Here is a 282,951-nt window from a genome sequence, read left to right as displayed (position 1 = left end):
TATTATTGTTAGTTTTGGTTAAGATAATTATGTGTATTGGAAAGAGTAGTGTAGAATCCTACCAGAAGTATAAAAATGAAAAACTCAGGCATGAGCTGGAAACAGGACATTATTTTAAGAAAATACAGTATAGGAATATACTCTTGGCTGTAAGAAAGGGGGGAACTGATGAACAGAAAATTCTCATTAACAGAATAACCGAGTAGATAAGAATTTTCCTTGTTAGCTGAATGCTGGAATGCAGGGAGGGGGAGAGGAGTTGGCAGACAGCCTCTGCATAGATAAGGAATAGCAGGATTTTTCAGTGACTTACTTCTGTTAGTCTTGGACAAGAGGGTCTTTTGCATTAGATAAAGGACACCTGGGTGATATGTATACTTCTGCTATTTTTAGATAGATAACCTTTGTATAGATAGGAGGCATCTGGACTTTTCTGTGACCTATTGACATACCACAGATAACTTTCTGTATAAAAGTTTGCCCCAAACTCTCTGAAGACACACAGGCCTTTTGAAATGATTCTACCTGTGTCCGGCGCTGAAATAGAAGCATAATACAAGAAAGAAACTTACTGAGTCTCTTGTGTACCTTTCTCTAAGTCAGCGGGGGTCAGCATCGGGCATGGCCCTGGGGGACCAGTAAGGGCCAGTACTGGACCAGTACGGATCAGTATGGATCGGTACTGGACCAGTAGGGCTCCAGCCTGGACCATTCCCCTCCCAGTATGGCCCCAGTCCGGACCAGTCCCCTCCCCTGCCTGACACTTAGGGCCTGCCCCAGCAGCTCTCAGTCCAACCAGTCCCAGTCCCAGTGCTCCTAGTAATCCCCCCCCGGGGCCTCCAAGTCCCCCCCCGTCCCTCCTGGTAACCCCAAGTGCTTCCCAGCAGACCCTCCCAGTGCTCCCAGGCCCCCCCAGTTCCCCCTCCCAGCCCCCCCCAGTCCCTCCTGGTAACCCCAAGTGCTTCCCAGCAGACCCTCCCAGTGCTCCCAGTCCCCCCCAGTTCCCCCTCCCAGCCCATCCCAGTACCTCGAACTGGAGCCGGTGAATGAGGGGGCCGGGCGGGCAGCGGCCGGGCGGGCGGGCGGGCAGTGGCCGGGCGGGCGGGCGGGCAGGAAGGGGCCGGGCGAGCAGGGGCCGGCCGGGCGAGCGGGAAGGGGCTTTAGGGGTATGTTGCATCTTTATTTTCTCTAGGATGGTCAAAAATCATCAATTGTTTAATGGAAGCAAGATTTCTTTAATCTGTAAAGGTAGATCTGGCCAGGCTCTAGCTTCACAGTTAGAAATCTGCAGGTAAACAGCAAGAGCAAAAGGAGCTTCATTGCTTTGCCCAATATAAGATTACACATCATAACGTGTTTTTGCTCATCCTAGTAATTCTGATCTCTTAACATCCATGCAACAGTTAAGCAGTCATGACACTCAGTTAGAAGTTAGATGCTTTCTGTTGACATCTTGGGTCATCGTGACAGTCATTGAGGTCAGTGATAAGCAGGTTTGCTGTCATTTCATGACAGTTGTGCTGTGTGTCTTGTGGTGAAAGGGTTACAGCACTTCTAGGGTAACCATGAGCTATTTTGGTGTTTTTTTCTGCTATCGGGGTGTTCTCTCTTTTCCCCCCTTTTTTTTGTTTTGGTTCAGTTTTTGTTTGGCGAAATGTAAAGATGAAACTTTATCCCTAGTTAACAAGAGAGAAGACAAAGTTATCAAACAACCATAATATTCAGTCCTAATTCACATGGTGCCATGGTACATTCTTCTGAATGGCGTTTGTGATCCCAGCTGATCGATGTTCAGCTTCATGGGAAATGCAGTTTCCTCACGGTCTTGATTCTTCTGCCGTTGTTTATTGCGACGATCGCAGGTAGCAGGAAAGAAGGTTCGAGGCGACCTGCTTGTCATTTGTTTTTAAAATTTATTTCTTGTTTACTTTCCTAATTATTATTTGTATTTTGTCATTGTAATTTTTAATCTGTATTTTAATTTGTTATACTAATCACCTTCTTATTTTTAACTTTAATGTTTTGTTTTCTTTTTTATTTACTCTAGTATTGAATCTTTTATTTTGATCTTATATTTTTCAATTTTTTTTTGCATGTTTAGTTCATTTAATCTATTTTCTATTTTAATTTTGTATTTTTGCCTTTTTATTATATTTGTAACCTGCTTTTCTATTAATTCCTTTTATTATTATTGTGCATTTTAACTTTCTTGATGTCTTCTTTTTATAGAGTTTTTGTTTTAATCTAGTAGTCTTGATAATCCTTATTTTTTATTTATTACTAGCAATTCTTACGTTTTTATTAAAAGCTATTTTGTCAGCAATCCTTATGATTTTTTAGTTTGTCATATTTTGTTTTTAATATTCTTATTTTATTGTTGCTCTTCTTGTTTATTATTCTGGTATTCAGTACTTTATTCTGTTATTTAGTACTCTATTTTTTGTATCCAGAGTTTTTGTACCTGTTATTTTTTGTGTGTTTAAACTTTTTCTTTGCACTTGTCACCGTTTTGTTTACCATTTTAAAATTTTTTTGTTCTTTGCACTTGTTACCTTTTTTGTTCACACCCCCTTTTTTTTTTTTTTGTCTGTGTCTAAGAAAGAAATCTAAAAACGTTATGTTAGCTAAAGAATACCGTTGAAAATGAATACCTATTCACTACAAACCTTAACATTATTACAACATTACATGGAGCTCCTTTGAAATGCCTAGGCAGACACAAAAACAAAGACAAGAAGGTTCGAACCAAAAGAAAATCTCACAAGGTGAACTCATCACTAAGTACTCACACCTCAGTACAACCACTATGCATTAATTACCCACAAATACTAAAGGCATACCATTCATCATTCTTATTACAAAAACTTAGCAAAACTCTAAATAGCAAATCTCTGAAAGACATTACAACCAGAAATGAGAAAATTAGCACTGTTGCTTTAAATCAGAGCAGAGTCGCGGCTGAAGCCGCTGGGAAGGGGGGTCGCTGGTGCGAGCCTCTGCGGGGGAAAGGGGTGGGGGCCGGGCAAGCGGCCGCCGCTGGGCTGCTGCTGCTGTCAGTGCTGCCGGTATCAGTGGTACGTCAGTCGGTACTGCCTTGGTCGGAGCCGTCGGTATCCGCGGGGGCCGGCAGGGCTGGCGGGCGGGGTGCGGTAGTAAGAACGCCGCCACCGCGAGCCCCCAAGCGCTCCGCTGTTACTCAGAGGGGCCGTAAAACAAAGTCGGCGCTGTTTGAATTCCTCGCTTTTCTCGGCTTTTTCCCCGCTGGGTGCAGACAGTAGTGGTGGTGGCTGGCAAAACGCGATGTGGCCGCCGTAAGATGTATCGGGGGCGGCCGCGGTCGATCGGTCGATACTTTGAAACCCATCGTCCAGCTGCAACTCAGATAGAACTTTGCTGTAACTGCAGCAGCCATTCGCTGTTCTAGTTTATATTTCTTAATACAGCTTATGCATTCTCGCCACGGCTTTTGCAGCTTGGTAGTGACCCAGTCCCACAGCCTGTTTCCATAGTCTCTCCAAACAAGTTTCATCAAAACAACTGTCTCCGCTAGCAAATTTTGTCTGTCCTCTCCCGTTGTAATATTACTATCCTGCTTTTTGTTCCATAATGTAGTCCCAAGTTTCCTCCACTCTTCTCTTTCAAAACCTCATTAGGATCCTTAAAAAAACCCCGTTGATACGCTATACACAATAACCCTTCTAATTCCTTTTTCAGATCAATGCCTGATACTTTGCGTTTTTCTAACAAACACTTAAATAAATCATACGCCGCCTGCCTTCCCATTTTGCTTTGGTACCTGTGCGCACAGGCAGTCTCCCGGACTGTATGGCAGTCTCCCAGACTTTGCAGCGTCTTCAGCAATCGATCCCGCTCTGCGTTTGCCCGAGCTTCTTTGGTGATCGATCGGCCACGCTCCCCCCTGTTGGTCCGAGCGCGCTCCCCCCTATTGGTCCGAGCTCGCCGCCGGTGCTGCCAGAACCGGTGCCGGAAATCTTACGACTTGGGCTTCGGTGAACGCCGCTCTCTGTCTTCGGAAGTGTCGTTCCAAAGGAAGGTCCCTGTTCAAGGCGCCACTTGCCGCAAGAAGCAGCTTTACAACGTGAGTAACTGAGGTCTGTGCTTTGCTTTTTGCTCTACTCCTTACAGGTTGACTCTTTGCTTTCCGCTTTGTTGACCAAGCAAGGCTGATGTCACCTCACAGCTGCCACCCTGTTGGTGCCCGCCTGAGGATGCCAGGACCCTTCCTGGAACCACAGGACAGAAGGAAGCTTTGTCTCTCTCTGTGCCCTGAGCAGGAGTTGTACCGACGCAGGCTCGGAAAGCTGAAACCATGGAAAGATTAAATTAGAGAGCAACAGGCAGAAGAGCTGGGGGTTGATTGCCAGGGAGAAATGCACCGACTGCAAGGTGATCTGGGGGTAGTAAATCCTGGGGAGCATGGAACATGCTTGGAGATGCAGAGCTGTGCAGCAAAAACTCAGCTGTGTGCTGAAGGTGCAAACCCTACCAAGAGGGCAAGCCGGGATAACGAGGGACTCGCACGGAGGATTCGAATGCCACGTGTCAAGGCTGGAGGAAGGGGCTGTAACAGGAGAGTGGAAGTGGAACAGAGTGGTGGAGTGTGGTGGGTTAATGCCCATGCTGAAAACAGGGTGGAGGGCTTTCGAGTGCTTTGCCCCCCCTGCAGGGTGTCTTCCCCCTGGGAAACTGAGCCTGTTCCACTCCCTGCTCCCTGCCCAGCTGGGGTATAAAAGGGAGGACATTAGCAAGGGCAAGGAACAAGGATTTGTGACCATTTTAGGTTGTGCCTTTAAGAAAGAGACAGTTGCTGGAACACTCTGGCTGAATGTTCCTTGCTCTTGTGAACCTTACCTGTTGTTATATATTGTTGAAAGAAAACTCTCTACCTCTCTACTGCCAGGCTGACTCCAAATTTTTCCTTGGTGGATTTGCTCCTTCCCTTTCCTTTTTTTTTTCTCTCTGTTGGGAGGGAGGAGGGGGGGAGAGATTCTCAGCCTTGCCCCCATCTGAGCTCTTAACTCCCAGTTAAGGCTCAAACCACTACAGTGATGATGCAGCAGAGGAGCAGGTGAGTAAGGGGTGGGGGCAGCCTCTCCCAAATGCTGCCTGCCTTGAAGGTTCCTGGAGGGGATGGAAACCCATGACAAAATGTAAGTATTAGTGTGAGGTACCCTAGCAGAGGGAATGCTGTGCTGTTCATCTAGAGGTTGCAGAGAAGTAGTAATGTGTATGCCAAAAGGTTTCAAATGACCCCCAGCTGCAAATTAAACCCCCACAACACACACAAAGGAGCCCCCACTGGTTTTATGTTTAGTAGTTTAATTTGAATGGAAAGGCCTCTGAAGAGAGGCTGGTTGGGCTGTGCCCTGTGCACAGGTAGGAGATGCCCCCCCCCCCCAACTGGTCAGTGTTGCCCCCCCTCTTAGAGGGGTCTGTTGGCATCTATGGTGGGTGCGGGGGCTATCAAAGGGGAATTTAGGGGTATGTGGGAGCCAATGGAGGGTCTCCTGGGGGCACTTCAGTTGGATGGTTAGGGATAGTTGTTGGGGGTGGGGGGGGGTGGGTGGTGGAGGCTGGCTTGGCTTGGCGTCGGCCTGAGTGGTTGGGGGGGAGGGGGGGGACTGGCTTGGCTTGGCGTCGGCCTGAGTGGTTTTGGGGGGGGGAGGGGGGGCTGGTTTGGCTTGGCGTCGGCCTGAGTGGTTTTGGGGGGGGAGGGGGGGGGCTGGCTTGGCTTGGCGTCAGCCTGAGTGGTTTTTGGGGGGGAGGGGGGGCTGGCTTGGCTTGGCGTCAGCCTGAGTGGTTTTTGGGGGGGAGGGGGGGCTGGCTTGGCTTGGCGTCGGCCTGAGTGGTTTTTGGGGGGGTGCGGGGGCTGGCTTGGCATCGGCCTGAGTGGTTTTTGGGGTGGGGGTGGGGGCTGGCTTGGCTTGGCATCGGCCTGAGTGGTTTTTGGGGTGGGGGTGGGGGCTGGCTTGGCTTGGCGTCGGCCTGAGTGGTTTTTGGGGTGGGGGCGGGGGCTGGCTTGGCTTGGCATCGCCCTCAGTGGTTTTTGGGGGGGAGGCTGGCTTGGCTTGGCGTCGGCCTGAGTGGTTTTTTGGGAGGGTGGGGGGCTGGCTTGGCGTCGGCCTGAGTGGTTTTTGGGGTGGGGGGCCTGGCTTGGCTTGGCGTCGGCCTGAGTGGTCTTTTGGGGTGGGGGGCTGGCTTGGCTTGGCGTCAGCCTGAGTGGTTTTTGGGGTGGGGGGGCTGGCTTGGCTTGGCGTCGGCCTGAGTGGTCTTTCTGGGGTGGGGGGCTGGCTTGGCTTGGCAGCGGCCTCTGTTGTTGGGGGGATGTCTTGGCTTGGCAGCAGCAGCCTCTGTTGGATCCAACTGAAAGGTCCTTTGGGAGACCCTCCGGCGGCTCCCCACATTCCGCTCTGTGTGCCCAAATTCCCATTTGATACCCCCAGACCCACCTTAGATGCCAGCAGACCCCTGCAGAGCAGGGGCAGCACTGAGCAGGTAGGGGATTCTCCCCCCTGTGTGTGGGGTGAGGCTTTGCTGGGCTCTCCTCAGAGGTTTTTTCCATTCACATTAAAGAAGAGAGACAAAACCCAAAGGGACCTCAGGATAAAGAATAAAGGCAAAAGAAACAAAGACACACACCTCCCCCCCCCCCCCCCCCCCAACACCCATGGAGGAGGACTCCCTGGCTTTAATTCCTTGAGACCCACTTTATAGTTTTGTTTTCAAACTGCTTTGCTCTACCTGGAATTGGCTTCTACCTTCCAGCAGCCTTTGTGTGTAACGGAAGAGACGCGGCAGGGGTGAGTTCAATAATGCCATTCTTGACTACCTATATGAACAGGAGAGATTTGTAGTCTTAGGGTGAGTTGGCTTAGTGCTCTCAGTGAAGCCTGAGGATTTCCTTCCCCTGAAGAGAGGGTGGCTCTGTCCAGCTCCATCAAGCTGGGCTACTTTTCACTGGGTGGGCCGGGGCTCAGCTCCCCTGGGTGCCAGCCGGCTCTGCTGAGGTCTGCTCTCTGCTCAGCTTTTTCTAGCTTCTGTGGGCTCCCTTTGTCCGGCTCAGCTCCGCACCAGGTCAGTGCCAGCCTCTGTCGCTCTCTGCGGTTCCTGTGTAGGTGCTGTGAAGGTTCGACATGCCTGAATGTTCTAGGAGGGGATTAAACCCCCTAAGAGATCACATAATTGGCTGGTAAGAGAAGGAGGAAAACTATCTGCAGAAACCAGGAAAATATGCAACAGACTCCTGGGAAATAGTCCAACTTCCTCTTTTATGACAGTAAGTTGAGTCTGTGAAATTGCTTGGCACCGAGGGCTTCAGGAGAGATCCTACACCTGTGTCCAGGGCTGTAGTGAGGCCTATAGAACTCCATCAGTTATCTGAGTTGTGGCATTTGTCTCTTTCCCCATTGGCCTTCTTGGCCCCCTGCGCACTTTGCTGTCCCATGCAGAACTTGCTGCCCACCAGCACTCCCAGGTCCTTCTTCACAGGGCTGCTCTCCAGCAGATCACCTCCTAACCTGTACTGCTGCAGTTTATTCTTCCTCCCCAGCTGCAGGACTCTGCATTTGTCCTTGTTGAACCTCATTAGGTTCTTCTGTGCACAACTCACAGTTTGTCCAAGTCTCCTTGCCTTCTTCAGCCTTCTGCTAGGTAGAGTTAGAGACACTTTGCAATAGCTGAAAGTGTCCAAGGCCAGGCTGGATGAGGCTTTGAGCAACTTGGGCTGGTAGGAGATGTCCCTGAAGGTGGATGGTCCCAGAAAGTCTGAGCTGAGGAGTGGACTGGGCAGAGAGAGAAGCAGCAAGAGGGTGGTGAGACACTGGAACAAGGTCACTCAGGGAGGTTGTGGCTGCCTCCTCCCTGGAGGTGTTCAAGGCCAGGTTGGATGAGGCCTTGAGCAACCTGGGCTGGTGGGAGGTGTCCCTGCCTGTGGCAGGGGGTTAGAACTGGATGATCTTTCAGGTCCCTGTGGTGAAGAGGTTATTAAATTTATGAATATGAAATATGAATTATGAAAATAGTATTTTTATTAATTAGCAAATTATTAATAACCGATCATTCACCAACTTACATACATGTTCTAGTGCACGTTCGTGAAATACATTCCACAAGAGGCTTAATGTTATGATTAGAACTTAATTGAACTAGTTACAGATTATTTCTATATTTACATAACGAAGGGTGCAGTTCCGCCGCTTGGCGACTCAGCGGGGCGCGGGCAGCTTCTGGCCACACACAGCAGTATTATAGTCTTTCCATGCGTCAGCGTTTACTCTGCTAGACGCGGATACTTTGAACTGGGTGCTAGTGGATGGAAAGCACGTGGAAGATACTCTATGGCTGTTATTTGTAGCGAAGTGGGGGTCCTGCAGACGACTGTCGCTAGGCTGGTTCCTAGTTGAGTTGGACGGCGGTGTTGGGTTACTGTCTCCTCTCCGCAGCAGTGGAGAGGGAATGATGGAGCCTGGGCTTAGCTCAGAAGCAGGTTCCCTTCAGGACTCGGTTGATTCCCTCCAGACAACAGGGATTGGTCCTGGTCGGGGTTGGCCTGTGGGGTCGGCTCTCAGGAGTCGGATCGCACAACAGGGCAGGGTGACGGTTGCTGGTAGGCAGGCTCGGAGGACACGGCAGCAGGCGGGGTCGGCCCTGATATGGCAGCTCTTGGAGCTGAGGTAAACAGCCTCGGAGAGAGAGTGCGGCTGCGTTAGGTGGCGGCTTATCGTTTACTAAGCTTAAAGGAACAGCAGGACGTTCGGAGTGGTCCTGGGTTCAGTGCAGTATAGGGACAAACAGTGCTTTGATCTTCCCTGAGGTTTACAGGGCTCAGAGCGGCACACGTGGCGGCTCCTCTCCCGCTACGGCGGGGCTAGGCATTTGTGGACTCGGTCTTGATCAAGTCCCTTCTCCCTGGTAACTGGGCAGATCTTACCCTCGGGGGTTGGTCCAGTCCTCCGGTGGCATGGTGGGCTCTCCTGGTCGGTACGACTGGCTGTGGCAATGCTGGGCTCCTCGGGCTCAGCGAAGGTCCTCCTCTGTGGAGATGATCCTCCAACTGCTTCTCACCATGCAGAGGCTTTCAGTATGCATGCATGTATAACAGAAGCTAACAACAATAAGCTCAATGGCAGACACTGAGGTTTGAGAGTTGCTCTCTTGAGCAAGCACAGAGACAAAGTGAAAGAGGGGGCAACTTGTTTGCCAACTGGGGTGATACAGATTCCTCGAGGCTAGGTTTGACCAATGGGCAGTCTCACAAACAACTGGCTTCAGCCTATAGAAAGCGTGAAGCTAGAATTCTACCCGTATTTGGTGTTTGCACGAGCACTGCATGCACTGGGTGCGTGCTGGCCTGGCTAATGCTTTGGTTTTTGTCTTCCTCCTGAAGGAGGGGGAACTTGTCCACATGGTGGGAAAAAATTCAGTATCTGGGCAGAATGTGCCTTCACCACAGTCCCTTCCAACCCAAACCATTCTGTGATTCTATGAAAGACTCTTCTTGTTTCAGCTGTGTGTTTCTCTTCTCTCATCTCATACTGCAGTTATGACCTTCTGAGCCTCATAGTCCAGGATTTGGTCTAGTTTTTTTCATCAGGCTATGTTGTTTTAGTGCTCCAGCACATACACCTCCTCCTCCCAGACCACTGGAAAGACAAAGTTCATAGGGAAAGAGGTTTTATAACCCAGGGCCAAGGGGAAATAACAAGACAAAGACCAAACTCCTGGAATATCTGCAACTTGGGTTTTCTTCCTCTGGGCAAGATGCAGACCCAGCTGGATCCCCCCAAGGTGCTTGGGCTGGTGCTAACTTCTCAAGAGAGGTCTTCTCTGCTTTTTGGGGTGTGCAGGTTTCCACCTGCCAGCTGTCTCCTTCCCAAGCCCTACTGGGGATGCATGACCTGGGTGCTGCTCATGGCCAAAAGAGATCTAAGCATAAATAAAAAGGATGACTTTCCAGGTGCCAGCAGCCTCTTGCAGCAGCTATGCATTAGATGGATTTGTCTGAGGGATTCAGAAGCCTGGGGAAAGATAAAGCTCCAGGGAGACCTTCTGGTGGCCTTTCAGTGCTTAAAGAGGCCGAGCAGAAAGGTGAGGACAGACTTGTGAGCAGGGCCTGTTGGGACAGGCCAAGAGGTGATGGTTTGAAACTAGAGGGAGACTCAGACCAGAGAGAAGGAAGAAAATTTTGTAGTGATGGAGGTGAGAGCCTGTCCCAGGCTGCCCAGAGAGGTGGAGCTGCCCCATCCATGGATCCATTCCAGGTGAGGTTGGCTGGGGCTCTGAGCAACCTGCTCCAGTTGCAGATGTCTCTGCTGGCTGCAGGGGGTTTGGACTGGGTGAGCTTCCAAGGTCCTTTCCAACCCAAACCATTCCATGATGCTGTGATGTCTCAAGCACCTCCAGCAGTTTACAACTGCTCCTGCACCTCTCCACTGGCTATGAATGATAAAGAGCTGTAAACTGGGGCTTGTTGTGTCTTTGATGAATTGAGTTTGATGCAGGCATTAGTTCCAAAAGCTACTGGAGGTGTTGCCTTTCAATGCCATGAGTTCATGGAGCATGTCATAGAATGGCCTAGGTTGGGAAGGACCTCAGAGATCATCTACTGCTGTGGGCACACACACCCTCCACCAGAACAGGCCGCTCAAGGCCTCACCCAACCCAGCCTTTAACACCCTGTGACCGTTTGACGCTGTGCCTTTAAGAAAGGGGCACACTGGCTAAATGTTTGTAAAATATTTTGGTATTCTAAACGAATTTCATTGGTAGGATTGTGGGAGGAGAGATTGGACCCAGGGGAGTTGGGAACTTTCTCTCAGTCTTCCTTCCTTCACTGTCCCTCTCGGCTGGATCTGCTTCTGGGCTTCTTGCCAAAAGATAAGAACTAACTCCCTGTGCATAGGCCTCCGCTTGCTGTACTAACTCCCTTTTCGTCTCTTCTTCTACCTCTTTTGGGGGAGAAGGGAGGTAGGGGGGTGAAGGGGGCACAGGGGGAAGCCCCCTCTGTGGGGGGTCTGGTTTCTGGTTGAGTTTATTTGCTGTATATTCCTGTATATACTGTAAAATACCTGTATTTGTTGTGTTACATAGAATCTGTTTCCTTGTAAAATATACTCTCCTTTCTCCGACTGGGTTTAGCTGTGGTCTCTTTCTCAGTGGGGGAGGGAAAGCAGAGCCTTTCCTTTCAAACCACCACACTCTTTTTTTTTGGCTCACCAACGTGGGGCCGGGCAATTAAGTAATTAAGTTGATTTATTGCTTGTCTCAGCCGGAGAAACGAAATGAAGGTGCTCTGGGTTTTAGAACGTTTATTCTTCTCGGTCTGTGGCATGTTGGTCTACCGGTACTGCATCGGGTTGATGTTAGACCAGATAGGTAAATATTTAATGCGCAAAATCTATTTGTGGTTTATGCATAGGATCCAGCTGTTGTATAAACACTGTTTGGGTTTTTTTCGGCTCACTAATTACGGCAATAGAATGTCTTCCACTTTGCCGATCGAGATAAGGGAGTTTAACACTTCAGGAGGTCAAAGAGTAACTTTAAGTGCTGGCTGGGATCTTAAGGTGATTTATTTGACGGGTGTAATCCTGCTGTCGCTGATAATTAATGTCTATCTGCTGTGGGCTCTGCATAGAGTGAAAAAGGTTTCTCGACCATGTTTTGTGATTAAGCAAAAATCTAGGAAGCGTAGGCGTTCCTCTAAATCTGCCCCAGAGTCCTCGAGTGATGAGGAAGGGGCTGCGTCAGTTAGAAAAATAGCAAAACCTATTGGCAAAGCAGCCTTAAATGCTCCACTCTATGACTTTGGCAAGCAGCCAGGGGCGGCTCCCATTCCCAAGATGGCGACCGGTAGTGAGGCAAGGTCATTTCCGTCCGCCATGACAGGACCGGAAGGGGCCCCCACGGCGGCTGATTTAGATCAGGACCTGTCAGCTTCTATCAGGATGGCTGTAGATTCAAACACAGCTCCAGTTAAACAAGTAGCAGTCTTAAAGACCAGAGGTGGAAAGGCCAAAGCTGATCCAGGAGCTAATGGAGGAGAAGAGCAGGAGACTGATCCTGGTGAGGGAACCTCTGCTAGGAAAGTGCCTGCTGAAGATGAGGAGAAGATTTGTCTTAGAGATATAGCTGAGTTATTGAGATCATCACAGGATGGAGATGCAGCTAAGACAGCGGCTGGCAGTGGCGCTTTTCAGCTTAAAGAGGTCCTTAGGAGAGTGACAGCAGGATTATGGGGACAAAAGGTGCAGGAAGATGTGATAGATGGAGAGCAAGATGACATCACCGAATGCTCGTCACCGAGGGAGGAGATTCGCAATGTCCGCAAAGATTACCTCAGAGCAGATAAGGAACCCATCCTATCTTGGCTTGCTAGGTGTTATGATACAGGTGCTCCAGCTCTAATAGTTGGAGACAAGTCAGCAGCTCAGCTAGGAACTCTCTCAAAGGATAATGGAATGGATAGACATCTAGCCAAGATCCTCGGTAAGGTTAATCTGTGGATACGCCTTTTAATGGCGGTTTCCCTGAGATACCCTTCCCGAGATGACCTTCCATGGAATCCTAAGCCCTGGACTACCATAGATGAGGGAATTAAGCATCTGAGAGAGTTTGCCATTAGAGAGATACTCTATGGTGACCATGATACTCTGAATCCTGACGATATTCCTGTGGCAGCTGGTCTTGCTAAAAAGCTCATCAAACTTGCTCCTTCCAATTATGCAAACATTTTGGCAAGCAGAATTGTGGCAAGAAATTATGGTGGAGATCCTCCTACTGTTGGCCAATTCACTGATCAACTAAGACAACTGGATGATAGCATGACACGTGTTTCTTTGGTTTCAGCCATTAAAGCTCTGTCTAGTGAGATAAAGGATTGCATGAGAGAGCTGAAGGATGAAATCAAAGATTCCATATGCCAATTGGCACAAAGAGATAATTCCAATTCTTCCTCCAGGTGGGTGCAGGTTTCAGCTGTGAGGAATAGATGTCCTCCAAGGAGGTCATTCCAAAACAGGCCAAACCAAAACAGACCACCAAGGCAATCACGTAGGACCATTTGGATAACTCTGCGTGATCAGTTTGGTGAGAACATGAACAGGTGGGATGGCCAACCAACTTCTAATCTTTTCAGGAGACTGAGGGAACTGCAAAGTGGCAGAACCCAGGGTAGCAATACCAGAAGGGTAGCTGTTACTTCCACAGTTCCCCAGGACAACAATGACAGCTCCAACAGTGACTCCAGTTCTAACACTGCACAGTGTGCTCGTTGCACCTGTGGAAATGTTCCCCACAATTAGGGGTGCCCTGCCTCCCACCAGGGGGAGGAGAGGGATAATGGAGATAACAGAATCTATTGGGATGTGTACATCCAGTGGCCTGGCACTTCACACTTTCAGAAGTACAGGGCCTTGGTTGACACAGGAGCTCAGTGCACCATATTGCCATCAAATTATCAGGGATCGGAGTCCATAACTATTCTGGGAGTCACTGGTGGATCTCAAGAGTTAAGTAAGGTAGAGTTTAACTGGTAAGCAGTGGAAGAAGCATACAGTTGTGACCGGACCTGATGCACCTTGTATTTTGGGAATTGATTTTCAGAGAGAAGGGCGTTTCAAGGACCCTAAAGGTTACAAATGGGCTTTTGGAATAGCTTCTGTAGAAATTGATGGACAAAAGCTGAAGCTGTCTGCTAGACCTGAGCTTTCTGATGAATCTGCAGTTGTGGGACAACACAAGATTCAGGACATTAAGTTGCCGGTTGCTTCTCAGACTGTGCATCACAGACAATACAGAACCAACCGTGACTCTTTGTTGCCCATTCAGAATCTGATTCGTCAGTTGGAGAGTCAGAAAGTCATCAGCAAAACCCATTCACCTTTCAACAGTCCAGTGTGGCCTGTGCGAAAGCCGAATGGAGACTGGCGTTTGACAGTGGACTACCGAGCCCTGAATGAAGTGACTCCGCCTATGAGTGCAGCAGTACCAGACATGATGGAACTCCAGTATGAGCTGGAATCCAAAGAGGCCAAATGGTATGCTACCATAGACATTGCTAATGCCTTCTTCTCTATTCCCATAGCAGAGGAATGCAGGCCTCAGTTTGCTTTCACCTGGAGAGGAATCCAGTACACTTTCAACAGACTGCCAATGGGCTGGATCCACAGCTCCAGCATCTGTCATGCAGTGATCCATGATGCTCTGGAGGAAGGTGGTGCTCCAGAACACATCCAGTTCATCGATGATATCATCGTCTGGGGTAAAACTGCTGAGGAAGTCTTCGAGAAGGGCAACAAAATCATGGACATTCTTCTGAATGCTGGTTTTGCCATCAAGAGAGACAAAGTGAAAGGTCCTGCCACAGAGATCCAGTTTCTGGGAGTGCAGTGGCAGGATGGACGCAGACACATTCCAGTGGATGTGGTAAACAGAGTCTCTACCATGGCAAATCCCACAAACAAGCAAGAAACTCTACGTTTCTTGGGGATAGTGGGATTTTGGAGACTGCACATTCCTGGATACAGTCAGATTGTGAAACCTCTGTATGATGTGACTCGAAAGAGGAACAGTTTCCACTGGGGACCTGAACAACAAGCAGCCTTTGACCAGATAAAGCAAGAAGTGGTACAAGCAGTGGGTCTGGGACCTGTGCGAGATGGTCCAGACATTAAGAACATTTTGTACACGGCTGCAGGTGACAATGGTCCAACCTGGTGCTTGTGGCAAAAAGCTCCAGGTGAGACACGTGGACGACCTCTTGGTTTCTGGAGTCGAGGTTACAGAGGTTCAGAGGCTAATTATACTCCAACAGAAAAAGAGATTCTAGCTGCCTATGAAGGAGTGAAAGCAGCTTCTGAAGTGATTGGAACTGAATCACAACTTCTCTTAGCTCCCAGATTGCCAGTTTTGAATTGGATGTTCAAAGGCAAGGGTTCCACACCACATCATGCTACAGATTCCACCTGGTCTAAGTGGATGGCTCTGATAACACAGAGAGCTCGAATGGGAAATCTTGAAAGACCTGGTCTGGTGGAGGTGATCTCAAGTTGGCCTGAAGGTACCAACTGTACTAAACCTCCAGAGGAGAGAGTAACTCGTGCTGAGGAAGCTCCTCCTTACAATGACCTTTCTGATGATGAGAAGAAATATGCTTTGTTCACAGACGGTTCCTGTCGTCTTGTTGGGAACAAGCGAAGGTGGAAGTCCGCAGTGTGGAGTCCAACACGCCGAGTTGCAGAGGCGAAGGATGGAGAAGGAGAATCCAGTCAGTTTGCAGAGGTAAAAGCTGTCCAGCTAGCTCTCGACGTAGCTGAACGTGAGAGATGGCCAAAGCTTTATATCTACACCGACTCATGGATGGTAGCCAATGCTCTATGGGGTTGGCTAAAGAACTGGAAAAAGAATGGCTGGCAGAGGAAAGGAAAACCCATCTGGGCAGCTGACCTGTGGCAAGACATTGCTGATCGAATCGAGAGAATTCCAGTGAAAGTGAGACACATTGATGCTCACATTCCTAAGAGCAAAGCTACTGAGGACGAGGTTGCTAGACTTAGAGATGTAAGAGATTGTAGAAGGGTAACAGACCTGAGTAACCAGGCTCTGCAAGCCTCCCAGGCAGAGGCTGGTTATTCAAAGAGCAGAGGGGAATGGACACAAATTCCTCTCAAAATAAGTAAAGTTAAACCTCCTTGTCTCCCAACACCTTCCCCACTGCCCTTGGAAAACAAGTACAGGGCATTGGAGGTTGAGGGTGAGGTGATTCTGATGGAGGACACACCATCTGGGTTTTTGCCTGAGGCCAAGCAGCCCAAGGCCAAGCATCCCAAGGCTAAGCAGCCCAAGGCCAAGCAGCCCAAGGCCAAGCATCCCAAGGCTAACCAGCCTTCCCCTGGTATCAGGACCTGCTCCCTTAAAAAAAAGAGGAGGGTAATTGTCATTGGTGATTCTCTCCTGAGGGGAACAGAAGGCCCCATATGTCGGCCAGACCCTACACACAGGGAAGTCTGTTGCCTCCCGGGAGCTATGGTCAAGGATGTTACCAGAAGGATGCCCAGTTTGGTGCAGCGCTCTGACTACTACCCATTACTAGTTATGCAGTTAGGGAATGATGATGTTGCAACCAGAACTTCCAGGGCTATCAAGAACGACTTCAGGGCCCTGGGGGATCTCATTGAGGGGTCAGGTGCTCAAATAATTTTCTCATCTATACCCTTAGTTGCAGGAGGGAATACCATAAGGAACAGGTCAGCAGCCATAGTCAACAAGTGGCTTAGAGGCTGGTGTAGTCAAAAGAATTTTGGGTTTTTCGATATTGAAAAACTGTCTAATGCACCAGGTCAGCTGGCAACAGATGAAGCACATCTGTCCCAGAGGAGGGGAAAGATCAGAGTGTATGAAAATGGCCTATCCCTCAAAGGGAAAAAGATTCTAGGAAGGGAACAGGCAGGTCTCATAGATAGGGCTTTAAACTAGATTCGAAGGGGGAAGGGGCTGAAACCAGTCCCCCCAGGCAGGAGTCTGGGGGTGATAAGCTTGAGCCAGAGGTGAAACCAGCAGCCCGGCTGAAGTGCATGTACACTAATGCACGAAGCTTGGGTAACAAACAAGAGGAGCTGGAAGCCTTGCTGCAGCAGGAAAGTTATGATGTAGTTGCCATCACAGAGACGTGGTGGGATAGCTCACATGACTGGAGCGCTGCAATTGATGGCTACAGGCTTTTCAGAAAAGACAGGCAGGGAAGAAGGGGTGGAGGGGTGGCCTTGTACATCAGGAAGGCACTAGATGCCATTGAGATGGAGATCAGGGACCATCAGGTTGAGTGCCTATGGGTGAGAATTAGAGGGAAGGCTAATAGGGCTGACATCCTGGTTGGAGTCTGTTACAGACCAACCAACCAGGAAGAAAAAGTTGATGAAGCATTTTTTAGGCAACTTAAGGCTGTCTCAAGATCTCCTGACCTTGTTCTCATGGGCGACTTCAACCTGCCTGACATCTGCTGGGAACTCAACACAGCAGAGAGGAGACAGTCTAGGAGGTTCTTAGACTGCATGGAGGACAGCTTCTTATCCCAGGTGCTGCATGAGCCTACCAGAGGTAAGGCTATGCTTGACCTCCTCTTCACCAACAGGGCAGGGCTAGTGGGGGTGTGGTGGTCGGAGGCTGTTTAGGGGCCAGCGACCAGGAGAGAATTGAATTTTCAGTACTCAGCCAAGCTAAGAGGGGCAGCAAGAAGACCTCCACTCTGGACTTCCGGAGGGCGGACTTCAGGTTGCTCAAGGAACAAACTCAGAAGGTTCCTTGGGAGACAGCCCTTAGAAACAAAGGGGTCCAGGAGAGCTGGGACTACTTCAAGGAGGAACTCTTGAAGGCACAGGATCAGGCTGAGCCAATGCGCCGGAAGATGAGCCGCCGGGGCAGACGGCCAGCCTGGATGGGTGATGAGCTTCTAAAAGAACTAAGGGAAAAAAAGAGGGTGTATCATCTTTGGAAGAAAGGGGAGGCAACCCATGAAAAGTTTAAGGATGTTGCTAGGTCTTGTAGGAAGAAAATTAGGGAGGCAAAAGCACATTTGGAGCTTAGACTGGCCTCTGCTGTGAAGGACAAGAAAAAGTCCTTCTATAAATACATTAATAGCAAGAAGAAGGGCAGGGACAACCTCCACTCCTTGGTGGACACGGAGGGGAATGTTGTAACAAAGGATGAGGAGAAGGCAGAGTTACTTAATAACTTCTTTGCCTCAATTTTTTCTATCAGGACAGAATGTTTTCCAGACAGCTGGCCTGCAGAGCTGGCAGAAGGAGCCAGGGAGCAGCATAGTCTTCCTCTGTTCCAGAATGGGGTAGTTGGTGATCTGCTTAGCCACTTGGATTCCCACAAGTCCATGGGACCAGATGGGATCCATCCCAGGGTGCTGAGAGAGCTGGCAGATGTGCTGGCCAAGCCACTATCCATCATTTTTCATCAGTCCTGGCTCACTGGAGACATCCCAGAAGACCGGAAGCTGGCCAACGTGGAGCCCATCCACAAGAAGGGACGGTTGGATGAGCCAGGGAATTATAGACCTGTCAGCCTGACCTCAGTACCAGGCAAGATTATGGAACAGGTCATCTTGAGTGCAGTCGCACAGAACTTGGAGGATGGCCAAGGGCTCAGGCCCAGCCAGCATGGATTTAGGAAGGGCAGGTCCTGCCTGGCCAACCTGATCTTCTATGATCAGGTGACTGCCTGGTGGAAGCAGGGCGGGCTGTGGATGTAGTCTACCTGGACCTCAGCAAGGCCTTTGACACCGTCCCCCACAGCAAACTCCTGGCCAAACTGTCAGCCCATGGCTTGGATGGGAGCACACTGCGATGGGTTAGGAACTGGCTGGAGGGCCGAGCCCAGAGAGTGGTAGTGAATGGTGCCCCATCCAGCTGACAGCCAGTCACTAGTGGTGTGCCCCAAGGATCAGTGCTGGGCCCCATGCTCTTTAACATCTTTATTGATGATCTGGATGAGGGCATCGAGTCCATCATCAGTAAATTTGCTGACGACACCAAGCTGGGGGCAGGAGTTGATCTGCTGGAGGGTAGAGAGGCTCTGCAGAGGGACCTCAACAGGCTGGACAGATGGGCAGAGTCCAACGGCATGAGATTGAACACATCCAAGTGCCGGGCTCTGCACATTGGCCACAGCAACCCCATGCAGAGCTGCAGGCTGGGGTCAGAGTGGCTGGAGAACAGCCAGGTAGAGAGGGACCTGGGGGTCCTGGTCGATGGTAGACTGACCATGAGCCTGCAGTGTGCCCAGGCAGCTAAGAGGGCCAATGGCATCCTGGCCTGCAGCAGGAACAGTGTGGCCAGCAGGAGCAGGGAGGCCATTCTGCCCCCTGTAGGCTGCAATGGTTAGGCCACACCTCGAGTACTGTGTCCAGTTGTGTGCCCCTCAGTTTAGGAAGGCTGTTGACTTGCTGGAACGAGTCCAGAGAAGAGCAACAAAGTTTGTGAGGGGTTTGGAACATAAGCCCTACGAGGAGAGGCTGAGGGAGCTGGGGTTGCTTAGCCTGGAGAAGAGGAGACTCAGGGGTGACCTTATTACTCTCTACAACTACCTGAAGGGAGGTTGTAGACAGACGGATGTTGGTCTCTTCTCCCAGGCGCCCAGTACCAGGACAAGAGGACACAGTCTCAGGCTGCGCCAGGGGAGGTTCAGTCTGGATGTTAGGAAAAAGTTCTATACAGAGAGAGTGATTGCCCTTTGGAATGGGCTGCCTGGGGAGGTGGTGGAGTCGCCATCATTGGAGGTTTTCAGGAGAAGACTTGATGGGGTGCTTGGTGCCATGGGTTAGTTGTTTAGGTGGTGTTGGATTGGTTGATAGGTTGGACGCGATGATCTTGAAGGTCTCTTCCAACCTGGTTTATTCTATGTATGTATTTATGTAATGAGAAAAAATCTTAAATCTTAAATTTACAGCTGCCTTAACAGAAGCTGACAGGTTTTGAGACAGATCAGCTGCTGTGGAGGACATTCCCAGCCCTGCCGAAGAAGAAGGAGGAAATGGTTTGCCTCGTTAATGGCTGCTGAGGACGTGGGAGCCGCCATGTTGGGAACTGCCACTGCCCCTTACTGCTTGCCAGAATTATCAACAGCACCGTTCAAAGCAGCCTTTCCGATAGACTTTTTAGCTTTATCTTTAACTGATACAGATTCTGCACTCTCCTCATCACTAGAAGTCTCTGGTGTAGAGTTAGAGCTATGCTTCTTTCTCTTTGATCTACGCTTTATAATGAAACAGGCCTTACATACCTTCTTCTCACGGTACAGAGCATATAACAAGTACATAATCACTATCACCAGCAGCATATTCACACACATCACATAAATCACCTTTGGATCCCAGCCATCACTTAAAATTACTCTTTCACCTACTGGAATCTTAAACTCCCTTATCTCAATTGGCAGAGCACTCAATGTTATATTTCCATATCTATTAAGCCAAAAGAATCCCAGACACTGGTCATAGAGAAGCTGAATCTTATACTTAAATCATAAATATAATCTATACATTAAATATATGCCTAAGCGATTGCAAATCAATCCTAAGAAATACTTGTAGATCAATACAGAATAAATTGAAAAGAGTGGATGCTCTAAAATCCAAAACACTTTCATATTTGCAACTCCGACTTGAGCAGGCAATAAATCAAGCCAATTTTCCACAAGCCACACATTGGACCGCCAAACAGAGTATGTGGTGGTGAGAGAAGGTTCAGTTCTCCCTTCCCCACAAAGAAACCATGGCTGACTCAGTCAGAGAAGCAAAATGAATTAAAGCTATATTCACAAGCAGGATGAAATGCAGTGAATGTATTCACAATATACAATATTTACAATATGTACAGAATTACACAGCAAAGAAAGAGATACAGAACAAAGTTCCCTCCTCCGGACAGAGGAGGGTTCCCCCCGCTGTGCCCCCTCTATGCCCCTACCTCCCTTTTTACCCAAAAAGTGTTTAAGAGAGAGAAAAGGTAATTATTAAAGATGAAATTCTGTCAGTTCAAAGCGTATGCAAGGATTAGTTTCTTATCTGTTATTCAAGGTCAGCTCCAGCTAGTTGCTCAGAGAGAGACAGAAGCAGACAGGCCGAACAAAACAGAACAGAACAGAACTGAGAAAGTTTCAAACTGAAACTTTGGTGCTAGGCTTTTCCCTTTAGGTTTTACACCAACAATGTTTTGATTAGATTCATGTGGGAATGCCACCGATGAGCAGTGTGAGCAATCTGGCAGTGCAGGCCTAGAGCCTGACATGATGAAAGGCCATGCTCAGCATAAGTGCAGAACCAGCTAGCAGTATGCCAAAACAGTGTTGTACCTGCAGCACTGTAACTAAAACAAGACGCTGGTAGCTAGAAACATAGCAAGTTATCTCGGGACAACAGGACATGCACCTGCATCAACAAACCTTGTGTGTCATCCATAGTTGGACCAATAATCTATAATAGTGTGATGTGTGGTCATTCATAGGGAACCAATGAGTCTATGCCAACAAGGCACACCAAGGTTATATAAACTGTAGCAGTTTCCTTGCGACGCACTGTTTTTTCTGTCTGTCCTATCTCCTCTCCTTCCATGTTTTACTGTGCCATGCTTTCATCATAGGCCTGCGCCATAGGCCTGCAATACTGGAACAATAAAGAATCAGTACCCGATCATATTGGTCAGCTGTATTGATTCCAATAACCTCTGTCATCCGAAAGATTCGCATTGCATGAGAAACGCGCAGTTTGCAACTGCATTCAACAGCATGTATCTCAGCACAGGAAAGTGGCAGGCCAGGAATCAAATGCTCACTTTGACTCTCTCCAGAAGGGAGATCAAATGGAAAAAGCAATTTGGTGCTAGACTTTTCACTTCAGGTTTTACCACTTCAATGTTTTCATTAAATTTGAATTGTATGAGAAACGTGCAGTTTGCAACTGCATAGAACAGCATGTCTCTCAGCACAGGAAAGAGGCAGCCAGGAATCAAATGCTGACTTTGACTCTTTCCAGAACAAAGATCAAATGGATGAAAGAATTTGTCCTAGGCTTTTCCCGTTGGGTTTTACACCAGCAATGTTTTCATTAGTTTTGATTAAACTCAAAATTGAGCAGTTTACAACTGCATTGAACAGCATGTATCTCAGCACAGGAAAGAGGTAGGCCAGAACTCTATTGGTCATTTTGACTCTATCCAGAAGTGGGATCATGGAAAAAGCAATTTGGTGCTAGACTTTTCCCTTTGGGTTTTACCCCACCAATGTTTTGGTTAGTGCCAGGAAAGATTATGGAGCAGGTCATCCTGAGTGCAATCACGCAACACTTAGAGGATGGCCAAGGGATCAGGCCCAGCCAGCATGGGTTTAGGAAGGGCAGGTCCTGCCTGACCAACCTGATCTCCTTCTATGATCAGGTGACCCGCCTGGTGGATGTGGGGAGGCCTGTGGATGTAGTCTACCTGGACCTCAGCAAGGCCTTTGACACCGTTCCCCATAGCAAACTCCTGGCCAAGCTGTCAGCCCATGGCTTGGATGGGAGCACACTGCGATGGGTTAGGAACTGGCTGGAGGGCCGAGCCCAGAGAGTGGTAGTGAATGGTGCCACATCCAGCTGGCAGCCAGTCACCAGTGGTGTGCCCCAGGGATCAGTACTGGGCCCCTTGCTCTTTAACATCTTTATTGATGATCTGGACGAGGGCATCGAGTCCATCATCAGTAAATTTGCTGACGACACCAAGCTGGGGGCAGGAGTTGATCTGCTGGAGGGTAGAGAGGCTCTGCAGAGGGACCTCGACAGGCTGGGCAGATGGGCAGAGTCCAACGGCATGAGATTTAACACATCCAAGTGCCGGGTTCTGCACATTGGCCACAGCAACCCCATGCAGAGCTACAGGCTGGGGTCAGAGTGGCTGGAGAGCAGTCAGGCTGAGAGGGACCTGGGGGTGCTGGTTGACGGTAGACTGAACATGAGCCTGCAGTGTGCCCAGGCAGCTAAGAGGGCCAATGGCATCCTGGCCTGCATCAGGAACAGTGTGGCCAGCAGGAGCAGGGAGGTCATTCTGCCCCTGTACACTGCACTGGTTGGGCCGCACCTCGAGTACTGTGTCCAGTTCTGGGCCCCTCAGTTTAGGAAGGATGTTGACTTGCTGGAACGAGTCCAGAGAAGAGCAACAAAGTTTGTGAGGGGTTTGGAACATAAGCCCTACGAGGAGAGGCTGAGGGAGCTGGGGTTGCTTAGCCTGGAGAAGAGAAGACTCAGGGGTGACCTTATTACTCTCTACAACTACCTGAAGGGAGGTTGTAGACAGACGGATGTTGGTCTCTTCTCCCAGGCAAGCAGTACCAGAACAAGAGGACACAGTCTCAGGCTGCGCCAGGGGAGATTCAGGCTGGATGTTAGAAAAAAGTTCTATACAGAAAGAGTGATTGCCCATTGGAATGGGCTGCCTGGGGAGGTGGTGGAGTCGCCATCACTGGAGGTTTTTAGGAGAAGACTTGACGGGGTACTTGGTGCTGTGGGTTAGTTGCTTGGGCGGTGTTGGATTGGTTGATGGGTTGGACGCGATGATCTTGAAGGTCTCTTCCAACCTGGTTTATTCTATGTATTCTATGTATTCTATTCTAGTTTTGATTAATCTCTGAATCGAGCAGTTTGCAACTGCATAGAACAGCATGTATCTTAGTGTGGTGGTTTAGGCTGGGTACTGGTCTGGATGCCACTGCACAGGCCACACCTGGGAGTTCCCAATTGGTCCAGCCCAGTGGGTGGTCACAGGAAACCATGTATTTCACCCATAATTCCCTGCTCCTCTATAAAATATCCACATGTGGTCCTTACTTCCTCTTCTCATCCTCTGCCGCTGTCTAGGTAAAATGGCGTGAGCCCCCTCTCTTGGGCCTACCCAGGCCCAAGGCTTGGTTGTGGGGTGTGGTGCATTAATGCCCATTCTGAAAACAAAAAACAAAGCAGGGTGGAGGACTTGTGGGTACTTTGCACTCCCTGCAGGGCCTTTATCCCCTCCCTCCCCCCACCCCAGGAAGCTGAGTCTGTTCCACTCCCCCCTCCCAGCCCAGCTAGGGTAGAAAAGGCAGAGCATTGCAGCTATTAGCCCTCTTTTTGGCTCCTGCCTCTCCTGGATGAGAGCTAGTGAAGCTGCCCCTCCTGCTCCTCTGCCACGTGGTCGGACCCGATCCTTCTCCCTGCTGCTTCTGTGCCTCTTCAGAGAGAGACTGGTTTTGTATTGTTCTTTTTTTGTCCCCTTCCTATCCATCCTTGTCCTTGTAAACCTTACCTGTTATTGTTATATATATATTATATATATATATATATTGTTTAAAGAAAAACTCTTTACCTCTCTGCTTCCAAGCTGACTCCAAATTATTATTTGGTGGATTTGCTCCTTCCTTTTTTTTTCCCTCTCTGTTGTGAGGGAGGAGGGGGGAGTGGGGGAAGAGATTCTCCGCCTTGTCCCGATCTGAGCTCTTAACTCCCAGTTAAGGCTCAAACCACCACAAGGGGGAAGAAAGAGCCCGGGGGCGTGGGTTTGAGTGTACCCCCAGGTGGGGATGGGACATTCTTGGGTATGTTCTGGGATCTCTCTGTCACAGTGCTTGTGGTTTTCTGTAAAACTTTGGTTTTCCATTTAAACTTTCCACCATTTTTGAAATGCATTTATCTGAGTCTTTTCTTTTGCCTCTGGTGGGAGAATTGGTCTCCCAAACCATGACAGTTAATTGCATAGCCAGGCCAGGAGTTGGTTGCTGTGTTGAACTGCAGATTGGATTGCAAAAGATGGGGAGTTTAAAGTCAGATGTGGGGCATTGCTGGTTTGGATGTTGGGGCTCAAGTTTTCTTGTCAGGGCAACTGTGTGAACTCCTGTGGACTGCAGAAGGACACCTGGTGAGTGGCCAATGGCACGGAATTCCTGCTGTTGCTGGAGAGCAGCGAGGGGTGGATCTTTCTGTGACTTTCTGCTCAGGGTAGCCAAAGAATGCTCGGGGCATCCTAAGAAGGTGAAACCTGTCTCTTCCTCCTTGTTCTCTGCAGAGCGACGAGTTTCAGGGAGCAGAGTGGAGGAGGGGCAGCAGCAAGCAGAGAGAAGTCAGCCCGTTGTCACTGCAGGGAAGGGCCACCTGCAGCGAGCAGACAAGCGATGGCTCCCGAAACCTGAGAAGGCAAGCAGGGACTTCAGCTGGAAAGCCGTTCTCAAAGGCTCTGAGAACACGTTCATGGCTTTGGCTGGAAAAAAAAACATTTGGGTGCCCAAAGGGGTGGAGGTGACTTTGAATCTGCATCGCAGTGACAGAGACGGCGAGAGTCGGGTCAGGCTGTGTTCAAGCAGCGGCGGCAGCTGTAAATTTTCTCCCTGTTTTTTTGGACATGTTCCAAAAATGGCGCCTAGCACCTGGCTCCACCTCCTCTCTTCTCAGCGAGTTGTGGTGCCACCGCTCCCTCTTCCAGGGGAGGGCTGTGAACCGGATGTGGTCATGCCTCGGTATGTGAACACTAGGTGGGGGAGGTGATGTACCTGCAATGTGCATTTGTGTAGCTTCAGACCGCAGCTGGAAGCGGTCGGCTGAGGCTCCCTGGAGGGATGGGGGCGGAAAAAAGTGGTTGTGGAGCCTGATTGCTCCGACCAGCTTGCCCCAGGGGTGGAAAAAACCACTGAGTAAATGTAAATGCGAATAAAGGCTTAGCTGAGAAGTTGTGATTTTTTTCCAGGTGACCAGGATGTCCCAAAGAGTCCACGAAGAATTCACACTGCAGAAGAATGACTGTGTCGCTGGGACGTTCCATCATATGAGGAAGAAGAACTGGAATGGACTAACACTTGAGCCTCAATGAGAGACTGTGTGGACAGATGCCCAGATGAAGACATGGACTGTTGCTAGACATGTCATCAGAAGAGTTCTAATTTGATGAAATGTTTTTTTGGGTGGAGGAATTATAGTATGAAATAAGGGGTGGTGTGTGGTGGTTTAGGCTGGGTGCTGGCCCAGATGCCATTGCACAGGCCACACCTGGTAGGTCCCAAAAGGGTCCAGCCCAGTGGGTGGTCACAGGAAACCATGTATTTCACCCATAATTCCCTGCTCCTCTATAAAACATCCACACGGGGTCCTTACTTGTGGCAATGCCAGCGACGAGCAGTGTGAGCAATCTGGCAGTGTAGGCCTAGAGCCTGACATGGTGGTAGGCCATGCTCAGCATAAATGCAGAGCCAGCTAGCAGTATACCAAAACAGTGATGTGCTGCAGCATGTAACTAAAGCAGGACACTAGTAGCTATAAACACAGAAAGTTATCTTGGGACAACAGGACATGCACCTGCATCAACAACCTTGCATGTCATTAGTAGTTGGACCAATAATCTATAATAGTGTGATCTGTGGTCACTCATAGGGAACCAATGAAGCCATGCCAACAAGGCCCTCCGAGTTTATGTAAGTTGTAGAAGTTCCCCTGCTACACACTTCTGCCTTTCCTTTCCCTTCTTCTTTGCTTTACTTTACTGTGCTATACTCGCACTATACTGGAACAGTAAAAGAACAATACTCAATCATATTGGTCAGCTGTATTGACTCCAATCTCCGTCATCGTCTTTATTTACTTCCTCTTTTCATCCCCCGCCCCTGCCTAGGTAAAACGGAGTGAGCCGCCTCCCTTGGGCCTGCCCAGGCCCAAGGCTGCGTTGGGGGGAAGAAAGAGCCCGGGGCGGGGGGGCGGGGAGAGGGGGTGTTGGTGTAACCCCAGGTGGGGATGGGACGTTCTTGGGTATGTTCTGGGATCTCTCTCTCTGACACTGTGCTTGTGGTTTTCTGTAAAACTTTCATTGTTTTTCCATTGAAATTTTCCACCATATATGCAATCTGCTTGAGTCTTTTCTTTTGCCTGTGGTGGGAAAATTGGTCTCCCAAACCATGACACTCAGCACAGGAAAGAGGTAGGCCAGAATTCAAATGCTCATATTGACTCTCTCCAGAAGGGAGATCAAATGGAAAAAGCAATTTGGTGATAGACTTTTCCCTTTAGGTTATAGAATAGAATAGAATATTATAGACTGTTATAGAATAGACTATTGTAGACTAGACTAGACTAGAATAGATCAGACCAGGTTGGAAGAGACCTTCAAGATCATCATGTCCAACCTATCAACTAATCCAACACCACCTAATCAACTTAACCATGCAACCAAGCACCCTATCAAGTCTCCTCCTGAACATTTCCAATGACAGTGACTCCACCACCTCACTGGGCAGCCCATTCCAATGGGCAATCACTCGCTCTGTATAGAACTTCTTCCTAACATCCAGCCTAAACCTCCCCTGGCACAGCCTGAGACTGTGTCCTCTTGTTCTAGTGCTGGTTGCCTGGGAAAAGGGACCAACCTCCACCTGTCTACAACCTCCCTTCAGGTAGTTGTAGAGAGCAATAAGGTCACCCCTGAGTCTCTTCTTCTCCAGGCTAAGCAACCCCAGCTCCCTCAGTCTCTCCTCACAGGGCTTGTGTTCCAAACCCCTCACCAACTTTGTTGCCCTTCTCTGGACACGTTCCAGCAAGTCAACATCCTTCCTAAATTGAGGGGCACACAACTGGACACAGTACTCGAGGTGTGGCCTAACCATTGCAGCCTACAGGGGGAGAATGACCTCCCTGCTCCTGCTGGCCACACTGTTCCTGCTGCAGGCCAGGATGCCATTGGCGCTCTTGGCCTCCTGGGCACACTGCAGGCTCATGGTCGGCCTACCATAGACCAGTACTCCCAGGTCCCTCTCTACCTGGCTGCTCTCCAGCCACTCTGACCCCAGCCTGTAGCTCTGCATGGGGTTGCTGTGGCCAATGTGCAGAGCCCGGCACTTGGATGTGTTAAATTTCATGCTGTTGGACTCTGCCCATCTGCCCAGCCTGTCGAGGTCCCTCTGCAGAGCCTCTCTACCCTCCAGCAGATCAACTCCTGCCCCCAGCTTGGTGTCATCCGCAAATTTACTGATGATGGACTCAATGCCCTCATCCAGATCATCAATGAAGATGTTAAAGAGCACAGGGCCCTGCACTGATCCTTGGGGCACACCACTAGCGACTGGCCGCCAGCTGGATGTGGCACCATTCACCACCACTCTCTGGGCTCGGCCCTCCAGCCAGTTCCTAACCCATCGCAGTGTGCTCCCATCCAAGCCATGGGCTGACAGCTTGGCCAGGAGTTTGCTGTGGGGGACAGTGTCAAAGGCCTTGCTGAAGTCCAGGTAGACTACATCCACAGCCTGCCCCACATCCACCAGGCAGGTCACCTGGTCATAGAAGGAGATCAGGTTGTCCAGGCAGGACCTGCCCTTCCTAAATCCATGCTGGCTGGGCCTGATCCCTTGGCCATCCTCTAAGTGCTGTGTGATTGCACTCAGGATGACCTGTTCCATAATCTTGCCTGGCACTGAGGTCAGGCGGATCGGCCTGTGATTCCTTTGCTCATCCAACCAGCCCTTCTTGTGGATGGGCTCCACGTTGGCCAGCTTCCAGTCCTCTGGGATGTCTCCAGTGAGCCAGGACTGCTGAAATATGATGGAGAGAGGCTTGGCAGCTCATCTGCCAGCTCTCTCAGCACCCTAGGATGGATTCCATCTGGTCCCATGGACTTGTGGGGATCCAAGTGGCTGAGGAGATCTCTAATTACCTCCTCCTGGAACAGAGAGAAACTATGCTGCTCCCTGGCTCCATCTGCCAGGTCAGCTGTCCAGAATACATTCTTTCCTGCTAGTAAAAATTGAGGCAAAGAAGGTGTTAAGTAACTCTGCCTTTTCCTCACCTTTTGTTACAACATTCTCCTCTGTGTCTACTAAGAAGTGGAGGTTGTCCTTGCCCCTCCTCTTGCTATTGATATATTTATAGAAGGATTTATTGTTGTCCTTCAGAGCAGAGGCCAGGCTAAGCTCCAAATGTGCTTTTGCCACCCTGATTTTCTTCCTACAAACCTAGCGACATCCTTAAACTTTACATGGGTTGCCTCCCCTTTCTTCCAAAGATGATACACCCTCTTTTTTTCCCTTAGTTCTTTTAGTTCATCACCCATCCAGGCTGGCTGTCTGCCCCGGGGGCTCATCTTTCAGCACATTGGCTCAGCCTGTTCCTGCACCTTCAAGAGTTCACCCTTGAAGTAAGCGCAGCTCTCCTGGACCCCTTTGTTTTTAAGGGCTGTTTCCCAAGAAACCTTCTGAGTTAGTTCCTTGAGTAGCCTGCAGTCTGCCCTCCAGAAGTCCAGAGTGGAGGTCTTCTTGCTGCCTCTCAGCTTGACTGAGTACTGAGAATTCAATTATCTCGTGGTCGCTGGCCCCTAAACAGCCTCCGACCACCACATCATCCACCAGCCCTTCCCTGTTGGTGAAGAGGAGGTCAAGCAGAGCCTTGCCCCTGGTAGGCTCACGCAGCACCTGGGATAAGAAGCTGTCCTCCATGCACTCTAAGAACCTCCTGGACTGTCTCCTCTCTGCTGTGTTGAGATCCCAGCAGATGTCAGGCAGGTTGAAGTCGCCCATGAGAACAAGGTCCAGAGATCTTGAGACACCCTTAAGCTGCCTATAGAATGCTTCATCAACATCTCCTTCCTGGTTGGGTGGTCTGTAACAGACTCCAACCAGGATTTCAGCCCTGTTGGCCTTCCCTCTAATTCTCACCCACAGGCACTCAAACAGATCATCCCTGATCTCCACCTCAACGGCATCTAGTGCCTCCCTGATGTACAGGGCCACCCCTCCACCCCTTCTTCCTTGTCTGTCTCTCCTGAAGAACCTGTAGCCATCAATTGCAGTGCTCCACTCATGTGAGTCATTCCACCGCATCTCTGTGATGGCAACTACATCATAACTTTCCTGCTGCAGCAAGGCTTCCAGCTCCTCTTGTTTGTTGCCCATACTTAGCACATTAGTGCACATGCACTTCACCTGGGCTGCTGGTTTCACCCCTGGCTCTAGCTTATCACCCCCAGACTCCTGCCTGGGGGGACTGGTTTCAGCCCCTTCCTCATTCAAATCTAGTTTAAAGCCCTATCTATGAGACCTGCCTGTTCCCTTCCTAGAACCTTTTTCCCTTTGAGGCACAGGCCATTCTCGTACACTGTGGTCTTTCCCCTCCTCTGGGACAGATGTACTCCATCTACTGCCAGCTGACCTGGTGCAGTAGAAAGTTCTTCAAGATCAAAAAACCCGAAATTCTTTTGGCTGCACCAGCCTCCAAGACTATAGCTGAGTATAGCTGTCGACCTGTTCCTTCCGGTATTCCCTCCTGCAACTAAGGGTATTGAGGAGAAAACTATTTGTGCACCTGACCCCCCCAGCCCGATCTCCCAGGACCTTGAAGTAATTTTTGATAGCCCTGGGAGCTCTGGTTGCAACATCATCATTCCCTAACTGCATAATTAGTAAGGGATAGCGGTCAGGGGGCTGCACCAGGCTAGGCAGCCTTCTGGTAACATCTCTAACTTGAACTCCTAGGAGGCAGCAAACTTCCCTGTGAGAAGGGTCTCCCCTCAGAAGGGAATCACCAATAACAATTACCCTCCTCTTTTTTTTGAGGGAGCAATTCCTGATGCTGGGGGAAGGCTGTTTAACCTTAGGCTGTTTTGCCTTAGGCTGCTTAACCTTAGGCTGTTTAGCCTCAGGGAAAACCCCAGATGGTGTGTCCTCCAGCATCAGAATCACCTCACCTTTGACGTCCAGTGCCCCATACTTGTTTTCCAAGGGCAGTGGGGAAGGTGAGGGGAGGCAAGGAGGTTTTACTTTGTGTCTTTTGAGAGGAACCTGTCTCCATTCCCTGCTGTTTTTGGATAACCAGCCTCTGCTGGGGGGGCCTGCAGAGCCTGCTTACTCTGGTTTATCTCTTTTATACATTCCCTCTAAGTCTAGCAACCTTGTCCTTCAGTCTGGCCACCAGGTTAAGCAGAGAGTCAATCTGCTCACAATTGTACAATGTATGTAAATAGAAATTAAATGTATGTAAATAACTAAATTATGTAAATAGAAACTAAAGAAAAAAATAATCTGAACTGAAAAAATAAAATAATGGAAATGGGAAATAATCTGAATAGAAAAAAATTAATTATAAATTATTTTAATAGAAACAAAATTAAATAATCCATTTTTTTAAAAAAAGGAAATAATCTGAATGAAAAAAAAATTATCTGAATATAAACTAAATAAAATAATCCCATTTTTAAAAATTAAATTATCTGAATAGAAATAAATTAATAATAAATTATCTGAATAGAAACTAAACAAAAATAATCTAAATTAAAAGAAGAAATAAAAAAAATAATGAAAAGAGTAAATAATCTGAATAGGAATAAATGGACAATAAATTATCTGACTAGAAAGAAATGGACAATAAAGTATCTGACTAGAATCTGAATGAAAATGAAAAGAAAAAAAAAAAAGGAAAAAATCTGAACAGAAATAAATTCATAATAAATTATCTGACTAGGAATTAATTAAAATAATCTGAATTTTAAAAGCCTAAAAGAAAGAAAATTATGGAAATGGGAAATAATCTGAAGAGAAACAAATTGACAATAAATTACCTGAATAGAAACTAAACAAAAATAATCCAAATTAAAAGCAGAAATAAAAAAGAAACAACGAAAACAGTAAATATTCAGAATATGAATAGAATCATAGAATCACTGAACCACTGAATCATGGAATCATGGTCTCAGTAAGGTTGGATAAGACCTCAGCGATCATCAAGTCCAACCTGTCACCCAACACCTCAATAAATGGACAATAAATTATCTGAAATGTAATTAAATAAAATTAATCTGAATGAACATAAAAAAGAAAGACACGGAAGTAATGAAAACAGGAAATAGTCCAAAGAGAACTAAATTAATAAGAAATTATCTGAATAGAAACTAAATAAAAATAATCTGAATTAAAATAAAAAGAAAAAAAAAAAAAGGATATAATCTGCAGAAATGGACCATAAAGTATCTGAATGGAAGGAAATGGACAGTAAATTATCTGACTAGAAGCTAAATAAAAATAATCTGCATGAAAATAATAATAAAAAGAAAATAGGAAATAATCTGAATCGAAATAAATTCATAATAAATTACCTGGATAGAAACTGAACAAAAATAATCTGAAGTAAAGAAAAAAAAAAGAAATTAAAATAGGAAATAATCTGAACAGAAATAAATGGACAAGAAATTACCTGAATACAAAATAATATACAAATAAAATAAAATAAAATAATTTTTAAAAAATATTAATTAAAATAAAAATAAATAAAAGGAAATAATGAAAATGGAAAAGAGTCTGAATAGGAATTAATTTACAATCAATTACCTGATTAGAAACAAATGTAGATGAATGAGGCAAGTAATTGAAAAAGTGGAATATAAATAAGATGAAAATCATCTGAAGCCAACTAAATAATGAATAGTCTGAAGAGACATTATCTGAATTAAATTATTTGAATGGAAATAACCTGAAATAATCTGTACACAAAGAAACTGAAAGGATCTGAATTAATTAATCTCCATATAAAGATACTGAAAGTAAATTATTTGAAGTAAATAACCTGATCAGAAAGGAAATTGAAGATAAATTATCTCAATTAAATAACCTGAATATAAAGAAAGTGAAGATAAATGCTCTGTATTAAATAATCTGAAGTAACCTGAATAGAAAGTGAAGATAAATTGAAGATAAGTTATCTGTATTACATACTCTGAAAATAAAGAATCTGAAAGTAAATTATCTTTAGTAAGTAATCTGAATATAAAGTGAAGATAAGTTATCAGAATTAAACAACCTGAATGCAAAGACACTGAAGATAAAGTATCTGAAATAAACAACCTGAATATAAAGGAATTGAAGCTAAATTATCTGAATTAAATAACCTGAACAGAGATTATCTGCAATACAAATAAAATTACCTGGAATAATCTGAGTAGAATTAAATTGACCAGAAATGATCTGACTACAGAGAAACTGAATGTAAATAAAGAATAATGTGAAAGCAATTTAAAGGAGTATAAATAACTTAAAAACAAATAATCTGAAGGTAAATGATCTGAATGCAAACTATTTGAATCTAACAATCTGAACAGAAATTATCCAAATGAAGTAATCGGAAGTACTTTGAAACCAAATAAATTGAAGATAATCTGAGTGTAAATTATTTTAATCCAATAATTTGAACAGAAATTATTTGAAGTAATCTGAACAGAAGTGAAATGAAATACTTTGAAGCCAAATAAAGTGAAGGTAATCTGAATGCAAATTACTTGAAACTAATCATCTGAACAGAAATTATGTGAGAGAAATAACCTAAAGGCAAATAAATTTCCAGGAAAGCCTCTGAATAAAAATTATTTGACTATAAAACATCTGAATAGAGACATTCTGAACAGAAATAAACCAAAAATAACTGGAAATTATCTGGAATGAAAGAAATTCATAATAAAATACCTGGATGTAAAGAACTATAGATGAGCTGAATGGAAAGGATCTGAAAGGAATTTGAATATAAACCAGGTGACTATAAATTAACTCAATGAGAAGCATCTGAACAGAATTGGAGCATAAATCAGTCAACTATAAATGATCTGAACGGAGATAAGCTGCAATGGCTACAAGCTGAGTGTACATCAACTGAACAGAGGTGTCTGAATAGAAAAAAAACTGAGATCTGCATCCCGCTGAAGGCCCAGTCCAAAGCCTGGGGCCCACAGTGCCCCTCAGCACAGCCCCAGTGCCTCTCAGCACAGTTCTCCTCCATGAGTGCCATGGGCTGAAGGAAACTCAATTTGCCAGAGGTCCAAGTGCCCAGCCACAGGCTTCAGCGAGCAGCCGTGAGGCCAAGTCTACTTCACCATGACAGCATCCATTTGATTTCTCTTTTTCACTCCTCTCTACGCAGCCCTGAGCGTGGGTGCCACAGCATGGAAAATCCCCTGGCAGTAAAGGCTCTGCTACACCTTGAGTCTTGTGTTCAGTTCTGGACCCCCTCAGTTCAAGACAGAGATTGAGTTGCTGGAACATGTCCAGAATAGGGCAACAAAGCTGGGGGAGATCTGGGGCAAAAGCACTGAGGAGAGGCTGAGGGAGCTGGGGTTGCTTACCCTGGAGAATAGGAGGCTCAGGGGAGGCCTTCTTGCTCTCTACAATTCCCTGAAAGGAGGTCGTAGCCAGGTGGAGGTTGGTCTCTTCTCTCAGGCAACCAGCACCAGAACAAAAGGACACAGTCTCAAGCTGTGCCAGGGGAGATTTAGGCTGGAGGTGAGGAAGAAATTCTTTACAGAAAGAGTAATTGGCCATTGGAATGTCCTGCCCAGGGAGGTGGTGGAGTCACTATCACTGGAAGCATTTAAAATAAGACTGAATGAGCCACTTGGCGCCATGGTTTAGTTGATTAGATGGTGTTGGGTGATAGGTTGGACTCAATGATCGCAAAGGTCTTTTCCAACCCGGTGAATTCTGTGCTTCAGCCCTGACTTGCATGCAGCTGCAACTGACTCAGCACTCTGCTACAAACAGCCACGCCAGTTACCAGCACCCAGCCCCAGTCAGTCCTAGTACTCAGAACATTCAAACACAGATGGAAAAACCCCATTTTTCCCCCAAAATGCAGCCTAGTAGAGAGCTGTGTGGGAAGCCCCCCCCAGAGCATCCTGTTGCTGGGGGGACCAGTGCTAAGCCCCCTGCCCAGTGTGGTACATATAGATATATATGCAAATATTCTTTATAGATATATTCCATGTAGATATATATGTAAATAGTCTCTCTCTCTCTCTATATATATATGTAAATATTAATTTGAGACAGTTTTTTCTTTATATATAAAATTATATATAAAATATATAGATGTATATATACATATATATGTATATGTACACAAATATATAATACATCTATAAAGAAATACTATTTTATATATATTCTATCTATATTCCATGCATTGATATATACATAATATATATAAAGAAATATTCCTTCTTATATATTCTATCTATATGCTATACATTGATATATATAATAAAGAAATATTCTTTTACATATATATTCTACATATATTCTGTACATTAAGTTGATGAGGGGTTTGGAACACAAGCCCTGTGAGGAGAGGCTGAGGGAGCTGGGGTTGCTTAGCCTGGAGGAGGCTCAGGGGAGACCTTCTTGCTCTCTACAACTCCCTGAAGGGAGGTTGTAGACAGGTGGGACCTGTTCTCTTCTGCCAGGCAACCAGCAATCTGGCCACCTGAGACTAGCCTAGCAGTGAGGGGGGGGGGGGGGGGGGGGGGGGGGGAAGGAGGAGCCCTGGGGGTCTTGGGTGCACCCTCAGGTGGGGATGGGATCTTTCTGGGTCTGTTCTGAGGGTTTCTCTTGTCACTGTGCTTCTGGCTTTCTGCACACACTCATTGGTTTCTATTTACACTTTCCATCACTTTTGCAATCTGTCTGAGTCGTTATTTCTGCCTGTGGTGGGGAGGGGGTTTGCCCCAACCCATTACAGTGGTGGAGTCTCCTTCTCTGGAGACTTTCAAAGCCAACCTGGATGTGTTCCTGTATGACCTGCCTTGGGTGACCCTGCTCTGGCAGGGGCAGGGGTGGAGCCAATGATTTCTGGAGGTCCTTCCCAGCTCCTACCATTCTGCATGAAGAAACAGGGGTAAAATATAGAACCACATACCCCCTAAATATGGCAGATCCACTCCTTTCCTCCATTTCTCTACACACAGAAATCCGCTCTCCAGAAAACAACAGAAATACAGATTTCTTTAAACATATCAAAGCATAAAAAGAGGTCTAGAGAATATTTTTGCCCCTTATGTAGTTTTGCAGAGAAGTATGAAAAATATATATTCTCACCCTTTCTATTCTTTTCTGTATCAAGGTCTCAAAATATAGACAGGGGATTTTAACCCTTGGTATACATTTTTCACTATCAAAGCCTAAAAATATATAGAAATAATATTTTCACCCTTTAAATATATTTTTTTATGTAGAACTATAATTATATAGAAAGAATATTTTAAGTGTTTATATATTTTATACTTCTATATAAAATATATAGAGAGGGAACGCTTTAAGCCTTTCTATGTATTTTTATAGAGAAGGAGGGGGAAAAAAGGTATATATCAGGAATATTTTAAGCCTTTCTATATATTCTTGTAGAGGAGTACAAAAATATACTTAAAGGGTGTTTCACAGAATCACAGAATTCTTCAGGTTGGAAAAGACCTCTGAGATCATTGAGTCCATCTGGCGACCCAACACAACCACAGCAGCTCAACCATGCCCCAAGTGCCACATCCAAGCTGCTCTTAAACACCTCCAGGGATGGCAACTCTACCACCCCCCCTGGGCAGCACATCCCAGCCTTTCCATGAGGAAGTGCTTCCTAACATCCAACCTAACCCTCCCTTGGCACAGCTTCAGGCCATGCCCTCTTGTCCTGTCACAAGTTGCCTGGGAGTAGAGCCTGGCCCCCACCTGACTACAACTTCCCTTCAGGTAGCTGTAGAGTGTGAGAAGGTCCCCCCTGAGCCTCCTCTTCTCCAGGCTGAACACCCGCAGCTCCCTCAGCTTGTCCTCACCAGTATTTCGCTCCAGTCCCTTCCCCAGTCTCATTGCTGTCCTCTGGACATGCTCCAGCACCTCAGGATCCTTCCTGCAGCGAGGGCCCAGAGCTGCTGTGCTGGAGGTGATGCCTCCCCAGTGCCCAGTGCAGGAGCAGAAGCACATCCCTGCTCCTGTTGGCCACACTATTCCTGATCCAAGCCAAGATGCCATTGGCCTTCCATGCCCCCTGGGCATACTGCTGGCTTGTGTTCAGCTGCTGTTACCCCTTCTACGTATTTTTATAGACATTTTTATACATATATGGACTATTTTAACCTTATCTATGCATTATTATAGAGAGGTATAAATATATATAAATTTTGGCCCTTTCTATATATTTTATGGAGAAGTATAAATAAAGACCATTTGAACACTTTATATATATTTATGTAAGTATTATAATATATGTAAAGAACATTTATATATATTTTGATACTTTGGTATGTATAAATATTCTTTATATGCAGCATATATTTCTTCATAGCTGTTTCTTTGTCATTAATTCTTTTAATATATATTTCTTTATATATCTATTTAGAATCATAGAATTGTCAGGGCTGGCCTCAAGGATCAGCCAGTGCCAACCCCCCTGCCATGGGCAGGGACACCTCACACTACAGCAGGTTGCTCACAGCCACCTCCAGCCTGGCTGCAAACACCTCCAGGCAGGAGGCTTCCACCACCTCCCTGGGCAACCTGTGCCAGGCTCTCACCAACCCCATGGGGAACAACTTCTTCCTAACATCCAATCTCAATCTCCCCACTTCTAGTTTTGCTCCATCCCCCCAAGTCCTGTCACTCCCTGACACCCTCCAAAGTCCCTCTCCAGCTTTCTTGGAGTCCCCTGCACATGCTGGAAGGCCACAATTAGATCTCCTAGGAGCCTTCTCTTCTCCAGACTGAACAGCCCCAATGCCCTCAGAGCAAAGCAGCTCCAGCCCTCTGCTCATCCTCATGACCCTTCTCTGGACACGTTCCAGGAGTCCAGATCCCTCTTGTAATAGGTCCCTCCTTGAAGACTTTTCTTTATATCTCTTTCTTTATAACTATTTCTTTATATCTATTTCTTTATGTATCTCTTTCTTTATAACTATTTATGTATATATTTTTTTATATAGCTCTTTCCATATATAATTATTTATATATTTCTTTATATCTGTTTCTTCACATCTATTTATTTACACCTATTTCTCTATACCTGTTTCTCTGTATTGCCACATAAATATTCTAGAGCTATTTACATATATCTATAGAATATATAGGGAATAGGTGGTAGAGATCTCTAGAATAAATGCATATATTTTTATATATTATGTCTATGTGTATAGATACATTCTATACATAAGAATACATAGAATATATATTAATATCCATATACTATAGATTCATTGTATAGATTCTAATATATATTCTAATGAGATGGAAGTATTCTATGTATAGGTGTACATATAGAATATATTCATTCTAGATAGATTCTATTTTTCCTAGATATGTACATTCTGTAGAATAAATTTGTTTCTTCAGATAGAAATAGAGAGAAATCTCTCCAGAAAGCAATACAGGCAGAAAGAAACCCAGGTCTTCTTTACACACAGAATATATAGTCTTTAAACCACACTTTCTTTAGAGATATATATATTAAAAATGTATATATAAAAGGGAAATCTATAGATCCAGAGAAATATACATCCATCCACCTATGTGTTTGCCCAAACCCAACCTGCTCTCTCTGCTGAGTGGGAGACCAGGACGAGGCTGGATCCTTTCGCCCTTCTACCCACTCTCAGGGACCTCCTTGCCCAGGGCTGGCCCTTTCTAAAGGCAATTCCTGGGCTTTTGAGTAGAGTTGTTCTCAGATCAGGCTGCCCAGGGATGTGGTTGAGGCCCCACCCCTGCAGACTTTCAAGATGAGACTTGATGTGGCCCTGGGCAGCCTGCTCTAGTTGGAGGAGTCCCTGCTGACTGCAGGGGGGTTGGACAAGATGACCTTTGGGGACCCCTTCCATGCAGTGCACGCTGGGAATCTGAGAATCTGTGCAATGCCAGTTTGGGCACTGGGCACTGGGGATGCTCCTGTTCTTCCCAGCTCTGAAGGCTTTGGTCTGGCTTCCCACTTTGGTACCCCTCACCCTCCTTCCCAGTGCATCCCAGGGTGGTTCCCACAGCCCACTTCTCCACCTGGGGATGGTCAAATCTCATTTTTTCCTACTGATGGAGGATGATTGGCTCTGCTCCACTCCCGGGCTGCAGCCCTGGGGCAAATGCTAATTCCTGTGCCCTTTCTCTCCCTGTGGCTCCCCCCCTCCAAAACACATGGTGAAAGGGAAAAAAAAGGTAAAAAGAAAATCTTCTATAGAGGGAAGGGAAGGGAAGGGAAGGGAAGGGAAGGGAAGGGAAGGGAAGGGAAGGGAAGGGAAGGGAAGGGAAGGGAAGGGAAGGGAAGGGAAGGGAAGGGAAGGGAAGGGAAGGGAAGGGAAGGGAAGGGAAGGGAAGGGAAGGGAAGGGAAGGGAAGGGAAGGGAAGGGAAGGGAAGGGAAGGGAAGGGAAAAAGATAAAAGACACACACCCCACAATAAATAAAACCCTCAAAGAAAGGACCCTTTGGGCAGGAGGAGAGGAGACCAGAGGGTGTCTCAGCTGCACACAGGGATGCAGGATGCCTGGTGAAGAAAACGCTTAGGAAATTCCATTTTGGGGGCATTTTCCCCCTTTTCAGCAGCATTTTGGGAAAGAAGGAGCCTCAAGCTGTGCTTCCCAAGACCATTGGAAAGGATGGATCCAGCTTTATTAATCCCATCAAGTGCCTTGGGGGCTCCCAAATTTTGCCTTTCCAAAGGTTCTTCCACAGCTGGAGCTTATCTGGGCACCACTGAGGGTGACAATGACGATGGTATGGGAGGCATTAAGAGGTGAGTCGTTAGGTAGCGTTGTTAATCAGGGCCTGTCCCAGCGGTGAAATCTTCATTACACCTCCAGGGGGTTTCTTGCAGGAAGTAAACTCAATGGCTAGAGCAAAGGTGGCAGAGGCAAGTGCTGGAGGATGGTGACACGGGGAGGGAGTGACACCGGCAGGACAGTTCAGCCCATCGCTTCCCTCCTCCCCAGCCAAGAAAAAAAACACCCAGAGCAACCAAGAAGTAAAAACAAAACAAAACAAAACAAATTAAAAAAGGAAAGGAAAGGGAAAAAATAATAAAATAATAAAGGTTCTGTCTAGGGACAAATATTTAACAAAAATAATAATATAAATATATCTATTTACAACAGACTCCAGTCACCGGCATATAAACAAATATAGCTTCAAGTAGTCCTTGACAGTTATTATCATTATCATTATCATTATCATTATCATTATTATTATTATTATTAATACTGATGGGCTCAAAAAAAAAAAAAAGAAAATAAGAAAAAAAAGGGGGCAGGTGGTTAGGTCATGTTAAAAAAGTGGGGGGGAAGGTGATTCTTTTTGGCAGATTTTGACACTGCTCCATGCACTCGGCGGTGGTGGGGGCCAGGTGGTCAACACGGAGGGCCGGAGCAGAGCTGGCGGTGGTGATCCCATGCAATGCTCCCAGATGCTCCAAGGGGAAGGCTGCAGGAGCTGGCTGGTGCCCCTCCATCCCCAGGCCAAACCCCTCCCCAGCCCAAGGGACTCAGTCCCATCATCCCCCAACCTGTCTCAAACCATTAAGGCTACCATCAAAACTGTCCCCCACCAGCCTTGTGCAGTTGTGAATGCCCCCTCCTGGTGGCACCGGGTACTGGCGGCGCTCCCTGGCCCCCGGCACCTCACACCATGAACTCGTTGCTCCCCAGGAGGACGAGGGGTTGGGTGGCGGTGCAGTCGGCCTCGGGGTTCTTCTTGCGGGGTCCTCCCCCTGTCCCCCCATCTGGGGGCTCTTTGGTTTTGGAGGGGGGAGTTTTGATGCTCTTCAGTTTCTGTTTGCCCTTCTCTGGGTTGAAGGTCCCACGGGTGGTGAACTGAGGCCGGTCCTCAGGGTACCGCAGAGGTCCCGAGAAGCCCTCGGGGCTGGCGCAGCTCTCCGGGGGCTCGCTGGAGCCCCCCGCTCGGTAGAAAGGCGACTTGGAGTACATCTGGAAGCGCTTCCGGGGCAGGTGGGGCAAGCAGGAGGTGGACGACTGGGAGGAGGTGGGGGAGGAGATGGAGGTGTCAGCTGGGTCTGCCGGGTCAGGCCGCGGCCTGGGATGCCTTCGCAGGCGGCTGGGCCCCTCCACCTTGGCGGGGCGCAGGGAGGTAAGTGCTACACTTCTCTCTGCATTGGGAGAAAGACCATCAGAGGATTAACACCCTGCTACTACCCAGCATCAAGTCAAAGAGACACAGTTTTGGTTGGAGAAGACCTTTAGGTCACCAAGTCCAACCACTACCTTGGCAATGTCCAGCCCACCACCCCAGCCAGCATCCTGGTGCTCTCCCTGGGCACATGGGACGTGAAGCCAGGATGACATTGCCAGGGGGGCTTCACCAAGGATGATGTGGCTGTGCTGGAGGAGCCCCCACCTCCCCACTAAACCCCGGTGTGGGAATGCCAGCTACAAGCGGTGTGAGCAATCTGGCAGTGCAGGCCTAGAGCCCGACATGGTGGTAGGCCATGCTCAGCATAAGTGCAGAGCCAGCTAGCAGTGTACCAAACAGTGCTGTGCCTGCAGCACTGTAACTAAAACAAGATGCTGGTAGCTAGAAACATAGTGAGTTATCTCGGGACAACAGGACATGCACCTGCATCAACAACCCTCGTGTGTCATCAGTAGTTGGACCAATAATCTACCATAGTGTGATGTGTGGTCACTCATAGGGAACCAATGAGTCCATGCCAACGAGGCACACCAAGGTTATATAAATTGTAGCAGTTTCCTTGCTACGTACTTCTTTTCCTGCCTGTCCTGTCTCCTTTCCTTCCATGCTTTACTGTGCCATGCTTTCACCATAGGCCTGAGCCATAGGTCTGCAATGCTGGAACAATAAGGGATCAGTACTGATCATATTGGTCAGCCGTATTGATCCCAAGAACCTCCGTCATTGCCAAATCTGGCCAAACCCCGGGTGCTACCACCCACCTCCCACACCTTTTAACCCTTATTCCTCCTCCTTACACCCAGTTCAATTAGTGGCTTTGAAGTTCCTGTGGGCAGGAGATCCTCGATTAAAGCCCCTGCAGGCTACTGGAAAACCTGAGCAAGCTCCTCTGGTTGAAGATGTCCTTGATCACCGCAGGGAGGCTAGACTAGACAACCTCTGGAGGTCCTTTCCACCCCAATCCATTCCATGGTAGACCCAAGAGCTGGATTTACCTGAGCGATCTGAGATGGCTCCTTCAGAGTCAAAGTTTAGATTCTCAGAGCTGTCAGCGGTGCCAATGGAGGCTTCAGACTCAAGGGTTTCATCGTCAGAGGCGCGGGGCTCCAGCGTCAGCATCTCAAATGTCAGCTCCTCCCTGCCAAGACCAACCCAAGCCCATTGACCCAACAGGTCCAAAGTAGAGGCAAGGAGAAGGGATGACCAACCCAAGCCCATTGACCCAACAGGACCAAAGCGGAGGGCAGAAGTGATTGCACACATGCCAAGAGCTCCTGGAGGTATGGAGTCCCCCAGGTCCCCTTACAAGAGGCACATCAACTGTGTGACCGCAAGTAACACCTACAGATAGTCCAGAGCAGGGGGCCATGGCTTGAGCCCTCGGCCAGACTCACTTTTCCTTCTGCAGGCTTTCAATCTGCTCTGTCAGCACCTTCTCCTCCTGCTGCATGGCCACTTGCTGCTGCTCCGTCACTTCCATCTCCATGGCGTCCTCACTGCTCATGGTCTCCTCAGGGACATCTGTCACCGAGGGCAAGCGCACGGCCACAGGAGATGTGGGGCTGGGGTAGGCGCCGCGCCGCATGCGTCCTTTGCCCTGGGGAGAGACAACAGCGTCACCACCATCAGCCAAAGTGCTTCTGCAGCCACCTCAGATGCCAGCTGCACTGCTCTCTCCCAAAGAGCTATGAAGACGGCCCTGGCCATCAGGCCTCAGTGAACCACCAGTGGTCGCACCCAGGATGCTCCGAAACCTCACCCCAGGCAGGGAGAGGTACCAGTAGGACTCAACACATTCAAGGGAGTGAGGATGGAGGTAGTGAGGGCGGAGATGGTGAGGATTGCACCACTGGAGCAGTTACCAGCTGATGGACCCAGTGCAACTTGGACTTCCAAGCAAGCCCAGCTGGCAGCAGGAGGAGTTTCTGCAAATCCCAGAGCTCATGAGATGGGAAGTCTGACCTGCCAAGGGGCCGTGTTGACCGTGGGTGGCAACATCACCAGGGCTTTGATTTCATGGCACTTGGCTCCTACTTTATTGTCAGATACACACCTGATCTAGTGTGAGGTGTCCCTGCCCATGGCAGGGGGGTCGGAACTGGATGATCCTTGAGGCCCCTTCCACCCCTGACAATTCTGTGATTCCCTTCCCTCACACACCTCGGAACTTCCGGAGCATCACAAGGGTCTTCCCTGACTCCTTTGGCAAATGATAACTCAGACTCTATCCATGCTCTGATCTCAAGCACAGGAGATCCAAGACCACCTCCAACGGTCTACGGTAAGCCAATAAATGTTAATTACGAGGAGATCGAACGCAGCTCTGAAGAACCATCTAGTTTTAACATCAAAACTGATGACAAAAAAAAGGGCTTAGATTGGGATGGAAACTGTGGAGGAAGACTTTTAATCTTCTGAGGACCAGCTCTGCTCCACAGAGTGGAAAATAAGATGGATTTGGGGTTATGAGGGACACCTTTTCTCTTAACCCTTATCATCACCAGACCCCGGTAGTCTTCTAAATTCGAGAACCTGAACCCATGAGGACTTAGGAGATGTCAGCCAGCCTGAGCTGTGTCCATCACCCAGCATTTGGGGGGGTTGGACTAGATGATCTTTCAAGGCCCCTTCCAACCCCTAACATTCTTTGTGTGATTCTGTGCTAAACCTGCATCTCTTTGTGGTTGAAGAGCTTGTTCTCAGTGTAGGACAATTTAAACCCTGCAGTGGAGACATCCCTGAGTCTTCCTGATAACCCACATGCCCAGAGCAGGTTTGCAGGGTAAAAGACCCTCCCTTTTTATCTTTAAAACTCAAATTTGCCCCTTTCATCTTTCAATGTCACATCTCAGAGGCCTCTTTCGGGCAGCAAAGCTGCTTCCACTCCCTGGTGTTCTTCTGATGCCACCTTCTCACGTGGGCTGCTGAGCTGAAGCACAGCTACCTGAATCCTATTAGTCAAAAGCCCTCAGATCCCAAAGATCCCACCAGCTCGTGGACTTAAGCCTCTGTGAAGTGGCTTGCTTGCAGAACAGCATCCAGGGAGCAGAGCTCAAATTCTGCTCTTTTAAACCTCCTGACCCTCACAGGTTTTGAAGGACAAGGAGAAACAGCATGGGTTGAACCCAGGATGAAGGGAAACAGCCCCAGCAGCATCTCCAGCTGCTTTCCTTGCCCATTGTGGTCTCACCACAGGAGCTCAAACACAATCCAGGATGGAGTTGTGGAATACAGGAGCTGTTGAAGCCCTCCCAGTTCAAACCTGGGTGTCCTGAATTTGTGTTGGTGCTCCTCCTTCAAGAAGGTGAAGGAGACCTTTGGATGCCTCATGATCTCTGAGGCATCTGAGCTAGGGGTTTCATCCACCATCTCTAAGACACACAAGTGCTGCTGAAGCAAATCAATGCTGAAACAAATCCAGAGAGAGCAGAAGTTGGGGTGGGAAGGGACAGGACAAGGCAAGCAAAGCAAAGCAGAGGAAGGCACAGGATGGAGAAAGAAATTAAAGGAGGAAAAGAAGGGTGGGGAAAAGGGAGGGGAGAGCAACCTGCCAAGGAGCTGCCTGCAGGGATGGTTGAGCGTCAGCCACCCCTCACTCTTGCTGCCTGGGGTGGGACAACCTGCAAGAGAAGGGGTAGCCCTGGGGGGAGCAGCAGCTGCTGGGGGGGCAGCAGCCACTGGGGGGCGGGGGCTGGCAGGGTGAGGGGCAATGGGCGGCAGACGGGGCTGGAATGAGCAGTGGTGACACACACAACGGAGACGCGGCAGCGGCGGTGGTGGCACGCTGGGGTCATACATACCGGGATTGAGCTGCGGGTTATGCTCATAAATCTAACTGCAATTAGTACAGGCTTCTGGATTAGAGAGGAGATGAAAAGGAAAGCAGAAGGTTAGAGTGCACATGCTGCCACCCTCCAAGAAAACCCCAATTTTGTTTGGTTTTTAGGGTGGCTTTGGTTTTAGTTTTTGTTAATCAGGATGAACAAAGCAGCTCTGCAGCATCAGCCCCACAAACCTCAGGCAGGCTCTGCTTGGATTTCATCCTCCCAGAAAAAAAGCAGGAGGGAAGTGTGCTTGAGGAGCACAGCAGGTAGGCCCAAGTACAAGGGCTGCTTGGCTCCTCTGCTCAAGGCTGGGGTGACTGCACCGCGTCGTGACCCTCTCCCACAGCCCAACAAGCCAAGCACAGCGTGTGGCCTGCCAGCCCCCTGGCAAGCATGGAAGCTCAATGAGATGGGTTTGAGGCTCCCAAAGAGGCAGTGAGGGAGCAGGGAGAGCCTTTGTGGAGATAATTTTGGGTTCAGATAATGTGACTGAGCACAAAACAGGATGGTCTGGGTCTCCAGTGGGACAAAGTCAAGCCAGCCCTTGAAAAGCTTGACTCAAGCCAGGACCAAAGAAGCTCAGATGAAGGTGGAACTGTTGATCAGGAGCATCTGAGCTGGAGTGAATACATGTCTACAGACCATTCCCACCGCCTGCTGCTTTGGTGTGACTCCCAGGAGCCACTGCAGGGTGGAGGGGCCCTGTCCTGCAGGAAAGGGTGCAGGAGATTGCAAGGGGTAGGGGAGGCTGGGATAAGCAAAGGAAGATAAAGGAGGGTTGCTTCAGGGGCAAGGAGAGGAGAGGAGGAGACAGCAAGGGTGCTGGCAGCTCACCATGGATCGGCGGATCAAGGAGAGGCGACTCCTGGCTTTGTTCTCCGCAAACTCCAGGCTGCTGATGTCCTTCAGACGAGCCTTGTACTTGTTCATCTGCTCAAGGACGATCAGCTCTACACAGCTAAGGGGGCAGAAAAACCCAAAAGGGGACAGAATGGGAGGAGGAAATTATGTGATTGGAGCTTCCTCTCTTATTGCCTGAAGATCTGCCCTGGTGGAAAGGCAGGGAGGGAGAAAGCCTCTGCTAGAATCAGCAGGGGAGTGGAAATCCTCATTAAAAACATGATAATGGGCTATGGATGGATGGATTGAGGAACTTGGGCTAGCGAAATTCAGGACCTCCAAGGATCCAACCAGAGAAATTTCCCCTCTTGGAAGAGGGATGAAGGAAACAGAAGCCTGGAGAAGGCAGGTAATGAGAGGAAATAGCCTGAAATTGTGCCAGGGGAGGGTTAGGTTGGAGAGGAGGAAAAATGTCTTTGCTGCAAGAGTGGTCAGGGATTGGCAGAGGCTGCCCAGGGAGGTGGTGGAGTCCCCATCCCTAGAGCTGTTAAAGAAACCTGTGGCCATGGCACCTTGGGGCCATGGTTTGATGGCCATGGTGGGGTCGGGTTGATGGTTGGGCTGGATGATCTCAAAACCAAATGATTCTCTGATCCTATACTTGTGTGCACGCAGTACTGCTCTAAGTGTTCAGCTGGGCTGTTTCATGCTGTGTTTGGGGGGTAAAAAATCACCTTTCCATGTCATAAAATCAGAGGATGGGCTACATCTGAAGTCTAAGGGAGAAGCTACAGAGAAATCCTGTTGCTTCTTCCAGTTGGGTCTCCAAGCACATCCTAGGCTTAAACAAAAGCCTCCTCTTTCAGAAGTCCAGCCCTCAACAGGTTGCTTTCCATTATTATAGAGTCATTGTGCTTGGACAAGACCTTTAAGATCATCCAGTCCAACCATTCTGTAACTCTACCATGTCTGGTGCTAAACCACATCCCTCAGCATCACATCTCTGCCTCTCTGAAATGCCTCCAGGGATGAGGATTCAACCACCTCTCTGGGCAGTCTGTGCCAGGGTTTGTTGGTTTTTTGCGTCTCCAGGTTCCATTTTTAGATCTTAGACTTTAGGGGGTGGACTGATGCCTGAGGAGGGCAGATTGAGACTGGAGAGGAGGAAGAAATTCTTTCCAGTGAGGATGGGGAGACACTGGAACAGGCTGCCCAATGAGGCTGTAGATGCCTCCTCTCTGAAGGTGTTCAAGGCCAGGTTGGATGAGGCCTTGAGCAACCCGGGCTGGTGGGAGGTGTCCCTGCCCATGGCAGGAGGGTTGGAGTAGATGATCTCTAAAGTCTCTTCCAACCTGAGCCATTCTATATTTCAACACTCTTCTGGGGATTGAGAGAACATGAAATATCTCCATGAAGATGCATTTAATGTGTGTTCATCACTGCCCTGCTAAAGCTCTCTGCTCTTGAGCCATCTGACTGTACTGAGGGTCATCTAGATGTGAGTGGTGACATCATAATGGTTATGACTCTGGATCAACCAGCAGCAGGTAATAGTTATAGCTCTGGATGATCTACACAAGGTCATGGTTATGGCTCTGGATGATCCAGCACCAGGTAATGGTTATCACAGGACCAGGCTCACAGGATGTTAGGAGTTGGAAGGGACCTCTGAAGGTCATCAAGTCCAAGCCCACTGCCAGAGCAGGAGCATAGAATCCAGCACAGGTCACACAGGAACACATCCAGACAGGGCTGGAAAGGCTCCAGAGAAGAAGACTCCACAATCTCTCTGGGCAGCCTGCTCCAGGGCTCTGGGACCCTCACAGTGCAGAAGTTCCTCCTCCTGTTGAGGTGGAATCTCCTGTGCTGCAGCTTATATCCATTGCCCCTTGGCCTACCCCAGGGTGCAGCTGAGCAGAGCCTGTCCCCTCCGTCTTGACCCCCAGCCCTCAGATATTTATAAACTTTAATCAAATCCCCTCTCAGCCTTCTCCTCTCCAGACTAAACAGCCCCAGGGCTCTCAGCCTCTCCTCACCAGCAGTGCTCCAGGCCCTTCAGCATCCTTGTAGCCTCCCTTGGACTCTCTCCAGCAGATCCCTGTCCCTCTTGAACTGGGGAGCCCAGAACTGGATGCAATATTCCAGGTGAGGTCTCACCAGGGCAGAGTAGAGGGAGAGGAGAACCTCTCTCCATGTGCTGGCCACACTCTGCTGAATGCCCCCCAAGGCCCCACTGGCCTTCTTGGCCCCCAGGGCACGTTGCTGCCCACCAGCACTCCCAGGTCCTTCTCCACAGGGCTGCCCTCCAGCAGATCCCCTCCCAGCCTGTGCTGCTGCAGTTTATTCTTCCTGCCCAGGTGCAGCACTCTGCACTCATCCTTGTTGAACCTCCTTGGGTTCCCCTCTGCCCAGCTCTCAGTCTGTCCAAGTCTCTGAATGGCCTCACAGCCTTCAGGTGTTTCAGCCAAGCCTCCCAGTTTGGGATCATCAGCAAACTTGCTGAGCAGACTGTCTGTCTGTCCCCTCATCAATGTCACTGATGAAGATGTTGAACAGGTCTGGACCCACTGCTGATCCCTGGGGGACTCCACTGGTTACAGCTCTCCAGTTGGGCTTGGCACCACTGACCACCAATCTTTGCACTCTATTGTGTAGGCAGCTCCTAATCCATCTCACTGTCTGTTCCTCTATCCCACACCTCCTGAGCTTGCTCACAAGGATGTTACGGGAGATAGTGTCAAAAGCCTTATTAAGTTCAAGGTAGACTACAGCCACTGGTCTGCCTGCACCTCCCAATTCAGTAATGACATCACAGAAGGCAATTGGATTAGTGAAGCATGACCTCCCCTTGGCTATGGCTCTGGATCACCCAGAACTACATAATGGTTATGGCTCTGAATGATCCAATCCCAGGTTTTTGGTTATGGCTCTGGATGCTGCAGCAGCAGGTACTGGTTGTGCCTGTGGATGCTCCAGCAGCAGGCTCTTACGTGGTGGTTTTGCTGATGTCCTGGACGCTCTGCAGAGGGTCTGTGGTGTCAGGGCAGCGCAGGATGCAGGGGGCAAAGACAATGGCCAAGGCGTTGGCTGACATCCGATTGGTCTCCTCTTGGAGGGCAATCCTAAAGATTGGATGGAGAGAGAAATCAGGTGAAGGCACCTCCACCTCTTCTGGGTGATTAGAGGACAGGACATTTCTACGGTGCTATCTTGTTCTCCTAGCAGGCATACTGCTCTGTCCTCCTCTTTGCTTTGCCCGATGGGGAAAGCCAAACATCTCAGATGTTCCCAAGGCACACAAACAGTTGGTGGTTTTCACCCCAAAATACTGTCCCTGCAGTGGTGAGGGGCACCACAGACCTGCAGGCACCATGAGCACCCTCAGCAGTGTGGAGCTTGCTCATCAACACAAGCATCATTTGGAGACAACAGCTCTGGGGCCACCTCCTGGGAGATACAATGGAGAAAGGCAAACCTGAAGATCATAGAATCACAGAATGTCAGGGTTAGAAGGGACCTCAAGGCTCAGCCAGTTCCAACCCCCTGCCATGGGCAGGGACACCTCACACCACAGCAGGGTACTCACAGCCACATCCAGCCTGGCTGCAAACACCTCCAGGCAGGAGGCTTCCACCACCTCCCTGGGCAACCTGTGCCAGGCTCTCACCACCCTCATGTGGAAGAACATCTTCCTAACATCCAATCTGAATCTCCCCACTTCTGGTTTTGCTCCATTCCCCTCAGTCCCATCACTCCCTGACACCCTCAAAAGTCCTTCCCCAGCTTTCTTGGAGCCCCCTGCACATCCTGGAAGGCCACAATGAGGTCTCCTGGGAGCCTTCTCCTCTCCAGACTGAACAACCCCAACTCCCTCAGTCTGTGCTCACAGCAGAGCAGCTCCAGCCCTCTGCTCATCCTCGTGGCCCTTCTCTGGACACCTTCCAGTAGTCCAGATCCCTCTTGCAATAGGTCCCTCAGATGTTCCCAAGACACATAAACAATTGGTGTTTTGCACCCCAAAAAACCTGTCCCTACAGTGGTGAGAGGCACCGTGGACCCACAGGCAGCAGGAGCACTGTGAATTATTGCTCATCAACACAAACATGACTTGGAGAACTTGGAGAAACCTCTGGTGACCTCTGGGGCAACCTCCTTAGAGGCAGGATGGACCTGAAAGCTTTTCCCTTTCCCTCTGCCCTCCTGCTGCAGTCTTAGCTGTTTTGCTATGAAGGATGCCTGATCACCCACCCCCTGCCCACTGTCCAAAGCTGCCCTGGCCCCACATACCTCACCAGGTGGAAGATGAGACGCTCCAGGGTGCTGAGGTGGGTGCGGGAGAGCTGATCAATGACGGAATAGACTCCCCTCACTGTCTCCTTCCTCTCCTGGAGGCCTGTGGAGAGAGCACCAGCATTCAGGGCTGGCTTCTGCTTCTTCCTCTGTTGTAGATTAAGGACTGATTGTTTTATCACAGAGATAATCCCTCCAGAGTAGTAGAAAGCTCCAGTAGGTGGACCAGTGGGTGCACCAATACAGGCTGGGAGGGGATCTGCTTGTGAGCAGCCCCAAGGAGAAGGACCTGGGAGTGCTGGTGGACAACAAGTTCTGCATGGGACAGCAATGTGCCCTGGTGGCCAAAAAGCCCAATAGGGTCCTGGGCTGCATTCAGCAGTGTGGCCAGCAGATGGAGAGAGATTCTCCTCCCCCTTTACTTTGCCCTAGTGAGGCCCCACCTGGAATACCGTGTCCAGTTTTGGACTCTCCAGTTCAGGAGGGACAGAGATCTGCTGGAGAGAGTCCAAGGGAGAGCTACCAGGATGCTGAAGGGACTGCAGCACTGCCTGGGGAGGAGAGGCTGAGAGCCCTGGGGCTGTTTAGTCTGGAGAGGAGAAGACTGAGAGGGATCTGATTAATGTCTATCAATAACTGAGGGCTAAGGGTCAGGAAGGAAGGGACAGGGAAGGCCTCTGCTCACTTGTGCCCTGGGGTAGGACAAGGGGCAATGGATAGACACTCCAGCACAGGAGGTTCCACCTCAACATGAGGAGGAACTTCTTCACTTTGAGGTCCCAGAGCCCTGGAGCAGGCTGCCCAGAGAGGTTGTGGAGTCTCCTTCTCTGGAGCCTTTCCAGCCCCATCTGGATGTGTTCCTGTGTGACCTGTGCTGGATTCTCTGCTCCTGCTCTGGCAGGGGCTTGGACTGGAAGCTCTCCAGAGGTCCCTTCCAACCCCTAACCTCCTGTGAGCCTGTTTGGGACAAAGAGTCAACACAGATGTCATCACTGCTGTTCCCTCTGCCAAAGGATGGGTTGGTGGAGGGAGGAGCTCCTCACCCATGGCTCGCAGGAACTCCTCGTAGAGCTCGAAGGTCATGAGCGGGTTGGGCAGATCTCGGAGCCACTGCTTGAAGACGCTGGCAATGACGTGGATGTTGTAGTCATCTAAATTCACATTGTCAATGTCTGGGGTTGGCAGCAGGTGGAGGACAAAAGGGGGAAAAAAGAGACAATGATCAATATGAAGCTATTTGCAAAGCTGGGGCCTGGATTTGATGACCTTCAAAGGTTCCTTCCAACCGAAACCAGTCTACAATTCATAGAATGGTTTAGGTTGGAAGGGACTTTAAAGATCATCCAGCTCCAACCTCCCTGACATGGGCAGGGACACCTCCCACTAGACCAAGCTGCTCAAGGCCCCATTCAGCCTGGCCTTGAACCCCTCCAGGGAGGAGGCACCCACAGCCTCCCAGCATCTCCCCACCCTCACTGGAAAGAATTTCTTCCTCATCTCCAGTTCAAGCTCCCCTCTTCCAGCTCAGCGCCCTTGTCCCTGATCAAACCTGGCCTTGCACACCTCCAGGCTGCATGATGCCTTGAGCAACCTGATCTAGTGGAAGGTGTCCCTGCCCATGGGACACTTCCCCACACTAGGAAATGTCCATGTGCCACCACAAAACCACACTGTGTTTAATGACAAGAACTCCAGGAGCTGATCTCAGCTCCACATGTCAAAATTAGATATTCATCGTCCAGGGCAGGGAGACTTAGGTGGGACCAGGATGTCTCTTCCTGCTGACACAAAGTGTAAGTAAGGCAGTGTTCCCCCTCAGATAGAGGGACTTTTTTTCATGTATTGCCCCCCAAAAACCCATGAGTCACTGACTTGAGTTTGGGTTGGAGATGCTGGGCCCAAAGAGTGCTGGGGAATGGAGCTATCTCCAGTTGGTGGCTCGTCGCCAGTGGTGTTCCCCAAGGCCCAATCTTGGGGCCAGTTCTCTTTAACATCTTTATCAATGGTCTGGAGGAGGGGGTTGAGGGCACCCTCAGTATTTTTGCAGACAACACCAAGTTGGGAGGCAGTGGTGATCTGCTGGAGGACACCAAGGCTCTGCAGAGAGAACTGGACAGAATGGATCCATGGGGTGAGGCCAATAGGATGAGATTCAGTCAAGTGTTAAGTGCTGCAAGTGTTAAGTGTTGTCATAACCACCCCCTGAATGTTACAGGCTTGGGGCAGAGTGGTTGGAGAGCTGCTTGGTGGAGGACCTAGGGGTGTTGATTGATGGCTGCCTGAAGATGAGCCAGCAGTGTGCCCAGGTGACCAAGAAGGCAAATGATCCTAGTTTAGATCAGGAATAATGTGGCCAGCAGGTCAAGAGATGCAATTGTCCCCTTCTACTCAGCACTGGTGAGGCTACACCTTGAGTGCTGGGTTCAGTTTTGGGGCCCTCACTCCAAGGACATTGAGAGAAGAGGAAAAAAGCTGGGGAAGGGTCTGGAGAACAGGGCTGATGAGAAGCAACTGAGGGAGCTGGGGGTGTTTGGTGTGGAGAAGAGGGGGCTGAGGGGAGACCTCAGTGCTCTCTACAGTTCCCTGAGAGGAGGTTGGAGTGAAGTGGGGTTTAGGCTCTTCTCACACACAACAAGTGACAGGACAAGAGGAAATAGCCTCAAGCTGTGCCAGGGAAGCTCAGGTTGAAGATTAGGAACATTTTCTTCCTAGCAAGGGTTCTCAGGCACCAGAACAGGCTGCCCAGGGAGGTGGTTGAGTCCCTATCCCTGGAGGTGTTTAATAGCCACGTGAATGTAGTGCTGAGGGATGTGGTTCAGTGGCAGTGGCTTAGCAGCAGTGCTGGGATTGGGAGCTCTGGGTGAGCAGCTGGACTGGATGATCTCAAAGGACTCTTCCAACCTCAACAGTTCTAAGATTCTATGATCTGCAAGCATCATTTGCCCAGCCCACAGCTGGGGAAGGTGGCACTGCCCCCAGGTTTGATCCCGACAAAGCCTCCTGCTTCCCTCACCTCCATCCTCCCTGCCGCAGCAGCGATTTGTCTCCCCCGTGTGGTTTGTTTTCCCCACCCTTTTACCTGTATCAAGTCCTTGCCGCAGCTCCTTGATCTTGTTGGTGGAGCCTGACTTCCTGTAGATGCCCTCTGTGTAGAGCCCGTGCATCTCGATGTAGTTGATCAGCTTCTCCACCAGCAGCGGCACCGCCCGCTCCTCGCTGGTCAGCCGTGACAGCTCCACCCCGAACTGCCGAGGCGACAGCTCAGGGTCGTACTGAGGGCCAGAAAGCAGAAAAAAGAGAGGTTAAGAATTCTTCCAGGAAGCTCTTGGATCTGATGGTCTGGATGAGGAGATAGAGTCCACCATTAGTAAGTTTGCAGACGACACCAAGGATGAGAGCAGAGTCCTGCCCCTGGGCAGGAAGAATAAACTGCAGCAGTGCAGGCTGGGAGGGGATCTGCTGGAGAGCAGCCCTGGGGGGAAGGAGCTGGGAGTGCTGGTGGGCAGCAAGCTCTGCATGGGACAGCAATGTGCCCTGGGGGCCAAAAAGGCCAATAGGGTCTTGGGCTGCATTCAGCAGAGTGTGTACAGCAAATCAAGGGAGGTTCTCCTCCCCCTCTACTCTGCCCTGGTGAGACCTCATTTTGAGTATCGCGTTCAGTTCTGGGCTCCCCAGACAGGGGATCTGCTGGAGAGAGTCCAGGGGAGAGCTGCAAGGCTGCTGAAGGGCCTGGAGCACTGCCTGATGAGGAGAGGCTGAGAGCCCTGGGGCTGTTCAGTCTGGGGAGGAGAAGACTGAGAGGGATCTGATCAATGTCTATCAATATCTGAGGGCTGGGGATCAAGAGGGAGGGGACAGGGATAGGCTCTGCTCAATGTGCACTGTGATAGGACAAGGGGCAATGGATATAAACTACAGAACCTCCCCTATAGGGACAGGCTGGGAGAGTTGGGGTTGTTCAACCTGGAGAACTGAAAGCTCCAGGAAGCTTTCAGCCTTCCAGTACCTGAAGGGACTCCAGGAGAGCTGGGGATTGACTTTTGACAAGGGCTGGGAGTGCCAGGATGAGGGACAATGGCTTTGAGCTGGGAGAGGGGAGACTGAGACCGGAGAGGAGGAAGAAATTCTTTGCAGTGAGGCTGGGGAGACTCTGGCACAGGCTGCCCAGGGAGGCTGTGGCTGCCTCCTGCCTGGAGGTGTTGAAGGCCAGGCTGGATGAGGCCCTGAGCAACCTGTGCTGGTGGGAGGTGTCCCTGCCCAGGGCAGGGTGCTGGAGCTGGATGAGCTTTAAAATCCCTTCCAACCCAACCCATTCTGTGATTCCATGATCCAAACCCCCAACATACTCAAATATTCCAGCTCTGGCAGGGGGTTGGACTCAATGATTTTCTGAGGTCCCTTCCAACCCCTAGGAGTCTGTGACTCTGGGATACAGATCTCCAATGAATCTGTTCAGATGAGTTCTGAGGAAAAAGAAAACTAATCCCACCGCTTCAGGGAGGCTGTCTGGTACTTCTTAGACAAGGTTGGGCATTCTGTCTGAAGGGTCTTGAATGACAGAGAAAAAGAAATGAGAAACCTTTACCTTTTTGGAGCACTTGGTTGTGGTTTTAAGACAGCACTTCTTGTGACAAGCATATTTACATACTGCAAGCAAGAACAAAACACAGCATTTAATAATCCAAAATATTCTCTAATCATCGAGATAGATGGAGAAACATGGTCTCATATGAACCATGCAGCTCCTCTCAGCACTAGCAGGTCAAAAGCAGTGCCCAGGGGCCAAGTTTATCAGATCCACTCAGACTTTCATTTTATGGGTCCCAGATGGAAGTCCTTAGAACACTACCAAAAATAGTAACAATAAATCAGCTGGATCAACTCAGAAAATATTCCCTGAGTCACTCTGAGCTGTCAGACATGGAATCCTGCCAAGGGGTTGGAAAGAGTCCAAGTCCAAGTGCTGGGTGCTGCCCTTTGCCCACAGCAACACCATGCAGTGCTACAGGCTGGGGACAGAGTGAGGCCACACCTTGAGTCCTGTGTCCAGTTCTGGGCCCCACAGTTTAGGAAAGATTTTGAGATGCTGGAAGGTGTCCAGAGAGGGGAAACAAACCTGGGGAGGGGTCTGGAACACAGCCCTGTAAAGAGAGGCTGAGGGAGCTGGGCTTGCTTAGCCTGCAGAAGAGAAGGCTCAGGGGAGACCTTGATCTCTACAACTCCCTGCAGGGAGGTTGGAGCCAGCTGGGGGTTGGGCTCTTCTGCCAGGCAAGCAGCCCCAGAACAAGTGGACACAGTCTCAAGCTGTGCCAGGGGAGGTTTAGGCTGGAGGTGAGGAGAAAGTTCTTCCCAGCAAGAGGAATTGGCCCTTGGGCTGTGCTGCCCAGGGAGGTGGTGGAGTCCCCATCCCTGGAGGTGTTCAAGAGGGGACTGGATGTGGCCCTTGGTGCCATGGTTTAGTTGTCAGGAGGTGTTGGGTGACAGCTTGGACTTGATGATCTTTGAAGTCTTTTCCAACCTTGTTGATTCTATGATTCTAAGAGCACCTCATTTGTATTCTTCCTGCCCTGGACATCAGCCTGAAACACCTCAGGCTTGATAATTCCAACCTGACCAATGAAATGTTGGAGAAACCAAAGGGATGGATCAGCCCTTCCCAACAGTCCTTCACCATTTTCCTGATCTCCCCCAGAATTCACTATTGTCTGGAGGTCAAGCAGAGCCAGCTGAGTTGAGCATGGTCACAGGACCTATATGCCTCTGCTGGGCTGAAGCTGGATGTTTGCTATCCTCCACTCCACCATCCCTTCTCACCAGAACACTTAAATATGGTTTGCCCACGTGGGATGACATTATGGGGTAAGGCATGTGTCAGGTGATAGGGGGAGAGGAAATGGCATCAAATTGTGCCAGGGGAGGGGTAGGATGAATATGAGGAAAAATGTCTTTGCTGCAAGAGTGGTGAGGGATTGGCATAGGCTGCCCAGGGAGGTGGTGAAGTCACCATCCCTGAAGGTGTTCCAGAAACCTGTGGCCATGGCACTTGGGGCCATGGTTTGGTGGCCATGGTGGGGGGTTGGGTTGAGGGTTGGACTGGATGATCTTCGAGGCCTCTTCCAACCCAAACTATTTAAACCCAAACTATTCTATTTAAGACAAAGCTCCCAGGCACAAAACTCCCTTCCAGTGCCATGAGGTAGGACTGCTGGGATGGATTTATTGACTGACATCATGAACCCTTAGGATCTATCCCAAAACCTCTTTCTAACATAAACCCCCCAAATTATTTCACAGCAGGGTTGCAGGAGACAGAAGCAAAATGCCTTTCAGAAGCCTAAAGATCATCAGTGTGACACAGGCACATGAAAAACAGAGGCAGGTGAGGGTGCTTACATTTACAAACAGAAGCCCTGTCCATTATCCAGATCAAGGAGGAACAATATTCACAGTAGGTGGGGATGCTGTACTGCGTCGCCTTGAAGATGTGGCCGTTGTGCTCTTCCACCTGTGACAGGAAAGGTTGGGTGGTGAGGAGGAGCTGGGTGTCTGCTCTGCTGCAAAAGAGTGGCTGGGGAGCAGCCAGGCAGAAAGGGACCTGGGGGTACTGGTGGACAGCCAGCTGAACAGGAGCCAGCAGTGTGCCCAGGTGACCAAGAAGGCCAATGGCATCCTGGCCTGGATCAGGAACAGTGTGGCCAGCAGGAGCAGGGAGGTCATTGTGCCCTGGGCTCAGCACTGGTTAGGCCACACCTTGAGTCCTGTGTCCACTTCTGGGCCCCTCAGGTTAGGAAAGATTTTGAGATGCTGGAAGGTGTCCAGAGAAGGGCAAGGAGGCTGGGGAGGGGTCTGGAGCACAGCCCTGGCAGGAGAGGCTGAGGGAGCTGGGCTTGCTTAGCCTGCAGAAGAGGAGGCTCAGGGGAGACCTTCTTGCTCTCTCCAACTCCCTGCAGGGAGGTTGAAGCCAGCTGGGGGTTGGGCTCTTCTGCCAGGCAAGCAGCGCCAGAACAAGAGGACACAGTCTCAAGCTGTGCCAGGGGAGGTTTAGGCTGGAGGTGAGGAGAAGGTTCTTCCCAGCAAGAGGAAATGGCCCTTGGGCTGTGCTGCCCAGGGAGGTGGTGGAGTCCCCATCCCTGGAGGTGTTTAGGAAGAGCCTGGCTGAGGCACTTGGTGCCATGGCTGAGTTGATCAGATGGCGTTGGCTGATACGTTGAATTTGATGATCTCAACCTGGTTAATTCTATTCTATTCTATTCTATTCTATTCTATTCTATTCTATTCTAAAAGGGGGAGGTGATCAGGAGCAGCTCTCCAGCTTGTAGCTGTCACTTGCTTTTATTTGCTGGTTTTGTTTCCTTCTTGGCCCAATAAACCTCAGAGGCCACCCAAAGAGACACCTAAGCCTGTGCAGGAAGCAAACCCTCATGCAAGCAGGTTAGAAATTGTGGTTGGCTGTGGCTGGCTGCCCAACTTCTCCATCTTAGGAAGATCTTCTATGTATCCGTGGTGGCTTTTGGCTTTGAACCTGCATCCTCCCTAGCACCACCATATGTAACCTCTGACATCTTGGGTATCAGAGGTGTTAAAAACAGAGCCCAGCCCAACACTGGCTGTGTCCCTCTCAGTTTTACAGTAACTCTTGACATGACCCAGCAATGGTCACTGGCAGCCCAAAAAGCTAACCATGTCTTGGACCAGCAGGTCCAAGGGAGGGCATTCTGTCCCTCTGCTCTGCTCTGGTAAGACCCCAGCTGGAGTACTGCAAGCCGCTCTCCTGTCCCCAGTACAAGAAGGACATGGACCTGTTGGAGAGGGTCCAGAGGAGGCCACAAAGCTGATCAGAGGACTGGAACACCTCTCCTCTGAGGACAGGCTGAGAGAGTTGGGGTTCTTCAGCCAGGAGAAGACAAGGCTCTGTGGAGGCCTTCCAGTAAAGCTGGAGAGGAACTATTTGCAGGGGCCTATGGTGATAGGACCAGGGGCAAGGGTGTGAAACCGGAGCAGGACAGATGTAGGTTGGACAATAGAAAGAAGTTCTTTACTGTGAGGTTGGTGAGACACTGGAACAGGTTGCCCAGAGAGGCTGTGGATGCCTCACCCCGACAGTGTTTAAGACCAGGCTGCATGAGTCAATAATCAACCTGGTCTAGAGGAAAGTGTCCCTGCCCATGGCAGAGGGCTTGGACTAGATGACCTTTAAGGTCCCTTCCAACCCAACCCATTCTATGATTCTATGATTGACTCTCTCAACCAATGTGGGACAAGTTTTCAGAGAACAATCTCCAGCCAGCCTTGACCAAGCAAACCAAATCCACCTCATCTGTCTTTCTAGTGCATGGCCTCAAGCTAGTGCAGAGCAGATTGAGATTGGATGTTAGGAACAAGGTCTTTACCATGAGGGTGGTGGAACACTGAAACTGGTTGCCCAGGGAGGTGGTTGAGGCCCCATCCCTGGAGACACTCAAGGTGAGGCTCAAGAGGGCTCTGAGCAACCTGATCTAGTTGGGTATGTCCCTGCTGACTGCAGAGAAGGTTGGGCTAGGTGACCTTTGGAGGTCCTTTCCAACCCTGACCATTCTATATGTCTTTTCATGGCTGCACCTTCACCACAGTGTGATGTTCAGGTCTCAGCACAGGATGTGTCATGAGCAGGTCTCTTATCACTCATACTCTGGCCACCAGGACAGGAGTAATTTAGGCAGTGGGCACAGAGAGCTCAACTCACCACATCTGCTTCCTTTTTCCTTCTCTTTTTCCGTTCTGTTTTTGGCACCTGGAATTAGGGAGAGATTTCAGTGCATTTATGGACAATTTCCCCAGGTGAAGGTCCAGAGTCATGGCCAACGCTGCTCACCCTCCAGTGCACCTGCAGCCCCAGGACAGCCACTATAGAGAGATCCCCAATGCATCACCTCATCTTCAGAAATCCCCTTGACAACTGTCCCCATCTTCATCCCAGAGCTGAGGTCACCTGCTGCTCTAGCTCCAAGACCAGCATCAGTGACCTAAAGCTCTCCTATCATGGGGAGAACATAGGAGAACATAGCACAGCACTGCAGCCACAGCTGGTGCTCAGCCTGCTCCAAAGAAAAACTGCACAGAGAGGAGCCTGGGGAGGACTCAGAGCATGAAGAGCCAGAAGTTGGAATAGTCATACACTGAACACCATCTCCCAAGCCAGACTGAGACCCCATGGCTGTCCCTGCAGACAAAAGGGAGCAGAAAGCAGGAGATCAGGTTTGTGAGAGGCACACTGTAAGCTCTGACTGCTGTACAAACTGTACCTAGGCCCCAAGGACAGCCCTGCTCATGTCCCCTTCTCCTGCAACCCAGCTGAAGGAAGAAGTGAGGAGGATAAGAAAGCTTGGATCTCTTTCACTTTCCCTCAAAGACTGAAAACAAATCCAAAATGAAAAAAGGAAGCAGTAGGAACTGCCTTGCCAACCACCCACAGATGGGTGCAGCTCTGCCATGAAGACATCAACATGTTGGCATCAGCCAAGGCCCAGCTCAGCCCAGATGGGAACTGGGGTTTGCTGAGCCCAGTGAAACACAACCAATGAATCACATCGTCTGTTGTCCAGCTCAGCTGCAAGCAGAGAAGAGAGCAGAGGTGCTCATGTGTCTACAGAGGGCAGCCTCACAGGAGGACAGATCCCACATCTTCAAGGCGCTCAAGAGAAGTGGCTCCTACCTTCAGCATGGTGTAGTCCAGGGGTTTGTACTCTATCATGTATTCATCCAGGAAGACTTTGAAGGTGTTGACCCAGACTTTAACTGGAGACTCACTCCAGTCCCTCTGCTCCAGCCTCATGGTCTTCTCCAGAATCTGCTCGAACAAGGCGTAGAGGTCCTTATAGCGAATGCTCTTCCCATCGTCCATCTTCCCAGGAAAGAGAAGCAAAACAAACCCTTTTTGTACACTCCTCACTGCCTTCTCTGCTCAGCATCACACCATCACAGGATGGTAGGGGTTGGAAGGGATCTTCCAGTCCAACCCCCTTGAGAGCTGGCTAAAGAGGAAGAGAGAGCCCAAATCTACAGTTCATGGGAAAGGATAACAAGGACACCCCCAAAGTTTCAAAGAACACAAACAATCTGATTCTGCCTCTCTGCTCTGCTCTGCTGAGACCTCATTTGGAGGACTGTGTCCAGCTATGGGGGCCCCAACACAAGAGAGAGACAGACCAGATGGAATGAGTCCAGAAGAGGCCACCAAGATGATCAGAAGGCTGGAGAACCTCCCCTGTGGGGACAGGCTGGAAGAGTTGGGGCTGTTCAGCCTGAAGAGGTGAAGGCTCTGGGGAGACCTTAGAGCTGTATTTCAGTATCTGAAGGGAACAGGCAGGAAGGCTGGGGAGGGGCTATTTAGAAGGCCTGTGGGGATAGGCCTCTGGTGACAGCAGTGGAGCCAGGTGGAGTTGGGTCTTTTCTCCCAAGAACCAAGTGATAGGAAGAGGAAACAGCCTCAGGTTGCTCCAGGGGAGGTTTAGGTTGGCCATGGGGAACAGTTTCTTCCCCAAAAGGGTTGTTAATCCCTGGCCCAGGCTACCCAAGGCAGTGGTGAAGTCCCCATCTCTGGAGGGATTGAAAAGGTTTGTAGATGCGGTGCTGAGGACTGTGGTTTAGTGGAGCCCTGGCAGTGCTGTGTTAACAGCTGGACTCCATGATCCTAAAGGCCTCTTCTAACCAAAATGATTCCAAGATCTCATTTCTGCTGGCAGCGTTAAGCTCTCCCCTGTCCCCTGCTCACTTACCGCCAGCGCCGAGGAGTAAAAGCTGAAGATGTTCTGCCGGAACTCCTTCAGTGCCTTCTTGAACACCACGTCCACCAGCGTGTCCTTCTTGCTGTCCTCACTATCCAGCTCATTCATCTGGGGAACCAAAGGCCTTTATGCACCCAGGCAACCTCTGCTGCAGCACAGTACCGGGGGGGGTAAAGCAGCATTGACCTGCACTTCCAAGTTGGGAGCAGGAGTTGATCTGTTAGAGGGCAGGAGAGCACTGCAGAGGGACCTTGCCAGGCTGCACAGATGGGCAGAGGCCAACAGGATGGCATTCAGTAAGTCCAAGTGCCAGGTGCTGCACTTTGGTCACAACAACCCCAGGTAGTGCTACAGGCTGGGGTCAGAGTGGATGAAGAGCAGTCAGGCAGAAAGGGACCTGGGGGTACTGGTGGACAGCAGCTGAACAGGAGCCAGCAGTGTGCCCAGGTGACCAAGAAGGCCAATGGCATCCTGACTTGGATCAGGAATAGTGTGGCCAGCAGGAGCAGGGAAGACATTCTGCCCTGGACTCTGCACTGGTTAGGCCACCCCTGGAGTCCTGTGTCCAGCTCTGGGCTCCTCAGTTCCAGAAGGCCATTGAGAGACTTGAAGGTGTCCAGAGAAGGGCAAGGAGGCTGGGGAGGGGTCTGGAGCACAGCCCCGGCAGGAGAGGCTGAGGGAGCTGGGCTTGCTTAGCCTGCAGAAGAGGAGGCTCAGGGGAGACCTTCTTGCTCTCTACAACTACTTGAAGGGAGGTTGTAGCCAGCTGGTGGTTGGTCTCTTCTCCCGGGCAGGCAAGCAGTGCCAGAACAAGAGGACACAGTCTCAAGCTGCGCCAGGGGAGGTTTAGGCTGGAGGTGAGGAGAAAGTTCCTGCCAGCAAGAGGAATTGGCCATTGGGATGTGCTGCCCAGGGAAGTGGTGGAGTCCCCATCCCTGGAGGTGTTCAAGAGGGGACTGGATGTGGCCCTTGGTGCCATGGTTTAGTTGTCAGGAGGTGTTGGGTGATAGGTTGGACTTGAGGATCTCTGACGTCTTTTCCAACCTTATTGATTCTATGATTGCTCCACCACAGGTATCCCAATGACTACAAGGTGGCCTCTGCTGCCTGCAAACTACACACAGGAGCACTTCCCCACAGCCTCCAGCTGCTGGGTCACCCATTTCTGATGCTTTAAGAGACTGAATCTTGTCTCTCTTGGTGTGAAGCAACAAAGATAAAATCACCTTTGCTCCTCACACAGACAACAGCTGCCAAGGGAGGGGGTGGTGAAAAGCCCCTCTGGACTGTCCCACACAGGATCAGATTGTTGTGAAGGACCTGCCTGATGAGTCAGCTCTGCCGACTTGCGGAGGGTTGAAAATTCCCCCCAGCAAGAAATTGCCAGACCAGCCCAGCTGGAAGCAAATGAAGATTAGAGGGCTGGAGCTGCTCTGCTATGAGGACAGACTGAGGGAGTTGGGGTTGTGCAGTCTGGAGAAGAGAAGGCTCTGAGGAGACCTAATTGTGGCCTTCCAGGTTCTGAAGGGGGCTCCAAGAAAGCTGGGGAGGGACTTTTGAGGGTGTCAGGGAGGGACAGGACTGGGGGGGATGGAGCAAAACTGGAAGTGGGGAGATTGAGATTGGCTGTGAGGAAGAAGTTGTTCCCCAGGAGGGTGGTGAGAGCCTGGCACAGGTTGCCCAGGGAGGTGGTGGAAGCCTCCTGCCTGGAGGTGTTTGGAGCCAGGCTGGAGGTTGCTGTGAGCAACCTGCTGTGGTGTGAGGTGTCCCTGCCCATGGCAGGGGGGTTGGAACTGGCTGAGCCTTGGGGTCCCTTCCAACCCTGACAGTTCTGTGATTCTATGAAGCTGTATTCACAAGTAAACCCCCAGTCTACAATGAAATGCAATCTACAATGAATCTATACAGAACATACAGCACAAGAACCACCCCCTGGCCAAAAAACAGGGGAGCTAATAGCTTTCCCTTCCCTGCTCCCCTCCTTACCACCCTGGACTCAAAGGGACAAGAGAAAGAGCAGAGAACTGGTTTTTTGCACTTAGCCAAAACAAAGAACACAGCCAAGGTCAACAAAGCCAGCCAGAAGCAAGTTAGTGTCTCCCAGAGCCAGGAAGCCAAGAGAGAGAAAAAGCCTACACAACCAGCTTAGGTTTGTAATCTCTCCAATGGGATTGTTTAGAACTTACTCTTTTCCTTTTTCCACCCAATGCTGATTTCTTTACATTCTACCACTTTCTGTTCAAGATCTGGGGAAATTTTTACTAGGTACAGCCTAAAACTACCACAGCACTGCTAGCACACCTGGCAGCACATCCATGTGAGTGGGGAGTGGGCCAGGGAGAGTGTGGCACTTTTTAGGCTGATGCCTAGGAAATTTTCCACAGATCTTGAGTAGAAAGTGATAGGATGCAAATAAATTACCATTGGATGCAAAAGGAAAATAATAAGTCTAAATAATCTCATTGGGCTGAGAACTGACATCGGGTTAGGTCTATAACCTTTCTCCCTTTCTCAGCTCTTTGCTCTAGCAGATACTACAGGAGAAAGTTCTTCCCAGAGAGAGTAATTGGCCTTTGGGATGCACTGCCCAGGAAGGTAGTGGAGTCACCATCACTGGAGGTGTTCAAGAGGGCACTGGATGTGGCACTTGGAGCCATGGTTTAGTTGTCAGGAGGTGTTGGGTGATAGGTTGGACTGGATGAGCTCTGAGGTCCTTTCCAACCTGGCTGATTCTGTGATTCTATGATTTGAATCATACAATTGTCAGGGCTGGAAGGGACCTCAAGGCTCAGCCAGTTCCAACCCCCCTGCCATGGGCAAGGACACCTCACACCACAGCAGGTTGCTCACAGCCTCCTCCAGGCAGGAGGCTTCCACCACCTCCCTGGGCAGCCTGTGCCAGGCTCTCACCACCCTCCTGGGGAACAACTTCTTCCTGACATCCAATCTCAATCTCCCCACTTCTAGTTTTGCTCCATCCCCCCAAGTCCTATCACTGCCTGACACCCTCAAAAGTCCCTCCCCAGCTTTCTTGTAGCCCCCTTCAGACACTGGAAGGCCACAATGAGGTCTCCTTGGAGCCTTCTCCTTTGCAGACTGAACAACCCCAACTCCCTCAGGCTGTGCTCACAGCAGAGCAGCTCCAGCCCTCTGCTCATCCTCATGGCCCTGCTCTGGACACCTTCCAGCCCCTCCAGATCCTTCCTGTAATAGAGGCTCCAGAACTGGACACGGGTCTTACCACAGCAGAGTAGAGGGGGAGAATCCCCTCCCTCTATGATTCTATACTAGCTGGTGGCTTCTGCTGGCTTGCTGACCTTGGCTGCTTTTCTTTATTGTGGCTAAGCACTCACAAGCTATTCTCTACTTTTCTCTTTCGCTTTCCCTTGTTCAAGGGGTGTGGGGGGTGGAGAGGTAGCCCCTGGTTTTGTCCAGGGTGGTTCTTGTGTAATTTATAAATTGTGAATCCATGTAAATATTGTGTATTTTGTACCCATTCATTGTCCTTCACTATTTTGTACATATTCGTTGCATTTCATACTTCTAGATTGCAGTGTGCTTGTAAACAGAGCTTCACTTGCTCCCAACAGGGCTGCTCTGGCCAATTTATTTTTGAGGGTAATTCTCCAAATTAGCTGGGGGGTAATTTCAACCCACCACAGGGAGCTGCCATTAACTGAATGAAAAACACTGAGCTCTAGCAACTCAGACAGAGAGGAAAACCATCACTATGAACATGCAGCCTGGAAGCAGACCAGCAACCCTCTATCCACCACCACCAGCAAAGCCCTGCCCTAAGTTTTGCCTGCTGTAAGAAGAAAAGAACAACTCCTGGAGAAAAGACATCTTGATTGAAGACACCACATGCTGGAGGCTGCTCAGAGAAGGACTTGGACTTTGGGATTTCTCCCTCCCCTCCTCCGGGGAGGACAGCACAGCCAACAAGGAAGACATCTCCAAGCCAAAGCTGCAGGACCCTTTTTGAGACCTAAATGGTCTTGGGGGGTGGGTGGTAATATAATTCCTTTCCTGCTCCATCTTTCTCCATTTTTCTCCTTCTCTCTCTCCTTCTGTTAATAAACAGCCTGACTTTTGATATTTGCCCTTGTTTGTGCTTTTTATTTCAGAACAGGGCAACATTCCAAGCAGAACAGAGTCTCTCTCCCACTCCAGACCAAGACAGATGCCAGCAGGGGCAGCTCAAAGCAGTGGAAGCACCAAAGCTGCTGTTGCTGTGCAGGATCACCACATGGTGAAGGATTATCAGCACTGCTGCTGCTGCCCTTGTGGTTGTTTCAGGCTGTGCCTGGAAAATGTTCCACAGATCTTGAACAGGAAGTAGTAGAATGTAAATAAGTTACCATTGGATGTAAAAAGGGAAATAATGATAAGGTCTAAATAATTCCATTGGTCAGATAGCTAACATGAAGTTACTTTTGTACACTAACTCTCTTTTGGGCTTCCTTGGCTCTGGCAGATTGTGCTGGTTTGAGCCTTAACTGGAGTTTAAGAGCTCAGATGACAACAGATTGAGAACTCCTCCCCTCCCCCCCTCCCTTTCCCTAGTAAGGAAAGGGAAAGAGAAGGGAGAAAAGGAAAAAAAAAAAAGGAGGCGGGAGTAAGAAAAATGGGAAGGAGGTGAATCTGTGAAAGGAGTGGTTCAGACTCAGTTTGGAAGTAGGAGACGTCAATTTTTTAACAAAATATATATATAGCAATACCAGGGAGGGGTCACAAGGGCAAGGGATAAGGATAAATAGGAAAATATACAAAACCAAGCCTGGATGGCCTTGGATTTCCCTGGATGTAAGTGGATTCAGTCCTTTAAAGAGCGTGGATGCAGCCTGGAGAGAGAGCCAGGCCAGGCCATGGGGCCAGCACAGGAAACCACCAGCAGCTGAATGTCCTTTGGAGCAGGCCAGGCAGGAGAGGAGAGCAACAGCAGCAGATGGCATCCTTTGTGCAGGCTTGCTGGGCGGGAAGGGGGAGTGGAACACACCTGGGGGACCCCTCCTTCTGGGAGGAGGAGACCAAGTCCTTCTCTGCCCACCTGGATCAAGTTTCTTTTGTCCTCCTGAGGGGCTGGGCTCATTCAGTCCCCAGCCGCGGGTGGGTGTAAGGCTGCACACAGATACTAGCTGGCCTTTGCTTGGCTGCTGCTGACCTTGCCTGCATTGCTTTGTTTGCTAAGTACTAACAAACTACCCTCTGCTCTTCTTTCTCTTGTCCTATGTGTCCAGCGGGGAGGGAAGGGAGCAGGGAGGGGGAAGCTGTTAGTAGCCCCCTGGTTTTGTCCAAGGGGGGTTCTTGTGTTGCTTATAAATTGTACATGTATGTAAATCTTGTGTATTTTGTACATATTCCTTGCATTCCATATTTCTAGGCTGTAGCTGTGCTTGTAAATACAGCTGGTAAGTACAGCTTCCTTTGCTTTCCAACTGAGCTGGCCTGGCAATTTTAAGCTTGGGGGGCGGTAATTTCAACCCACCACTGCCCCCCAGTATAATTTTGGCTTCAGTTGCCCTCTGATGGCAGCCAGGAGAGGATTTACCTTCTTCAGGAGGAACTCATCCATGCTCTTCAGGTCGCTGGCACTGGTGATGATCTGCAGGGAGTCGTTCTGCCACTGCACAGGCTCCAGCGCCACGCTGCTGATCTTGACGCTGCGCTTGCGCTTCACCTTGGGGGAGGGCTCCTTGTTCTCCTTGAACTCCCGGCGGTACAGCCCCGACAGCTCGGGGCTCCGCGGCGGCGTCAGGTGGTGGGGACCCAGCTCTGGGGGGGACAAAAAGGGGAAAGACCTTGACAAGCAGATGAAAAGCCCTCTTTCCAGCGAGGGTGGGGAGGCACTGGAAGAGGTTGCCCAGGGAGGCTGTGGCTGCCTCCCTCCCTGGAGGTGTTCAGGACCAGGTTGGGTGAGGCCTTGAACAACCTGGGCTCGTGGGAGGTGTCCCTGTGGGGTTGGAACAGGATGATCTTGAAGGTCCCTTCCAACCCAACTCATGCTGTGATTCTATGAAATGCTGTCTTAGATCCAGCAGAATAACCTGGGACTGGGTTCAGGTCTCTTCAAAGATGCCAATTTGTTTATAAATTAGAAAGACAAATCCCAAAACAACCCTAAATGAGTTTCCTTTCAGAGAAAGGACATCTGAGCAGCTGTCTGAAGTCACATCTTGTCTGCCCATGGCACAGGGTTTGAAGTGGATGATCTTGAAGGTCCTTTCCAACCCAACCAATTCTGTGACTCTAAGATTCTGTAACTTTGCCACAAAAGCAGGGAGATGGGCATGGGACTAAAGCTATGGAGGAGGGAAGCACTGTGTAGTGCTCAGGGCAGATTAGATGTCATTTCCCCTCTATCACAAGGGGAAACATCTGTCCATGCCCATGTCCAGATGGCTGCTGGGAAGATTAGTCACACAGAACTCCTTGAGGCCCACTTAGGATCCCACCTGCTACCCTACTTGCCACTGTTTCAGGTTGACACTGACCACAAATTGCTGAGCCAAGAAGCAGCAAGGACATGGGATCCATGCAGCTTCCCAACCCCTTACACACAGCATCCTCAGCTGGGTCAAGCCATCAGACACAGTCCTCCCACACCCTAGAGATCAGTTATCATAGATTCATAGAATCAATAAGGTTGGAAGAGACTTCAAAGATCATCAAGTCCAACCTGTCACCCAACACCTCAAGACTAACTAAACCATGGCACCAAGTGCCACAGCCAATCCCCTCTAGTTGCAGAGAGCAATGAGGTCACCCCTGAGCCTCCTCTACTGCAGGCTAAGCAACCCCAGCTCCCTCAGCCTCTCCTCCCAGGGCTGTGCTCCAGACCCCTCCCCAGCCTCCTTGCCCTTCTCTGGACACCTTCAAGTCTCTCAATGTCCTTCTGAAACTGAGAAGCCCAGAACTGGACACAGGACTCAAATCCAGCCTTCAACCTATGAGCAAAGCAAAATGATAATCCCAGAACCACTTATTTTGGTGGCTGGAAGGCTTAATGCTCATCTTACACCACCTGCTTGTTCCCTTCTGGAGCAGAAGGATCCAAGTCCTGAATCCTGACAAATGAATCAAGCCAGGGCCAGGGCTTAATCTTGGTGCTTTAGCAGTGAAGACACCAGTCTAGAATCCAGCCCTGCCCTGTAGAACAACCACAGATCCAAAGAACCAGAAACCCTCTGGGGCAGCGAGGACTAGAGGAAAGGGCCACAAGTTGTGCCAGGGAAGGGTTAGGTTGGACATGAGGAACAATTTCTTTGCTGCAAGATCAGAGCTGAATTTATCAGTTTAACCTTGGTGTTTTAGTTGTGAAGACACCAGTCTAGAATCCAGCCCTGCCCTCCCTCCATGGCAGAACCACCACAGATCCAAAGAACCAGAAACCCTCTGGGGCAGCGAGGATGAGGGGAAAGGACCACAGGTTGTGCCAGGGGAGGTTTAGGTTGGACATGAGGAACAATTTCTTTGCTGCAAGATCAGAGCTGAATATATCAGTTTAATCTTGGTGCTTTAGCAGTGAAGACACCAGTCTAGAACCCAACCTCCCTCACTGCTGGATCTTCACCCAAGCCCTGTGTGTGTGTTAGAGGTTAAGGACTGACTGCTGGATCTTCACCCAAGCCCTGGTAGGCTCAGCTGGGAAGCTAGGCCCAAACTAGTTTCTGGAGCACTGTATGCAGGTCTGGAGCCCTCAACAAAGGAAGGACATGGACCTGATGGAGAGGGTCCATGAAAATGATCAGGGGGTTTGAACAGCTCTGCTATAAAAACAGTCTGCGGGAGCTGGGGGTGTTCAGCCTGGAGAAGGCTCCAGGGAGACCTAATAGCAACCTGCCAGCACCTGAAGAAGGCTACAGGAAGGATGAAGAGAGACTGTTTGCAAAGGCCTGCAGGAACAGGACCAGGGGCAATGACTTCAAACTAGAGCAGAGCAGATTGAGATTGGATGTTAGGAGCAAGTTCTTTACTAAGACGGTGGTGGAACACTGGAACAGGTTGCCCAGGGAGGTGGTTGAGGCTCCTTTCCTGGAGATATTCAAGGTGAGGCTCAATGAGGCCCTGGGCAGCCTGATCTGTTTGGGGATGTCCCTGCTGACCACAGAGGGGCTTGGACTGGATGAAAAGTTCTTCCCAGAAAGAGTGATTTGCCTTTGGAATGTGCTGCCCAGGGAGGTGGTGGAGTCACCATCCCTGGAGGCGTTCAAAAAGGGGTTGGATGTGGCACTTGAAGCCATGGTTTAGTTGCCAGGAGGTGTTAGGTATTAGGTAATAGGTTGGACTTGATGATCTCTGAGGTCTTTTCCCACCTGTGTGATTCTGTGACCTTTGGAGGTCCCTTCTGACCTGGACCATTCTATGATGCTGTGATTGTGTGTGTATATCCTTCTCCCTTCATACCTTCTGTATAGGTTTGGAAATGGATTTCTATGTCACCTCCAATCCTGTGCCAGTGGTTTCATTTTACTCCTTTGGGGCAAAATACTTTCTGTTCAGAGCTGTTTTCCAGCTCAAACCATGACAGTGTGGCTGTGGGCGATGCCAGACGTGCACTGGCTGTGCCCTCTGCCCTGCCCACAAGTGTCACATCTCTGCTCCCTGCTGGCCCTCTCCCACCCCGCCGCTCACCTTCACCAAGCTGCAAGCCAGGAATCACCTCCCTGCAAGGGGCTTCTTGCTCAGCATATAGCTCCAGCAGCTCAGACTGGGTAGCCAGCTTCTCCCGGGAGCTCTTCTTCTCCCCTTGCTTTCCTTTCACCCAGAACCGCATCTTGGCTCGCTGAGGCCTAGAAACCATGGAAAGAGGAACTGCCTTAACTGTGCCAAGCCCGCGGCACAAGGATGTTAACCTGTGGGGCAGCTTCAGGCTATGCCTTTCAAACTTTGTTACAGATTTCGAGCAGAAAAGTAGAAAAATGTAAATAAATCACTATTGGGTGTGACAAGGAAACACAGAGACAATGCTAAACAATTTCCTTGGAGAGATATCTACTATGAAACTGCTTGTACCAAAACAATTCTGGGGACATCTCTTCTCCCTTCCCTCCCCTCTCCCTCCCCTCTCCCTCCTCCCCCCCACCTCCCCTCCCCTCCCCTCTCATCTCCTCTCCTCATTGCTCTGGAGATAATAACCTGCTTCTGCTTGACCTTGGCTGCATTGTTTTGGTTAAGTCTAACAGCAACTTTTTCTCTGCTCCTTTCTCCCTTTTGGACAGGGCATGGTGGGGGGGGCAGAGGGACAGCTCTTGACCAGGGGACTCCTCGTGTTGTAAATATCTGTAAATATTGTAACTCCTGTAGATGTTGTACACATTCACTGCATTCCATTGTAGATTGCAGTTCTGCCTGTAAACACAGCTTGCATTTGCTTCCAACTGAGCTGCTCTGGCACAGTTCATGTTGGGGAGGTGGAATTTCAACCCGTGACAACCTTTTGGGAGTGGGGCCAGAGGAGGCGACAAAAAGGACCCAAGGGATGCAGCTCGCCTCCAACAGAGAGAGGCTGAGAGAGTCAGGGTGTTTCAGCCTGGAGAAGAGGAGGCTCCAGGGAGACCTTCTGGTGGCCTTTCAGTGTTTAAAGCTGGGGACAGACTTTTGAGCAGGGCCTGAAGACGCAGACTGAAGAGAAGGGAGAAATGTTTGACACTGAGGATGATGAGAGCCTGTCTCAGGTTGCCCAGAGAGGTGGGAGCTGCACTATCCCTGGACCTATTCCAGGCCAGGTTGTTTGTCTGAGCAACCTGCTCTGGTTGCAGATGTTCCTGCTGGCTGTGGGGGGTTGGACTAGGTGAGCCTTGAAGACCCCTTCCAACTCAAACCATTCTGTGATTCCAATCAGGAAAGTGTCCTTCCCAAAAGTAACCCAAACCTCCTGGCCCTTCATGGTACTTGAGGAGGAGTTAAATCCACACAACTCCTACCAGAACAAGCAGGCTACTTGTCCTCAGGAAACACAAGACACTCAAGTTTCATGCATGCAGTTGGGTGGCTCGGGATGGGATGTCTGTCCCATGTCACCAAAACATTGCCACAGTGTGAGGAGGTGTCCTCTACTTGGGCATGTCCACAGTCAGGGAGGAAAGCTGGGACAAGAAATCTGTGTGCTGGCCTTGGCTGGTAGAGCTCCAAAGGAGCTGGGATGGTACAGCAAGGTGAGGGAGAGCAAGAAAGACACAGGAGGGCCTGGTCTCCCATCTCCAGCCACGTTTCTTACCTGCCATCTGGAGCCAGGCTCTTCTGCGCGGCTGCCAGCTTCCCGATCTCGCCCTGGGACATGGTTTTGTGCAGCTTGGTTTGGCCTTCCCCAGGGGTGAATCGCTGCGCCGTCTGCAACGAGCCAAGCAGCCAGAGTTGGAAGTGGAGACAGCTTTGGGATGCCAACTCACTGCCTAGGAGCTTTGGAGCAAGGCTTTATGTCCTGACTTTGTTTCTAACTGCCTCCAGGTGGAAACCTGCAGTCCTGTCGAGCTAGCGCCAACTACAGCATTGCTTCTCATCCTGCCACTCCAAACCCTTCTAAATGGTCCCTCCCCAGCCTTCTGGAGCTCCTCTTCAGATATTGAAATGCAGCTCTAGGGTCTCCCTGGAGCCTTCTCCCCTCCAGGTGAACAGTCCCAACTCTCTCAGCCTGTCCCCTTGGCAGAGGTTCTCCAGCTCTCTGATCATCTTCTGGACCCTGTCCATCATGTCCATGTCTCTCTTTGTGTTGAGGGCTCCAGAGCTGGACACAAGACTGCAGGTGAGGCCTCAGCAGAGCAGAGGGGCAAGATCCCCTCTCTCCATCTCTGGCAACACTGCTTTGGATACAGCCCAGGCTGCCATTGGCCTTCTGTGCTGCCAGTGCCCATTGCTGGCTCCTGTAGAGTTTCTCCCTCACCAGCACCCCCAAGTCCTTCTCTGCAGGGCTGCTCTCAATCTCATCATCCCCCAGCCTGGATTGATAGTGAGGGTGCCCTGACCCAAGTGCAATCTCCCTGACTCAGGAGATGATAGTTAAATATCTCCTGTAACTTCTCCATCACCTCAGTGTCTCAGCTGAGCACACTGTGAGTTGAAGCTTTCTGTTTTCTACTACTAAAAATATTTCTGATACAATTTCAGAAAAATTGGGCTGCAGGGGGGAGGTCACACGGACCTTATCTGCATTCTCCACCCCTAGACTGCCCTCCCCCAGGAGCCAGGAGATGGCGCACATGAAGCAAAATCGCCAGTGGGAAAGGGAGATGCTGCCTGCCCATCAAAGGGTTTCTTACTCCCATGGCTCTGCTATTTAGGGGGTGTCACTTAGGGAATGCACTATTTGGGCAAAAAGGGAAGAAGGATGATCTACCATTGCTGTCACCACCTCTCTCTAAGGCAAAAACGGAAGAGGGATGTTCTGATGCATCCTGGGATGCAGCCAAAGCAGTGTGGCCAGCAGGTTGAGAGAGGATCCTGCCCCTCTGCTCTGCTCTGGGGAGACCTCACCTGCAGTGCTGTGTCCAGCTGTGGGACCCCCAGCACAAGACAGACACGGAGCTGATGGAGAAGGTCCTGAGGAAGGCCACAAAAGTGATTAGAGAGCTGGAGAACTTCTCCCATGAAGACAGACTGGGAGGGTTGGGGCTGTGCACCCTGGAGAGGAGAAGGCTCCAGGGAGACCATAGAGCTGCATTTCAGGATCTGAAGAGAACCTACAGCAAGGCTGGGGAGGGACTGTTCAGAAGGACCTGTGGGAATAGGACAAGGGGCAATGGTTTGAAACTGGAGCAGGGCATATTTAGGTTGGACATCAGGAGGAAGTTCTGCACAGTGAGAGTGGTGAGACACTGGAACAGGCTGCCCTGAGAGGTGGTCAAGGCCCCAATCCTGGAGACATTCAAGATGAGACCCAATGTGGCCCTGGACAGCCTGTTCTAGTTGGAAGCATCCATGCTGATTGCAGCGGGGTTAGGGCCTTTGAGGGTCCCTTCCAACCTGATGCAATTTGTGAAGCTGTTTTGCCACTGCTATCACCACCTCTCTGTTAGGCAAAACTGGCAGAAGGATGCTCTGCCACTGCCATCATCACCTTTCTCTACTCTGCCCCTTCTTGACCTACTATCACTAAGCCTTTCCTCTGCTGCTGTCATAGCAACCTCTCCAGCTGCTGAAAGTAAGACCAAAAAGGTATTTTTGGTGTGAGATCCTTCTCCTCCAAGAAGCTCTGACGGAGAATGTTCTTGTCTGGTCAGGAAACCTTCTCAAATGTCAAGATGAGTCTCTGCATCAGAAAAATCTCCAGGCAGGGAACACCACAAAACATCACCTGGGGGCAAATTGCAGTAGCTGAGGGTCTGGAGTTGTTCCTTCTCTGAAGAGGGGACCAAATATTTTTCCTCTGAAAGAGGAACTCATGCTCCCCGCCCCCACTCTGGCACATGAGAACTATGGCCACAGGCCTGGCCCCAGCAGGCAGCAGTGCTAGAGGCTGCACTGTAGAACTTCCTGAAGCACAAGGGCAAGAGATCTCTCACTGCTGGCTCTGCAGGCACGCCTGGGATCAGCTGGTGACAGACACACTGATGCTTGCCAGTTTAAGGCTTTGGCATGCAGGCTGCAGCCACGTGCCTGCTTTGTTACCCAGGCCCTCTCTGTCAGAGCCTCTGCCAAAGGAGGATGAATTCTGCTGTGGTTTCTCTAACCACAGCTTCCCACTTATCTCATACAAGCTTAGGTGCAAACCACACCAGCAGCTACACCTCCCTCTTGTCTCACCACCAGGTAGGTTAAAATCCTCAGGTACTCACTTGGCCTTGCCAGGAAGCCCTTTAGGTGTCTTGGAGTCACACACTGGTGCACCTTGGCTTCCAGCTCTGGCTGGAAGTTGCTCTTGGTCTTTGCTGCTCTGGTGTACTCCAGACTTACGTCAGGAGCATCAGCTTCTGGTGGAGCTCTACTTACCAGCTGGTGATAGGACCACCACTGACTTGGCAGTCAAGAAATCAACAAGCAGAGCAGCCAGGTTCATGCCAGCGTAGCTGGTGAGCCACTACCTGTCCAGCTTCACAAGGTCTCATCTGATCTCTCTGGTCTATCCATCAGCCCTTGGCTGCTGAGCAGCACATTCAAAGAGGCTGCTTTGTGCAACAGTCATAGCTGGGGGCTGGAGCTGTGTGAATAAGACACTCACCAGCATGGAAACCAGCCCCTAGGTGGCAGCTGCCTGACTTGGCTTCATGTGGATATGACAAGACACAACAAATGTCTCCATACAGACATCAACCTGGCTTGAGCTTTTGCCCAGCCCCACATGCACCAGCACTGCTCTGCCACAGGCTGCTCCATCATCTGCAACACCCAGCTGGGCTCTGCTAATCAATACCAATAAACAGGCTCTAAATTTAGCCTCTCATGGCAATTCTGACCAAGAAAAGCCCCCAGCCAAAGGGCTGCTCCCAAACTTGCAATACAGAACACAGATGGAAACACCACAGAGGTTGGCAGGACACACAGAGGTGAGGGTAACCCTGAGCACACCAGGAAGCTAGGAAGCAGAACTCAACCACACAAGGGGTCAAAGTGCCACCACCAGCTGGAGCGAGTGATGGGGAGCAGAGGAGAAGGAGGGATACAGGAGAGACGACGGTTGGCACCTACTGCTACTTGCATGCAGGGAGAGCTGTTAAGTCAGGTGAGCAGAGTCCAAAGGAGCATTCCCAAAGAGTAGAATGAGCCAGGTTGCTCCCAGTGCTGGAGCTTGCTAAGCACCAGTCCAGCAGGAAAGGCTTATACAGCTAAAAACCCTCTGAAGCTTTGCCAGGGGGTACCCTCCAGGAACACAGCATGACACTCCCTATGTGGAGCAGCCTTCTCACCTCCTTCTGCTACCCAAACTCCTCCCTTTCCCTCATCTATGAGCAGGGAGAAGCACCAGGATGCAGCCAAGAGGCCTCATGTGTCTTTCAACCAGGTTTTGAGCATTCCTGGCTCACAACCCCTGGAAATTCAACAAAAGCAACCTTAAACATTCATGGAATTTGTAAATCTCTGCCCTCTGCCAGCAAGGAAATGATCCTGGGGAAAAAAAATTACCCTTTAGAATAAAAGCAGCTAACAGAAAAGTCACCAAAAGCCCTCCCTGGCCACCTGCCTTGCTTGGAAAAGCAGATTTTAGGATTGCATGAGATGTTTGCCAGAGCCATGATGAGGCTGCAGCAGACACTAAATCCCTGACTGGGGCTTTCAGGCTTTTCCTTGGGTTTTATTCTCAGCTCCACATCCAGCTCTGGAGCTGGAGCAGAGGAGCAGCTCCACTGCATGCCCCAGCTGAGCTCTTATGGCAGGAGACAACCCCTGGTGTTTAGCCACACTCCTTCAGGAACATCTCCACCACCTCAGGAATGAAAGCCAGGAGTGAGCTGGAAGCTGTTGGCCTCTTCTGCTCCTGAAACCTCCTGGATTGTGATTTTCCAAAAGCAGCTTATCCAGGCAGGAGATTAAGCCTGGGATGCAAACACTCAGCAGCATGAGCTCACCTATCATGCTCCTGCAGCTCATGGGCCTGCCAAGGGACAGCTGTTACTGGGCTGAAAAAGCCACCAAGGTGAGTTTGGGATTTTAAATTCCACTTTGCACCCACACTCTGTTGTTATTACATACTTGACACCATTTGGCCTTCCTTAAGACACTGTCTGAGGGCCGAACAATCATCTGGGGCTGAGTCAGAAGTGCCAGTAGGTGCAGCATTTCTGTCATTCTCTTCTGGTATCTGTAGCTTTTTGGACCATATTTCTTTTAATCTTTTTTATCACAGCCCCAGAGGATGGTTTGGGTTGGGAGGGACCTGAAAGGTCATTCAGTTCCAACCCCCTTGCTATGGGCAGGGACATCTCCCACCAGCTCAGGCTGCCTCATCCAACCTAGCCTTCAACACCTTCAGGGAGGGGGCATCCCTGGATGTGTGTGCATCCTTTTTAGAGCAAAAGGATTACACTGAGGTTAAAACCCCCTAAAAATCCAGGCAGCTGTGCAACACAGGTTGCAAGGCTCCAGGTAAGACCTGGACACAGTAGATGCTATCAAATGGCATCCTGGCCTGCATCAGGAAGAGTGTGGCCAGCAGGAGCAGGGAAGACATTCTGCCCCGCACTCAGCACTGGTTAGGCCACAGCTTGAGTCCTGTGTCCAGTTCTGGGCCCCACAGTTTAGGAAAGATGTTGAGATGCTGAAAGGTGTCCAGAGAAGGGAAACAAAGCTGGGAAGGGGTCTGGAACACAGCCCTGCAAGGAGAGGCTGAGGGAGCTGGGCTTGCTTAGCCTGCAGAAGAGGAGGCTCAGGGGAGACCTTCTTGCTCTCTACAGCTCCCTGAAGGGAGGTTGTAGCCAGCTGGGGGTTGGGCTCTTCTGTCAGGCAAGCAGCCCCAGAACAAGAGGACACAGTCTCAAGCTGTGCCAGGGGAGGTTTAGGCAGAGGTGAGGAGAAAGTTCTTCCCAGAAAGAGAGATTTGCCATTGGGATGTGCTGCCCAGGGAAGTGGTGGAGTCACTGTCCCTGGAGGTGTTCAAGAAAGGCTTGGATGTGGCCCTTGGAGCCACAGTTTAGTTGTCAGGAGGTGCTAGGTATTAGGTCATAGGTTGGACTTGATGATCTCTGAGGTCTTTTCCAACCTTGCTGATTCTGTGATTCTATGAAATCAAACCAGGAAACACAATTTCCCCATTTTGCATCCATTCCTGCTGTGTTCACCGAGTTCACCCCTCTACAGCATTCTTGGAAGTGGGAAGAAGAAGCAGAGTGAGGGGTGAGTGCAGCTAAGGTTAGCAGAGAGAGGCTCTCCTTTCCCTCACCGCCTCGAAAACCAAAACCAAAACACCAAACAAAACCAAACCCCAAATTACCATTTCGGAGTCACTGTAACAGGCCTGCCCCAGCCGGGCTGCAGGCAGCACCTGGGGCTGAGGAGGTTGGTCAGAGGAGAGAAGGAACTCAAAATTGGCATCGTAATCATCTTCCTCCGTGTCCCCCTCCCCATCAGCACAAGAACCTCCTCTAGTCAAGAAATCGGAGCGCGTCCGCGCCATGCGGGCTTTCTTTTTATGGGTCGGCCTGGGCACCTGCTTGACCAAAGGATAGAACAAAATAAAACAAAACAAAACAGCAAAAAGGGGGGGTGAAAAGGAAAAAAAAATTGTCCAAAAAACCAAAACCAACCAAACAAACAAAACCCCCCAGGAGATTCTAACCCAGGTGGTGGCATCTGCGGCATAGCTCCGGCGCGGACTTCAGGCATCAGCCCTGAGCCACATCTCACAGCTCTCCTGAGAGCCCTCCTGGAGCACTGGGGCCTGATCTGGAGCCTCTGTTCCAGGAGGGATCTGGAGGTACTGGAAGGTGTCCAGAGAAGGGCCACAAGGAGGAGCAGAGGACTGGAGCTGCTCTGCTCTGGAGAGTTGGGGTTCTGCAGTCTGGAGAAGGCTCCCAGGAGACCTCATTGTGGCCTTCCAGGATCTGAAGGGGGCTACAAGAAAGCTGGGGAGGGACTTTTGAGGGTGTCAGGGAGGGATGGGACTGGGGGGAATGGAGCAAAACCAGAAGTGGGGAGATTGAGATTGGATGTTAGGAAGAAGTTGTTGCCCAGGAGGGTGGTGAGAGCCTGGCACAGGCTGCCCAGGGAGGTGGTGGAAGCCTCCTGCCAGGAGGTGTTTGCAGCCAGGCTGGAGGTGGCTGTGAGCAACCTGCTGTGGTGTGAGGTGTCCCTGCCCATGGCAGGGGGTTGGAACTGGCTGAGCCTTGGGCTCCCTTCCAACCCTGACAGTTCTGTGACTCTGTGACACTGCAAACCCCAGTGAGGGAACACTGTTCTGTCTGTCACACACAACAAAAGCAGAGGACCAGGAGAAGCCAAACTGAAAGCAGCAGGGTGAGGCTGGACAATGATGGATGTTTACTCAAACGGACACTGGGACCAAACCAAGACAAGACTCTGGTGGACAGTGTTTGCCATCAGGACTCAGGGCATGGGGGCTTTTTATTTTAAAGAGAAGGTTGAGTTTGCAGACTCCTCTGAAGTATAGTTTGCCATACCATGCTAGCCCCCTGTTGAGCGACCCTTGTGCTTTAGGCTTCACTTCTTGGAAGCTTTTGAGGGAAAACTGGCCAAAAAATGGTTTCCCGCCCCCCAAGCCTGTTCAATTAAAAGAGAAAATAAAGGCAGCCACAACTTACCTCTCCTCTGCCAGACCCTGGCATCTTGAATGGCTTCCTAGGTGGCTCTCCCTTGGGCAGGCATTGGTGATTTGCTTCTCTGCTGAAACACAAAGCACAGAGATTTGGAGTCCACCCCAGGGTTCTGCAGTACCTTTGGGCAGTGCTCACCAATTAACGCATCCCAGGTGACTCTGAAAGGGTCAGAGGGCAGAAGATGTTTGCCAAGTAAAATTCATAGATTCATAGAATGAGTTGGGTTTGAAGGGACCTCAGAGGTCATCCAGCTCCAACCCGCCTGCCATGGGCAGGGACCCCTCCCACCAGCCCACATTGCTCAAGGCCTCATCCAGCCTGACCTTCAACACCTCCAGGCAGGAGGCAGCCACAGCCTCCCTGGGCAGCCTGTGCCAGTGTCTCACCACCCTCACTCTAAAGAATTTCTTCCTCATCTCCAGTCTCAATCTCCCCTCTCCCAGCTCAAAGCCATTGTCCTTCATCCTGTCCCTCCCAGCCCTTGTCAAAAGTCCCTCCCCAGCTCTCCTGGAGCCCCTTCAGGTGCAGCAAGGCTGCTCTGTGGTCTCCCTGCAGCCTTCTCTTCTCCAGGCTGAACAGCCCCAACTCTCCCAGCCTGTCCCCACAGGGGAAGTTCTCCAGCCCTCTGGTCATCTCTGTGACCTCCTCTGGGCTCTCTCCAGCAGTTCTGAATAAACTCCTCACCAAGCCCAGGTGCAAGGGCTGCTGCTGGCTTTCCTGAGGGGCTAAGGGCTGAGTTTTGACTGGCTGCTCCCTTCCCCCATCCCCTGTGTCTGGGCTGGGTTAAAGAACCTGCACAAATTAAACAGGAACCTCCTCCTGTCACAGTGCCACCCAGAGCAGTACATCAAGGGTGGCCACCAGGAGGATGGGGACTGCCTTTTTACAAGGAGTCACATGGCAAAGAAAAGGGGTGATGGGGACAAGTTAATGCTGGGGAGATTCTGATTGGACTCCAGACAGAAATGTTTCCAAATGAGAACAGTTGGACATTGGAATCATCTCCCAAGGGAAGCAGTGGATTCCCCTGCACTGGACAGTTCTTGACAGGGTGCTGGGCCAGCTCATTTCATCTACACCAGCAGCTAGGAAAAGTTGAACCTGATGATCCTTGGGGTCCCTCCCAACCTGGCATTGTGTGCTCCTGTGAACCACAGGACACCTGGAGGTGCTTCATCAATAGTAACCATTCACTGGTAGCTCTTGCCTTGGAAAGGGAGCAGCAGGATCTGGGGGATGCTTATGTCCTTTTTGAGCTGAAGGACCAAAATGTCTGCAAACTTAGGCTATGCATCAGACACAGAGTGTCTGTTGTGCCAAGGTCTGGCTGGGATGTCCAGACCCCTTGCTGGAGCAGCTCATCACTGAGGCAGTGTGGTGGTGTTGATCAGCTGCTCAGCCTGCCTCACCCCACTCCTTGTCCCTCTGACCACCCAAAAACCCCAAGGCTATTTTCTTCATCTCTTACCTTGAGAATAAACTCTCACTGCGCCTCCAGGGCAAGGGAAAGAAGGTCAACCCTCCTGCTCTTAACTCCCTTCACTTGCTAATATCCATGATTATCTCTCCTGGCTTACATAAGAGACTGACAAATCATATTTCCAGCTCCTCCTTTTCCTCTGATCTCTGTCCATTCCTTGCTAGAAGATCAAGAAACCTATCTCATGTTGCTGAGGGTTTGGTATGATCTCCAGAAACAACTTTCTGGACCATGCATGTAAAATGGTCTCTAGTAGAACAAAAAGTCCACAGAGAAAGTCCACAAAGAAAACTCACAGAGGAAGCCAAGAGAAAAAGACTATGGAGAAAGCCAAAAGAGAAAGCCCACAGAGAGAGTCCAGAGAGAGAGGCCATAAAGAAAACCAAGAGAGAAAGCCCACAAGAGAAAGTCCACAGAGGACTGTGGCAGTTCAGGCTGGGTGCCTCTTGTTACTGCCACATCAGTTACACCTCTGCTGACCCCAGCGTCCAGCCCAGTAAGGTGGACACAGGACACAGCCTATTTCTACCCATAAATCCTGCATGCTATAAATCCATCTGCAAAGTCCTTCTCTTCCTCTTTCTTCCCTCTTCTTGCTCTCTACAACTCCCTGCAGGGAGGTTGGAGCCAGCTGGGGGTTGGGCTCTTCTGCCAGGCAACCAGCACCAGAACAAGAGGACACAGTCTCAAGCTGTGCCAGGGGAGGTTTAGGCTGCAGGTGAGGAAGAAATTCTTCACAGAAAGAGAGATTGGCCCTTGGGATGTGCTGCCCAGGGAGGTGGTGGAGTCACCATCACAGGAGGTGTTTAGGAAGAGCCTGGATGAGGCACTTGGTGCCATGGTTTAGTTGATTAGATGGTGTTGGGTGATTGGTTGGACTTGATGATCTCAAAGGTCTTTTCCAACCTGGTTAATTATTCTGTATTCTGTATGACCCTCAGGTGGGGAGAAGGGAAGTGTTGGGAAGCTTTTGGGTGTGGTGTGAGTGACTCTGTATGCTTTGGGATATCTTTGCCATTATGCTTTGCAAACTCTGTAAAACACCAAATGCTTTTCCATTTAAACTTTCCCTCACTCTCCAATCCATTTGTGTGAGTGTCAATCTTTTGTCCCTCTCGGGGCAACAGAGGATCTGTCCAGCCTTAAACCAAGACAAGGACCATGGAGAAAACCAGTAGAGGAGGCCCACAGAGAGTCCACAGAGAAAGAAACAGAGAAAGTCAATAAAGCCCAGAGAGAAAGACCATGGAGAGAGCCCACAGAGAAAGCCAGTGGAGAAAGCCCCTGGTGCCAGCCCCCAGGCTTTACTCACTGGAGGCCGAAGGGATTGTCTTTTGGTGTGAAGAACATAGCTCCTGCCTTCTTCTCCTCGGTGGCCTGGTTGGGCACCCAGGGCTGCCGGATCCGCTCTGCCTTCGAGAAGTGGCTGCCTGGGAGGTCCTTGGGGTCCAGAGCTGGTCTGGAATGGTACCGAGGTTCCAGCACTGCCGCCGCCTGCCCTTCTCTTCGCTCCATGAACATGCTGACAGGTCTGTCCTTGGGGGCACCGTGGGCTGGAGAGGTGCCCCTGCTCCCAACAGTCAGACCTTTGATGTCTACTGATGAGGCTGGGCTGATCCCTGTGCTGCGGCTGTGCTCTGCTCTGCTCTGGGGGTGCAGGATGAGGACCGACTGCGGCCGGCTCTCTGGTTTTTTGGTCAGCTTGAGGGAGGGCTCCTTCAGTCTGCTCTGCTCAGCCCTCTGCAAAGCCTCCACCTTCCCCTGCTGTTCAAAGGCTTTTCGTTGTCTCTCCAGAATTTCCTTCTGCTGGCGGATCTGCTCCATCATCTCCCTCTCGTTCTGCAGCTGAAGCTGCTTTTGCCGTTCCTCCTTCTCCACGTTGAGCCTTTCCAGTCTCTCGATGACAGAGTCTGGGGAATGTGCTGCAGGTGCTGCCCCACGCTCCTCTCTTCCTGTGGAGGACTTCTCTTCCTCCTCTCCCGAGGCTCTGCCCCGGTCTGGCTCAGAGTCCTTCCTGACCTCAGAGAACATAATTGTCCTCTCCTCTCTTTCTGCTGTTCTCTTCCTCAAGCTATCCTCCATTAGCTTCACCTTGTCTTGTGGTGGGATGTAGAAGGTAGGCAGGTTGCTGGAGAGGAAGGCCTCCTTCGGATGTGCCTTGTAGGCAGCGTTCTGAGGGTCCCCAGCCACGCGCTCCCTCCCGGGGAGGATATCGGCAACCTCCAAGCCTGAGGGCATCCTTCTGCAAGCAGGCAAACTGCTGTTGACATCTGCTGCACAGAAAGACCTCTCCTGCAGATGGGCCTGGGGACTGCTAGGTAAAGAGTCAGTGGGCAAGGGCTGCGCCTCTTGCTCCTCTGAAAGCAAGCAAATGAGTTTGTTACTTGGGGGATCTTCACAGCTTAACATCTCAAAGCTCCCTTGAGAGCTCTCGCTCTCGGGGGTTTCCTGAGGGGAGTGCAGTGCCTCAGGCAGCAGCTCGGTGGACCAGCGCCGCTCCTCTGACGGGGACAGCCCCCCCGTGGAGCGCACCTTCAGCAGCTCCAGGCTGAACTTGGCCTGCTCCAGCTCACGCATCCTCCGGCTCTCCCTTTTTGCACGAACCACTCTCTTCTGGTTGAGGTCCTCCAGCGACTTGGGCCTCTCCCTCACGGTGACCTCCTCCTCGGCATCCATCCCGCTCTGGCTGCTGGCTCTCTCGTGCCGTTTGTACAGGAAGTCTGCAGCAGCCTCCAGGGGCTCCAGGTGATTCACTCTGTTGTTCTCCATCAGGGATTTGTGCTCCTCCACAGCTCTCACTCGCTCTTCAAACGAGCTGTCCTCCCACTGGGATGGGTCAGAGCCCCTGACCTCCAAAGCAGCATCTTCCAGTCCATCCTCATCTCTACCTGCCAGGCCGTTCTCCAGCTGCACCTCTTTTAATCGCTGCTCTTTCAAAGCTCTAAACCTGCAGGACAACAGACAAACAGCCATGGTGCCCCTGTGCCCACTCACATACCTGCAAGACCTGCTGGCATCACATCACCACCACCATCATCACCTCACCACTACCAGCACCACATCACCACCATTATGACCTCACCACCACTAGCATCACCTCACCACCACTATCATCACCACACCACCACCAGCATCACCTCACCACCACTATCATCACCTCACCACCACCAGCACCACATCACCACCACTATCATCACCTCACCACCACCATCATCACCTCACCAGCACCACCACCACCACTTCACTACTACTATTATGACCTCACCACCACCATCACATCACCACCATTCTGACCTCACCACCACCAGCACAACATCACCACCACTATCATTACCTCACCACCACCAGCACCACATCACCACCACTATCATCACCTCACCACCATCACCTCACCAGCACATCACCACCACCAGCACCACCTCACCACCACCATCATCACCTCACCACCACCACCAGCACCACTTCACCACTACTATTATGACCTCACCACCACCAGCACCACATCACCCCCGCCAGCACCACCACCTCACCACCACCAGCACCACCTCACCACCATCATCACCTCACCACCACCACCAGCACCACTTCACCACTACTATTTCACCTCACCACCACCACCAGCACCACTTCAACACTACTATTATGACCTCTCCACCACCATCACCACCTCCCCACCATCGTCACCTCACCACCACCAATGCCACCTCACCACCATCGCCACCTCACCAGCACCATCACCTCACCGCCATCAGCACCTCCCCACCATCGTTATCTCCAAGCAACCCTCCTTGTGCATGTTCGGTTTTTGACCTCCTCTTATGCCATCACTCCTCCTCAAGGACTGCCCCACCACACCTGTAAGCTCCTCTCATGCTGAGGGCAGCAGCTCCAGCCTCCATCCCTGGTCTAGGTTGTTTGTAAGCCAATGGAACCAAGAGATCTTAACCCACTGCACTCCCTCGGCTTCTCCATCTTCACTTCCCTGCTTGGACTCCCTCTGGTACAGCAAGCAGGGACTTGTGCTCCACGCCAAGAGCACTTTGCAGCTCCCAAATCTTCCCCCTCTATGTCAAGGTGTTCTGTATCTTGCAGGCAGTGCCTCTGGAGAAGGAACCAAGAGCTGCCCCATGGCCAGCAGGAGAAGGCATGGCTGGAAACCCTCTCCCCTTGGCAGCAGCTGGCTCCAGTACCTCATGTGGCTGTAAGGAAGCAAGCAGGGCGCTGAGGCAATCGGAGTTAAAAATAGGCTGCTTAAAGTGGTGCTGCTGCCAGGGGGGGGAAAGCCCTCGTGGGTATTTCTGGCCTGGGCTTTCTGCTGTCTACGTGCTCTGGCCTGAAATAGGCTTTGCTAATTCCAGGAGTAGGGCAGGCAGTTAAATAAACTCCTTTGCTAGAAAGTGTGGAGCAATGAAGGATCAAGGCAGGTCGGGGAAGGGTCAGAGATCCCAGAAAGGGGACTCCATCCTCTGCAAGTCACTGCAGCCTGAACAGTGTCCCAGCTGCTACCAACCACCTCCCTCCTCAACCAGCAACATCAGAATCAAGGAATCATCAAGGTTGGAGAAAACCTCTAAGGTCACTGAGTCAAACCTTAACCCAGCTACCATGACCACCAAACTAGATCCTGAAGTGCCACAGCCACAGATCTCTTGAACACCTCCAGGGATGGGGACTCCACCACCTCCCTGGGCAGCCTCTTCCAATCCCTGACCAAAGAAATCTTTTCCTACTCTCCAACTTAACCATCCCCTGGCACAACCTAAGCTCATTTCCTCTCATCCTATCACTTACTTACTTGGAAGAAGAGCCCAACCCCACCTCACTCCAACCTCCTTTCAGGGAGCTGCAGAGAGCAATGAGGTTTCTCCCTCAGCCTCCTCTTCTCCAGGCTGAACAACCCCAGGTCCCTCAGCCCTCCAAACCATTATTGCTTTCTCTGGACACACTCCAGCCCCTCCATATCCTTCTCACACTGTGGCTCCCACTAAGTGGTTTCTTTGTGGAGGCCAAGGGCATTACCTCTGTCGTGCCAGGTACCCCCTGCAGGCTGCCTGCAGGCCGATGAGCTGGGCCCTGCGGGTGGCGGAGCGGAGCCTGGTGCGGTGCCCTCGCCAGGCTGCCTGGATGGTGGTGGCGGCGGCGTGACGGCGCCTGCGCTGCTCCCGCCAGCAGCTCTGGATCAGGTGGGCAGCCAGCTGCATCTGCAAGAACCTTCTCCTCTCCAGGAAGCCACGCCAGTGGCTCTGCAGCACGATGGCAGCTCTGCCCAGGACCAGAGGGTCCGGGGGGGGTTCCCCTTGCTTTCGGCTCCGGTAGCTGCGCCAAAACCTCTGCAAACACAGCAGGCAGCTCCTGGTAAGGGTCTGTGGAGTAGGGGTGGCACAGCACCTGCCTTAGTGTAGCCTCCTCTGCTCTGCCTTCCCCATGCCCAAATTATGATGGCACTAGGAGGCAACTCCTGATTGCAAGCTCCTTCATCAGAGAGCAGACCTGATTTTATCCATCAGTTGTATCTGTGCCACAGAATCCCAGCATGGGGTGGGGTGGAAGGGACCTCCGGGGGTCATCCAGTTCACCCCACCCTGCAGGGCACCCAGAGCAGCTTGCCCAGCATCACAAAGGCCAGGCAGGTTTGGAAGCTCTTCAGAGAAGGAGACTCCAAAACCTCTCTGGGCAGCCTGCTCCAGGCCTCCAGCACCCTCACACCAAACAAGTTTCTCCTCCTGTTCTCCCGGAACCTCCTGGGTTCCAGTTTCTGCCCATTGCCCCTTGTCCTGTCACCAGGCTCCACTGAGAAGAGTCTGGCCCCAGCCTCTTGCCTCCAAGCCCTTTTGCTCTTGCTGAGCATTGCTCAGATCCCCTCTGGGGCTCTCAGCCTTTGCTTCTCATAGAGCTACTCCAGGCCCCTCAGCAGCTTTGTAGCCTCCACTGGAATCTCTCCAGTAGTTCCCTGTCTCTCCTGAACTGGGGAGCCCAGAACTGGGCACAGTAGTCTAGATGTGGCCTACTTGGCCACAAGGGCACATTGCTGGCTCATGGGGAACTTGTTGCCCACCAGCACTCCCAGGTCTTTCTCTGCAGAGCTGCTGTCCACCTGTCCTGCTGCAGAAGGTTGTTCCTCCCAGGATGCAGGACCCTATACCTGCCCTTGTAGAACTTCATGAGGCTCCCCCTGCCCAGCTCTCCACCTTGTCCAGGTCTGGTTGAATGGCAGCACAGCCTGACAGGGTGTCAGCCACTCCTCCTGGTTTGGTATCATCAGCAAGTGGGCTGAGGGGACTTCCTGTGTTGAAGTCATTGATGAAGATGCTGAACAACACCAGACCCTGTCCTGACCCACAGTGACCACCACAGGCCCCCAACTAGACTCTGAGCCACCAATAGCAACCCTCTGAGCTCTGCCCTCTAGCCAGGTCCCTGCAGGATTCCTGGATTGCAATATACAAGAAACCCAGGGACTGTCACCTACCTGTATGGTGACTGTGGCTTGCCTCAGGCTGAGGAACTGCCTCCTGCAGAGCAGGCTGCGAAACCAGCGCTGCAGCAGTGTGATGCGGCGCAGCACCTCCTGGTGCAGCAGGTCCTGCAGAAGCTGTCGCTCCCTCTCCTTCACAAACACCTGCCCAAAAACAAACCCCAGCATGGAACCCTCACAAGACCGAAGATGCATGATTTAAACCTCCTGGGTGCTGGAAGCCCAGAAGGAAGGTCAGAAGCTGATGGTAGCTAAGCAACCTCCAATGGGCTTCCGCAGTTTCACCTCTGACCTGTGACTGTCCGAGCCCTGAGATACAGAACCAGGGAACGTGGAACGGTTTGGGTCAGAAGAGCCTTTAAAGATATCTGGTCCAGCCCCACTCTAGTGAGCAAGGATGAAGATCTTCAGCTACAGCAGGTTGCTCAGAGCCCCAAACCTGCAATGGTTCCAGAGCTGGAACATCTATGACCTCTCTGGGCAGCCTGGGACAGGGTCTCACCACCTTCAGTGTAAACAATTCCTTCCTTCTCTCCAGTCTGAGTCTCCCTCTTTCAGTTTAAACCATCACCCCTTGGCCTGTCACAACAGGCCCTGCTCAGAAGTCTGTCCCCAGCTTTCTGACTGGCCCCTTGAACCACCAGAAGGTTCTCCCTTGGAGCCTTCTCTTCTCCAGGCAAAATAACCCAAACTCTTCCTCATAGAAAACTTTCACCTTGGTTTGGTGAACTTAGCATCACAGAATCCAGGCCCCCAAATCCACTGGGATTATTTAGACCTTAGCATTATTTGTCTTTTTGCATCCACTGATGGTTTATATACATTCTACTACTTCTCTGCTCAGGATCTGTGGGAAATTGTCCAGGTACAGCCTAAAACTACCACATCTTCTCATGGAGGATAGACCAGATGTTAAACTGATAAAGAAGAGACAGTACACTGGATGTGCACTAAGAGGCCAAGAAAAGGCCTTCAGGGGAGGCAAAGTGACACCTGCTGTATCAGGCCATGGTCCATTAAAGGGTGTCCTGTTCATACCAGACCTGGCACTTGTGGTTAACACAAAACAATGATGCTCCTTAACAGTCACAGAATTGTTTGGGTTGGAAAAACTCTTTAAGGTCATCCAGTCCAACCATTCTCTAACTCTGCCGAGGCTGCTGCTAAACTCATGTCCCTCAGCACCACATCTCTGCCTCTTGGGAACACCTCCAGGGATGGAGATTCAACCACCTCCCTGGGCAGCCTGTTGCAGTGTCTCCTCATCTCCACTCTCAATCTTCCCTCTTCCAGCTTAAAGCCTTTCAGTGATGAAGTTTCTTCTAATGTCCAACCTAAACCTCCCTTGGTGCAACCTGAGGCCATTTCTTCTCTTCCAATCACTTGCTGCTAGGAGGAAGAGCCCAACTGCCACCCAATAATATTCCAAACTCCATTTAATCATTAAAGAAGTCAAGGCAAACTTTCTATCTCTCACTTAAACACCAGTCTGAGGAGAAACATTTACCATTGTTCTTCCAACTTGGTAGTTGTCTGGATCGAGCTGCATCCTCTGGAAGAAGTCCTGGATGTTGTGTTTAGAGGGAGTGATCCCTTGGGGCAGGAGGACATGGAAACGGTTCACAAAATCCTGAGAAGGGAAAGGGGAAAGCCCAAGGTTTGGTTAGCTTTGTCCAGCTGTGCCCCCTTCACAAAACCACAGATTTGTTTGGGTTGGAAAAGCCCTCCAAGATCATCCAGTCCAGCCATCAACCCAACCCCACCATGGCCATCAAACCATGGTCCCAGGTGCCATGGCCACAGGTTTCTGGAACACCTCCAGGATGGTGACTCCACCACCTCCCTGGGCAGCCTCTTCCAACCCCTGTCCAAAATCAAGCAAAATACTTTTCTTCCATACAGAATGGGTTTGCACCACTGGCCACACACAATGGGACCCATTGAATGAGCAGAAGGCCAGAGAGCATTTTACAGAGTGGGGAACACCAAGGTTTGTCCACATTTGTGGTGTGGCAGGAAGCGCAGCAAAGCAGGCACCCAGCAACCTTCAGATGTCTTTCAGTGTGGAAGGAGAAGTTTTCTACAACCCACAAGGTCACCTTGGGTGAAAAAATCAGTTTAGGCTGGAAGGGACCTCAGAGATCATCTACTCCAAGCTCCTTGCCATGGGCAGGACACCTCTCAAATAGACTTGGTTGCTCAAGGCCTCATCCAGCCTGGCCTGGAACACCCCCAGGCAGGAGGCATACACAGCCTCCCTGGGCAACCTGTTCCAGAGCCTCACCACCCTCACACTGAAGAACTTCTTCCTCAGCTCCAGTCTAACCCTGCTCTCCCTCAGCTTCAAACCCTGTCCCTAGACACCCTCAGGTAAAGTCCCTCTGCAGCCTTCCTGTAGGATCCCTTCAGCTATTGGAAGGCAGCTAGAAGGTCTCCTGGAGTCTTTACTTCCCCTGGCTGAACACCCCCAGCTCTCTCAGCCTGGCCTCATAGCAGAGCTGCTCCAGCCCTTGGATCATCCTTGTGGCCTCCTATGGACTAGCTCCCACAGTTCCATGTCCTTCTCAGCTGGGGACAGCAGAAGTACTCTAAAAATGCTCCAAATCCTCAGAGAGCAACTAGGGAAGGGTACCGGCATCTGCACAGCACCTGTTCAGTAACCTCCATGGGTTACTGCTGTGAGGACTGAAAGAGAAGGTATGAGAGGAGAGATCCTCCACAGTAAGGCTGGGATCCAAAACCCAACCCCCATGGAGCAGTTTTCCCTTTGTAAACAGCTGCTGTGCAGGATGCAACATCTGGCCAGAGCGGCTGCCGGCACGAAACCAATCGGCGCTGGCAAAGCATGAAAGGCCTGACATGTGCACAAAACCTGGCACAGATCTGGAGAAGAAAGAAACAGGAAAAGCTGAGTAACTCCTGAGCACTTCAGAGGACACCAACCCCCACCCCCATGGGATGCAGCCAGTGCCGACCCGATGGGGCCGGCACCACTCCCAGGTGATCCCCAGCAGGCACAGAGGAGCTGCGTTCGGATGGGACACAAAACTCATCCTGCTCCTGTCCTCACCCCAGGATGGGACCTGCTGAGGGGCTCCTGGGCATCACCTAGGTCTAGGCCAGCAGGCTAGAAACTGGCAGGGCAGCAGAAGAGCACTGACCCCACAGAATCCTGTTGGTTGGAATAGCCCTTTCAGATCATGGAGTCCAACTACTCTGCCAAGGCTGCTGCTAAGCTGTGGCCTTCAGCACCACAGCCCTGCCTCTTGGAAACACTTCCAGGGATGGGGATTCAATCACCTCCCTGGGCAGCCTGTGCCACTGCTTGAGAACCCTTTCAGGGAAGAAGTTTCTTTTAATGTCCAACCTAAATCTCTGCTGCAAGTTGAGGCTCTTTCCTCTCATCCCTTCACTTGCTAGTAGGGTAGAGACACCAACCCCCACCTGGCTCCAGCCTCCTTTCAGGGAGTTGCAGAGAGCAATGAGGTCTCTGCTCAGCCCCCTCCAGACTAAACACCCCCAGGTCCTTCAGCTGCTCATCCCCAGCCCTGTTCTCCAGACCCTTCCCCAGCTTTGTTGCCCTTCTCTGGACCTGCTCCAGCCTCTCAATGTCCTTCTTAAGAGTGAGGAAAGTGCCAAAGCTGAATCCAGGACTCAAGGTGTGGCCTCACTGGTGCTGAGTACAAGGGGACAATCACTGCCCTGCTCCTGCTGGCCACACTGCTGCTGCTCCAGCCATGATGCTGGTGGCTTTCTTGGCCACCTGGGCACACCCTGGCTTACATGCAACACCTCCAAGTCATTCTCTACAGGGCAGCTTTCCAACCACTCTGTGCCTGTGACCCGGCAGCTCATTCCATCCCCCGCCCTGCACAAGCTATCAATTCATCCCCTTGATAAAACCACAAGCTGGAAACACTCAGTGTCTCTGACAGGAGTACTGAGAGATGGTGAAAGCCAGGAAAGGTCCCACTCCACCTGGAAGGAGTATTTGCAGCTGTATCCTGACTGGCGAATGCGAACGGTCTCCAGCATCCCTGTGTAGCGCAGCTGCCGCAGCACCAGGCTGTCGCTGAACCGCAGGGGCAGCTGGAAGGGGAAAACCAGGACAGCAGTCAGCAAACATCCCCTTGATCTGAGGCCTTGAAGCAGGCAGATGGGGAAATGGAGCCAGCAGATGCAGCGCAGCTGCACGACCTGCACATTGGCAGCGCTGGGGGAGGGCAGGGAAGTGGTCCCCAGGAAGCAAACTCAACCCAGAAGGCTGAACCTCCTTTGCTTCTGAGCAGCCAGCAGATGGAGACTTTCAGACTGGATATAGAATCATAGAACGGTTTGGATTGGAACAGACCTTAAAAGATCAGTCAGTTCCAACACTTCCTACCAGCCCAGGGCAGGGACACCTCCCACCAGCCCAGGCTGCTCAAGGCCTCATCCAGCCTGGCCTTCAACACCTCCAGGCAGGAGGCAGCCACAGCCTCCCTGGGCAGCCTGTGCCAGTGTCTCCCCACCCTCCCTCTAAAGGATTTCTTCCTATTCTCCAGTCTCAATCTCCCCTCCAAAGGTCTAAATAAAGTTTTTTGGAGCCCCAGAACTGACTAAGACTCCCCAGAAGGCCATGGCTAATGGGTAAGATTGTGAGCAGTTTCACAATCTCCGGGCACAAAGCTTCACCTTGACCTGTCCGGGTAAAGGATTCATCCACTGCTGCGACCTTCATTTTACACTGAGGCTCCTCAGCCCAGAAGCTCAAAGTGAAGAAACAGGCTGCATCACTGAGCCACAGAATGGGATGGGTTGGAAGGGACCTGCAAAGCTCATCTAGTCCAACCCCCTGCAGCCAGCAGGGACAGCTGCAGCTAGAGCAGGTTGCTCAACCTGACCTGCAATGGTGCCAGGGATGGGGCAACTCCCAGCTCTCTGGGCAGCCTGGGACAGGCTCTCACCACCCTCAGCATCAACATTTTCTTCCTTCTCTCCAGTCTGAGTTTCCCTCTTGCAGTTCAAACCCTCAACCCTTGTCCTGTCACAGCAGGCCATGAGAAAAAGTCTGTCCCCAGCTCTCTGATCCCCCTTGAAGCACTCAAAGGCCACCACAAGGTCTCCCTGGAGCCTTCTCTTCTCCAGGCTGAACCACCCCAACTCTCAACCTGGCCTCACAGCAGAGGGCTTCCAGCCCTGCCAGCACTGCTGTGGCCTCCTCTGGCCCTGCTCCACCAGGTCCCTGTCTGTGCTGAGGACTCCAGAGCTGCCCCAGCACTGCAGAGAGACCTCAGCAGAGCAGTGCTTGGTGCCAGCTCATCTCCAGCTTTGCCCCCACCAGCACTCAGGGCTGCTCTCCAGCCCTTCACCCCCAGCCTGTGCTGAAGGTTGTGCAACCCAGGTGCAGGACTCTGGACTTGGCCTTGCTGAACCTCCTGAGGTTTACAGAGGCCCAAGTCTGAAGCTTGCCTAGGTCCCTCTGAAAGCATCCTGTCCCTGTGGTGTGTCACCTGCAGCACCTGTGCCACCTGCAAACCTGATGAGGGTGCAGGTGATGCTGCTGCCCGCGGCACTGAGGATGACACTGAACAGCTCTGGTGCCACTGTGGAGCCCTCAGGCAGTGTGGATAATGGAAGCTACTCTGCTTTTATCTACAGCACCTTGCTTTGCAAGGAGCTCAGAAAGAGCACAGCTGAATTCTGGGCTTTTTCTACTGTGGGTGGCAGGAGCTCCACAGGAGTGCAATTCCTTGACTGAACCTCAACATCTCTGCCACAGAAATTCAACCCACACCGTAACTGCAAGAAGCATCAGTGTGGTTTATCGAGAGCAACACTCCCCTGGTCCCATCCATGCTTCCCATATCACACACAGGGGAAGATGATCTAAATCCAACTTGACTGGGGAGGGGGGAGGGGATTTCTGCTCTTTTTAACCCCATGGGGAAATGTCCACAGCATTCCCAAGACAATTATTGGCAGCACTGCTTTCCCAGGGTCAGGATTTACCTTTTCAGCATTGGATCGAATGCATTTGACAAAGTAAGGCTCTGCTTGGCCAAGGGTCTCCATCAGCTTGTTGAGTGATGCCTGCAACAGAGAAGATAACTTCAGCTGGCAAATGGAGAAGAGACCACAACGAAGAAGAAAGACCTAAGCATTTAAATCAGAAAACAAAACCCCCATGGGAACAAATGTTGAGTAAAGCAGGCAGATAGGACATGGGTCCCCAAAATCAGACTGCTTTGGGTTGGAGAGTACCTCTGAAGGTCATTGAGATCACAATGAGTGTTTCAGCCCAAGCAGCCTGGCTGACTTTTGTCTTTGCACCAACAAGTTACAGAATCACAGAATTGCTTCAGTCCTCCAGGCTCATCCAGTCCAAGCAGCAACCCAACCCCTCCATAGCCATCAAACCCTGGCCCCAAACCACGGCCACAGGTTTCTGGAACACCTCCATAGCTGGGGACTCCACCACCTCCTGGGGCAGCCTCTTCCAATCCCTGACCACTCCTGCAGCAAAGACATTTGTCCTCCTCTCCAACCTAACCCTCCTCTGGCACAATTCCAGGCCTTTTCCTCTCCTCTATCACCTGAGACTAGGGAGCAGAGCCCAACCCCCACCTCACTGCAGCTTCCTCTCAGGGAGCTGTAGAAAGCAATGTCGTCTCTGCTCAGCCTCCTCTTCTCCAGGCTAAACACCCCCAGCTCCCTCAGCTGCTCTTCCCCAGCCCTGTTCTCCTTCCCCAGCTTTGTTGCCCTTCTCTGGCCCTGCTCCAGCCTCTCAATGCCCTTCTGGGAGTGAGGAGCCCCAAACTGAACCCAACAGGTAGAGGTCACCATAATGCTGGGCTGGATTTTGAGATCTCTGGTTTGACCTTTTCACAGCAGTGTCCAAAGTCACATCCTGTTCCACACCACCAAGGCTCTTCTAGACACAGATGGGAGCTCCAAGACAAGTCTTTACACCTTGCACCAAGCAATCCCTGGTGGTTCTTAAACACAAATCAAGTTTTCCTTTCCCAGAAGTGGCTCCACAGAATGGCTCAGGTTGGAAGGAATCCCAGAGATCATCTGCTCCAACCCTCCTGCCCTGGGCAGGGAGGGACACCTCTCAACTAGACTCCATGCAGCTCTTATCCCAGATTTTTCATGGTCAAAATCCTTCTGCTGGTCTAAAAATGTTTTGCTTTTTTTCTGAGAGGTTGACAAAGGGAAGATCCTTGGATCTACAACAATCTTTGAAGCCTGTGAACCCTAAACCCTTCCCAGCTGTTTTGTGAGAACAGCTTCAGTGCTGCCATATTCCCTGTCCTCTGCTGCTGCTGAGGTGCCCAGCTGTGATCACCAAGGGCTTTCCACGCTCCTGTTTTTCCTATTTCCCCTTATTTCCACACCAAGACCAAAGGCCCAGCCCACAAAAATGGATTCCCATTGGCATCACCTGGAGACCTTCCTCCACCTCATCAATCTGTGACTCTTCTGCCAGCCTGTGGCTCTTTGAACAGGAAGGTGCTGAAAGCTGGAGCCTGCTGAGTCAGCCTGTGGCTGGCAGGGCTCCTGGGCTCTGTTTTATTTTGCTGTCCTAGAAATGCTTTGAGAAGCTCAAAGTGCTGAGTGTGTCACTGCCATGGCAGCAGCAGCTCTGGAGCTGCCTGCTCCTGATTTTAACAGCACTTAAAATTCAGCTGGGTAAGAGCTGGGCTGGAGCATCTTTACTCTGCTCTGCTGACACCCCACCTTGAGTTCTGAGTCCAGTTCTTGTGTCCCCAGTACAAGAGGGACACAGAACTGCTAAAGCAAGGCCAGAGGAAGCCACAAAGGTGATTCAAGGTCTGAAGCAGCTCTGCTATGAGGACAGGCTGAGGGAGCTGGGGGTGTTCAGCTTAGAGATCAGAAGACTCTGGGGAGACCTTAGAGCTGCCTTCCAATAGCTGAAGGGATCCTACAGGAAGGCTGCAGAGGGACTTCTCATGAGGGTGTCTAGAGACAGGACAAGAGAGAATGGTTTGAAGCTGAGGGAGAGCAAGGTTAGACTGAAACTTAGGAAGAAGTTCTTCAGAGGAGGGTGGTGAGACTCTGGAACAGGTTGTCCAGGAAGGCTGTGGAATCTCCAAGCCTGGAGGTGTTCAAAGCCAGGCTGAATGGGGCTTTGAGCAATGTGATGGAATAAGAAGTGTCCCTGCTTGTGCAGGGGGGGTTGGAACTAGAAAATCTTTAAGGTCCCACCCAACCCATTCCAGGATTCTATGACATTAGCAAGCAGCATCTAGCTCCAGATCTACTTGCAGGAAGTCTTTTCTTCTGATCATTTGAAAGACATCTCCATATGAAGCCTTTCATGGGCAGAAAAATGCATCCACATCAAGGGTCTGGGGAAGGGGATGGGATGGGTCCCACCCAGACGCAGTGCAGCTGCACCACACATCTGAACTGTGCCCATCACTCCCATCCTGGCGAGCAGCAGGAAGGCCAGGCTGGCATGCTCCTGGTTTGCTTATATGCAGACCAAAATCACTCAAGGAAAGAAAGGAGAAGGAGAGGGAAAGGAGAGGGAGAGGAGAAAAAAAAAAGGCAAAATAAAGAAACTAAACTAAACCAAAATAAACCCAAACAAAATTTAAAAAGCAAACCCAATTAAATCAAAATGAAATAAAATTAAACAAAGCAAAACAAACTAAACCAAACCAAAGTAAGCTAAAACAAATCAAAATAAACCAAAATGAAAGGAAAAGGGAGAGGGAGAGGGAGAGGGAGAGGGAGAGGGAGAGGGAGAGGGAGAGGGAGAGGGAGAGGGAGAGGGAGAGGGAGAGGGAGAGGGAGAGGGAGAGGGAGAGGGAGAGGGAGAGGGAGAGGGAGAGGGAGAGGGAGAGGGAGAGGGAGGGAAGTGGGACCCCAGGGGAGAAAGGCCCTTGCCGGAGTGCTGCTGACAGCTGGGGCAGCAGAGTGCTGCCGGCACTGGAGCTGGTGGAGCAGGCTCAGCCCCAGCCCTTCAGGCCACGGCAGGAGCAGTTCCCTTCCCTCCTGCCTGTGGCAGATGGTCGGGGCACTCTCTGCCATCTGCTCCTGGGGGCACTTGAAGGACAGGCGAGGCCCTGGCATTAACCTGTGCCCTGCTCCCCAGCCCCCTGCCTGCTCAACTTCCCAGCCACCAACTTGGGCAGCAGCTGGACTTGGACTTGGAGTGGCATTGCCCTGGGGCTAGAGAGGGCAGCAGCCTTTGCTGGAGGTACCACCTGCACCTGGGATGGGAGCTAGGAAAAATGAACCTATTGAATCCATAAATCTGAATCTACAGAACTGAGTCTATAAAATTAAATCTACAAAATTGAATCCATAACACTTCATCTGTAAAAAGTCATTGATACAAATTAATCTCTTTTAAAAATTACTCTTAAAAATTGATTGACACTAATTAATCTATAAAATGTATCTATTAAAATTAAGCTATAAAATATATCTAACATTAATCTCCACTAATGAATCCATACCATTTATCCATCAAAATCAAGCTATAAAATTAATATACAATATTTAATCTAACAAATTAATCTATGAGATTAATCTAAAAATGAATCTAAAAAGATGACCCTATTAAAAATTAATCTATTCAAACCCCATCCATTCAAACCCCATCCAGTCAAACCCCATCCATTCAAACCCCATCCAGTCAAACCCCATCCATTCAAACCCCATACAGTCAAACCCCATCCAGTCAAACCCCATCCATTCAAACCCCATCCATTCAAACCCCATCCAAACCCCATCCATCCAAACCCCATCCATCCAAACCCCATCCATTCAAACCCCATCCAGTCAAACCCCATCCAGTCAAACCCCATCCATTCAAACCCCATCCAGTCAAACCCCATCCAGTCAAACCCCATCCATTCAAACCCCATCCATTCAAACCCCATCCAGTCAAACCCCATCTAGTCAAACCCCATCCATTCAAACCCCATCCATTCAAACCCCATCCAGTCAAACCCCATCCATTCAAACCCCATCCAGTCAAACCCCATCCATTCAAACCCCATCTAGTCAAACCCCATCCATTCAAACCCCATCCATTCAAACCCCATCTAGTCAAACCCCATCCATTCAAACCCCATCCATTCAAACCCCATCCAGTCAAACCCCATCCATTCAAACCCCATCTAGTCAAACCCCACCCATTCAAACCCCATCCAGTCAAACCCCATCCATTCAAACCCCATCCAGTCAAACCCCATCCAGTCAAACCCCATCCATTCAAACCCCACCCAGTCAAACCCCACCCATTCAAACCCCATCCAGTCAAACCCCATCCATTCAAACCCCACCCAGTCAAACCCCATCCAGTCAAACCCCATCCAGTCAAACCCCATCCAGTCAAACCCAATCTAGTCATCATTACTCCACCACACAAACCAATCTATAAACTCTTTTAACCTCTGCTTCAGGCTCTGGGTGCCCAAGCTGCAGCTTGGGGCTGGTTCCAAGCCCTGTGATCCAGCCCTGCTCTTGCAGCATCCCCTCAGCTTCTGCCTGAAGATTACCCTCAGCAGAGGAGTGCTTAAAGCCCAGAGGAAACAGAGCAGCTGCAGGCTGCTGCTCAAGCATTAGCAGCACTCAGCACCCCGCACCCCACCACCGCTGTGTGACAGCAGTCAGATGTTTCCTGCCTGTGACCCACTTCCATCAGCTGCAATTTTATTAGCCTGCTCTTGACAAAAAAAAACCAAAACCAAACAATCCAGAGACCTGGCTGGCTGCTCTCTGCTGAAATTGCTTCTCTCTGCCTGAAAAAGGAGCAGGCAGCCCCTGAGCACACAGTGAGGAAGGCAGGGAGCAGTCAGTGTAGGCAGCTGGCAGCATAGGCAGCAGGCTTTGGCCTCTGCTCCCCTCCTGAATGCTGCGACCCCAAGAGTGACCACAGAGCATAGAGTCTGTGCTGGGTTAACCCCCCCTGCTCTGCCTTCCCATTTCTTTCCTTCTCAAAACCAATGACCCAACTCCATCTGCTCCAGACTTCCTGCTTGGAACTGAGTCCTTCATTAAGGGCAAATATGAGTAGGAGCCCTGTATGCTGGGGTGATTCATATGGAGCTGTTTAAAAAGCTTGGCAGTGCAGAAACCAACCAGAGTTGGCTGCAGATGTTCCCTAGTGTCTAGTAGAAGTGTCCCTGCCCAGGGCAGGGGGGTTGGAACCAGATGATCTTTAAGGTTCCTTCCAACCCAACCCATTCTATGATTCTATGTTAAATGAAATGAAGGCTGGTGAGCCTGGTGCTTGTCTCAGGGGACACCCAGAGCTGCCTCCACTTCAGTAAGGTTTGATTGATTTCCATCCAAAGCTGGATGTGTGGTGGGCACAGCTGCTACATGGTCAAATCATTGCTGGGCAACATCAGAGGGTGCTAAGGAGCAGGGTGCTGGAGGGATCTGCATGCTGCAGGGGGGTTGCTGGGGGATGCACTTGGGTCACAACAACCCCAGGAATGCTCCAGGCTGGAAAGAAGCCTGGTGGAAAAGGACCTGGTGGAAAAGGTGCTGGTTGACAGCTGGCTGAAAAAGGTGGCCAAGAAGGCCACCAGTATCCTGGCATGCCCTAGGTGCCCCTGCAGGCAGGCTGGACTCAGTGATCTCCAGAGGTTCCTTCCAACCCCTACCATGTGATTCTCTGGTTCTGTGATACCCCCTGGTAGCCACCATCACTCTTGTTTCTCTCCACTGACACTGTTCAGACACCTGTGAGGTGTCTCCCAGCTTACCTGAGCCACCCCCTCAGCTGCATTTATGTCCTAAAGGGTGGTGAGGATGGGACAGGACAGTGCCTGCAAGTGTCCTCCTAGCAACCATAGGGACCCAGAGCAGGTATTGGCTTTTCATTCACCTCTTTGTATCAGAGGCAAAGGAGTGAGAGATGAAACAGCCTCAGGTTGCACCAGGGGAGGTTTAGGTTGGATATGAGGAATCAATTTCTTCCCCATTTGAGTGTCAAGAGGCAGGGGACAGGCTCTGCTCAGTTGCAGCCTGGGATAGGACAAGGAGCAATGGATGGAAAATGCAGCACAGGAGGTTTCACCCCAACATGAGGAGGAACTTCTGCATTGTGAGGGTCCCAGAGCCCTGGGGCAGGCTGCCCAGAGAGGTTGTGGAGTCTCCTTCTCTGGAGCCTTTCCAGCCCCAGCTGGATGTGTTCCTGTGTGACCTGTGCTGGATTCTATGCTCCTGCTCTGGCAGGGGGTTGGACTCAAAGATCTCTAGAGGTCCCTTCCAACCCCTACCATCCCTGTGAGCCTGTGACAAGGACTGTCAAGCCCTGGATCAGGCTGCCCAGGGAAGTGGCTGAGTCATTCTCCCCAGAGGGATTGAAAAGCTGTGGAGATGCAGTGCTGAGGGCTGTGGTTTAGCACCAGACTCGGTAAGTGTTGGGTTAATGGTTGGTCTTGAAGATCTTAAAAGGTTTTTCCCAGCCTAAAGGATGCCCTGGGTCTGTGGTTACCTGGAACTGAGCACTAATGCTGGGTGGCTTCTTCTTCTTATGGAGATGGAGGAGAGATTTGGTAATGCGGTCGTGCAGCGTCAGGTTGGTGAGGTGCTTGAGGGACTTCACATCCAGCATGTGCTGTGGGAAAGGGACAGACTCCGTTTGTCCATGAGAAATCCAAGAAGAAGGAGATCTTATCAGCATGCTACCTGCTGCACCCCTCCTTATAAGCTCTGCTGGGCTTCCCCAGGTGACCACCTCTTAGAGTTTGCAATTCAAATTTAGCTGTAACCAGAATTTTCCCCAGGGTTTGGACAGGTCCAGAGGGGAGGACTCCTCAGAGTTTACCATCCCCACAGATATTTGAGGAGAGGCTCAAGAGGGCTCTGAGCAACCTGATCTAGCTGAGGATGTCCCTGCTGACTGCAGAGGGAGTTGGACTGGATGAACTTTAGAGGCCCCTTCCAACCCAAACCATTCTATGAATCTGTGAGTCCCTAAGTCCATCTAATTCAACTGGTCTGAAGAATGATAACAAGAGATATGTTAAAATCATTCCACTGGAGCACTGAAAACCTTCTATCTTGCAGCAGAGCTTGTTTGCTCTCTTTGTCTGCTGGCTCTGGACTGCTCACTCTGCTTTGCCTTTTGCACTGTGCTGTACTCCCTCTGACCTTGGGCTTCTCTGTGTTACTTCTCTAAAGGTACAGGGGAGGCCAAGAGGCAGCCTGTGGTTTGCATAGCTGTCTTGGGGCCCTTTGTCCCCAAGAAGGGACACAGAGGGTGCTGAGAGGCAGCTTGTGGTTTGTATAGCTGTCTTGGGGCCCTTTGTCCCCAGGAGGGGACAAAAAGCTGAATCAAAGGTACAGGGAGGGGTCCTGTGCTGTTGTTGTTAAGCTGTGTATATAGATATATGTAAATACATTTTGGAGATGTTTATTGCCCTTTATACTCTTGGATTTAGTTTCTTTGATTTAGTTTCACTTCCAAACTCTGAGTGTGGTGAGATTTTGAGAAGGTCAATCTCATCCTGAGCTGCATCAAAAGCAGTATTGCCAGCAGAGCCAGAGAGGGGATTCTGCCACTTCCCTCTGGTGAGACCTCTGTGTCCAGCTCTGGAGCTCTCAATAGAGGAAGGACCTGGACCTGATGGAGAGGGTCCAGAGGAGGCCACAAAAATGATCAGGGGGCTGAAGCAGCTCTGCTGTGAGGACAGGCTGAGGGAGCTGAGGGTGTTCAGCCAGGGAGACCTAATAGCAGCCTGCCAGTACCTGAAGGGGACTACAGGAAGGATGGAGAGAGACTGTTTGCAAAGGCCTGCAGGGACAGGACCAGGGGCAATGGCTTCAGACTAGAGCAGAGCAGATTGAGATTGGATGTTAGGAGCAAGTTCTTTACTAAGACGGTGGTGGAACACTGGAACAGGTTGCCCAGGGAGGTGGTTGAGGTCCCATCCCTGGAGATAATTCAAGGTGAGGTTCAACTAGGCCCTGGGCAACCTGATCTAGGTGGGGATGTCCCTGCTGATTGCAGGGGGGTTGGACTGGATGACCTGTGGAGGTCCCTTCCAGCCTGGACTATTCTATGCTTTGGTCTCTGGGGCAGATTTACTGACAGAAAAATGGCTGGGGGGGGGTCTAACTCAACCCATAACACCTACCTCATCTCAATGGGAAACACCAAGGGACAACCTGAACTGTAGCTCTGCTCTGTTTGGCTGGAGCCACATCTCCCAGGTCACCTTCTTCTGAGCTCCTCTGAGGATTGGCCAAGGGCATTTTGGACCATGGGAAATTTGGCTGCAGACCAACTACTGACTGCTAAGGAGCAGCTCATCCATTAACTGCATCTGTGCCTCTCCAGGGGCAATGTGCACTCAGAGAGAAGTAAACCCCAAGGTTGCTCCTCCTGGTCCTCCACTCCTGAGCACTGAAGCAGCACCACCAAGGACCCCAAGAAGCATTATTTGTTTAGATACAGCAGATCTCTCAGCATGACTTAAAACACAGCAAATGCAGTCAAGATGGAGGGAAACAACACAGCAGGCAAGCCTACTGCCTGCCAAGGACCAGCCCCCTGGCAGGACCTCCTCACTCCTTGTGGTTTAGAGCTGAAATAACCAAAATTCACCAGTAGGTTTAACTCCTCCTTTCCAGCAGGAGTTAAACAGGAGCCAGGGCAGGATGCAAGAGCTCCTATTCCCAGCTCAAATCAGGGCCCTGAGAAGAGCAGAGCTGACCAGGGTCTGGATGTAGACATGAGCAGTCTCCTCACACCCATCAGTATCTCATCCCTGTCCCTACAGTCTTAAGCCAAGCAAGGTAGAGATGCTGCCTCTTGCTCACCTTTGGGAGATTTGGTTTGGCTTTGAAGTTCTTATTGCGCCTGGGGAGATAACAAAGGGCTGAGATTAATCCACATGTGCAGAAGGGAGGAGATGATCAGATAGGCCCTACCAAAACCCCTTCAACAGCTGCTGCCCACAACCTGCACTGAAACTGGGCTGTTTCTGCCTGCTGCAGGCTGGCTCTGCACATATCCTGGCACAGGTTAGAAAGGAAGGTGTCTAGCCAGAGGGACTCCTTGGGCTGGAAATATGTGCAGTGTGGGCAGAGCGAGGGAGTGCTGGTGTGGAAGGCCTCAGCCACCCTCCTGCATTACCTCCAGCCACCCTGGTGATGTTCTCTGAACTGTCTGATGAGGCTGCAGCATGAATCAGCAACATCTCAGCATCAGTTCCCCACCTGATGTGTAATGGAAACGTTGCTATCATGTTGGAAAATGTGGCCACACAACAGTGCTGGCAGCTCTTGGGACTGCTCTGGCCAGCAGAGTCCTTCCTTCTCCCTCTTTCCTGCCTCTGCCAAGAGTTAAATAAACCCAACCTCTGCCGGCTGAGGAGAGGCTGAGAGCCCTGGGGCTGTTTAGTCTGCAGAAGGCAGAGGGGGGATCTGATCAATGCCTATAAATACCTGAGGGGTGGGTGTCAAGAAGGGGCAAGTCTCTTTTCTGTGGTGCCCTGTGATAGGATGAGGGGCAGTGGATGCCTGGAACATGGGAAGGTCCACCTCAACATAAGCAGGAACTTCTTTAGGGCCCTGGAGCAGGCTGCTCAGAGAGGTTGTGGAGTCTCCTTACTTTCAAGCCTCATATGGATGTGTTCCTGTGTGACCTGTCCTGGGTGCTCCTGCTCTGGCAGAGGGGTTGGACTCAATGACTTTCAGAGGTCCCTTCCAACCCCTACCCATTCCATGATGCTGTGAAATCAGACAGCTGAAACACACCAGTGTGACTGTTTGAGGCTGTGCCTTTGAGAACAAACAGTGCTGGCTAAATGTTTTCGGTACTAGAACCAAAACATTCTGATATTCTAAACGAATTTCATTGGTGAATAGATAAAATGCAACTTTAAACTGTAGAGCAGTTGGAAGTTTTTTTTCCTCAGTTCAGTCTGGTTTGGGAGTTGGGGGAGTTTGGGTTTCAGCCTGTCCTCCCTGCCTGCTTCTTCACGAACTGCTGGAGTTGGCCTTCAGCTAAGCAAACACTAATCCTGCATGGGCTTTTGAAGCTTACTAACAACTCTTTCCCTTAGTAACTTTTGCCTTTCTCTCTCTCTAACCCCTTTTTGGGAAAAAAAAGGGAGGTAGGGGGGGGAGAGAGGGGGTTACAGGGAGGGGATCCCTCCTGGGGGAGGGATTTGTGTTATTTCTCTTTGCTGTATATTTCTGTGTATATATTGTAAATACCTGCTTTCCATATATGCTTGTAAAGATATAGCTTTGCTCTTCAACTGGGTTAGCTGTGGTTTCTTACTCTGTGGAGGAGGGAGAGCTAAGCCCTCTCTCAACCTACCACAACCAGGATCATTTTGACCAAGCCTTGAAACATCTCTGAGTCAGGGCTGTAGTGTGATGGTTCCTGCACCCACAGCCAGCCCTGCCTTTGCATCCTGACCCATTTTCCCCTGGGGCTGTGGACATTGGTGGGGAGAGCCAAGCCCACTGTGCATGGTTGGGTGGAAGTGCCCATCTCAAACCCTCCCACAGAGACATTTCTACTCTGGCTCTTGGTACCCCCCTGCCTACTCCCGCTGCTGCTCCTCCTGCTCAAGCCCACACCTATGACCATTCCACGATTCTATGATTCCAGTACAAACTTTAGCACTGACATGAGGATGCCGTGGGCCCTCTCCAGCAGCTTGCTGTTGGTGGTGTTGACGAAGATCCCATCCTTGTCTAGCAGGGCTCCGGGGCTGCCAAGCCGGCTGTGCCGCGGCCCCATCCGGCCGGTCCAGCCCCCATAGGTATCGCTGCAACACCAAGCACAGGGTGAGGAAGGCAGAGAAACAACACTGCTTGCTTTGGAAGGACATGCAATGGCTGGAGAGGAGGACACCAAGATGATCAGAGGGCTGGAGAACTTTCCCCTGTGGGCCACACCTTGAGTCCTGGGTCCAGCTCTGGGCCCCTCAGTTTCAGAAGGCCATTGAGAGACTTGAAGGTGTCCAGAGAAGGGCAAGGAGGCTGGGGAAGGGTCTGGAGCACAGCCCTGGCAGGAGAGGCTGAGGGAGCTGGGCTTGCTTAGCCTGCAGAAGAGGAGGCTCAGGGGAGACCTTCTTGCTCTCTGCAACTCCCTGCAGGGAGGTTGTAGCCATGAAGGGGTTGGTCTCTTCTCCCAGGCAACCAGAACCAGAACAAGAGGACACAGTCTCGAGCTGTGCCAGGGGAGGTTTAGGCTGGAGGTGAGGAGAAAGTTCTTCACCGAGCGAGTTGTTCGTCATTGGGATGTGCTGCCCAGGGAGGTGGTGGAGTCACCGTCCCTGGAGGTGTTCAAGGGGAGATTGGATGTGGCACTTGGTGCCATGGTCTAGTCATGGGGTCTGTGGTGACAGCTTGGACTCGGTGATCCTCGAGGTCTCTTCCAACCTTGGTGATACTGTGACAGGCTGGGAGAGTTGGGGCTGTGCAGCCTGGAGAACAGAAGGCTCCAGGCAGACCTCAGAGCAACCTTCCAGTACCTGAAGGGCTCCAGGACAGCTGGGGAGGGACTTGTGACAAGGGCTGGGGAGTGCCAGGATGAGGGACAATGGCTTGGAGCTGGAAGAGGGAAGACCGAGACTGGACAGGAGGAAGAAACTGTTGGCAGTGAGTCTGGGGAGACTCTGGCACAGGCTGCCCAGGGAGGCTGTGGCTGCCTCCTGCCTGGAGGTGTTGAAGGCCAGGCTGGCCTTGAGCAAGCTGGGCTGGTGGGAGGTGTTGGAACTGTGTGATCTCTGAGGTCCCTTCCAAGCCAACCCATTCTGTGAGTCTAAGACAAAATAAAACACCAAGATCACAAAAGAATCAGCTGGTGGAAAGTGCTGCTTTAGCCTTTAACCATCAAACTGCTCCCCTGGGATGAGCTCAGGACTCCAGCCACCACCTGAAGGGATTGGCTGATTAAGTACCTTCTCAATATGAAATATGCATAAAAGGATCACAACTAGCAACAAGAGAGTAACAGCTCCCAGTTCTCCCAGCAGCAGGGCAGGGATCTGCAGACCCCTCCCCATCAGCAGATTTGAGACTCTGATCCCTGCCCCCAGCAATAGCTCCAAATGGAGATGCTGCAGGCTGCACCTCCCCTAAGTCATGCAATCGTTTGGTAGAAAAGGAAACAGCCAACAGCATTGCCAAGGCTGCTCAGGGGCATGGCTTTGGTTAGTGACATGGCTTTGGTTAGTGCTGGCATGGCTTTGGTTAGTGCTGGAATGGCTTTGGTTAGTGACATGGCTTTGGTTAGTGCTGGCATGGCTTTGGTTAGTGCTGGTATAGCTTTGGTTAGTGACATGGCTTTGGTTAGTGCTGGTATAGCTTTGGTTAGTGACATGGCTTTGGTTAGTGCTGGAATGGCTTTGGTTAGTGCTGGTATGGCTTTGGTTAGTGTTGCCATGGCTTTGGTCAGTGTTGCCATGGCTTTCATCACCTGGTGGCCACAGAAGTCTCTTGACATCACAGTGGCCTCCTGAGGCTGGGCAGCAGCCTGGCTCCCCCTAGTCCCCGTGTGTGTGAACCACCCCTGTGCTTTCTCCTGAGATGAGAGGAGAGCCCTTGGCTGCTGCACCCTCTGCACTGACTTCCTGCCTGCTGCCATGCCATAGGTTTCCCCTCAGAAGCAAGCCCCAGGCTGTGCTGTGAGCTGGAAGCACCAGGCAGACTCAGCAGCCAGCACATGATCATCAGATGGCTCTGAAAGCAAATACCTCTTTGACTGAGCTCAGGAAATCACTTCCTGCTCTGCTCTGCCTGCTGGGGAGCTGCTGCAATCTCCTTTCTGGATGTTACCTTCACCCCTGCACATCCCCCTTCTTGCCCAAGCTCAATGTACCCCAAGTACCAACATCTAGACTCTTCAGATCAAAATCACCCAGGAGCCAGCAATGGTCCCTGGCAGCCCAGCAGGCAGCTGTGTGCTGAGCTGCAGCCAAAGCAGAGAGAGAGCTCAGGGAGGGGGATGCTGCCCCTCTGCTCTGCTCAGACCCTACCTGCAGCACTGCCTCCAGTGCTGGGTCCCCCAGAATGAGCAGGACCTGGAACTGCTGGAGAGGCTCCAGAGGAGGCCAACAAGATGATCATAGGGCTGAAGAACCTCCCCTATGGGGACAGGCTGGGAGAGTATGGGCTGTTCAGTCTGCAGAGGAGAAGGCTCCAGGAAGACCTTAAAGCAGCCTTCCAGTACCTGAGGGGCTCCAGGAGAGCTGAGGAGGAAATTTGGCAAGGGCTGGGAGTGACAGGATGAGGGACAACAGGTTTGAGCTGGGAGAGGGGAGACTGAGACTGGAGATGAGGAAGAAATTCCAGGGAGAATGGGGAGACTCTGGCACAGGTTGCCCAGGGAGGTGGTGGAAGCCTCATCACTGGAGGTTTTTAAGACAGGCTGGATGTGGCTGTGAGCAACCTCCCAACCTTCCCAGTGACTCCCTGCAAACCTCCCAACCTTCCCAGTGACTCCCTGCAAACCTCCCAACCTTCCCAGTGACTCCCTGCAAACCTCCCAACCTTTCCAGGTGACTCCTGCAAACCTCCCAACCTTTCCAGTGACTCCCTGCAAACCTCCCAACCCTTCCAGGTGACTCCTGCAAACCTCCCAACCTTTCCAGGTGACTCCTGCAAACCTCCCAACCTTTCCAGGTGACTCCTGCAAACCTCCCATCCAGCACTTGCAGTGGTCTCCAGAAATGCTTTGGTCAAAGCAAGAATGATCTGGGTGCAGGCAAGGAGAGTCCCCATGGATTCATCCTCCTTGTGACCCCACACTGGGTATGAGAGACCTGTTTTCTGCCTTCCAGGGAGCAAACAAGCAGTGCAGAGCTCTCCTTTCAGACCTGGATCAGCAAAGCCATCTCTTCCCTGGGCTGAAGTTTGGCAGCCCACAGAGGCAGGAGTGAGGCTCCTGCACTAAATGGTTGAGGTTTTGTGCTTGTGTGGGCAGTAGAAGTGGAGATTCCTCTTCTCTTCAGGAAGCAGGAGCACAGGAAGGCAGGAAATGTCCTCTTGTCCCTCAGGAGCTCTGCTGGGCTTCCTGGAATTGCTCCAGGAGGATGAAAGGTGCTGCCAAGGAAATAATCAGGGGCCAAAATAAAAAGGCAGCACCAGGAGTCTTCCTCTTCAGGAAATTCCTTCCCCAAATCCAATCTGGATACAGATTTTAGTGGCTTCATGGCAGCTCTGCTTGGGATCAGCTCTCAGTGTGTTGCCCAAGGATGAGCAGAGGGCTATGGAGCCTGGGCTGCAGCGAGAGAAGCACAGCCAGCAGGGCAGGGAGGGGATTCTGCCCCTCTGCTCCACTCTGCTGAGACCACAGCTGCAGCTCTGGGGCCAGCTCTGGAGCCTCTGTGCCAGGAAGGCTCTGGAGGGGCTGGAAGGTGTCCAGAGCAGGGCCATGAGGAGGAGCAGAGGGCTGGAGCTGCTCTGCTGTGAGCACAGACTGAGGGAGTTGGGGCTGTGCAGGCTGGAGAGGAGAAGGCTCCCAGGAGACCTCATTGTGGCCTTCCAGGATGTGCAGGGGGCTGCAAGAAAGCTGGGGAGGGACTTCTGAGGGTGTCAGGGAGGGATAGGACTGGGGGGGATGGAGCAGAACTAGAAGTGGGGAGATTGAGATTGGCTGTGAGGAAGAAGTTGTTGCCCAGGAGGGTGGTGAGAGCCTGGCACAGGCTGCCCAGGGAGGTGGTGGAAGCCTCCTGCCTGGAGGTGTTTGCAGCCAGGCTGGAGGTGGCTGTGAGCAACCTGCTGTGCTGTGAGGTGTCCCTGCCCATGGCAGGGGGTTGGAGCTGGCTGAGCCTTGAGGTCTTTTCCAGCCCTGACAGCTCTGTGATTCTATGATTCTCTGTTCTTCATGCATCAACATCAGACTTGAAGGCTTGCTGGAGAAATTGCAGAACCAGTCTTATCTATGCCTGAAGATCTCCAGAGGGAACAAAGTTTCACCTTACATCACACATAGGGAAACCTGTGCAACCAGAGATGCCAGAACCAACCTTCTCTGCCTCCAGCATCACCACGTGCCTGCTGTCACTGCTACCAGCAGATGTGGAGCTGAAGCAGCCACAGGAGAAAGAAAAGGAGGGGTGGGAAAGACTGCTGTGAGGACAGAGTTGCATCATCTTGGAGAGTGCTTGCACAAGGTGGCTTTCTGCCCAGGCAAGAGAAGTGGCACAAAGTGATGAATTCCATTCAGCAGCTCCCTGGAATTCACATCCTCTCTGGCCATAAGCCAGCTTCAAATGACAAGGAGGAGCAGCGGGCTGGAGCTCCTCTGCTGTAGAGACAGACTGAGGGAGTTGGGGCTGTTCAGTCTGGAGAAGAGAAGGCTCCCAGGAGACCTCATTGTGGCCTTCCAGTATCTGAAGGGGGCTCCAAGAAATCTGGGGAGGGACTTTTGAGGGGGTCAGGGAGGGATAGGGCTGGGGGGGATGGAGCAAAACTAAAAGTGGGGAGATTCAGATTGGATGTTAGGAAGTTCTTCCCCATGAGGGTGTTGAGAGACTGGCACAGGGAGGTGGTGGAAGCCTCCTTGAGGTCCTTTCCAACCCTGACAAATCTCTGATTCTCTGACTGTCTCTCCTCCAACACCAACAGCTGCACAGTCAATTTAGCTAAGGTAACACAGGTACAGCAGAGAGAAGACAAGATTCAGAAGCAAGCTTGGGAGAAGCACTGGGACAGCCATTTGTAACCCCAGGCAGTGCTCTCCCAGCCCAGATCCCCTTCCCTTGTGCCAAGGGCAAAGCGAGAGACTCACCGCTGGCTCCTCTCCGGGATGGTGTTGGCTCCCTGCAGGTCCGAGAGCGGCGTGCGGGGGCTCTTCCGAGGGATACCTGCGGCAGCAGTGACACAACGGCAGCTGTTGGAGCCTGGCTCCTCACCAAGGGGCAGGCAGTGCACACTTACAGGCAGGAGGAGCCAAGATGCGTCACGGCACGTGCTGGGCAGACGAGGGTGCCGAGGATGCCAACGTCCCCATGGCCTAGGCAGCTCTAGCCCTGCTGCTGAGTAACCCTGCTTGCTCAAGTCTGCCAGCTGCCCACCCACACAGGCACAGCTTGGCCCAGCCAGGCTGCAAATGGGCTGAAGGAAGAGGTTGCTGTGATGGGGGAGAGCAGCCACCCCTGTCCTGCATGGCTGAGGCACCTGAGGTTGTTCAGCCTGAAGCAGGCTGAGAGGAGACCTCATTGCTCTCTCCAGATACCCAAAAGGTTGGAGTGAGGCCAGCGTTCAGTGACTGCAGTGGGTTTGGAAGGGACCCCCCAAAAGTCACCTTGAACAACTTCTCTGCACTCAGCAGGGACACCTCCAACCAGAGCAGGCTGCCCAGGGCCACATCAAGTCTGATCTTGAATGTCTCCAGTGATGGGGCCTCAACTGTGGCCCTGTTCCAGCAGCTCACCACTGTTGGCCTCTTCTCCCAAGTAATTCATGACAGAACAAGAGGAAATGGCCTCAGGATGCACCAAGGGAGGGTTAGGATGGAGACTGGGAAGAATTTCTTTGCTGCCAGAGTGGTCAGGAGTTGGAAGAGGCTGCCCAGGGAGATGGTGGAGTCTCCATCCCTGGAGGTGTTCAACAACCAAGGAGATGTGGCACTTTGGGACATGGTCTAGTGGTCACAGAGTGCTGGGTAGAAGGTTGGATTTGATGACCTTTGAGGTCTTTTCCAACCTTAATGCTTCTCTGAGAATATTCTGCTGGGCATGGGACAGGCCACTTGCTTTGTAGGAGGAAAACCATTCAGGCCTGAGCTTGGAAAACTGGTCAGTTATTGGTGGCACTTCCCTTCCCTTCCCTTCCTGGAGATGGATGGACAGGGACAAGCCCAGCAAGCATGTCCTGCTTGGGGAGGCTGGGCTGCTACAGAATCTGTGTCCTCTGACATCCAGTTCTGCTGTCCCCAGCATAAGAAGGGCACAGAGGTGTTTTAGTGAGTCCAGAGGAGGCCACAAAAGTGATCTGAGAGCTATGAGGCCAGGCTGAGGGAGCTGGGGGTGTTCAGCTTGGAGAGGAGAAGACTCCAGGGAGACCTCAGAGCTGCCTTCCAATAGCTGAAGGGATCCTACAGGAAGGTTGCAGAGGAACTTTTCCTGAGGGTGTCTAGAGCCAGGCCAAGGGGGAATGGTTTGAAGCTGAGGGAGAGCAGGGTCAGACTGGAGCTGAGGAAGAAGTTCTTCAGTCTGAGGGTGGTGAGACTCTGGAACAGGCTGCCCAGAGAGGTTGTGACTGCCTCCTCCTTGGGGGTGTTCCAGGCCAGGCTGGATGAGGCCTTGAGCAGCTGAGTCTGAGAGGTGTCCCTGGCCATGGTGGGGAGGTTGGAGGAGATGAGGTTGTAGGAGAAAAAATGATGGAGTTTCAACGAACCACTTGAGTCTGAGTGAAGAATTAAACCACCTCTGCTCCTCTGCAGGAATCAGGGACACCTGCTCTAAGGTTTCTTGCAGGAAAAGCAGCTTTGTGAGGACTGAACATGCAACCACTGTACTTACCCTGCTCAGCTCTGCAGAGAAGTCTTTGCCTGTGTTGCATTTACGCCTACATTACACCATGTGTATGTTAGCAGCTCTGGCTGAGCACCTGCCCTTGCAGACTGCTTAGAACGTACGATGTGAAGGCAGAGAACAGTGGCAGCAAAGTGACACAGTTGAAGAGAAGAGCCCCAGGGAGCTATTTTTACAGACATATAAGAGAGCAGTGCAGGCAAGAGTGTCTGTGTTGGCATGCAGGGTGAGTTTATGATGTGACAGAGGAGTGAGGAAGAAGAAATGGAGACCAAGTGCATCTTTAACCAGCTCGTCCTGTGAACAAACCCCTGCTAACTGCTTCACTTTGAAGTCAAAGTCCTCAGGAACATTAATTTCAAAAGCCAAAGTTATTTCCAAAGTCCAATGGAATCCAAAGAAAAGTCACATTCCAGCTGTATCAGCCAGGAATATCCTTAGTGGACTGGTAGTGCTTTGAACTTCCTAGCACATGTGTGGTAACAAAATAAAACACACTCAAAATCATCTCATCATACAGTGGTTTGGCTTGGGAGGGACCTTTAAAGGTCATCTGGTCCAAGCCCACTGCAGCAAGCAGAAAAATACCCCTGGCTGATATCAGCATCCTGACTTAACAGGAGCCAGTAGAGGGGGAGAGCTGCCAGCAAAATGATGCCACATCTCAAGAGATTCACACAGTGGGTTGGGTTGGAAGGGACCTTGAGGCTCTTCCAGTTCCAACCCTGCTGCCATGGGCAGGGACACTTCCCACCAGCCCAGGTTGCTCAAGGCCTCATCCAGCCTGGCCTTGAGCACCTCCAGGGAGGGGACACCCACATTCTCCCTGGGCAAGCTGGATTTCATCTGACTCTTCAAACCCCACCTATTAATTCCCCCAACAGGCTGTGAGGCAGCTGGTTTGACGCTGGTGGGCTGGTCTCCCCGCTGTCCACTCTGAAGGCACCTGGTCTCCATTTCCTGCCATGTGTGTGTGGTATCAAGGGGAAGGGTGGGTGGTGGAGCCTTACTGTACTTCTCCTCCTTGCACCTCTGCAGGATCTCTAAGCTCCTCTGGTGAACTGGGTGGTGGAGAAAGCTAAAACTATCCACACTTTTCAAAACGGCACATGGCACTGCATCGTCATGCCCTTGGGAAGCAAAATGAAAACAAAAACACAACAAAACAAAACACACACACACAACAAAAGGAGAAAAGAGAAAGATTATATAAAGCAGAAATCAGGAGAGGGGGAAGGAGAAGCCCCAAGGGGTGTGAGAACAATTTAACCTCCCTTCCCTCTGGACACGGCGCTGGGGCAGGGGAGGAATCACCCCCCAGCTCTGCTCACAAGGCTTAGGAGCCAGAGCATCAGCACTGCATAATCACTCTGAGATTATTTGGGCCAACACATAGACAGGATTAGAGAAATCTTTGCTGTGATTAAGTGCTTTGTAAACTGTTCTCTGTGCCTCTGCCGAGCATTGTTCCCTGCGTGGATGCTCCCAGACATGGCCACCTCCAATCCCCCACCCTGCACCCCAGAGCTGGGCTCTGCTCTGCTATTGGCAATCAGAAAAGGAAAACTGGTAATTAAAAAAGGAAGAATAGGAATTGGCAGTTAAAAAAAGAAAACCAGAAATTGGGATTTAAAAAGAAGAAAAATGGGAATTGGCAATTAAAAAAGGAAGAATAGGAATTGGGAATCAAAGAAGTAAAATAAGGAACTGGAAATTTAGAAGAAGAATAATTGGAGTTGGGAATTAAAAAAATAAAGAATAGGAATTGGCAATTTAAAAAGGAAAATAAAAATTCACAATTAAAAAAGGAGAAATAGGAATTGGAAATTAAAACCAAAAGGAAAAATAGGAATTGGGAATTAAAAAAGGAGAAATAGGAACTGGGAATTGAAAAGGGAAGAATAGGAGTTGGGAATTAAAAAGAAGAAAAATAGGAACTGGGAATTAAAGAAGGAAGAATAGGAACTGGCACTTCAAAAAGAAAGAATAGGAATTTGGAATCAAAAAAGGAAAAGTGGAAATTGGAATTTAAAAAGAGGAAAATAGGAATTGGGAATTAAAAAAGGAAAAGTAGGAATTGGGAATATAAAAAGAAAAATAGGAATTGGGAATTTCAAAAGGAAGAATAGGAATTGGAAATTCTAACTAAAAAATAGGAACTGGCAATTAAAAAAGAAAGAACAGGAATTGGGAATTAAAAGAGGAAAAATAGGAACTGGCAATTAAAAAAGGAGAAATAGGAATTGGGAATTTAGACTAGAATAGAATAGAATTGTCAGGGTTGGAAGGGACATACATACATAGAATAAACCGGGTTGGAAGACACCTTCAAGATCACGGTGTCCAACCCATAGCTTCCTTTGCAAAGGAAGAATAGGAATTGGGAGTTTACAAAAAAGAAAATTAGCAACAGGCAATTAAAAAGGAAAGGATAGGAACAGGGAATTAAAAACGGAAGAAATAGGAAGTTGGGATTAAAAAAGGAAAATCAGAAACTGGCAATTACAAAAAGAAAAATAGGAATTGGGGATTAAAAAGAAGAAAAATGGTAATTGGGACTTGAAAAGGGAAAAATAGGGATTGGCATTTAAAAAAGGAAGAACAGGAACTGGGAATTAGAAAGAAGAAAAGCAGGAATTGGGAATTTAAAAAAAGGAAAAATAGGAATTGACAATTAAAAAGGGAAAATAAAAATTCACAACGAAAAAAGGAGAAAGAGGAACTGGACACTCACTGTTTAAAAAAGGAAAAAGTAGGAATTGGGAATGAAAAAAGGAAGAGTTGAAAATGGCCATTTAAAAAGGAGAAATAGGAACTGGGAACTGAAAAGGGAAGAACAGGAATTGGAAACTAACAAAGGAAAAATAGGAATTGGGAATTAAAGAAGGAAAAATAGGCACTGGGAATTAAAAAAGAAGGTATAGAAATTGGGAACTTAAAAAGGGGGAATGGGAATTGGGAGTTAACGAAGTAAAATAAGAAACTGGAAATTACAAAGAAGAAGAATGGGAATTGGGAATTAAAAATACAGACTAGGAATGGATAATTTAAAAAGGAAAATAAAAATTCACAATTAAAAAAGGAGAAATAGGAATTGGACATTGCTTTAAAAAGGAAAAAATCAGAACTGGGAATTAAAAAGGAGGAATAGGAATTGGGAATTAAAGAAGTAAAATAAGGAACTGGAAATTAAAAAGAAGAAGAATGGGAATGGGGAATTAAAAGAGAAAAAAGGGGAACTGGGAATTTAAAAAAGGAAAAAGAGGAATTGCCAATTAAAAAAGGGAAACACAAATTGCCAATTAAAAAAGGAGAAATAGGGACTGGATTTTTTTTTTTAAAGGAAAAAATAAGAATTGAGAATTAAAGAAGTGAAATAAGGAACTGGCAACTAAAGAAGATAAAATAGGAATTGGGAATTGAAAAAGGAAAACCAGAAACTGGGAACTGAAAAAGGAAGAGTAGAAATGGTTTGTATTAAAGAAAGGCTTTGTGCTCCTCAAGGGCAAGGGCCAGAGCCTGGAGCCAGGCAGGATGAGTTTGTGGTCACAAGTTGGGAGGAATCATCCTTGCGTGGCCAAGACTCTTTGGTTGGCCCAGCTCCAGCTCCAGGGCAGGGGAGAGGTTCCCCAGGAGGCACCATGCAAAGTGATGTCTCCATCATGGGTTAGGTGGCCAGGTCATGGGACACACCATGATCCTGTGGAGCTGTGCTGAGGTCACTGAGGAGTTCCACCCAGGGAAGCCTTTCATAGCAGCCTGGTGAATCACCAGAACCTTCCTGAGGAGCACGGCCAAGAGGCACCTTCCTCACATTTACACTGCTCCATGCTCCTCAGGGGGACCTCAAAGACCATTAGTTGGCAAGTACAGGGTGGAGGTGGTTGGACTCTTCTCAAGGGGCTCATTTTTTGGTGCCTGGCTTCAAGAAGCAATCTCTGGAATTCAAGAGGATGGTTTTGAGAGAGTGGTGTAATGGATATCAGACATAACTGGCACCAAGCCAAGCAGCAGCCCTTGCTGGCAAATGCAAATGCAGAGTCCAGCAGGGGAGGGCATAGCCCCAGGACCACAAATCCTTCATCTGAGTGAAGATTTGGGGCATTCAGCCCTCACAGGAGCATAAGGTAGGCATGGGGACCGTGACCTTCTTGCTTTTGACAAATGCATGAAAGGAGGTTGGAGGGAGGTGGGAGTCGGTTTCTTCTCCCAAGAAACAAGTGACAGGACAAGAGGAAATGGCCTCAAGTTGCACCAGGGGAGTTTTAGGTTGGACATAAGGAACATATTTCTTCCCCAAAAGGGTTGTCAAGCCCAGGCTGCCCAGGCCAGTGGTGGAGTCTCCATCCCTGGAGGGATTTCAAAGCTGTGGAGATGTGGTGCTGACAGCCATGGGTTAGCGGTGCCCTGGCAGGGTTGGGTTAAGGGTTGGACTTGATGATCTGAAAGGTCTCTTCCAACCACAATGTTTCTATGATTCTGTGACTCAATGATTTGTGTCCAGCAAAACCAAGATGAGCAAGGTGGGAGTCTCCACAGCCTGGTTTACACAAAGAGCACAAATCAACAAAGAGTTAGGGTTGGGTTCGGTTTTCTACATCATAAATTCAGATCAGTGATACAGCAAAGACAAACCCCCAAACCCACCAATCAGCCAAATTTCTGCCCTAAAAAGCTTGAGAAAGTTAATTAAAGTTCAGTAACAGCTCTGGGTCAAATTAGGTCTTTTTGAACCATCCCAGTCCTCCCTGATAAGCTCAATAATAATCATACTAATAAAATAGTAATAATTGAAGGCCACCCTTCAGCTAATTGCAGCTCCTTAATCCTGGCACATTTCACCTGAGGGTCCTCGGGTAAAACTCTTCCTTTCCAACCCTCTCCTTGGATGAATCATGGACTTAGCTGATAGTTGGACACCTTCAGTGGCCCCAGGGAAAATCCTGGTGACAGTACTTTGCTGCTCTTCACCTCTGGCTTCAGGAGGACAATTCTGTGGTCACTAAAAGCTTCACTGCCAGAGTCTTTGGAGCACAAAAATAAAGGAGAGTCCCCAAAGCCAGCAGGAAAAACTGCTGATTATCCTTATGGAATCATCTGGAGACTTTCAAGCCCCATCTGGATGTGTTCCTGTGTGACCTGTGATAGCTTCTATGGTCCTGCTCTGGCAGCAGGGTTGGACTCGATGATCTCCTGTGGTCCCTTCCAGCCCTAACATCCTGTGAGCCTGTGCTCCTGTGATCTGGCTGGCACTGCTGGCCTGGAGAAGATTACTCCAGGGATGATGTGAAAATAAAGCAGAGCAGAAATGGGAAGAGCTGCTCCTGCAGAAGCTGAAGGAGATCTTTCATTCAGATCCCCTGCTGGGTGCTGAAGGAATGACTCAGGGGAAAGCAAGGGGGAGAGAGTTGGGGTTAGGCAAAAAGGGAGCAAAGAGCCTTAAATAAATAAATGCATGCTTCTGGACTTTTCCTGCTTCTTAAGGACACCTCCCTGGTGGGTGGTGGCAGCAGCAGAGGAGCTCAGAAAGCAAGGATGTGGCAGCCTTCAGTAAAAATGATACAGGGACTCATCACACCTGGGTGGGTGGAGAGGCGAAGCTCTTCCCAGCTAATTCACCAGGATCTCATTAAAAGCTTCCTGGCCATGGGGGGAGGAGATCAAATCAAGTTAATTACAAGAAAGAAGTCTCTGGAGTGTGTCCAGAGAACGGCCACGAGGAGGAGCAGAGGGCTGGAGCTGCTCTGCTGGAGAGACAGACTGAGAGTTTGTTCAGTCCAGAGAAGAGAAGGCTCTAAGCAGAGCTACTTGTGGCCTTCCAGGATCTGAAGGGGGCTCCAAGCAAGCCGGGGAGGGACTTTTGAGGTGTCAGGGAGGGATAGAACTGGGGGGGGATGGAAAGAAACTAGAAGTGGGGAGATTCAGATTGGATGTGAGGAAGAAGTTGTTCCCCAGGAGGGTGGTGAGAGCCTGGCACAGGTTGCCCAGGGAGGTGGTGGAAGCCTCCTGCCTGGAGGTGTTTGCAGCCAGGCTGGAGGTGGCTGTGAGCAACCTGCTGTGGTGTGAAGTGTCCCTGCCCATGGCAGGGGGGTTGGAGCTGGCTGAGCCTTGAGATCCCTTCCAACTCTGACAGTTCTGTGACTCTATGAAGCCAGCAAGGTTTGGTTGAGACAAATAAAAATGACTTTGGTGAAAGGTTTGGGTGAATAAATGAACTAAATTTAGCACACAGTGGCCTGCTGCTGTCTGTGGGGATAGGGGAGTGATTCCACAGGCATCTGCTTTGTGGTGCTCTGGCAAGATGGGTGTGATTTTGGAGGACAACTGGACATGGGATGGCCACTCCATTCTGGATGAGGCCTCAGCAGCTAAAGCAAGATGGAAATACTGCTATGGCTCTCACTTTGCTAAGCTCTACCTGGGCAGAAGTCATGCCAGGAGATGGTGGCTACCACTCCAAAGAGGGCAAAGGCAGCTGACCACGAGTGGTCCCAGCTCCACCACCACTTGCAGGCGAAGCTTTCCCAAGGGATAAGGCAACCCTCAGTATGGGAATTAGGTGCAGGTAGCCTCCTCCCACCAGTTCTGCCTCTGGGGGAGCTGGGGCTGGTCAGTGTGGAGAGGAGAGGGCTTCAGGGAGACCTTGGAGTGTCCTTCCAGGACCTGAAAGGGCTCCAAGGGACAATGGCCTTGGGCTGGAGGAGGGGAGATTGGGGATAGGGAGAAAATTCTTGGGTGTGAGGGTGGGGAGACACTGGAGCAGATTGCCCAGGGGGGTTCTGGATGCCCCCTGCCTGGGGGTGTTCAGGGCCGGGTTGGATGAGGCTTTGTGCAGCCTGGGCTGGTGGGAGGGGGTTGGAACTGGATGAGCTTGAAGGTCCCTTCCTACCCAACCCATTCTATGACTCCATATAATGGTGGCTTCCTTGTGCCTTTTCCCCAGGGCAAGCTGAAAGTGAGCACAGAAACTCAGGGTATGAATTACCTGAGGGCTGGTTGGGACGTTGAAGCCAAACTGTATCCAGATTTCTAAGGGGGTTTTTGGGGTTGTTTTCTGGGTCTCGAACCCAGAGGTTACAAAGCACAAAGCCATTTGCAAGCAGGCTAAAGGACACCAGATAGATAGCAGAGCAGCAAGGCACATGAGGAAAGGTCGAGAAGTTCAGCCACTGGTTAGTGTTGGTATGGAAAGGAAAGGTGATGGGAGAACCCAGGTATAGAATTGCCTCAAGCTCTCCTGGGCTCTATTTTAGATCAACATAGAGACAGAAACAAGTTATGGCCACAAACTCGGGACTGAAGAGCAGGCACAACTGATGGGCTTGAAATCACCGCTCAGATCCTGAGCCAAAGCATTTTTAGTGTCTCCTCCAGCAGCTGGCTGGAGTGCAGCCTGGCTTGGCTGGAGTGCAGCCTGGCTTGCAAGGAAGATGAAAAGGCCACGCTAGGAAAATGCAAACAGGGCTGTTGGAAGCCAGCTCCTTTGAGTGTCATTTCTCCCAAATGGCTTTTGCCATCCACCTCTCAGTGCTACAAAATGCTGCTGTCCATTAATGCTGTGGCCATGTGCCAGAGAGACCCAGGCTAGAGAGAAATCTTTGCTCTTAGGCCAAGCAGTTCAGGAGGAGTTCATGAGCCGAGAGCTGATTTTTGCCTCCTTGGGCTGTTGTTACTCAACTCTGAACAGGACAATTACTCTTTCTGCTCGCATGGTTCCCGTCCCTAATTCCTTGTCCCTGGCTCTCCTCGATGCACACCTCTCTGACTAAGAAGAGTTCATGGTGCAGCTCTGTGCTCCATTTGAACCCAGCTGATGTTTTTCCCTGCTGAGGCTCTAATTTCAGCACGAATTTCAAGCCCTCCTGTGCCCAGAGATGAATACCAATAGCTGCTACTTGTCGTCCCCACATTGCATGATGCAGAGTAATGGTCTCAAAGCACAGTGCCTGCCCCAGCATGAGGCTGCACCATCCCTTTCCTTTCATTCAATGCCCCCGAGCTCAGCAGGAGGCAGCTCAGGGTGACTGCAAAGCAATGAGTTGGGCTAGACAAGAGGCACAACCTCTTGCAGCTTCAAGGGTGAACAGCTTAAGAAATTAGAGAGAAGGATGAAAGCCTTTTTTTGTTGGTTTGCAGATGGAGCCAACAGCTCAAAAAGCTATGGCAAAAAAGAATAAAAATAATTTGTCTAACTTGGTGAATAATTCCCTTAGAATCATGGAATGGTTTGGCTTGGAAGGGACCTTAAAAGTTATCCAGTTCCAATGAAGACATTGCACCAGCCCAGGCTGCTCAGGGCCTCATCCAGCCTGGCCTTGAACACCTCCAGGGAGGAGACAGCCACAGCCTTCCTGGGCAACCTGTTCCAGGTCTCCCCACATGGAACAGGGCAGGTTGAGACTGGAGATCAGGAAAAATTCTTTGTGCTGAGGGTGGGGAGACACTGGAAGAGGTTTCCCAGAGAGGTTATGGATAACCCCTGGTGTTCCAGGCCAGGCTGGATGAGGCCTTGAGCAACCTGGGCTGGTGGGAGGTGTCCCGGCCCATGCTGGGGTGGTTGGGACTGGATGGTCTTTAATGTCCCTTCCAACCCAACCCATCCCATGATGCTATGTCTGTGTTTGGATCATTCAGATGTTCCTCTGCATGAATCCTACGAAAAGGAAAACTCCAAGCAGCAGTGAGGTGAAAATCCTTTCATACCAGGTGCCAAAACCCAAACACATCTTTAAGGGTCAATCTAATTTGCTGTTCTAAAGAGGTTTTAATCAATTTGACATCTGGCTGAACATGAGCCAGCAGTGTGCCCAGGGGGCCAAGAAGGCCAAGGGCATCCTGGCCTGCAGCAGGCAGAGTGTGGCCAGCAGCAGCAGGGAGGTCATTGTGCCCTGGGCTCAGCACTGCTTAGGCCACCCCTGGAGTCCTGTGGCCAGCTCTGGGCTCCTCAGTTTCAGAAGGCCACTGAGAGACTTGAAGGTGTCCAGAGAAGGGCAAGGAGGCTGGGGAGAGGTCTGGAGCACAGCCCTGGCAGGAGAGGCTGAGGGAGCTGGGCTTGCTTAACCTGCAGAAGAGGAGGCTCAGGGGAGACCTCATTGCCCTCTACAACTCTCTGAAGGGAGGTTGTAGCCAGGTGGGGGTTGGTCTCTTCTCCTGGGCAAGCAGCACCAGAACAAGAGGACACAGACTCAAGCTGTGCCAGAGGATCTCCTGAGTCCCCATGGCCAGTGGCAGCATAGCAAGGATTCTTTCTTCACACAGTATCACAGTCTCACAGTACCGCCAAGGTTGGAAGACCTCAAAGCTCATCGAGTCCAACCTGTCTCCACAGACCCCAGGACTAGCCCATGGCACCCAGTGCCACATCCAATCCCCCCTTGAACACCTCCAGGGACGGCGACTCCACCACCTCCCTGGGCAGCACATCCCAATGACGAACGACTCGCTCGGTGAAGAACTTTCTCCTCACCTCGAGCCTAAACCTCCCCTGGCACAGCTTGAGACTGTGTCCTCTTGTTCTGGGGCTGCTTGCCTGGGATAAGAGACCAACCCCTTCCTGGCTACAACCTCCTTTCAGGTAGTTGTAGAGGGCAGTGTGGTCACCCCTGAGCCTACTCTTCTCCAGGCTAAACAACCCCAGCTCCCTCAGCCTCTCCTCACAGGGCTGTGCTCAAGGCCTCTCCCCAGCCTCCTTGCCCTTCTCTGGACACCTTCAAGTCTCTCAATGTCCTTCCTAAACTGAGGAGCCCAGAACTGGACACAGGACTCAAGGTGTGGCCTAACCAGTGCAGAGTCCAGAGGCACAATGACCTCCCTGCTCCTGCTGGCCACACTATTCCTGATGCAGGCCAGGATGCCATTGGCCCTCTTGGCCACCTGGGCACACTGCTGGCTCATGTTTAGGCAGCTGTCAATCAGCACCCCCAGGTCCCTCTCTGTTTGGCAGCTCTCAGCCACTCTGCCCCCAGCCTGGAGCTCTGCCTGGAGTTGCTGTGGCCAAAGTGCAGCCCCTGGCACTTGGACTTGTTGAATGCCATCCTGTTGGCCTCTGCCCATCTGTCCAGTCGGTCGAGGTCCCTCTGCAGAGCCCTTCTGCCCTCTAACTGACCAACATCTGCTCCCAACTTGGTGTCATCTGCAAACTTGCTGATGACTGACTCAACCCCCTCATCCAGATCATCAATGAAGATGTTAAAGAGCATGGGGCCCAGCACTGATCCCTGGGGCACACCACTGGTGCCTGGCTGCCAGCTGGCTGTGGCACCATTCACCACCACTCTCTGGGCTCAGCCTCCAGCCAGTTCCTCACCCAGCTCAGAGTGCTGCTGTCCAAGCCATGAGCTGACAGCTTAGACAGCAGTTTGCTGTGGGGGATGGTGTCAAAGACCTTGCTGAAGTCCAGGCAGACCACATCCACAGCCTGCCCCACATCCACCAGGCAGTCACCTGGGCATAGAAGGAGATCAGGTTGGAGAGGCAGGACCTGCCCTTCCTAAATCCCTGCTGGCTGGGCCTGAGCCCTTGGCCATCCTTCAGGTGCAGTTATTGCCCCCAGGATAATCTGCTCCATCACTTTCCCTGGCACTGAGGTCAGGCTGCCAGGCCTGGAGTTTCCAGGTTCCTCCATCCAACCCTTCTTGTGGATGGGGACCACCTTGGCCAGTTTCAGTCACCTGGGACCTCTCCAGTGAGCCAGGGCTGGAGGAAAATGATGGAGAGTGGCTTGGCAGCTCATCTGCCAGCTCTCTCAGCACCCTGGGATGGATCCCATCCGGCCCCATGGACTTGTGAGTGTCCAAGTGGCTCAGCAGGTCCCAAACTAATTCCTCATGGATTTCCAGGGCATCACACTGCTTCCTGACCCCACTGCCCAGCTCAGGAGGCCACTCATCCTGGACTCCTGCCTTGCTGTTAAACATCGAGGCAAAGAAGGCGTTCAGGACCTCAGCCTTTGCCTCGTCATCAGTCACCGTGTTCCCCTCCAGCTCCAGTAAGGAGTGCAGGTTCTTCTTGCCCTTCTTTTTAGTGTTAATATACTTGTAAAGATGCTTTTCATTGTCTCTCACAGAGGTGTTCAGTTTCAGTTCCAGCTGGGCCTTTGCCTCTCTAATTTTATTCCTACATAATCTAACCACTTCCTTGAACACACCTGGAGAAGCCTTCCCCTCCTCCCAAAGGTGACACAGCCTCTTTTTCCCCTTCAATCCTCCAGGAGCTGCTTGCTCACCCAGGCCCAGAGCCTTCCCCTGGGCTCATCTTTCGGCACATGGGCACTGCCAGTTCCTGTGCCTTCAAGAGCTCCTGTTTGAAGCAGCTCCAACCCTCCTGGACCCCTCGGTTCCTGAGGGTTGGTACCCAGGGAACTTTACAAATAAGTTTCTTAAAGAGGCTGAAGTTTGCCCTCCTGCAGTCCAAGGTGAAGGTTCTGTTGGTGCTCCTCCCTATCTCCCTGCAGATTGAAAACTTCACTATCTCGTGGTCACTGCACCCTGGGCAGCCTCCCACGGTCACATCTCCCACCAGCCCTTCCCTATTGGAGAGCAGCAAGTCAAGCAGAGCCTGTCCCCTGGTAGGCTCACTTAATAGCTGCTTCAGGAAGCAATCCTCTATTGGCTCCAGGAATCTTCTGGACTGCCCTCTCTCTGCTGAATCAAGTTCCCAGCAGGTATCTGGCAGGTTGAAGTCCCCCACAAGGACAAGATCTGATGATCTTGAGACAGCCTCCAGTTGTTTATAGAATAATTCATCAGCCTCCTCCTCCTGGTTGGGTGGTCTGTAACAGACTCCAACCAGGATGTCAGATTTGTTGGGCTGCCCTCTGATTTTAACCCACAGGCTCTCAATTCCCTCATCTTCCACCTCAAGCTCTGTGGCAGAAAGTGTCTCCCTAATATACAAAGCCACCCCTCCTCCTCTCCTCCCTCGCCTGTCCCTCCTACGGAGCCTGTAGCCCCCCAGTGTAGCACTCCAATTGTGCCTGTTGTCCCACCATGTTTCTGAGATGGTGACTACATCATAGTCACCCTGGTGGATTAGGACCTCCAGCTCCTCTTGCTTATTGCCCAGGCTGCCTGCATTGGTGTACCTGCACTGCAGCTGGGCTCCCCACCTCTCGACTGACCCTACCTTGTGCCCTACTCTTTCCTCTGCAGAGGGACCGATATCCTCACCCACCCCCTTCAGACCTAGTTTAAAGCCCTCCTAATGAGCCCTGCCAACTCTAGTGCTAGGACTCTCTTGCCCCTCCTAGATAATTGCACCCCATCAGGACCCAGCAGGTCAGGTGCAGTAAAAGTTGTCCCATGATCAAAGAAACCAAAGTTCTGCTGCTGGCTTCCATGCAGGCTTTCTTGAACCACACTTCTAGTGGACCTGTTGGTGCTGCTGGCAGGAGACCTTCGTGCAGAGCTTTTGTTTGGGTCAGAAAGCTGTGCCAGGGGAGGTTTAGGCTGGAGGTGAGGAGAAAGTTCTTCCCAGCAAGAGGAATTGGCCATTGGGATGTGCTGCCCAGGGAGGTGGTGGAGTCCCCATCCCTGGAAGTGTTCAAGAGGCAACTAGATGTGGCACTTGGAGCCACAGTTTAGTTGTCAGGAGGTGTTAGGTATTAGGTCATAGGTTGGACTTGATGAGCTCTGAGGTCTTTTCCAACCTGGCTGATTGGATGGCTCTATAATTACCACCACCTCATTAGTCTGTGTAGCACCATTACAGACCTAAACTGATGGTGGGAAGGAGGCAGTGGGAGGGGAGCACACCTACCGCTTTTCTTCTCCAGGTATCTCTTCCCAGCCTCCCTGAAGGCCACCCCTGCCCTGAAGAAGGCCCTCAGGACAGCCCAGCGGAAGACAGCCACGGGGTCGATGCCGATCATGCCGCAGATGAAGGCGCTCCTGCTGCTGCGCAGCAGCGCCACGATGTCCGGCCGCATGTGGTCCGTGTTCTTCTCGCGGAAATCCTGCCAGGAGCGGGCAGAGGAACATCAGCAGGACAGACATTCACCACAGGCAGGCTGGGCTGGAGACACTGCAACAGCCTGCCCAGGAAGGCTGCAGCTGCCCCCTCCCTGGAGGTGTTCAGGGCCAGGCTGGATGAGGCCTTGAGCAGCCTGTGCTGGAGGGAGGTGTCCCTGCCCATGGCAGGGGGTTGGAACTGGATGATCTCTGAGATCCCTTCCAACCCAACCCATTCCAGGAATCTCTGAACTGTGATTCTCTGTCCAGTCAGGAGGAGTATTTCAGGAGCTTGCACCTTCTTCCTACCAGACAGAGATGCAGTTGAGAGAAGTCAAAGCCCCTGACAGCAACCAGTCCCAAGAGTCGTCACACTTGGCACCAGAGCTCCTGCTGAACTGCTAACAAGGATCTCAGCCTCTAAATTACTGACTTCAAACCTACCTGGAGAAGAGAAGGCCCCAGGGAGACCTTAGAGCAGCCTTCCAGTACCTGAAGGGGACTATTAGAGAGCTGGGGAGGGATTTTTGACAAGGGCTGGGAGAGACAGGATGCAGGACAATGGCTTTGAGCTGGGATATGGGAGACTGAGACTGGAGATGAGGAACAAATTCTTTGCAGTGAGGTGGGGAGACTCTGGCACAGGTTGCCCAGGGAGGCTGTGGATGTCCCATGCCTGGAGGTGTTCAGGGCCAAGCTGGATGAGGCCTTGAGCAACCTGGGCTGGTGGGAGGTGTCCCTGCCCATGGCAGGGGGTTGGCACTGGATGATCTCTGAGGTCCCCTCCAACCCAAACTATTCTATGACTATGAAAACCATCCCCAGTGAAAGGTACCAAAATCAACTGCCACCTCCAAGCATGCAGACTGCATTTCAGAGACCTTTGAAAGGACCCAGGCTGGATGAGTCGTGGGGCAGCCTGCGGTGGGCACAAACTCAGGACAGCTCTGGAGCCCTCAGTACAGGAAGGAGCCCACAAATGAGTACCCTCAGCTCACTCTGGGCCTCAACAGCTCCCACACAACCTGCTTCAGGTCATGAATTTGGGTTCTCCCAGCACTCAACTTAGGGTCAGGGGGTTGGAGCAGCTCTGTTATGGGGACAGACTGAGAGAGCTGGGGGTGTTCAGCCTGGGAAAGAGAAGGCTCTGGGGGGATCTTAGAGCAGTCTTTCAGTACTTGAAGGGGGCTACAAGCAGGCTGCAGAGGGACTGTTCCCAAAGGCCTGCAGGGACAGGACCAGGGGCAATGGTTTGAAATGAGAGCAGAGCAGATTGAGATTGGATGTGAGGAACAAGTTCTGCAGCAGGAGGCTGCTGGAACACTGCAGCAGGTTGCCCAGGGAGGTGGTTGAGGCCCCAGCCCTGGAGCTAGTCAAGGTGAGGCTGGACAGGGCTCTGGGCAGCCTGATCTAGTGGAGGATGTCCCTGCTGAGTGCAGGGGGTTTGGACTGGATGAGCTTTGGAGGTCCCTTCCAACCCAATCCATTCTGTAATAGGAAGTTCCATCTAAACATGTGTGACCGTTTCGGGCTGTGCCTTTGAGAGACAGGTGCTGGAACACTCTGGCTGAATGCTTTGGTGAAGACAATGAACACAGCGATACTCTAAACGAATTCCATTGGTAGATTGGTAGAATGCAGCTTTAAGTTTTAGTTCCGTTTGAATCTTTCTCAGTTCTGTTCTGTTCAGCCTGTCTGAGCAACTAGCCGGAGCTGACCTCGAATAAGAGCTAAGGGAAAAGCTACCTCTTCCACGCGCTTTGAGCCTAACAGAATCTCCTCCTCTAGCTCTTTTGGGAAAAAAGGGAGGTAGGAGGGAGAGAGGGGCTACAGCAGGGGGGAACCCTCCTCTGGCCAGAGGAGGGAGCTTTGTTCTGTATCACTTTCTTTGCTGGGCATTCCTGTATATATACTGTAAACATTGTATATTGTGTACACATGCACCGCATTTCATCCTGCTTGTAAATACAGCTTCAATTCATCTCCGCCTCTCTGACTGAGCCAGCCGTGGTTTCTTTGTGGGGGAGGGAGAACTGAACCTTCTCTCACCACCACAACATGAGAAGGAACTTTGCACTGATGGTGGTGGAGCACTGGGACAGGCTGCCCAGGTGGAGTCTCCACCTCTGGAGACATCCAAAACCCACTTGGATGTGTTCCTGGGTGATCTTCTCTAGGTAACCCTGATTTGGCAGGGGGGTTGGACCCAATGATCTCCAGAGGTCCCTTCCAACCCCTCCCATACTATGATACTGTGGACTTGGTCTAGTGGGAGGTGTCCCTGCCCACGGCAGAGGGCTTGGAACTAGATGATCTCTAAGGTCCCTTACAACCCAAACCATTCTGATTCTATGCAAGCGATGCTGGGCAAGATCTGCCAGGCTGCTCCTGGGACAGCACAACCATCAAATCACAGAATTCTGCTTCTGCCTTTTGTTTCTTGCCCCCATATTTGCTTTTTTATGTCCAGAAAATATTTTTTTCCTACCCACAGCATCTCCCAGCTGCTGCTGGAGCTGGTCACTTGCACTTACAATCACAGGCTTGCAGGTGTGAAGCCCCAGCTCCTTCCTCACACTCCCCCCCTACCAGAGCTGCTTCTCTTCATCACTGCCATGAATGACAATTGGGTCCAACTTGGAAATCATAAAGTCATGGAATGGTCCAGGTCAGAAGGGACTTCCAAAGCTCATCCAGTTCGACCTCCCTGCAGTCAGCAGGGACATCCCCAACTAGATCAGGCTGCCCAGAGCCCTGTCGAGCCTCATCTTGAATATCTCCAGGGAAGGAGCCTCAGCCACCTCCCTGGGCAACCTCTTCCAGTGTTCCTCCACCTTCATAGTGAAGAACTTCTTCCTGATAACAAAATCTGCACTTCTCTAGCTTGAAGCCATTGCCCCTGGTGCTGTCCCTGCAGCCTTTGCAAACAGTCTCTCTCCAGCCTTCTTGTAGCCTCCTTCAGGTACTGGCAGGCTGCTATCAGGTCTCCCTGGAGCCTCCTCTTCTCCAGACTAAAATCACAGTATCAGAGTACATTAGAAGTTGGAGGGACCTCAAGAGATCACAGGATCCAAGGCTCACAGGAGGTTAGGGGTTGGAAGGGACCTCCGAAGATCATGGACTCCAACCCCCCTGCCAGGGCAGGAGCAGAGAACCCAGCACAGGTCACACAGGAACACAGCCAGCTGGCTCTGGAAAGTCTCCACAGAACGAGACTTCACAACCTCTCTGGGCAGTCAATGCTCTATGACCCCCACATGAGGAAGATCCTTCTCATGTTGAGATGGAACCTCCTGTGCTACAGTTTCTATCCATTGCCCCTTGTCCTATCCCAGGCTGCAGCTGAGCAGAGCCTGTGCCCTACCAAAAGAGTAACTGAGTTGTCTGCATCATTCCATTTGCTCCCTGCTGAAAGGGCACCTTTAGCCTAGACCCTGACTGCAAGGATTGAAGGTAAAATTAAATTACCGTTGGATGCACAAGGAAAAGAATTCATCTTCATCAGTGACATTGATGAGGGGACAGACAGACAGACAGAGTCTGCTCAGCAAGTTTGCTGATGATCCCAAACTGGGAGGCTTGGCTGAAACACCTGAAGGCTGTGAGGCCATTCAGAGACTTGGACAGACTGAGAGCTGGGCAGAGGGGAACCCAAGGAGGTTCAACAAGGATGAGTGCAGAGTGCTGCACCTGGGCAGGAAGAATAAACTGCAGCAGCACAGGCTGGGAGGGGATCTGCTGGAGGGCAGCCCTGTGGAGAAGGACTTGGGAGTGCTGGGGGGGCAGCAAGCTCTGCATGGGACAGCAATGTGCCCTGGGGGCCAAGAAGGCCAAGGGGGTCCTGGGGTGCATTCAGTGGAGGGAGATTCTCCTTCTCCTCAACTCTGCCCTAGTGAGGCCCCACCTGAAATACTGCATCCAGTTCTGGGCTCCCCAGTTTGAAAGGGACAGGGATCTGCTGGAGAGAGTCCAAGGGCCCAAGGATGCTGAAGGGCCTGGAGCACTGCCTGGGGAGGAGAGGCTGAGAGCCCTGGGGGTGGTTAGCCTGGAGAAGACTGAGAGGGATCTGATCAATGTCTATAACATCTGAGGGCTGGGGGTCAGGAGGGAGGGGAGAGGCTCTGCTCACTGTGCCCTGGGATAGGCCAAGGGGCAATGGATAGAAACTGTAGCACAGGAGGTTCCACCTCAACAGGAGGAGGAACTTCTGCACTGTGAGGGTCCCAGAGCCCTGGAGCAGGCTGTCCAGAGAGGTTGTGGAGTCTCCTTCTCGGGAGCCTTTCCAGCCCTGTCTGGATGTGTTCCTGTGTGACCTGTGCTGGATTCTCTGCTCCTGCTCTGGCAGGGGGGGTTGGACTGGAAGCTCTCCAGAGGTCCCTTTCCAACCCCTAACCTCCTGTGAGCTGTGAGATGTAGAGAAAGTTCTTCCCAGCAAGAGGAATTGGCCCTTGGGCTGTGCTGCCAAGGGAGGTGGTGGAGTCCCCATCCCTGGAGGTGTTGCAGAGGGGATTGGACGTGGCCCTTGGAGCCATGGTTTGGTTGTCAGGAGGTGCTGGGTGACAGCTTGGACTTGATGAGCTCTGAGGTCTCTTCCAACCTGGCTGATTCTGTGATTCTAAGATTTCTTCTCCAAAGAATCTGCAAGGAACCTTTGTGGCTCTCCTTCCCCATCCTACTGCATCTCAGCATCAGCAGTGAGAGTCCCCCTCAGCCCAGGGAGGTGACTGAAGTGGGGACAGACCTTCACTCCGTACTTGACTTTGCCTGCGTAGTGCCGGATGATGAAGGCCGGCTCCATCACCGCCGGGAATTCGATGTAGGAGTTCCCCTCGTGCTGACGCTTGAACTTGTCCAGCAGCGTCTGGTTTGTGGCTTGAGGGAAGCTGAGTGGGAAGAATCAAACACAAGATTGCTGCAAACCCAACAGCAAACCCCAAGCCCCACCCTTGCACACCTTTTGCTCGGCCACAACAGGAACCCAGAGCTACTGAGCTTCCGCTCCTGCGCCGCCGGCGCCTGCCGGAGCCACTTGGGGTGCTGCCGGGTGGTTGGATACAAACAGGAGGCATGGCTGGGGTTGGAAGGACTCCTAAGTGGTTGTGTACTGCTGTGAACTCAGTTATACAACCACAAACACGAGCCAGCAATGTGCCCTCGTGGCCAAGGAAGCTAACGGTCTCCTGGGGTGCAGGAAGAGGAGTGTGGCCAGCAGGCCGAGGGAGGATCTCTCCCCGCTCTGCTCCGCCTTGGTGAGGCCACAGCTGGAGTCCAGCTCTGAGCTCCCCAGTGCAAGATAGGGAGCTACTGGGGAGAGTCCAGTGGAGGCTACAAAGCTGCAGAGGGCCCTGGAGCAGTTCTGTGAGGAGCAAAGGCTGAGACCCCTGGGGCTGAGAGCCTGGAGAAGAGCAGCTCCAGAGGGGATCTGAGCAATGCTCAGCAGGAGCTAAAGGATGGCAGGGAATAGATGGGGTCAAACTCTCGCCAGTTGTCCCCTGGGGCAGGACAAGGGGCAGTAGGCATAAACCAGAGTCCAGAAAGTTCCATCTGAACAGGAGGAGAACCTTGTTTGGTGTGAGGCTGCAGGAGGCCTGGAGCAGGCTGCCCAGGGAGGCTGGGCAGTCTCCTTCTCTGGAGAGCTTCCAACCCCCCTGGACACAGTGCTCCTGGCCAAGCTGCTGTGGGTGCCCTGCTTTAGCAGGTGGGTTGGACTGGATGAGCTCCAGAAGTCCCTTCCAAACCCCCCTACTCTGTGAGCTCTGAGCCAGGTGTATCTCACAGTGGCACACTGCACTGCACACCCACTGCCTGCAAGTCACTCAGGGGAGCTGCATTCATCTGCAGCTCTAGGCTTCTGTTGGGGGTTTGGGGCTTAGGCTGCTGCTCTGTCCCAGGGGCACTTTCACAGTCAGGAAATACTGAGCTGCCTACAGATCTCACTCCAATTTCAGCAGCTGACTGATGCTGACATAGAGAAGAAGAAGGACAGAGAGCTTGAGCAGAGCCTCTCTGTAAGGGCAAGGCAAGCTTCAGGTAAACCTGCAGCTTGGGTCTGGATTTCACAGCTTCCACCTCACTTCAGCTGCTTTAGGCTGGTACTGAGACACCATCGCTGCTGTGTGTTTGGTCAAGGAGACAAGAAACAGAGGAGAAACCTCCCAGCAAAGGGTGGGAGGAGACCTTCTGCCATGAACTGGAGCCATGCATGTCTGAGGTGATGCCAGCAGAGCTGCCTGGCCTTTCCCTTTCCCAGCACATGTGTGTGCCAGAGGGCAGATGTCCTGTGCTCATTAGTTTCCACCCAAAGGCAGACCCAAAAGCCACAGACTTAGCTGAGAACTTCTACTGAGACAAGCTGGATGGAGGCAACCAAGGATGCACACAACCACAGATGCAAACCTGAGCTGCACCCCCTGTGGAAGTGCAGCCCCCACGTGAGTGCCCACAGAACATTCTGGGCCTCAACAGCTTCCACACAACCTGCTTCAGGTCATGGATTTGGGTTCTCCAGCACTCAAATCAACTTCTGGCACCTGGTGAAACCTCACCTGCAGTGCTGGCCTGCTCTGGAGCTTTCAGCACTTGAAGGGCATGGACCTGATGGGCAGAGTCCAGAGGAGGGTCATGAAAATGGTCAGGGGGTTGGAGCACTTCTGCTACAAGGACAGGCTGAGGGAGCTGGGGGAGTTCAGCCTGGAGAAGAGAAGGCTCCAGGGAGACCTTAGAGCAGCCTGCCAGGACCTGAAAGGGGCTTACAAGAAGGCTGCAGAGGGACTGTTTCCAAAGGCCTGCAGGGACAGGACCTGGGGAAATGGTTTGAAATGAGAGCAGAGCAGATTGAGATTGGATGTGAGGAACAAGTTCTGCAGCAGGAGGCTGCTGGAACACTGCAGCAGGTTGCCCAGGGAGGTGGTTGAGGCCCCAGCCCTGGAGCTAGTCAAGGTGAGGCTGGACAGGGCTCTGGGCAACCTGATCTAGTGGAGGCTGTCCCTGCTGAGTGCAGGGCCTGGGACTGGATGAGCTCTGGAGGTCCCTTCCAACCCCAATATTCTCTGATTCTCTGATCTTCATGTCATTGCCCCACAGGAGAAAGCACAGATCTGAGGAAGGAAACCTTTGCTCTTCCCTTTTCAGGGCAGAAATTCCTGAAAAGAATTTTAATTGCTCTTTGTGAAGAGCTTTTTGCTGACTCTCCACTGTTGGCCTTCTGAAAACAAAACCAGAGCCAGGAAGAGAAATCAGCTCAGAGAGCCATCAGCACCTTTGTGGAAGGCATCTCAAGAGGTTAAGACTTCTGGATAAACACTTTTTGAAGTCAAGTCACAAACACCATCAGCCAGGTCAGGACGTTTCCTACTCACTTGCTTTCCTCGTCCAGCAGATGGAGCAGGCCAGTCGGCTTCTTGCTGATGAGGTTGATGCAGCTGGAGTTGTCTATGTAGTCAATGTTGTGCCAGCTAATCCCTTCTGCTCTATACTCCTCCTGAAAAACCAAGCAGCCCAGGGATGGTACAAAGATCTTGAGGGTAAGCCAGAAAAGAAAGCTGAATTCAAAGGGTTTCAAGAAAACTGCAGCACCACAGCTGAGCACCTCTGCTGCTGGGGAAACCACAGAAGGCTTTAGCTTGGAAAGGACCTTGAAAGGCCAGGAGTCCACCCCCACCCTGCAGCCAGCAGGGACAGCTGCAGCTAGAGCAGGTTGCTCAGAGCCCCAGACAACCTGCCCTGCAGTGGTGCCAGGGATGGAGCATCTACTACCTCTCTGGGCAGCCTGGGCCAGGCTCTCACCACCCTCAGGGGCAAACATTTTCTCCCTTCTCTCCGAGTCTCCCTCTTGCATTTCAAACCATCCCCCCTTGTCCTGTCACAGCAGGCTCTGCTCAAACCCTGCCCCCAGCTCTCTGATCCCCCTTGAAGCACTCAAAGGCCACCACAAGGTCTCCCTGGAGCCTTCTCTTCTCCAGGCTGACCAAGCCCAACTCTCCCAGCCTGGCCTCCCAGCAGAGGGCTTCCAGCCCTGCCAGCACTGCTGTGGCCTCCTCTGGCCCTGCTCCACCAGGTCCCTGTCTGTGCTGAGGGCTCCAGAGCTGCCCCAGCACTGCAGGGGGGTCTCAGCAAAGCCCAGGAGAAGGGCAGAATCCCTTCCCTGCCCCTGCTGCCCCTGGATCCCATCTCAACCTGTCCAAGGCCTTGAGCAACCTGGGCTGGTGGGAGGTGTCCCTGCCCATAGCAGGGGGTTGGAACTGGATGATCTTTAGGGTCCTTTACAAACCAACCCACTGCATGAATCTATGAATCATGGCCAACCAACACAATGTTGCCTCATCTTGGGACAGCACAGGTGAAAACCAGGCCATGACTTCAAGGGCTCAGGAGGGTGTTGGTGTCCACAGCACCTGCAGGCTGAGAGCCATGGGAATCTCTCAGCATCTCAGTGCCCAGGAGCCAGACCTCTTCTTCCAGAGGGATATTGCCATTGGTCATGGTGAAAACTGAAACCTTGATGACCAACCCTGAAACCACAATGAAAATTGCCCAAACAAAGTGGGAAGTCAGCTGAGAAATCCCTTTCTTCCCAGCAGAGCTCCAGGTGGGAACGCTGCCCATGGCACAAACATGCTTCACTCAGAGCTGATGAAGGTAATTTTGGAGCTCTAAATGGATGCATTTCACTCAAACCCCCATAACTGAGCAGCAGGCTGTGGAATTCCTCTGTTCTGGACTCTGCTTCAGCTTTGGGTGGTGTTTGCTAAGTGAGAAGCCAGGAATTACCCCCCACATCCCCCTCCATTCCTAGCTGAATTCCCCAGCTTCAAATAGTCTCCAAACATTCTTAACAAGAAGCGAAAGTTGCTCTGACACCACAAAACCAGAAACCTTTACAGATCACAGATCACAGCTCAGAGCCACCAAACCTGAGCAGCTAACTTGCTTCCCTCTGGATTGCTGGCCTAGGAACATGGTACCAGCAACCCTGCAGGTGCTGAGGGACTAGAAGGCAGCTAGAGGGCAGCTAGAAGGTAGAAGACAGCTAGAAGGCAGCTAGAACATAGTTAGAAGGAGACAACTACAAGGCAGCTAGAGGACAGCTAGAAGGTAGTTAGAAGATAGCTAGAACATGGTTAGAAGATGCTTAGAAGACAGCTAGAAGATGGTTAGAAGATGCTTAGAAGACAGCTAGAAGATATTGAGAAGTTGGTTAGGAGACAAGCAGCTCACAAAGCTCAGCTCCAGAACTAGAAATGAAGCCATATTTTGTCAAGTGTATTGAAAACCTTCCAGGACAGAAGATCCATCACTCTGCAACTCCCTGAAAGGAGGCTGGAGACACATGGGGTTGGTCCATCCTCCCTAGTAAGAAGTGACAGGAGGAGAGGAAATGGCCTCAAGTTGCACCAGGGGAGGGTTAGGTTGGACATCAGAATAAACTTCTTCCCTGAAAGGGTTCTCAAGCAGTGGAACAGGCTGCCCAGGGAGCTGGTTGAATCCCCAGCCCAGGAGGTGTTTCAAAGAGGCAGAGCTGTGGTGCTGAGGGCCATGCTTAGCTCTAGCTTTGGCAGAGTCAGAGAATGGCTGGACTGGAGGATCTGAAAGGGCTTTCCAAGCCAAAGGAGTCTGTGAGTCCATGAGAACACCTCATGGTTTATAAACTGATGCTGGAACAGGCCACTGTACTTGGATAAACTGAAGCTTCCAAGAGCTTCTTTCTGGCTATCTTCAAAACCCACCTGGACCCATTCCTGTGTGACCTGCCCTAAGCAGTCCTGCTTTGCAGGGGCTTGGACTCAATGAGCTCTGGAGGCCCCTTCCAACCCTTACCCTCCTGTGATTCTCTGATATGTTCATGTATCCAAAAACAAACATCTTGGGGAGCTTGGGAAAGCTTTTCCAAGGCTGGGAGCAGCAGCAGGGCCTAGGGAAACCTCCACATTCAGGGGAAATTATAGAATCATAAAATCATCATGGTCAGAAAAGGCCTCCAAGATCAGAGTCCAACCAGCAACCCAACCCCACCATGGCTATCAAACCATCTCCCCAGGTGCCATGGCCACACATTTCTTGAACACCTCCAGGGCTGGGGACTCCACCACCTCCCTGTGCAGCCTCTGCCAATCCCTGACCACTCCTGCAGCAAAGACATTGTTCCTCCTCTCCAACCTGACCCTCCCCTGGCACAATTCCGGGGCATTTCCTCTCCTTCTGTCACCTGAGACTGAGGAGCAGAGCCCAACCCCCACCTCACTGCAGTTTCCTGTGCACTGGGACTCCAAAGTCTTTCTCTTTGGCACTGCTTCCTTGATGCACCCTATCAAGAGTGCATCTTGGCCACAAGGGCACATTGAAGGAGACCAATGTGCAGTTTGGCAGCAGACAGCACAGATGCCTTGAGCTCCTGAGAGACTTCCAGAGTCTGATGGGGTTGATGCTTTCATTTAGCAATGAGGCTTCTCTTGTTTGCTCCCAAGTTAAGGAGAACAGGGATGTATAGACACAGCCATATATAGATACCTCAGATATCTGAGCAATGCACCCCAGACCCAGGAGGTGCAAACACATGACCATGAGCTCCACAAATACCTCATCCATAAGCAGCTTCAGAGGTTGCTCTATTTGAATGATGATGTCAGCGATGCAGGCTGCTAGAAAGGAGCCTTCTGCACTTCTGCTGCTGCCCACTCTTACCTTGCTGACCACTTAGGGAGCATTGCCAGGGGACTCTGAATCTTTGAATCCTTGAACTGTCTGGATTGGAAAAGGCCTCCAAGCTCATCCAGTCCAACCAGCAACCCAACCCCACCATGGCCATCAAACCCTGGCCCCAAGTGCCGTGGCCACAGCTTTCTGGAACACCTCTCCAGGGCTGGGGACTCCATCACCTCCCTGGGCAGCCTCTGTCAATCCCTGACCACTCCTGAAGCAAAGACATTTGTCCTTATCTCCAACCTAAGCCTCCCCTGGCACAATTTCAGGCCACCCTCGTGGTGCAGAGCTCATTCTTCACATCCAATCTCAATCTGCTCTGCTCTCATTTCAAACCATTGTCCCTGGTCCTGTCCCTGCAGGCCTTTGGGAACGGTCCCTCTGCAGCCTGCTTGGAGCCCCTTCAGGCACTGGAAGGATGCTCTGAGGTCCCCATGGAGCCTTCCCTTCTCCAGGCTGAGCATCCCCAGATCCCTCAGCCTGTCATTCTAGCAGAGGTGCTCCAGCCCCCTGATCCTCTTCATGGCCCTGGAACCATTCCAGGTGTGGTTGTTTTGGGGCTCCAGCTGCAGATGTCCCTGCTGACTGCAGTGGGTTGCACCAGAAGACCTTCAGAGGTCCCTTCCAACCAAAGCCATGATTATATAAATCTAATTAATATTATATTAGAATTTGATCCAGTTCTAAGAGTTTTCCCATGCAGACAGAGCAGGATTTCTCAGCCTGGGCTTTACCACCTGCTCAGACTTTGCCCTCTCCCACCATCTACTCAGGCAGAGCAGCTGCTATATTTATAGGAGGCTCCAGCCTCAAGCCAGACTGCCCAAGTCTGCTTACAGACAACTGGAAATAGAAGTTGTCTTCAGGCAGAATGGTTAGGAGGGGGGAAAAAAGCCTTTGCAAGGCAGATTGTGTCAGCTTGCAGCAGGAAAAGACAAAAAGAACAAAGGTTAAAACAATCCCAGGCCTCTCTGAGCTGCCTGTGTGGAAGGGATTTTGCTTCAGTCATGACATCATGGCTAAGCACTGCTCCTGCACCAATCCCCTCAGGATTGATTAGCAAATCCTTACCAAATACTGAAATTGGTCCTTCCTTTCAGCAGGAGCATCCAGAGATCTCATCAATCTTTCTTCAGCCCACTCAGAAGCTTTGCAGATAGAAGCAACCTAGCCCTGGATGCAGAAGAGGACCCCTGCTCCACTTCAGCTCCTGTTCATCAGTAACTTATTGCTCACCCAGCAAACCAAACATCTCTGATTTCACAGAAGGGCAGTGTTCAAAGTGACCTCTGCAGCTCATCCAGTGCAAGCCCCCTGCTCCACAGCAGCTTAGAATCCCAGGATCAGCCAGGTTGGAAAAGACCTCAGAGCTCATCAAGTCCAACCTATGACCTAATACCTAACACCTCCTGACAACTAAACTATGGCTCCAAGGGCCACATCCAATCCGCTCTTGAACACCTCCAGAGCAGGAGACTCCACCACCTCCCTGGGCAGCCTGCTCCAGGCCTCCAGCAGCCTCACACCAAAGAAGTTTCTCCTCCTGTTCTCCTGGAACCTCCTGGGTTCCAGTTTGTGCACAATGTCCTTTGTCCTGTCCCTGGGCAGCACTGACAAGAGCCTGGCCCCAGCCTCTTGGCCCCCACCCTGTAGCTCTTGCTGAGCATTGCTCAGCTGCCCTCTGGGGCTGCTCTCCTCCAGGCTCTCAGCCCCAGGGCTCTCAGCCTTTGCTCCTCACATAGCTGCTCCAGGCCCCTCAGCAGCTTTGTAGCTCAAAGCCATTGTCCCTCAGCCTGTCACTCCCAGCCCTTGTCAAAAGTCCCTCCCCAGCTCTCCTGGAGCCCCTTCAGGCACTGGAAGCCTCCTCTGAGGTCTCCCTGGAGACTTCTCCAGTCTGAATAACCCCAACTCTCTCAGCCTGTCCCCATAGGGGAGGTTCTCCAGCCCTCTGATCATCTTTGTAATCTCTTCTGGTCTTTCTTCCCCACTTCTAGGCAGTGTCAAGAGTTTCTCTCCCAAGAAGAACATCTCTGCTGCCTTTGCAATACTGATTTTTGATAAGGGCTGGGAGAGCCAGGCTGAGGGTCAGTGGCTTTGAGCTGGAACAGGAGAGATTGAGGCTGGAGATGAAGAAAAAACTCTTTCTAGTGAGGGTGGGGAGACTCTGGCACAGGCTGCCCAGGGAGGCTGTGGATGTCTCCTCGCTGGAGGTGTTGAAGGCCAGGCTGGATGAGGCTTTGAGCAACCTGGGCTGGTAAGAGGTGTCCCTGCCCATGGCAGGGGGTTGGGGCTGGATGATCTTAAAGGTCCCTTCTTAACCTAAACCATTTCATCAGTCTATGAACTGAGACACCATCTTGAACCTTCTTGTCCAAAGTCTGTATTCCACCTGTCCAAGCTGCTGGAGGTGATGACCTGGAGAAAACTCCCCCAGTTTTCCCTTGCAATTGCCTCTGAGAGTGTCAGGCAGTGAGAGTAAATACCTTATAGGGAGGGCATAGGGTGGTGAACAGCTTTGATCTTAAAGGGATTACCAGAGAATCATTTGGGTTGGAAAAGCCCTCTCCGAGCTCATCCAGTCCTACCAGCAACCAACCCCACCATGGCCATCAAACATGGCTCCAAGTGCCATGGCCACAGTTTCCTGAACACCTCCAGGGGGGGTGACTCTGTCACCCTCACAGGGAAAAGATTTTACCTCCTGTTTCCATGGAACTTCCTAAGCCTTCCACCACTGCCCCTTGTGCTGGCAGCAGAGCCTGGCCCCAGCCTCTGGGCACTCACCCTGCACAGCTTCAGCAACAGCAATGAACACAGTCACCTCTAGGGCTCCTTTTCTCCCCATGGTGAATTCCAAGTGAAATTGGAGCACTCCTTAACCCCGTAAGAGCTAAAGGGACAATGTGGAGGTGTTTAAGGCCAGACTGGAGGTGTTTAAAGCCAGATGGAAGTGTTTAAGGCCAGACTGGATGGGGACTTAGGCAATCAAGAGACAGGCCAAGGGGGGAATGGTTTGAAGCTGAGGCAGAGCAAGGTTAGACTGGGTCTGAGGAAGAAGTTCTTTGCCAGGAGGGTGGTGAGACTCTTGAACAGGTTGCCCAGGGAGGTTGTGGCACCCTGGAGGTGTTGAAGGCCAGGCTGGATGAGGCCTTGAGCAAGCTGGGCTGGTGGGAGGGGTCCCTGCCCACAGCAGGGGGTTTGGGGTAGACGATCTCTGAGGTCCCCTCCAACCTCAGCCATTCTGTGAGTTTAAGACTTTTATTGGTGCCACAATGTGATGCCCAAGGCTCAGCTGGCATCAAAGAGCCAACATTTTCAAACCTACCTGCTCCAGTTTGAAGATGTGCTGGTTGAAGTAGTGCTGCAGGCGCTCGTTGGCGAAGTTGATGCAGAATTGTTCAAAGCTGTTGTTTTCATAGTCTTCAAACCCAAAAATGTCCAGAACCCCAATGGATAAAGTCTGCAAGGAAAGGAAGAATGAGGAATGAGAATAAAATCCCAGCAAGGAATTGTTTGGGTTGTTTGTAGGCAGCACAGAACTCAAAGTAAAACAAACAGAATTTACTCAGTAGCAGGACCTGTAGTTTTTATTGGTATCAGAGAGCCAGAGAATGGTCCAGGCTGGAAGGGACCTCCAAAGGTCACCCAGTCCAAGCCCCCTGCACTCAGCAGGGACATCCCCAACTAGAGCAGGCTGCCCAGAGCCCTGTTGAGCCTCACCTTGAATATCTCCAGGGAAGGAGCCTCAATCACCTCCCTGAGCAACCTGTTGCAGTGTTCCAGCAGCCTCCTGCTGCAGAACTTGTTCCTCACATCCAATCTCAATCTGCTCTGCTCCAGTTTGAAGCCATTGCCCCTGGTCCTGTCCCTGCAGCCTTTGCAAACAGTCTCTCTCCATCCTTTCTGTAGTCCCCTTCAGGTACTGGCAGGCTGCTATTAGGTCTCCCTGGAGCCTCCTCCTCTCCAGGCTGAACACCCCCAGCTCCCTCAGCCTATTCTCATAGCAGAGCTGCTCCAACCCCCTGATCATTCTTGTGGCCTCCTCTGGACCCTCTCCATCAGGTCCAGGTCCTTCCTCTATTGAGGGCTCCAGACCTGTACCCAGTGCTGCAGGTGAGGTCTCCCCAGAGCAGAGCCCAGTGGCAGAATCTCCTCTCTGGCTCTGCTGGCAGTGCTGCTGTGGATGCAGCCCAGGCTGTGATTTGCCTTCTGTGCTGCAGGCTCACCCTGCCTGCTCCTGCCCAGCTTCTCCCCCACCACCACCCCCAAGTCCTTTGCCTCAGGGCTGCTTTCTGCCATCTCCTCCCCCAGCCTGTACTGACAAATTGGCATCTTTGAAGAGACCTGAGCCCAGTCCCAGGTTATTCTGCTGGATCCAAGCATTTCAGAGAATCACAGCATGGGTTGGGTTGGAATGGACCTTCAAGATCATCCTGTTCCAGCCCCACAGGGACACCTCCCACCAACCCAGGTTGCTCTTGTAGGAAAGTCTTGCAGGAAGAAAATTAGGGAGGCAAAAGCACATTTGGAGCTTAGCCTGGCCTCTGCTGTGAAGGACAACAAAAAGTCCTTCTATAAATACATTAATGGCAAGAAGAAGGGCAGGGACAACCTCCACTCCTTGGTGGACACAGAGGGGAACGTTGTAACAAAGGATGAGGAGAAGGCAGAGTTACTTAATACCTTCTTTGCCTCAATTTTTTCTATCAGGACAGAATGTCTTCCAGACAGCTGGCCTGCAGAGCTGGCAGAAGGAGCCAGGGAGCTGCATAGTCTTCCTCTGTTCCAGAATGGGGTAGTTGGTGATCTGCTTAGCCACTTGGATCCCCACAAGTCCATGGGACCAGATGGGATCCATCCCAGGGTGCTGAGAGAGCTGGCAGATGAGCTGCCAAGCCGCTCTCCATCATTTTTCAGCAGACCTGGCTCACTGGAGACATCCCAGATGACTGGAAGCTGGCCAAGGTGGTGCCCATCCACAAGCAGGGCTGGTTGGATGAGCCAGGGAATTCCAGGCCTGGCAGCCTGACCTCAGTGCCAGGCAAGATCATGGAACAGGTCATCCTGAGTGCAGTCACACAGCACTTAGAGGATGGCCAAGGGCTCAGGCCCAGCCAGCATGGATTTAGGAAGGGCAGGTCCTGCCTGACCAACCTGATCTCCTTCCATGCCCAGGTGACTGCCTGGTGGATGTGGGGCAGGCTGTGGATGGAGTCTACCTGGACCTCAGCAAGGCCTTTGACACCATCCCCCATGGCAGACTCCTGGCCAAGCTGTCAGCCCATGGCTTGGATGGGAGCACACTGCGATGGGTTAGGAACTGGCTGGAGGCTGAGCCCAGAGAGTGGTGGTGAATGGTGCCACAGCCAGCTGGCAGCCAGGCACCAGTGGTGTGCCCCAAGGATCAGTGCTGGGCCCCAGCCTCTTTAACATCTTTATTGATGATCTGGATGAGGGCATCGAGTCCATCATCAGTAAATTTGCAGATGACAGCAAGCTGGGGGCAGGAGTTGATCTGCTGGAGGGTAGAGAGGCTCTGCAGAGGGACCTCGACAGGCTGCACAGATGGGCAGAGGCCAAGGGCAGGAGATTGAACACAGCCAAGTGCCAGGTTCTGCACATTGGCCACAGCAACCCCAGGCAGAGCTACAGCCTGGGGTCAGAGTGGCTGAGAGCAGCCAGGCAGAGAGGGACCTGGGGGTGCTGGTTGACGGTAGCCTGCAGTGTGCCCAGGCAGCCAGGAGGGCCAATGGCATCCTGGCCTGCATCAGGAACAGTGTGGCCAGCAGGAGCAGGGAGGTCATTCTGCCCCTGTACACTGCACTGGTTAGGCTGCACCTTGAGTCCTGTGTCCAGTTCTGGGCTCCTCAGTTTAGGAAGGAGGTTGACTTGCTGGAGCGTGTCCAGAGAAGGGCAACAAAGTTGGTGAGGGGTTTGGAGCACAGCCCTGTGAGGAGAGATTGAGGGAGCTGGGGTTGCTTAGTCTGGAGAAGAGGAGACTGTAGTGAAGGATGCTTATGGTCAGGATGGTGCCCCAAACATTTCTGGAACATACTCTACTTACACCATATTTGGTAGGTGTTAGTCCATTGGTTAACCTTGCGTTAGCAACAGAATGCTCATTGGGCCAGTATTCCCTGGGGCAAATGGTAAATAGGGGTCGTTTGGTTGATGAGCACACACATCGCGTTGCAGCCCGTGAGTGTGTGCGTGCCAGTGCTGCCGTAGTCCACCTTGCCCGAGACTCAAGCCAGTGCCCCAAGAGACCTCACGCTCCTTTGCCACCGTCACCCAGCTGCGTGCGGTGCCGTGGACAGTACCCCGTGGGATCAAGCACTGCGCGATCCCTTGCTGCAGGAGGAGCGCCAGCAGCCCGTGTGAGCCAGCGTCGCTGACCTGCCACAGCCCCCCTCGAGCGGGAGACCTTTGTGTCCTGGGAGAAGCAGCAGCCACGCGGTGCAGCCACGCGGCCAGCGCCATTTCCTGTCTCCGTCTTACAGCACATCCGTGCCACGTTTCTGGACTATGAACATTATTAAGGAGAGATCTCACGAAGTCCTCAGCTTGTAAGTCAAGCCTTTCTTTATAGTTTCCAGTTGAGGTAGCGTTTGGATTTCTCCGAGTGGAGGGTTGCCGGTCACCGATCAACCCCTCCCCCCGCCGCTTTCTGAATTAGTTTCGATTTTAGGTTCTGTGAATTGTTTGATTCAATTGCCCACGTTTAAACATTCTGTAAATATAGTTTCACTAACCGGATATTGATACCTGTGAAGGGTGACTGTAAATACCCCGTTACAGAGTTTATAAATAAATTTAACATATATTTTCATTGGTGTATCTGCCGCTCATTTTCTGAGGGCATATCCACAACATTAATGGCGCAGTGCAAGGGTTATCCAATAAGTGACTATCTTTACAGAATGGGATACGTGGTGACACAATCCGATATACAATGGGCTATAGAAAATATGACAAATCCGGACCAAATTACTACGAAATTAACCGAATATGTGGTCGAGCTATGCGCTGACCCAACCGCAGTAACCAAGGAAAGAGTTACTGCGATCGGGGCTTGCATAATGCGAGCATAAGACGAATTTACAGCATTGCAATAAGAGATTAAAAAACTCGAGCTAAAAAATAACTCCCTGGAAAGAGAGTTAGGAAAGGCTGAAGCACAAAATGGTAAACTTCATGACTTGTTTACGTTGCAAATTAAAGAAAGCAACGCTACTCTCAAGGCATTTGCGGGATCAGACACAGACTCTAATTCAAACCTCCCTGGGATCTCCCAGCCGCCTAGCCCTGAGGAGCCCCGCGGCCGCGATGTCGCGCCCGGACCCATATCTCCCGTACCGTCCTTTTACGAATTCCCCCCACCGCAGTCTCGTGGAAAGAACTTAAAAATGGCGAGTCCCACCGTAGCGCAAGACTTTAGACCCACGGTCTCCTTGGAGCTGCCGACGCTCCAAACAGCGAGTCCCGATTCACCCGTTCAGCCCAGCACGTCAGCAGCAGCGCGCGAATTAAATCCGCCTGCTAGTAGTGCTCCGAGGAGCATAGTCCGGAAAAAATACCGGAGCTACCAAACGGAGAGAAACCCGTCTGACCGGGGCGATACGGATTACAGTTCGGAAGACGAACCCATACGGAGCAAAGCCGTGTATTTACGTCCCGTTCTTAAAGAGCAATACACGGATGGCCGCCGCGGCCGAGAGACAGCAACTACCTCCGTTCGCCCGTCCAGCGGAGCAAAGCTTCGGGAGCTGCAGGAGACGTTCGCACGAGAACCGGACGAGTCGGTAACAGACTTTTTGTATCGCGTTATGGAATTGGGCGGGGATACAATTATTTTGAACCGTAATGAAGCAAAAGGCTGTTCATGGGGCCATGAGGTATTTTTGGGGATGGGTCCAGAGGGACACCACTCGTTAACTTCCCGTATAGCTCACTGGGCTGGAAGTTTAGACCCTATAGATAGAGATGAACCAACAGAAGTGAGGGTTACAAGTTCGGCTGAACTTACTGCCGCAATTAAAAGGTTGGCGTGCGTTCAAGCAATGTACGATCACGGGGCATATTCTTCCCCATTAGATGCCCCAATTAACCCAGTGCGACTCAAAATTCTAATCCGTGGTCTGCCGCCGGGTCTAAAAAATGTATGTGATGCCAAAAAGGAGGAAATTGAACGAGTAATCGAAAGGAATAATGCCTCTGCTAATTCCCGGGAACACCACTTGACTTGGGAAGAGCTTCTAATGGCATTATCCCACAAGGGCCGAGACCTGGGCTATTCTGACCATACGCTCACGGCCAAAACTCCCAGCGACAGACGCCATACCGGCTTCAAAAGCAACCACGCGGCGATGCCGCGGGGGAAGAAGCAGGAAGTGCGCCACGCTAAGGCATGCCCTACTGCAACTTCTGCGAGCTCAAGCAGCAGCACGGAGTCAGATCGCAGTCATCCGGGAAGTCCCCGAGGGAGAAATTCCCACCGCCGGAGAGATAAACAGCGTACTTCTAAGAGAACCTCCTCACCCAGAGAGAAATGGTATCGACTAGCACAGTCTCTGAATGTACCTGAATTCGTGATAGCGCCATTAGAAACGGGACTATTAAAAGGAATAGTGCTGGCCTTGCAAAATAAATCCGGCAGCTGGAAAGAGGACAACTACAGAAGTGATCGCCGCGGCAAGGAGAATGGAGCTGGAAGCAGCAGTCCTAAAACTGTTTCACTCAGCAAGGATGCTAACCCCTTCATACCTCGCCGCCAGAGCCCAGATAAAAAGCCAAAAAACTAGACACAGCGGTGACTGGTCCAGGCCTCACTCATCGCTTTGTTAACACTTGTCAATGGTCTGAGGATCCAGAGCCTTTCATTTTGATTCCCACTGGACCTGATCGAACTGCTGTAAAATTCCTTATTGACACTGGGGCACAGATCAGTGTTTTGAATGTGCAACAAGCCAAACGCTTGAGGATCTTACCATCCCGCAAGAAGATAAAGATACAGGGTGTTACAGGAATGCCTCATACATGCCATTTAGCCAAAACAAGGTTGTGGCTTCCTGGCGACAAGCGGAGTACCCTGGTAGAAGTTGCCCTGAGTCCGTACCCAGAGAACATCCTTGGATTTGATGTTTTAGCTGGCAAACGGTGGCATCTCCCTAACGGTACCTTGTGGTGCTTTGGCTCCTATGGAGTAGGAGCAAAAGGGACCAGAACCGCTCGGGTAGGCACTCTCCAAATTGCTCCACCCTTACCCAAATCGAGTATCACATGTGTTGCACAATATTCCCTACCAGCAGCAGCCAGACAAGGTATCACTGAGGTGATTGCAGACCTGGAAAAGAGACAAATCATCACCAGGACACACTCACCCTATAACTCACCAGTGTGGCCAGTGCGTAAACCTGACGGACGATGGAGACTCACCATTGACTACAGAAGACTCAATAGCAACACACCTCCTCTCACTGCTGCAGTCCCAAGCCTGACATCCATCGTGACGGCAATCCAAGCTGCATCACATACTTGGATGGCCTCACTGGACATTAAGGACATGTACTTTATGATCCCTCTACGTGAGGAAGACAAACCACAGTTCGCTTTCACGTGGCAAGGTTCCCAATTCACCTTCAATCGTCTTCCCCAGGGGTACAAGCACTCAGGAACCATTGCACACAATTCCCTAGCAGCACTGTTAGACACCATTGAAGTCCCAAAAGATGTAAGTGTATACCAGTACATAGATGACATCTTTGTCGGGGGAAATGACAAAGGTAAGGTGGGTTCAGTAGCTGCAGCGATCTGGGATCTTTTAACCAAAAATGGGTTACAAGTTCCACGAGACAAATGTCAAGGCCCAAGCCAAGAGATTAAGTTTCTTGGATCCTGGTGGGTTGCAGGAGCAGTATCAGTGCCAGAGGATGCTCTTGAGGCTATTGAAAGGGATCAACTTCCCAATAACAAAAAGGAGCTTCAGCGGCTCTTGGGTACCTTGGGTTACTGGAGAAAACATATTCCAGGTTTCTCAGTAATTGCTCGTCCCCTCTATGACCTGCTTAAAAAGAACAGAGTCTGGGACTGGACCCCAAGGCACACTGAAAGCCTAAAAGTCTTGAAGGACGAATTAAAGGCTTACCAGAAATTGGGCCCTTTGCACCCACATGACCCCTTAAGGGCAGAATGGGGCTTTTCTGAACATGCTTCCTATTGTGGGGTTTTTCAAAGAGGACCCAAAGGCCCGAACAGAGCTCCTTTATTCTCTTCAACAGCATTCAAAGATGCTGAAAAGAGATACTCTGAATGGGAGAAGGGACTCCTGTCTTTGACCCGGGCTGTCAAAGAGGCCGAGAAGCTGCGCACTACGCAGGATATCGTAGTGCAGGGCCCATTCCCTCTGCTCAAAGCAATCCTCAATGGAACCCCTCCACCAGAGGGAATTGCTCAGAAGGCTACCGTGAGAAAATGGTATGCCTATCTGGAAGGGATGGCTCAGCTTATGCCTCTAAGAGAGGGACCCACAAAGGTGTCCAAATTGCAGCAGCCCATCAACCCACATACTGTTCCTCTATGCCAGCCCTACAAGCCGTCTCCTATTCAGGTAGCACCTGAAGTGACTGCTGATGCCAATACTGAAGGAGTGTGGTTCACCGATGCATCCGCCCAAAGGGTAGGATCACAGTGGCATTATAAAGCCGCAGCACTGGAAATTGGCACAGACAGAACTGTCATTGAAGAGGGTGAAGGCAGTGCCCAAGTGGGAGAACTGCGTGCCCTCATGCTGGCTGTGGAAAATGGTGCAGAGACCATCTACACTGATTCGTATGCCACTTTCAAAGGTGCCACCGAATGGATTTGCCAGTGGGAAGCAAATCAATGGATAGCTGGCAACACACCAGTTTGGAGGGCAACTGACTGGCAAAGACTACTAGAGATAAGTCGAGCCAGGACTATCAGAGTAGGATGGGTGAAGGGACACTCTAAGGAGCGAACCCCTGCTGCTACTTGGAATCAACAAGTAGATGACTTAGCAAGAATCAGTGTAGTTGATCGTGAGGAAAAGGAGTGGGAGCGACTGGCTGAGTGGCTACATATTAAAAGAGGTCACTCAGGTAAGTCAGACCTTTACTACGAATGCAGATCCAGGGGGTGGCCAGTTTCTCTGACCACATGCGAAACCATTGTTTCAGCCTGCCCTCAGTGCCAGGTTAGATTAAAAGCTAACCATCCTGGTCTGGCTCCAGCCCAGCATATTAAGAAAGACAAAGTGCTATGGAGCACATGGCAAATTGATTATGTGGGTCCCCTCCAACCCTCACATGGGAAAAAATACATACTGGTAGGGGTAGAAGTGGTTTCAGGCTTAGTCATGGCCACTGCCACTAGCACTGCTTCAGGAGCTCAAACCATTGAAACTCTAAAGAAGTGGTTCAGCATTCTGCCTATGCCTGAACATATTCAGAGTGATAATGGGTCACATTTCACCTCAACCTTAGTGCAAGACTGGGCCCGAGGGGAAGGAGTCAAATGGATGTTTCATACTCCATATTATCCCCAGGCAAATGGCATGGTGGAAAGGGCAAATGGCCTCATCAAGAAGCATGCAAATGTTTCAAGGAGTAACTGGGACAAACGCCTGCCTTCTGCAGTTTTCATTGTAAACAATCGATGGGGAAATTACGGCAGCCCCAAAGTCAAGGCATTCTGCCCTGCTGACCCAGTTAGGGATGTCAGCCACATGCCAGGGGAGGCAAAGGATGAACACCCACATTCACTAACAGAGATGCAGGTGGGCCAACCAGTGTTAGTGAAACTGCCTTCTATTGGGATTGTACCCATGACACTGGCTAAGCCCAGGGGTCTATACGCTTGGGAGGCTACTGACATCAATGGGAAAACTCATCGCATAAGTGCTCGGTGGGTCATTCCGAATTACTAACTGTTAAGCCCGGCTTTAAACACCGTGGCCAGTTTTGTTTCCCCCACAGAGTGACAAAGGTTCCAGTGGACAGACTATCCTGGAGATGAAGACCTATCTCGGGAGTAACAGGGATCCATCACCAGTCAGGGGGTGGAGACTAGAAAACACTAAAGTCACTGGTACTGACCTTAGAATTAAGAAGTTCTATCCTGTTGTAGTATGCTTTGTTTAGAGTACAGTTGTACAGTTCTGAGATACGTATATATATGTATGATGTTCTTGTGATGTTTATATATAATGTTTAATCATAGAACAGCATTTGCCCACATATACTTGCCCATAAGCAGGGGGTGGAATGTAGTGAAGGATGCTTATGGTCAGGATGGTGCCCCAAACATTTCTGGAACATACTCTACTTACACCATATTTGGTAGGTGTTAGTCCATTGGTTAACCTTGCGTTAGCAACAGAATGCTCATTGGGCCAGTATTCCCTGGGGCAAATGGTAAATAGAGGTCGTTTGGTTGATGAGCACACACATCGCGTTGCAGCCCGTGAGTGTGTGCGTGCCAGTGCTGCCGTAGTCCACCTTGCCCGAGACTCAAGCCAGTGCCCCAAGAGACCTCACGCTCCTTTGCCACCGTCACCCAGCTGCGTGCGGTGCCGTGGACAGTACCCCGTGGGATCAACCACTGCGCGATCCCTTGCTGCAGGAGGAGCGCCAGCAGCCCGTGTGAGCCAGCGTCGCTGACCTGCCACAGCCCCCCCTCGAGCGGGAGACCTTTGTGTCCTGGGAGAAGCAGCAGCCACGCGGTGCAGCCACGCGGCCGGCGCCATTTCCTGTCTCCGTCTTACAGCACATCCGTGCCACGTTTCTGGACTATGAACATTATTAAGGAGAGATCTCACGAAGTCCTCAGCTTGTAAGTCAAGCCTTTCTTTATAGTTTCCAGTTGAGGTAGCGTTTGGATTTCTCCGAGTGGAGGGTTGCCGGTCACCGACCGACCCCTCCCCCGCCGCTTTCTGAATTAGTTTCGATTTTAGGTTCTGTGAATTGTTTGATTCAATTGCCCACGTTTAAACATTCTGTAAATATAGTTTCACTAACCGGATATTGATACCTGTGAAGGGTGACTGTAAATACCCCGTGACAGAGTTTATAAATAAATTTAACATATATTTTCATTGGTGTATCTGCCGCTCATTTTCTGAGGGCATATCCACGACAGAGACTCAGGGGTGACCTTATTGCTCTCTACAGCTACCTGAAGGGAGGTTGTAGTGAGGCAGAGGTTGGTCTCTTCTCCCAGGCAACCAGTACCAGAACAAGAGGACACAGTCTCAGGCTGCATCAGGGGAGGTTTAAGCTGGAGGTTAGGAGGAAGTTTTACACAGAGAGAGTGATTGCCCACTGGAATGGGCTGCCTGGGGAGGTGGTGGGGTCGCCGTCGCTGGGGGTGTTCAGGGCGAGGCTTGACAGGATGCTTGGTGCCATGGGTTAGTTGATTGGGTAGTGTTGGATGATAGGTTGGACACCATGATCTCGAAGGTCTCCTCCAACCTGGTTAATTCTATTCTATTCTATTCTCAAGGCCTCACCCAACCTGGGCTTAAACACCTCCAGGCAAGGGGCATCCACAGCCTGGGCAAACTGTGCCAGTGCGTCCCCATCCTTATTTATCTTTTGAGGGGAAAAATGGGGATAATGGCTTTGAGCTGGGCCAGGGGAGATGGAGACTGGAGATGAGGAAGAAATTCTTGACAGTGAGGGTGGGAACATTCTATGAGGTGGAACTTTCTGTGCTGTAGTTTCCATCCATTGCCCCTTGTCCTATCCCAGGCTGTAATTGAGCAGAGCCTCTTGAGCCCCAGCCCTCAGCTATTGATAGACAGCTGAGGAGAGAGGAGGCAGGTGGCGGAGCTCAGCACCGGGAGCTTGCCTTCGGCTTTGCTTTCCCTGCTTCGCAGGCGGCAAGGGGCTGCTGGCTCAGGAGCTCCTGCAGAGGGGAGGAGGGGCAGCGGGCTGGGGCTGCCTACGTGCCTGAGCACAGTGATGCAACAGGGGCAGGGCTGGCCGTGGAAACCGCCACAACCAAACAGAGCCCGGAGCGTGGCTGGGAGAGAGCAGGCAGCGGCCGGCAGCTCAGCTCAGCCCAGCTCAGCTCAGCTCAGCTCGGCTCAGCTCAGCTCAGCTCGGCTCAGCTCAGCTCAGCTCAGCTCGGCTCAGCCCAGCTCAGCTCAGCTCAGCACAGCTCAGCTCGGCTCAGCCCAGCTCAGCTCAGCTCAGCTCAGCTCAGCACAGCTCAGCTCGGCTCAGCCCAGCTCAGCTCAGCTCAGCTCAGCCCAGCTCAGCTCAGCTCAGCTCAGCACAGCTCAGCTCAGCTCAGCTCAGCTCAGCACAGCTCAGCCCAGCCCAGCTCAGCTCAGCTCAGCTCAGCCCAGCCCAGCCCAGCTCAGCTCAGCTCAGCTCAGCTCAGCTCAGCACAGCTCAGCTCAGCTCGGCTCAGCCCAGCTCAGCTCAGCCTAGCTCAGCTCAGCTCAGCACAGCTCAGCTCAGCCCAGCTCAGCTCAGCTCAGCTCAGCTCAGCCCAGCTCAGCTCAGCTCAGCTCAGCTCGGCTCAGCCCAGCCCAGCTCAGCCCGGCTCAGCTCAGCTCAGCTCAGCACAGCTCAGCTCAGCCCAGCTCAGCTCAGCTCAGCCTAGCTCAGCTCAGCTCAGCACAGCTCAGCTCAGCCCAGCTCAGCTCAGCTCAGCTCAGCCCAGCCCAGCTCAGCTCAGCCCAGCTCAGCTCAGCTCAGCTCAGCTCAGCCCAGCTCAGCTCAGCTCAGCTCAGCTCAGCTCAGCTCAGCTCAGCTCAGCTCAGCTCAGCTCAGCCCAGCTCAGCTCAGCTCAGCTCAGCCCAGCTCAGCTCAGCCCAGCTCAGCTCAGCCTGCTCACCGAGAGGGGAGAAGAACAACCCGCCGGGGGGAGAGGGTGGCTCCTGAAAGCTGCTTACTGCTGGAGCAAAGGCCAGTGGGAGAACAGTGGGCACCCAAGCAGAGAGCACTCACAAGCATGCAGATGGTCAGGCAGGTGGCTGCAGTGGGTGCTGGAGCCTGGCACTCGATCTGGAGGGTGGAAGGAACAACTCCTGTGTCAGGTGTGAGCAGCTCAGGGCTCTGAGGAGCCTGGTGGCTGAGCTAAAGGAGAGGAGGAAAGGCTAAGAGCTGGAAGAGACTGCGACAGGGAAATTGACTATTTCCATAACCTAACCTCTCCCAAACCAGAACAGGAGGAAACTCTGAGTGGAACAGGGAGTGTGAGACCCTCCCAGCAGCAAGCCTCTCAGCCTCCCTGCAGTGACCCACATGAGCAGGGCCAAGGGGAACAGGGCTGTGCCCGAGGGAAGAAATGCAAACGGAGCAAGCCTGCTACTTGGAGCAGCACCCTGCCTGCAGGGCACCTACAGAACAGGGCTGAGGCTCTGCAGGAGGCTCGGTAGCCGGTCAGAACCGCTCCTTCGGGACAGCACCGCTCGCTTTGTGAGTTTCTGCTCGGCTTTTTGCCTTGCTTTCGGGGTTTAGCGGGTCGGGAGGACTCCTCGGGGGCAGGGATTGAGGCGGGCTCGTGCTCTCGCGAGCGTGCACGGGAGCTAGTGCCTGACGTCAGCCGCGGGAGATTTAAATCCCGGGCGGGCTGTGCGCGCGGCGCCATTTTGGCTCGGTAGCCGAGAGCCTTTCGGCTGCTTGGGAGGGAAAAAAAAAAAAAAAAAAAAAAAAAAAATTTTTGTTTTCACCCACACGTTGCACCATGGTCATTACTCGGACCAAGGGTAGAAAAACAGCATCTACCCAGACAGAGTTGTTTCTCCAGCATGCTGGAGTCCAGGCTGCCAGCTGCAGAGAGTGCTTCAGCCTGGCACTTGGAATAGAGGAAGAGGGAGAGGGAGAGGACACCTGTGTCAGGTGTGAACAGGTGAACTTTCTCCTCAGCCTGGTGGCTGAGCTGAAGGATGAAGTGGCCGAGCTGAAAGAGGAGGTGTCTAGGCTAAGGTCAATAAGGGAAAGTGAAAGGGAGTTAGACTTGTGGGAGAAGGCTCTGCAGATCTCCCCTGCTGAGGGAAGGGCCCCTGAAAACGGAGAGGGATGGACACAAGTCCCTGCCAAGGGTGGCAAGAGAAATCCACCCCGGCCATCTCCTCCCCCTCCGCTGCCCTTGCATAATAAGTATGAGGCCCTGCGGGCTGAGGGCGGTGGGGATGAGAGGGCTGAGGAGCAGCCATCCAGAGGGGAGATCAAGGCCAAGCGGTCCCTGCCGGCTGTAACGACCAGCTCCGGGGAGCAGCCTAAGGCCAAGCCTAAGGCCAAGCGGCCACTACCAGCTATAACGACCAGCTCCACAAAGAAAAGGAGAAGGGTTATAGTTGTTGGGGACTCTCTCCTGGGGGGTACTGAGGGACCCATATGTCGTCCCGACCCATCCCACAGGGTGGTCTGCTCTCTACCTGGGGCGCAGGTAAGGGACATTGCAAGGGGAATCCCCAAGCTCATCAGTCCCTCTGACTATTACCCTCTGCTGGTAATACAGGCTGGGAGTGATGAGATCGACAGGAAGGGCACCAGGGCAATTAAGAAGGAGTTCAGGGCCCTTGGACAATTGATTGATGGGGCAGGCGCACAAGTGGTGTTCTGCTCAGTTCCCTCAGTGGCAGGGGAGTACACTGAGAGGAACGGGAGAACCCACACCATCAACAAGTGGCTCAGGGAATGCTGCCAGCGGAAGAACTTTGGTTTCTTTGATCATGGGGCTACTTTTACGGCACCCGACCTCCTGGGTCCTGATGGAGTGCATTTATCTAGAAGGGGCAAGAGAGTCCTAGCACTAGAGTTGGCAGGGCTCATTAGGAGGGCTTTAAACTAGGTCTGAAGGGGGTGGGTGAAGACATCGGTCCCTCTGCAGAGGTAAGAGTAGAGCACAAGGTAGGGTCAATTGAGAGCTCAGGAGCCCAGCTGCAGTGCAGGTACACCAATGCACGCAGCCTAGGCAATAAGCAAGATGAGCTGGAGGTCCTAATCCACCAGGGCAACTATGATATAGTTGCCATCTCAGAAACATGGTGGGACAACAGGCACAATTGGAGTGCTACACTGCGGGGCTACAGGCTCTTTAGGAAGGATAGGCGAGGGAGGAGAGGAGGAGGGGTGGCTTTGTATATTAGGGAGACACTTTCTGCCACAGAGCTTGAGGTGGAAGATGAGGGAATTGAGAGCCTGTGGGTTAAAATCAGAGGGCAGCCCAACAAATCTGACATCCTGGTTGGAGTCTGTTATAGACCACCCAACCAGAATGAGGAGGCTGATGAATTATTCTATAAACAACTGGAAGCTGTTTCAAGATCATCAGATCTTGTCCTCGTGGGGGACTTCAACCTGCCGGATATCTGCTGGGAACTTAATTCAGCAGAGAGAAGGCAGTCCAGAAGATTCCTGGAGCGGATAGAGGATTGCTTCCTGACGCAGCTGTTAAGTGAGCCTACCAGGGGACAGGCTCTGCTTGACTTGCTGCTCTCCAATAGGGAAGGGCTAGTGGGAGATGTGACTGTGGGAGGCTGCCTAGGGTGCAGTGACCACGAGATAGTGAAGTTTTCAATATGCAGGGAGATAGGGAGGAGTACCAACAGAACCTTCACCTTGGACTGCAGGAGGGCAAACTTCAGCCTCTTTAAGAAACTTATTTGTAAAGTTCCCTGGGTACCAACCCTCATGAACCGAGGGGTCCAGGAGGGTTGGAGCTGCTTCAAACAGGAGCTCTTGAAGGCACAGGAACTGGCGGTGCCCATGTGCCGAAAGATGAGCCGGCGGGGAAGGCGACCGGCCTGGATGGACAAGCAGCTCCTGAAGGATTTAAGGGAAAAAAAGAGGCTGTATCACCTCTGGAAGGAGGGGAAGGCTTCTCGAGGTATGTTTAAGGAAGTGGTTAGACTATGTAGGAATAAAATTAGAGAGGCAAAGGCCCAGTTGGAACTGAAGCTGGCCACCTCTGTGAAAGACAACAAAAAGCAATTTTACAAATATATCAATGCTAAAAAGAAGGGCAAGAAGAACCTCCACTCCTTAGTGGACCTGGAGGGGAACATGGTGACCAAAGACGAGGAAAAGGCTGAGGTCCTGAACGCCTTCTTTGCCTCGATGTTTAACAGCAAGGTAGGAGTCCAGGATGAGTGGCCTCCTGAGCTGGGTAATAGGGTCGGGGAGCAGTGTGATGCCCTGGAAATCCATGAGGAATTAGCTGGGGACCTGCTGAGCCACTTGGACACCCATAAGTCCATGGGACCGGATGGGATCCATCCTAGGGTGCTGAGAGAGCTGGCAGATGAGCTGGCCAAGCCGCTCTCCATCATTTTCCTCCAGTCCTGGCTCACTGGAGAGGTCCCAGGTGACTGAAACTGGCCAAGGTGGTCCCCATCCACAAGAAGGGACGGATGGAGGAACCTGGAAACTCCAGGCCTGGCAGCCTGACCTCAGTGCCAGGGAAAGTGATGGAGCAGATTATCCTGGGGGCAATAACTGCACCTGAAGGATGGCCAAGGGCTCAGGCCCAGCCAACATGGATTTAGGAAGGGCAGGTCCTGCCTCTCCAACCTGATCTCCTTCTATGATCAGGTGACCCATCTGGTGGATGTGGGGAGGCCTGTGGGTGTAGTCTATCTGGACTTCAGCAAGGCCTTTGACACCGTCCCCCACAGTAAACTGCTGGCTAAGCTGTCAGCTCGTGGTTTGGACCACAACACTCTGTGCTGGGTTAGGAACTGGCTGGAGGGCCGAGCCCAGAGAGTGGTGGTGAATGGTGCCACATCCGGCTGGCGGCCAGTCACCAGTGGTGTGCCCCAGGGATCAGTGCTGGGCCCCATCCTCTTTAACATCTTCACTGATGATCTGGATGAGGGGGTTGAGTCAGTCATCAGCAAGTTTGCAGATGACACCAAGTTGGGAACAGATGTTAGTCAGTTAGAGGGTAGAAAGGCTCTGCAGAGGGACCTTGACCGACTGGACAGATGGGCAGAGTCCAATGGGATGGCATTTAATAAGTCTAAGTGCCGGGTGCTGCACTTTGGCCACGGCAACCCCATGCAGAGCTACAGGCTGGGGTCAGAGTGGCTGGAGAGCTGCCAAACGGAGAGGGACCTGGGGGTGCTGATTGACACCCGCCTAAACATGAGCCAGCAGTGTGCCCAGGTGGCCAAGAAGGCCAATGGCATCCTGGCCTGTATTAGGAATAGTGTGGCCAGCAGGAGCAGGGAGGTCATTGTGCCCCTGTACTCTGCATTGGTTAGGCCACACCTTGAGTACTGTGTCCAGTTCTGGGCCCCTCAGTTTAGGAAGGACATCGAGACACTTGAAGGTGTCCAGAGAAGGGCAACAAGGCTGGTGAGAGGCCTTGAGCACAAGCCCTATGAGGAGAGGCTGAGGGAGCTGGGGTTGTTTAGCCTGGAGAAGAGAAGGATCAGAGGCGACCTCATTGCCCTCTACAACTACCTGAAGGGTGGTTGTAGCCAGGTGGGGGTTGGTCTCTTCTCCCAGGCAACCAGCACCAGAACAAGGGGACACAGTCTCAAGTTGTGTCAGGGGAGGTTTAGACTCGAGGTGAGGAAAAAGTTCTTCACTGGGCGAGTCGTTCGTCATTGGGATGTGCTGCCCAGGGAGGTGGTGGAGTCGCCGTCCCTGGAGGTGTTCAAGGGGAGATTGGACGTGGCACTTGGTGCTATGATCTAGTTGTGAGGTCTGTTGGAACAGGTTGGACTTGATGATCCTTGGGGTCTCTTCCAACCTTAGTTACTGTGATACTGTGATACTGTGATACAGGTCAGAGCTGAGGGTGAGGACTCCAGAGGGTCAGAAGCTGCACCAGGGACAGCTATGAGGCTCTGCAGGAGGAGCAGGTCAGAGGTGAGGATGAGGACTCCAGAGGGTCAGAAGCTGCACCAGGGACAGCTATGAGGCTCTGCAGGAGCAGGTCAGAGCTGAGGGTGAGGACTCCAGAGGGTCAGAAGCTGCACCAGGGACAGCTATGAGGCTCTGCAGGAGCAGGTCAGAGCTGAGGATGAGGACTCCAGAGGGTCAGAAGCTGCACCAGGGACAGCTATGAGGCTCTGCAGGAGGAGCAGGTCAGAGCTGAGGATGAGGACTCCAGAGGGTCAGAAGCTGCACCAGGGACAGCTATGAGGCTCTGCAGGAGGAGCAGGTCAGAGGTGAGGATGAGGACTCCAGAGGGTCAGAAGCTGCACCAGGGACAGGCTGCCTCAGCTCAGCCATCACAACTAATCTGGAAAGGAAGCCTCGTCAGGTCCTCGCTGTAGGAGACTCCCTGTGAGGGGAGCAGAGGGCCCAGTATGCCTCCAGTATGGGAGGTTAAAGGGAGCACCAAGAGTTTCTACAGGTGTATGAATGGCAAGAAGAAGACTGGGAAAGTGTGGGCCCCTCAGAAAGGAAACTGGTGACATGGCCACAAGTGATGAGGAACAGGCTGAGGTTCTCAGTGACTTCTTTACCTCAGTCTTCACTGCCAGGGCCTCCAGCCACACTCCTGGAGTCATGGAAGACAATGGCAGGGATGGGGAGGAAGAACTGCCCATGGTCAGTGAAGATCAGGTCGGTGATCACCTGAAGAACCTGAAAGTGTTCAAGTCCATGGGACCCCACGGGGTACACCCAGGGGTGCTGAGAGAACTGGCAGAGGAGGTTGCTAAACCCCTCTCTAGTCTATTCCAAAGGTCCTGGCAGTCTGGGGCAGTCCTCACAGACTGGAAAAGGGGAAACATTGCTCCCATCTGCAAGAAGGGTAAGGAGGAGGAGCCAGGGAACTCCAGGCCAGGCAGTCTCACCTCTGTGCCCGGAAAGATCACGGAGCAGATCCTCCTGGAGGCACTGCTGACTCAGAAGAAGAGTGAAGAGGTGACTGGGAACAGTCAGCAGGGCTTCACCAAGGGCAAATCCTGCCTGACCAACCTGGTGGCCTTCTCTGCACAGGTGACAACATCAATAGCTGAGGGGCAGCAGCTGATGTCCTTTGCCTGGGCCTGAGCACAGCCTTCCACACTGTCCTGCACCACAGCCTGGGCTCCAGGCTGCTGACACAGGGGTGTGATGGGTGACCACTAGATGGATACAGAACTGGCTTGAGGGCTGCACCCAGAGGGTGGCTGTCAATGAGTCCATGTCCCAGTGGAGGCCAGGGACAAGCAGAGGCCCTCAGGGCTCAGTCCTGGGACCAGGCTTGTTCAACATCTCTGTGGGTGCCAGGGACAGTGGCACTGAGTGCAGCCTCAGCAGGGTTGCTGATGGCACCAAGCTGTGTGGGGCAGCAGACAGCTGGAGGGAAGGGATCCATCCAGAGGCACCTGGACAGGCTGCAGAGGTGGGCACAAGCCAACCTCAGGAGGTTCAACAAGACCAAGGGCAGGGTCCTGCAGCTGGGTGGAGGCAATCCCAGGCACTAATCCAGGCTGGGCAGGGACTGGCTGGAAAGCAGCCCTGAGGAGAGAGCCTTGGGGGTGCTGGGGGAGGAGAAGCTCAGCAGGAGCTCTCAGTGTGCACTTGCAGCCCAGAGAGCCAAGCAGAGCCTGGGCTGCAGCAAGAGAAGTGTGGCCAGCAGGGCAAGGGAGGGGATTCTGCCCCTCTGCTCAGCTCTGGGGAGACCCCACCTGGAGTACTGCCTCCAGTGCTGGAGCCCCTAGGACAAGAGGGATCTGGAGGGGCTGGAAGGTGTCCAGAGAAGGGCCAGGAGGAGGAGCAGAGGGCTGGAGCTGCTCTGCTGTGAGCACAGACTGAGGGAGTTGGGGCTGTTCAGTCTGGAGAAGAGAAGGCTCCCAGGTGACCTCATTGTGGCCTTCCAGGATCTGAAGGGGGCTACAAGAAGGCTGGGGAGGGACTGCTCAGGACTAGGAGGAATGGAATGAAGCTGGAGGTGGGGAGATTCAGGCTGGAGGTGAGGAGGAAGTTCTTCCCCATGAGAGTGGTGAAGCCCTGGAATGGGTTGTCCAGGGAGGTGGTTGGGGCCCTGTCCCTGGAGGTGTTTAAGCCCAGGCTGGATGAGGCTCTGGGCAGCCTGATCTAGTGTGGGGTGTCCCTGCCCATGGCAGGGAGGCTGGAACTGGCTGATCCTTGTGGTCCCTTCCAACCCTGACTGATTCTATGATACTACTATGATTGATCAGATCCCCCCTCAGCCTTCTCCTCTCCAGACTAAACAGCCCCAGGGCTCTCAGCCTCTCCTCACCAGCAGTGCTCCAGGCCCTTCAGCATCCTTGTAGCCTCCCCTGGACTCCCTCCAGGAGATCCCTGACCCTCTTGAACTGTGCCAATCCCTGACCACTCCTGAAGCAAAGACATTTTTGCTCAACTCCAACCTAAGCCTCCCCTGGCACAATTCCAGGCCATTTCCTCTCCTTCTGTCACCTGAGATTAGGGAGCAGAGCCCAACCCCCAGCTCCCTGCAGCCTCCTCTCAGGGAGCTGGAGACAGCAATGAGGTCTCCCTCAGCCTCCTCCACACCAACCCCCCCCAGCTCCTTCAGCTGCTCCTCCCCAGCCCTCTTCTCCAGACCCTTCCCCAGCTTGGTTGCCCTTCTCTGGACCTGTTCCAGCACTCAATGTCCTTCTGGGAGTGAGGGCCTCAAAACTGAACCCAGGACTCCAGGTGTGAGCTCAACAGTGCTGGGTACAGAGGGACAATCTCTGCCCTGCTCCTGCTGGCCACACTCTGGCTGGAATTCAACCAGGAATATTCTCCAGGGCTGTTAACTTAAATCAATTCTCTTCATGACCATGAGTTGGTGCTCATCAGCCCCACCAGACATAGCAGCTCAGCTGCAAACAGCAGCAGAGTTATTTAGGAAGGAATTAAGGCACTTCAGAAGAACCAAAGAGCCAAAGCTTCCCAAAGAACCCTTGGGAGCAAGGCCTTTTCATCCACCACGACCTGCACTCCATCAGCCTTTTAGGCCAGGAGAAGGATTTCTGCCAGCTCTTAACCTCATTTCTTGAGGGAGAATTAAATAAGAGACTCTCTGAGGTTCAGTAGTCTGCTTCTCAAGAGGAGGGAAAGGCTCTGACCTCATTAATAAAGGTCACATTTCAGACTGTTTGGAGGGGACCAGGAGAACATCAAAGGAGCTAAGAGCAACACTGAGGAGCCCAAGGGGAAGGGAGCCGGAGCGCGGCGCACGCAGGGCAGAGCAGAGCCCAGGCCCTATCCAATAACTCATTCACAGCTCAGCTCAGCAATAATCTGCCATGAATCCTGTCAGCAAGCAAGATAAGCCAGATCCCACTGTGCTTTCCCAAAATAATTCCCTCTGCAGCCAACCCCATTTGGATATCAAAGCTCTGATTTCCATCCTGCCAAGGCAGTGGCAGAGCAGGGCCTGGCTGTTTATTTCTTTTTACCCAGCTCCACCTTTTGATCTTCTCCTCTCTGCTGACATCAAACACACACACACATTGGGAGATGGAAGTTGTCTCCTTTCCCATTGTCCCAAATCCTCCTGGGTTTTAGACTTCATTAGGGTTTAGGTCTTCTTTCTGCCTCTCACCAAAGCACCAAGGCTGCCAGTAGTTAAACAGGCTGAGCTAGGTAGAAACAGCCTCCCCAGCACACACCACCTGCACCAGGGAACATCACATCCACCACCAGCTTGGTCACCATGGTTGGCCTGGGTGGCTGTGACCATGCTGGGACCACAACAAAAGGGTAACGAAAATAACTGCCCAGATGGGACAGTGGCAAATGTTTCAGCCAATGGCTTTGGTTTCTGGCTGAGAATAGACTAGACTAGATTAGACTAGACTAGAATAGACTAGACTAGAATAGAATTAACCAGGTTGGAAAAGACCTCAGAGATCATTGAGTCCAACCTATCACCCAGCACCATCTGATCAAGCTGTGCCAGGGGAGGTTTAGACTCGAGGTGAGGAGAAAGTTCTTCACCGAGCGAGTCGTTCGTCATTGGGATGTGCTGCCCAGGGAGGTGGTGGAGTCAGGTGGGAGGTGTTCAAGAGGGGATTGGATGTGGCACTTGGTGCCATGGTCTAGTCATGAGGTCTGTGGTGACAGCTTGGACTTGATGATCCTTGGGGTCTCTTCCAACCTTAGTTATACTGTGAGACTGTGATACTGTGAACTCAGCCATGGCACCAAGGGCCTCATCCAGGCTCTTCCTAAACACCTCCAGGGATGGGGACTCCACCACCTCCCTGGGCAGCACATCCCAATGGCCAATTCCTCTTGCTGGGAAGAATTTCTTCCTAACATTCAACCTGAACCTCCCCTGGCACAGCTTGAGACTGTGTCCTCTTGTTCTGGGGCTGCTTGCCTGCCTGGCAGAAGAGACCAACCCCCAGCTGGCTCCAACCTCCCTGCAGGGAGAGAGCAAGAAGGTCTCCCCTGAGCCTCCTCTTCTGCAGGCTAAGCAAGCCCAGCTCCCTCAGCCTCTAGTTTTGAGGAGCTAACAAATGAATGAAAGAATTGTTTGGGTTGGAAAAGCTCTCTGAGGCCACCCAGTCCAAGCAGCAACCCAACCCCCCCATGGCCACCAGACCCTGGCCCCAGGTGCCATGGCCACAGGTTTCCTGAACACCTCCAGGGCTGGGGACTCCACCAGCTCCCTGGGCAGCCTCTGCCAAATCCTGACCACTCCTGCAGCAAAGACATTGTTCCTCATCTCCAACCTAAGCCTCCCCTGGCATAATTCCAGGCCATTTCCTCTCCTTCTATCACCTGAGATAGGGAGCAGAGCCCAACCCCCACCTCACTGCAGCCTCCTCTCAGGGAGCTGTAGAGGGCACTGAGGTCTCCCTCAGCCTCCTCTGCTCCAGGCCAATGATTCTCCAGTGATGGCTGAGACAAATTCTGGGAGGGCTGAACAAGCTCTCCAAGAGTGGCTTTGTAGGACAGCTCTGCATGACCACTGGAATCAAGATTTACACTCATGAAGAGCTGAGAGAGTCACATGTTGATTGAAAGACACCTTCCAGACCGAGTCCAACCATTAAAGCAACACTGGCAGGGCACCACTAACCCATGGCCCTCAGCACCACATCCACACAGGTTTTAAATGCCCTCCAGGGATGGGGACTCCACCACTGCCCTGGGCAGCCTGTTTCAGGGCTTGACAACACTTGTGGGGAAGAAATTGTTCCTCATTCCCAACCTAAAGCTCCCCTGCTGCAACATGAGGCCACTTCCTCTTGTCCTGTGACTTGCTAATGAATTTTCTTGTTAATTTTCCTCACTAAGTTCAGTTCTCCTTCCATCTGCACTCTGAATTCAGATGCTTTTGAGCCTTATTTTCCCTCTGTGTGCCATTGCCTGCCACAGAACAAAGCCCTCTGCCCAAACCCTATCACCTTCTGAACCTTCCCACCCTGTGGGATTATTCCACAATGCCTCTGAAAAGGCAGAGCAATGTTGCTGGCAAGCCTGGGCTGGGCTGCAGCCAGGACATTAGCTGCAGGGTGAGTCACAGTCTCACAGTATCACTAAGGCTGGAAGAGACCTCAAAGATCATCAGGTCCAACCTGCCACCACAGACCTCATGACTCGACCATGGCACCAAGTGCCACATCCAATCCCCTCTTGAACACCTAAAGTCACAGAACCACAGAATGGCTCAGGTTGGAAGGGACCTCAGAGATCATCAATCCCAACCTCCCTGCCATGGGTAGGGACACCTCTCAACTACTCTTGGTTGCTCAAGGCCTCATCCAGCCTGGCCTTCAACACCTCCAGGCAGGAGGCAGCCACAGCCTCCCTGGGCAGCCTGTTCCAGAGTCTCCCCAGCCTCATACTGAAGAGCTATTTCTAAGCTCCAGTCTGACCCTGCTCTCCCTCAGCTTCAAACCATTCCCCCTTGGCCTGTCCCTAGACATCCTCATGAGAAGTCCCTCTGCAGCCTTCCTGTGTTGCTCACCTACTGCAAACTCAGAGGCCAGCAACCATTCCTGGGGAGGTACAAGACTCTAGTTCTGGTTCATAAATCAGAGACAGCTCCCCTCAGGAAGTCTCTTAAACACACTAAGTCAGCAAGCAGATGTCATCCAAGTGCTGAGATATTGCCTTGCAGAGAGGACCTATCCCCAGGGTCTAGAGATAACCCTCAGGATGAAAGAACTGGGACCTGCTCCAGTATGAGGAGTCCCTGCCCATGGCAGGGGGGTGGGAACTGATCCTTGAGGTCCCTTCCAAGCCTGACAATTCTGTGATTCCATCTTTGGTCACACCAACCCCAGGCAGTGCTGCAGGCTGGGGACAGAGTGGCTGGAGACCAGCCAGGCACAAAGGGACCTGGGGGTACTGGTGGACAGCAGCTGAACAGGAGCCAGCAGTGTGCCCAGGGGGCCAAGAAGGCCAAGGGCAGCCTGGCCTGCAGCAGGAGCAGGGAGGTCATTGTGCCCTGGGCTCAGCATTGCTTAGGCCACCCCTGGAGTCCTGTGGCCAGCTCTGGGCTCCTCAGTTTCAGAAGGACATTGAGAGACTTGAAGGTGTCCAGAGAAGGGCAAGGAGGCTGGGGAGGGGTCTGGAGCACAGCCCTGGCAGGAGAGGCTGAGGGAGCTGGGCTTGCTTAGCCTGCAGAAGAGGAGGCTCAGGGGAGACCTTCTTGCTCTCTGCAACTCCCTGCAGGGAGGTTGGAGCCAGCTGGGGCTTGGGCTCTGCTGCCAGGCAGGCATGCAGCCCCAGAACAAGAGGACACAGTCTCCAGCTGTGCCAGGGGAGGTTTAGGCTGGAGGTGAGGAGAAAGTTCTTCCCAGAGAGAGTTGTTGGCCATTGGGATGTGCTGCCCAGGAAGGTGGTGGAGTCCCCATGCCTGGAGGTGTTCAAGAGGAGATTGGATGTGGCCCTTGGAGCCATGGTTTAGCTGTCAGGAGGTGCTGGGTATTAGGTAATAGGTTGGACTTGATGATCTCTGAGGCTTTTTCCAACCTGGTTGATTCTCTGATTCTATGATTGTAAGAATGCAGCCAGGAGGGCTCTGGGACCTTACCTTGCTGCTCTCCTCCATGTCCTTGGAGCTGAGGAGTGCGTGGTTGATCCTGAAGACAATCCAGTCGAACAGGGCACTGTACAGGGACTTGGCCATGGAGTTCCTCACAGTCACAGCCTGAAAGACAACACAAGAGGAGGCTGTTGGAAAAAGATTTCCACTCTGCACCAAAATGGGTTTGCTTCTCAAGCTCCCATCCCCAGGGTTCATCTTTCTGCCCTGCCAAAGCTTTTCCCTGCTGCTTTAATTCCTGCTGACAGTCCTGATGGCATCGGACCTGGGTGCCAGCCCAGGGCTTGGGTTTGGGGCAGTCAAGTGGATGATGCATGAGATCACACCACAGATCCCATCAGTGGCAGGGAAGGGAAGCAAAGAATACAACTCTTGCACTTCACCAACATCCTCCAAGATTTTATTCGGGGAGAAGGAAACACAGCCCTGGAACAGGCTGCCAAGGGTGGTGATGGAGTCTCCATCCCTGGAGACATTCAAAACCTGCCTGGATGTGCTCCTGAGTGACCTTCTCCAGGTGGCCCAGCCTTGGCAGGAGGGTAGGACTGGATCTGGATGACCTCCAGAGGTCCCTTTCAATACCTGCCACTCTGTGATTCTGGCTGATGTGGCACAGCAACAATTCCAAGTGATGTGAAAGCAGCTACTGGGGCAGGCAGCACCTGGCACCACCCAGGGGTACAGAAGGGGAGACCCAGCAGCACCATAAGTGCTGAGAACTGGAAGGCTTCCAGGCACAGCCAAGAGAGGCACAGATGCCAGCAGGAGGATTCAGCTCTCCTCCAGGAGCTCTCCTGCAGTAACACCTCACAAGCTGGGTGTCCACCACCAGGCGCTCAGCCACCACACACAGAGGGTCTCTGCTCTTCTGAGAGCCCACCTGGAGTGCTGTGTCCACCTTTGGAGTCCTCAACACAAGGACATGGACCTGCTGAAGGGTCCAGAGGAGGCCACAAAGATGATCAGAGGGCTGGAGAACCTCCCCTGTGGGGACAGGCTGAGAGAGTTGGAGCTGTTCAGCCTGGAGAAGAGAAGGCTCCAGGCAGACCTCAGAGCAACCTTCCAGTACCTGAAGGGCTCCAGGAGAGCTGGGGAGGGACTTTGGACATGGGCTGGGAGTGCCAGGATGAAGGACAATGGATTTGAGCTGGGAGAGGGGAGACTGAGCCTGGAGATGAGGAAGAAATTCTTGCCAGTGAGGCTGGGGAGAGCCTGGCACAGGCTGCCCAGGGAGGCTGAGGCTGCCTCCTGCCTGGGGGTGTTGAAGGCCAGGCTGGATGAGGCCTGGAGCAGCCTGGGCTGGGGGCAGGTACTGCAGCCAGCTCTCAGCCTGTCCAGCTCTGGCTGGATGGCAGCACAGCCTGTGGGTGTCAGCCAGCCCCCACTTTTGTATCATCAGGAACTTGCTGAGAGTAGTCTCAATCACCTCCTCCAGGTTGACCATAAAATATAGGACAGATGTCTTAATAAATACAGTGAACAAGTACCACAGGACAGCACTGCAAAGAGCCTGGCACCTTCATCCTGACACCCTCCTCATGGCCACTGCTGAGCTCCTCTCACTCATGCAATCATAGAACCACAGAGCTGGCAGGGCTGGAAGAGACCTCAAGGTTCAGCCAGTCCCAACCCACCTGCCATGGGCAGGGACACCTCACACCACAGCACTTCTAGTGCTGCTCCATCCCCCCCAGTCCTATCCCTCCCTGACACCCTCCAAAGTCCCTCCCCAGCTTTCTTGCAGCCCCCTGCACATCCTGGAAGGCCACCAGAAGGTCTCCTCAGAGCCTTCTCCTCTCCAGCCTGCACAGCCCCAACTCCCTCAGGCTGTGCTCACAGCAGAGCAGCTCCAGCCCTCTGCTCCTCCTCATGGCCCTGCTCTGGACACCTTCCAGCCCCTCCAGAGCCTTCCTGGCACAGAGGCTCCAGAGCTGGCCCCAGAGCTGCAGCTGTGGTCTCAGCAGAGTGGAGCAGAGGGGCAGAATCCCCTCCCTGCCCTGCTGGCTGTGCTTCTCTCGCTGCAGCCCAGGCTCCATAGCCCTCTGCTCATCCTTGGGCAACACACTGAGAGCTGATCCCAAGCAGAGCTGCCATGAAGCCACTAAAATCTGTATCCAGATTGGATTTGGGGAAGGAATTTCCTGAAGAGGAAGACTCCTGGTGCTGCCTTTTTATTTTGGCCCCTGATTATTTCCTTGGCAGCACCTTTCATCCTCCTGGAGCAATTCCAGGAAGCCCAGCAGAGCTCCTGAGGGACAAGAGGACATTTCCTGCCTTCCTGTGCTCCTGCTTCCTGAAGAGAAGAGGAATCTCCACTTCTACTGCCCACACAAGCACAAAACCTCAACCATTTAGTGCAGGAGCCTCACTCCTGCCTCTGTGGGCTGCCAAACTTCAGCCCAGGGAAGAGATGGCTTTGCTGATCCAGGTCTGAAAGGAGAGCTCTGCACTGCTTGTTTGCTCCCTGGAAGGCAGAAAACAGGTCTCTCATACCCAGTGTGGGGTCACAAGGAGGATGAATCCATGGGGACTCTCCTTGCCTGCACCCAGATCATTCTTGCTTTGACCAAAGCATTTCTGGAGACCACTGCAAGTGCTGGATGGGAGGTTTGCAGGAGTCACCTGGAAAGGTTGGAAGGTTTGCAGGAGTCACTGGGAAGGTTGGGAGGTTTGCAGGGAGTCACTGGGAAGGTTGGGAGGTTTGCAGGGAGTCACTGGGAAGGTTGGGAGGTTTGCAGGGAGTCACTGGAAAGGTTGGGAGGTTTGCAGGGAGTCACTGGGAAGGTTGGGAGGTTTGCAGGGAGTCACTGGGAAGGTTGGGAGGTTTGCAGGGAGTCACTGGGAAGGTTGGGAGGTTTGCAGGAGTCACCTGGAAAGGTTGGGAGGTTTGCAGGAGTCACTGGGAAGGTTGGGAGGTTTGCAGGGAGTCACTGGGAAGGTTGGGAGGTTTGCAAGGAGTCACTGGGAAGGTTGGGAGGTTGCAGGGAGTCACTGGGAAGGTTGGGAGGTTTGCAAGGAGTCACTGGGAAGGTTGGGAGGTTGCAGGGAGTCACTGGGAAGGTTGGGAGGTTTGCAGGGAGTCACTGGGAAGGTTGGGAGGTTGCAGGGAGTCACTGGGAAGGTTGGGAGGTTTGCAGGGAGTCACTGGGAAGGTTGGGAGGTTTGCAGGGAGTCACTGGGAAGGTTGGGAGGTTTGCAGGGAGTCACTGGGAAGGTTGGGAGGTTTGCAGGGAGTCACTGGGAAGGTTGGGAGGTTGCAGGGAGTCACTGGGAAGGTTGGGAGGTTGCAGGGAGTCACTGGGAAGGTTGGGAGGTTTGCAAGGAGTCACTGGGAAGGTTGGGAGGTTGCAGGGAGTCACTGGGAAGGTTGGGAGGTTTGCAGGGAGTCACTGGGAAGGTTGGGAGGTTGCAGGGAGTCACTGGGAAGGTTGGGAGGTTTGCAGGGAGTCACTGGGAAGGTTGGGAGGTTTGCAGGGAGTCACTGGGAAGGTTGGGAGGTTTGCAGGGAGTCACTGGGAAGGTTGGGAGGTTTGCAGGGAGTCACTGGGAAGGTTGGGAGGTTGCAGGGAGTCACTGGGAAGGTTGGGAGGTTGCAGGGAGTCACTGGGAAGCTTTTGGGTTTTAATGAGCCAGGTTTATTCAGCGGCAGCAGAAAATGCTGACAATGTTCAAAATGAGTGGCAAGGGTCAGGGCTGGGCTGGACACCAGATGAGTGCCAGAGGCTCTCCACGAAGCCCTCTGCTTCCCAAAGGGAAGGGAAAGGGAAGAAGGGAGAGAGGCTGATGGGGTGGGGAAGGAACTCTGTCCAGCTGGGATGGAGAGAACAATGCCATGGGATAGGGACAGAGAGACACAAACAAATATGGAGCCCAGCCCCTGAGGGCAGTGAGGGCACCTCTGGCACCACTGCTGCTGGGGGCAGGCACTGGGCAAGGCCCAGACTGGGCTCAGCAGCAGATGGGCACTGGATCCAGCAGCTGGATTCTGGAACTGGCTTCAGGCACACAGGGATGGGGATGGAAGGCAGAAGGCACAGAGTGCTGCTGGGACAGCAGGCAGTGAAGAGGAGGCTTGAGCCTGGGCAGCCCTCAGCTTGCTGCTGAAGATGCCATCCATGGGCTGCAATCCCTTGGTGGGCAGCTGGTGCCCAATGACACAACAAAGGATAATGGGCACAGACTGGAACCCAGGAGGTTCCATCTGAACAGGAGGAGAAACTTGTTTGGTGTGAGGCTGCTGGAGGCCTGGAGCAGGCTGCCCAGAGAGGTTGTGGAGTCTCCTCTGGAGAGATTCCAACCCCCCCCTGGCCACTGTACTCCTGGGCAGGCTGCTGTGGGTGCCCTGCTTTAGCAGGGGGTTGGACTGGCTGAGCTCCAGAGGTCCTTTCCAACCCTCACCCTGCTGGGACTCAGTGACTAGTTCAGCAGGTCTTCCTGTGGCCTTCCAGGATCTGCAGGGGGCTCCAGGAAAGCTGGGGAGGGACTTTTGAGGGTATCAGGGAGGGATAGGACTGGGGGGGATGGAGTAAAACTAGAAGTGGGGAGATTCAGGCTGGATGGTGGTGGTGGACACCACCAGGAGGGTGGTGAGAGCCTGGCACAGGCTGCCCAGGGAGGTGGTGGAAGCCTTGGCTCAGCCAGTCCCAACCCTCTGCCATGGGCAGGGACACCTCACACCACAGCAGGTTGCTCACAGCCACCTCCAGCCTGGCTGCAAACACCTCCAGGCAGGAGGCTTCCACCACCTCCCTGGGCAGCCTGTGCCAGGCTCTCACCCTTTGCATTAGTGGTGGGGGAAGATGGGCAGAGCTCTCCAGGAGCTAAGAGGTTTAAAGTCTTTAGAAATCTGTAGGTGCCTCCTAGATACCCCACAGCATTAATCCCTTTCTTTCTCAGCCCATCAAGGTAATGCTTGTCCTAACTGATGGCAGCAGGGCTGGGCCTGGCCTTGCTTCTCCTTTCTCCTGATGTCCTGAGTCCCCATGGCCAGTGGCAGCCCAGCAAGGATTCTTTCTTCCAGGCAGGCTTTCTTGAACCACACTTCTAGTGGACCTGTTGGTGCTGCTGGCAGGAGGCCTTCGTGCAGAGCTTTTGTTTGGGTCAGAAAGCTGTGCCAGGGGAGGTTTAGGCTGGAGGTGAGGAGAAAGTTCTTCCCAGCAAGAGGAATTGGCCATTGGGATGTGCTGCCCAGGGAGGTGGTGGAGTCCCCATCCCTGGAGTGCTCAAAAAAGGCTTGGATGTGGCCCTTGGAGCCATGGTTTAGTTGTCAGGAGGTGTTAGGTATTAGGTCATAGGTTGGACTTGATGAGCTCTGAGGTCTTTTCCAACCTAGCTGATTCTGTGATTCTGTGTTCACAGTTGACTAGCAGAGGTTGGCTGCTGCTCCAGGTATGGTCCAATGGTTGTGCTGGGTCAGATGAAGTAATTGGGGAGAGGACCTCACCTGGAGCACTGTGTCCAGCTCTGGAGTCCTCAACACAAGAGAGACATGGACATGATGGAGAGGGTCCAGGGGTGGCCACAAAAATGATCAGGAGGTTGGAGCAGCTCTGCTACAAGGACAGGCTGAGGGAGCTGTGGGAGTTCAGCCTAGAGAAGAGAAGGCTCCAGGGAGACCTTAGAGCAGCCTGCCAGGACCTGAAGGGGCTCCAAGCAGGCTGCAGAGGGACTGTTCCCAAAGGCCTGCAGGGACAGGACCAGGGACAATGGTTTGAAATGAGAGCAGAGCAGATTGAGATTGGATGTGAGGAACAAGTTCTGCAGCAGGAGGCTGCTGGAACACTGCAGCAGGTTGCCCAGGGAGGTGGTTGAGGCCCCAGCCCTGGAGCTAGTCAAGGTGAAGCTGGACAGGGCTCTGGGCAACCTGATCTAGTGGAGGATGTCCCTGCTGAGTGCAGGGGTGTTGTAGTTTGAGCTGGGTGCCCCCCTGGTGCATTCACTTCCCGTGTCCAGAAGTCCAGCCCAGAGGGATGGACACAGGAAACTGTGTATTCCCTACCATAATTCTTTGCACCACTATAAGATCCAGTGCGGGGTCTGGCACTTCCTCTTTCCTTCCCTCTCCGAGACTTGGTAACTGGGGGAGAGATCTCCCGGCCATGGCCTGATTAGGCCCAAGGCCACAGGGGGATGGGCAGTCTCAGGCCTGGCCAGCTGAGACTAGCCCAGCAGAGGGAGGGGGAAGAAGGAGCCCTGGGGGTTTTGGATGCACCCTCAGGTGGGGATGGGATCTCTCTTTGTCACTGTGCTTTGGGTTCTCTGTAACATTCACTGCTTTCTATTTAAACTTTCATCACCTTTGCAATCCGTTTGCCTGAGTCGTTATTTCTGCCTGTGGTGGGGAGGGGACCTGCCCCAACCCATTACAAGGGGGTTGGTCTGGATGAGCTTTGGAGGTCCCTTCCAACCCAACCCATTCTATGATTTCTGGTGATCTGGCTCTGCTCATCTTAGCTATGGAAGGGTTTGATTCAAGCCACAGAGCTTCCAGCAGCATCTTTGTCTTCAGCAGGATCTGTTTGCCTTCTGCCACCTGGGATGTGAGACATTGCTGCAACCATGCACAACAAACTGCTGCTCTCGGCCCTGCAAAGTCCTTCAGCATTGTTCCCACTCATCCCCTGTTCCCCTTAAGCTGAAAAACTTAAAGGTGGTTGAGGTTTTTGGTTTAAAGCTGAACTGGAGGTGTTCAAGGCCAGGCCTTGACCAACCTGGGCTGGTGGGAGGTGTCCCTGCCCATGGCAGGGGGTTGGAACTGGATGATCTTGAAGGTCCCTTCTAACCCAAAGCATTCTGTGATCCTGTGAAGACCTTCTCAGTCTCTATAACCACCTGGGAGGAGGTTGGAGCCAGGTGGGGATTGGGCTCTTCTAACTAGTAACAAGTGACAGGATGAGAGGCAATGGCCTTGGATTGCAGCAGGGGAGGCTTAGGATGGGCATGAGAAGAAACTTCAGGGAGGTGGTGGAGTCACCATCCCTGGAGGTGTTTAGGAGGAGACTGGATGGGGAGCTCGGTACCATGGTTTAGTTGATTAGATGGTGTTGGGTGAGAGGTTGGGATGGATGATCTTGAAGGTCTCTTCCAACCTGGTTTATTCTATTCTATTCTATTCTATCCTATTCTATTCTATTCTATTCTATTCTATTCTATTCTATTCTATTCTATTCTATTCTATCCTATTCTTCACTGAAAGGATTCTCAAGCACTGGCCCAGGCTGCCCAGGGAGGCTGCTGAATGCCCATCCTGGAGGTGTTTAGAAGCTGCAAAGTTGTGGTGCTGAGGGCCATGGGTTGGTGGTGACCTGGTTGGACTCCATCTTAAAGCTCTTTTCCAACCCAAACAATGCTATCATTTGGGGGGGGGGGGGGGGAAGGGGAATAGATTAACCCCAAAGTTTCTGGCATTAGGGAAGGCTCAAATGCCTCCTTCTGCCCACAGGCAGGGTTTAGTGCCTCACTCTTATGGCACAGAATCACAGCCAGGAAAAGCCCCTCAGAATCACCAAGTCCAACCCAGAACCCTGCTCTGCAAGGGTCACCCCTAAACCATAGCCCTAAGCACCACATCCAAACCACCTTGAAACACATCCAGGGCTGGTGACTCCACCACCTCCCTGGGCAGCCTGTCCCAATGTCCCCTCAGGCTGAGCCTACTCAATGGGTGCTGAGGCAGAGGTGTGAGTGAGTACTGTGTTCAGCTCTGGGCTCCCCAGCTCAGGAGGGACAGGGATCTGCTGGAGAAGCTACCAGGATGATCAGGGGCCTGGAGCACTGCCTGGTGAAGAGAGGTTGAGGGACCTGGGGCTTTTTAGTCTGGAGAGAGGAAGACTGAGAGGGGATTTAATCAAGGTTTATATATATCTGAGGGCTGGGGGTCAGGAAGGAGAGGAGAGGCTCTGCTCAGCTGCACCCTGGGATAGGACAGGGAACAAAGGATGTAAGCTGCAGCACAGGAGGTTCCACCTCTGTTCTAAGAGAAAGAAATAGAATAGAATAGAATAGAATAGAATAGAATAGAATAGAATAGAATAGAATAGAATAGAATAGAATAGAATAGAATAGAATAGAATAGAATAGAATAGAATAGAATAGACCAGGTTGGCAAAGACCTTAGAGATCATCAGGTCCAGCCTATCACACACCTCAACAGGAGGAGGAACTTCTGCACTGTAAGGGTCCCAGAGCCCTGGAGCAGGCTGTCCAGAGAGGTTGTGGAGTCTCCTTCTCTGGAGCCTTTCCAGCCCCACCTGGCTGTGCTCCTGTGTGACCTGAGCTAGATTGTCTGGTCCTGCTCTAGCAGGGGGGTTGGACTGGATGATCTCTGTGGATCCCTTCCAACCCCTGACATCCTGTGAGTGGCTGCAGAGTTCTGCTTTCCTGCTGTGGGGCTGACCCTCCTCTCCTGCCCAAACCCCTCACATGTCTGGTGTGCATCCATGGCTGTGTCCCGGGTGGGAGATGGATTAAGAAGCTCTTGTGGCTCTGCACTGGGTCACAGGGTGCAGGCTGAAGCAGGCAGCAGGCTCAGCTTTAGCTTTCCTCAAGCAGAGGCTTAACACCCAGAGGCAACCACTCCTGCAGGATATCAGACTCGAGCTTAATCCCTGTCTTGGCAGGCAGGAGCATGATATCATGGTGGGGCTGCAGGAGTGTGAGGTCATTTTCCATAGCTGTACTTTGTCCTAGCATCCTGTTCAAACCCTACCCTTCTCTGGGCTGTCCCTAAGATAACTCAAATCATGAAGGCATCCTGCTGGCTGCAGTCTCCAAAGAAAAGGCTTTTCAGATGCTTCTTAATGTTTGTTTGAAGAGGAGGAAAAATCTCTTTAAAGCACCATTGGAAGAAGCACAGAACCACAGAATGGAGGGGGATGGAGGGGACCTCTGCAGATCATCCAGTCCAGCCCCACTGCTAAAGCAGGGCACCCACAGCAGCTTGCCCAGGATCTAACAGTGGCACAACAGTACCTGAAGGGGGCTACAAGAAGGCTGCAGAGAGCCTGTTCCCAAAGGCCTGCAAGGACAGCACCAGAGGCAATGGTTTGAAATGAGAGCAGAGCAGATTGAGATTGGATGTGAGGAACAAGTTCTGCAGCAGGAGGCTGCTGGAACACTGCAGCAGGTTGCCCAGGGAGGTGGCTGAGTTCCCATCCCTGGAGATATTCAAGGTGAGGCTCAACAAGGCTCTGGGCAACCTGAGCTAGTTGAGGATGTCCCTGCTGACTGCAGAAGGGTTGGACTGGATGAGCTTTGAAGGTCCCTTCCAACCCAAACCATTCTATGATTCTAAGAAACACCTGCTGGACTCCAGGCCAGCAAAGCCTCCAGGCATAGAACCACAGAATGTCAGGGTTGGAAGGGAGCTCAAGGCTCAGCCAGCCCCAGCCCCCTGCCATGGGCAGGGACACCTCACACCACAGCAGGTTGCTCACAGCCACCTCCAGCCTGGCTGCAAACACCTCCAGGCAGGAGGCTTCCACCACCTCCCTGGGCAGCCTGTGCCAGGCTCTCACCACCCTCCTGGGCAACAACTTCTTCCTCACAGCCAATCTCCATCTCCCCACTTCTAGTTCTGCTCCATCCCCCCCAGTCCTATCCCTCCCTGACACCCTCCAAAGTCCCTCCCCAGCTTTCTTGCAGCCCCCTGCACATCCTGGAAGGCCACAATGAGGTCTCCTCAGAGCCTTCTCCTCTCCAGCCTGCACAGCCCCAACTCCCTCAGGCTGTGCTCACAGCAGAGCAGCTCCAGCCCTCTGCTCCTCCTCATGGCCCTGCTCTGGACACCTCCCAGCACCTCCAGAGCCTTCCTGGCACAGAGGCTCCAGAGCTGGCCCCAGAGCTGCAGCTGTGGTCTCAGCAGAGTGGAGCAGAGGGGCAGAATCCCCTCCCTGCCCTGCTGGCCACACTTCTCTTGCTGCAGCCCAGGCTCTGCTTGGCTCTCTGGGCTGCAAGTGCACACAGTCCAGCAGAGCCATCAGTCCCATGTAAGCTCTACTCTGTCCCTGGCATTCTGAAGGGAAGCAGGAGAACCCAGATCCCTGCAGCAGTGGCTTCTGAAGCTCTGCCCTGACATGTTGCCCTCCTGGCCTGAAGCAGAGTTGCCTCCTTGACTCTTCAAAGCTTTCTGGGGTTTCAGCTTTATTCCCTTCCTGCTTTCCTGTTCATTCTGAACACACTCATCAAGCTCCCAGGTCTTCAAAGGCATCCTGCCGAGCTCCTGATGCTAATAACCTGTGGTGACAAAGAGTCTCCCAAGCTAATGGGGGGTGGGGCTAAGTGGATGCCTCCAGCAGGTTCACTTCTTTTCTGCTGCCTTAAGTGTCCCTATCCTCATGCTGCAGCACTGAGAATTTTCATTCCCCCTCCTTCATGCTCTTAATTATTTTGTCTCCTTCCCACTTTTTCCCTGTTCTAATACATTCAGACTGCCAAATGCTCCTGATGAGGTGCAAGCAGGATTTTAACTTTGTGGTGTTTGGTTTTCTTAATATAGAATCCTAGAATGGGTTGGGTTGGAAGGGACCTCCAAAGCTCACCCAGTCCCAGGCCCTGCACTCAGCAGGGACATCCTCCACTAGATCAGGTTGCCCAGAGCCCTGTCCAGCCTCACCTTGAGTATCTCCAGGGCTGGGGCCTCAGCCACCTCCCTGGGCAGCCTGCTGCAGTGTTCCAGCAGCCTCCTGCTGCAGAACTTGTTCCTCACATCCAATCTCAATCTGCTCTGCTCTCATTTCAAACCATTGTCCCTGGTCCTGTCCCTGCAGGCCTTTGGGAACAGTCCCTCTGCAGCCTGCTTGGAGCCCCTTCAGGTCCTGGCAGGCTGCTCTAAGGTCTCCCTGGAGCCTTCTCTTCTCCAGGCTGAACTCCCACAGCTCCCTCAGCCTTTCATTATAGCAGAGGTTCTCCAGTCCTCTGATCATTTTCATGACCCTCTTCTGGGCCCTCTCCATCATGTCCATGTCCCTCTTGTGTTGAGGTCTCCAGAGCAGAACACAGCCCTGCAGCTGAGGTCTCCCCAGAGCAGAGCAGAGGGGCAGGATCCTCTCTCTCCAGCTCTGGCCACACTGATTTGGATGCAGCCCAGGCTGTCCTTGGCCTTCTGTGCTGCCAGTGCCCATTGCTGGCTCCTGTCTTAGGTCACACTGGCCCTGGAACTTCATTCCTTTGCTCTTCACAATGGTCTGAAAAGGCATTAGCCAAGACCACTGTTAGTTACTGTTAGAAACAGCCCTAAGCTCTCTGTCACAAAGAAGTTGTTTTTCCCCTCCTCAAGGGCTCCAATTAACTGTTACGATGCTGAGAACAAAGTCATTCTCCCCAAGCTTGAGCCACTACATCAGTGCCGTTTATCATCTCAAGTAACCATCCTGAGCTGAACACACCAAGGGGTTTGTATTCATCAGCAAGAAATTCACCCCAGGCAAAGAAGGTCAGGGTGAGGAGGTACTGATGGCATGGAGGAAAAATAATCTTATGTCCTTGTGCCATCAGAAGGGAGAGATGGTCCTGGCCTACCACTCCTTGAGCAAATCTCAGCATGCTGGGGGCTGGAAGGGACCTCTGGGGGTCATTCAGTTCAGCCCCACCGCCATGGGCAGGGACACCTCACACTGCATCACCTCCATCCTGACCCCCACCCCTCAGATATAGGCACTGGTCAGGTCCCCTCACAGCCTTCTCTTCTCCAGACCAAACAGCCCCAGGGCTCTCAGCCTTTCCTCAAAGGAGCAGTGTTCAAGCCTGGCTTCTTTGTGCTCCACAGTATCTGCTGGCAGAGACCTTCCTGGGCTTCCATCTCAGTGCCTCTGGGTTCCTCTGCCTGTGAAGGCAACCATGTCCCACCTCCAGCACCTCCAGTGATGAATACACATCCAGTTCATTCCCAGACAGATTCACAGTGACACATCAACCAACCAGCTCCTGACAGCCTGCAGAAACTGAAGGCAGGGAAGAATCAGGCCACTTCTTGCCCAAGAAGTTGTCTCACAGCTTTTATTTCCCTTCTGTTGGGCAATTTCACCTCAGACTTTCTCTGGGAGGATGAATTAATTCATTAATAAATCCTCAGGATAAAGCATCCTTGTTCACAAAGGGCTGAAGATTAGAAAGGTTGGAAAAGACCTAAGTTCATCCAGACCAGTTTCCTACCCAGCACCTCCATGATCACTGCACCATAGGAGCTCCTCTCCTATGGAGACAGCCTGAGGGAGTTGGGGCTGTGCTGGCTGGAGAGGAGAAGGCTCCCAGGAGACCTCATTGTGGCCTTCCAGGATCTGAAGGGGGCTGCAAGAAAGCTGGGGAGGGACTTTGGAGGGTGTCAGGGAGGGATAGGACTGGGGGGGATGGAGCAAAACTAGAAGTGGGGAGATGGAGATTGGCTGTGAGGAAGAAGTTGTTGCCCAGGAGGGTGGTGAGAGCCTGGCACAGGCTGCCCAGGGAGGTGGTGGAAGCCTCCTGCCTGGAGGTGTTTGCAGCCAGGCTGGAGGTGGCTGTGAGCAACCTGCTGTGGTGTGAGGTGTCCCTGCCCATGGCAGGGGGCTGGGGCTGGCTGAGCCTTGAGCTCCCTTCCAGTCCTGACAATTCTGTGATTCTATGTCTCAAAGTGCCATGGCCACAGCTTTCTGGAACACCTCCAGGGCTGGGGACTCCACCACCTCCCTGGGCAGCCTCTGCCAGTCCCTGACCACTCCTGCAGCAAAGACATTTGTCCTCAACTCCTACCTAAGCCTCCCCTGGCACAATTCCAAGCCATTTCCTCTCCTTCTATCACCTGAGATTAGGGAGCAGAGCCCAACCCCAGCTCCCTGCAGCCTCCTCTCAGAGAGCTGGAGACAGCAATGAGGTCTCCCTCAGCCTCCTCTTCTCCACACTCACCACCCCCAGCTCCCTCAGCTGCTCCTCCCCAGCCCTGTTCTCCAGACCCTTCCTCAGCTTTGTTGCCCTTCTCTGGCCCTGCTCCAGCACTCAATGTCCTTCCTGCAGTGTGGGCCCCAAAGCTGGACCCAGCACTGCAGGTGTGGCCTCACCGGTGCCCAGTCCAGGGGCACCATCCCTGCCCTGCTTCTGCTGCCCACACTGTTGCTGCTCCAGGCCAGGCTGCTGGTGGCCTTCCTGGCCAGCTGGGCACCACTGCTGTGGATGTGGCCAGCTCAGTGTTCCCAGCACTGTCCTCAGCCTTCATGAACACCCCAGGACCTGTCTGGAAATGCATTAACTGCTGCTTGCTCCATCAATGAACCCTCTCACTGCTGGGAAGCATGAAGCAATGAACCACCTCACTGCTGGGAAGCATGAAGCAATGAACCACTCCTCTGCTGACAGAGCCACTGCCAGCTGCTCTGGACAAAGGACCAAAGCCTCTGAGCAAAACTGCAGCCTTTCATCTCCAGGCAGCCTTTTCTTTCCTCCAAGCTTATCTGCAGTGCAAAGCTTCTCAGCCCTGGTGGTTCACCAAAGGCCACAGAGTCCTTCCAAAGACTGCATTAAAACAAACCACCCAGCCCCTACAAATGGCAACGTGAATGGTTCCAGGAGCAGCTCTGAGGTGGGCAGCCCAGCCTGGTTCTGGGGTGCTGGGGGAGGAGAAGCTCAGCAGGAGCCAGCAGGGAGCACTTGCAGCCCAGAGAGCCAAGCAGAGCCTGGGCTGCAGCAAGAGAAGTGTGGCCAGCAGGGCAGGGAGGGGATTCTGCCCCTCTGCTCCACTCTGCTGAGACCTGTCCAGCCTGAGACTGGCCTAGCAGTGAGGGGGGGGCGCAAGAAAGAGCCCTGGGGGTTTTGGGTATACCCTGAGGTGGGGAGAAGGGAAGTGCTGGGAGGCTCTGGGAGTGCTGCAGGGGACTCTGTGCTTTGGCATGCTTTTGTCACTCTGCTTTGTAGCTCCTGTACAACACTCACTGCTTTCCATTTGAACTTCCCATCACCCTGCAGCCCATTTCTGTGAGTGTCATTCTTTTGTCCCTCTGAGGGGCAGGAGAGGATCTGCCTGGCCTCAAACCAGGACACACCATGAGCAGCCTGATGTGCTATCACCAGCCCCATCCATCACAGAGAAGCAGAGAGCACAAAGCACATCCCTGCAGCAGGGGAGGCTCAAACACACTGCAGCCTTGTGGAGAATGAGGACGTCAGTGAAGGTCTTACTGAGTACACCAACCCCAGGCAGTGCTACAGGCTGGGGTCAGAGTGGCTGAGAGCAGCCAGGCACAAAGGGGTGCTGATTGACAGCTGCCTAAACAGGAGCCAGCAGTGTGCCCAGGGGGCCAAGAAGGCCAAGGGCAGCCTGGCCTGCAGCAGGCAGAGTGTGGCCAGCAGCAGCAGGGAGGTCATTGTGCCCTGGGCTCAGCACTGGTGAGGCCACCCCTGGAGTCCTGTGTCCAGCTCTGGGCTCCTCAGTTTCAGAAGGCCATTGAGAGACTTGAAGGTGTCCAGAGAAGGGCAAGGAGGCTGGGGAGGGGTCTGGAGCACAGCCCTGGCAGGAGAGGCTGAGGGAGCTGGGCTTGCTTAGCCTGCAGAAGAGGAGGCTCAGGGGAGACCTCATTGCTCTCTGCAACTCCCTGCAGGGAGGTTGGAGCCAGCTGGGGCTTGGGCTCTGCTGCCAGGCAGGCAAGCAGCCCCAGAACAAGAGGACACAGTCTCCAGCTGTGCCAGGGGAGGTTTAGGCTGGAGGTGAGGAAGAAATTCTTCACAGAAAGAGGAATTGGCCCTTGGGATGTGCTGCCCAGGGAGGTGGTGGAGTCCCCATCCCTGGAGGTGTTTAGGCAGAGCCTGGCTGAGGCCCTTGGTGCCATGGCTGAGTTGATCAGATGGTGCTGGGTGAGAGGTTGGACTCAATGATCTCTGAGGTCTTTTCCAACCTGGTTAATTCTGTACTCTGCAGAGGGCTTTTGCAACCCAAACAATTCTCTGATTGAATGACTGTTGGTGCCTGCTGCAAGTAGCAACCTTCTCCTCTCAGTTTATTCACAGTGTGCTTCCTTACTGTGGACTTTCCTTGATGGCTTGGTCTCCATGACTTGTATTGCCCTCTGCCCCCATCTGCTGTTGGGCCTTGCCCCAAGTTTTGCTCTGGGCTTTGCTCCCAGGCATTGTGTTTGGCCTTACCCCCATGAGGGTGGGGAAAGCCTGGAACAGGCTGCCCTCAGATGTGCTGGAGGCCACATCCCTGGAGACATTCAAGGTCAAACTTGATGGGGCTCTGAGCAACCTGCTCTACTTAGAGATGTCCTTGCTCACTGCAGGGGTGCTGAACAAGATGACCTTGGGGGCCCCTTCCAAGCTGATGCATTCTGTGAGTCTGTGACTTTGGTGCCATTTGAAGGTGAGGCAGAAATGCTGACTTTGTCAACTCTTTCTTGTAACAAGTCAGGACCTGCTGGGTCTTGCCTGCATGCAGCTGTTCTGCTGGATGGCCTTGGAGGATCTAAGTCGGCTTAATGAGCTAAAATTGTTAGGTTGGACTCCCAACAAAGCAAAAGCACTGCCTCCTGTGTGCCAGCAGCTGCTGGTGAAGGCCTCAACTCCCTTCCCAGCACACAGGGAGACACAGGAAGGTAGAATCACAGGATCATTTTGGTTGGAAAAGACCTCAGAGCTCATCAAGTCCAAGCTGGCACCCAACACCTCCTGACAACTAAACCATGGCTCCAAGGGCCACATCCAATCCCCTCTTCAACACCTCCAGGGATGGGGACTCCACCACCAGGATGCCCTTGGCCTTCTTGGCCACTAGGCACACTGCTGGCTCTAAGATCATCCAACCATCAACCCAACACCACCATGGGCATTTGTTGCCCTTCTCTGGACCTGCTCCAGCTTCTCAATGTCCTTCTTGCAGTGAGGGGCCCAAAACTGAACCCAGCACTCCAGGAGTGGCCTCACCAGTGTCCAGTACAGGAGAACAATCTCTTCCCTGCTCCTGCTGGCCACACCACCTCTGATCCAGGCCAGGATGCCATTGGCCTTCTTGGCCACCTGAATACACTGCTGGCTGATCTTCATCTGTGACCACAGCAGTTTTCTGTGAGATGAAGCAGTGCTGGAGTTTAAGGAATGATGCATGAGGCCTTTGTACCACATAGCCTCAGTGCCACCCAATTCTGCTCTGGAGAACATTTACACCACCAGAAGTCATATCAACAGCCACAGGCTCTCAGACAACAAAGTGCAAACCACTTTCCAGGCATGGCATAGAAGGGAAAGTCAATCATTTCCCAGCTTCAGCCACATCAGCTTCAGCTCCATGAATGTAAACACATCAAAGCTGAAAGGAACTCCACCAGAGCTGAAGGTGCATCTGGAAGCATGGAAAAGCAGCCCAAGAGCTGCCCTTCTAAGAACAACCGCAATAAAATCATCCTCATCATCATGATGTACAGACCTCTGCTAGTTTGTAAGGTAAGATCAGCTTCTCTCCCACTGTCACAGTCTTCCTGGTAACCAGGGCCTCGAAGAGCATCTCTTCTTTCACCTGCAACAGAGAGCTTGCTGTTAATCAAGGCTCTAGGAAAGGATTTTAGAATCACAGAATCAGAGAATTGTCAGGGCTGGAAATGAGAGCAGAGCAGACTGAGATTGGATGTGAGGAACAAGTTCTGCACCAGGAGGCTGCTTGAACAGGATCACAGAATCACCAAGGTATGAAGAGACCTCAAAGATCATCAGGTCCAACCTGTCACCACAGACCCCATGAATAAACCATGGCACCAAGGGCCACATCCAATCCCCTCTTCAACACCTCCAGGCATGGGGACTCCACCACCTCCCTGGGCAGCACAGCCCAAGGGCCAATTCCTCTTGCTGGGAAGAACTTTCTCCTCACCTCCAGCCTAAACCTCCCCTGGCACAGCTGGAGACTGTGTCCTCTTGTTCTGGTGCTGCTTACCTGCCTGGGAGCAGAGCCCAACCCCCAGCTGGCTCCAACCTCCCTGCAGGGAGTTGCAGAGAGCAAGAAGGTCTCCCCTGAGCCTCCTCTTCTGCAGGCTAAGCAAGCCCAGCTCCCTCAGCCTCTCCTGCCAGGGCTGTGCTCCAGACCCCTCCCCAGCCTCCTTGCCCTTCTCTGGACACCTTCAAGTCTCTCCATGGCCTTCTGAAACTGAGGAGCCCAGAGCTGGACACAGGACTCCAGGGGTGGCCTCACCAGTGCTGAGCCCAGGGCACAATGACCTCCTTGCTCCTGCTGGCCACACTCTGCCTGCTGCAGGCCAGGATGCCCTTGGCCTTCTTGGCCCCCTGGGCACACTGCTGGCTCATGTTTAGGCAGCTGTCAATCAGCACCCCCAGGTCCCTTTGTGCCTGGCTGCTCTCAGCCACTCTGACCCCAGCCTACAGCACTGCCTGGGGTTGCTGTGGCCAAAGTGCAGCCCCTGGCACTTGGACTTGTTCAGTGCCATCCTGTTCGCCTCTGCCCATCTGTGCAGCCTGGCAAGGTCCCTCTGCAGAGCTCTGCTGCCCTCTAACAGCTCAACTCCTGCCCCCAGCTTGGTGTCCTCTGCACATCTCCTGCTGCTAGACTCCATCCCCTCCTCCAGATCATCAATACAGATATTGACCAGGCTGGGGCCCAGCACTGCTCCCTGGGGCACACCACTGGTGCCTGGCTGCCAGCTGGCTGTGGCACCATTCACCACCACTCTCTGGGCTCAGCCTCCAGCCAGTTCCTCACCCAGCTCAGAGTGCTGCTGTCCCAGCCAGGGGCTGACAGCTTGGCCAGGAGGTTGCTGTGGGGGATGGTGGCAAAGGCCATCCAACACTGCAACAGGTTGCCCAGGGAGGTGCCTGAGTTCCCATCCCTGGAGATATTCAAGGTGAGGCTCAACAAGGCTCTGGGCAACCTGAGCTAGTTGAGGATGTCCCTGCTGACTGCAGAAGGGTTGGACTGGATGAGCTTTGAAGGTCCCTTCCAACCCAAACCATTCTATGATTCTAAGAAACACCTGCTGGACTCCAGGCCAGCAAAGCCTCCAGGCATAGAACCACAGAATGTCAGGGTTGGAAGAGACCTCAAGGCTCAGCCAGCCCCAGCCCCCTGCCATGGGCAGGGACACCTCACACCACAGCAGGTTGCTCACAGCCACCTCCAGCCTGGCTGCAAACACCTCCAGGCAGGAGGCTTCCACCACCTCCCTGGGCAGCCTGTGCCAGGCTCTCACCACCCTCCTGGGCAACAACTTCTTCCTCACAGCCAATCTCAGTCTCCCCACTTCTAGTTTTACTTCATCCCCCCCAAGTCCTATCCCTCCCTGACCCCCTCCAAAGTCCCTCCCCAGCTTTCTTGCAGCCCCCTTCAGATCCTGGAAGGCCACAATGAGGTCTCCTGGGAGCCTTCTCCTCTCCAGCCTGCACAACCCCAACTCCCTCAGGCTGTGCTCACAGCAGAGCAGCTCCAGCCCTCTGCTCCTCCTCCTGGCCCTGCTCTGGACACCTTCCAGCACCTCCAGATCCCTCCTGTAATAGAGGCTTCAGAACTGGAGCATGTGGGCAGAGCCTGGAATCAAAGTGAGTCCTACAGCATCCCTTGGCCCAGAGGGATGCTGCGAGCCCATGGCCAGCACACTGCCTTGTGTTATCAGCCAAGGCACCAAGGCAGAGGCTATCAGATGGTGACTGAGCAAAGCAGCCCAAATGGAGCATTCCTGAAGAGCCAAACACTTCCAAGTCCCAGATTTGTCAGCAGACACAGGGATCTTCAGTGGTCTAAACAGCTACCTGTGCCATCTCTCACCAGCCCCTGAGCTGATATTCTTCACAGAACAGCTTAGGTTGGAAGGGACCTCAGAGATCATCCAGTTCCAACCCCCTGCCATGGGCAGGGACACCTCCCACCAGCCCAGGTTGTTCAAGGCCTCATCCAGCCTGACCTTGAACACTTCCATTGAGGAGGCAGCCACAGCCTCCCTGGGCAACCTGTGCCAGAGTCTTCCTTCTTCCTCAGCTCCAGTCTAACCCTGCTCTCCCTCAGCTTCAAACCATTCCCCCTTGGCCTGTCTCCAGCCACCCTCAGGAGAAGTCCCTCTGCAGCCTTCCTGCAGGATCCCTTCAGCTATTGGAAAGCAGCTCTAAGGTCTTCCTGGAGTCTTCTCTTCTCCAGGCTGAACCCCCCCAGCTCCCTCAGCCTGGCCTCACAGCAGAGCTGCTCCAGCCCTTGGATCATCCTTGTGGCCTCCTCTGGACTGGCTCCAACAGTTTCACATCCTTCTTATGCTGGGGACACCACAACTGGGCACAGTTGTGGAGATGGGGTCTCACATGAATAGAGTGCTTGCTGGTTTCCTTCTCCCTCTATTCTCCTGATGAATGAGAGCTGCAGATGTGCCTCCTTCATCTCCAGAGCTGCTGGAGGGGTTGCATTGAATCATCCTGCTGTGAAGAAGAGCCTTGGCAAGGAGGTGAACACAGTCCCTGCCTCTCCCCAGGTCCCCACCTGCAATTCCCATCCACTGAAGCTTGGTCTTGATTGCTTCATCACCTCTGAGAACCAACACCATGGGCAGAGCCAAATCCTCCTCAATTTCATTTAAGGTGACAGCTTGAAGGTAGCAGAGTCCTAATGCCAGGGAGGGGCCATACAGAGCTTTCTAAAGATAACCTCAGCACATGCTGAGGACACCTGGTGCAAGGAGATCCCTGCAGCTTTCCATCACATGCAGCTCATGACTTTTACCTCCAGCAAGCAGCACAGGCTGCAGAGCTGAGCCCATGACAACCTCATGGAGCTTAACAAGACCAAGGGCAAGGTCCTGCAGCTGGGTCAGGGCATTCCCAGGCACTGCTATAGGCTGGGCAGGGACTGGGTGGAGAGCAGACTGAAGAAAAGGCCTTGGGGGTGCTGGGGGAGGAGAAGCTCAGCAGGAGCCAGCAGGGAGCACTTGCAGCCCAGAGAGCCAAGCAGAGCCTGGGCTGCAGCAAGAGAAGTGTGGCCAGCAGGGCAGGGAGGGGATTCTGCCCCTCTGCTCCACTCTGCTGAGACCACAGCTGCAGCTCTGGGGCCAGCTCTGGAGCCTCTGTGCCAGGAAGGCTCTGGAGGGGCTGGAAGGTGTCCAGAGCAGGGCCATGAGGAGGAGCAGAGGGCTGGAGCTGCTCTGCTGTGAGCACAGCCTGAGGGAGTTGGGGCTGTGCAGGCTGGAGAGGAGAAGGCTCTGAGGAGACCTTCTGGTGGCCTTCCAGGATGTGCAGGGGGCTGCAAGAAAGCTGGGGAGGGACTTTGGAGGGGGTCAGGGAGGGATAGGACTGGGGGGGATGGAGCAGCACTAGAAGTGCTGTGGTGTGAGGTGTCCCTGCCCATGGCAGGTGGGTTGGGACTGGCTGAACCTTGAGGTCTCTTCCAGCCCTGCCAGCTCTGTGGTTCTATGATTGCATGAGTGAGAGGAGCTCAGCAGTGGCCATGAGGAGGGTGTCAGGATGAAGGTGCCAGGCTCTTTGCAGTGCTGTCCTGTGGTACTTGTTCACTGTATTTATTAAGACATCTGTCCTATATTTTATGGTCAACCTGGAGGAGGTGATTGAGACTACTCTCAGCAAGTTCCTGATGATACAAAAGTGGGGGCTGGCTGACACCCACAGGCTGTGCTGCCATCCAGCCAGAGCTGGACAGGCTGAGAGCTGGCTGCAGTACCTGCCCCCAGCCCAGGCTGCTCCAGGCCTCATCCAGCCTGGCCTTCAACACCCCCAGGCAGGAGGCAGCCACAGCCTCCCTGGGCAGCCTGTGCCAGGCTCTCCCCAGCCTCACTGGCTAGAATTTCTTCCTCATCTCCAGGCTCAGTCTCCCCTCTCCCAGCTCAAATCCATTGTCCTTCATCCTGGCACTCCCAGCCCATGTCCAAAGTCCCTCCCCAGCTCTCCTGGAGCCCTTCAGGTACTGGAAGGTTGCTCTGAGGTCTGCCTGGAGCCTTCTCTTCTCCAGGCTGAACAGCTCCAACTCTCTCAGCCTGTCCCCACAGGGGAGGTTCTCCAGCCCTCTGATCATCTTTGTGGCCTCCTCTGGACCCTTCAGCAGGTCCATGTCCTTGTGTTGAGGACTCCAAAGGTGGACACAGCACTCCAGGTGGGCTCTCAGAAGAGCAGAGACCCTCTGTGTGTGGTGGCTGAGCACCTGGTGGTGGACACCCAGCTTGTGAGGTGTTACTGCAGGAGAGCTCCTGGAGGAGAGCTGAATCCTCCTGCTGGCATCTGTGCCTCTCTTGGCTGTGCCTGGAAGCCTTCCAGTTCTCAGCACTTATGGTGCTGCTGGGTCTCCCCTTCTGTACCCCTGGGTGGTGCCAGGTGCTGCCTGCCCCAGTAGCTGCTTTCACATCACTTGGAATTGTTGCTGTGCCACATCAGCCAGAATCACAGAGTGGCAGGTATTGAAAGGGACCTCTGGAGGTCATCCAGATCCAGTCCTACCCTCCTGCCAAGGCTGGGCCACCTGGAGAAGGTCACTCAGGGTGAAGTGGGTAGATTCAGATTGGCTGTGAGCAAGAAGTTGTTGCCCAGGAGGGTGGTGAGAGCCTGGCACAGGCTGCCCAGGGAGGTGGTGGAAGCCTCCTGCCTGGAGGTGTTTGCAGCCAGGCTGGAGGTGGCTGTGAGCAACCTGCTGTGGTGTGAGGTGTCCCTGCCTATGGCAGGGGGTTGGGGCTGGCTGAGCCTTGAGCTCCCTTCCAATCCTGACAATCTATGATTCTATGACACACTAAAACAGAGACCAAAACTCTCTGAGGAGAGCAGCAAAGAGGAGCACACAACCTGCTGCTTCATGTTGCAGCCTGGTAGCTGCAAGGCTGAGCTCCCTGGGCTGCAGTTTTGCTCTCTGCTGCCCCAGTGCAGGGTTTGCCTTTCCCTCCGGGGGAAAGCACCACAGCCCACAGGAGCTTAGATCTTAATTACAGGGACAAAATACAGATGTAGGACCTGACAGCCACATGCAAGTGAAATGAATGCTGAGAGGGCTGGATGAGCAGAGCTCTAAGAGGCAGTGAAGGGTGAGCAGCAGTGCTGCCACGGCTCGGAGCCTCCGCGGGGAGCCACTGGCCAGCAGGCTCCAGCGAGGGCTGGGCTGAGGCCAAGGCAGGCAGGGATTGCTTCTCCAGCAGTGCCTGGGCTGTTATGTTGGGAGCAGCTGAAGCAAGCTGAACCATTTCCAACTGGAGAGCAAGAAAACATCACTTTTGGTCTCTCCTCCCCTATCTGAGAAAGGGATTACAGAGCTGAGTGCTTGTTCAGGAGCTGCCTGCTGTGGAGCAACAGAAAATCAACCCCCGAGTTCTACCAGCTCCCAGCTCAGCTGGGCTGAGCCTTTCCTGCAGACTTGCTTTCAAACAACCAGAAAGCTGCCTGGGAGCTTTGCATTTGATGAAGGTGAAGGTGTCCCTGTTCATTGCAGGGGGGTTGCTCTAGGTGACCTCTGGAGGTCCCTTCCGATCCAAAGCATTCCAACATTCCGTGAGCCCCAAACCTTTGTCTGGGAAATGGATCCAGAAGAGAAGGCTGGAAGCAAGCACTGGCTGCCTCAAATCCTCCCCTCCCTTGTGCTCCCCACATCTTTTCCAAGCTGTTTATCACGTGAGGAGCACAACATCTGTGGAATCTCTCTCTGGGAAGCTGAAGGCCATTTCTCAGTAGATGCAAGGACATAAATCTCCCCTGGAGGCTGACAGGAGCTCCAAAAGCTAACAGCAGCACTGCAGAAAGATCTGGCACAAATAATTCAGGATGCTTCATAACTCACCTTTACCTTGACCTGCACTGAGGCTGCTTCCCTAAGCCTGATAACCTGAAGAGGAAACCACTCCAGGGAGCAAAGACACAATAAAGGACTGCCCAGAGAGGTGGCAGCTGCCTCATCCCTGGAACCACTCCAGGTCAGGCAGTTTGGGGCTCTGACAAACCTGCTTTGAATCACAGAATGGGTTGGGTTGGAAGGGACCTCAAAGATCATCAAGTTCCAATCCCTCCACCACAGGCAAGGACGCCTCCCACCAGCCCAGGTTGCTCAAGGCCTCATCCAGCCTGGCCTTGAACATCTCCAGGGAGGGGGCATCTTCCCCAGCCCCCCTGGGCTGAAGGTGTCCCTGCTGACTGCAGAGGGGTTGGACATAGATGGCCTTTAAAGGTTCCTTCCAGCCAACCCAGTCTGTGACTCTGTGATTTGTCTGAGAGAACTATTTCTGTTGGAAAAGGCCTCCAGGCTCACCCAGTCCAAGCAGCAACCCAACCCCACCATGGCCATCAAACCCGGGCCCCAAGTGCCATGGCCACAGGTTTCCTGAACACCTCCAGGCATGGGGACTCCACCAGCTCCCTGGGCAGCCTCTGCCAGTCCCTGACCACTCCTGCAGCAGAGACATTGCTCCCACCTCACTGCAGCCTCCTCTCAGGGAGCTGCAGAGAGCAATGAGGTTTCCCCCTCAGCCTCCTCCACACTAAACCACCCCCAGCTCCCTCAGCTGCTCCTCCCCAGCCCTGTTCTCCAGACCCTTCCCCAGCTCTGTTGCACTTCATTGACTCTTCCTCAACCATCCATCAATGAAAACAGCTGCAGTATCAGTAAATGTTCCTAATGTTCCAATCTTCCTGCTCTCCTAATGGAAAAAGCACAACAGGCCCTCTGAAGGTCAGCTGACACCAGATCCTCTCTCACAGGTTGCTTTTGACCCCAAGCCCACAAACCAGCCTAGGGTGTTTTTTTCCCCCCAGAAACACATCAGCCTTCCCCAGTGCTCTCCAGGTGCTACAGAGGAGCTGCAGTCCCTGCAGCAGAGGACTCCCTGCCTGCTGGATCCATCAGGCAGCTCTCACAGGGCTGCTCCTGCACCACGCTTCAGGCCAAGCTCAAAGGCTGGGACTAACCTGGCAGGAAGCCTCCCCTGGTCCAGAGGCTGAGTCCATTCCTGACCACAGAAACAAATGGAACCAGGAGCCTGCTGTAAATGAACCTGCAGTCTGTCCAAAAGCCTCTCCTGCACTTTGCTCTCCCAACAGATGCTGAAATGAATGGACCTGTAAAGGTCACCCAGTCCCAGCCCCTGCACTCAGCAGGGGCAGCCTCCACTAGATCAGGTTGCCCAGAGCCCTGTCCAGCCTCACCTTGACTAGCTCCAGGGCTGGGGCCTCAACCACCTCCCTGGGCAACCTGCTGCAGTGTTCCAGCAGCCTTCTGCTGCAGAACTTGTTCCTCACATCCAATCTCAATCTGTTCTGCTCTCATTTCAAACCATTGTCCCTGGTCCTGTCCCTGCAGGCCTTTGGGAACAGTCCCTCTGCAGCCTGCTTGGAGCCCCTTCAGGTCCTGGCAGGCTGCTCTAAGGTCTCCCTGGAGCCTTCTCTTCTCATCAACCACCTCCCCGGGCAACCTGTTGCAGTACTCCACTACTGAACCCAGTACACAAGATGTGGCCTGCTCCAGCCCCTCAATGTCCTTCTGGGAGTGAGAGACCCAAAACTGAACCCAGCACTCAGGGTGTGCTTGAGGGGGACAATCCCTGCCCTGCTCCTGCTGGCCACACGATTCCTGATCCAGGCCAGGCTGCTGGTGGCCTCCTTGGCCACCTGGGCACATTGCTGGCTCATCTTCAGCTGGCTGTTGACCAACACCCCCAGGACCTTTTTCACCAGGCAGTTTCCAGCCACTCTGCTCCAAGCCTGAAGCATTCATGGGGCTGCTGTGAGCCAAGTGCAGCACCTGGCACTTGACCTTGCTGAACCTCACCCCCACTGACCTCGACTCACCTATCCAGCCTGGCCAGATTCCTTTGCAGTCTCCCTAGACTCCAACAGCTCAACACAGACACCCAGCTTGGCACAGTGAGGGTGCCTCCACTCCCTCCACAGATCAGTGATGAAGATGTTTGTGATGGGTTAACACCCACCCTGAAAATAAACCCCAGGGTGTGGAAGGCTTGAGAGTGCTTTGCCCTCCCTGCAGAGCCTTTTCCCCCTGGGAAGCTGAGTCTGTTCCACTCCCCACTCCCTGCCCAGCTAGGGTAGAAAAAGCAGGACATTGCAGCCATTAGAATAGAATAGAATAGAATAAACCAGGTTGGAAGAGACCTTTAAGATCATGGTGTCCAACCTATCATCCAACACCACCCAATCAATTAAACCATGCAACCAAGCATCCTGTCAAGCCTCGCCCTGAACACCCCTTTGAGCTCCTGCCTCTCCCGGATGAGAGCAACTGCAGCTGCCTTCCTGCTCCTCTGCCAGGTGGTCGGACCTGCTCCTTCTCCCTGCTGCCTCTGTGCCTCTTCAGAGAGAGACTGGTTTTGTATTCTTGGTTTTTTTCCCCTCCCACCCATCCTTGCCCTTGTGACCCTTACCTGTTAGTGTTTTATATATATTTTTTGTTTAAAGAAAACTCTTTACCTCTCTACTTCCAGGCCAACTCCAAATTACTGCTTGGTGGATTTGCTCCTTCCCTTTCCTTTTGTTTCATTTCCTTCTCTGTTGGGAGGGAGTAGGGGGGGAGCAGGGGAGAGATTCTCAGCCTTGCCCCCATCTGAGCTCTTAATTCCCAGTTAAGGCTCAAACCACTACAATGTTAAAGAGAACTAGCCCCAGAGTGAGCCCTGGGGAACACCACTGGTGAGCAGACACCACCTGGAGTTAATGCCTCCCTTCCCCACTGCTCCCTGGGCTCAGCCATCAGCCAGTTTCTCACCCAGTGAAGAGTGCACCCAGCCAAGCCTGTGCACCTCTCCCCCTCCTTTGGAGGGAGCAAACCCCCTAAGCTTTGTGTAAATGTTTCATTTCAGGCAGCCTCCTGCCCCAGAAGGCTACCACCCTGCTGGTGTCCCTCTTCTGATGCCCAGCTCAGCTCCTGATGCTCACAGCCCTTCCACCAAGACCAGCTGGATTTTTTCCTTGTCTTAGCCTTGTCTGAACAATTTCAGCAAGACATTTAAGAAACAAAAAGGAGGAACTCCAAGCCCTACCCCACTTCCCTAAGCAAGTATCAGATCTCAGCAGGGCTGGTTCCTTCCAGCATTTCGCTCCACTCCAGGCCATCTGCCCTGCCAAGCACCCAGGGGCTGCAGGCAAAGCACTTCAACTGTTTGTCAGCTCCCAGCACTTTTATTCCATCAGGAGTTTTCAGTCTCAGAGAGAAAAGCCAAGCTCTAGAGAGGGGACTAATAACTTCTTTCAAGCCAATTCCTATTTTCAGCAACAGTGGCATGAAAAGCAAAACTGCCTGCTGCTGGGGGACCACAACAGAAGGGTAATGAAAATCATTACCCAGCTGGGACAGTGGCAAATGTTCCAGCCAATGGCTTCGGTTTCTGGCTGAGAAGAAGTCATTAACTTCATTTGGAGAGTGGTAAGAAGCTAACAAATGAATCAGAGAATTGTTTGGGCTGGAAAAGCCCTCTGAGATCATCCAGTCCAACCAGCAACCCAACCCCACCATGGCCATCAAACCATGGCCAGATATTTCTGGAACACCTCCAGGGCTGGGGGCTCCACCACCTCCCTGGGCAGCCTCTGCCAATCCCTGACCACTCTGCAGCAAAGAAATTCTTCCTTATCTCCAATCTAAAGTGCAATGGAAAGTCTGTGTAAGGATGTCCCATCTGTTTGAACCTTTGCATCCTCCCTTTGGGTCAAATCTGAATAACCACTCCAAGATTCATAGATCCATAAAATCACAGAATGGTTTGGCTTGGAAGGGGCCTGCCACCTGGCCACATGCTGCTCCTCTTCAGAGCCAGGCACAGCCCTACAAGCCCAGCCCATGCCAACCAGGGAGCAGATGCTGCAGGAGAGTTTGCCGAACAAAGTCAGGGCAAGGACCTGAAGGCTGGAAGGTTTTCAGCTCTCCAAGGCCCTCTCTTACTCCAAGCTCTTTTCACAAACATTTGCTCCTCCAAGGCCTTGGCACTCTGGCTGTGGCCATTTGTCACAGGCTAAGATCAACAACCTTCTCCTCCCAGCTCGTGTTCTCCTCCTGTTTATTTCTGCAGGCTCCAAGGCTGAGAGGCAAAAAGCCTCCAGCTGCTCAGACCACAGATTTTACAGCAGCTTTCCCCTCCCTCAGTTCAAAGCATTCAGGAAGTGTTATGAAAATCCCTGAGAGCCAACTCTTGAGCTCTGGAGGTGGTGAGATGGTCCAATAGATACTTAAGGAAGGAGCTGAGCAGCAGCTGGACACAAGATGAAGAGTCCCCTTCTGATGTCACCTTAAAACCTTCCATCGTGTGCAGGGAGAGCAAAGGGCCACAGGTAAGAGCTGTGAGGAGAAGACCTCACTGTCTTGTTGACAGGCAAGTGGCTTGGGGTGCCTTAAGTGAAGCATCAAGGAGAGCTTCTGGCCACCTACCCCCACACCAAGAGCTGCATTCTGCTCCTGCACACACGAGGCAAGAGCAGGCCAAGCTGGCTGAGGGAAATGAAGGCCTTCCAGAGGGTCAGAGAACTGTTTGAGGTGGAAAAGATCTCTGAGATCACCCACTCCAACCACCAGCCCAAGCCCACCATGGCTGTCCTAATGCTCCATCCCTGCACATGAGTCTGTCTTGGCAGTTGGAACAGCTGACAGAATGCAGCATTGAATGCCAGAATGGTTTGGCTTGGAGAAGGTCTCCAGGCTCATCCAGTCCAAGCAGCAACCCAACCCCCCCATGGCCACCAAACCCTGGCCCCAGGTGCCATGGCCACAGGTTTCCTGAACACCTCCAGGGCTGGGGACTCCACCAGCTCCCTGGGCAGCCTGTGCCAGTCCCTGACCTCTTGACAGGAAAGGTAATGCCACAGCTTCAGAACCTGATTTGCAGACCTAGAAATGGCCCTGGGCCATCTGGGTTGAGACCTACAAACCCTTCTCAAACCACATTAGCACTGCAGTGACTCAGAGGACAAACTGCCCTTGGTAAAGGATCTCAAAGGGCTGACAGCACCACAAAAAACCTAAGTCCCTGGTAGCAGGCCTGTGAAGAGGCACTGAAGGGCTGAGGTGCACCCTCCAGCATCTCCAGCACAACATTGGCAGGGTAACAGCAGTCAGCAAAGCCCAGCCAGCAAGGTCAGCATCTCACAGACTCATAGATCCATAGAATGGGTTGGGTTGGAAGGGAGCTTCAAGACCATCCAGTTCCAGCCCCTTGCCCTGGGCAGGGACACCTCCCACCAGCCCAGGCTGCTCCAGGCCTCATCCAGCCTGGCCTTCAACACCCCCAGGCAGGAGGCAGCCACAGCCTCCCTGGGCAGCCTGTGCCAGAGCCTCACCACCCTCATGGGGAAGAATTTCTTCCTCATCTCCAATCTCAGTCTGTCCTCTCCCAGCTCAAAGCCATTGTTCCTCATCCTGGCACTCCCAGCCCTTGTCCAAAGTTCCTCCCCAGCTCTCCTGGAGCCCTTCAGGTACTGCAAGGCTGCCCTGAGGTCACCCTGGAGCCTTCTCTTCTCCAGGCTGAACAACCCCAACTCTCAGCCTGTCCCCATAGGGAGGTTCTGCAGCCCTCTGATCATCCTGGTGGCCTCCTCTGGACCCTCTCCAGCAGCTCCAGGTCCTTCTTGTGCTGGGGGCACCAGAACTGGAGGCAGTGCTGCAGGTGGGGTCTCACCATCACCTCCCTGGTCCTATTGCTCTCCCTGCTTTTGTTGCAGCCCAGCACAGGGTTGGCCTCTGAGCTACAAGTCAGCATTGCCAGCTCATGGTGAGCCTCTGTAGCCACCCCCTGGAGCAGAGGAGTGGGCTGAAGGCCTGATGATAGCTCAGGTTTCTTATCCAAGCCTTGAAACTGATTTCAGGAGCATCAGAGAACTCTGGTGAGGGAGCCAAGGGTGACTGAAGAAGCTACATTGTTGAGCACTGGGTTTGCTTTCCACCTGAAGCTTCACAATTTTCACCACGGGAAGAGTATTTTCACTCCATCAATCATGAAGCTGAGGAGCCAGGGAAGGAATTCTCCTGGATGAAAGCTCTCCTGGCCAACACCAGCAGCCCATGCAGACAGAAACCCAAGAGAACTGCAGTGAAACTGGAAAGGAATTCAGCTGTAGGTCGGAGGTGTCTTGGTAGGTGTGAGCATGGCAGGATGGTGCCCTGAAGGCTCAAACCCCTAACCCAGACAATGGCTGAAGCTCCTGGAAGTGTGCAAACCTGGACACCTCCTGGCTCCAGAGGGTCCAGGGACATGTGCAGCACGTGTGATTGACCTTGGAAGCTCCTGGGAGTGTGCAAACCTGGACACCTCCTGGCTCCAGAGGGTCCAAATGAACATGCAGCAGGTGTGATGAACTTTCTGACACAGCTGTGAACAGTGTGTGCCCCTGGCCATGCTTGGCTATGCCCCATCCTATAGGTTCAGCTAGCAGGTTTCCAAAGGGCATTAATCATCCTGGGACAGTATTTGACCCAGGCAAGAAGCTAGGCACCTTGCCTTGCTGTCTCCCAGCAGCAACAAGAGCCCAATGCTGCTGGACTAGCAGCTGAAGGGTCTGTCCTAAAAGGCAACAAACTGTGCCTGGGCCTTGGGACCAAGGCAGAAAGGGGAGAAGGTCCAAGAGAACTGAATCCCAGAAGAGCCACAGAAAGGCTACAGCCCAGCAACAGAGCACACAAGAGAGAGACTTAGAGAGATGCCCCTAACCCTCCTTGAGCCAAGGACAAGCTCCAGACTAGGAAATGTGCATGAGAGGAGAGAGCTCCTTAGCCCTCCCTGAGCCAAGGGCAAGCTCCACACCATGAACTGGGCATGAGAGGAGAGAGCTCCTTAGCCCTCCCTAGGCCAAGGGCAAGCTCCACACCATGAACTGGGCATGAGAGGAGAGAGCTCCTTAGCCCTCCCTGAGCCAAGGGCAAGCTCCACACCATGAACTGGGCATGAGAGGAGAGAGCTCCTTAGCCCTCCCTGAGCCAAGGGCAAGCTCCACACCATGAACTGGGCATGAGAGGAGAGAGCTCCTTAGCCCTCCCTGAGCCAAGAGCTGCTTGAATTTGAGTCACAGCCTGTGGGAAGGTACCAGACAGAGAAGTACTACCTATAAAATACCTAAAAGCATCCATTCCACTGCAGCTGTGGAGGCAAGGCTTACCTCCAGCAGGTCTGAGACGATGGGCAGCACCTCAGGGTTGCAGATGTCGATGGAGTCGTCCCTGTAAGTCTTCTTCTTGTAGCGGATGTTGCCCAGGTGCAGGATGGCTGACAGCAGCGAGAAGATTCTGAAGCAAAGACAAAAACTCACTGGCACCCAGCTGGCTTCCATCTCATACAGCTCACAGAGTGGACTGGGTTGGAAGGGACCTCAAAGATCATTTAGTTCCAACCCCGCCTGCCATGGGCAGGGACACCCACAGCAACCTCCTGGCCAAGCTGTCAGCCCCTGGCTGGGACAGCAGCTCTGAGCTGGGTGAGGAACTGGCTGGAGGCTGAGCACAGAGAGTGGTGGTGAATGGTGCCACAGCCAGCTGGCAGCCAGGCACCAGTGGTGTTCCCCAGGGAGCAGTGCTGGGCCCCAGCCTGGTCAATATCTGTATTGATGATCTGGAGGAGGGGATGGAGTCTAGCAGCAGGAGATGTGCAGAGGACACCAAGCTGGGGGCAGGAGTTGATCTGTTAGAGGGCAGCAGAGCTCTGCAGAGGGACCTTGCCAGGCTGCACAGATGGGCAAAGGCCAACAGGATGGCACTGAACAAGTCCAAGTGCCAGGGGCTGCACTTTGGCCACAGCAACCCCAGGCAGAGCTACAGGCTGGGGTCAGAGTGGCTGAGAGCAGCCAGGCACAAAGGGACCTGGGGGTGCTGATTGACAGCTGCCTAAACATGAGCCAGCAGTGTGCCCAGGGGGCCAAGAAGGCCAAGGGCATCCTGGCCTGCAGCAGGCAGAGTGTGGCCAGCAGCAGCAGGGAGGTCATTGTGCCCTGGGCTCAGCACTGGTGAGGCCACCCCTGGAGTCCTGTGGCCAGCTCTGGGCTCCTCAGTTTCAGAAGGCCATTGAGAGACTTGAAGGTGTCCAGAGAAGGGCAAGGAGGCTGGGGAGGGGTCTGGAGCACAGCCCTGGCAGGAGAGGCTGAGGGAGCTGGGCTTGCTTAGCCTGCAGAAGAGGAGGCTCAGGGGAGACCTTCTTGCTCTCTGCAACTCCCTGCAGGGAGGTTGGAGCCAGCTGGGGCTTGGGCTCTTCTCCCAGGCAGGTAAGCAGCACCAGAACAAGAGGACACAGTCTCCAGCTGTGCCAGGGGAGGTTTAGGCTGGAGGTGAGGAGAAAGTTCTTCCCAGCAAGAGGAATTGGCCCTTGGGCTGTGCTGCCCAGGGAGGTGGTGGAGTCCCCATGCCTGGAGGTGTTCAAGAGGGGACTGGATGTGGCCCTTGGAGCCATGGTTTAGCTGTCAGGAGGTGCTGGGTGAGAGGTTGGACTTGATGAGCTCTGAGGGCTTTTCCAACCTTATTGATTCTATGATTCTGTAACCTCTCACCCTAGGCTGCTCATCCAGCCTGGCCTTGAACACCTCCAGGGAGGAGGCATCCACAACCTTCCTGGGTAACCTGTTCCAGTGTCTCCCCACCCTCACTGTCTCTGGGCATGCTCCAGCCCCTCCATGTCCTTCTTGGAGTGAGGAGCCCAAAATTGAACCCAGCCTCAGCAGCTCTGAGGACTGGGGCACAACCACGTCCCTGCTCCTGCTGCCCACACCACTGCTGCTCCAGGCTAGGAAGCCACCTGGAGCCCTGCTCTGCTTGGGCACCACCTGCACCTGCCAAGCAGTCCTTCCCCACCTCTAAGGTCAGGATACTGAATCCTTGTTGTGGACCAGAGGGATGCAGCTGTCAACATCTTTCCTCTGTAACTGCCTGAACGAAGGTCAAAGCTGAAGCTTTGCCATGAAAATCAAATCTAAAAGTAGAGAGAGACTGCAGAGATCCTCCCTTGGCTCTGCTGAGACCCCACCTCCCATCCTGCCTCCAGGGCTGGTGTCCCCAGCAGAAGAAGGACTAGGAGCCAGTGGAGAAAGGCCTCCAGAGGCCACAAGGATGATCCAAGGGCTGGAACAGCTCTGCTGTGAGGCCAGGCTGAAGGAGCTGGGGGGGGTTCAACCTGGAATGGAGAAGACTCTGGGGGGACCTCAGAGCTGCCTTCCAATAGCTGAAGGGATCCTGCAGGAAGGCTGCAGAGGGACTGCTCCTGAGGGTGTCTAGAGCCAGGCCAAAGTTTGAAGGTGAGGCAGAGCAGGGATAGACTGGAGCTGAGGAAGAACTTCGGTCTGAGGGTGGTGAGGCTCTGGCACAGGCTGCCCAGAGAAGCTGTGGAGGCCTCCTGCCTGGGGGTGTTCAAGGCCAGGCTGGATGAGGCCTTGGGCAACCAAGTCTAGTTGAGAGGTGTCCCTGCCCACGGCAGGGGGGTTGGAGTAGATGAGGTCCAAGGTCCCTTCCAACCTGCTCCACTCTGATTCCCTGGTACCCTGTGCTGCAGGTGGTGATTCACTCCTGTTGCAGCTGTACAACACCAAGCAGAATAAATTTGCTGAGAGTGAAGGCTGCAGTGGATTGTGACCAGCAGAATTCACAAGGAGAAATACAAGAACCTGTGTGCCAAGATAAATGATGGCTTGGATTGACTGTGACATCCAACCCAGCTCAGGCCTGATGCTTACTCATTGCTTCACTCCAGCAGCTGAACTCCCTCCCCCCAAACTGGCTTTAGAAAAGCCTTGTGCTGAAACCTGGCTGTGGAAAGAGGAGGAAGCCTGCTGGGAATGTAACAGGAGTCATCTCATTCAACTGCCCCGCCATGGGCAGGGACATCCTCCACTAGAATCAGAGCATTGGTTGGGTTGGAAAAGCCATCACAGAACAGCTCCCATATGCAAACACAGAGTATGAAAATCCATGATGTAAGGTGGATCTCTGTCTGGAGATACATCCACATAGACAGCAAAAAGGCCTCCAAGCTCATCCAGTCCAACCAGCAACCCAACCCCACCATGGCCATCAAACCCTGGCTCTAAGGGCCACAGCCACACACCTGCAGGGAGGGGACATCCCCAGCCTCCCTGAGCAGCTTGGCCCCTTGAAGTACTGAGAGGCCACCAGAAGGTCTCCCCAGAGCCTTCTCTTCTCCATGCTCAACAACCCCAACTCTCTCAGCCCTTGTCCATCCTTGACTGCCTCTCCTTACCTTCAGACATGGCAGCAGCTCCATCACCACTCCTCAACACTTAACACCATGGTCAGACACAACCAGACACCGCAAGTCGCTGAGCACAGAACCCTGCTGGCCCCACACTCTGCAGTCTCTTCCTGAAGGACCACAGCCTTGTGCCACTATCTTGCAGCACCCTGAGGACAGGCACTGAAGAAACACCTTCAAATGGGAGCTCATTTCACAGGCTCACAGGATGGTAGAGGTTGGAAGGGACCTCTGGAGATCCCCAAGTCCAACCCCCTGCCAGAGCAGGAGCATAGAATCCAGCACAGGAACACATCCAGATGGGGCTGCAAAGTCTCCAGAGGAGACTCCACCGCCTCCCTGGGCAGCCTGTTCCAACCCCTGAGCACCCTTGCAGCAAAGACATTTTCCCTCATCTCCAACCTAACCCTCCCCTGGCAGAGTTTCAGTCCCTGTCCAATCTGGTTTTGAACACTTCCAGGGACAGGGCACCCACAGGGCACCACAGGAGCACAGAATCATTGAGGCTGGAAAAGACCTCTGAGACCATCAAGTGCAGTAACACTCCTCCCCAGCAGCCTGGCAGGTTCACTGTTGAGCTGGCCTGAGGCAGGGCAGCTGCCACACTGCTTGTGGTGGTTTCACTTCATCTTCCAGCTGCTAAGATGGCAAACAAACTCACTGTCTGCGTGTCCTGGGCAGGAACCCCACCATCTCCATGGCCAGCTGCAGCCGCTCAAAGTCGTGCTTCAGGTCCTCCCCTTCCACGGAGAAGCAGTCCTGGGGGGGTGCAAACACAGCAGATCAGAGTGCTGAAGGAGAGCAAGCTCAGGACAACCCCCACATGGCCAGCTCAGCATCTCCCAAACACCACTGAGTGACCTCCAGGCCTTCCAGCAGCATCTGGAACAGTCCCAGTCTGGTAGTGAGGAATGAGGTCACCCAGAGGCTCTGCTGATGGCATGGGGCAGGACTGTGGGGGATGACCCTGGGGTGCATTCAGCAGAGTGTGGCCAGCAGATCCAGGCAGGTTCTTCTCTCTCTAATCTGCCCTAGTGAGGCCCCACCTGGAATACTGCATCCAGTTCTGGGCTCCCCAGCTCAGGAGGGACAGGGATCTGCTGGAGGGAGTCCAAGGGAGGGCTCCAAGGATGCTGAAGGGACTGCAGCACTGCCTGGGGAGGAGAGGCTGAGGGCCCTGGGGGTGGTTAGTCTGGAGAGGAGAAGGCTGAGAGGGATCTGATCAATGGCTATCAATAGATGAGGGCTGGGGGTCAGGAGGCAGGGAACAGGGACAGGCTCTGCTCTCTGTGCCCTGGGATAGGCCAAGGGGCAATGGATACAAAGTCCAGCACAGGAGGTTCCACCTCACCAGGAGGAGGAACTTCTGCACTGTGAGGTCCCAGAGCCCTGGAGCAGGCTGCCCAGAGAGGTTGTGGAGTCTCCTTCTCTGGAGCCTTTCCAGCCCCATCTGGATGTGTTCCTGTGTGACCTGTGCTGGGTTCTCTGCTCCTGCTCTGGCAGGGGCTTGGACTTGGGGATCGCCAGGGGCCCCTTCCAGCTCCTAAGATCTTGTGATCCTGTGACCCCAAAAGCCAGCCCAGAGACACCAGAGCAGAGACAGCAAGGAACAGCCAACCAGGATAAGCTCCAGGAGCAAGGCAGAATTTTGCCACTTGGATATCAGAAAGAGTATACAGCATGAAAAGCCCTGCAGCTGAGGGGGCAGCTCCAACACAAATCCAGGCTGGGTGAGGGGTGACTGGAGAGTAGCCTGGAGGAGAAGGCCTTGGGGGTGTCAGTTGGTGCCAAACTCCCCAGGAGCCAGCAGTGGTCCCTGGCAGCCCAGCAGGCAGCTGAGTGCTGAGCTGCAGCCAGGGCAGGGGATTCTGAGCTGCAGCACAGGGAGGGGACTTTGCCCCTCTGTTTGGCTCAGACCCCTCAAAGGTCACCTTGCTCATCCCCCCTGCAGTGAGCAGAGCTGAGGGCCCCACTGAATTTACCCTTGAATGTCTCCAGGGATGAGGCCACCACCACATCCCTGGGCAACCTGGTCCTGTATTTCACCAGCCTCACTGTGCAGAACTTCCTCCTGGTGTCCAACCTAAATCTGCCCTGCTCCAGATTGAAACCATTGTCCCTCATCCTGGCACTCCCAGCCCTCATCAAAAGTGCCTCCCCAGCTCTCCTGGAGCTCCTTCAGGTACTGGAAGGTTGCTCTGAGGTCTCTAGGAGCCTTCCCTTCTCCAGGCTGAACAGCCCCAGCTCTCCCAGCCCGTCCCCACAGCCCTCTGATCATCTCCATGTCCTCCTCTGGCCCCACTCCAGCAGTCTGATCTCCTGCTGCTAATACTACAAAATTCTGCAAGCAAAGCTTTTTTCCCCCTCCACATTTCTGAAGTGGCATTCACATTCCAGAGGACAATTCCATGTTGTGCCATCATCCATCCCAAATGAAGTCAGGAGCCAACAGCACACCACCATCGACAGCTCCCAGGCAGCACAAACTCCCCAAGGGCCTTTAATTAATGATTTACATCACAATTGCCAAGCTCATTAAGCCCCATGGAAAGGCCTTTTCCAAGCTAGCTCCTCCAAAGCCGATGCTCTGTGCTGTTTCAGCTCCTAATGGATCATAATTGCAGATAAAAAAGGTAATGTTCTGGCTATCAGGGCACAGAAGCATTGCAAAGCCCAAGCCCAGGGATTGCTGGAGCAAAGATCCCCTGCTGGCTATGGTTACAGTGAAGCTACCCAGGGACTGCCATGGAAAAGTGGACAGGAGACAGCTCTGGAGCCCTCAACACATGAAGGACATGGACCTGATAGAGAGCATCCAGAGGAGGGGCACAAAACGCTCAGGGGCTTGGAGCAGCTCTGCTACAAGGACAGGCTGAGGGAGCTGGGGGAGTTCAGCCTGGAGAAGAGAAGGCTCCAGGGAGACCTTAGAGCAGCCTGCCAGGACCTGAAGGGGCTCCAAGCAGGCTGCAGAGGGACTGTTCCCAAAGGCCTGCAGGGACAGGACCAGGGACAATGGTTTGAAATGAGAGCAGAGCAGATTGAGATTGGATGTGAGGAACAAGTTCTGCAGCAGGAGGCTGCTGGAACACTGCAGCAGGTTGCCCAGGGAGGTGGCTGAGGCCCCAGCCCTGGAGATACTCAAGGTGAGGCTGGACAGGGCTCTGGGCACCCTGATCTAGTGGAGGATGTCCCTGCTGAGTGCAGGGCCTGGGACTGGGTGAGCTTTGGAGGTCCCTTCCAACCCCACCATTCTGTGATTCTGTGACATCACAGAGGGTTTCTTTCTAGGCTGGCCATCTGCAGCAGGTTGAGTGCATGGCGATGTGGAGAGGTCCAGGGCTGCTTAGGAGTGAATCACCAGCTGAAGCCACCACATGATCCCAAGGGAACATAAAGCAGCAGCTCAGTAGCCAAGCTGCAACAGCACACAGAACTGCTGGGCAGAATGAGGCCATCCCATGTGGGGAGTCCTCAGTGGCCTCTCCAGAAGAAGGAATCAAAGCTGAGGGTTGTTTTAATCTTAATTTTTGCAGTACATTGTCCCAAGCCATTCCTGGAGCAATGAAGGTCTTTGCAGCTTCAGTGTATGAAGGGACATGGAAAAGCTCTTGTGGGACCTTGGAAGGCTGCAGATGTATAAAGGATGCTGATGAACCATAGAACTGTTTGGGTTGGAAAAGACCTCCAAGCTTATCCAGTCCAAGCAGCAACCCAACCCCCCCATGGCCATCAAACCCTGGCCCCAGGTGCCATGGCCACAGCTTTCTGGAACACCTCCAGGGCTGGGGACTCCACCACCTCCCTGGGCAGCCTCTGCCAGTCCCTGACCACTCCCGAAGCAAAGACATTTTTCTTCATCTCCAACCTAACCCTCCCCTGGCACAATTCCAGGCCATTTCCTCTCCTCCTATCCCATGAGATAAGGAGCAGAGCCCAACCCCAGCTCCCTGCAGCCTCCTCTCAGGGAGCTGCAGAGAGCAATGAGGTCTCCCTCAGCTTCCTTTTCTCCACACCAACCCCCCCACCTCCCTCAGCTGCTCCTCCCCAGCCCTCTTCTGCAGACCCTTCCCAACCCTCAATGTCCTTCTGGGAGTGAGGAGCCCAAAACTGAACCCAGCTCTCAAGCTGTGGCCTCCCCATTGCCCAGTACAGGGCACAATCCCTGCCCTGCTCCTGCTGGCCACACCACTGCTGGTCCAGGCCAGGCTGCTGGTGGCCCTCTTGGCCAGCTGGGCACTGCTGGCTCACCTTCAGATGGTGTCTTAAGGATGCCAGTACACTATTCACCATTTGTAACCTTTTGGGGGTCCAATTCCTTTCCCTCCCCGCCTCCTTGCAGCAAAGCCTGGCTCTCAGGACATTTCTCTAGCCCAAGTGCAGCTCAGGTCCTGCAGAGATCACCTGGGACTCTTCCAGCTGCATCAGGCAGTGCAGTCCAGCAGCCATGAAGCACAGAGCAAACTGAGCAGCACCAACATGCAGCTGACCTCAAACATGCTTCCCCATGCAAGACAGCCAAGAGAGCCCCACAGGACACACAGACATCCAAAGCACGTCGCCAGCTGAAGCCAGCTCCTCCCTGGTGGCTCACAGGAGGAGCCAGGGCAGGGGGAGAGGCTTCACTGCTCCCTTTTCTGGGTGGATCTATCTGGAAAGGATGAGCCTGGCAGTGGAACTGCTTGGGGAGAAGGACCTGAACTTTGCATTCTGAACACCAGCAGGGTTTGATTTGCTCACAGATGGCTGGGGAGGGATGATTGGGGATTTGTGTTTGGTTGGGGTTTTTCCCCTCTGGAAGCCACTGCCACCACCTCCAGGAACTGATACAGCTCTGATTTGCTGCTTTATCAGACAGAAACTGCAGCTTCCACAGGGCTGCTGGATCACAAGCTCTTCTGTCGTCAAGAAGGAATGAAAGCAACCCTTCTTAGTTTGCCCAGAGTAGCTGACCACCTGCAGGTGCTGAGGAAGCTTTCCAGATGGAAGGAAACAAAAAAGGGCAAGGCAGAAAACAGCTGCATGGCCATGAGCTCACACACAAGCAACACCACTGCAGGGCAGAGGCAGGGAGATGGTCATGAAGAGATTAAATTGCATCTGACTTTGTTTGCTGCTCAGCTCTTGGTGCACCTTAACAAACCCAAGAGAGCAGCAGGCCTGCCCCAGCAACACAGAAGACACAGGGACTGGTACTGACCGGCTCAGAGTCAGAGCAGCAATCATCCCAGCTCTGGCTGGGGGCTTTCTTTGCCATCTGAAAGCAAGGCACACTGGGTTAAGTGCTGCTCCCTCCCAAACCAACTCCCTGCTCGGAGGGAGCATCCCAAGTGCAGCATCCTTGGCATCCCAAGTGAAGTGAATTCTTCTCCTGCAGGCTGGGGATAGGGTGGCTGAGAGCAGCCAGGCACAAAGGGACCTGGGGGTGCTGATTGACAGCCACCTAAACAGGAGCCAGCAGTGTGCCCAGGGGGCCAAGAAGGCCAAGGGCATCCTGGCCTGCAGCAGGCAGAGTGTGGCCAGCAGCAGCAGGGAGGTCATTGTGCCCTGGGCTCAGCACTGGTGAGGCCACCCCTGGAGTCCTGTGGCCAGCTCTGGGCTCCTCAGTTTCAGAAGGCCATTGAGAGACTTGAAGGTGTCCAGAGAAGGGCAAGGAGGCTGGGGAGGGGTCTGGAGCACAGCCCTGGCAGGAGAGGCTGAGGGAGCTGGGCTTGCTTAGCCTGCAGAAGAGGAGGCTCAGGGGAGACCTTCTTGCTCTCTGCAACTCCCTGCAGGGAGGTTGGAGCCAGCTGGGGGTTGGGCTCTGCTCCCAGGCAGGCAAGCAGCACCAGAACAAGAGGACACAGTCTCCAGCTGTGCCAGGGGAGGTTTAGGCTGGAGGTGAGGGGAAAGTTCTTCCCAGCAAGAGGAATTGGCCATTGGGATGTGCTGCCCAGGGAGGTGGTGGAGTCCCCATCCCTGGAGGTGTTGAAGAGGGGATTGGATGTGGCCCTTGGAGCCATGGCTTAGCTGTCAGGAGGTGTTGGGTGACAGCTTGGACTTGCTGATCTTTGAGGTCTTTTCCAACCTTATTGATTCTACGACTCTATGACTCATTCCCTGCTCTGATTTTTGGTTCAGGGGAAGATTTCTAAAACTCTTGGGTTCATAGAAACACAGAATGGGTTGGGCTGGAAAGGACCTTCAACATCATCCAGTGCCAACCCCCTGCCATGGGCAGGGACACCTCCCCCCAGCCCAGGCTGCTCAAGGCCTCATCCAGCCTGGCCTTCAACACCTGCAGGCAGGAGGCAGCCACAGCCTCCCTGGGCAGCCTGTGCCAGAGTCTCTCCAGCCTCCCTGCAAAGAATTTCTTCCTCATCTCCAGTCTCAATCCTCCCTCTTCCAGCTTCAATCCATTCCCTCCCATCCTATCACCACAGGTGCTCTGACTCCTGCCTGCAGTGTTTTCCAGGAACTGAGGACCTCTCATGCAATCAGCTTAATTGATTTCAAGCTCTTTCTCTGCACAGTTGGAGAAACCTTTGTTTTACCTACAGCTGAAAATCTCCTGATGGAAAAAGTCACACTGAAGAGCAGAGGTTTCTTTCTACTCTGAACCTCTGCTCTACTCATAGAAAACTGCTGCAAAGCAACATCAAAGAACATCAACCTGCTGGCAGTGGGTCAAAGAAGGCCACCAAGATGACCAGAAGGCTGGAGAACATCCCCCATGGGGCCAGGTTGGGAGACTTGGGGCTGTTCAGCCTGGAGAAGAGAATGCTCCAGGGAGACCTTAGAGCAGCCTTGCAGTACCTGAAGAGGGTTTACAACAAAGCTGGGGAGGGACTTCTTACAAGGGCTTGTAGGGATAGGATGAGGGACAAGAAATTGAAGCTTGAGAAGGAGAGACTGAGACTGGATCTCTGAGGTCTTTCCAACCAGGTTGATTCTATGATGCTATGATTTAGCTTCATTTCTGAGCTCATTCCTTGTCCTTGTAAAGAGGCAGGGACTTCTCTGGGCTCCATTTAAGAAGCTCCTCTAAATGCTCTAGGCTCATGGAATAATTGTCCAGAGTTTCTTCCCCCATTCCTCCAGTCCCTCTTTTCCCTTTTTCTCTCCTTATTTTCCCTTCCCCCCTTTGCCTGCAGAGCACAGGGAAGCTGTTAGTGCAGTGTCAGAAAGCCTTGAGAGGAAAGGATGCACTGCAAGCACCTGAAGGAGGCTCTTGCCCAAAGCTGTCAGTGCTAAAGGGTCTCTCTGATACTCAGCCTGTAAAAAGCATCACAAGAAAACTAACATCATGCAGATTGGTGGTGGTGTCCAGAGGCTGCTTCCCTGATCCACTGGAGTACCTCAGCACCCTCCCTGCCCACAGCACCCTCTTGTAAATTAAACACTTGAAGTTAATTTGCCCAAATTCCTCCTCCTTCCACACACCACATGCCACTGGAGTGCTAATTCCACTCCACACTGGTAACACCCCCGAAGTGCTCCTGAAGGAGGACGGGCTGTAATTAAAAGCAATGTTTTCAGCTAACAGGAACCCAGCAAACCACCCAACAGAGCCTCTGAAGCTGACACAACATTTGATCCAAACCAGCTTGGCACTCTCCCACTGCACAGATGGTGGTAAGGATCACAGCAGAGCTCCAAATCGTGCCTGAGGCACAGAGAGAGCCAGCAGAGAGCCTCCAGCTGCTGAGGTGGTACTCATTTGGGGGAATTGCTTCCCACCAGTGGGTGGGAGCTGGGGATATTGCAAGAGATGTTGGGTTTCATAGCACAAAGACCTTTAAATACCCTCAGGCAACTGAGATCAGAGAATCACAGAAACATTCAGGATGGAAAAGAGCCTCAGGATCACCGAGTCCAACCCAGAGCCCTGCTCTGCAAGGCTCACCCCTAAACCATAGCCCTGAGCACCACATCCAAACCACCTTGAAACACATCCAGGGCTGGTGATTCCACCAACCTTGTGTCCTCGTGTCCTGCTGTCCTTGGGCAGCACTTTCCAATCCTTGACCACTCTTCCTGTGAACAAATTCTTCCTGCTGTTCTGGCACTAATTACCTGGGAGAAGAGACCAGCAGCAGCCTCTCCACAACCTCCTTGCAGGTAGCTGTAGGCAGCCATGAGGCCTCCCCTCAGCCTCCTCTGTTTCACACCAACCATCCCCAGCTCCTTCAGCTGCTCTCCAGCAGATTTCTTCTCCAGGCCCTTCCCAGCTTCCTTGCCCTCCTCTGCCCTGGCTCCAGCACCTCCACAGCTCTCTTGGACTGAGGTGCCCAGAGCTGAATGCAGTGCTCCAGGTGTGGCCTCCCCAGAGCTGAACCCCAGGGGACAATCCCCTCCCTGCTGCTGGACTCAGCATTGCTGATCCCAGCCAGGATCTATTCTGGAGCTCATTTCTTTGTCTAGAAAGACTGAAAGCTGTTGGGGTTGTGCTGGCTGTGCTGGGAGCTGCTCTCCAGCTGAGGGTGAAGATCCCTGCTCAGTGATGACCACAGAAGCATCCTCCTGACACCCACCCTTCAGGGACTGCCAAGCATTGGGAAGAGTCCTAGAATGGGTTGGGTTGGAAGGGACCTTCAACATCAGCCAGCTCCAAGCCTCCTGCCATGGGCAGGGACACCTCCCACCAGCCCAGGCTGCTCAAGGCCTCATCCAGCCTGGCTTCCAGCACCTCCAGGCAGGAGGCAGCCACAGCCTCCCTGGGCAACCTGTGCCAGGGGCTTCCCACCCTTACTCTAAAGAGTTTCTTCCCTCCACCACCTCAGAGCCATTGCCCCTCATCCTGGCACTCCCAGCCCTTGTCCAAAGTCCCTCCCCAGCTCTCCTGGAGCCCCTTCAGGTACTGGAAGGCTGCCCATGGCAGGGAGGTTGGAACTGGATGATCTTGAAGGTCCCTTCCAATCCAACCCATTCCATGGATCAATGAATCTATGAGATGCTGACCTTGCTGGCTGGACTTTGCTCTCTGCTGTTACCTTTTCATAGATCCATAGAATAGCTCAGGTTGGAAGGGACCTCAGAGATCATCTACTCCAACCCCCTCCCATGGGCAGGGACACCTTTCATCCAACCTGGCCTTGAACAGCTCCAGGGAGGAGGCAGCCATAGCCTCTCTGGGCAACCTGTGCCAGAGTCTTCCCACCCTCAGACTGAAGAACTTCTTCCTAAGCCACAGTCTGACCCTGCTGTCCCTCAGCTTTAAAGTATTCCCTCTTGTCCTGCCTCTAGACACCCTTAGGAAAAGTCTCTCTGCAGCCTTCCTGTAGGATCCATTCAGGTACTGGAAAGTTGCTCTAAGGTCCCCCCTGGGGTCTTCTCCAGGCTGAACAGCCCCAGACCCCTCAGCCTGGCCTCACAGCATTGCTGCTCCAGCCCTTGGATCATTTTGTGGCCTCCTCTGGACTCTCTCCACCAGCTCTTAGTCCTCCTTCTGCTGGTGACAGCAGACCTGGAGGCAGGATTGGAGGTGGGGTCACAGCAGAGCAGAGTCAAGGGGTGGGATCCTCCCTCTTGCTCTGCTCCCTTCCACAATTCACAGTCTCACAGTCTCACAGTATCACTAAGGTTGGAAGAGACCCCAAGGATCATCGAGTCCAACCTGTCCCAACAGACCTCACAACTAGCCCATGGCACCAAGTGCCACATCCAATCCCCTCTTGAACACCTCCAGGGATGGGGACTCCACCACCTCCCTGGGCAGCACATCCCAATGACGAACGACTCGCTCGGTGAAGAACTTTCTCCTCACCTCGAGTCTAAACCTCCCCTGGCACAGCTTGAGACTGTATCCTCTTGTTCTGGGGCTGCTTGCCTTCCTGTCTACAACCACCTTGCAGGGAGTTGCAGAGAGCAATGAGGTCACCCCTGAGCCTCCTCTTCTGCAGGCTAAGCAGCCCCAGCTCCCTCAGCCTCTCCTGCCAGGGCTGTGCTCCAGACCCCTCCCCAGCCTCCTTGCCCTTCTCTGGACACCTTCAAGTCTCTCAATGGCCTTCTGAAACTGAGGGGCCCAGAGCTGGACACAGGACTAAAAGTGTGGCCTAACCAGTGCAGAGTCCAGAGGCACAATGACCTCCCTGCTCCTGCTGGCCACACTATTCCTGATGCAGGCCAGGATGTCATTGGCGTTCTTGGCCCCCTGGGCACACTGCTGGCTCATGTTTAGGCAGCTGTCAATCAGCACCCCCAGGTCCCTCTCTGTTTGGCAGCTCTCAGCCACTCTGCCCCCAGCCTGTAGCTCTGCCTGGGGTTGCTGTGGCCAAAGTGCAGCCCCTGGCACTTGGATTTGTTGAATGCCATCCTGTTGGCCTCTGCCCATCTGTGCAGCCTGGCAAGGTCCCTCTGCAGAGCTCTTCTGCCCTCTAACTGACCAACATCTGCTCCCAACTTGGTGTCATCTGCAAACTTGCTGATGACTGACTCAATGCCCTCATCCAGATCATTAATGGAGATGTTAAAGAGGATGAGGCCCAGCAGTGATCCCTGGGGCACACCACCCTGTATTTACCACAGCCCAAGCAAGGCACAAAGTCAGGGAGCAGTGCCTGGTTTGGCTTCATTGTGCCCCTGGACTCAGGACTGGGGAGGCCACACCTGGAATGCTGGGTTCAATTTGGGGCCTTCACTCCAAGAAGGACATTGAGAGGCTGGAGCAGGGCCAGAGAAGGGCAACAAAGCTGAGGAAGGGTCTGGAGAACAGGGCTGGGGAGGAGCAGCTGAGGGAGCTGAGGGTGGTGAGTGTGGAGAAGAGGAGGCTGAGGGAGACCTCAGTGCCCTCTGCAGCTCCCTGAGAGGAGGCTGCAGGCAGCTGGGGTTGGGCTCTGCTCCCTAGTGTCAGGGGTAGGAGGAGAGGCAATGGCCTGGAATTGTGCCAGGGGAGGCTTAGGTTGGAGAGGAGCACAAATGTCTTTGCTGCAGAGTGGTCAGGGACTGGCACAGGCTGCCCAGGGAGCTGGTGGAGTCCCCAGCCCTGGAGGTGTTCAGGAAACCTGTGGCCATGGCACCTGGGGCCAGGGTTTGGTGGCCATGGGGGGGTTGGGTTGCTGCTTGGACTGGATGAGCCTGGAGGCCTTCTCCAAGCCAAACCATTCTGGCATTCAATGCTGCATTCTGTCAGCTGTTCCAACTGCCAAGACAGACTCATGTGCAGGGATGGAGCATTAGGCCAAGCAGACATCATCTGTCTGAGCCTGAACTGCCAGGGGTAGGGCAGAGAAGCTGCTGTGCTGAGTTGCTGCAGAGCATTCCCACCTGGTTGAGGTAATGATACTCCTCAGGCTGCTGCAGGTGAAAGGCTGAGCGCTCCTCCTCGCTGGCTCCTGCCAGCAGGTAATAGAACACGTGGTAGTTCCTGGGGACAAATGCAAAACAAAGCTGTTAGAGACTTCAAAGCCAGCAGGAGCAGTAAGCAGAGAAGCTCAGGGAAACCTCAGAACCTGATTTTCCAGCTTCCACTCAGGCTTGAATGCTGTTTAGAAACGGCTCCTGCCCGCTCTGCAGCGGTGGAGGAGGAGATTCAGACTGAACACAAAGCACCAATGGTTGCCCCTGAGGGTGCTGAGAGCCTGGCCCAGGCTGCCCAGAGAGCTGAGAGCTGCCCCATCCCTGGCACCACTGCAGGGCAGGTTGTCTGGGGCTCTGAGCAATCTGCTCCAGCTGCAGCTCTCCCTGCTGGCTGCACTGGGGGTAGGACCAGATGATCTTTAAAGGTCTCTTCCACCCTAAAGCATCCTGATTCTGCCAGCTTATGACAAGACTGAATCACATAATGGAGACCAAGACACCCCACCCCCCATTCCCACCCAGGACATCCAGTGCCCAAGACCATCCCTTAAAAGTTTCCTAGCTGAGATGATCTCATGTGCTGTCAGGAACAGGTGCAGTGCCTGTGTGTCTGTGGTCTCCTGGGTGCATGAGGAAGAGTGTGGCCAGCAGGTCAGGGGAGGTTCTCCTCCCCATCTCCTGTGCCATGGTGAGACCACAGCTGGAGGATTGTGTCCAGTTCTGGGTTCCCCAGTTCAAGAGAGGCAGGGAACTGCTGGAGACAGTGCAACAGAGGCTGTGAGGATGATGAAGGTGCTGGAACATGTCTGATGAAGAAAGGCTGAGAGTCCTGGGGCTGTTTAGTCTGGAGAAGAGAAGGCTGAGGGAACCTCATCTGAAGGGTGGGGGTCAAGGAGAAGGAGCCAGGCTCTGGTCAGTGGTGTGCTGTGACAGGCTGTGGGGCAATGGGCACAAGCTGTACCCCAGGAAGCTCCACCTCAGCATGGGGAAAAACTTCTTGACTGCGCTGGAGGCCTGGAGCAGGCTGCCCAGGGAGGTTGTGGAGTCTCCTTCTGTGGAGACTTGCAAGCCCCACCTGGATGCATCCTGTGTGACCTGCCCAGGGTGACCCTGCTCTGGCAGGGGAGTTGGACTGGATGGTCTCCAGAGGTCCCTTCCAACCCCCTACCATCCTCTGACTCCATGATTTACTAGAAGCCAAACAACATCTTGCCTGGAATGCAGAGCTCAGCATCAGTTTTAATACTTACAAGGAGGAATTGATTCTGCAGTTGCAGTTCCCCAAGACAGAGCAACCAAAAAGCTATGGAAACATTCCCAACACTTGGATATTACTCATCCCAAACCCAGCCCAAGTGACACTGAGCTGCTCTGCTCCAGCAAGGATTAACACTTGGGAGAGTAGAAGCATTTCTAACACTCAAGCTCTGCTTTCCTGTTGGATCTGTTCCAGGAGGAACCAACTTCAATCATCTGGCACCACCCAGCAGGACATTTGTCAAGGCTCTGGTGGTTGTTTAACTTTGGGAGCCTTCAAGAATGCCTCAAAAGGAAGACACAGAGAGGAGTGCCAGGGGCTGGGAGACAGCAAGCAGCAGCACACTGGCTACAAATCAGAGGGAGAAGTCCTGAGGGAGGGATGAGCTACAAGGAACATGCTGCAGGTAGAATGATTTGCTGAAGTTTGTTGTCTGCATCATTTCAGCCTTCTCTAGAAGCCCTTCTGCTGGCTTCAGCCTGGCAAGAACTGGAAAACACAACTGGAAGAACAACTTCCCCTGAAATCATCAGAGAATCACTCACAGAATGGGATGGGTTGGAAGGGACCTGCAAAGCTCATCCAGTCCAAGCCCCTGCAGCCAGCAGGGACAGCTGCAGCTAGAGCAGGTTGCTCAGAGCCCCAGACGACCTGCCCTGCAGTGGTGCCAGGGATGGAGCATCTACTACCTCTCTGGGCAGCCTGGGCCAGGCTCTCACCTCCCTCAACATCAACAATTTCTTCCTTCTCTCCAGTCTGAGTCTCCCTCTTGCAGTTCAAACCCTCAACCCTTGTCCTGTCCCATCAGGCCCTGCTCAGAGACTGTCCCCAGCTCTCTGATCCCCCTTGAAGCACTCAAAGGCCACCACAAGGTCTCCCTGGAGCCTTCTCTCCTCCAGGCTGAACCACCCCAACTCCCAGCCTGGCCTCACAGCAGAGGGCTTCCAGCCCTGCCAGCACTGCTGTGGCCTCCTCTGGCCCTGCTCCACCAGGTCCCTGCCTGTGCTGAGGGCTCCAGAGCTGCCCCAGCACTGCAGGGGGGTCTGAGCAGAGCACAGCAGAGGGCAGAATCCCCTCCCTGCCCCTGCTGCCCACAATGCTGGGGACCAGCCCAGGGCAGGGCTGGCTCTGGGCTGGCAGCACTCAGTGTTGGCTCATGTCCAATTTTGCACTCCCAAGACCCCCAAGTCCTTCTCCTTAGGGCTGCTCTCTAACCCTTCATCCCCAGCCTGGATTGATGCTGGGGGTTGCCCTGACCCATGTGTAGGACCTTCCAGAGATCAGATAGTAAATAGCTTACAAGTTGCACATGAAAACCAATGGTAGCCACCCATGTGACACAAATCCTGAGGACAGTGGAAAATCCAAGGCAGGGACTGTCAATAAAATGCTGCCCTGCAGGTGAGCTGGGGAGGGACCCTGGACAACAGCTTGCAGTGACAGGAGGAGGTGCAGTGGCTTTGAGCTGGGAGAGGGGAGGCTGAGACTGGAGATGAGGAAGAAATTCTTTGCAGTGAGGGTGGGGAGACTCTGGCACAGGTTGCCCAGGGAGGTGCTGGATGCCTCCTGCCTGGAGGTGTTCAGTGCTAGGCTGGATGAGACCTTGACCAACCTGGGCTGGTGGGAAGTGTCCCTGTCCATGGCAGGGAGTTGGAACTGAATGACCTTCAAGGTCCCTTCCTATTCACAGAACCACAGAAGCAACCAGGTTGGAAAAGACCTCAGATCATCATGTCCAACCTATTACCTCATACCTGTGTCATTTTTATTGCAGGCTGCCCCATCCTTGCTTTCTGAGCAGCACCCTGGAGAAGAGGAGGCTCAGGGGAGACCTCCTTGCTCTCTACAACTCCCTGCAGGGAGGTTGGAGCCAGCTGGGGGTTAGGCTCTTCTCCCAGGCACCCAGCACTAGAACAAGAGGACACAGTCTCAAGCTGTGCCAGGGGAGGTTTAGGCTGGAGGTGAGGAGAAAGTTCTTCCCAGACAGAGAGATTGGCCCTTGGGATGTGCTGCCCAGGGAGGTGGTGGAGTCCCCATCCCTGGAGGTGTTTAGGCAGAGCCTGGCTGAGGCACTTGGTGCCATGGCTGAGTGGATCAGGTGGTGCTGGGTGAGAGGCTGGACTGGATGATCACCAAGGTCTTTTCCAACCTGGTGAATTCTGTGTTCTGTATCCTCCTTCCACTAGGGGCTCCAAAACTGGACACAGGGCTCCAGGTGGGGTCTCACCAGAGTGGAGCAGAGGGGGAGGCGGGAGGTGTGCAACCCCCCCTATGCCAGCTCAGAGAGGGTTCACCCCAGCAGCAGCAGAGCAGCAGCACCTACCTCTCGTTGTGCTCCTGGTACACCAGTCTGGACTTCTCCAGGAGGTACTTTTCAACATAAGCTCTGGAAGGGAAAAAGTAAAAAAGAAACAAAGCAGAGTTATTCCTTGAGCCAACCTTCAAGCTTGAAATGCACCCAGCCTGAGCAGGACTTTTCTGCCTTCCACAAAAAAGCCCCAGCCTTGTTTCACTTAGTTACATAAATTTCTTCCTAGGCAGAACAAGGCCAATATTATGCTTGGCTTTTGAGGTTTTGCTGGTTTGAGACAAAGCCAACACTAACTTGGGCTATGAAAAACATGAGCTCAGATGTGTCAGCCTATGGGCAGGGAGAGCAGGGGGAAATTCTGACAGTGAGCAAGAAGCTCTGATACCTGTGGAATCCACTAGGGAAATTGCTTGCAGCCCAAGATTTGTGCACAGGAGAAAGAGATCTGGGGGCAGGAGTTAGCAAGGTCAGCTCCAGCTGCAGGAGGAGTCCCCCAGCTCATGGCTCTCCAGTGGTGAGAGCCTGGCACAGGTTGCCCAGGGAGGTGGTGGAAGCCTCCTGCCTGGAGGTGTTTGCAGCCAGGCTGGAGGTGGCTGTGAGCAACCTGCTGTGGTGTGAGGTGTCCCTGCCCATGGCAGGGGGTTGGGGCTGGCTGAGCCTTGAGCTCCCTTCCAGCCCTGACAGCTCTGTGCTTCTGCTCCAGAAGAGCCACTCCTCAACAAAAGCTTGGGTTATTCACTTGTGGCCAGGGTCAAAACCCAAACAATTGCAAGAGCTTTTTGCTGCAGTTTACATTTTAGACTAAGAGGCTCCAGAGGGGGAAAAAAACCCCAACCCAACCCAACCCAAACCAAACCAACCCAACCCAAACCAACCCAAACCAACCCAACCCAACCCAACCCAACCCAACCCAACCCAACCCAACCCAAACCAAACCAAACCAAACCAAACCAAACCAAACCACCACCATCTTTAGTTTCCACATTAAACATTTCAGTCAAGCTTGTGGAGCTCAAACAAGCTTTGACAGGTTTCTTCTTCCAAACAATGCTAACCAGTAATGACAGAGCTTCACAAAGCAGAGCCATAATTGGCAGCCCTGCTGCTGGAGCTGTGCTGGTGCTGCTGCTGCTGCAGGCAGCCTGTGACGTGGCACCCACGCTGCCAGCCAGGGAGCAGCTGGGAAACCAAACCAGCCTTGGCCATGGCAGGACAAGGGGGTGCCTCTGTGTTCACTTCTCCACCACAGTCTCCAGATGAGGAAGACCTATCTGCCAGGCTGGACTGGCTCTGAGCAACCTGATCAAGTGTGAGGGGTCCTGCCCATGGCAGGGGGTTGGAACTGGATGAGCCTTGAGATCCCTTCCAACCCTGACAATTCTCTACTTCTATGATTCTATCCATGACTTGGGTCTCAGTAGCTCTCCCCTCCTTTCACTAACAGATAAAGTAACATTGATAATTTTCAGGGCACATCTGGAGTATGCCTTGCCTGGAAATAGCATAGCATAGCATAGCATAGCATAGCATAGCATAGCATAGCATAGCATAGCATAGCATAGCATAGCATAGCATAGCATAGCATAGCATAAGAATAGAATAGAATAGAATAGAATAGAATAGAATAGAATAGAATAGAATAGAATAGAATAGAATTAACCAGGTTGGAAAAGACCTTCAAGATCATCCAGTCCAACCTCTCATCCAGCACCATCTGAGCAACTCAACCATGGCACCAAGGGCCTCAGCCAGACTCTTCTTAAACACTTCTTTCCTGGGAGAAGAGCCCAACCCCCAGCTGGCTGCAACCTCCCTTCAGGGAGTTGGAGAGAGCAATGAGGTCTCCCTGAGCCTCCTCTTCTCCAGGCTAAGCAACCCCAGCTCCCTCAGCCTCTCCTCACAGGGCTGTGCTCCAGACCCCTCCCCAGCTTTGTTGCCCTTCTCTGGACACCTTCCAGCAACTGTTGAAAGCCAGGCTGGATGGGGCCACTCTGATCTAGTAAGAGGTATCCCCTGGCAGGAGGGTTGGAGCTAGATGATCTTCAAGGTCATTTCCAACCCAAACCATTCTGTGATTCCCGTGATATGCTGCCTGGGATCACCTCTGGAGGCCCATGGCCTGTCCTGGAATCCCTAGCTCAGGAGAGACAGGGAACTACTGGAGAGTGGAGGCTCCAAAGCTGCTGAAAGGCCTGGAGCAGCTCTGGGAGGAGCAAAGGCTGAGAGCCCTGGGGCTGAGAGCCTGGAGAGGAGCAGCCCTGGAGGGCAGCTGAGCAATGCTCAGCAGGAGCTACAGGGTGGGGGGCAAGAGGCTGGGGCCAGACTCTCCTGAGGCCAGGCTGAGGGAGCTGGGGGCTCTTGAGCTTGAAAGAGAGGAGCCTGAGGGCTGCCCCCATTGCTGGTGATAAAGATGTGCAGGGCAGTGTCAGGAGGACAGAGCTCAGGGATGTCCAAGGACAGGCCAAGGGGCACTGGGGGCAAGCTGGAGCAGAGGAGGTGCCATGGGAACAGAAGGGAAAACTTTGTCACTGTGAGGGTGCTGGAGGCCTGGAGCAGGCTGCCCAGAGAGGTTGTGGAGTCTCCTTCTCTGGAGAGGAGCTTCCAACCCCCCCTGGCCATTGTCCTCCTGGGCAGGCTGCTGTGGGTGCCCTGCTTTAGCAGAGGGCTGGACTGGATGAGCTCCAGAGGCCCCTTCCAACCACTACCATTCTGTGGTTCTGTAACTCATCAAAGAGAACAAAACCAATCCATAAAGCCTTATGTGAAGGCAGCTGACTGCAGCCATGCCTCAACCTCCATCAGTTTTAAAATCATCTTCACAGGGTTGGCTTGGCTGGGCTGCTGCTGGAGCTCTTGGCTGGTACAGCTCTTGAGCTGAAATCTCTTTCTAGTGTTGGATGGTTGATGGGGTCTGCAAGCAAGCACCCAACTGCTCTTTTCAGTCTCCAAAGGGAGCAGAATCCTGATTAAGGGCTGCCAGTTCTGGTTCCATTACCAAAGCAAATCAGATGCAAACTAGAGGCTGATCACTGGCTGGGGCTGTGCTTCACAATCCAGCTCAGGGTTTAGAAAATACACAGAGCTCTCATCTGCTCTGGCTGGGGAAGGGAGCTGGGGCCTCCTGTGCCAGGAACAGCTCATCTGAATCTCTTTTTATTTCCACTTTTATTTTGCAAGCTGATGGCAAAGCACAGCCACACCCCAACAGGCAGCCAGAGGCCAGGGAAGTGCTTTGTTGGTCCAAGGCAAGAGAAAACTCCTCTGATGAACTCCAGCAGATCACTGCCATCTTCCCTGCACCTCTCTGCCAAGTGTAAATAGAACCATGGAATTGTTGAGGTTGGAAAAGACCTCTAAGATCACTGAGTCCAACCATTAACCCAACCCTGCCAGGCTGCTGCTCAGCCCTGTCCCTCAGCACCACATCTCCAGGACTTTCTCTCCCTCCCGGGATGGAGCCTCCAACACTGCCCTGGGCAGCCTGTTCCAGGGCTTGGCAACCCTTTCAAGGAAGAACTTTCTCTTCATCTGCAACATACATCCCCCTGCTGCAACTGAAGGATGTTTCCTCTTGTCTTGGGAGACAAGATTTGTTACCTGGGAGCAGAGCCCAACCCCACCTCACTGCAGCCTCCACTCAGGGAGCTGCAGAGAGCAATGAGGTCTCTTTTAGCCTTCTCTTCTCCACACTGCACACCCCCAGCTCCCTCAGCTGCTTCTCCCCAGCCCTCTTCTCCAGACCCTTCCCCAGCTTTGCTGCCCTTCTCTGGCCCTGCTCCAGCACTCAATGTCCTTCTTGGAGTGAGGGGCCCAAAACTGAACCTAGCACTCAAACTGTGGCTTAAGCAGTGCTGAGTCCAGGGGGACAATCCCTGCCCTGCTCCTGCTGGCTACACTATTGGTGATCCAGGCCAGGCTGCTGGTGGCCTTCTTGGGCAGCTGGGCACTGCTGGCTCATCTTCATCAGCTTCTATAGGATGCCAAGGCAATCATCAGGGCATTTTTTGGAGTCTTGTTAGCCTGGATTTCAGGAGGCATAAGAAAAACTCCTGTGTCTTACCCTTTTAAGAGAACTCTTCACCAGAATTAAAGAAGACCAAAAATCCAACAGAAGAAGAACTTCAGACCTGATGTAGGATGAAAAAGCAGCAGGAAGGTACAGAGAGTACCCCAAGCTCATTTGAAAAATTAATGGAAGCTATTTGTGAGTTCTGCTGGGAAACAAGGGAGTAAAAAAGGAAAATTAAAAGCTTCTAAAATGACAACAAAGTCCCAGCAAGAGATCTTTTAGCTGGCTGCAGAAATTATACAGCCCCTGGAATGCCACCTCTGCTCCTCATGTTCCAGCTGAGTTAATGAACCTGGAGTTGACAAAGCTCTGCTCATTTGGAGCCAGCCTGAGTCACTTGCTGATGCTGATACCCTGCACATGGGCTAAAGCCAAAGGAAAAGCCAGGCTTAGCTAAGAGCACCCAGAAAGCTTCATCCAGAGGCACTTCTGCTGCAGCCCTCCCCAGGAGAAGGAAGGTTTGGGTCACAGCTGGACATCCCCTGAGCTTTGGGCAGCGGAAGAGATGCTGAAGTGCTCTGTTGAGAACCATTATAGGGACTCCCCCTCAAATGCTGGGTCCAGTTCTGGTGTCTTCATCATCACAAGGACATGGAACTGTTGGAGCCAGTCCAGAGGAGGCCACAAAGATGATCCAAGGGCTGGAGCACCTCTGCTGTGAGGACAGGCTGAGGGAGCTGGGGGTGCTCAGCCTGGAGTCAAGAAGACTCCAGGGGAACCTTAGAGCTTCCAATACCTGAAAGGATCCTATGGGAAGGCTGGAGAGGGACTGTTCCTAGAGAGAGGCCAAGGGGGAATGGTTTGAAGCTGAGGGAGAGCAGTGGTAGACTGAGGAAGAAGTTGTTCAGTCTGAGCATGGTGAGGTTCTGGAGCAGATTGCCCGGGGAGGTTGTGGATGACTCCTGCCTGGGGGTGTTCAAGGCCAGGTTGGATGAGGTCTTGAGCAACCTGGCTGGTGGGAGGTGTCCCTGCCCATGCCAGGGGAGTTGGAGTAGAGAGAGATCTCTGAGGTCCCTTCCAACCTGAGCTACTCTATGCTGTACAGCAAGCATCTCCTCCAGTGGCCCAGGGGAGAATGAAGGCCCTAACAGGTCATGAGCTGGGTTAAAGAGAGACTTGAGGGTAGAGACAGAAGCATATGGGGAATTAGACAGAGATCAAGAAGAGTCTGGCTCCACTGCAGCTAACCCCCAGCTGGAGATTAAATCCACCCCCTCTGGCTCTCTCTTCCTGAGCAAAGCTGCTCACTCAGCCTCTGCTTCCTGGCATCTGCTCCAGACACCAATCCCACCCCATTTAAAACCTTCCCCTCTCCTGCCTAGCAGCTCTTAAGAGGAGAAGTTCCATCTCACCTTGATGATGGAGTTGACAACATGATCAGTGAATGATCAGAGATGTGAAGCCAGCTCTGGTGTACTGACACTGCAATGTGCAGCTCAGATGCACCAAGGTTGTCACACCCATGGCAAGGAGGCTGCAGTGAGGTGGGAGCTGGGCTCTGCTCCCCAGTCTCAGGTGACAGAAGGAGAGGCAATGGCCTGGAATTGTGCCAGGGGAGGCTTAGGTTGGAGAGGAGCACAAATGTCTTTGCTGCAGAGTGGTCAGGGACTGGCACAGGCTGCCCAGGGAGCTGGTGGAGTCCCCAGCCCTGGAGGTGTTCAGGAAACCTGTGGCCATGGCACCTGGGGCCAGGGTTTGGTGGCCATGGGGGGGTTGGGTTGCTGCTTGGACTGGATGAGCCTGGAGGCCTTCTCCAAGCCAAACCATTCTGGCATTCAATGCTGCATTCTGTCAGCTGTTCCAACTGCCAAGACAGACTCATGTGCAGGGATGGAGCATTAGGCCAAGCAGACATCATCTGTCTGAGCCTGAACTGCCAGGGGTAGGGCAGAGAAGCTGCTGTGCTGAGTTGCTGCAGAGCATTCCCACCTGGTTGAGGTAATGATACTCCTCCATCCCTGGAGGTGTTCAGGAAACCTGTGGCCATGGCCCTTGGGGCCAGGGTTTGGTGGCCATGGTGGGGTGGGGTTGCTGGTTGGACTGGGTGATCTTGGAGGGCTTTTCCAACCCAGGCAGTTCTATGATGCTATAAAAACATTGCATTTTTCCCCTCTCTTTCCATTTTGGGCCACAGACTGGGCAAAAACTGTCACCTGGTGTTTGTGAAGGCCCTTCCAGAGCAGCTGTCAGCCTGCTCCCCACTCACCCTCGCACGGTGCCGGTCTCCTGGTAATTGACTTGGATGAACTTGCCAAAGCGACTGGAGTTGTTGTTGTGAGCTGTCTTGGCATTGCCAAAAGCCTGTGGAGAGAGACAGAGATGCCATCAATTACCTTCCAGAAGCCACCTTGACTGCATGAACACAGCACAGCTTCACCTGGGGCATTTCACCCCACGCAGTGCCCCAGGTGTGGGGCACAGCAGGTGGAAACTGCCCAGCAGGAGAGGACCTGGAGGTGCTGGCAGACAGCAGCTGGAGCCAGCTGTGTGCCCAGGTGGCCAAGAAAGCCACCAGCAGCCTGGCCTGGATCAGCAATGGTGTGGCCAGAGGGGATCTTGCCCCTGGACTCAGCACTGGGGAGGCCACACCTTGAGTGCCGGGTTCAGTTTTGGGCTCCTCACTCCCAGAAGGACATTGAGAGGCTGGAGCAGGGCCAGGGAAGGGCAACAGAGCTGGGGAAGGGTCTGGAGAACAGGGCTGGGGAGGGGCAGCTGAGGGAGCTGGGGTTGATCAGCCTGGAGAAGAGGAGGCTGAGGGAGACCTCATTGCTCTATGCAGCTCCCTGAGTGGAGGCTGCAGTGAGGTGGGGTTGGGCTCTGCTCCCAGGTAACTAACAACAGGAGAAAAGGAAATGGCCTCAAGCTGTGCCAGGGGAGGCTTAGGTTGGAGAGGAGCACAAAATTTCTTTGCTGACAGAATGGTCAGGGATTGGAAGAGGTTGCCCAGGGAGGTGGTTGAGGCTCCATCCCCAGAGACATTCAAGGTGAGGCTCAAGGAGGCCCTGGGCAGCCTGCTCCAGTTGGGGACGTCCCTGCTGACTGCAGGGGGTTGGACTGGCTGAGCTTTGGAGGTCCCTCCTGGCCCAGCCCATTCTGTGATTCCATTCTGTGATTTCCACTTGGGCCCAACTCACTTCATCAACCCATCCAGCCCACAGGGACAAGAATGTGTCAGGCTGCCAGGGCCAACCTATGTCTCCTTGATTAAAGTGGGCTTGATAATCCTTCCCACTTCCCTCCAGGCCCAGTGTATAGGAGGTAATTGCTGCTCCCCAGGCTGATTTCTGAATGGTGTTTGTGCAAGGCCTTGTGCTGCAGCTATGAACACAGCTTGAGCTCAGCTCCCAGCTCCCAGCTCCCAGCTCCCACCACATTTATTCCCTCACTCAGGGCAGGGGTTTGCTGGGGTTTTCTTTTTGATTAGGAAAGATTAAAAGGGCTTTTACATCCTATCATCAGAGGCTTTTCAAATGACCTGCTCAGATTGTGCTTTGCAACTGGAAGCAAATGCTAAAGGGCAGATTAAGCAAACCCTTGGCAGGGAGGTGCTGGATGCCTTCAGCACCCGTGCTGGATGGGCTCCTGGCTGCTCCTTGCTTCCCAGGCTGCTTTATGCTTGGATTTAGTGATCCAGGAACTGAAGGAGGTTTGCTAGCAGAACAACAAGGCTGGATTTCCCCCCTCTTTGAATACAGGGATGTGTTTAAACTCAGGCTGTTGCATATGAATTGCCTTCCATTGAATAAGAGCAGTTCTGAGCTAGGTGAAACCTGCCCAGCAAGCAGAGGTGACTTCAGACACAGCTGAAGGAAGGCTTCACAGCTCCTCTGCCTGCTCACTCTTGCCTGCTAATTATTTCTCCCCCCAAACCTCTCCCCACACTCAGCATCCCTTCTCTGCCTCACCATCTGGAGGTCACAGAAGATGCCCAAGTCTCCAGGTGACCACTGGAGGCCCAGACCTCTCTTGGTGATGAACCCCCAGGCATCCCTGCCCCCAAAACAGGCATTTGGGCTGCTGCTGAATATTGCCAGAGGATTTAGCTGCTCTACTCCAAGGACTGCAGAAAGAAGCAAGGTGGATGTGGGACAGGCTGGGGATGGAGTCTGCCTGGGCTTCAGCAAGGCCTTTGCCACCGTCCCCCACAGCAACCTCCTGGCCAAGCTGTCAGCCCCTGGCTGGGACAGCAGCTCTCTGAGCTGGGTGAGGAACTGGCTGGAGGCTGAGCCCAGAGAGTGGTGGTGAATGGTGCCACAGCCAGCTGGCAGCCAGGCACCAGTGGTGTGCCCCAGGGAGCAGTGCTGGGCCCCAGCCTGGTCAATATCTTTACTGATGATCTGGAGGAAGGGATGGAGTCCAGCAGCAGGAGATGAGCAGCTGACAGCAAGCTGGGGGCAGGAGTTGATCTGTTAGAGGGTAGCAGAGCTCTGCAGAGGGACCTTGCCAGGCTGCACAGATGGGCAGAGGCCAAGGGCAGGAGATTGAACACAGCCAAGTGCCAGGGGCTGTAGGAAGAGGGGGTTGCTTAGCCTGGAGAAGAGGAGGCTCTTGCTCTCTACAACTACCTGAAGGAAGCTTGTAGCCAGCTGGGGGCTGGTCTCACCAACAGAAACCCTAACCCAGAAGCTCCCTCTTCCAGGCTTTGTTGCTGATGGAAATGAGCAAGCTCCTTGCATCACACCTTCTTCACAGAACAGCTCTGCTATGGAGAAAGCCATTGGCTCTCTTGGCCACCAGGGCACATTGCTGTCCCATGCAGAACTTGCTGCCCAGCAGCACTCCAAGATCTTTCTCCATGGAACTGCTCTCCAGCAGAACAGCTCCTAACCTGTCCTGGTGCCTGCTGTGACACCTCCCCAGAGGCAGCACCCTGCACTTGTCCTTATTGAACTTCATGAGGTTTGCCTGCACCAGCTCTCAGCCTGTCTATCAATACCTGAGGGGTGGGGGTCAGGATGAAGGTGCCAGGCTCTTCTCAAGTGGTGCCCAGAGATGGGAACAACAGGTACAAGCTGGAACCCAGAAGGTTCCACCTCAACATGAGGAGAAACTTCTTTGGTGTGAGGGCTGGAGCCCTGGGGCAGGCTGCCCAGGGAGGTTGTGGAGCCTCCTTAGATGGAAACTTTCCAAACCCACCTGGACTTGTTCCTGTGTGCCCTGCCCTGGGTGATCCTGCTTTGACAGGGGGCTTGGACTGGATGAATTCCAGAGATCCTTCCAACCCCTAACACTCTGTGGTTCTGTGCAAGCCAGGGCTGACTCCCTGCCAGAGGCACCCTGGTGGAGGGCCAACAAGTAGCTGAAGAAGCTCCTGATGTTGAACTTGAGGCACGCACTGCATCTCCCCTGGGTTTGCTGGGGGTCTTTCTCAGGAGGACTGGGCCAGCCACAGCAGTGCTGGGAGCTCATTTTCTGCCAGCCTCACCCCCACAGCCTGGGACAGGACACCACGTCCTGCAGCCAGCAGGCCAGAATGTAAGAGCTGAGCCTTGGAAAACACTAACTGGGGTCCAACAGCTTCCCTGCAACAACTTCTCTTCTGTTTCTATTCTCCCTTTCCTGACTCATGGATTTGAAGCTGGCTGAGCAGCCAAAACTCCCTAACAGCATTCCTGAAATTCTTGGGGAGACCAAAGCTTTTCCTGGCTGGGACTCAGCCTCTGGGAGGAAACAGAATTCAATGAGCTCCTCTGTAGGAGCCCAGCAGCCCCCTGAGCCCAGCACTGGTGACTCAACACAGAAATGAGCAGCTCCACTCCTCCAGCCTCCCACCAGCCTCCTGCACACTGAGATGCTTCTCCTGGGTGGCAGGGCAATAAATGAGTATTAACAGTTTGGTGGCTGAACAGTTCCCCTTCCCCCAAGCCTGATCTCACAGGTCCCTTCATTTGGGGCTCAACATCAGGGCAACTCTGCCCTGGGGAACCCACAGCTGAAGTCCTGAGTGCAGTTCTGGGCTCCCCAGTTCAAGAGAGACAGGGAACTGCTGGAGATACAAAGCTACTGTGGGGCCTGGAGCAGCTCTGGGAGCAGCAAAGGCTGAGAGCCCTGGGGCTGAGAGCCTGGAGGAGAGCAGCCCCAGAGGGGAGCTGAGCAATGCTCAGCAAGAGCTACAGGGTGGAGGGCAAGAGGCTGGGACCAGGCTCTTGTCAGTGGTGCTCAGGGACAGGACAAGGAGCAGTGGGCACAAACTGGAACCCAGGAGGTTACTTCTGAACAGGGGGAGAAACTTTTTCCCTGTGAGGCTGCTGGAGGCCTGGAGCAGGCTGCCCAGAGAGGTTGTGGAGTCTCCTTCCTGGAGAGCTTCCAAATCCACCTGGATGCATTCCTGTGCAGACTACCCTGGGTGATCCTGCTCTGGCAGAGGGGTTGGACTGGATGATCTCTGGAGGTCCCTTCCAACACCTGAAGTTCTGTGTTTCTGGGGAATATCTGCCTCTGCTGCTGTATTTTACAGAATCACAGAATGGGTTGGGAAGGTCCTCCAAAGGTCTTCGAGTCCAACTCCCCTGCAGCACCCAGCCCTGCTCTTCTCACTGTGTCCAGTTCTGGGCTCCTCAGTTGAAGAAAGATGTTGAGATGCTGGAAAGTGTCCAGAGAAGGGCAACAAAGCTGGGGAGGGGTCTGGAGCACAGCCCTGGCAGGAGAGGCTGAGGGAGCTGGGCTTGCTTAGCCTGCAGAAGAGGAGGCTCAGGGGAGACCTTCTTGCTCTCTGCAACTCCCTGAAGGGAGGTTGGAGCCAGCTGGGGGTTGGGCTCTTCTCCCAGGCACCCAGCACCAGAACAAGAGGACACAGTCTCAAGCTGTGCCAGGGGAGGTTTAGGCTGGAGGTGAGGAGAAAGTTCTTCCCAGTAGGAGGAATTGGCTCTTGGGATGTGCTGCCCAGGGAGGTGGTGGAGTCCCCATCCCTGGAGGTGTTTAAGAAGAGCCTGGCTGAGGCACTTGGTGCCATGGTTGACTTGGTCAGATGGTGCTGGGTGAGAGGTTGGGCTGGATGATCTCGGAGGTGCTTTCCAGCCTGGTGAATTCTGTGTTCTGTATTCTGTAACTGAGCCTCCTGCACTCTCAGAGGGAAAAATAAAGCCAGCATTTTATCTTGACTACATAAAATGAGCACTGGATTCAGAGAGAGGAGTTTTGAATGGTTTCCCTTCTACTTGACATGTCAATTCAATGTTTCAGCTAGCCATCCCCTGAACAGAGCAGAAGAGCAAGGCAGCTGCTGGGCTCTCACGTGGGTTGTGCCACCGTGGAATGCTTCCATGAACAGCCACACTGCAGCCTGGGCTGCTGATGGGACTGGAGTAAGATTCAGTCCTGGCCATTTATGCTAGGGACAAGAAATAGCTTAAGATCAGACAGCAGACTGCTAGAGGACTTGTGTGCCCTGGGGGGATTCTGGAATTCATGAATCAAAAGTATTCATAAAGTCTGAATGACTTGAAACTGGAGAAGGGAGGGGGGAGCTCAACGTGGCAGGCAGCAAGAGAGCAGCCAGGGAAAGCAAACTCAGCTGAGTCTTGGGGAATGCAAACCTTTGCATATGTGCTTGGGAAAAAACCAGCAACTGCTCCTCCCTGGAGGTGCTCAGGGCCAGGTTGGATGAGGAGGCCTTAAGCAGCCTGGGCTGGTGGGAGGGGGAGATGATGATTCATAGAATCATAGAATGGTTTAGGTTGGAAGGGACCTTCAAGATCATCCAGCTCCAAGCCCCTGCCCTGGGCAGGGACACCTCCCCCCAGCCCAGGCTGCTCAAGGCCTCATCCAACCTGGCCTTCAACACCTCCAGGCAGGAGGCAGCCACAGCCTCCCTAGGCAGCCTGTGCCAGAGTCTCCCCAGCCTCACTGCAAAGAATTTCTTCCTCATCTCCATTCTCAATCTGCCCTCTCCCAGCTCAAAGCCATGGTTCCTCATCCTGGCACTCCCAGCCCTTGTCCAAAGTCCCTCCCCAGCTCTCCTGGAGCCCTTCAGGTACTGGAAGGCTGCTTTAAGGTCTCCCTGAAGCCTTCTCCAGGCTGAACAGCCCCAACTCTCTCAGCCTGTCCCCACAGGGGAGGTTCTGCAGCCTCTGATCATCCTGGTGGCCTCCTCTGGTTCCCCTCCAACAGCTCCAGGTCCTTCCTGTGCTAGGGGCACCAGAAGAGTGCTGCAGGTGGGGTCTGAGCAGAGCAGAGCAGAGGGGCAGAATCCCCTCCCTGTGCTGCTGCTCTCCCTGCCCTGGCTGCAGCTCAGCACTCAGCTGCCTGCTGGGCTGCCAGGGACCACTGCTGGCTCCTGGGCAGTTCGGCACCCACTGACACCCTCTGATCTCTAAGGTGCCTTCCAGCCTAAGCCATTTGGTGACTCCATGGCTCCCTGCTTTTTCAGGGTATCCTCTGCAGTTATGAATTCCTTTCTGCATCTAAAACACAAACCCCTGGGTGGGGTACAGAGCAGCTTTGCTTGGTTTCATTCAGCCACACTCCCAGCACCACCACCCCCTGCCCTCTCAGCTTCGGATTGGGAGAAAAAATCTAGAAGTGGGGAGATTGAGCTTGGCTGTGAGGAAGAAGTTGTTCCCCAGGAGGGTGGTGAGAGCCTGGCACAGGCTGCCCAGGGAGGTGGTGGAAGCCTCCTGCCTGGAGGTGTTTGCAGCCAGGCTGGAGGTGGCTGTGAGCAACCTGCTGCAGTGTGAGGTGTCCCTGCCCACGGCAGGGGGTTGGAGCTGGCTGAGCCTTGAGCTCCCTTCCAGCCCTGACAGCTCTGTGCCTCTATGAATTATGGCCAGAAGACAAAATGCTTCAAGACTCCCTGAGTCTTGCTAAATCCCTGCTCATTATTTCTTCTGCCCTGGAAATGTTTCCTTTGAACCTGCCTGACAAATCCTAACACTGAACTGCACTGCTCAAGAGACAGCACATCAGCAGAGCTGCCCCAGCTCTCAGCTTCCATCAGAAGCCCTAAGCCACCTCTAAGCAACAGGGGCCACCAGAGCTAAATAAGCACCCAAGCCAAAACAGCATGAGCTGCAATTCACCTTCCTGAAAAGACAGCCTTAGATCACTTGGGCTGCAAAAGCCCTTTGAGATCATCCAGTCCAACCATTCTCTTGCTCTAACAAGGCTGGTGCTGAACCAGCCTTCACAACCCTTTCATGGAAAAAGTTAGCTGCTCATCCATGGCCCTCAGCACCACAGCTCTGCCTCTTTGAAACACCTCCAGGGATGGGGATTCAACCAGCTCCCTGGGCAGCCTGTGCCAAGCCTGGAAAAGCCTTTCATGGCAGAAATTCTTCCTAGTGTCCAACCTAAACCTCCCCTGGTGCAACTTAAGGCCATTTCCTCTTGTCCTGTCAACTAATCCTAGGGAACAGAGCCCAACCCCCACCTCACTGCAGCCTCCTCTCAGGGAGCTGGAGACAGCAATGAGGTCTCCCTCAGCCTCCTCTTCCCCACACCACCCCCCCCCAGCTCCCTCAGCTGCTCCTCCCCAGCCCTCACCTCTGTTGCCCTTCCTGTTGCTCCAGCTCCTCAACGTCCTTCTGGGAATGAGGATCCCAAACCTGATCCCAGGACTCCAGGTGTGGCCTCCCCAGGGCTGAGAGCAAGCAGAAGAGTGTTGATGTGACTCTTTCAAGGTGCTGCTGTGTGTGGCCAAGCACCAGTCCTGAGTTTGGACTTCACAGCCATGAAGCAGGAGTTTGAGTGCTGACCCCACGGTCACCTCAGCCTTCAGTCCTGGTGGCTGTGATCAGAGGTTCCACCTGCCTATGGGATGGGAAACCATTGCTGCTGCTATGGTCCAAGCTCCAACCATGAAGGTATCTACAGCCTGTGTGCTGCAATGCTGGAACACAGCTTGCCCTGAGCCTGCCCCCAGCCTGCCCCCTAACCCTGACCTGCCCCCCTCAGCAGACCTTTCCTGATCTTCTGAAGCTTTCTCTTTCCTTCTCTTCCTGTGCAGCCACTGGAGCCCATGGCAGAGCCAACAATCTCCTTGTCACTTCAGGCCACTGGAGGCAGGGCTGGAGGTGAGGTCTCAGCAGAGCAGAGCCAAGGGGCAGACTCCCCTCTCCTGCCCACACTCCTCTGCCTGCAGCCCAGCAAGCAGCTGTGTGCATCAGGGCACTGCTGGCTCCTGGGGAGCTGCTCAGCAACCAGCACCCCCAAGGCTCTTTCTCCAGGGCTACTCTCACCCCACTCTGCATCTGGCCTGGATTAGTGCCTGGGGTCGGCCTGACCCAGCTGCAGAACTTTGCCCTGTGACTTGTTGAGCCTCATGCAGGTGGCACTGGGCCACTTCTCTGGCCTGTCAAGAGCCTTCTGGATGCCATCCCTGCCCTCAAGTGAGTCCATGGCACCACACAGCTTGGTGCCATCAGCAAGCATGCTGAGGGTGCCTCAGTGCCACTGCAGCCAGGACAGAGCCCTGAGGAACTCCCCTTGTCACTGGTCTCCACAGAAGTGCCAGGAAGGGAAAACAGCCAGAGCAGCACCAAACACTCTTCCAGGGTAAGATACCCCTGACAAAGCACTACAGAAGTCATTACAACATGCAGACGGTGGAGGGATTTAAAGCTCTGCTGCTGCAGATGCTCCAGCAGCTGTGTAAGAAGCAGGCTCCAGCAGCTGCACTCCTGGCAAATGCTGCAGCCCTGCAAAAGTTCCTCCTTTTCCCACACTTAAACCCAGGATCAGCCCACTGCAGCTTCCTCCTCCTTAAGCAATGCACAGAGGGCAAAAATACCCAGTAATTACCATGTAACCACCACACAGCAAAACAAACCCCACCAAAGCCTCCTCCTCAAGCCCTCTTCCCAAACAGGGAAAGTTTTCCTGCTCAAGTTGTGTCAAGGGCAAAAGGAATTGGCTAAGCTGGCTGACAGTGCTGCTGGGGATGGACTCTACAGGGAAGGGCTGCCAGAGCTCTGCCTCACAGCCCTGCTCCTCTGCTCACACATTCAGCAGCCTACAAAAAGCTGGGGAGGGACTTTGGAGAAAGGCTTGCAGTGATGGGGGGAGAGGGAATGGGCTGAAGCTGGAGGAGGGCAAATTGAGACTGGAGATGAGGAAGAAATTCCTCGCAGTGAGGGTGGGGAGACTCTGGCACAGGCTGCCCAGGGAGGCTGTGGATGCTCCCTCCCTGGAGGTGTTCAAGGCCAGGCTGGATGAGGCCCTGAGCAGCCTGGGCTGGTGGGAGGTGTCCCTGCCTGTGGCAGGGGGTTGGAGCTGGGGATCTTGAAGGTCCCTTCCAACTCAAACCATTCTGTGAATCCCTGAAGCATCTCCCATGGGTGTTTAGCATCACAGAGCATTACAGACAGCTGCTAGAGCCACTCCTCACCATGCTCCTCATGCTTCCAAGAGCAAGGTGGGTTAGGTCTTTTGGGTCATAATCACATCCTCTTGGAAACCTTGATGCCCACTATGACATCCCAGAATGCTCACTGTGACAGAAGAGAAGGCTCCAGGGAGACCTCAGAGCAGCCTTCCAGTACCTGAAGGGGCTCCAGGAGAGCTGGGGAGGGACTTTGGACAAGGGCTGGGAGTGCCAGGATGAGGAACCATGGCTTTGAGCTGGGAGAGATGGAGATGAGGAAGAAATTCTTTCCAGTGAAGCTGGGGAGACTCTGGCACAGGCTGCCCAGGGAGGCTGTGGCTGCCTCCTGCCTGGAGGTGTTGAAGGCCAGGCTGGATGAGGCCTTGAGCAGCCTGGGCTGGTGGGAGGTATCCCTGCCCATGGCAGGGGGCTGGACTGGATGATCTTGAAGGTAGTTTCCAACCCAACCCATTCCATGAATGTCAAGAGAGTTCTTTCAGAACATGCATGCAGAGACTCTACTGCTTTGGGACAGCCTTGGAGGACAGCACATTGCCCATGTGTGAGCTCCTGCCTCCCTTGGCCCTTTCTGACAGCTCGAGCAGCTCTCACAAGTGTTCCCTGCTGCTCTCAGTCACTGTTTGAGGAGCTGCTGAGGACAGGCCCAGAGCCACCACCAGCTGCCCCGGGCTGGGCTGCTGGCTGCACCACTGCTGGCTTCAGGTGGTAGAGCTGTGGATCTTCAGCCTAGAGAAAGGGTTGGAAAGCAGCAGTGATATTTTAGGAAGGTCTTCTTGCTAAGGAGCATCTCAGACACAACATCATCGTCCTCACCTGCAGCCGAGAGCTGCTGCCTAGCACAGCACTCAAGCATTGCCTGTGGACCCTTGGAGAAAAGGAAGCTGGGGGGAGACCTTCTGGCTCTCTACAAGTCCATGAGAGGAGGCTGCAGACAGGTGGAGGTTGGCTCTTCTCCCAAGCAACAAGCAATAGAACAAGAGGAAATGGCCTCGAGTTGCTCCAGGGGAGGTTTAGGTTGGACATGAGGAACAGTTTCCTCCCTGAAAGGGCTGTCAAGGCCTGGAACAGGCGGAGGTGTGGTGCTGAGGGCCATGGTTTGGTGGTGACCTGGCAGTGCTGGGTTAAGGGTTGGGCTCCTAAAGGCCTTGTCCAAACTCAATGATTCTATGAGGCATCTGAAAATGGAGGCCCCTGAAAACGGAGAGGGATGGACACAGGTCCCTGCCAAGGGTGGCAAGAGGAATCCACCCTGGCCCTCTCCTCCTCCTCTGCTGCCCTTGCATAATAAGTATGAGGCCCTGCAGGCCAAGGGCAGTGGGGATGAGAGGGCTGAGGAGCAGCCATCCAGAGGGGAGACTAAGGCCAAGCGGTCCCTGCCGGCTGTAACGACCAGCTCTGGAGAGGAGCCTAAGGCCAAGCAGTCCCCACCAGCTGTAATGACCAGCTCCAGAGAGGAGCCTAAGGCCAAGCCTAAGGCCAAGCAGTCCCCACCAGCTGTAATGACCAGCTCCAGAGAGGAGCCTGAGGCCAAGCCTAAGGCCAAGCAGTCCCCACCAGCTGTAATGACCAGCTCCAGAGAGGAGCCTGAGGCCAAGCCTAAGGCCAAGTGGTCCCCACCAGCTGTAATGACCAGCTCCAGAGAGGAGCCTGAGGCCAAGCCTAAGGCCAAGCAGTCCCCACCAGCTGTAATGACCAGCTCCGGAGAGGAGCCTAAGGCCAAGCCTAAAGCCAAGTGGTCCCCACCAGCTATAACAACCAGCTCCGGAAAGGAGCCTAAGGCCAAGCCTAAGGCCAAGCAGTCCCCACCAGCTCTAATGACCAGCTCCAGAGAGGAGCCTAAGGCCAAGCCTAAGGCCAAGCAGTTCCCACCAGCTATAACGACCAGCTCCAGAGAGGAAAGGAGAAGGGTTACAGTTGTTGGGGACTCTCTCCTGGGGGGTACTGAGGGACCCATATGTCGTCCCGACCCATCCCACAGGGAGGTCTGCTCCCTACCCGGGGCGCAGGTAAGGGACATTGCAAGGGCAATCCCCAAGCTCATCAGTCCCTCTGACTATTACCCTCTGCTGGTAATACAGGCTGGGAGTGATGAGATCGACAGGAAGGGCACCAGGGCAATTAAGAAGGAGTTCAGGGCCCTTGGACAATTGATTGATGGGGCAGGCGCTCAAGTGGTGTTCTGCTCAGTTCCCTCAGTGGCAGGGGAGGACACTGAGAGGAACAGAACCCACACCATCAACAAGTGGCTCAGGGGATGGTGCCAGCGGCGGAGCTTTGGTTTCTTTGATCATGGGGCAACTTTTACTGCACCTGACCTGCTGGGTCCTGATGGGGTGCAGTTATCTAGGAGGGGCAAGAGAGTCCTAGCACTAGAGTTGGCAGGGCTCATTAGGAGGGCTTTAAACTAGGTCTGAAGGGGGTGGGTGAAGACATCGGTCCCTCTGCAGAGCAAAGAGTAGGGCACAAGGTAGGGTCAGTCGAGAGGTGGGGAGCCCAGCTGCAGTGCAGGTACACCAATGCAGGCAGCCTGGGCAATAAGCAAGAGGAGCTGGAGGTCCTAATCCACCAGGGTGACTATGATGTAGTCACCATCTCAGAAACATGGTGGGACAACAGGCACAATTGGAGTGCTACACTGGGGGGCTACAGGCTCCGTAGGAGGGACAGGCGAGGGAGGAGAGGAGGAGGGGTGGCTTTGTATATTAGGGAGACACTTTCTGCCACAGAGCTTGAGGTGGAAGATGAGGGAATTGAGAGCCTGTGGGTTAAAATCAGAGGGCAGCCCAACAAATCTGACATCCTGGTTGGAGTCTGTTACAGACCACCCAACCAGGAGGAGGAGGCTGATGAATTATTCTATAAACAACTGGAGGCTGTCTCAAGATCATCAGATCTTGTCCTCGTGGGGGACTTCAACCTGCCAGATACCTGCTGGGAACTTAATTCAGCAGAGAGGAGGCAGTCCAGAAGATTCCTGGAGCCAATAGAGGATTGCTTCCTGAAGCAGCTATTAAGTGAGCCTACCAGGGGACAGGCTCTGCTTGACCTGCTGCTCTCCAATAGGGAAGGGCTGGTGGGAGATGTGACCGTGGGAGGCTGCCCAGGGTGCAGTGACCACGAGATAGTGAAGTTTTCAATCTGCAGGGAGATAGGGAGGAGCACCAACAGAACCTTCACCTTGGACTGCAGGAGGGCAAACTTCAGCCTCTTTAAGAAACTTATTCGTAAAGTTCCCTGGGTACCAACCCTCAAGAACCGAGGGGTCCAGGAGGGTTGGAGCTGCTTCAAACAGGAGCTCTTGAAGGCACAGGAACTGGCAGTGCCCATGTGCCGAAAGATGAGCCCAGGGGAAGGCTCTGGGCCTGGGTGAGCAAGCAGCTCCTGGAGGATTGAAGGGGAAAAAGAGGCTGTGTCACCTTTGGAAGGAGGGGAAGGCTTCTCCAGGTGTGTTCAAGGAAGTGGTTAGATTATGTAGGAATAAAATTAGAGAGGCAAAGGCCCAGCTGGAACTGAAACTGAACACCTCTGTGAGAGACAATGAAAAGCATCTTTACAAGTATATTAACACTAAAAAGAAGGGCAAGAAGAACCTGCACTCCTTACTGGAGCTGGAGGGGAACACGGTGACTGATGACGAGGCAAAGGCTGAGGTCCTGAACGCCTTCTTTGCCTCGATGTTTAACAGCAAGGCAGGAGTCCAGGATGAGTGGCCTCCTGAGCTGGGCAGTGGGGTCAGGAAGCAGTGTGATGCCCTGGAAATCCATGAGGAATTAGTTTGGGACCTGCTGAGCCACTTGGACACTCACAAGTCCATGGGGCCGGATGGGATCCATCCCAGGGTGCTGAGAGAGCTGGCAGATGAGCTGCCAAGCCACTCTCCATCATTTTCCTCCAGCCCTGGCTCACTGGAGAGGTCCCAGGTGACTGAAACTGGCCAAGGTGGTCCCCATCCACAAGAAGGGACGGATGGAGGAACCTGGAAACTCCAGGCCTGGCAGCCTGACCTCAGTGCCAGGGAAAGTGATGGAGCAGATTATCCTGGGGGCAATAACTGCACCTGAAGGATGGCCAAGGGCTCAGGCCCAGCCAGCAGGGATTTAGGAAGGGCAGGTCCTGCCTCTCCAACCTGATCTCCTTCCATGCCCAGGTGACTGCCTGGTGGATGTGGGGCAGGCTGTGGATGTGGTCTGCCTGGACTTCAGCAAGGCCTTTGACACCATCCCCCACAGCAAACTGCTGTCTAAGCTGTCAGCTCATGGCTTGGACTACAACACTCTGAGCTGGGTGAGGAACTGGCTGGAGGCTGAGCCCAGAGAGTGGTGGTGAATGGTGCCACAGCCAGCTGGCAGCCAGGCACCAGTGGTGTGCCCCAGGGAGCAGTGCTGGGCCCCATCCTCTTTAACATCTTCACTGATGATCTGGATGAGGGGGTTGAGTCAGTCATCAGCAAGTTTGCAGATGACAGCAAGCTGGGAGCAGATGTTGGTCAGTTAGAGGCCAGAAGGGCTCTGCAGAGGGACCTTGACTGGCTGCACAGATGGGCAGAGGCCAACAGGATGGCATTCAACAAGTCCAAGTGCCAGGGGCTGCACTTTGGCCACAGCAACTCCAGGCAGAGCTCCAGGCTGGGGTCAGAGTGGCTGAGAGCTGCCAAACAGAGAGGGACCTGGGGGTGCTGATTGACAGCTGCCTAAACATGAGCCAGCAGTGTGCCCAGGGGGCCAAGAAGGCCAAGGGCATCCTGGCCTGTATTAGGAATAGTGTGGCCAGCAGGAGCAGGGAGGTCATTGTGCTCTGTGCTCTGCATTGGTTAGGCCACACCTTGAGGCCTGTGTCCAGCTCTGGGCCCCTCAGTTTCAGAAGGCCATTGAGAGACTTGAAGGTGTCCAGAGAAGGGCAAGGAGGCTGGGGAGGGGTCTGGAGCACAGCCCTGGCAGGAGAGGCTGTGAGGAGAGGTGACCTCATTGCCCTCTACAACTACCTGAAAGGTGGTTGTAGACAGGAGGGGGTTGGTCTCTTCTCCCAGGCAAGCAGCCCCAGAACAAGAGGACACAGTCTCAAGCTGTGCCAGGGGAGGTTTAGACTCGAGGTGAGGAGAAAGTTCTTCACTGAGTCGTTCGTCATTGGGATGTGCTGCCCAGGGAGGTGGTGGAGTCCCCATCCCTGGAGGTGTTCAAGAGGGGATTGGATGTGGCACTTGGTGCCATGGTCTAGTCATGAGGTCTGTTGGGACAGGTTGGACTTGATGATCCTTGGGGTCTCTTCCAACCTTAGTGATACTGTGAGACTGTGATACTGAGATCTCCACCAGCATCCATCCCCTCCCCACCACCCACCACCTGCTAGACTAGGGAGAGGCATGTGGTGCGTACGACCCTTGGACACCCTCCAGCCCCTGGAGAAGGCCTCTCAAAGTGCCCTTCAAAGCTCCTGTTTTCAACAGAATGGTTCTACAGGGGAGGCAGCAACCTTTGCAGAGCCTCAAGTTCCCACCCCACACCTGGAGAGCCCAAAACACCCAGGAAAAGAGGAAGCATTCAGTGCTGTGGGCCTGACCCAAGCTCTCCTGCAGTCTGTCACCAAAAGCAATGTCACAAACAGAGAGGCAGGAGAAAGGGTCCCAGCTGCACCACCCCCAGCTCTTGGCAGAGGCACTCAGCTCTCGTGTGGATATCACACAAGGGTTTGGTTCTTCCTCCTTCTCCCAAGAGAAATTGGTGTGATGAAGGAAAGCACAAACACAGCAACACAAACAGTGTAACACGAGCCCCAGCCTGGCCTCTGCCCCTGCTGGCCTTCCTCTCGGAGCTCAGCTACTTGCAGGCAGAAGCTGCCACACACCCTGCCCTCCAGAGAGAAACCTGGAGAGCCTCAGAGCTCTGCCTTTGAACCAACACTGCTGCAAGGATGCCCAACAGTGACCTGGGGGTCCTGAACATGAGCCAGCAGTGTGCCCAGGTGGCCGAGAAGGCCTCCAGCAGCCTGGCCTGGAGCAGCAATGGAGCAGGGCAGGGATTGTGCCCCTGGGCTCAGCACTGGGGAAGCCACACCTGGAGTGCTGGAGTCAGTTTGGGGCCCTCATTCTAAGGACATTGAGGGCTGGAGCAGGGCCAGAGAAGGGCAACAGAGCTGGGGAAGGGTCTGGAGAACAGGGCTGGGGAGGAGCAGCTGAGGGAGCTGGGGGGGTTTGGTCTGGAGAAGAGGAGGCTGGGGGAGACCTCAGTGCTCTCTACAGCTCCCTGAGAGGAGGCTGCAGTGAGGAGGGGGTTGGGCTCTGCTCCCCAGTCTCAGGTGATACTGGAGGAAATGGCCTGAAACTGTGCCAGGGGAGGGTTAGGTTGGAGAGGAGGAAAAATGTCTCCGCTGCAGGAGTGGTCAGGGATTGGAATGTGCTGCCCAGGCAGGTGGTGGAGTCCCCAGCCCTGGAGGTGTTCCAGAACCTTGTGGCCATGGCACTTGGGGCCAGGGTTTGATGGCCATGGGGGGGGGTGGGTTGCTGGTTGGACTGGATGACCTGAGAGGCCTTTTCCAACCCAAACAATTCTGTGCCTCTATGACCAAACCTCACATTGCTCTGTAAACCCTCCCCAGAGTCAGGACAGGGTAAAAGGGGCACACAGAGCTCTCCAGCCCTTCCCTGCTTTCCTCTGGCATTATACACACAAGCTGCCACTCTTCCCACTGCACTTCCAGCATTTCAAGCACCACAGAGCTGGAGCAGCAGCTTTGCCAGTGCTGGGTACAGGGCAGGTGCTTCACTTGTGCCACAGCAGCTCTACCAGAAGGATGTTTGCCAGGGCCAGAGGCAGTGTTGGGTGTCCAGGCTCAGGGGAGACCTTCTTGCTCTCTGCAACTCCCTGCAGGGAGGTTGGAGCCAGCTGGGGGTTGGGCTCTGCTCCCAGGCACCCAGCACTAGAACAAGAGGACACAGTCTCAAGCTGTGCCAGGGGAGGTTTAGGCTGGAGGTGAGGAAGAAATTCTTCCCAGAAAGATGAATTGGCCCTTGGGATGTGCTGCCCAGGGTGGTGGTGGAGTCCCCATGCCTGGAGGTGTTTAGGCAGAGCCTGGATGAGGCACTTGGTGCCATGATTGAGTTGCTCAGATGGTGCTGGGGGATAGGTTGGACTGGATGATCTTGAAGGTCTTTTCCAACCTGGTTAATTCCATTCTATTCTACTCAATCCATCCCTCTTTGCCCCTTTGAAGCCCACTTCAAAGGCTGAGATAGACTGGTAACAAAAATAAAGAAAGATCTACCAGCAGCCTTCCAGTACCTGAGAGGCTTTGTTGCCCTTCTCTGCCCTCCCCCCGCCCCGTGCCATCTCTGGTCTGGGGGAGTGTTTTCTTTTGCCATTTGCTCTCATTCATACCCTTCAGCAGCCTGAGGGAGCTGGGGGTGTTTAGCCTGGAGAAGAGAAGGCTCTGGGGAGACCTCAGAGCAGCCTTCCACTACCTGAAGGGGCTCCAAGCAGGCTGCAGAGGGACTGTTCCCAAAGGCCTGCAGGGACAGGACCAGGGACAATGGTTTGAAATGAGAGCAGAGCAGATTGAGATTGGATGTGAGCAACAAGTTCTGCAGCAGGAGGCTGCTGGAACACTGCAGCAGGCTGCCCAGGGAGGTGGTTGAGATCCCATCTGTGGTGGTTCAGGCTGGATGCCGCTGCACAAGCCTCACCTGTGATGTCCCAGAGGGTCCAGCCCAGTGGTGGGCACAGGAAGCCAGGTATTTCATCCCATGCTGCCCTGCTCCCCTACAGGACAGCAGCAGGGGGTCCTCTCTGCCTCTGTCTTCCTTCACTCTGCCTGGCAATGGGGTGAACTGTCCAAGGCTGGGGGAGGGGGAGAATGAGCCCTGGGGGTTTTGGGTGTACCCTCAGGTGGGGGTGGGATGCTTTTGGGGATGCTTTGGGATCTGTCACTGTGCTTGTGGTTCTCTGTGAAACTTTCTCTGCTGTTCCATTTAAGCTTTCTACCACTTTTGCAATCCCTTTGTCTGAGTCTCATTTTTGCCTGTGGTGGGAGAATTGGTCTCTCAACCTACCACACCAGCCCTGGAGATACTCAAGGTGAGGCTGGCCAAGGCTCTGGGCAACCTGTTCTAGTGGAGGATGTCCCTGCTGACTGCAGGGCGGTGGTCTGGATGAGCTTTGGAAGTCTCTTCCAACCCAAACCATTCTCTGATTCTCTCATCTCAGTCTCCAGCTGGGTTTGGAAAGTCTCAGAGCAGCCTGCTCCAGGCCTCCAGCACCCTCACACCAAACAAGTTTCTCCTCCTGTTCAGATGGAACCACCTGGGTTCCAGTTTGTGCCTTGTTCTATCTGTGATTTTAGAGAGCTTCACCATCCTGATTTGTAAGGACTGGGGATGAACCTCCACACCTGCAGGAGTCAGAGCACTGCATGGTGCTGGAAAACCACTGCTCTGGTTGGCTTGATGCACAGCACAGGAGGGAAGAAAGAAAAAGGAATGATCAGTGAGCAGAATGTTTGCTGGGTGCCAGGAAAAACAACAGCTGGCAGTGGTTCCCTCTGGGGAGCAAAAGAAGTCTCAAAAATGGATGAGTCAGTGCCAGGCATTTCTCTTGTGCAGCTGCTCCAAGGAGGATTTGCAGCTAATACACAACACAGAATTCAATCAGGTTGGAAAAGACCTCAGAGCTCATCCAGTCCAACCTGTCCCCCAGCACCATCTGATCAACTCAGCCATGGCACCAAGGGCCTCATCCAGGCTCTGCCTAAACACCTCCAGGGATGGGGACTCCACCACCTCCCTGGGCAGCACAGCTCAAGGGCCAATTCCTCTTGCTGGGAAGAATTTCTTCCTCACCTCCAGCCTCAACCTCCCCTGGCACAGCTGGAGGCTGTGTCCTCTTGTTCTGGTGCTGCTTGCCTGCCTGGGAGCAGAGCCCAACCCCCAGCTGGCTCCAACCTCCCTGCAGGGAGTTGCAGAGAGCAAGAAGGTCTCCCCTGAGCCTCCTCTTCTGCAGGCTAAGCAAGCCCAGCTCCCTCAGCCTCTCCTGCCAGGGCTGTGCTCCAGACCCCTCCCCAGCCTCCTTGCCCTTCTCTGGACACCTTCAAGTCTCTCAATGGCCTTCTGAAACTGAGGAGCCCAGAGCTGGACACAGGGCTCCAGGGGTGGCCTAAGCAGTGCTGAGCCCAGAGCACAATGACCTCCCTGCTGCTGCTGGCCACACTCTGCCTGCTGCAGGCCAGGCTGCCCTTGGCCTTCTTGGCCCCCTGGGCACACTGCTGGCTCCTGTTCAGCTGCTGTCCACCAGTACCCCCAGGTCCCTCTCTGCCTGGCTGCTCTCAGCCACTCTGAGCCCAGCCTGTAGCACGTGGCACTTGGTGCCATGGTCTAGTCATGAGGTCTGTGGAGACAGGTTGCACTCGATGACCCTCGAGGTCTCTTCCAGCCTCAGTGATACTGTGAGACTGTGAGACTGCCTGGGGTTGCTGTGGCCAAAGTGCAGCCCCTGGCACTTGGCTGTGTTCAATCTCCTGCCTTTGGCCTCTGCCCATCTGTGCAGCCTGGCAAGGTCCCTCTGCAGAGCTCTGCTGCCCTCTGACAGATCAACTCCTGCCCCCAGCTTGCTGTCAGCTGCACCTCTCCTGCTGCTGGACTCCATCCCCTCCTCCAGGTCATCAGTAAAGATTTAGCTGGTAGCTAAAGCAAAAGAGGACAATTTCAACTTGTCACCTGGCCAAAGGTATGAAGGGGGGGGGGGGGGGGGGGACTTGGGGCCATAATGCAGAAGGCTTCTAGAAAGTGGAAGAGCTGGGAGGGGGTAACTATGACACCAGAGAAGGGAACAGCTGGGAGGCGAGCATGGAGCAGCCGCCCTGGGGCACAAGGCAGGGCTGGCTGGCCTCACAATGCAGTTTGTCATGCAAGAGGTCTCCAAGCAGAGCTGAGCTTCCACCCCACAGCCTGCCCTGTCCAGAATCACCAGTTCAGCTTTGCACAGTGTCCTTCAGCACTGCCCAGGCTGCTGCTCCTGAGAGCTGCCTCTGAGGATGCCGAGCCCTCGCTGCTGCTTCACCCAGCAATTCATCACCCACCCCAGGGGAAGGAGAGCAGAGACCCAGAGAATTGCTGGGCTTGGAAGGGATCTTTAAATGTCATCCAATCCAACCCCCTGCAGCCAGCAGGGACAGCTGCAACTAGAACAGGTTGCTCAGAGCCACAAACAGCCTGACCTGGTCCAGGGATGGGGCAGCTCCCAGCTCTCTGGAAAACTGGGCCAGGCTCTCACCACCCTCACCATCAACAATGTCTTCCTTCTCTCCAGCCTGAGTCTGCCTCTTCCAGTTCAAACCATCTTCCCTTTGTCCTGGCACAACAGGCCCTGCTCAAAAGTCTGTCCCCAGCTATCCTGGAGGCCTCTTGCAGCACTGGAAGGCCAGCAGGAGGTGTCCCTGGAGGCCCAGAACACCCTGTGTGTGCAACACCGCATCCGAACCAGACAGAGCAGCATGTGATGGATGGACAGACAGACAGCTGCCCACAGGAACCCAGCAATGCTGTGCTGAGCTGGGCAGAAGTCTTTGGGTCACAACAACCCCAAGCAATGTTCCAGGTTTGGGGCAGTGTGGCTGGAAAGCTGCTGGCAGAAAGGGCCCTGGGGGTGCTCATGGACAAGCAGCTGAACAGGAGCCAGCAGTGTGCCCAGGGGGCCAAGAAAGCCCATTCTAGAAACCTTCCCAATGCTTGGCAGTCCCTGAAGGGTGGGTGTCAGGAGGATGCTTCTGTGGTCATCACTGAGCAGGGATCTTCACCCTCAGCTGGAGAGCAGCTCCCAGCACAGCCAGCACAACCCCAACAGCTTTCAGTCTTTCTAGACAAAGAAATGAGCTCCAGAATAGATCCTGGCTGGGATCAGCAATGCTGAGTCCAGCAGCAGGGAGGGGATTGTCCCCTGGGGTTCAGCTCTGGGGAGGCCACACCTGGAGCACTGCATTCAGCTCTGGGCACCTCAGTCCAAGAGAGCTGTGGAGGTGCTGGAGCCAGGGCAGAGGAGGGCAAGGAAGCTGGGAAGGGCCTGGAGAAGAAATCTGCTGGAGAGCAGCTGAAGGAGCTGGGGATGGTTGGTGTGAAACAGAGGAGGCTGAGGGGAGGCCTCATGGCTGCCTACAGCTACCTGCAAGGAGGTTGTGGAGAGGCTGCTGCTGGTCTCTTCTCCCAGGTAATTAGTGCCAGAACAAGAGGGAATGGCCTCAGGCTGCCACTGGGGAGGTTTAGACTGAACAGTAGGAAGAATTTGTTCACAGGAAGAGTGGTCAGGGGTTGCAATGTGCTGCCCAAGGACAGCAGGATACAAGGAGTCACCAACCTTGGATGTGTTTCAAGGTGGTTTGGATGTGGTGCTTAGGGCTATGGTTTAGGGGTGAGCCTTGCAGAGCAGGGCTCTGGGTTGGACTTGGTGATCCTGAGGCTCTTTTCCATCCTGAATGTTTCTGTGATTCTCCCACCCTCCCACCCACCCCCTGCTCAGCTGGCAGCAGCAGGAGCAGAGCAGATCACCTCAGCAAATCCCCAGGGGCATTGCTTGCTGCAGCACAGCAGCACAGCTTCTGCTTTCCATTGAAGGCAGTGCCAAGGAGCAAAGCTCTGCTGGAGTGCATGCTCAGGAGAGCCTCTCTCTTCTCTCTCCCTGCTGCTTTCCAGCAGCCAGCCACTGCACTGCTAATTGTCATTAACACCTTTCCTCTTTAATTGCCACCACGCAGCCATCTAATCCTCTCTGCTTGCTCCCTGCTCTGCAGACCCTCAGCTGAGTTCTCCCTCTCTGTGTAATTAAACAAGCAGTGTGCAAGACCCCTTGGAAGGAACCTGCCAGCTCTGCAGCTGTGAGGTTGGGAGCTGCCTTGCTTCTGCCAAGCTTGGAGGAATCACCACAGTGTGCTCTTGGCTCTTCTTCTGTAGCTCTAGGGAGTAAACATCAAACATCACAGCCTGGCGCCGGAGCAGCTGCGAGGGGATGCAGGGAGAGGTGGGGACACAGGATTACAGGATGGGTTGGGTTGGAAGGGACCTCCAAGAGCATCCAGTTCCAACCCCCTGACACAGGCAGGGACACCTTCCACTAGCCCAGGCTGGGTTGCTCAAGGTCTCATCCAGCCTGGCCTTGAACACCTCCAGGCTTGGAGCCTCCAGAGCTTCTCTGGGCAGCCTGTTCCAGTGCCTCACCACCGCCACGGGGAAGAATTTCTTCTTCATGTCCAATCTAAATCCAGCTTCTTCCATTTTGAAGGCATCACCTTTTGCCCTGTCACTCCCAGCCCTTGTCAAAAGTCCTTCCCCAGCTGTCCTGGAGCCCCTTCAGGCACTGGAAAGCCACTGTAAAGTCTCCAGGGAGCCTTTTCTCCAGGCTGAACAACCCCAACTCTCTCAGCCTGTCCCCACAGGAGAGGTTCTCCAGCCCTCTGATCATTTTCATGGCCTCCTCTGGACTCACTCCAACAGGTCCAAGCTCTTCTGGTGCCATCATCTTATCTTAAACCAGACTAACTGGAACAGCTGGAAAACCCAACAAGCTTTCCAGTGCACATCTTGTGCTAGGCTGAGACAAAGTGCAAAGCCCAAGTGCCAGGTCAGAAGGGCTTGTTGAATTTAACAAGAGGTTCATCAGCTGAACCCAACAGGAGAAGTTATTCAACCAGAGCAGCACAGGGATGCAAAAAGGGAAGGGGAAAACCCAAGCACTGTCTGTGCTGAGCAGACAAGAAACCATTCCCAACCCACACACCGCCACATTTTCGTGTGGGTGGTGCCACAGAGCAACACATCAGAGAGTGAGCCACTGCTCAGGACCCTGGTTTGTGCTGATGGAGAGGAGCTGATGGACCACCAGAGCAGCCCTCCCTGTAGGAGCCAGGGTAGAAGAGTGATGCCCAAAGGCACAGCCTCAGCTTTCACCTGTAAGACCCCTACATGATGCAGAGCCTCCAGAGGGTCAACATGAGCTCATAATGACTGAGCCAGGACAGCACTTCTGTGTCCTCAATAAAGAGCACAAGACAAGGACACATCCACACACACAGCACCACAGCATGGTAGGGGTTGGAAGGGACCTCTGGAGACCAGCCAGTCCAAGCCCCCTGCCACAGCAGGATCACCCAGGGCAGGGCACACAGGAACACATCCAGGTGGGTTTGGAAAGGAGACTCCACAACCTCTCTGGGCAGCATGCTCCAGGGCTCTGAGATTTCACATCTCCCCTCAGCTGAGACAGTCTCCTCCAGACACTTTCCAAGCCCACCTGGATGTGGTCCTGTGCTCTGGCAGGGGGCTTGGACTGGCTGGCCTCCAGAGGTCCTTTCCAGCCCCTACCTGTTCCTGTTCAATATCTTTATTGATGATCTGGAGGAGGGGATGGAGTCCAGCAGCAGGAAATGTGCAGAGGACACCAAGCTGGGGGCAGGAGTTGAGCTGTCAGAGGGCAGCAGAGCTCTGCAGAGGGATCTTGCCAGGCTGCACAGATGGGCAGAGGCCAAGGGCAGGAGATTGAACACAGCCAAGTGCCAGGGGCTGCACTTTGGCCACAGCAACCCCAGGCAGTGCTGCAGGCTGGGGACAGAGTGGCTGAGAGCAGCCAGGCAGAGAGGGAGCTGGGGGGAGGGGTGGAGAGCAGCTGAAGAGGAGCCAGCAGTGTGCCCAGGGGGCCAAGAAGGCCAAGGGCATCCTGGCCTGCAGCAGGCAGAGTGTGGCCAGCAGCAGCAGGGAGGTCATTGTGCCCTGGGCTCAGCACTGCTTAGGCCACCCCTGGAGTCCTGTGTCCAGCTCTGGGCTCCTCAGTTTCAGAAGGCCATTGAGAGACTTGAAGGTGTCCAGAGAAGGGCAAGGAGGCTGGGGAGGGGTCTGGAGCACAGCCCTGGCAGGAGAGGCTGAGGGAGCTGGGCTTGCTTAGCCTGCAGAAGAGGAGGCTCAGGGGAGACCTTCTTGCTCTCTGCAACTCCCTGCAGGGAGGTTGGAGCCAGCTGGGGCTTGGGCTCTTCTGCCAGGCAGGCAAGCAGCACCAGAACAAGAGGACACAGTCTCCAGCTGTGCCAGGGGAGGTTTAGGCTGGATATTAGGCCCTTGGGATGTGCTGCCCAGGGAGGTGGTGGAGTCCCCATGCCTGGAGGTGTTTAGGCAGAGCCTGGCTGAGGCCCTTGGTGCCATGGCTGAGTTGCTCAGATGGTGCTGGGTGAGAGGTTGGACTTGGTGATCTCGAAGGTCTTTTCCAACCTGGTGAATTCTGTTCTATTCTATTCTATTCTACCACCCCCTGACTCTGTGATTCTGCACCATGAAGATGACATCCTGAAAGCAGGGTTGAAGCAAGGAGCCCAGCTGCTCTGCTTGCATTTAGCATGATGGGAAGAATGAACTCTGCGTTTAAGCTGCTGCTTATTCTTTCCTGCATAAAGAGATGAGCGAAGGATGCAGCAGGCAGTGCTGGAGCAGCTCTCTTTAGCCCAGATGGGGAAGATGGGGATGCTGCTTCTGCTCACTCAGCTCCAAGAAGCTTTATAAAACCCCAAACCCAAATACCATGGCTGGGGGGGAAGTAAGGAGGAGTTTTGATCCCATCTTTGCAGAGGGTATTAGAGGTATTTCTTGATTGACTGCAATCAGCAAGTAAAATCCCACATGGAAACACTGAACTCCTGTCAAAACAGCATCTCTAGGAAGTGCTCCCTGCAGTTCAGGAGGAGGAGGAGAGGGACAGCTCAAGAGCAGCCTGGAGGAGAAGGCCTTTAGGGTGTCAGTGGGTGACAAACTCCCCAGGAGCCAGCAGTGGTTGCTGGCAGCCCAGAAGGCAGATGTGTCCCTCAGGGCTCTGCACTGTGCTGTTCCCCATCTTTGTCAGCAACATTGGCAGGGCCACTGAGGAGCCCTCAGCAGGTCTGCAGATGACTCCCAGCTCTGTGGTGTGGCTGAAACACTGCAGGGAAGGGATCCATGCACAGGCTCAGAGGGTGGCCCAAGGCAACCTCATGAAGATCAACAAGGCCAAGGGCAAGGTGCTGCAGCTGGGGCAGGGCAATCCCAAGCACAAATCCAGGCTGGGTGAGGAGTGATTGAGAGCATCCTGGAGGAGAAAGCCTTGGGGCTGTCAGTTGGTGCCAAACTCCCCAGGAGCCAGCAGTGGTCCCTGGCAGCCCAGCAGGCAGCTGAGTGCTGAGCTGCAGCCAGGACAGGGAGAGCAGCAGCACAGGGAGGGGATTCTGCCCCTCTGCTCTGCTCTGCTCAGCCCCCACCTGCAGCACTCTTCTGGTGCCCCTAGAACAGGAAGGACCTGGAGCTGTTGGAGAGGGACCAGAGGAGGCCACCAGGATGATCAGAGGCTGCAGAACCTCCCCTGTGGGGACAGGCTGAGAGAGCTGGGGCTGTTCAGCCTGGAGAAGGCTCCAGGGAGACCTGCAGTGCTGCCTCCAGTTCTGAGGCCCCCAGCACAAGAAGGACCTGGAGCTGCTGGAGGGGGTCCAGAGGAGGCCACAAAGATATCAGAGGGCTGGAGCTTGGGCCACCCTCTCCAGCCTATCCAAGTCCCTCTGGGTGGATCCCTTCCCTGCAGTGCCTCAGCCACACCACACAGCTCAGTACCATCAGCAGACTTGCCCAGGGTCCCCCAAGGGCACTGCCCAAGTGCCACACATCTGAACCAGCAGTGGTCCCAGTGCAGACCCTGAGGGACCCCACTCCTCACTGGGCCCCATGTCATACAGAAACCCAGACCTATTTTGCTTACTCCTAACTTAAGGAAGCTTTTACAGGACCAAAGCTCCAGCCAGGAAAGCAGCAACCTCCTCAGCTGCCAGAGTTTGGCAGCCTAATGGCACAATGCAGAGGAACCATTCCTTGAGTGCTCTGCTGCTGGGGTCAGCACTGCTCCAGCTGCACCTTGCCAAGCCCTGATGGGCTGCCTTAAAAGCCCAAGGATCAATGAAGTGCTATTTAAAACCTGCCTGGAGGGGGTTGCTCCTGTGAGGGAGGTTCAGCAGATGCTGAACTAAACTTTTCAGTGAGCCTCAATGACAGCTTTCATCAGAGGAGCAGAGAACAGTCTTGGTTATGCCACAGAAGCAGGTTGGAAAACATCTCTAAGATCATCAGGTCCAACTGCTAACCCAACACTGCCAAGTGCACCACCAAGCCATGTTCCTCAGCTCCACATCTACACTCCAGGGATGGTGACACCACCCCCCTGGGCAGCCTCTTCCATTGCCATAATAACCCTTTGGTGGGAAAAAATCATTCCTCTTGTCCAGCCAAAATCTCCCCTGCTGCAACTTGAGGCCATTTCCTCTTGTCCTGTTGCTTGTTACAAGGGAGAAGAGAAAAACCCTCACCTGGCCTCAAGTTTCTTCCAGTGAGCTGCAGAGAGCACTGAGGTCTCCCCTCAGCCTCTTCTCCACACTGAACCTCCCCAGCTCCCTCAGCTGCTCCTCACCAGCCCTGCTCTCCAGACCCTTCTCCAGTTTCGTTGCCCTCCTCTGGACACCCTCTGTGCCATCTCTGGTTTGGGGGAGTGTTTTCTTTCGCCATTTGCTCTCATTCATACCCTTCAGCAGCCCGAGAATGCTGGGGGAGTTCAGCCTGGAGAAGAGAAGGCTCCAGGGAGACCTTAGAGCAGCCTGCCAGGACCTGAAGGGGCTCCAAGCAGGCTGCAGAGGGACTGTTCCCAAAGGCCTGCAGGGACAGGACCAGGGACAATGGTTTGAAATGAGAGCAGAGCAGATTGAGATTGGATGTGAGGAACAAGTTCTGCAGCAGGAGGCTGCTGGAACGCTGCAGCAGGTTGCCCAGGGAGGTGGCTGAGGCCCCAGCCCTGGAGATACTCAAGGTGAGGCTGGACAGGGCTCTGGGCAACCTGATCTAGTGGAGGATGTCCCTGCTGAGTGCAGGGCCTGGGACTGGGTGAGCTTTGGAGGTCCCTTCCAACCCAATCCATTGCATGGTTCCATGATTCCAGACTCCTGTAAGGACAAAGGCAGTGCTCTGAGCTTGCTGAGCTGCAGCTGGGTGGTCTGTCAGCCCGTGTGCTTCCTCAAGCCCCCAGCTCAGCATCCGCTCAGTCAGCAGCCCAGGCTGCTCAGTGTCACTCAGAACCCCGCTCCAAGGCCAGGCTGATAGGAATCCATTAGGTTCCTTTAAAGCTTTCTGTTTTCTCCCAGTTTTCTTGCAATGATTCTGGCTTTCCTGCCCCAGATGCAAACCAGATGTGCTGGAGAGGGACAGCTTGCAGGAGCCAGAGGGAAAAACCGCGCCGGCAGCGGCAGGTCGCACCCATTCATTACCCAGGGCCTCCCCTCCTGCCACGGGGCTATTTCTGCTGCAGCTCTGTCATTACACAGCCTGCAACTGTGATGTCACTCCAGAAAGCTCCCTCGTGGCCCACAGGAGAGGGCAGCAGGGCAGGCAGAAGGCTCTGGTGCAGCCTTTGTGCTGAGCAAGCACTTTGGAAGGCTTTGCTCCCAGCGGGCACTGCTCACCAAGTCCACGTCAGGCTGCGGCATCCCACCTGAAGCAGCCAGGATTAAGCCAGGCTTAAGCAGCTCTTGGAAGCTCCCTCATTGTACTGAGAATATTACTAAAGAATCACAGAACCACAGATTTCTGCTTGGGTTGGAACAGACCTCCAGGCTCATCCAGTCCAACCAGCAACCAACCCCACCATGGTCATCAAACCCTGGCCCCAAGTGCCACGGCCACAGACTTCATGAACAGCTCCAGGGCTGGGGGCTCCACCACCTCCCTGGGCAGCACATTCCAATCCCTGACCACTCTTACAGCCAAGACATTTTTCCTCCTCTCCAGCCTAACCCTCCCCTGGCACAGTTTCAGGCCATTTCCTCCAGTATCACCTGAGACTGGGGAACAGAGCCCAACCCCTTCCTCACTGCAGCCTCCTTTCAGGGGGCTGGAGAGAGCACTGAGGTCTCCCTCAGCCTCCTATTCACCAGGCTGATCAACCCCAGCTCCCTCAGCTGCTCCTCCCCAGCCCTCTTCTCCAGACCCTTCCCCAGCTTTGTTGCCCTTCTCTGGCCCTGCTCCAGCACTCAATGTCCCTCTGGGAGTGAGGAGCCCAAACTGAACCTAGCACTCAAGGTGCAGCCTCAGCAGTGCCCAGTACAGGGCACTATCCCTGCCCTGCTCCTGCTGGCCACACCACTGCTGATCCAGGCCAGGCTGCTGGTGGCCTTCTTGGCCACCTGGGCACTGCTGGCTCATCTTCAGCTGCTGTCACCCAGCACCCCCAGGGCCTTTTGCACTGAGCTACTTTCCAGCCACTCTATCCCAAGCCTGGAGGCTTCATGGGGTTGCTGTAACCCAAGCACAGGACCCAGCAATTGGCCTTGTTGAATCTCATCCCATTGGCCTTGGCACAGCAATCCAGCCTGGCCAGGTCCCTCTGCAGAGCCTTCCTGCCCTCCAGCAGTTCAATACCAGCAACAGAACCAGAGGACACAGTCTCCAGCTGTGCCAGGGGAGGTTTAGGCTGGAGGTGAGGAGAAAGTTCTTCCCAGCAAGAGGAATTGGCCCTTGGGCTGTGCTGCCCAGGGAGGTGGTGGAGTCCCCATTCCTGAGCCATCCTGATTCTCACAGCTGTGGAAAAACACAGGCTGGGCAGGGAACTGAGCGATCCCAAACATGACTCCAACACTGAGAAAAAGCAATGAAGCACCAAACCAAACCAAAAAGGTCAGGCTGGCTCTGGCAGCCAGCTGGGATTAGCTCACCCTCAATCCCTGCTTCAATAAAGCTCCCACATAAATTTCCTGAGTAAGGTAAAAAAGCCTCTGGCTCACATTCAGGAGCTGCTGGCAAGGTTACCTCTAGCCCACAGGCCTCCAACTAGCAGGCAAAGCCTGGCCCAGAAATGCAGAGTTCAGCTGATCCTTCCAACCCATCCCAGCCAGCTCTGCTGCCCCTGCAGCCAGCATTGCTGCCCCTGCAGCCAGCACCACTGCCCCTGCAGCCAGCATTGCTGCCCCTGCAGCCAGCACCACTGCCCCTGCAGCCAGCATTGCTGCCCCTGCAGCCAGCACCTCTGCCCCTGCAGCCAGCATTGCTGCCCCTGCAGCCAGCACCTCTGCCCCTGCAGCCAGCACCTCTGCCCCTGCAGCCAGCACCTCTGCCCCTGCAGCCAGCATTGCTGCCCCTGCAGCCAGCACCACTGCCCCTGCAGCCAGCATTGCTGCCCCTGCAGCCAGCACCTCTGCCCCTGCAGCCAGCACCTCTGCCCCTGCAGCCAGCATTGCTGCCCCTGCAGCCAGCACCTCTGCCCCTGCAGCCAGCACCACTGCCCCTGCAGCCAGCGCCACTGCCCCTGCAGCCAGCATTGCTGCCCCTGCAGCCAGCATTGCTGCCCCTGCAGCCAGCACCTCTGCCCCTGCAGCCAGCACCACTGCCCCTGCAGCCAGCACCGCTGCCCCTGCAGCCAGCATTGCTGCCCCTGCAGCCAGCACCACTGCCCCTGCAGCCAGCACCTCTGCCCCTGCAGCCAGCACCACTGCCCCTGCAGCCAGCACCTCTGCCCCTGCAGCCAGCACCTCTGCCCCTGCAGCCAGCACCACTGCCCCTGCAGCCAGCACCTCTGCCCCTGCAGCCAGCATTGCTGCCCCTGCAGCCAGCATTGCTGCCCCTGCAGCCAGCATTGCTGCCCCTGCAGCCAGCACCTCTGCCCCTGCAGCCAGCATTGCTGCCCCTGCAGCCAGCACCACTGCCCCTGCAGCCAGCACCTCTGCCCCTGCAGCCAGCACCTCTGCCCCTGCAGCCAGCATTGCTGCCCCTGCAGCCAGCATTGCTGCCCCTGCAGCCAGCACCACTGCCCCTGCAGCCAGCACCTCTGCCCCTGCAGCCAGCATTGCTGCCCCTGCAGCCAGCATTGCTGCCCCTGCAGCCAGCACCACTGCCCCTGCAGCCAGCACCTCTGCCCCTGCAGCCAGCACCGCTGCCCCTGCAGCCAGCACCTCTGCCCCTGCAGCCAGCACCACTGCCCCTGCAGCCAGCATTGCTGCCCCTGCAGCCAGCACCTCTGCCCCTGCAGCCAGCATTGCTGCCCCTGCAGCCAGCACCTCTGCCCCTGCAGCCAGCACCACTGCCCCTGCAGCCAGCATTGCTGCCCCTGCAGCCAGCACCTCTGCCCCTGCAGCCAGCACCTCTGCCCCTGCAGCCAGCACCACTGCCCCTGCAGCCAGCACCTCTGCCCCTGCAGCCAGCATTGCTGCCCCTGCAGCCAGCACCACTGCCCCTGCAGCCAGCACCTCTGCCCCTGCAGCCAGCACCACTGCCCCTGCAGCCAGCACCGCTGCCCCTGCAGCCAGCACCTCTGCCCCTGCAGCCAGCATTGCTGCCCCTGCAGCCAGCATTGCTGCCCCTGCAGCCAGCACCTCTGCCCCTGCAGCCAGCACCGCTGCCCCTGCAGCCAGCACCTCTGCCCCTGCAGCCAGCACCTCTGCCCCTGCAGCCAGCACCGCTGCCCCTGCAGCCAGCACCTCTGCCCCTGCAGCCAGCAGCTGGGCAATGGAAGGAATCAGCTCCACTGCCTCCAGCTCCACAGCTTCCACTGCCCCTCTGCAATGGAAGGGATCAGCTCCATGGCTTCCAGCTCCACCACTTTCAGAGCCCTGAATTCAGCCAGGGAAGTGCATCTCTAAGGCTGTCCCTGACTCAGCCAGGGAAGTGCATCTTAAGCTGTTCCTGACTCAGCCAGGGAAGTGCATCTCTAAGGCTGTCCCTGACTCAGCCAGGGAAGTGCATCTCAAGCTGTCCCTGACTCAGCCAGGGAAGTGCATCTTAAGCTGTTCCTGACTCAGCCAGGGAAGTGCATCTCTAAGGCTGTTCCTGACTCAGCCAGGGAAGTGCATCTCTAAGGCTGTCCCTGACTCAGCCAGGGAAGTGCATCTCTAAGGCTGTCCCTGACTCAGCCAGGGAAGTGCATCTCAAGCTGTCCCTGACTCAGCCAGGGAAGTGCATCTCTAAGGCTGTCCCTGACTCAGCCAGGGAAGTGCATCTCTAAGGCTGTCCCTGACTCAGCCAGGGAAGTGCATCTCTAAGGCTGTCCCTGACTCAGCCAGGGAAGTGCATCTCAAGCTGTCCCTGACTCAGCCAGGGAAGTGCATCTCTAAGGCTGTCCCTGACTCAGCCAGGGAAGTGCATCTCAAGCTGTTCCTGACTCAGCCAGGGAAGTGCATCTCTAAGGCTGTCCCTGACTCAGCCAGGGAAGTGCATCTCTAAGGCTGTCCCTGACTCAGCCAGGGAAGTGCATCTCTAAGGCTGTCCCTGACTCAGCCAGGGAAGTGCATCTCTAAGGCTGTCCCTGACTCAGCCAGGGAAGTGCATCTCAAGCTGTCCCTGACTCAGCCAGGGAAGTGCATCTCAAGCTGTTCCTGACTCAGCCAGGGAAGTGCATCTCAAGCTGTCCCTGACTCAGCCAGGGAAGTGCATCTCAAGCTGTCCCTGACTCAGCCAGGGAAGTGCATCTCAAGCTGTCCCTGACTCAGCCAGGGAAGTGCATCTTAAGCTGTTCCTGACTCAGCCAGGGAAGTGCATCTCAAGCTGTCCCTGACTCAGCCAGGGAAGTGCATCTCAAGCTGTCCCTGACTCAGCCAGGGAAGTGCATCTTAAGCTGTTCCTGACTCAGCCAGGGAAGTGCATCTCTAAGGCTGTTCCTGACTCAGCCAGGGAAGTGCATCTCTAAGGCTGTTCCTGACTCAGCCAGGGAAGTGCATCTTAAGCTGTTCCTGACTCAGCCAGGGAAGTGCATCTCAAGCTGTTCCTGACTCAGCCAGGGAAGTGCATCTCAAGCTGTCCCTGACTCAGCCAGGGAAGTGCATCTCAAGCTGTTCCTGACTCAGCCAGGGAAGTGCATCTCTAAGGCTGTCCCAAGTTTCTTCTCCAGGGAGTGGTGGATACAAAGCTTGCAGAGATTTTTTTGAAGGAGGCAACCCCAGATCTTCCCTGGTTCTGTTGGATGCAGCCCAATCCACCTTAAGAAATAAAAGCACAGGACTTGCCTGCTCTTCAGGACAGTTTCTGGATCTCCTTAAGGGAAAGAGAATGCCTTTTCACTGGGATGTTTGCAAGACAGAAGGCCAGCAACTGCCAGGGAGAAAGAAGAGCGACTGATGGCCTCCACCTGGCCTTGTGTCAAGTGTTTGACCTTGTCCCCATGCCATCCTGCTCAGCAGGTTGGAAAAGCATGGACCTGAGGGGTGGCCACTGGCTGGGTAAGGAATTGGCTGAAGAGCTGCACTCAGTTGTGGTCAAGAGCTCAGTGTCCAAATGGAGAGCAGTGCCAGGTGGTGTCCCTCAGGGCTCTGCACTGTGCTGTTCCCCATCTTTGTCAGCAACATTGGCAGGGCCACTGAGGAGCCCTCAGCAGGTCTGCAGATGACTCCCAGCTCTGTGGTGTGGCTGAAACACTGCAGGGAAGGGATCCATGCACAGGGACTTGGACAGGCTCAGAGGGTGGCCCAAGGCAACCTCATGAAGATCAACAAGGCCAAGGGCAAGGTGCTGCAGCTGGGGCAGGGCAATCCCAAGCACAAATCCAGGCTGGGTGAGGAGTGGTTGAGCATCCTGGAGGAGAAGGCCTTGGGGCTGTCAGGTGGTGCCAAACTCCCCAGGAGCCAGCAGTGGTCCCTGGCAGCCCAGCAGGCAGCTGTGTGCTGAGCTGCAGCCAGGGCAGGGAGAGCAGCAGCACAGGGAGGGGATTCTGCCCCTCTGTTCAGCCCCCACCTGCAGCACAGTTCTGGGGCCCCCAGCACAAAACCCCAGCTGAACCCTGGGGGTCTCCAGAGGAGATGATCAGGGCTGTCTGTATTTGAGACACTCAGAGAAGTCAGCAATTAGTCAAAGGAATACTTCCCAGGATTAAATCTGCTTCCTCTTTGCCTCCCTGTATTCCTCCACACTCATCAGATGCTGTGCTGAACTCCAGAGACCAGATCTGCTCCCCTCTGGAAAGTGCTTGAGCCTTCCATGTTCGGGGTACAGCACCCACCCCAACTGCCAGACCTGCTCAAAACTCTCTCCCCAGCTCTCTGATCCCCCTTGAAGCACTCAAAGGCCACCACAAGGTCTTCTCCTCTCCAGGCTGAACCACCCCAACTCCCAGCCTGGCCTCACAGCAGAGGGCTTCCAGCCCTGCCAGCACTGCTGTGGCCTCCTCTGGCCCTGCTCCACCAGGTCCCTGTCTGTGCTGAGGGCTCCAGAGCTGCCCCAGCACTGCAGGGGGGTCTGAGCAGAGCACAGCAGAGGGCAGAATCCCCTCCCTGCCCCTGCTGCCCACACTGCCCAGGGCAGGGCTGGATCTGGGATGGGAGTGCCCAGTGCCAGCTCATCTCCAGCTCTTCACAGGCTCAGGCTGGCCATGAGGACCAATTTCTTCCCCAAAAGATCTGTCAAGTCCTGGCCCTGGCTGCACAGGGCAGTGGTGGAGTCCCCATCTCTGAAGGGATTTAAAAGCCACAGGAGAGGTGGTGCTGAGGGCCATGGGTTAGCAGTGACCTGGCAGTGCTGGGTTCATGGTTGGATTCCATGGTCTGAAAGGTCTCTTCCAGCCCAACAGTTGTGTGGTTCTGCATGGTGAAGCCTCACAGCAGCAAGCAGCGAGGTGCACAGGGCACCAAGCATGCCCATGGTGGGGGAAGCTTTGCTAAGCTATTGCTCAGGGTGATACAAAATGGACACAGCTGGGAGGGGTTCTTAGTGCTTTTAGATGGCTGAAAATCAATCACCTGCAAAGTGCCTGCACTGTTTTAAGCTCAGCACTAACTCTTAAGGATCCCTTTCATCCTTTCATCTTCTCTATGGCAGCCTTTGCCCATAAAAGCCCAAATCCCCACTCAGAGTGACAAAGGCAAAGGCTCAGCTGTCTGGCAGGACGTTTATCCCTCCCTCCATCTTCATTAAGGACTCCAAGCCCTGCTAGGATGGCAGCTGCAGCTCAGGAGGATCCCTTCTGCAAACACAGCAAACAGTGCCTTCAGTTGCCCACCCCAAAGAGCTGCCCTGAGCTCCAGCCAGCCTGCTGCAGGGTGGCTTTGGGGCAGGATTGTTCCACAGCTGCTCGCCACGCGCTCTGCTGAGCTTTAACCTCACCTCCACCTAATGGTTAAGCCCAGAGGCCAGGCAAACCCAGCTGCTGCCTGCCTCTGCTTCCCTGCTCTGCCTCACTGTGGGTCAGAGAATGTGGGTTGGAAGGGACCTCAGAGATCAGCTACTCCAATCTCCCTGTCACAGGCATGGATGCCTCTTCACAGGATGGTAGGGTTTGGAAGGGACCTCCAGAGATCTTCCAGTCCAAGCCCCTGCCAGAGCAGGAGCAGAGAACCCAGCACAGGTCACACAGGAACACATCCAGATGGGGCTGGAAAGGCTCCAGAGAAGGAGACTCCACAACCTCTCTGGGCAGCCTGCTCCAGGGCTCTGGGACCTCACAGTGCAGAAGTTCCTCCTCCTGGTGAGGTAGAACCTCCTGTGCTGCAGTTTCCATCCATTGCCCCTTGGCCTATCCCAGGGCACAGTGAGCAGAGGCTGTCCCTGTCCCTTCCTTCCTGACCCCCAGCCCTCATCTATTGATAGACATTGATCAGATCCCTCTCAGTCTTCTCCTCTCCAGCCTGAACAGCCCCAGGCCTCTCAGCCTCTCCTCCCCAGGCAGTGCTCCAGGCCCTTCAGCATCCTTGGAGCCCTCCCTTGGACCTCTCTCCAGCAGATCCTGTCCCTCCTGAACTAAGGAGCCAACCAGACTCAGCTGCTCAAGGCTTCATCCAACCTGGCCTTGAACACCTCCAGGGAGGAAGCATCCACAACCTCCCTGGATAACCTATTCCAGAGTCTCACCACCCTTGTCCAGCTCTGGAGCCCTCAGCACAGGCAAGGAACCTGTTGGAGCAGGGCCAGAGGAGGCCACAGCAGTGCTGGCAGGGCTGGAAGCCCTCTGCTGGGAGGCCAGGCTGGGAGAGTTGGGCTTGGTCAGCCTGGAGAAGAGAAGGCTCCAGGGAGACCTTGTGGTGGCCTTTGAGTGCTTCAAGGGGGATCAGAGAGCTGGGGGCAGTCTCTGAGCAGGGCCTGATGGGACAGGACAAGGGGGAATGGTTTGAAATGCAAGAGGGAGACTCAGAGAGAAGGAAGAAATGTTTGCCCCTGAGGGTGGTGAGAGCCTGGCCCAGGCTGCCCAGAGAGGTAGTAGATGCTCCATCCCTGGCACCACTGCAGGGCAGGTCGTCTGGGGCTCTGAGCAACCTGCTCTAGCTGCAGCTGTCCCTGCTGGCTGCAGGGGCTTGGACTGGATGAGCTTTAAAGGTCTCTTCCAACCTAAAGCATTCCATGATGCTATGATTCTCTCTCCCTATAGCAAGAGTATGAGGAAACAAGGCACAGAGATGGCACTGGAGAAGAGAAGGCTGAGAGGAAATCTGATCACAACTTACAAATCACTACAGGGTGGGTGTTCAAGAACAAGGGACCAGGCTGGGATGAGAAGCAGCAGATATGAACTGGAACCCAGGAGAAACTTCTTGGGGTGTGAGGCTGCTGGAGGCCTGGAGCAGGCTGCCCAGAGAGGTTGTGGAGTCTCCTCCTCTGGAGGGCTTCCAAGCCCACCTGGCTGTGTTTCTGTGTGACCTGCCCTGGGTGACCCTGCCCTGGCAGGTGGCTGGACTCAACCTTCAGAGGTCCCTTCAACCCCTACCATTCTGTGGTGCTGTGATGTCCAGGCTCATACAGGAAAACAAAGCAGAGGCAGAAGCAAGCAGCAACCACCTGCACTGACTCCAGAACTAACTCTCTTGCTTTAGGTTTCTACCCATCAATAACCACTGGAGGCATCAAAAGTAAAAGCAGCACAAAGTAATCTCATTTCCTCTGTCTCTCCACTGGATCTAGTGGCAGTAAGTATTTCTGTACTATAAAAAGCAATTTCTCTGCTATAAATAAGAAGAGAAAGCCTCTCCCTTGTCAAGACACTGAGGACACATTCAGAAGATGTCATCTGCTTTATCTGCTGCCTGAGGACACAATGTGCTGGAATTCCCAGAGCTCACTAGGACACCATCAGGTGTCATTGAGCAGGTAAGAGATGGCCCTGCTCCTTGGCCAGCAAACAAAACTGCTCTCAGCAGAGCTGTTGAGTGGGCAGCACTCACCTTTGTGCTGGGGACAGCCACAGGGATGGCAGAAACACTTCAAAAGCCAACATGTGGCAACCATTCCCACCAGGGCTGGGTGCAGTCCCTGTCCTACAAAGAGTCCTTGTTCCCAAGCTCTTGGTTCCCCACCAAGGGTGACCAGCACAGCATCAACCTGGTATGACACCAACACCAAAGCCCAGCATGTAAATCAGGTTTGAGTTCCCTAGCCACAAAGAGAACCATCAAAAGGCTCTCAATAAAGGGCCCTGACACCCAAATCTGTATTTTGAGTGGGAGAAGCGAAGGGAGGGAAGAAACAAAATCCCTACCAGAGCATTAGCTTCTCATTGCAGGACTGTTAAAACACAGGGGCAGGTTTGCTGGGGGTAGAAAACATCCAGGGAGGCCTCAGAGCAGACTTCTAGTACCTGAAGCGGCTCCAGGAGAGCTGGGGAGGGACTTTGGACGAGGGCTGGGGGTGACAGGATGAGGCACACTGACATTGAGCTGGGAGAGGGGAGATTGAGACTGGAGATGAGGAAGAAATTCTTTGCAGTCAGGGTGGTGAAGACTCTGGCACAGGCTGCCCAGGGAGGCTGTGGATGTCCCTGGCCTGGAGGTGCTCAAGGCCAGGCCGGATGAGACCTTGAGCAGCCTGGGCTGGTGGGAGGGGTCCCTGCCCATGGCAGGGGGGTTGGAACTGGATGACCTTTAAGGTCCCTTCCAACCCAACCCATTCCATGACTCTGTGATTCCCCCCCTGGAAAGAACCTTGCTGGTGATCCCCAGTGGGCACAAACAGGCAGCTCTGCAGAGCCCTGCTTTAATATCTGCCTTCATTCTGGTGCAGACAGCTCAGGCCAGAAATGACCAATTTTTTTGTCACTCACCCATAACAAACTGGACTTTGGGGATACCAAAATGTTTGCTGCAGAGAGCAAATCCTGCACAATAATGATGGCATTGAAGGCAGCTGCTGACAGAGCCAACCTGGATACTGCAGGCAGGCTGTGCAGTGAAAATGTTGAATAATTCAGCAATCAGAGCAAGGGTTGAACAAGGCCCTGTTTGATGCAGAGCCTGCAACTGTCAGCTCTCCCCAGCAGAAGAATAACAGCTTTCTGCCAGCCCTGCTGGAAAGCATTTGGTGCATGAGCCTTGCTCTATGACTCCTTTGTGCCACTGCTGCCAGCAGAGGCCTGCACAAATTCTTCCCTCGTTAGACATCATCTGGACAATCTCTGTCCCACTCTAACCTCTCCCTGCAGAGTTGGAAGGGCAAGAATGAGAGGGCAAAACCCCCTGGAACACAGAATACAGAATGCACCAGGTTGGAAAAGACCTTTGAGATCATCCAGTCCAACCTCACCCAGCACTAAACCATGGCACTGAGTGCCTCATCCAGGCTCTTTTTAAACACCTCCAATGATGATGACTCCACCACCTCCCTGGGCAGCCCTCCAGACTCTGAGCTGTGCACAGAGAATCCTGGAATGGGTTGGGTTGGAAGGGACCTCCAAAGGTCATTTGGTCCAACCCCTCTGCAGTCAGCAGGGACATCCTCCACTAGAGCAGGCTGCTCACAGCCTTGTCCAGCCTGAGCTTGAAGATCTCCAGGGATCATGGGTTAAAAATGAGCAGGAGGGAGTAGTGAGCAGAGGAAGCAGCTTGCCCTCTCCCCTTCAGATAAAGCCATTTGTCAGGGATAAAGCCTCTAAGGACACCACCTAATTGCTTGATAACAGGATTGGATGTTAGGAAATTAGATTGGATGTTAGGAAAATGTTGTTCATTATGAGGGTGGTGAGAGACTGGCACCGGGAGGTGGTGGAAGCCTCCTGCCTGGAGGTGTTTGCAGCCAGGCTGGAGGTGGCTGTGAGCAACCTGCTGTGGTGTGAGGTGTCCCTGCCCATGGCAGGGGGTTGGGGCTGGCTGAGCCCTGAGCTCCCTTCCAGCTCTGACAGTTCTGTGGTTCTGTGGAAAGGGAATATTGTCAATTTTTACCTCCCATTAACCCTGTTCCAAGTAGGAATGGTGGAAAAAAAGGGAATATACTCCATTTTTACATCCCATTAACACTGTTCCAAGAAGGAATGAGGAGACAAAAAAAGGAATATAGTCAATTTTTACCTCCTATCAATCTTGCTCTAAGTAGGAACGAGGGAATACAAGGGAATATACTCAATTTTTACCTCCCATTAACACTGTTCCAGGTAGGAATAACAGAAGAGAAGGGAATACACTCCTGAAATTCAAAGCAATCCCAGGTGCTGTCCTGAGGTTTGTAAGCCAAGCACCACCTCATGGCAATGCAACCAGCACAGCCAGCTCTACAAAGGGCCAGCTGCTGTTTGCTTTCCAAAGCAATCCCAGCAGTGAGCTCCTTTCTTACACCCCAACAGAGAGGCTGCAGGTGGACACCAGCTGGGAAGGACATGGATCTGTTGGAAATGGTCTACCATGACCAAAGGGCTGCAGAACCTCCCCTGTGGGGGCAGGCTGGGAGAGTTGGGGCTGCTGAGCCTGGAGATGAGAAGGCTCCAGGGAGACCTTAGAGCAGCCTTGCAGTATCTGAAGGGAGCTACAGGAGAGCTGGGGAGGGACTTTTGGCAAGAGCTGGGAGTGCCAGGACAAGGGGAATGGATTAGAACTAGAGCAGGGTAGGTTTAGCTGGACATTGTGAAGAGCTTTTTGACTACAAAGGTGGTGGAACACCAGAATAGATTGCCCAGAGAAGCTGTGGACACCTCATCCCTGGAGGTGTTCAGGGCCAGGCTGGATGAGGCCTTGAGCAACCTGGGCTGGTGGGAGGGGTCCCTGCCTGTGGAAGGGGGTGGGAACTAGAAGATATCTGAAGTCCCTTCCAACTCAAGCCATTCTATGAATTCTGGGCTCCTCAGTTTCAGAAGGCCATTGAGAGACTTGAAGGTGTCCAGAGAAGGGCAAGGAGGCTGGGGAGGGGTCTGGAGCACAGCCCTGGCAGGAGAGGCTGAGGGAGCTGGGCTTGCTTAGCCTGCAGAAGAGGAGGCTCAGGGGAGACCTTCTTGCTCTCTGCAACTCCCTGCAGGGAGGTTGGAGCCAGCTGGGGGTTGGGCTCTTCTCCCAGGCAAGCAGCCCCAGAACAAGAGGACACAGTCTCCAGCTGTGCCAGGGGAGGTTTAGGCTGCAGGTGAGGAGAAAGTTCTTCTCAGAAAGAACTGCAGTGCTGTCCAGGGAAGTGGTGGGAGTCCCCATCCCTGGAGGTGTTCAAGAAGTGATTGGATGTGGCACTTGGAGCCATGGTTTAGCTGTCAGGAAGTGTTAGGTAATAGGTTGGACTTTCCAACCTGGCTGATTCTGTGATTCTATGCATGCTGGCAGCAGCTCCCCCCTGCCACCAGCAGCCTGTCACACAGCACTAAAAATTGCCTTTGCTTTTCTTTGTTTCTTTCTTTTTTTACAGCAATTGAGAAATCCCCACTGGGACCTTGGAAGATTTGCCTGTAAACAGCTGCTGAGAAAATCTGTCTGGTTTTAGACATTGCTATGGCAGCACTTCTGTGACAAAGGAAAAGTTGAGAGCATTGCAGCTGATAACACCAGGGGCAGACTCCTCATCTGATACCTGCCTGGGGACTTTGGGCCTTACCTGAGCCAGGCAGAGATTTGCTGCCTCTGCAGTTTGGCTGAGAACTGGGTGGTAGGGGAGGGGACCCAAAAGAGTAAGATGATGATTCCATCAGCTGCACTCCAAGCTCCCCAGCATGGTTTGTGTTTCACTTGGCACTGAGCACAGGAGGATGCTCGTAGGGCTGCAGCGGGCAGGGCAGCAAGGTGAGGAGACATTCCAAACCTGCCTGGGCATTGTGATCCTGGGCAACCTGCTGTGGTGTCCTGCTTGAGCAGGGAGGTTGGACCTGATGGGATCCAGAGATCCCTTCCAACCCACACCATGCTGGGATTTCCATAAGGGTTTGTAGTGACAGGCAGAGGGACTATGGCTTTGAGCTGGGAGAGGGCAGATTGAGACTGGAGATGAGGAAGAAATTCTTTCCAGTGAGGCTGGGGAGACTCTGGCACAGGTTGCCCAGGGAGGCTGTGGATCCTCCTCCCTGGAGTTCTTCAAGGCCAGACTGGAGGCCTTGAGCAAGCTGGGCTGGAGGAAGGGATCCCTGCCCATGGCAGGGAAGTTGGAACTGGATGACCTTAAGGTCCCTTCCAACCCAAGCCGTTCTATGACTCTGTCTCATGTCAAATGCACTGTAGAGGGACACTCCTGCTCTCAGCACTCACATCTAAGCACAGTGGCTGCTACTTGCAGCTGCTGGCTGCTCTCACCACCTTCAGCTGGCACTAACAGCTTGCTCTGAGAGCTGTCCCCAAAGGTACAACAAGGCTCACACGACACAGAACACAAACAGCCCCCACAGATGGCCTGAGGCTACTCCACAAAGGGAAATTAGGAACCCAGCAAAGCTGCAGGTTGAAAGAAACCAAACCGTTCAGACCCTTCACTGTGCTCCCGCTGCGCTCGGGCGTGCGAGCGGGAGAGCCGCAGCACTCCCAGGCATGGGGCTCTGCAGCACACACTGCAGCCAAAGATGCTCACAGACTCCTAGAATGGCTTCAGCTGGGTGGGATCCCAGAGATACCTACTTCAACTTCAACCTCCCTGCCATGGGCAGGAACACCTCTCAATTAGCCTTGGCAACCAAACTGTTTGGGTTGGAAAAGAACTCTGAGGTCATCCAACCTGCGACCCAACCCCACCATGGGCACACATTCCTTGAACACCTCCAGGGACAGGGACTCCACCACCTCCCAAGGCAGCCTGTTCCAATCCCTGGCAATTCTTGCACTCCAAACTAACCCTCCCCTGGCACAATTTCAGGCCAGTTCTTCTCCTTCTATCACCTGAGAGTAGGGAGAAGATACCAACCCCCACTGCAACATTCCATTTGGCTCCAATTCCACACTCAAAAATTCTCCTCCCTTGAATCACACAACTGCTGAGGCTGCAAGACACCTTGGAGGTCACCCAGCCCAGCTGCTCACCCAGAGCTCACAGTCCCCCCACTGCTGCTGAGCCACTGCCACTGAACCACAGCCCTCAGCACCACACCCACACAGCTTTGAAATACCTCTAGGGATGGAGACTCCACCACCTCCCTGGGCAGCCTCTTCCAGGCCTTGACATCCCTTGCAGGGAAGAAATTGTTCCTAATGTCCAACCTTGGCACAACTTGAGGCCAGTTCCTCTTGTCCTCTCACTTGCTGCATGTGAGAAGAGCCCAACCCCCACCTGGCTCCAGCCTCCTCTCAGGGAGCTGCAGAGAGCAATGAGGTCTCCCTCAGCCTCCTCTTCTCCACACCAAACACCCCCAGGTCCTTCAGCTGCTCCTCCCCAGCCCTGTTCTCCAGACCCTTCCCCAGCTTCATTGCCCTTCTCTGGCCCTGTTCCAGCTCCTCAATGTCCTTCTGGGAGTGAGGAGCCCAAAACTGAACCCAGCTCTCAAGCTGTGGCCTCCCCAGTGCCCAGTACAGGGCACTATCCCTGCCCTGCTCCTGCTGGCCACACCACTGCTGACCCAGGCCGGGCTGCTGGGGGCCTTCTTGGCCAGCTGCTGGCTCATCTTCAGGCAGCCATCAATCAACACCCCCAAGCAGCTCTCCAACCACTCTGCTCCATGCCTGTAACGCTGCCTGGGATTGTGGTGGCCCAGGTCCAGCACTCAACACCTGACTGCACTGACTCTCATCCCATTGGCATCGCCCTGCCCAGAACTCCCTGCAGAGTCTTCCTGCCCTCCTCACCTGCTCACTCTGCTTGGGGTCTCCAAACTTACTGGGGCTGCACTCAACCCCCTCACATCCATGGTGGAGTCCCCATCCCTGGAGGTGTTTAGGAAGAGCCTGGTGTGGCCTCCCCAGTGCTGAGTCCAGGGGAACAATCCCTGCCCTGCTCCTGCTGGCCACAGCTGATGTGCAAGCAGGGAAAGACCGAAGAGGTTAAGAGCTGTAAGCAAAGCCTTCCCTGCTGTGCTCTGCTCCCTGGAGCAGCAGTGGCAGCACACAGAGGCAGGTGGCTGCCTGTTTACAGCTAAGCCTGAGCTGAACAGAATTCATTTTAAACAGGCAGAGGGACAAGGTGGTGATGGAAGGTGGTGTCTGGAGAAGAACAACAAAAGGGGGTGGGCAGAGAGGAGGGAAATCACACAAGTGTGGCACCTAAACGTAGGAAGAAGTGACAAAGGTGTTCCCAGCACAAATCCAAGGGATGCCACAGAATGCCAGGAGCTTGTAGGGACCTCGAAAGCTCATCCAGCCAGAGCAGGATCACCCAGGGCAGGCCACACAGGAACACATCCAGGTGGGTCTTGAATATCTGCAGGGAGGGAGACTCCACAGCCCCCCTGGGCAGCCTGTGCCAGTGTTCAGGGATCAGGAGGTCAAACCTGCAGATGGGTGGCAGGGAAATGCCACTCCTCAGAGCAGCTCTGCCCTGGACAGCCCTTGGCCAGGACATCTCAGGGAGGGGAGCAGAAGCAGCAGCCTGTGTGGTTTCTCTTGGAGCTGTGATTTGGGGCTGGTTGGGGTTGGTGTTGGCAGAGTATCAGCAGCTCTTCATTCCCCTCACTTTCTCCTGTGGAGACCTGGAGGCAGGTGGGGACACCCCCCAGCAGCCCTCCAGCTGCCAGAACGCAAAGCAATGCGAAGTGCTGCTCCAAAAGCCACAGGAAGCACAGAGATGGCTCACAAGTCTCAGATCTTTCACCCTAAAATCAGCTGCAGAGCTTGCAAAAGGCACAGGAAGAGGCTCAGGGCATCCCTTCCTGTCCCTAATGCCAACGTGCTCCATTGCCAGGGCAAAGCACTGTCACCAGCAGGGTGCCGGTGCTGCTGTCCTCCATCCTAGAGTGAAGGAAACTTAAGCTCCAGGTTTTGAAACAGAGGGGGAACAACAAGGGTCTTGATAACCAGGGAGCTTCAGACTGCACCCTCCTGGAACTGTCTGCACCCTGTCTCCACACTTGACAGTGGAAAGGAACAGCAGGTCGGGAGAGGATAGCAGAGAGATGTAGCTCATGGACAGCCGGCCTGCAGACATGGAGTCAGAGAGTCATGGCAGGGGTTGGGTTTGAAGGGACCTTCAAGATCATCCAGATCCAACCCCCACCGTGGGCAGGGACACCTCCCACCAGCCCAGGCTGCTCAAGGCCTCATCCAGCCTGGCCCTGAACACCTCCAGGGAGGGGACACCCATGACCTCACTGGGCAACCTGTGCCAGTGTCTCCCCACCCTCATCTTCTGTCTCAATCTCCCCACTTCCAGCTCAAAGCTATCCCCCCTCATCCCGTCACTCCCAGTCCTTGTCAAAAGTCCCTCCCCAGCTCTCCTGGAGCCCCTTCCGGTACTGCAAGGCAGCTGTAAGGTCTCCCTGCATCCTTCTCTTCTCCAGGCTGAACAGCCCCAACTCTCCCAGCCTGTCCCCATAGAGGAGGTTCTCCAGCCCCGTGATCACCTTCATGGCTCACTTGGTTGCTTCCCAGGGCAAAGCCCATCCCAAATGACTTTAATCATTTGCTAACTGCAGATTAAATCAGCTCAGCTCACTCTACCTGATGGGAAAACAGAATGAAACCAAACTTGCTGGCTCTGCAGAATGAAGCTATTCACTTCTCCTCAGCTGAGGAGACCACCAGCAGTGGCCACTGCTCCAACTGATTCCCAGGCTTCTGCTGGAGGCTGAAGCTGACCCAAGCCCTCAAACTCATCACATAGATAGTTTTTATCTACAACTGCCGAAGAACTCTTTCAAAACAGGAAATAAATCCCCCCAAATCCATCACTTTCATGAGTCAAAGCACTTCTTAGCTGAAGAGAACTGTAGTGACAGGACAAGGGGCAATGGCTTGAAGCTTGAGGAGGGGAGATTGCGACTGGAGATGAGGAAGAAATTCCTGGCAGTGAGGGTGGGGAGACTCTGGCACAGGTTGCCCATGGAGATTGTAGCCACTGCTGTGGCCTCCTCTGGCCCTGCTCCACCAGGCCCCTGCCTGTGCTGAGGGCTCCAGAGCTGCCCCAGCACTGCAGGGGGGTCTGAGCAGAGAACAGAATCCCCTCCCTGCCCCTGCTGCCCACACTGCTGGGGATCAGCCCAGGGCAGGGCTGGCTCTGGGCTGGCAGCACTTAGAGCTGGCTCATGTCCAGCTTTGCACTCCCAGACCCCCAAGTCCTTCTCAAACAACAACTCCTGGCACAGTTGCTCCACCTTGCAGTCTGTCTTTACAGAGCTAGGTGAAGCCCAACACTGCATCTCCAAACAGCTGCTGCTGCAACTGAGAATTCTCTGTGATTGGCAATGGCTTTGAGCTGGAGGAGGGCAGACTGAGACTGGAGGTGAGGAGGAAATTCTTTGCAGTCAGAGTGGGGAGACTCTGGCACAGGCTGCCCAGGGAGGCTGTGGATGTCCCCTGTCTGGAGGTGTTGAAGGCCAGGCTGGATGAGGCCTTGAGCTGCCTGGGCTGGTGGGAGGTATCCCTGCCCATGGCAGGGGGCTGGAGCTGGCTGATGTTGAAGGTCCCTTCCAACCCAACCCATTCTGTGATTCTGTGAATCCGTGCAGCCCTCAAGCCGCCTCTGTCTGCCCCAGCTTCCAAGCACAATGGCATGGCTGAAGCTGCTGCTCACATCACCTGCAGACAGACTTAAAGGAACCAGAATGGACTTTGGCAACCCAGAAGGCAAACTGCATTCTGGGCTGCATCAAAAGCAGCATGGCTAGGAGGCCCAGAGAGGTGATTCTGTCCCTCAACTCTGCTCTGCTGAGACCCCAACTGGAGTGCTGTGTGCAGCCTGAGGCCATTCCCTCTTGTTCTGGCACTAATTACCTGGGAGAAGAGACCAGCAGCAGCCTCTCCACAACCTCCTTGCAGGTAGCTGTAGGCAGCCATGAGGCCTCCCCTCAGCCTCCTCTGTTTCACACCAACCATCCCCAGCTCCTTCAGCTGCTCTCCAGCAGATTTCTTCTCCAGGCCCTTCCCAGCTTCCTTGCCCTCCTCTGCCCTGGCTCCAGCACCTCCACAGCTCTCTTGGACTGAGGTGCCCAGAGCTGAATGCAGTGCTCCAGGTGTGGCCTCCCCAGAGCTGAGCCCCAGGGGACAATCCCCTCCCTGCTGCTGGACTCAGCATTGCTGATCCCAGCCAGGATCTATTCTGGAGCTCATTTCTTTGTCTAGAAAGACTGAAAGCTGTTGGGGTTGTGCTGGCTGTGCTGGGAGCTGCTCTCCAGCTGAGGGTGAAGATCCCTGCTCAGTGATGACCACAGAACCATCCTCCTGACACCCACCCTTCAGGGACTGCCAAGCATTGGGAAGAGTCCTAGAATGGGTTGGGTTGGAAGGGACCTTCAACATCAGCCAGCTCCAAGCCTCCTGCCATGGGCAGGGACACCTCCCACCAGCCCAGGCTGCTCAAGGCCTCATCCAGCCTGGCCTCCAACACCTCCAGGCAGGAGGCAGCCACAGCCTCCCTGGGCAGCCTATGCCAGGGGCTTCCCACCCTCACTGCAAAGAATTTCTTCCTCATCTCCAGTCTCAATCTTCCCTCTCCCAGCTCAAAGCCACTGCCCCTCATCCTGGCACTGCAAGCCCTTGTCAAAGTCCCTAAATGCTCTCTAAAGGTCACTGGTAACCCAAGAAAGGCTTCTTGATTTCCATATTCAAACTGGGACATCACCAGCACAGACCAGTTCTAAGAAACACTGGAGTGAAATCAAAGTCTCAATGAATCTGCCAGAAAGCTGCTTGCTGGACATCACTTTTTGAAGCAGGCAGGAGGGTGCAGGCAGGAACACCTCCTCTCACTGCTGCTCCTGTTGCAATTCAGTAGCAGCTTTCAGCAGAGAACCCCAGAGTGGTGCCATAAACTGGCAGCCACCTCCTTGGGGCTTGTGATTCCTTGCCCCCTTTCTATGGTTACCATGCAGCTACCACAGGATCACACAGGATCACAGAAACATTCAGGTTGGAAAAGACCCTCAGGATCACCAAGTCCAACCCAGAGCCCTACTGTACAAAGTTCACCCTTAAACCATATCCCCAGGCACCACATCCAAATGACAGTTCCATGGCTGGTGACTGCATCACCTCCCTGGGCAGCACATTCCAATCCCTGACCACTCTTACTGGGAAAATATTTTTCCTAATGTCCAGTCTAAACCTACCCAGTTGTAGCTTCAGGCCCAGAGAGATGATTCCATCCCTGCACTCTGCTCTGCTGGAGTGCTGTGTGCAGCTTGAGGCCATTCCCTCCTCTTCTGCCACCAATTACCTGGGAGAAGAGACCAGCACCAACCTCTCCACAACCTCCTTTCAGGTAGTTGTAGAGAGCAATGAGGTCTCCCCTCAGCCTCCTCTTTTCCAAACTAAACAGCCCCACAGAACAGAGAGGTTGTGGAGTCTCCTCCTCTGGAGCCTTTCCAGCCCCATCTGGATGTGTTCCTGTGTGACCTGTGCTGGGTTCTCTGCTCCTGCTCTGGCAGGTGGGGATATCCAGAGGTCCCTTCCGACCCCTAATAACCTGGGAGCCTGGGAGCCTCGGTAGATGTGGAGGAGGCTTGGAGGAACCTTGGCTGATGTAGAGAAAGTTTGGAGGAATGAAGGGGTGAGCTCCCAGTGTGGTTTGGGGTGGGTGGGGGTGCCCCTGTGACCTAGGCTAGCACGCACAGGAATGCATTCAGTTGGGTTTTAAATGTGTCCAGAGCAGGAGACTCCACAACCTCTCTGGGCAGCCTGCTCCAGGGCTCTGGGACCTCACAGTGCAGAAGTTCCTCCTCCTGGTGAGGTGGAACCTCCTGTGCTGCAGTTTGTATCCATTGCCCCTTGGCCTATCCCAGGGCACAGTGAGCAGAGCCTCTCCCCTCCCTCCTGACCCTCTTGACATTAACAAATGTTTATAAAGAAGGATTAAATGCCCTCTCAGTCTTCTCTCCTCCAGACTACAAAGCGATCCCGCTCAGGCAGGGCAGCCTGCTGCAGTGCTCCTTCTCATCTTACCTCCAGCACCGGTCCCGCTCCGAGGATAATCTGCTCCACTCCGCTGGCAAAGCCTTTCTGGCTGAGGGCGGTGAGGTGGTGGATGAGGAAGTTGGTGCTCTGGGTCTTGCCCGAGCCGCTCTCGCCGGAGATGACGATGCACTGGTTCCTGCGGCGCTGCAGCATGGCGTGGTACGCCACGTCCGCCACCGCGTAGATGTGGGGCTCCAGCTTGCCCAGCTGGTGGTTGTCGTACATCTTGACGTACTTGGGGTTGTAGATGGGCAGGAACTTGAAGGGGTTGACGACGATGAGGATGCTGCCCACGTAGGTGTAGATCTTCTCCTGCTTGAAGCGGTGGCGGAGGTTCTCCAGCAGCGTTTTCTCGTTGAGGTCGGGCAGGCCGCAGAGGTCGTCGTAGTCCCTGTGGGGAGGCTGGGGCAGGAGGCCTCGCTCCACCATGCGGCGCCGCTCCTCCGTCACGCGCAGCCAGGACTGCAGGCTGCCGTAGTGGATGGAGCCGTCCAGGTTCTTCTCGCGCAGCAGGAAGCGGTAATCCTCGCCGCTGCTGCGGTTCTCCAGGGCCAGGCGGGGCCACAGCATCATGCGCTGCACCGGGCAGTCCGAGGGGTTGAGGATCCATTCCTCCCCCCCGAACTCCTTCACCTCGGCCAGCACGTAGCACTTGGTCTTGTCCAGCCGCAGCCTGTCGATGAGCGCCTCGATGACCTCGGCGGCGGTGGAGCTCTTGCGGGCGGCGACGGGGCAGTATATGGTGCCCTCGGCGATGCTGCCGGGGTAGATGTGCAGCGTGAAGTCGCTGTCCTCCAAGCGTCGCCTGCCTCCCGCATCATTCACGCTCATATTGGAGCCCTTCCCAGCAGTGCCCGCGCTGCATAGGCGGGGCCGGCCCCCAGCCCCTCAGGTCGTCATGCTGGCAGCGCTGCAGAAAGCACAACAAGCACAGGTCAGGGGTTGTATCTCGGGCAGGGGTCCTCCAGGCACCACTGGTGGGCACCGTGACTCACAGAAGGGCTGATGTGGGAAGGAACCTCAGAGATCTACCACAAGCCCCTGACACCACGGGCAGGGACGCCTCTAAGCTAGACTGGGCTGCTCAAGGCCTCATCCAGCCTGGCCTTGAATGCCTCCAGGGCAGCCACAACCAACCTGGGCAACCTGTCCCAGAGTCTCACCACCCTCATGTTGAAGAACTTCTTCCTCAGATCCACGCTAAACCTACTCTCCCTCAGCTTCAAACCATTGCCCCCAAGGTGTGATGGCCATGGTGGGGTTGTGTTGCTGGTTGGGCTGGATGGTCTCAGAGGGCTTTGCCAACCCAAACAATTCTGGGATTCAATAAATCCTGCATCAGGCTGCCCTGCCCCACCGGCCCCAACGCCTGCCTTACTCCTCAGCAGATGCTTACTCTGCCTGAACTTGGTACAACAGCAAACATCTGGCTCCTCTGCCTCCAACAGCTTGAATCCAGCAGAACTCTGAGCCCAGCATGAATCATAGCATGCATGAGGCTGGAAGGGACCTCAGACATCGTCTACTCCAACCACCCCCACACCAGGGGCAGGGACACCTCTCAGCCTGACTTGGTCGCCCAAGGCCTCATCCCCAACCTGGCCTTCAACACCTCCAGGGAGGAGGCAGCCACAGCCTCCCTGGGCAACCCATTCCAGAGTCTCACCACCCTCAGACTGAAGAACTTCTTCCTCACATCCACTCTAGATGTTAGGAGAAAGTTCTACACAGAGAGAGTGATTGCCCATTGGAATGGGCTGCCTGGGGAGGTGGTGGAGTCGCCATCACTGGAGGTTTTCAGGAGGAGACTTGATGGGGTGCTTGGTGCCGTGGGTTAGTTGTTTGGGTGGTGTTGGATTGGTTGATGGGTTGGACGCGATGATCTTGAAGGTCTCCTCCAACCTGGTTTATTCTATGTATTCTATGTATTCTAAACCTACTCTCCCTCACCTTCAAACCATTTCCTCCTTGTTCTATTGCTGCAGACCCACAGAGACACTGAAAGCCCTGGGAAGTGGCAACACAGACAGAGCCAAGTCCACCAGCAAACCACCCAACCACCAGAAGCTTCCACTACTAGGAAATGGAGGGAGGCCTGAAAGCAGAGAGGTGCTAATTGGAGCCTTATAAATCACAGGAGTTGCTTTTAACAACAGCATAGATGTGGCTGGGAGGGTTCTGGGAGGTCAAAGAAACCTTAATGAAGATAATTGCTTGTGGTCTCCCAACCAGCAATGCACAAGAGCCTGGCTCTGCTCAACATCAAACAGGCCTCCTTGTGCTGAGGAACATCTTCCTAAGATCCATTCTAATCCTCACCAGTGCTTAAGAGGGTGCTCACAGCCTGGATCTGGGCAATATAGTGGCAGGTGACATCAAAACACATGGTATGCACATCCTAATGTTAAATGGAACACTGAGCTTCTCCTGCTTCACAGAAACAAGACCTCACAACCATGACAGCTCCCTGATGGCATCCACAAAACACTCAAGGAGGGTTAGGCTGGAGATGAAGAGAAATTTCTTTGCTGCAAGGGTGGTCAGGGATTGGAAGAGCCAGGGAGGTGGTGGAGTCCCCATCCCTGGAGGTGTTCACAAAGTCTGTGGCCATGGCACTTGGGGCTGTGGTTTGATGGCCATGGTGGGGATGGGTTGATGGTTGGACTAGGTGAGCTCAGATGGCTTTTCCAACTCGAACAATTCTCTGATCAAAAACAGGAGATCAAAAAGCATGGCAGGTTTAGAGAGCTCCTGAGCTTCAGATGTTTGATGTCAGGGTGTCCAGAGGAAGCATTTCCCCTGGTCTCACCCTGCCTTTGCACTCCTCCCCACCAAGGACTCACATCCAAGCCCTTCAGCCCACACGCAGCCACCCTCCTCTCCATCCAGGCAGGGCTGGGATCTGGAGAACCCTTTGGTTTCCTCCAGCCCTTCTGGAGAGCTCCACCCCCCAGCAACTATTTCAGGTTGCATTGTTTCTCTCTCCAATATTTCATTCAGCAGATCAGCGCCAGCCACGCGCTGCTCCAGGCCCAGCCATTAATGTGTCACAGTGAAATACGCCTGGCAGGGCTCCCCGGCGCTGCTGGGGAGCAGCACATAGATTATCCACTGGGAAGGGCTCCAGCTGCTCTCCTATAGCTTCAGTCAAGGCACACAGATGCACCAGGGATGATGTCAGTCAAGTGCTGGCTTGGGCTTGCTTTGTCTGCCTCTAAGAGTCCAACCTCAGCTTTTCTTTCAGAAGGGAAGGAAAAAATCCAAACCCAACCCACCCCCACCAAGCTTCAGCTGGGTAATTCCTCATGGAGATCCTTACTTCCAAGCTTAGGACAAGAGGGATGGCTGAACTTAGTGGAGTTACCAGAGTGTATCAAAGGCTGCTGACTCACGAGAGCACTGCAAACAGGCCTTGCAGTTGGTTACCTTCCCTTCTACCTCCTCCCTCCTGTCAAACATCTAAAACACCTTGAAAGGAGCTTTGGAGTGAAGTGGGGGTTGGTCTCTTTCCCTTAGTCAAGAGGAAATGGCCTGAAATTGTGCCAGGAGAGCGCTAGGTTGGAGAGGAGGAAAAATTTCTATGCTGCAAAAGTAGTGAGGGATTGGCAGAGGCTGCCCAGGGAGGCGGTGGAGTCCCATCCCTGCAGGTGTTCACAAAACACTTGAGCATGGCACTTGGGACCATGGTTTGGTGGCCATGGTGGGGTTGTGTTGCTGGTTGGGCTGGATGGTCTCAGAGGGCTTTGCCAACCCAAACAATTCTGGGATTCAATAAATCCTGCATCATCCTTACTCCTCAGCAGATGCTTACTCTGCCTGAACTTGGTACAACAGCAAACATCTGGCTCCTCTGCCTCCAAACAGCTTGAATCCAGCAGAACTCTGAGCCCAGCATGAATCATAGCATGCATGAGGCTGGAAGGGACCTCAGACATCGTCTACTCCAACCACCCCCACACCAGGGGCAGGGACACCTCTCAGCCTGACTTGGTCGCCCAAGGCCTCATCCCCAACCTGGCCTTCAACACCTCCAGGGAGGAGGCAGCCACAGCCTCCCTGGGCAACCCATTCCAGAGTCTCACCACCCTCAGACTGAAGAACTTCTTCCTCACATCCACTCTAAACCTACTCTCCCTCACCTTCAAACCATTTCCTCCTTGTTCTATTGCTGCAGACCCACAGAGACACTGAAAGCCCTGGGAAGTGGCAACACAGACAGAGCCAAGTCCACCAGCAAACCACCCAACCACCAGAAGCTTCCACTACTAGGAAATGGAGGGAGGCCTGAAAGCAGAGAGGTGCTAATTGGAGCCTTATAAATCACAGGAGTTGCTTTTAACAACAGCATAGATGTGGCTGGGAGGGTTCTGGGAGGTCAAAGAAACCTTAATGAAGATAATTGCTTGTGGTCTCCCAACCAGCAATGCACAAGAGCCTGGCTCTGCTCAACATCAAACAGGCCTCCTGCAGACAGGCAGGTCCCAAGTATTTGGGAGAAAACACCACAATGAAAGACAGACAATTAGCTAATTAGCAGATGTCCAGGGGAAAGGCTCTCCTGAGTACAATTGTTCAAGCAGGCTGCCCTAGGAGCTCTTCCATACCTTTGAAAATTAGCAATGTTCATTGCATTTGGACACCAAAAATGAGCCAGGAACTGGAAAAGAACAAAATGGAAGCAGAGCTTGCAACCTGGGAAGCCTTGCTCTGCACTCATCTCATTTAGTTTTCATTAAGACAAAGTGCAAGGACTTGCACCTAGGTCGGGGCATCCCTTGGTATCAATCCAGGCTGGGGATGATGAGATTGAGAGCAGCTCTGCAGAGAAGGACTTGGGGGTGCAGCAGGGTGAGAAGCTGGACAGGAGCCAGCAATGGGCACTGGCAGCACAGAAGGCCAAGGACAGCCTGGGCTGCATCCAAATCAGTGTGGCCAGAGCTGGAGAGAGAGGATCCTGCCCCTCTGCTCTGCTCTGGGGAGACCTCACCTGCAGTCCTGGGTCCTGCTCTGGAGACTTCAACACAAGAGGGACATGGACATGATGGAGAGGGCCCAGAAGAGGGTCATGAAAATGATCAGAGGACTGGAGAACCTCTGCTATAATGAAAGGCTGAGGGAGCTGTGGGAGTTCAGCCTCGAGAAGAGAAGGCTCCAGGGAGACCTCAGAGCAGCCTTCCACTACCTGAAGGGGCTCCAAGCAGGCTGCAGAGGGACTGTTCCCAAAGGCCTGCAGGGACAGGACCAGGGACAATGGTTTGAAATGAGAGCAGAGCAGATTGAGATTGGATGTGAGGAACAAGTTCTGCAGCAGGAGGCTGCTGGAACACTGCAGCAGGTTGCCCAGGGAGGTGGCTGAGGCCCCAGCCCTGGAGATACTCAAGGTGAGGCTGGACAGGGCTCTGGGCACCCTGATCTAGTGGAGGATGTCCCTGCTGAGTGCAGGGCCTGGGACTGGGTGAGCTTTGGAGGTCCCTTCCAACCCCACCATTCTGTGATTCTGTGACATCACAGAGGGTTTCTTTCTAGGCTGGCCATCTGCAGCAGGTTGAGTGCATGGCGATGTGGAGAGGTCCAGGGCTGCTTAGGAGTGAATCACCAGCTGAAGCCACCACATGATCCCAAGGGAACATAAAGCAGCAGCTCAGTAGCCAAGCTGCAACAGCACACAGAACTGCTGGGCAGAATGAGGCCATTTGTGATTCTATGATTCTGAGCTGCTTTGAGTTGACATTTCAATGAGAAGACAGAAGGAGTGACTGGACAGCTAATCACTTCTGTGGGCTCATGGAAAAGCAAAGCTCCCGCCTCACTGAGCAGGGATGCCTGTCTCTAAGTGGTGATGTGGCTTTGCCACCAAGCCATCATTTAGCTGCTTCACTGTCCTCAAAAAAAGATAAGAGGGACATTAAGGGCCTGAAGAATGTCCAGAGAAGGGCAACAGAGCTGGGGAAGGGTCTGGAGAACAGGAATGGTGAGGAGCAGCTGAGGGAGCTGGGGGTGTTTGGTGTGGAGCAGACTGAGGGGAGGCCTCACTGCTCTCTACAGTGCTCTGAAAGAAGATGGAGCCAGGTGGGAGGTGGTCTTTTCTCCCAGGTAAAAATCAAGAAGAAATGGTCTCAAGGGGAGGCTTAGTTTGAACAATAGGAACAATTTCTTCACTGACAGAGTGGTTAAAGGCTGGAGCAGGCTGCCAGGGGCAGTGCTGGAGTCATCGCCTTGGAAGCCTTTGGCAAATGTGCAGAGTGGTGCTGAGGGACATGGTTTAGTGGTGGCCTTGGTGGTGTTGGCTTAAGGGTTGGACTCGATGACCTCTGAGGTCTTTTCCAGCCTTAATGATCCAGTGACTCAGTTGTGTGCTGGCTTGGGCCAGGATGGAGGCAGAAGCAAGGGCATGCTGATCCCACGGGAGGCGAAAACCCAGACCTCAGAGGTCAAAATCCTTGCAAACAACCATGAGCACTGCAGCCAAGATCTCAGGACTAAGGGCTGGCTGGGAAGGGAAGGGCTGGCTGGGAAGGGAAGGGCTGCTGACAGTTTAAGGTGGTAGATTTTTCAGCCTTCTCTTTCCTTGACTCCTCTCCATTTCCTACATTTGAAGATTCTTACTCAAACTGCCCCTGCTGCCCGGTTTGACTCTGACTTCCCCTGACAATGTAAAAGCCACAATCTCCACACAGCCATGAGGGTACAGACTGTGTCCCCTCTGTCACAAACCTGATTCCTTATTCCAAGGTGCTCAACCAGAGAGAGAAAAACATCACACTGATACCATGAACGTCACCCAGGCTTGGAGCACACAGCCCACTTGCAGAGTGCTTTCTTCTCGTGCTATGTCACCTCCTACCCAGAATCATCGCTTCAGTTGGGTTGGGAAAGGTTTCCAAGCTCATCCAGTCCAGCCACCAGCCCAACCCCACCATGGTCCCATGGCCATGGTTTCTTGAACACCTCTAGGGATAGGGACTCCATCACCTCCCTGGGCAGCCTGTTCTAGCCCCTGACCACTCTTTCTGGTTGCTCTCTACAACTCCCTGAAAGGAAGCTGGATTGGAGGGAGGTAGGGGTTGGTCCCCTCTCCCTACTATCAGATGACATAGCAAGAGAACCTGGCCTGAAATTGTGCCAGGAGAAGGTTAGGTTGGAGAGAGGAAAAATGTCTTTGCTGCAAGAGTGGTCAGGGATAAAGAACAGGCTGCCCAGGGAGGTGGTGGAGTCCCCATCCCTGGGGGTGTTCAAAAAAGGCTTGGATGTGGTACTTGGAGCCATGGTTTAGTTGTCAGGAGGTGTTGGGTGATAGGTTGGACTTGATGAGCTCTGAGGTCTTTTCCAACCTTATTGATTCTGTGATTCTATGCAATGTGTGGCCATGGCACCTGGGCACATGGTTTGACGGCCACAGAATCACAGAACTGGCAGGGCTGGAAGGGACCCCAAGGCTCAGCCAGCTCCAACCCCCTGCCATGGGCAGGGACACCTCACACCACAGCAGGTTGCTCACAGCCACCTCCAGCCTGGCTGCAAACACCTCCAGGCAGGAGGCTTCCACCACCTCCCTGGGCAGCCTCTCATCACCCTCCTGGGGAACAACTTCTTCCTCACAGCCAACCTGAATCTACAACACCATGGTGGGGTTGGGTTGATGTTTGGACTGGATGATCTTGGAGGCCTTTTCCAGGTGAACAATTCTATGCTTCCCTGATCTGAGGACGCTCCAATTACCTTTGGGAACGCACCCAGGCTGGATCTGTTCAGCCATTCCAGGCTGGAGCTGTTCAGCCATTCCAAGCTGGATCTGTTCAGCCATTCCAGGCTGGAGCTGTTCAGCCATTCCAAGCTGGATCTGTTCAGCCATTCCAGGCTGGAGCTGTTCAGCCATTCCAAGCTGGATCTGTTCAGCCATTCCAAGCTGGATCTGTTCAGCCATTCCAGGCTGGAGCTGTTCAGCCATTCCAAGCTGGATCTGTTCAGCCATTCCAGGCTGGAGCTGTTCAGCCATTCCAAGCTGGATCTGTTCAGCCATTCCAGGCTGGAGCTGTTCAGCCATTCCAAGCTGGATCTGTTCAGCCATTCCAGGCTGGAGCTGTTCAGCCATTCCAAGCTGGATCTGTTCAGCCATTCCAGGCTGGAGCTGTTCAGCCATTCCAGGCTGGAGCTGTTCAGCCATTCCAAGCTGGAGCTGTTCAGCCATTCCAAGTTGGATCTGTTCAGCCATTCCAGGCTGGAGCTGTTCAGCCATTCCAAGCTGGATCTGTTCAGCCATTCCAGGCTGGAGCTGTTCAGCCATTCCAAGCTGGATCTGTTCAGCCATTCCAAGCTGAAGCTGTTCAGCCATTCCAGGCTGGAGCTGTTCAGCCATTCCAGGCTGGAGCTGTTCAGCCATTCCAGGCTGGAGCTGTTCAGCCATTCCAAGCTGGATCTGTTCAGCCATTCCAAGCTGAAGCTGTTCAGCCATTCCAGGCTGGAGCTGTTCAGCCATTCCAAGCTGGAGCTGTTCAGCCATTCCAAGCTGGAGCTGTTCAGCCATTCCATTTCTTGTTTTTCCACTCAGAAAAATCAATCTCAGTATTTTCACTTCCAGGGACAGGGTGAGCAACACATGGCACCAACCCAACACAAACTGTCCACTGGAAGCAGCAGCACCCCTCATAAATAATCTGTGACAGTTAGAGCCTGCAAGCACTGGCAGAGATTGCCAAGAATTGGATGATTTGGTGAGGGGGGGAAGAGAGATTAGTGTCAGCAGTGAGGCTGCTGCAGGGGCACTTCTGGAAGCAGAGTTCACTTGGGTTTATTCTGACATCCCAGAACCCCGACACAGCAAAACTTTCTGCCTCTTCCCAGTCCTCAGGAGATCCCAACAGGCTCAGCTGCTCAAAAGATCTTGGATTTCTCCAGCCAGAGGCACAACAAACTGCAGCCTGCATGGAGCTGGAATTCCTGACAGAGACAGACTTCCCCAATCTGATAAAGAGTCAGCCAAAGCAAACAGCCCTCACTGCACCAGGGCTCTGCACAGCTCTCTCCTGCAGCAGCAAGCTGCCTCCTGCAGCTGCCACCCAAATGATAACCCTGGGACACCAAAACCAGTGCCAGGCTCACACAGTCATGATGGAACTGCCATGTCCTAGGCAGGCAGAAGAGCCCAGGCAGATGCTCAGCATCCTGGTTCTTATCAGAGAATTCCAGACTGGTTTGGGTTGGAAGGGACCTCCAGAGGTCATCCAGTCCAAACCCCCTGCAGTCAGCAGGGACATCTGTATCTAGAGCAGGTTGCTCCAGCAGGGACATCTGCAGCTGGAGCAGGTTGCTCAGACTCCCAGACAACCTGACCTGCAATGGTGCCAGGGGTGGGGCATCTGCCACCTCCCTGGGCAACCTGGGCCAGGCTCTCCCCACCCTCAGTGTGAAGGTTTCACAGTTCACACACAGTCACAATTCCAATTTACTTCTTCCAAAGCTCTGGTGAGCTTGGATAGAGAAAAAAATCCCTATCAGAACTCCAAGATTGCCCATAGAGAATCATGGAATGGTTGGAAGGGACCCTGGAGATCATTTACTCCAAGCCCCCTGCCATAGGCAGGGACACCTCTCAACTAGACTTAAGACATAAACCTCTGAGTAGATAAGTTTGGGCTGAAGCACTTAAGCAAGGCAGCAACAGAGTGAGACAACCTAAATGAGAACAGAAAATGACCACAAGAGCCAAGACACCTCTGCAGATGCTCAGCAGCAAGAGCATTTCCTGCTGGCCTGGGGAGGCACAGTGCCAATACACAACTGAAAGGGAGGGTGGGGAGACTCAGGCACAGGTTGCCCAGGGAGGCTGTGGATGCCCCTTGCCTGGAGACGTTTAAGGCCAGGCTGCATGAGGCTTGAGCAGCTTGGGCTGGTGGAAGGTGTCCCTGTCCATGGCAGGGGGTTGGAGCTGGGTGATGTTGAAGATCCCTTCCAACCTAAGCCATTGTGAGAATCGATGAAACAACAGGCCCCTGCGAGAGCGAGGACAAGCAACGGCTGCAGCACCCCTGCTACACCTTTTGCTGCTCCAGTGCTTTCCCTCCTCTCTGATGAACATTTTCCATTCGGCTCCAATTCCACACTCAAAAATTCTCCTCCCTTGAATCACACAACTGCTGAGGCTGCAAGACACCTTGGAGGTCACCCAGCCCAGCTGCTCACCCAGAGCTCACAGTCCCCCCACTGCTGCTGAGCCACTGCCACTGAACCACAGCCCTCAGCACCACACCCACACAGCTTTGAAATACCTCTAGGGATGGAGACTCCACCACCTCCCTGGGCAGCCTCTTCCAGGCCTTGACATCCCTTGCAGGGAAGAAATTGTTCCTAATGTCCAACCTTGGCACAACTTGAGGCCAGTTCCTCTTGTCCTCTCACTTGCTGCATGTGAGAAGAGCCCAACCCCCACCTGGCTCCAGCCTCCTCTCAGGGAGCTGCAGAGAGCAATGAGGTCTCCCTCAGCCTCCTCTTCTCCACACCAAACACCCCCAGGTCCTTCAGCTGCTCCTCCCCAGCCCTGTTCTCCAGACCCTTCCCCAGCTTCATTGCCCTTCTCTGGCCCTGTTCCAGCTCCTCAATGTCCTTCTGGGAGTGAGGAGCCCAAAACTGAACCCAGCTCTCAAGCTGTGGCCTCCCCAGTGCCCAGTACAGGGCACTATCCCTGCCCTGCTCCTGCTGGCCACACCACTGCTGACCCAGGCCGGGCTGCTGGGGGCCTTCTTGGCCAGCTGCTGGCTCATCTTCAGGCAGCCATCAATCAACACCCCCAAGCAGCTCTCCAACCACTCTGCTCCATGCCTGTAACGCTGCCTGGGATTGTGGTGGCCCAGGTCCAGCACTCAACACCTGACTGCACTGACTCTCATCCCATTGGCATCGCCCTGCCCAGAACTCCCTGCAGAGTCTTCCTGCCCTCCTCACCTGCTCACTCTGCTTGGGGTCTCCAAACTTACTGGGGCTGCACTCAACCCCCTCACATCCATGGTGGAGTCCCCATCCCTGGAGGTGTTTAGGCAGAGCCTGGATGAGGCACTTGGTGCCATGGTTGAGTTGATCAGATGGTGCTGGGGGATAGGTTGGACTGGATGATCACAAAGGCCTTTTCCAACCTGGTTAATTCTATTCTATTCTGTTCAAACCATCTTGCTTGGAGCTCAGAGCAAATGAGGCTGAACCTACAACTCTGGTGGCCCTTCACTTCCTGCAAACCCAAATGATGTTGTACATAAACCTCCTCCGTGTCCACAGTCCAAGTTGTGTTCATTCATTGGGGTTTGCTCCTACTGACAAGAGATAATGAAAGGAGAAATGTGCTTGGCCAGTGTCAACCATCATGACCTCTGGGGTGGGGGTAGGGGGAAGTACTTCTGCAGGCAGAAGTGAATCATAGAATCAATAAGGATGGAAAAGACCTCAGAGATCCTCAAGTCCAACCTATGGCTCCAAGGGCCACATCCAGTTCCCTCTTGAACACCTCCAGGCATGGGGACTCCACCACCTCCCTGGGCAGCACATCCCAAGGGCCAATTCCTCTTGCTGGGAAGAACTTTCTCCTCACCTCCAGCCTAAACCTCCCCTGGCACAGCTTGAGACTGTGTCCTCTTGTTCTGGGGCTGGGTGCCTCACTGTCACACCTCCCCAGCCAGCCTTGCCTGCTCAGTCTCCAAGGAGGACTCCCAGAATATAAAAAACTTCGTACAGCCCAGCATGGGGAAGTTGGAAGCACCTCTGGAGCTCACCCAGTCCAACCCACCGCAGCCTGCCCGGGAACACAGTGGCCAGGGGGGTTGGAATCTCTCCACAAAAGGAGACTCCACAACCTCTCTGGGCAGCCTGCTCCAGGCCTCCAGCACCCTCACAATACAGAAGGCTCTCCTCATGCTGAGATGGAACCTTCTGGGTTCCAGTTGGTGGCTGTTGGCCTTGTTCTTTGCCCTGCCCCCTGGGCACCACCGACAAGAGTCTGGCCCCAGCCTCTTACAGAGAGTGGGTAGATTCAGCTTGGATGTTAGGAAGTTGTTGCCCAGGAGGGTGGTGAGAGCCTGGCACAGGCTGCCCAGGGAGGTGGTGGAAGCCTCCTGCCTGGAGGTGTTTGCAGCCAGGCTGGAGGTGGCTGTGAGCAACCTGCTGTGGTGTGAGGTGTCCCTGCCCATGGCAGGGGGTTGGAGCTGGCTGAGCCTTGAGCTCCCTTCCAGCCCTGACAGCTCTGTGGTTCTAACATCCTGTGACTGTGATTCTCGCCCCCCACCCTTTAGCTCTTGCTGAGCATTGCTCAGATCCCTTCTGGGGCTGCTCTTCTCCAGGCTCTCAGCCTTTGCTCCTCCCAGAGATGCTCCAGGCCCCTCAGCAGCTTTTTCCTCTGGAGGTCCTTTCTTCTCTTCAGAGCTGCTCCCTGTTTGCCATCTAACATTTCTTGCTCTTTAAGAAGCCCAGCAAGTGACAACCCCTTCAAGAGGCTGCAATAACCTCATGTCTTGAGGGTTTGCTATTCCCCTGCAGTCTGACAACCACTGAATGGTTCCCAGTGGAAGGTGGATGAGGAATCTTCTCCTCATTCATCACACTCTTGCTGATGCAGCCCCTGTGGACATCTATCAGCCTTCTCCCAGAGCTTTCAGCTGAGACAAGATGAAAATGGAAACAAAAGGAACTCCAATAAAATAAACTCCAAATCACTCCCTGATGCTCTTTGCCAAAGGTTCTGATGACCAAGGAACTGAAGCAGGATGTGAAGAACACCACCATCACTTACTCCTTCCTGTAAGGTCAAAGCATCTTCTGTGCAGGGAATGAATCAGCATCCGAGGAATGACTCAGGGCTGTCCACTGCACAGAGCTGCTGCCTGTGGGATTCTGCCTCCCCACCTGGAGATGCCACCACAGGCATGGATGAGGGGAGGGGAAAAAAAGGACAGACCAAAAAAGGGACTCCAGGAAGGCTTGGTGAGGTCTTGTGATTGAGGCAACTCGTGGCAGAAGTGATTTCCACTCCCCCCTCTGCTGCAGACATAAAAAGTGGTGGAAACAAAAACCTGGACTGCTCCTCTTGGAGCTTCAGATCAGAGTCACTGCCTCTGGATGTCTGCAAGTGCTGTCCCCTCCCCAGGTGTGCACTCCGAGAGCAGCAGTGCTGTGCAAGGCTCAGAAGTTAATTCTCTCTCTGTCCTGGAGCTTTACAGGTGATAAAGTTGCATTGAAGGGCAACCAAGCTGGAGAGGGGTCTGGAGAAGAGGGCTGGGGAGGAGCAGCTGAGGGAGCTGGGGGCGTTCAGTTTGGAGAAGAAGAGCCTGAGGGGAGACCTCGTTGCTCTCTCCAGCTCCCTGAGAGGAGGCTGCAGTGAGGTGGGGTTGGGCTCTGCTCCCTATCTCCGGTGACAGGAGGAGAGGCAATGGCCTGGAATTGTGCCAGGGGAGGGATAGGATGGAGAGAAGGAAAAAATTCTTTGCTGCAGGAGTGGTCAGGGATTGGAAGAAGCTGCCCAGGGAGGTGGTGGAGTCCCCAGCCCTGGAGGTGTTCAAGAAATGTGTGGCCATGGCACTTGGGAAGATGGTGTTAAGTGTTGAGGAGTGGTGATGGAGCTGCTGCCATGTCTGAAGGTAAGGAGAGGCAGTCAAGGATGGACAAGGGCTGAGAGAGTTGGGGTTGTTGAGCATGGAGAAGAGAAGGCTCTGGGGAGACCTTCTGGTGGCCTCTCAGTACTTCAAGGGGCCAAGCTGCTCAGGGAGGCTGGGGATGTCCCCTCCCTGCAGGTGTGTGGCTGTGGCCCTTAGAGCCAGGGTTTGATGGCCATGGTGGGGTTGGGTTGCTGGTTGGACTGGATGAGTCTGTTCCAGCCCAAAGAGTTCTGTGGTTCTGTAATGGGTTGGGGCAGATCCCCTCCCCACCACAGGCAGAAATAACGACTCAGGCAAACGGATTGCAAAAGTGATGAAAGTTTAAATAGAAAGCAGTGAATGTTACAGAAAACCCAAAGCGCAGTGACAAAGAAAGATCCCATCCCCACCTGAGGGTGCATCCAAAACCCCCAGGGCTCCTTCTTCCCCCTCCCTCTGCTGCGCTAGTCTCAGCTGGCCAGGCCTGAGACTGCCCATCCCCCTGTGGCCTTGGGCCCAATCAGGCCCATGGCCGGGAGATCTCTCCCCCAGTTACCAAGTCTCGGAGAGGGAAGGAAAGAGGAAGTGCCAGACCCCGCACTGGATCTTATAGTGGTGCAAAGAATTATGGTAGGAAATACACAATTTCCTGTGTCCATCCCTCTGGGCTGGACTTCTGGACACGGGAAGTGAATGCACCAGGGGGGCACCCAGCTCAAACTGCAACAGGTTCATCAGCATCCTGAGTGATTCCTTCTCCTGGAGGGGCCACAGTGGCATTGGGTGGATGGTTGGACTGGATGACCTTAGAGGACTTTTCCAACCCAAACCATTCTAAGTTTCTAAGAAATTACTTTGGACTAAGCCAGAATGCAGGAAATGCATCCTAGCCTTCAGAAGAAGAGGCTGAGGGGAGACCTCACCACCCTCCACAACTGCCCCAGAGGAGGCTGGAGCCAGGTGGGAGTTGGTCTCTTCTCACATGCAACAAGTGACAGGACGAGAGGAAACAGGAGGAAGAAATTCTTGCCCCTGAGGGTGGGGAGGCACTGGAACAGGTTGTCCAGGAAAATTGTGGAGGCTCCAAGCCTGCAAGTGTTCCAGGCCAGGTTGGATGAGGCCTTGAGCAACCTGGGCTGGTGGAAGATGTCCCTGCCCATGGCAGAAGGGTTGGAACTGGATGATCTTGAAGGTCCCAGCCAATTCTATGAATCTGGCCAGTAACTGATAGCAAGAAAGGGGATGACTTCCAAGCCCTCTCACAGCAAACCTCTTGGCAAACCATCCACCACAAACAAAATTCTCTTGTGTTCCCACCAGGATTTTATTCCATCCCCCCCAAAATTCTCAGCTGCCTGCTGCTGGTGCCCACTTAACACAAAACTCTGAGCCCCCTCTTCTGCCCAAGAGCTGTTTCCAGCTGTCCTGCTGATGGGATAGCCATTCCCCAAGGTCAAAACAAGCAAACTCTGGCTGCTCAGGAGCCCAAAACCATCCTGTGCCATTTTTAGGTAAAGCCTTCTCATATCCCAGAGTTCAGAGAGTCAATTCTCCAGCTCCTCTGCTCTGCCCTGCACTCTCCAAGCGATGCAGCACTCGGCTTCTCAGGGATCCTGACCAGCAACAGTCCCTTTTGGAGGTCCACACTCTTCCAGCGCCACAGGCACCCACCCCTGAAGCTGCCAGCTGAGCTCCAGCTCTGATTTCCCAAACACAATGTCCAAGGCTTCCACACAAGCCCATCTCTGCTCTTTGCAGACCCTCAGCTAACTGCACAAAGCGCGCGAGCTGCGTCCCACTTCTGCCTGCACCTCCTTCCCCTTTTCCAGCTGCAGATGACATCATTTCCCCCAGAGAAGCATCTCTGCTTCGAGAAATGAAAGTCAGCCCTCAGCAGCAATAATTGCAGCCTCATCAGGGTGAAAAGGAGCTGCCCAGCACGAGATTCAAGTTCATGTTCAGAGACGATGGCACATCAGCCATCTCCAAGTCCAGCACCCAGAAGAGCCTGGAGCATCTCTGCTGGCCCCTGAAAGGAGGTGGGGGTTGGGCTCTTCTCCATTGTCTCAGGTGATAGAATGAGAGGAAATGGCCTGGAACTATGCCAGGGGAGGGCTAGGTTAGAGAAGAGGAACAATTTCTTTGCTGCAAGAGTGGTCAGGGACTGGGATGTGCTGCCCAGGGAGGTGGGGGAGTCCCCAGCCCTGGAGGTGTTCCAGAAACGACGCCTGGGGACATGGTTTAATTGTCATAGTGCTGTTAGGTTGAAGGTTGGACTTACTGATCTTAGAGGTCTGTTCCAACCAAAACACTTCTGTGATCCACCTATAAACATGAGGAGCTGCGTCTGTGCAGCCAGACCACCCAGGACTACTTCCACTCCTTTCACCTGAGCAGTCCATAATGCTACCAAGTGAGGGCTCCTTTTCCATGCAGAACCATGCCAAAGCTGGCACTGCTGACCTCAAAGTGTCCTCCTGCTCCCTGGGCTCTGCAGGTTCTGGATACCTGATCCTGTCAGCCACGGACTGCAAGCTGATGCAGAGCTGGTGGCAACCAATCCAACCCTCTGCACAGCTTGGCAGCTCCAAAGGAAGGATCTTAAAGCACTGGGGATGTGTCATCAGAGGGGAAACAGCAGCAGAATCATGGAATGCTTTAGGTTGGAAAGGACATCAAAAGGCCATCGAGTCCAACTGCAGCCAGCAGGGACAGCTGCAGCTAAAGCAGGTTGCTCAGAGCCCCAGACAACCTGCCCTGCAGTGGTGCCAGGGATGGGGCAGCTCCCAGATCTCTGGGCAGCCTGGGCCAGGCTCTCACCACCCTCAGGGGCAAACATATCTTCCTTCTCTCCAGTCTGAGTCTCCCTCTTGCAGTTCAAACCCTCAACCCTTGTCCTGTCCCATCAGGCCCTGCTCAGAGACTGCCCCCAGCTCTCTGATCCCTCTTGAAGCACTCAAAGGCCACCACAAGGTCTCCCTGAAGCCTTCTCTTCTCCAGGCTGAACCACCCCAACTCCCAGCCTGGCTCCCAGCAGAGGGCTTCCAGCCCTGCCAGCACTGCTGTGGCCTCCCCTGGCTCTGCTCCACCAGGTCCCTGCCTGTGCTGAGGGCTCCAGAGCTGCCCCAGCACTGCAGGGGGGTCTGAGCAGAGCACAGCAGAGGGCAGAATCCCCTCCCTCCACCCAGTATTAATTCTGTGCTCCACATCTCCTGAGCTACCTTACAAAAAAAAGAGAACCAAACAAAACACAACCACCCCAAACAAACCAGATACTGCCCAGGATGGATCATGTTTGAAACAGCACTTCCAGCAGCTGTTTTGTGTGCAGGGTGAAGGGAAAGAGAAGAGGGAGGAAAAAAGAAGAAAAGGGAAGGAAAAGAAGGAAGGCTCAGGAAAAGAAGTCATCTTTTTGTTCTCCAAGGGCCATGTTTATCCAAACCATTCACCCCACATGTTAGGACAATTTCCAAGCAAAGGCACAAGGAGGATGCTGCAGTGAAACTCAGCACAAACCAAGCTCCCCAGTCTCCAAGTGCCAGAACACAAGAAGAGCTGGAGAGCAGGACTGTTCTGAATGCACCAGGACACGACAGCAAAGCCAAAGCTCTTCTTACAATGCAAGAAACACTAAAAAACCTCCACCCCTGAAACAGAGATGAAAGCAGCACCAAACCCAGCCCTGTCAGCCACCTAAACAGACAGGACTGCAGCTCGTGCAAACATCCATCCCAAAGAGAGAAGCAGAACTGAAAGAGGGGCAGCTCTCCAAGTCTTTAATAATGGATGGCAGCAAAGCATTGCCAGGCTGCAATCTCACTAATTAATCCTGAGCACCTCAAAGCAAAGGGACAGCCTTGTCTGAAGAAAAGGCCTTGGGGGTGCTGGGGGAGGAGAAGCTCAGCAGGAGCCAGCAGGGAGCACTTGCAGCCCAGAGAGCCAAGCAGAGCCTGGGCTGCAGCAAGAGAAGTGTGGCCAGCAGGGCAGGGAGGGGATTCTGCCCCTCTGCTCCACTCTGCTGAGACCACAGCTGGAGCTCTGGGGCCAGCTCTGGAGCCTCTGTGCCAGGAAGGATCTGGAGGGGCTGGAAGGTATCCAGAGCAGGGCCATGAGGATGAGCAGAGGGCTGAAGCTGCTCTGCTGTGAGCACAGACTGAGGGAGTTGGGGCTGTGCAGGCTGGAGAGGAGAAGGCTCCCAGGAGACCTCATTGTGGCCTTCCAGGATCTGCAGGGGGCTCCAAGAAAGCTGGGGAGGGACTTTGGAGGGTGTCAGGGAGGGATAGGACTGGGGGGGATGGAGCAAAACTAGAAGTGGGGAGATTGAGATTGGCTGTGAGGAAGAAGTTGTTCCCCAGGAGGGTGGTGAGAGCCTGGCACAGGCTGCCCAGGGAGGTGGTGGAAGCCTCCTGCCTGGAGGTGTTTGCAGCCAGGCTGGAGGTGGCTGTGAGCAACCTGCTGTGGTGTGAGGTGTCCCTGCCCATGGCAGGGGGTTGGAGCTGGCTGAGCCTTGGGGTCCCTTCCAAACCCTAACAATTCTATGAAACCCCACCAGCATTGTATGAGGGGATGGAGCAAACCCTCAGCCAGTTTGCTGATGGTACCCAACTGGGAGGAGTGGCTGCCACCCCCTCAGGCTGTGCTGCCCTCCAGCCAGACCTGGGCAGGCTGCAGAGCTGGGCTGAGGAACCTCATGAAGCTAAACAAGGGCAAGTGTAGGGTCCTGCACCTGAGGAGCAACCCCCTGCACCAGGCCAGGTGAGGGGGGACCTGCTGGGAAGCAGCTCTGTGGAGAAGGAGCTGGGAGTGCTGGTGGGCAGCAGCTGTACTGGGGTTGCAGCAGCAAAGTATTAAAACACCTCAGAGATAATTCCACAGCTGAAGTAAAAACATGAGGGGCAGAGATGCTCTTTTAAGCCAGGGCTGCTGCAGGGCTGCTGCTTTGACACCTGGCACTGAGGTGAGAGCCTCTGCCCTCGTTGCAGCCAGCAGGTAATTGCACTTAGCCTGACACAGGCTGCCAAGTGCAGCAAAGACAAACCTCTCTTCCACCTCCTAGCTTCATCTTCCTTGCAACTGGCTATGAATCTAAAGCCTCCCTCAGGATGTTTTGAACACTTCCAAGGTGATTCTTCAAGGACCAAGATCTGAGCTGCAGCTGCAGGGTGATTCCCAGAGAAGGCATCAGGCCCTCTGATCTTTTCCTTTCCACCACCTGCCCACCTCTCTCTCCCAGCTGCTCTTTCCCACGTTCAAGGGGAAGCAGAGATCACAGAATGGTTTAGACTGGAAGGGACCTCAGAAATCATCTACTCCAAACCCCCCTGACATGGGCAGGACACCTCTCAACTAGACTTGGCTGCTCAAGGTCTCATCCAGCCTGGCCTGGAACACCTCCAGGGAGGAGGCAGCCATAACCTGTTCCAGAGTCTCACCAGCCTTATACTGAAGAACTTCTTCCTAGGCTCTGGTCTGACCCTGCTCTCCCTCAGCTTCAAACCATTCCCCCTTGGCCTGGCTCCAGACACCCTCAAGAACAGTCCCTCTGCAGCCTCCCTGTAGGCTCCCTTCAGGTACTAGAAGGCTGCTCCAAGGTCTCCCTGGAGTCATCTCTTCTCCAGGCTGAACCCCCCCAGCTCCCTCAGCCTGTCCTCACAGCAGAGCTGCTCTAGCCCTTGGACCACCCTTGTGGCCTCCTCTGGCCTCACTCCAAGAGCAGACCTCCCCAAGCTCATACCCTGAAGAGGACAGCGAGCTGCTAAGGCTCAGCAGCAGGCTGGCAGGCCCCTGGAAGGGGCCAGGTCACAGTGAAGGTCAGCCCAGTGTTATCTGGAGGAACTGAAATGCAATGCTGAGCACAGGTCAGCAGCTCAGATGACACAGCTGGCTCCTTTCTGCCTTGCATGGCCATGAAGGACAGCTGAGCTGGGGACTCCAGGCAGTCCACAACACCCAGGTCTGAACGGCTTCCCACAAGCCCATCACCACCTAGGGAACACAGGGCACTGTCTGTGGTGCTAGCACCTGAGCACAGTTCAACACTGGGCAGAACAGAAAGCACAGCTGGCACTTCAAAACAGGATGCAGGAACACAAACTTCTTCCTGAAGTCACCAGCTGGAAGATCTCAATCCTCCTCCTTGGGTCATAGAATGGGTTGGGTTGGAAGGGACCTCAAAGATCATCTACTCCAACCCCTGCCATGGGCAGGGACACCTCTCACCAGCCCACGTTGCTCAAGGCCTCATCCAAGCTGCCCTTAAACACCTCCAGGGAATGGGCATCCACAACCAACCTGGGCACCCTGTGCCAGTGTCTCTCACTCTCATTCTAAAGAATTTCTTCCCCATCTGCAGTCTCAGTCTCCCCTCTTCCAGCTCAGAGCCATTTGCCCACATCCTGTCATTCCCAGCCCTTGTCAGTCCTTCCCCAACTCTCCTGGAGCCCCTTCAGGTACTGCAAGGCTGCTCTAAGGTCTCCCTGGAGCCTTCTCTTCTCCAGGCTGAGCAGCCCCAACTCTCCCAGCCTGGCCCCACAGGGCAGGCTCTGCAGCCTCTGATCATCTCCGTGGCCACCACTGGGCCTGCTGCAACAGTTTGAAGTCCTTCTTGTGCTGAGGGCAGCACAATTGGAGTGGGTCAGACCAAGATGACCTTTGAGGATCCCTTCCAACCCAAAGCAATCTGTGAATCTGTGAACTGGAAGCAGTACTCAAATGTGTCCAGGGAAGGGCAAGGAGGCTGGGGAGGGGTCTGGGACACAGCCCTGGGAGGAGAGGCTGAGGGAGCTGGGCTTGCTTAGCCTGCAGAAGAGGAGGCTCAGGGGAGACCTTCTTGCTCTCTGCAACTCCCTGCAGGGAGGTTGGAGCCAGCTGGGGCTGGGGCTTGGGCTCTTCTGCCAGGCAAGCAGCCCCAGAACAAGAGGATACAACCTCAAGCTGCACCAGGGGAGGTTTAGGCTGGAGGTGGGGAAGAAATTCTTCCCAGAAAGAGAGATTGGCCCTTGGGATGTGCTGCCCAGGGAGGTAGTGGAGTCCCCATCCCTGGAGGTGTTGAGGAAGAGCCTGGCTGAGGCCCTTGGTGCCATGGTTGAGTCGATCAGATGGTGTTGGGTGATAGGTTGGACTTGGTGAGCTCTGAGGTCTTTTCCAACCTGGTGAATTCTGTTAATTCTGTTACCCCAGGTGGGGTCCCACCAGAGCAGAGCAGAGGGGGCAGAATCACCTCTCTGATCCTGGCTGCTCACCAGACCCCAGTGCAAAGCACCTCCCAAGGTCCTCCCTGAGAGAGTTCAACCATTCACTTCTCCCAGCTTATTTCTTAATTTTTTCAGTCCCATTCAGCAACATCTCAAACACTGCACTGAAATATTTCCACCCTTCTGCCTGCATCTCTTGGCTGCATGGGCTTTTTGTGACACTCCAAGGACCTCTTTCCAAGCACTCCCCCATCCAAGGGAAACAGGACGGTGCACAACCACCCCTCTGTTTCCCAGGGGGGTGAGGCGGGGGTCTGCAAACCGTTTGAGCTGAGCACTTGGAGATTAGCACCAATCACTGAGCTGGCACAAAGCCAGCACCACTCTCCCCAGCAGAAAAAACAAGAGGCTGGGGGAAATCCAATCATGAGCCTCTAAAAAGGCCAAGCCCACCAAATGAGCTCAATTCTCTCACTGGAGGCGAAGCAAGGTCATGGTGGAAGAGGGAAGGAGGGGGAGATGAAGAGGAGAACCACCACCCAAACTCCCAACCCCTCACAACATTTCAGCTCTTGGTTCAGGCAGTTCTTTCTGCAGCCCATTTCACCAGCAGGATTAGAAATGTCAGGAGCTGCCTGGCAGCTGCCCAGGGCCATAGCACAGGAGCAGCCATCGTGTGTCAGCCTACAGCAGCCAGGGCTCCATCCCAGAGCAGATGCTGCCTCTCAGCTCTCATCAGGCACAGGGAGACACAGCCCTGTCCAATGCACTCAGAGCTCCAGAGCTGAGCTGTCAGCATGAGAGCAGGCAGGAGGAGCAGAGAGGGATAGGACTGGATGGTTGGAATGTGCTGCCCAGAGGGGTGGTGGAGTCCCCATCCCTGGAGGTGTTCAAGAGGGGATTGGATGTGGCACTTGGAGCCAGGGTTTAGTTGTCAGGAGGTGTTGGGTGAGAGTTGGACTTGATGATCTCTGAGGTCTTTTCCAACCTTATTGATTCTATGACTCTATGAAAAGGCCTTTCAGATCACCCAGGGCAGGTGCAGGTGGTGGTGCTGTCACTGCTGCAAAACTCAAACCAAGCCAAGGAAAGATCAAAAATGTCCTAACAAGGGAATGAGGAGAAACACTGACCCTGCAGAGGACTTGAGGGCTCTGCCCCTCTGCTCAGACCCCCCTGCAGTGCTGGGGCAGCTCTGGAGCCCTCAGCACAGACAGGGACCTGGTGGAGCAGGGCCAGAGGAGGCCACAGCAGTGCTGGCAGGGCTGGAAGCCCTCTGCTGGGAGCCAGGCTGGGAGTTGGGGTGGTTCAGCCTGGAGGAGAGAAGGCTCCAGGGAGACCTTGTGGTGGCCTTTGAGTGCTTCAAGAGGGATCAGAGAGCTGGGGGCAGTCTCTGAGCAGGGCCTGATGGGGATGGTTTGAACTGCAAGAGGGAGACTCAGACTGAAGATGAGGAAGAAATTGTGCTGAGGGTGGTGAGAGCCTGGCCCAGGCTGCCCAGAGTGCTCATCCCTAGCACCACTGCAGGGCAGGTTGTCTGGGGCTCTGAGCAACCTGCTCTAGCTGCAGCTGCCCCTGCTGGCTGCAGTCCCTGCTGGCTGCAGTTGGACTCGATGGCCTTTACAGGTCCTTCCCAACCCAAACCAGTCTGTGGCTCTATGATTCATGGTAGCTGACTGGCTGCAGACTAATCAAGGAGCATTGCTCAGAGAGGACCAGAAGAGATCTCCTCCTTTCCTTACTGTCAAACATTTACACACTGCCTGAGGGGGAGTGTTTGAGAGACAAGATGATGTGAAAAGTTCTTTCTGTTCCTGATGCTGCCAGCCTCCTCTGTGGGCCCCTAGAAAATGCTGTCCTTGAGAGACCAAGTTCACCTGTCCAAGGGGATCACACACCTGAGGTTTAGCAGACTACAGGACAGAAAAATTGTCTCCTATCTTAGCCTGCCCTTTTCTGCCTCAGCCCTAACCATTTGTAACCAATTTAGGGGTGTCATCCTTATCTGGACCTTGGCTGCAGCAGAAAGCAACCAAGTTTCCTGGACCTTTAAAGGCATCCCTGGGGTTTTCATGCTGGATTTGGGGTCTGACTAACACAAGGGAATCCCTTTGTTGCATTCTTGGTTGTGCTCATTGAGTTGACACTCGAGCCTCAGGGACTTCCCACTCTTCTTCAGTCCTTCCAATCTACTGTGGATCACACAAACACAGAATGG

General features: G+C 53.2%; 1 protein-coding gene across 1 annotated transcript; it reads right to left on the bottom strand.

Moving 5' to 3' along the window:
- Positions 1 to 39,704: 39,704 nt before the first annotated feature.
- On the bottom strand, positions 39,705 to 260,837 carry MYO9A (myosin IXA). Its single transcript, XM_054169279.1, has 42 exons — positions 259,919 to 260,837; positions 213,638 to 213,732; positions 207,375 to 207,437; positions 203,761 to 203,860; positions 197,717 to 197,773; positions 193,181 to 193,278; positions 189,431 to 189,557; positions 175,803 to 175,892; positions 159,413 to 159,529; positions 135,798 to 135,932; positions 129,133 to 129,254; positions 126,516 to 126,657; positions 121,584 to 121,779; positions 109,838 to 109,957; positions 107,081 to 107,156; positions 101,970 to 102,110; positions 100,147 to 100,186; positions 97,817 to 97,939; positions 91,339 to 91,419; positions 89,326 to 89,436; positions 86,855 to 86,977; positions 85,342 to 85,491; positions 83,892 to 84,202; positions 80,185 to 81,819; positions 77,378 to 77,459; positions 76,051 to 76,269; positions 70,408 to 70,520; positions 68,823 to 68,980; positions 65,740 to 65,963; positions 60,180 to 60,296; positions 59,117 to 59,305; positions 58,148 to 58,195; positions 55,819 to 55,930; positions 54,011 to 54,072; positions 52,505 to 52,697; positions 50,469 to 50,597; positions 49,423 to 49,528; positions 48,126 to 48,257; positions 45,130 to 45,253; positions 41,866 to 42,068; positions 41,467 to 41,609; positions 39,705 to 40,427 (listed from the first exon to the last, which is right to left on the bottom strand). The coding sequence occupies exons 1-42, from the start codon at positions 260,759 to 260,761 to the stop codon at positions 39,943 to 39,945; spliced, it is 7,935 nt and encodes a 2,644-aa protein (XP_054025254.1). The 5' UTR covers positions 260,762 to 260,837; the 3' UTR covers positions 39,705 to 39,942.
- Between the last annotated feature and the right edge of the window lie 22,114 nt (positions 260,838 to 282,951).

The sequence above is a fragment of the Dryobates pubescens genome, chromosome 17, assembly GCF_014839835.1.
Source record: "Dryobates pubescens isolate bDryPub1 chromosome 17, bDryPub1.pri, whole genome shotgun sequence".
Taxonomy (NCBI): Eukaryota; Metazoa; Chordata; class Aves; order Piciformes; family Picidae; genus Dryobates; species Dryobates pubescens.
This window is presented reverse-complemented; position numbering and strand designations above follow the sequence as displayed.

What these genes read in the sequence shown, in the direction of transcription:
- MYO9A (XM_054169279.1), bottom strand. Translation starts at nt 260,761, where the DNA reads ATGAGCGTGAATGATGCGGGAGGCAGGCGACGCTTGGAGGACAGCGAC. An exon ending in GCTGCAAATACTCCTTCCAG is followed by an intron (nt 86,978 to 89,325) that starts GTGGAGTGGGAC and finishes TTCCCTTCTCAG; the next exon opens with GATTTTGTGAACCGTTTCCA. An exon ending in CAGGGCTTCTGTTTGTAAAT is followed by an intron (nt 54,073 to 55,818) that starts GTAAGCACCCTC and finishes TCTTGCTTGCAG; the next exon opens with TATGTAAATATGCTTGTCAC.